General features: G+C 41.8%; 6 protein-coding genes across 9 annotated transcripts; 3 read left to right on the top strand and 3 right to left on the bottom strand.

Annotated features, from left to right (window-relative positions):
• Positions 1-13,231: 13,231 nt before the first annotated feature.
• zbtb46 (zinc finger and BTB domain containing 46) lies at positions 13,232-71,451 on the top strand. The gene is given in 10 exon segments (XM_063894886.1): positions 13,232-13,509; positions 32,158-32,381; positions 32,550-32,609; positions 32,611-33,520; positions 54,539-54,820; positions 59,639-59,958; positions 62,000-62,042; positions 62,158-62,283; positions 65,613-65,788; positions 66,955-71,451. Coding segments are annotated over 9 exon segments (2,544 nt in total). The 5' UTR covers positions 13,232-13,509; positions 32,158-32,195; the 3' UTR covers positions 67,396-71,451.
• Positions 71,452-71,464: 13 nt separating this feature from the next.
• slc2a4rg (SLC2A4 regulator) lies at positions 71,465-108,126 on the bottom strand. The gene is made up of 8 exons (XM_063894891.1): positions 107,698-108,126; positions 106,017-106,252; positions 87,100-87,200; positions 85,592-85,824; positions 82,782-82,882; positions 81,168-81,441; positions 77,603-77,730; positions 71,465-77,304 (listed from the first exon to the last, which is right to left on the bottom strand). Exons 1-8 carry the CDS (start codon positions 107,950-107,952, stop codon positions 77,193-77,195), a joined length of 1,440 nt encoding a protein of 479 aa, XP_063750961.1. The 5' UTR covers positions 107,953-108,126; the 3' UTR covers positions 71,465-77,192.
• A 1,137-nt stretch (positions 108,127-109,263) lies between these two features.
• LOC134865275 (uncharacterized) lies at positions 109,264-142,668 on the bottom strand. 2 transcript variants are annotated; one of them, XM_063884778.1, is made up of 9 exons: positions 142,345-142,668; positions 121,364-121,574; positions 119,749-119,803; positions 119,489-119,576; positions 118,917-119,389; positions 118,367-118,531; positions 117,385-117,543; positions 115,729-115,863; positions 109,264-112,885 (listed from the first exon to the last, which is right to left on the bottom strand). In XM_063884778.1, exons 2-9 carry the CDS (start codon positions 121,492-121,494, stop codon positions 112,370-112,372), a joined length of 1,722 nt encoding a protein of 573 aa, XP_063740848.1. In that variant the 5' UTR covers positions 121,495-121,574; positions 142,345-142,668; the 3' UTR covers positions 109,264-112,369. The 2 variants fall into 2 exon arrangements, with proteins under 2 accessions (XP_063740848.1, XP_063740839.1); XM_063884769.1 differs by having other exon boundaries at positions 119,489-119,579.
• Positions 142,593-189,758, top strand: nkain4 (sodium/potassium transporting ATPase interacting 4). Of its 2 annotated transcripts, XM_063884789.1 has the most exons (9): positions 142,596-142,680; positions 145,733-145,788; positions 147,297-147,698; positions 162,104-162,241; positions 163,452-163,532; positions 169,009-169,209; positions 177,835-177,895; positions 186,385-186,469; positions 187,361-189,758. In XM_063884789.1, the coding sequence occupies exons 3-9, from the start codon at positions 147,645-147,647 to the stop codon at positions 187,368-187,370; spliced, it is 630 nt and encodes a 209-aa protein (XP_063740859.1). In that variant the 5' UTR covers positions 142,596-142,680; positions 145,733-145,788; positions 147,297-147,644; the 3' UTR covers positions 187,371-189,758. The 2 variants fall into 2 exon arrangements, with proteins under 2 accessions (XP_063740866.1, XP_063740859.1); XM_063884796.1 differs by lacking the exon at positions 186,385-186,469 and having other exon boundaries at positions 142,593-142,680.
• A 99-nt stretch (positions 189,759-189,857) lies between these two features.
• Positions 189,858-194,928, bottom strand: birc7 (baculoviral IAP repeat containing 7). The gene is made up of 8 exons (XM_063889292.1): positions 194,904-194,928; positions 192,979-193,572; positions 192,310-192,409; positions 192,055-192,136; positions 191,857-191,902; positions 190,931-191,140; positions 190,364-190,429; positions 189,858-190,191 (listed from the first exon to the last, which is right to left on the bottom strand). Exons 1-8 carry the CDS (start codon positions 194,911-194,913, stop codon positions 189,992-189,994), a joined length of 1,308 nt encoding a protein of 435 aa, XP_063745362.1. The 5' UTR covers positions 194,914-194,928; the 3' UTR covers positions 189,858-189,991.
• An 804-nt stretch (positions 194,929-195,732) lies between these two features.
• On the top strand, positions 195,733-204,307 carry LOC134865107 (YTH domain-containing family protein 1-like). 2 transcript variants are annotated; one of them, XM_063884522.1, is made up of 6 exons: positions 195,733-196,172; positions 196,926-196,950; positions 199,476-199,555; positions 199,740-201,380; positions 201,554-201,598; positions 201,818-204,307. In XM_063884522.1, the coding sequence occupies exons 1-6, from the start codon at positions 196,146-196,148 to the stop codon at positions 201,842-201,844; spliced, it is 1,845 nt and encodes a 614-aa protein (XP_063740592.1). In that variant the 5' UTR covers positions 195,733-196,145; the 3' UTR covers positions 201,845-204,307. The 2 variants fall into 2 exon arrangements, with proteins under 2 accessions (XP_063740592.1, XP_063740600.1); XM_063884530.1 differs by having other exon boundaries at positions 199,740-201,371.
• Positions 204,308-225,576: the final 21,269 nt, after the last annotated feature.

The raw sequence follows: 225,576 nt of genomic DNA on the forward strand, positions 1-225,576 counted from the left end.
ATATTTTCTTCTGGTTTGCAGTAAACAAATTAGAACAACTTAAAATGTTAAAATCAAATGTATTCACATTACCTCTGTCCCTGCATGAAAACTGATTTAAGAAACACCCTTCCCGAGGAAAAGGGTCCTGTCGAAAAATGAACAAGAGTAGTGTGTGACCCCATTGACCTTTCTTTCATCGGGGTTAGGGGTCAAATTGGGATCCAGCTCTCTGTCGAGAGATTAAACCTGGTCACCAAGGTAACATAATGGGCAACCTGGATGACCAGGGTCACATCGGTGAATGCCGAATCTTAATTTATATTACACACTGGCTTTTATCGTATGGTTGAAGAAGGGAACCTGCTCATTTCTGTCATCTGTCTTTATATTTTACTCTGTTCAATTAAAATAAATGTTTGAATTATTGCAATGACTACAGTCTGTGTACGTTTGTGTGTGTGTGTGTGTGTGTGTGTGTGTGTGTGTGTGTGTGTGTGTGTGTGTGTGTGTGTGTGTGTGTGTGTGTGTGTGTGTGTGTGTGTGTGTGTGTGTGTGTGTGTGTGTGCGTGCGTGCGTGCGTGCGTGCATGCGTGTGTGTGTGTATGTGTTTTCACGCTAGCTCTCCTGGCTTTAACCTCTGTTGCCCCACAGCGTTCTGTTTGTGAGTCAGTGGACAGGGGGTTGAAGGGTTTTTTGCTTGTCGCCCAGGGTCAGTTGGCTCGGTATGAATGAGTTGAATGAACATGTGCGTGGACAGAAAAGACAGATCATGGTGGCCAAGTGTGAGCCAAGGCGGCTGGCAAACAGCGCAGTCTGAGCCTCGGTGAGGATTTTCAGGTCAGCTTATGTCACGTTAGAAAAGAAAAGGGGCTCGACATCAAGGACTTCAATTTAATCAAATCTTTGCCACGATATTGCTGGTTTACCAACAAAACAAATGATCAGATAAAGGTTGTTGCTTATGGGCACATACTATAATACTGTCACGTCATATTTGATCAATTTTTAGAATATTTTCTCTTATGTATAATATCTTAGCGTGAGTGTGTGTGTGTGTGTGTGTGTATGTGTGTGTGTGTGTGTGTGTGTGTGTGTGTGTGTGTGTGTGTGTGTGTGTGTGTGTGTGTGTGTGTATGTGTGTGTGTGTGTGTGTGTGTGTGTGTGGGTGTGTGTCTGGGTGTTAGAGGGTTAAAAGGTGTGGTGTGAACTGTGAGTTGAGGTCAATTAGTTCCAGCTCTGAAGAGAGCGCCGCCGCGGCCTTGGAACAGTGTGGGGGTGGTTCACTTCCCTTTTCCCAGCCTCACGGCTTCCTGTGAGCGCTTTAACCGTTAACCACACCCTCCTCCCCTGGCCTACACCCCCTCACACCACCACCACCAACAAGCCCTAGAAAACCCTCTGCTCATACACCATCGCTCCCCTATTTCTCCTTTATTCCTTGGCCAATCAATACAAGCACACACTCCAACAATAGTCCTCTTTCCTCATACTGTAGTGGTCACACCTCTCTCTGCTCGGACAGCAATCTCTCAGTTTCTCTCTGCTGCTTCGTGCCTGACCTCCACACTAGCCAACTGCAAAGACGAGTTAGCGCAAGTGTAGGCATGTTTGTGCTTGACCCAGGTATGACTTTGCTTGTGATAGGTGGGTGTCCCGTCAAATGCCAGTTTTGCGTCATGCTTCAACCATCTCATTGAAAGGTATTCTAAAGATCCTGTATCTGCTTAGCAACTGCTGAGTCACAACTGAAAGGTTTCTGTAAGCAGATTAAAGAAATATATTGTTTGTGTGATTATAAAAGTAGAAGAAAACAACAAAAATGCAGAAAATGTGAAGCCATGTTCTAGCCAAGTCTGAATATAATACACCTACAGTACCAGCATCTCGCTTTACTCTCATCAGACATTGTTCTGCAGAAGAGGAGAATTGTGAACGAGATCTTGTGCGTCAGTGTGTGTGTGAGTGGGCGTATATAAGCCTGTGGTCTGTGGAGGGACAGTAGAGATGTGTTGCAGAGTAAGTGTGTGTGTGTGGGGGGGGAGGGGTGGGTGGGTGTATACATTGTGTGTGTGTGAGCTCAGTGGTAGAGCATCTTTTGGGGGCTGGGGGGGGGGGGTCTACTCCTGAAAAGGGAGGGCTGTTCCTGTAGGGGAGAGGAGAAGTGGGGTGGAGTGCATGGAGTGAGTGTATGTGGGGGAGTAAGTGTGGGGGCAGTTAGGCCATCTGGACTGTGAGGAGGCTGAAGAAAAGGGAGAGTGTGTGTGTGTGTGTGTGAGAAGAGAGAGAGACAGAAAGAAGGAGGGAGAGAAGAGAGATGGAAATTGAGGGTGTGGGAGAGAGGATGGTGGTACGTGAAGAGCAACAGAGGGAGGAATGTTGGTTGTGATCATTACGCAAAACATTTCCAGCGAAGTACTCAACATCCTGCAATATCGATTGATTTACTTGATAGAGACACGAAGTGTGTGAAGGCGCATCTGAGCATATAGGATAAGCCTCAAAGTAGTCTTTTCTATACAGTTCAGTATAGCATTATATTCAACCCACCATTACTGTTGGTCATTTTTTTTTAGTAATGAGTGAGTATGAGTTGAATTGCAGGTTGAACAAAGTTGTGTTTTTTTGGATAATGATAAGTATAACGCATAGTGATATGAATGTCATGTCAGTAACACGTAATGTAATGTCAATTACAGGAAATTATCTTCACAGACTTAATTTCAAGCACTAAAGATGATGACTGTTCTGTTTTATTTTTACCAATATTTCTCAAAATGGATAAAAGAATGCATAAATATTTCTATAAATATATGTACTTTTAACACCAGGTTCATAAAGATGTCCCAACAATGTTCAGATGCCTCAATAACAATGTTAAGGTACAAAGAAATGGACACATCAGCCTCTATTCATTAAGCCATTGAGTGAATACGTTAGGGGCCAAAGCTAAACAATTGAATTATGTAGGATGATAATTAGAAGAAATTACATCAACTTTTAATCTTATAATTCCTCAGAGGGAGAAAAGTAATATTTGTAAGACCATCACATGTTTACAAAATGTAAAAGTAGTCATCTTCTCTTCAATATATTGAGTACCCGGTTTTGCATTTCCCTGGATATATGTCGCTGAGTTCTCTTCACCTAATAATAAACATTGATAAAGTGTATAAGTGATTAAAAAAAACTATCAGAAAAATGGTGAGGGCTCATCTGTCCAAGAGACACCACCTTCCTATCCAAACTGCAACAGTATATACCCATATTGGCCATGCCACTGTTAATAGCAGGGGAGTGAAGACATTGCTCTACTTAAAAGGTGTGTCTTGGATGAGGTGGCTCTTGAGAACACCCCTCTGGATTTAGGAACATGGCACAGTCCAATCACCCAGGCCCATCAAAGCAGGTGTGATTTAGCAGCTCAGGCTTTTGCCAAGAGGACTGTGAGCTACGCGACACTGGCAGGAACAGGGCTAGCACTTTACATTTAACACATTACTTAATTAAGATTGCACTCAATCTGGCAAAATAAGGTGGATTAAAAAGGCTGTGGGTGTATCTGGGATGTCAAACAAATAACTTAAAGCATTATGTTTATTCACCTGGTTGATTGTGGCTGGCTTTTAGTTACAGCTTTCACAACCGCCAATCACTTTTGTTTAATTACTTTTTGGCATTTTTCTGACTGATTTATAGAGTTAAAGGAAAAAGTGTCTTATGATAGTCAGCCACAATGTACATGTTCTCTGAGATGCAAGTTAATCATAAGGAAAAATATTACATTTAGAGTCTTTCAGCTGTGGCAGAGGTGTACTGAAAACACATGGAAGATGTTCTGTGGACAAATATAACCCCAAACTCATATTCAAAATATGTTTCTGAAGTTGATGCAAGAAATATGTCCCCTACCTGTATGTGCAAAACCATACCTCGAGGTAATTCAATTTCCAGCAGATTATTGTACTGTGTAATTCAGCAATTTTCAATTGTCATAAGGAAAAGCATGGTTGCCACTAATAAGATTAACCATGACTGTTCTCTTAGGGGTCTGAGTAAGCCTAGATAGATAGATAGATAGATAGATAGATGGATAGATGGATAGATAGATAGATAGATAGATAGATAGATAGATAGATAGATAGATAGATGGATAGATAGATAGATGGATAGATAGATGGATAGATAGAAACATTTACATCTATCTATCCTTCTATCTATAAACCAGCATGCACAAAACCAGTACCCTGAGCAGCTAAATGTAATACAGCCATTATTAATTCCATGTTTTACACCTTTGCTTTACTGTGACATTTCAAAATGTCTTCCATGAAAAAGGCCTCTGGAGGAGATTAACCTACGAGGGGAAACCTATAAACCCGGTGTTCCTCACTGTGATGTAATGCTGTGTAGCCAGATTACTGTTTGGATCCTGTGCCAAATGGGCACAAGTACCCTCTTCAACACAGAGCCACATGATTAGATATCAAACCATGAAATCCAGCTGTGTTGTTGACACAGCAAGCCTCGAGCTTTTGGGGCCCTTGCCGTCATTGATGGGCCCCTGGGACAGTTTTTGGCTTTGGCTGGTTGGTAATGCAGCTTTAACACTGGATGATGGTTGCTGGCTCTTGATTAATGAATATTATCAGAATTACTCACCACATATTATGTTGCATTGTGGGATGATTTGAGTCTCTCTGGAAAATCTGACTCTAAGACTCTAAAGTGTCGGACACTTTGTTCTTAACAGTAAACAGTACATTGTTCCTCTTCAATGGAGTTTGGTGTGAAGTGCTCTCAATGGAGAAAGGCAACTTTTCCAATCAAATCTGTGATGTGCACAAGATGCTTAATGACAGTCAAATATCATAGAGTTTGTTTAAGGACATGAGCAGTTGCGTGAGACAGACTTAATTATCAAGGTGAATTCAATGTGAAAGTTTAAAGAGAGATACCACATGTTCTTTGAGTGTGAGCAGAGGATGAAAGGTTTCGTTACTGCCCTTGGATGTTTGCTGACCAACCATCCCCTTCTCATCAACACATCCCACCCCCCTTCTCTTTGCCACATCAATATCATCTCCTCCCTTTAGAAAACCTCCCCCAAGACCTTTCCTCTTCCCATCCCCTATTCTGCCCTGAGCTCCTTGGGCCCTCCTTGCTGACGGGTCAGCAGGGGTCGGGAGCTTGTGACACCCTCGTCCATGCTCCGTCCTCTCTCTTCTGACCCCACTCTTGTTCTATCACTTTCTCTCGATTCTCCTCCATGCAAACACTTATCCTTTTGTCTCATTATTTGACCCACTTTTCCTCTCTTTCTCCCTCCATCTCAGTTTGTCTGCTTCTTCACTGGCTCAAGCTGTTCCTGGATGGCGTATTGATTGGGGTTTCTATTCACCTTCACTCACATCCTCCCTCTGTCTCCGAGTCAGACTCTGTCTTTTTTCTTTTGTTCCCCAGTGTACTGTAATGCTCAAACCTCTTTGATCAGTGTGTTTGTGTCTGTCTATCTATTGCTTTCCTAAATGTCTCCATTTACTGTAAGCTCTACCACCATGCTGCGCTCAATTTCTATCTCCACCTCCAACACACATACACACACACACACACACACACACACACACACACACACACACACACACACACACACACACACACACACACACACACACACACACACACACACACACACACACACACACACACACACACACACACACACAGGTTGATGTTCAGTCAAAAAGTCGGCCTCAGATGTATAACAAATTGACTGCAGTCTGACTTGTGGCTCACATTTAACACATTCGTCTGATCTGCTAGTCTTTTTTCCCTTTGCTGTTTGTGTTTCTGTGCCCATGTGTGTGTGGGTGATACAGAGTGAGTATGTGCGTACAAATGGCATAAGCCAACGTTTCCCAGCATGTTAAACGTGAGTCGTATATGAGGCTTATTTTCCCAAAGGCCACTGGTGTTAAATCATCATTTTTAAGGACCGCACAGGTGAAAACATTGAGTGCCTGAGTGTATTTACATATAAATGTACACATACGTACATACGCTGTGCAAATACACACACATACCCTCAGAGCTAACACAAACACATCCAAGGGGAGGGGCTGTACTTTACCCCCACATAGCTGAAGGGAGAGGAGATGAGGTACAGGAAAAAAAAAAGAAACCAAATTAGAGGAACTGGTCAGGCGAGGAGAAGAGGCTGAGAGGAGTTGGAGGGGTGGGAGGGTGGTAAAGGGTTGAAGGCAAGGAGGCCTAGGACAAACAGAGCCAGTGACCTGAGGAGGGAGTGTCTGAGAACCTACCCAGCATGCATCAACAAGGAGGCTGCTGAGAGGACAGAAATGCGAGTTACAACAGCTCATGTGAAAAAGAGCGAGGGCACAATGTCGAACGCGTGTCTGCGCGAGTCGTCTTTGTCAAGCGGTCACCTTCTGACCCTTCCCTTGTATGTGCGTGTCCATTCTTACATAGTAGCCCCAAAAGATCCCAACAAAAGCCTTTCTTGTGTCCACCCTTATCACTACCTGCCCCCATGCTGACCCCCCCCCCCTCCCCCCAACATGTGTCATCATCACCCTCCTCACACCTCAGTGAGACAAACACAGACCGGAAAACACACATGCCCGACAGCAACATACAATTTTTCTTTAACTCACACAACGATCCCTAACTCCCAATCCAGATGACTGACTGCTTCATCCCACGGCTTTCCAGTCAGCCTCTCCTTCTGAAAGAGTGTAAAAATCTGGGAAATGTTTTATCTCAGAGAGAATGGAGTCAGCGGGGTGAGGCTGGATAAAAACACTTATCACATTATCGTCCTGATGACTCCGTGTCTTCCGGTTGTCGGTGCAGTATCATCGTCACGCTCAGATGCATGACAGACACTCATACTGCACCGACATAATGAGTGATGAATATTCCTCCACATAAAACAACCCTTTACTTAGTGCGAAGACAGACAAACTGGGATACTTACACATTACAACCTCCTACTACCGTGACCTCCGCCCCCAGCCTCTTCTAACTCTCTCCCTTTCTCCCTCTCTCATCCCTCTTCCAGCTCCTTCTCCCTTTCTGTCTCCCTGTCTTCTATTGCCTCATCTCCTTCTCTTGTTGGTGTAAGTAAGCAGCTTAAACACCTACAGGGTGTGACATTGGGGCCCCACGCGCCTCCATATGCAGTCAGTGCGGGCGGGAGAAAAGCAGCACTGAAAAGGAGAGCGTTTTATCCGTCTATTCTGTCTTCCCCTCTCTGCTTGGCATCGGCGGCACAAGTGTGGTTAAGGCAAAGCCAAGGCTGTCCCCTCGCATTAGCCTGGGCTGAGCCAGACAAGCCGTCATCCCCCCCGCAAGACTGTCCTCCACTGCTCATCACAACCCCCTCACCCCCACCCCCACCCCCTACTCCCTCTCTCTCTTTTCTCATCCTGTTTCCTCCTCTCCTCCGCTCAGCTCAGCTCTGCCATGGGCACCGGTCCCCAATCTCCAAGGTGATTATGACAAAAACGAACGACCCCCAAGAGACGAGGCCAGCAGAGATAAGAGAGAACGAGGAGGAGGAAGAGGAGGAGGAAGAGGAGGAGGAGGAGGAAGAGGAGGAAGGGATTGGAGATGATGTAACAGGGAATTTTGGCTGTGCGTTAGGATTTGGGTTGAGAGTCTTAGAACCAGCAGTTCATATCAGCCCATTTCTTTCTTTATCTCTGTCCCTATCTCGCCATCTTATTTCAATTATCTTTTGCAAGTAGAAAAGATTCAGTCCAGGGAGGTAGCGGTGGTATAAGGTAACAGATTATATTTACTCAGGTATTTCCCCTCAAATTATTCAACAAGTGTTGTTATTTAAGATATAGTTTTATTTATTTTTAAAGGGAGATAGGGGCTATTGTGGATAATAATAATGTATGTGCATTGTTTCCATAATTTCTGTAGGAATATTGTCAATGTAGGACATGTGAAGCCCCTTGTAAACACAGCATTGACATATTATAACATTTTAAGTATTTTAAACGTATCAGTATTATCAATAATTGCTTATATACTTATCCAGAAGTCTTGGAGCAATATTGGCTCTCATTCCTCTGTCGTCTTTTAGCCAATTGTAAATGTACATCATTCACTCTCTCTAAAGCTCTTTTGTTGCTGTCTACCCACTCCTGAAGGAAATATCTGGCTCGCCATTTGCACATTTCTCCACTATATTCACTTTGTCTGTTTGAGCTTTGGTTATGATCTGGAAGTGTAAACCAGGTTCTAAAAGCTGCCTGCTGAGGCCGCAAAATATGCTATGAGAGAAAGTGAGAGGGAACCAAAACAGTAAAGCTGTGAGCTGGTTGGCTGAACACTGAATAACCATACAGCTGTGGACAGCGGAGAGGAGCCGTAGACTCAGTCAAAGTCAAAGTCCACTTTATTGTCAAAGTTTCCACATGTGTTATATGTACAGAAAATTGAAATACCGTTTCTGGCAGTCCCACAGTGCAAATATAAACAAGAACACGTAACATAAAATGATAAGAGCGTAGAAATAAATGGGAGGGGGGGGGGGGGTAAAACTCATGTGATAACTCTCTGTAAGACTGAGCTATTACCAACTTTCAGATTGTCACATTGTTTTGATCATGTTATTTGATACATTGTATTATGAAGTTAATGTTTAGATCTGCCTTCAATAAATTATTTGGATACAAAAGTAGATAGATAGATAGATAGATTGGTTGTACATCATTTCGTAGCTAGATTGTGACTAGCACAAATAATATCCTAGCCCTTCTAAGAGGGTCAGTAATAATTTGTTGTGGTGCGGAATGGGGTCGTGACCCCTACCCGGTCAGCGGGGTCAAATCTAACAGCAGCACTGAGCCCAAGAAGGTCATTAAAGAGACAGAGAGGCCTGGTGGGGGGGAACTGAACGGGGGATGCTGTTAACCCCTTCCCCTGCCTCCCTGCAGAAATGAGAGGAAGCAATGAAAAAGGAAATGTAGTGAAGGAGAAGAGATGAGAGGTCATATTATTGTAGCATAGCAACCCAGGTTTCAGTGTGGGTTGAGGCAGGCAATAATATATAATATTGCAGAGAGGTTAGACAGCTTAGAAGAACCTTTCAAGATGGATGTGGAAAGAGAGGTGCACTTTCTGAGCAGAAGAGGGGGAGGGAAGGTAGGAGAGGGGGTGGGGGTGAACAGAGTTGGTGGAAAAAAATAGCCTAATCCTCCCATCTCCATCCACTCCCCCCTTCGTCTCTCTCGCACTCTCTCCTTTTCTTTCTTTCCCTCTCTCTCCCTCCGCTATGTGCATCATTAAAACAAGCAGAGTAGTGTTCAGAGCGTGGGGCTGCACTGAGACGGTGACCTCCACAATAAGAAGATGTTCTTGCTTCGGGGAAGAGAAGGTCGTTTTGTACTCCTCTATCTCCCTCTCTCTTTCTCCTACTACTTCCAATGAAGTAAATGAGATTTAGAGGGGGGTAGGATAGTGGAGGAAGGGGTCAAGAAGGGTAGACATGCAAAAAGAGAGACGGAGATAGTTAGATGAAGAGACAGCAAGGGCAGTTTAATGTAGGATTCATAACACAGCGAGCGGGAGGTAAGAAGAAAAAACAAGGAAAGATCTGAATTCCCCTGAAGTAAAGTGGCTAGGAGGGTTAGAGTGAAGCAGACAGGGGCCGAAACCTCAGAAATGCAGTGTATGAAAAGCCTCAATTTGAGTCTGCCTATTTTTCATTTGGGAGAAAGATTATTATTGCCCTGAAATGGGGGAAATGCATGTGTTTTCTCCACACACGCCGATGGACAGAGTGAGGTCAGCCAGGAATCGTCCTTATCAAAGAACACCGAGACTTAAGGGATGACCAACGCTATCTGCATCCTCGTCCAGCAACATCTTACCATCATATACATACAATACACACAAAGGCCCCTGTAGGGAAGACAGGAAGTCCTATGGGTGATACAAGGACAAGCAGTGGTGTGAACACCCCCCTCCCCTGCATGTTGCATTCACACAGGAACAAAATGTGTGGGCAGCGGGCACAAACACATTCTCAGTATCCTCCAGATGATTATACATCCTTTAAATCCAATAACCTCGATTCATTCAGCTTCTCCCAGTGTCATTCTTCATTGCAATTCATTCATTATCACTTTCTTTAAGAAATCTGCTCATTCTTCGGATTCCTTTCCACTTTTTATTAATGCCATCCTTCCTTCCCTGCCTCTTGCCCCTCAATTCTTTCGGTCTTCTCTTCCTTCCTACCTGTTCGGTTCCCATACTCCTAATTTGCTCTTTCCCTCTGTGGGTGGACTCTTTATAAAAGCCTTGTCGTTTCCCAATACTGATTTGAGTATCACTAAGCTGCACCTTCACACATATTGTTGTCTCACACCTTGTGCCAAATATTCCTTTGTACAGCCTTCCCCCATCCCCTGCCTGCACCTGGTAGAGATAGTGGTTTTCCAGCTGCAGGCTCTGCTTTCTATTCAAGCAGGGCTAGGATGGCAGAGGCAGCACACAGCTGTTCCCCTTGGTAAATTGATAGTGAAGGGTAGTGGATGTGGCTTTGAAAGCGCCAAGTGCTATTTTTATGACAGTTGTAGATTTTTTTGCTGTTTAATTTGATGTGACCAATTACGCCGCTGCGTTCGTCAGCAGGGGGGCACGCTGGGAGAGCAAATTAATACTCAACTTCAAAAAGTTTTCCTAAAGTGTGTTTACATAGCTCATACTTTGTCGCTGTTCAAACGCAAGTCATAACGAAGGGACCTGGCCTCACTTCTGCACTGAGACAAGATCTGTGTCTCTTCTGTTCGTCTGTCTGATTTTGTTATGCTTTCTCCCCAGCCTTGGTTACAAACTAAGTAAAAAGAACAATCTATAATTTTTTTCAAATATCAAAGTCTGTAGAAGAGTGACAGTCCCATTGGGTAAGCAGCAATAGTCAGACATACTAACCCCCTTCCTAAATGCAAACACACGCACACAAGTCCACAACACACCCATCACCTTGTGTTTCAAGGACTCTTTGTGAACATAAGTACCACACACACACACACACACACACACACACACACACACACACACACACACACACACACACACACACACACACACACACACACACACAAACACACACAGAGACACAAACCACTGTCGTATAGAATTCTTGCTTGCCCCCTCACACCACTACTCTCCTTCCTGAGTGGATTGTTGTGATGAGTGTTCCTAGGAATGAATACATGTGTAAGTGGCCTAATGATGCCTAAACCCATCGAAGTGCAGACAGAGGGGGAGAGAGAGAGAGAGAGAGAGGGAAAGGGGGGAGACAGGAGGCTGATATTGAGGAGGTGGCATAGGGGTGGGCCGGGGTCATGCTTGTCGTGTCAGGCGGATTGCAAGTCCTCATTGGCGTGAGGGAGCCCGGCTCTGAGTAAAGCAGCTTGTTTCAGGCAGGGATTGTGTTTGGGGACTTTAGAGGGAGAGAGAGCGATATGTGCCTGGGCATTACAGACCTACAGCCTTAATCCACATGGCCTGACATTCTCCCTTATCCATCCCTTGGCAGCCAACCGCCCAGACTGATGGAGGCACGGCTCTACCCCCTGCTACATCACTTTCTTCACACACACAATTTACACAAACACACGTGCTACACATTACGTTTTGCCAACAGTTCTCTTCCCCTTACATTTTTCCCACTTCCCCAACCCTAAAGCGATTCCTGATTACAGCACATTATTTCCTAAGAAACAAGTCCCTCCACAGTTCCTCATTACTACAGAATTTACACACAATTACCGACAATATTAAACTTAACTTCATAAATAAAAAAATATAGGCAGTATTGTGCTGTACTGCCAGTTACTTTAATCAGAATCTAATGCCTTGTACGTGTTAACATACAACGCTTTCATTGGTGAAAAGTACATTTACTCACGTACTTTACTTCAGAAAATATTGATTTATTATTCATTATTAATATATGTATATAAAGGATCTTTTGCACTAAACTATCTAACTTAATATAAGGAATAAAAAATAGACACACATCCAATCTACAACTCTTAAATGCTGCATGCCAATTGAGAAAACCATGACATCTAATAATATGTAAAAGATAGTAGAGCCATAACCAGGGCTATTTTCTGCTAAGTTTTTTTTTCTTCACTTTTCTTCACTTTTCAATACTTTTTGCTGGTTTATATCCAACAGATTCAGTTGTATTCTGGTTTATGCATGTTCACTTATCATGGCGTATGTTTATGTTGTTTAATTGACACATTAACAAATGTAAAGTGTCTGAATAGTTCTTCCACATTTGAAAATTTGGTTACATAAATTGATTGTAGTTATTTAGCTTCTTACTTGAACTATCTCTAGCTGTTTAGTAAACTACTTCCCAAATCTCTCTCTATCGTCCATTACAAGCATTCAAAATAATTTACCCCCTCATAACTTCCCCTATAACGTAAGTGTAATGAGAAAAATCCATTATGGGTGAAGGGGAGAGGTCAGGTTGTGGTGGAATTACCCCAGATTTTTGACGAAAAACCGGACTGCATGTTACTCATCACATGGCTCAGAGAGGTGTTTTCCGGCCAAACAGTCTCAAACTGTATGTCAGTCTTCTTCTTTTTTTTTAACAGTGACTGACTGGTGTTTTCTTGTTTGTGCCACAAGAGGGGGTAAGTTACAGTAAGCCACGGGTCCTTACTGAGCCCTATGGCAACAGACGCACAAACTAGAAGCCCTATGAACCACACGAGACTCATGACAATCCCCTGCTTATATCATAACCCAGAATATAATAATAATAATAATAATAATAATAATACATTATTTTAATTTTTATTATTATTATTATTATTGATAATAATGTCCTTATTATTTTATCTTGTATATTAACATGACAGAATTTGCCTGAGGGAGTGTTATTGGAGTGGGACTCGCCTTAGATCAGATGGATACTCGCGGTGTGTGTGTGTGTGTGTGTGTGTGTGTGTGTGTGTGTGTGTGTGTGTGTGTGTGTGTGTGTGTGTATTCACGTTGTCTCATTTCCTGACTCTGCCCAGAGAGAGAGAGAGAGAGAGAGAGAGAGAGAGAGAGAGAGAGAGAGAGAGAGAGAGAGAGAGAGGGGAGATACGGGGACAGAGAGAGAAAGAAAGAGAGCGAGGGAGTGTAGGGGGGGAGAGTGACATAGAGAGAGACGGTGAGAGAGGAAGAGAAAGAGACATAGAAATGCACAGAGGATAAGGAGGAGGAGGGGGAGGCTCCTGATACCAAGACACGGAAAAGCAGGGGAGGGAAAGAGAGCAAGAGAAAAAGGGGCTGGTGGAGGAAGAAGAGCGGGGAGTGGGAGAAAACAGGGGGAATAACACTTAAAGAAAACATACAGGAGAGGAAGGACAGTACCTAGTGCTTTGGACATCCCCCCTTTCTTCTCCCAGGCTGTCACACCAGATTGGACTCCGAAGGACCGACACCGCGTCCACCCCAGACCCCATGGGGTAACAGGTATGTCTGACTTCCTTATATTAGTAGTAGCCCTTTTTTACCAGCACTGAGCCCCAATCCCCTGCTAACAGGTTTCATTGAGACGGTGGCGAGTGTAGCAGGATTTCCATGCCTTCATATCATGTCAACAATTAGTTTAGTGCCTCGGAGCCATCGCGTCTACAGCTGATAGTTGGTAGGCGCACAGGTTGGAGATATGACACAATGAAACTCCTCGAAATCGTTGCACTGTTACAGTTGGCCGTCGGAAATGCTTCTGTATATGAAGGCCTGTCTCTATGTTTCCGCTGATTTCTTTAGTCCTGTCAGTTGGCATCATGTTAGCCACGGCATGAGTGTATTTTTGACAGCTAAATAGCCGGCCGAGTGAGCAGGCGACTGTCTGAAAGTACGCCTACCTGTTCCATAGGTGATCGCCAGCTGTCTGCCGCGCGTGTTGATATTTGGAGAAGCTGTCAGTCGTTGATTCGCACATTGTATATTTCACACACGAAGTGAAATATGAAGCCGGTAAGAGAACACAGGCAGGTGCTTTTCAAGGGGAAAACGCGATTGGTTATTACTTTCATCATTTGTCTTGACTTTATGTAGACAAACTGCTCTCAAATGTAAAGAGATTTGATTAACTAAATCAATACACTTTTTTATGGCGCAAGAAGAAAATCCAGTTACGCAAAATATTATTTTGGACCAATTTCATACACCTGCACTTCTTTGTACTTTTAAGAAATATCCCACACGCTCAGATATAGGCTACACTTGCAGACACATACGTGATTCTCCGTTGGGTTTTCTCTCAGCTGATCGAGTTGATGAAAACAGCCAATCCTGGGGAAATTTGCAAAGTTTTGAACAACGTGACAACCTATCGCCTACATCGGCTGCGGGGGAAATTGTCGTGCACAGATACCATGATGGCACACAAAATAAAGGGTGATGCTCCGTGCAGCAGTCTGGAGGGGATTCAAAATGAAAGCGCTCTCAGGCTGGAAGACAAGGGCTTAAACCCTCCTCCTTCTCCCCTCGATTAACCTCCAAAAGGGGGATTTCTCCAGCTGGAAATTTCTGCTGCGTCAACACCCAGCCCTAGAGTAACAGACAAGACAAGATGAAGGGGGGGATTTTGTTTGCAGATGGTGCTGTCGGTGTATTTTTTATAATTGTTGAGTTACCGCTGATAATTATCTGATCCGTGTTGAGAGTTAAAGTGTGGCGTCAAGTGTTTGTTGGCGACTGAAGCTGAAAGCGTCTCTCTCCCTCGCTGCTTCCCTGTCTGTCTACTGCTCTGTGTGTGTCTGCTGTCTGTGTCTGCCCTCTCAAACCGGTCAGTTCCGTCTTCCTCCATTTTCTAACATGCTTAACATGTGAGAAAGGGGAACAGCCCCACTTCATTCACGCTCTGTAGGCTATACGTGTAAACATAAATCGTGCTCCACCAGGGCTGCCTGCTGCCAGGTGAGTCTTCAACAATCTGTCAAAGTGACACAGATCTCAGATAATCATCATCTCTGCACAAGGGTTTCCCAACTTTTTTATAATACCGGTTTAGATTGACCCACAGAAACCTATTTTAGTGTTTACTTTATTTTTCACGCTTGTTGGGAAATGCAAGGCTTTGTTGTTGAGTAGATAATAGTGAATTTACATCCACTGAAAAGAAACTCAGTCATTCTAAGCTGCTAATTTTAAACAAATTATACCACTACACATGTTGTATGAGATCCTCTGCCTCCCACCGCTGTTTCAGAATAGTCTCTTGTGTTTTTATTTCATTTCAGTTTGAGGAACTTAAAAGTGCCAACCAGTCATTTTTACTTTTCTTTTAAGTTCACACTCTCAGTTTGAGTTGAAACAGCCAGTTAGATCTAAGCGTTTTACTTTGTTTGACAGTGGCTAACTGGATCTGTGGGATTAAGAGACAATCTAGTGATTTTTTTCCAAATTGTCTTAAGCCTCACTGGATTTGTCTGCTTGTTTTGTCCTCCCTGCTGCTGAGTTAAGGGTTGGTGCTTGATATGTTAAACCCTTCAAAGTCTTTATTCACTAATTCAATTACTGTAAACTTGTGTTGCATGCATGTTCATCCATGCTCATTTTGTAACTATCGAACTGAAAGTAGCTTGTCTTTTGTTTCAAATGTTGACAATCCTCAACTATAATGGCACTGCCACACCTTGGCATCTTGGCTCAGACCATCTCCCCGAATGCTTTGTGTCTGTGTGTTTGCCCCCTGCTCCACCACTGAGGTAGCTTCCCCCAAGGTAGATCTGTGTATTATTTCCATTACAAGAGCAGTGGACATCAGTGTGTGCATGTGTGTATTTTTGTGTGTGTCTGCACCTTCTCCATCTGTGTGTTCCATGGGGAAAATATAATACAGACCAAGACAGCAGCTACAAGGATGAGTGGAGGAGTAGGCTAGTGTAGGCGAGATCGGCCGAAAGATGGAAAAAATATTAGCTGCTCCTGTGCTTGTGGGATTGCAAAGGAGGATTGAAACACTTTCCCACTGGTGTTATCTGTCATGAATGGAGCTTTTTATGTTGATTAAACAATATAGGTGAGTTTCATCTACCTTTTTGAGTTTTTTCTTGGTTTAAAGCTGATGTGGTGTTTGTTGAAAGCAGTGGAGTTGTCGTTCTGAATATTATTGGAAGTTTTGTGGTAAACGGTGAGGGTGTATCAGGGTACGAAAAGAGAGTGAATATATGAGACGGGGGGCTTGGTTTGGGTGGGAGTCAGGTTTGGAGCTTGTGACTTGCCTCTTCACTGTTTGCGTGTGTGTAAGCCTGCTGGTATGTAGGTGGTACTCCTGAACTGTGTGGTAGCAGGTTATTCTGTTTAAGTTACGCAAACCCTGAGGATGTACTGTGCTACCCCCTCAAAAGAGTATATGTTTTTATAGACAACCTGACAATAAACTGTACAGTAAGTTTAAATCTGGTGTAATTCCCTAGATATATAGACAAAAAGAGGGCAAATGATCCCTAAGCACTCATTTGTTCCCTGTTAGCCACCTTGTACTCCATTCATCTCTCTGTCTCTCTCTCTCTGCCAGCTTTCTCTTCCTGATCCCCCCTCGGAGCTCACTTGTTAATGGGAACACCTGTTTGGCTAACACACTGCAAAATGAACCATTTACACTCACGTGTACACATCTTACATGACACGCCAAGGCTCTCCTGAGTTTTCTGACAGCTCTGTCTTCCATTTGTCACACTGTGAATATTATCATTCTCACGTCTGATTTCAAGTCAAGACAGTTTGGCAAACATTAACCCCGTATCCAAAGCAGCTCCCTCCCCCATCCCCTAATAACTCCCAGGGCTTTTTAGCTTAACTGCCTCTATAGCTCATTGTGCAGTGCTGAATACAGGTGTTCCTAATCCCTGTGGGGTTACATGGATGCTGTGGTTGTGTGTGTGTGTGTGTGGGGGAGAGTTTGTGTGTAACAGCTGTCTTCCCTATCCCCCAATCTGACATGCTCATCCTCCCCCCCAGCAGATAGAACAGGTGAGTTTAAGATATTCCCACCTCAAAATACACACACACACACACACACACACACACACACACACACACACACACACACACACACACACACACACACACCACACACCACACACCACACACAAATACTCTCCAACACCCCACTTGTCTTTTCACGTAGGTGTTAATATTTCATAGCTGTGTGTGTGTGTGTGTGTGTGTGTGTGTGTGTGTGTGTGTGTGTGTGTGTGTGTGTGGCACCTGCGCGCCATGTAGAATGTCAATGAAAGCAATAAGCTCGCTTGTTCTTTCCTTTTGTTCTTTTGTCTATGAATTTTAAATTGAGAGGTAATTCGCAGCTTTGCCTCTAATTTTTATAAACTACGAGCAAGAATTTAAAGTCCAGAAGCATAATTATAATTTGATTGTTGCTAAAAATAAATGCAATGGGGTTTTTGTGCAGTTAAAACAGCAAGTTGTCAGAAACAAGATATTGCAAAACACCTTTATGGATCACACATTCCTGAGAAAAGGGAAGAGGGTTTTCAGTTGGTGTGTTTTTATCAGGGTGTGTGTTTCTTTTATTTAGGAATGCAGAGCATATCAACTCACTCCAACCAGAGCCTCGTGATCACACAATGCTTATCAGCGTCATGAGTTTTTTTCTGGAATTTACAACATTTTCTAACATCAGTTACCAATTGCATCAATGTCCAGAGTCGGGCCAGCCTTGAAATAGAACCAGTCCCCTCTCCTCTTTTTGTGCGCTCCTATTTGTTACTTTTATTTACTGTAGATTTTCACTTTTTCAGATGCTGTCATAACAAATATTGCAACAATTAAAGTGAGGACAGCAGTAATTTTCCAAGTCAGGTTAATGCACTTAAATTAGCTTTCTGTAACTGAAAGGAAAATTGAAAAGATAGAAATTGTATATATTACCTTCAGTCTTCCGCTTCCTGATTTGTGCTAATGTTTTTGTAAAGAATAATTAGCATCGGTGGATCATTTTCATTTGGTTGTCTGTATAAAGCTTTTAATTTAGACATTTAAAAAGGATTTTATTTTATTTTAATTTTTCATTAAAAAAAAAAAAGGTTTCTCACTGTTGAAAAATCTTTGAAAGATCACATTGATCTGCATGACAGTGATTTTAATTTCTCATTATAAACCGCTGCTATAACTCCACTAATGAGCTGACACGGGACTGGTTATTGTTTGCATGATTTTCATTCTTTCACCAGAAATTGACAAAATATATTATCTTCCTAAACAGGCTTACCCTAAATTATTTAAATACTTCTTAATATCTTACAATTTGTTTTTTTTTTGTCATTTAATGGTTTTCACTTGTCACATTTGACTCAGATGTGCAGGTTGGGCATCCCATTGCAGTATAATTATGTAGCTGAGCAGGACTGGTAAACAAGGGGCAATAACTGTCTACACAAACACACACAGAGTATCTACAAAATAGTTAGTTGTATCAGCTCTACTATTTGCAGAAGGATCACTATCTTTTTAGACCCATTTTATAAGCTTATAGCAAAATGAAGGTTTGGAAAATTGTCTTTGCAGTGTACCGACAGCTGAAAGCCTTGTATATGTATTTGGTTGATAGTTGTTATTTTCCCAGTGAAAGAGTTTGTCTTTTATACACACAGTGTGAGTATTTGATGAGGAATTGAGGAGCTTTTAACAAATACATCTTTAGAAACAGTCAACTAGCCTCAGGCTGTGGCTGGTGAGAGATTTCCATATCAAAGCTCAGGTGAGAGAGGGAGACAAGGGAGGCAGAGAGAGGAAGGAAAAGAGGGAACGTGAAGGAGGGAAAATGGGGAGGGGGGGTGATGAAACAGACATCCACTCAGTAAGAGTTCTAGCCCTTGTTATTCTGTCGCTTTTTTGTGCGGCACAGTTTAGTCTGTGTGTGTCGGTGCTGTCTGTCTCAATCTAAACTCCTGCGTTAAAAAAACAACCAGAGGGAAGGTTGGAAAGACTCAAATACAAACAAACACCTTTCTCTACTCAGTACCACACAAAAACGGTCTCCACAACCTTCTGTTGACTGGAGCTGACCGCAGAAAAAGTGTGAGGAGCAGAAAATGATTTTCTCCCACCAATACTGCGTAACATCTGACCTGGGAGCTTCTGCCAATATTTGGATCCCTGTTTAATATTATTACCGAAGCATAAAACCATCATTTTCCCTGGAAATATTTATCTTCTTTAGCTATAAGTATCAGACCTGACCTCCATGGAATTGATGGTGACACTCTAATTAATGGATAGAGTTTTCATTTGGCGCTTTCAAACGCGTGTGTGCCTCTGTGTGTGTTTCTGACGACCATTATCCTGCTTTGTAGAGTTTGTAATCCAGCCATGGACTCTGGCTAGAGTGCTAAAGTGCTGCTAACAAGGCCTGTTTAACATTCTCTCCCCTGCTCAACATACAATTATTCCACTTCGCTGCCATTAACATGTACAGTAGGACTGGGCTTTTAATTGGCCTGATATGACTAATGCCAGATCAACTTGGATTTGCTAATTAGTTTTTGCTTTAAAAGTGCCATCAGGACATGAAATATTCATTGATGTGAGGTGGAGCGAGGACTGTGGGTGGTATTAGTGGGATATTAGTGGTATAGGCAGGCTGTTCCAATGTGCTAGGAGAAGAAGATTGAACCTTCATTGGCCTGTTGTGGTCGGTTATTCATACTTTGGGTGAGGTGTTGGTTTTTCGTCATAATTTCAGACACCCACACAAAGACACGCACACATTCATCCAGCGTATGCACACACCACCTCCATTCTCCGCCTCACAAGGCCACCTCTTCTTCTTCTCCAGCCCCCACCTCCTCTCTGTCTCTCTTGATCTTACCTCCCCCTCTGCCCTCCTCCCCCTTCCCATTATTTCAACTCTTCGTTTTTTTTTTGCCTCTTCATCTCACATCGTTTTATTTTCTCCTCACCTTTTCCGTCCTCCTCCTCTCCCTGCTATTCCTCCTCATCCACCTTCTCCTTTTCCTTTTCCCTCCCACTCCTTATTCTCCCACCTCTCCTCCTCCTCCTTCTCCACCCCCTCCTCTGCTGTAAGTGGGCCAGGTGCCTCCTGTGGCCTCCCCTACTCCATTTCTCATTTTTACCCTTCCTCTACTCCCTTTCTCATTTCTACCCTCTCCCTGTTCTCTTTCTCATTTTTATCCTTCCCCCTGACCCTAGCTCATATTTATACATCCCCTTAATCCAAAAGCTAGCAACAATTGAACAAGGTTTCAAGTTTTCTGCTGAAAAACAAACAATTGTGTGGCCGGCCGCCGTCTAAGTTAAGATAACTTTTACCCTAGAATGTGAAGTTTCAAAGAGGAAGTTAGATTACTTTGATTCAAACAGTGTTTTTCAGCACTAAAAAAGTGCAACTTTACAAATCAGTGATTAAAGTGGAGGGTTATCATTGTTTCTGGACAGTTCATGAGCTCCCCTAAGTCAGTGTAGTTCCCTTTTTTTGTACAATAGAGGTGAAGCTTATCCAAATGTGAACAGAAGTGAGTAGGTTCACATCCCCTTTTCAGTGGTGAGGGGCAAATTTCCCCAACAACCTTGTTGATGCGACTTCCAATGTTGCGTCCACACATACATCAACGATACACACATCCTCATTGTTACTGTCTTTTTGTTCTCTTCTCACTCTGTGAATGCACACGGTGAGCTGGCAATGTGCTTTTCACCTCATCTCGTCCTGTGTATTTTCTTTTTTTTCCCCACTCGTCCTCTTTTCACCCATTGTCATTCTGTCTGCCTTTGTCTCTGGCTGGCTCTTTCTCTTGTCCACTTCTTTTTTACTCTCTCTTTCTCACCCCCGCAACCCTTCCTTTATCCCTCCTGTCTTCTGTGCCGCCCCCCCCCCCCTCTCTCTCGTTTGTTTTGGTGTGTGCGCTGGTGTGTCACGAAAGGGGTGGCGGTTGATTGGTGGTGGTTGGTGGTTTGGACGGACACCTGATACTGGCACTGCCTCACAATGTGGGAATGTGTGACTTCTTCAAAACTAGGTTTCCAAGGTGGGTGTTGTCCTTAGTGATGGCGAGCAAGAGCCTGGGAGTTTGCACAGTGGACCTATTGTCTATACCTCTCTCTTTGTTTCTTTTAAGTCTGGTACTGTACTTAAATTTAGAGTTCTTTCCATCTCTGTCGTTGGGGAAAAGAAGCAGAAGCCTGCGAGCCATTGCTCTCCATGTTGGTCAACAGGTGACAGTCACACGTCGAACCACATTGGAGTAGACATGCTCTGAATGGATAGACAGACAGATAAGAAGGAGGTAGAAAGGATGACAGGAGAGGACAGGACAGAAAAGAGGATCAAGGTGAGGCATTTGTCTGGTCGTTCTTCGTCAATCACAGTGGACATGGTAAAGCCTCAAGCCACACCATGCTAAAGTCCATACAAAAGTTCCATCAATTACACTTAAACAAAAGAAACTCTTCCTGAAACTTTACTTGAAATCTACTGTTTGTTTTTATCAGTTTCCTTGCTGCTATTCCTCCCTGAAGAGCTAATCACGGCACAAACAAGGAAGACAAAGAACTTCAATGATTTTGCGTCTTCACTGATCACTATTAGAATTTACTCAGCACAAGACCGCAAGCCAGTCTGTGTTGGAACTGTTAAGAAGATCGCTGAAAGGGCCAACCCTCAGTATCGATGCTACATATTGATGAACGTCTGTGGTGATACACTGTGTGGCATATTGAACTCTTAAGTCTCGCAGCCAAAATTAAGTGTCCTCCATGTTCTCCAGTAGTCCAGTTAGTAATGCTACAGTAGATGAGAAGCCCGCTGAGGGTCTGCAACCATCGACCTCGAGTTACAATGACGCCCCTTCTGTCCTCCATCCTTCTTTTGTTTTCTTAATCACTTCTTTTATTGCTTTCTTATTTGTTCCCCATCTCTGTTCAATTTTCCTTTCGCTCTTGCCTCTCCCGTCTCCCACCCTCCTTCTTACCCTTCACTGTCTCTTTTCTGACTCCAAAATGTGAGTCTCTATATTTAGATGCTCCTCTCCTCTCCCCTTGATTTCTCTCCCTTTATCTCACCTCCTTTTTTTCCACTGTTGAAGGACAGATTCTCTAAAGCGCTCCAAGATTCATCAGTGTTGTATAGAAGCTGCTTTTTGATCAGCCTGATGAGTGACAACACAGCCTCAGGCTATTATATACAAATGTGTTTTTATAAACACTTCTCTATCTATATGTAAATCAATATGCTGTTCAGTTGTTGTTCGGGAGGCTGTGGGAATGATGGTAAGTTATAAGGGAACATTGCAAGTTGAGGACTAGGTTAATACAGTTAAATTATGTGTTTTACTTGTTTGTGTGTGCTCAAGAGTGTTTGTGAATAAGATTAGCTGGGAGTGAAGTCTCTTTTAATATTTGCTCAGAGGGGATGGAGGGTGTGCCTGTTGTCCTTGTGAGTACACACTTAAGACACAGCTTTTTTGCTCCCCTCTTTGCGTGAGCTCATTGTAAGCTGTGGCCGAGTGTGGATTTGAGAAAGATTCCTCTGTTTGCCGTCTGACAGAGCTACAGTCACACCACGTAACTCTTACACACACAGACACACTCTCTGGACACCCGCCTCGGCAACAGATAGCTACCGGCCACCAGCAATGAGTCACCATCATTCAGTCATTCACTTGCACATTCAAAAACCACACATTTGAACAAACAACAATTACCTTTACGTTCATAGACATGTATTCCTTTAGGGCTGGTATTGTTGTACCATATGTTCACTCTTTACATTTTCTTCCTCATGGTAACCCTTTGTTTAATTTCCTTTTTACTGATCATCAATTGTTCCACAATATATGTGTGTGTTCTAGTGTGAGACCTATGTAGCTGGTGGCTCTAACAGCTCGGGAACAGGCTGCCTGGGTTCTGTGAGGTACAGTCGTGTACAGCTGAGTCGTGACAGCTTCCTTTTTTGCTGTGACAGGTTTTGTTTTAAGACCTATGAAAGGGTCTGGACAACAACACACACACACACACACACACACACACACACACACACACACACACACACACACACACACACACACACACACACACACACACACACACACACACACACACACACACACACACACACACACACACACACACACTCGTTTGAGTGGCTCGTTGGCAGAGACAGAGATCAGGGTGGGTGGTAAATGGAAGTTTCGACCAGATCCGTACACTTATACTATCATCATCACTTCAGCCACAAAGCTAAGGGGGGAGGGGGCAAATTAAAAGAAAATTCCGTTGGTTTTTCTTTAGCTGTTTATAAATGAGTGTCACATGATCACACAGGTTGGAGTGAAATCAAAAGTAGGCTCACCCAAAGGACATTCAAAATGTGAATTATAGTCAAATTTCCAAAACCCAATTACACTCCAATTACTGGGCCTGTTATATGTAAGGGTTTGGTTGTTTTATTCCAGACATGGGAAGTCTTCAGCTTGCTTTTATATTTGAGATAAAATAAGCTTCCAATTTCCACTTATTTTGAGAAAGCCCTTTTCCATTCTAACATGTCAAAGATTTTTTTCAAGTTTTTAGAGAACTTTACTGGCCTTCACACTAAATCCCATCGAACACTTTTGGTATGAACAGGAACACTGACTGCGAGCCAACATCCCTGCAGCCAGGTTTTAAAATGTTGTGGAAAACCTTTCTAGAATAGTGGAGCCTCTAGCAGCAGCATAATAATGCCCATGGTTCTAAGATGACATTTTCAACTATTACAAATGAGTGAAATTTTCAGGTGTCCACATGCTTTCGTGTGTATGTACAGCACACAACTGAGCTAGAATATCAGGTTACTCTGTCTTTCATCATTTGAATGTTCACAGTTTGGGAAGTAGTTGTTTCCCTTTCAAACAACTACAATGATATAATTCAGGGCTTGTTTTTTGCCTGTTTGTCAGACTGCTCATATTTTATTGCCAGGAAATGTTTTCCTCAGGTTAAAAAAAGTATGATATTGGAGAGTCAGACTGATTTGTTTTTACACAACTAACTCTGGGTTGGATAAGCAAAAGAAAAATACATGATCGTTTTTTGACCAAAATATCACAAAAGGTTCCCAGAAGTCAGAAACTGACAATGTCCCCGCATAAAACTCACCCTCCCCTGAAGTCCCTTGTGAAATCAGAGGTTCTAAATTAGTACATCATAAGTGTGTTGCACTGATGAAACTGGGTTTTGTACCAAGATACCCCAACATTGAAGTGGTCAATGTGATATGTGATCCCCCATTACCATTTTCACCTACCACCTCCCCGCTGCAACACCAGAGACACTTCCTGCAGGTTATTTCACTTCCCTTTTCCACACTGAAAGTAGCCCTTTCCTGTCTTTGAATTTTACCTAAACCTACAGTAAGTAATTATTTGACTAGAGTACACTTGGCAATATTTAAGTCTGTTTGGTGATAGAACTGATAGCTAAATATTATCCTGTTGAACTAGGATCTTTTTCCTTAAAGTTTAGTAAATAAATGGAAGTTTGTTTGACCTCTAAATGACTCCTCCTAAAACAGCTCAGTTCATCAGGGCTCCACCCTTGTTTGCATAGGTGGATAATCATGGCTACCATCAATGTTAAAGGCAACACATATCGAACAAAAGACTCACTGTTTAGCTATCTGTTCCCGTGCCTTCACCTCTTCACTCCTCTCCTCCCCTATTTTTGATTTTCACATCCTTTTTATTCTCCCATCTTTTCCTTGTTCCACTCCTTTATTTCCGGCTCTCACTCCTGTTTCTCCCTCCCTCCTGTACGGCCCTCTTTTTCTTGCAGCTCCGTTGTCTTACAGTCTTCCTCATCCGCCCCTCTCCCACTCTCCCACTCTCCCCCCTCCTTCATTTTGGGTTCTCCAACAGTGGTAATGAGATGTTTCATTATTTGCATTTCACAGCTTTTAATAGAGAGAGAATTTAGGCTAAGCCCCGGGTCGTCAGTCAGGGAGTTACCATGGGAGACATAGCAGGCTTAGGGGCCTAGAGAGAAAGATAGCCCAGAAACTACACACACATACAGACACACATGCACAACTGTAAAGAAGGAAGACATAGAAAAAGGACAAACAGCGACAGGGAGATGGGCTGATAGGACTTTTCTCCCTTGTTTTGAATATGAATGTTAACTAGTATCAATAAAGCTTAAAGGTTTGTCAAGGAACTGAAGGTGAAGTTAGTCAGGCTAAAGGACTTCTTAGAGTCACACTACTTATAGTCACACCTCTTTTCAGGTCACTCTAGGATGATCCCTGTCCATCCTTACTATGCCTGGATTTCCATAAGATGACACCAGGCTTAACACCTGCGTGGCTAAAGGTAATGGGACCAGGTGTCACAGACGGCCGGGAGCTGCTGAATTGTGCACCAAAGTGTCATAAGCCGGACGGGGGGCTTAAAGAGGCAGATCTTTTAGCAGGTGCACTGTATGTGGATATGCGCAAAAAAAGCATGGTGAGCAACACGGAGGTCTTCGGGTGTAGAGGTGGAGGGTCCAGGTATTGTTTAAGAGAGGTGTGTGTCAGAGGGGACTGAGGGGGGAAGAGAACGAGAGATGGAGGGAGTAGCGCTAAGTCTCCCTAAGCCTCCTGGATCCTCTTTGGTCCCTCTCCACATGACATGTCTATCCTTCTATGAGTCAATCTCTTCCTCCACCTTGACTTTTTGGGCGCCGGCCAAAGAAACAGAGAGTGGACGGAGAAAGGGACAGGAAGATAGAGGTGCAAACTGTGGCGTGATTAGAGCCGGTGGGGAAGGTGCAGAGAATAAAGGTGGACAGATGGAGGATGTGGGATAAAAGAAACATCAAATCTGAAGACAGGAACCCGTGCAGTGAGGTATAAAGAAGAAGAAAATGAGAGACAAACATGAACAGAAACATTTCCAACACAAAATAAAGAGCGCTAAGATAGAGGCATTCACAGCTAATAGCTTTGATGTATTCGTTTTCCTAATTGCAGCTTGCATGCCTGTGTGCGTGTGTGTGTTATTTCTGTCCGTGCCTGCCTTGTTGATGGGCTGCCACCCTGGCTTGTCCCGGAAGGCTGCCAGCTCCGTCGGATTGGGGATTAACCCCGGGATAATGGCCTTGATGCCCAGTTGAGTGGAAGCAAAGCTGTTTAAAAAATATTGGCTGCCTGAGTCACTCTCCCCTCTCTTCCTGTCTCCCCATCTTTCAATCTTCAGTTTATCTTTTTTGCTTTTCTGAATTTCTCTTTCCTCTCTGTTCTTTACTTTCGGCTATTTATCTTTTTCTCTTTTCATTTACTCCCTCTCTGTGTAACCTCATCCAGTGTTCATAATGACCTTTAATGGGCCTTGCATTTACAAATTTTCAGCTAACTTTAATCACACATTCATGATTTTATTGTGGATTTGAAGAAAGTAGTAGTAAAAATACAACTCTTACATTTTCTTTAGGTAGAACAACTAGTAGATTTTGCTCTGGGAAGTAATGGCTGTTTTTAATCATACTGTCATGTGTTCGGAGAACAGTGCCTCCATTGTCCAGCCGGATATAATTTTAATTCCCCTTATGCATGCTGTCATTTTTTTCCATTTTTTTCTTTCATTATATGGGAAAATGTTCACTTGCTTTCTACTTGTACCTTTTTAAGAATTTATAAGAAGAAAATCATAGTATCATATAATGGAAATATTCTCTTTCACATATATATTTTTTTAGGCTAACGTCATTTATTTACCTTTCCTTTTTAAATCTTTACATAACACATAAACCCTTTTGTGCAAACCTGACATCTTTTTTTCCAGAAACCGCCCACCATGATATGGTAGTGTTCTGGTGTAAGTTTGCAAAAGAAACGTGTTGCTTTTTTTAAAATATCAACTAATAACATTTTGTAACTGAGGCACGAGGCTGGGATAGTTGACAACATAAATGCCAATTCTTGGCTTCTGAATCCTGACTTGATATCCCCCTCCTTCTACTTCTTCACAATTATTAATTTCTTCAATCTCAGGCCAGTTTTTACTGCATCCTCCCTGCTGATATAAAATTACAATGCCAAGATAAAAGTAGAGATGTGAAAAGGAGGGAATTTACTGCAAATAGAGTATCTTTAAAAGCAGAAATGATATGAACTGATAGTGTGACCCAACATAAATATTGGAGATGTATTGCTGTGCTGTGTCAGTACTGAGTCCAGTCAATTGACAAAGTGTTGTATTATTTATTATTGTTTTCTCCCTCAATGTGTAATTTAAACCCACATACAGTAAACTGATTTTGGACATTTGGGAAAGCTTACAAAGTACAACATTCATGATGAATACAACATTACATTTAGTAGTTCATGAGTTAGCCACAGTTGCTTTTGTGAAAACCTAGCATACACGTTTCTAGCCACCTGTACACACTTTAGCAGCGTACAATTCCATTATGTTATGGTCAAAAGCTGGTGACCATGTCTGCCTTGCATTTGGTGCTGGACTGAGCATACAGAGAGTTTAACATTGTTGTTGAATATAGCTGCTGCTGCTGCTGGTGCTAGAAATAACGCTAGTGAGAGAGGTTCAAAACACTGAATTAGCTGCCCATATAACCAACAAATTAGCTAAATGTGGAGCTGAGATTAGCTATGAAATAAGTATCCATTGTGTTCAACTAGAGCTATGACTTTTGACATTTATATTTAAATGACCCAAATCACATACTTGCTTTGGTATTTTTTGCATCACATCAAATGTATCTGTTTGGATTTTCTCAGTCTGCTTTTGTCTTCATTTATTTATGGGATTTTATTTATTTATTTGACTACTGGCTCTGGGAACTCGAGTTTGACATTCTCGTCCAACCAAAGTCGTTTTATCAAATAATGAGCAGAACTGTTACATTCGTTGAGCAGGGAGGTCCACAATTTGAATGTAGAGTGATTAGCTTAGGGTGGCAATTTTACAAGCAGCACACCGGCCACTAAATTAAAATTTGCCCTGACTAACTGGAAATCCCTTAATTTAAAATAAGTACAACTGAGAGTATATGAAACTGCTTCGACAGTGCCAACACACATAAAGGAACCTGCAGACCTCGTGCCTGCTAGAATGTTAATGAGAAAGCAGACAAGTTTGCTTCAACTGAGTTTTATTTACTAAACTATGTTGTGTTTCATATATTATCACCCTGTGTGAAGATGTTTTCTAAGATCCTGATGTGGTGTGATGTATGAATACCCCATAAAATCACAGCAGCCTGCTGTGAAAGCTCTGAATGTGAAACACCTCGTGCAAACAAAGTATCGCTCTGCCTCTGATCCAAAAGGACCTTGCACACTGTCTCCCCTCGGTCCCATGCAGTCAAGGAGGCATTGAAAGTGGCTCGGAGGGACAGGCTGAATTAAGAGAAACACAAGAAGGAGGAAACCCCATTCTCTCACTCCATCACACGTCTCTTCTCTTTAGTCGTCTGACTGGGGCCTAAAGTGACTTTGCTTTGATGTGACCAGGACAAACCGGGTGTGATGCCATGACGGTTCTGCTAAGCGTGTCGATGTGTGTGTTTTTAGTTCTTGCATGTGCTTGTGTATTTAGGGGGCAGGGTTTATTTGTGTGTGTGTGTGTGTGTTTTATGGGGGGATCGGGGCTCCTGCTTTTGTGTGAGGGAAAAGAGGGGGGCTAAGGAGGACAGTCACTTTTGATTTGGCTTCAGAAGGGTGACAGGGACTTGGAGCTCTGGTGGCATGCTTTACTGAAACAATCGTCTCTGACCACAAAATAAAGCGCTCACAGACTGTCATCCTGCCTGCTGATGACTTTTTCCTTGTTTGCTTTTTTCATGGTGAAATTTCATAGAGGAATGAAAAGATTTTTTCTGCTCTGTGACATCCTGAAGCAAGCTTTAGTTTCTGTAGCCTTGGTGAGGCTGCTAAGGCTTTGGATGAGACACGAATGTCCCTGCCTCTCCCTCAAACCTGTTTGTTGAAAAAGGTTCATTTTATCTTACCTTCCTGTATCGGGTCAAGTGGAAAAAACTACTCAAATGGTACAAGTATCCAGTTTTGGTCTTAATGGTGGTCAAGGCTTGAAGGGTTAGCTGGAGGAGGTCTGGGAGGAAATAAAAGATGTACACTGGAGTGGCTTTTGTGGGTGTTTATATGCATATAGTCACAGGAGCGTTGGGATTGGTTCCTCTGGAAAAGGGGTCTTTGACCTGAGGGAAATGGAAATGCTGAAATTAAACAAGCCAATTTGGCAAGCAAAGAGTTTAGAGGTCAAAACGCACTCCATTAAAGTTCCTCCTCTCTGCCTAACTACTGACTCAGTATGTCTCTCAGTCTGTTGAAGCAATACAACTGATGAGACCTCTCCCTCTCTTATTCTGAGTCCTTTGCTGCTGTGCTACCCTTCACTGGTCACTGTTTTTTGTTAAATTTGAGGCTCCATTTAACATGTCTTTGGTTGCAATCAGAGACCCACATTCACATCACATTTGCTGAAAACTGAAATACTATTTGTCCCACATACTGGGTTGCTTGATTTTCTTAAACCTTCAAACATCTTGAATGTTTTACTGTATAAAAGGGTTTTCAAGTATATATTTTCTTATTTACTCTAGTATCTATTTGACACCCAATACATAGAGCTGGATATACTTTATATAACCAAAATACTGACTGAAAACTGACAGTGGATTACCTTGAGTAATTAGGGCACTGTTTTTCAGTTAACTGAGCACCACTAATTGAATTGCAATCGCCTCCATTTTAATGGAGGGAATGCAAAAATCTCTGATATCCTTTAGCTAGGTAGGTAGAAAAGGTATTGAGGTATTTCTAAGTGAATAAATGACTTTTTTCTGTGTTTTGTGTGTGATTCTTCATCAGAGCCTATCTTATAGACCAGGACTATTCAATTGAATATGCCAGTGGCCCTGAGAGAAGAAGAGCAAAGAGAGGAAGGGAGCTGCGGTGTCTTTAAAACCGTCGGTTTCTCTGCAAAGGTGAGAGGTGAAGACTCTCAATACCTCCATGAGGGCAATACAGAAAGAAAAGAATGACTCAAGGTTAGACCGCCAATAGATGTGAGCTGGAGGATAAAACTCTTGCGTCGAAACTTGCCTTTCAAAACTCTGAGGGACAGAGTTATTCTTCATTTGTGGCCAAGTTTTTGCCTCCACACTATTTTTTATTTCTTTGACTTAGATAAATGCCAGTCAAAGTGAAAAGTTTTGAGAGAGCCGTGCATTGATAAAACTGCTGACAGTTTTTTGGGATGTTGTTGGTTTTTATTTTTGAGAAAGAGAGGCTTCAGCAGTTGTCACCGTCACTCCATCAGTCACTACAGCCCGTCCACTGCTGTTCATGGGAGGTGTGTTTGTCCAAGTGGACGTGGGAGACACTGTGGATTTATCTGATCTTACAAGCCATCAGGTTGAGCAGAGCTTTGCTAAACATGACCTGAAGTGTGCCGGCCCCCGAGCAAACGCTGCTGTCACCTTGGCCAACCCGAGCTGTCATCTCTCAGAATGGCCCATGAGAGCTGACAGCTGTGGCGTTCCCAAAACAAATCACTGTTGCGTTTGGTAACACTCTGCGTCCCCACGATTTAGCCCTCACCAAGACGAGAGCGGGAGCGGCGGCTGCTAATGCTCTGGCTAATGCACTGCCTGAGTGTGTGTGTGTGTGTGTGTGTGTGTGTGTGTGTGTGTGTGTGTGTGTGTGTGTGTGTGTGTGTGTGTGTGTGTGTGTGTGTCTGTGTCTGTGTCTGTGTCTGTGTCTGTGTCTGTGTCTGTGTATGTGTGTGTCTTCCTCTTTCCCCTTTGTGAGTGTTGGTGTTTGCAAGGACTTATGAGGTTGATCTTTGTTTGTATGCTACTTGGTTGAATGGTCCAACATGGAGCAATTTTTATGTCTCCTTTTTATTCCTTCTGCTCTCCTCTCTGTGTGGCTCAAATTTTATATTAAAAGTCATCTAACCTGAAGACAGCAGAAAAGATCAGAACATATAAATCCAACCATATCTTAGATCAAGTGGGACCAAAAGCTAGAAAAATGTAATCTTGAGCTTTTATTGTAAGAGTTGCCAAGAAATCCTGTCAATCCTGTCGATGAATACTGAAAAGTTGTATCTCCATTCACTGACAGTCGAGCAGGTCCCCAAATTGTCATTAAGGATCTTTTTCTGTGTAGTTTTCAGAAAAAAAACATTGTGTTCACAACCCAGACTGAACTGTGAAAGATCAGAAACACCGAGGTGAAGGTTCAACAGAGACTTTCCGTCTCAACTAGACAGATGATTAAATATTCACAGTTGAGAGAAGGATGAAAAAAATATAACAAGGAACTGAGGCTGTTTATTGATCAATTTAATGGTAAAGTGGTCTGTACTAAATGAGGTGTTTTTCTCCCTCTCAACTGTTTTGTGAAAGTGTCACGCTTTTTAACTGACGATTTTAATGAGCTTACCCACACTCTGTGTCCCTCACACATACACACGCATGCACGCAGGTACACAGGTATGCACACACACACACACACACACACACACACACACACACACACACACACACACACACACACACACACACACACACACACACACACACACACACACACACACACACACACACACACACACACACACACATACACACACCAATGGACCTGTCAGACATGGTTTAAACACAGAGAGTTTTGACTATTTGTTACTGGGCTGTTTTTAGACATCAAACTACAGCATTTGAGATGTGGTCTCTATTGATGTCATTGTTTTTTATGTCACAGTCATTACTGAGATATCCTTACCCTGGCACGTCTTGAAAGGAGAGGTTCAGCTAAATTTACTTATTTTTTCCCCCTTACGTGAAAATGAATCTGACATTCCAAGCAAGAGGTTTGAATATAGCCACAGCCATCATCCATGTATATGGACTTAATAGAGAAATACCTGGATATGTTGCCACAAATCCTGCTTTCTTTCCTAAAATGTGCTAAATGACTTTGATTTCATTTTCCCTGGGCTATATTTCTGCTGCTGTACAGTCAAATTTCCATACTGTACATTCGATACAATATACTGTATAGTTACAATGTTTTGATGTTCCAGCTGAAGTAAACCTATTGCCTGTCTTTGTTTTGTTTCCCAGCAGACGTTTTGAGGAGAGGCTTTTGTTCAGCTACACAGATGAACAACAGAAAGGAGGACATGGAGATCTCCTCTCACTACCGTCAGCTCCTCAGAGAGCTCAATGAGCAGAGGCAGCACGGCATCCTCTGCGACGCTTGTGTCATAGTGGACGGAAAGATCTTCAAGGCCCATAAGAATGTCCTTCTGGGCTCCTCTCGCTACTTCAAGACTCTCTACTGCCAGGTAAGGGACTGCTGCGCAGGGTCAAGGGAGTGTGTTATGTTCTTGTTTTTCTCTCTGATCATAGTAGTTCTGTGTGTGTTTCAAAGCAATAACAGAAGGTGCATTTGAAAAAGGTTTACTGTATGATAATAAACAAGACTGTTATTAATAATCTTTCTCACCCTTCAGGTTAAAAAAGGGGCAGAGCCTCACCTCCAGACTACTGTCACTCACCTGGACATTGTCACCTGCGACAGGCTTCAAAGCCATACTGGACTTCATGTACTCTGCGCACCTCGCCCTCACCAGTAAGAACGTGATCGAGGTTATGTCAGCCGCCAGCTACCTGCAGATGACGGACATTGTCCAGGCCTGCCACAGCTTCATCAAGGCTGCGCTGGACATCAGCATCCGCTCTGAGATGGCCGACGAACTGGCCGATTTCGAGATGGGAGCCGTTGCTGCCGCCGTCGTAGGTGGAGGAGGTGGAGGAGGAGGAGGAGGAGGAGGAGGAGGAGGAGGAGGAGGAGGAAGTTTAGCAGGAGCAGGGGGTGGTGCGGGATCAGGTTTAGGAGGAGGAGGAGGAGGAGGAGGTGGAGGAATCGTGGGCATGGCTTCTGAAGCCCTGGCCTCCATCATGTCTGGTCGCAGCACCTCCCCTTGGCTTGTGCGCCGCACCAGTCCGGCCAACTCTTCTGGGGACTCAGCCATCGCCAGCTGCCACGAGGGAGGCAGCACGTATGGCAAGGAGGACCAAGAACCCCCTAAGAGCCATGAGAGCCAGGAGGAAGCCTGCCATGACTCCCAGCCCGCCTGGCCACACGACTACAGGCCTGTCACCGTCAAAGAGGAACAGGTGTCCCCCGCCTCCTCCTCACATCCCCGGGACACTCCTAGAGGGGCTGCTCAGAGCCAAGGGGAGGCAGGTGCTGGAGGGGCTGCTGGAGGAGTCAGAGAGGGGTCCTGGCAACCCCTCTCAGGGTCAGGGCGGAGGAAGAACAGGAAGAACAAGGACACTGTCAGGCACATTACCCAGCAGGCTGAGAGGAACTGGGACAGAGAGCGGGACAGGGAGAGAGACCGGGACAGTAGGCCTGGATCTCCATTGCCCTCCATGCTGGCTGTGGCCGGATGGAACTACAACGGACAGGAAATCCCAGGTAAGGTTGACAAACCTGCTCCCTACACTGTTTACTGTCTCTCTTCTTTGAAAAAGTGTTACTAATATAGACAAAACGCACTCACATAATATGTGAGAGCAAACCATGCTTTTACAGATCCAAATACTATTTTTATAATGGAATTGTTGGTTAGGTTATTAGTTTACTGTCACAAAAGCAGGTGGAATTGACTGTTACTGGCTCTTAAATTTGGGAGGATGGATGCCGGCCAAAAGAAAGCAGACCTGCACTTATATCTTGGAAAACACTTTGCGGCTCTCAGTTGATGACTTTGAGGTTTAAGAGTTCAAGAGAGTTGATTCAGTTTTGTTGTTAGCCCCTACTTAGTTATCTTATTAAATAATTAGTGAAAGACTGGTGAGTTAATAAGATTGGGTTAGATAGTGAGAGTGTTGTCTCAAAACGTTACTATATTGAAATCTTATTTGTTCTTCTATTTAACAGACACTTTCTAGCCAGAGGGGTAGCAGGTGCAATCAAAGTTCTCTGTTTCTTTTGTTAAAATAAAGTTCATCAGTGTGCACGATACTTTATAGGCTTTGAATCCTGGGTAGATATTTGAATGCTTGTTAGCCATCCTTACAGTTTATTGGTATAAAACGACCTTTTTTCCTCCTCTGGGTTGAGATTAGCCAGGTCCTACACCTAACGTGTCAGCCTTAAGATGCTTATCTTAAATCTTGGAGGTGTGAGGTGAAGCCTTCGTTAATGCAGACGGATAATACAATCCTCCTCTTTCTGCAGTTTATGTAACACACACTCCCACATAAACAGGAAAATGCATTCACAAACACACAGAAGCACACATTTATTTTGAGAAAGTGTCTCTTGCTCCTCAGCCTTGAAGAATTGTTTAGTGAACTCCTTTACACCAACAACTGATGCTGGAGAACACTTAACTATGTGTGTGTTTGTGCCCGCGCATGTCTATGAGTGTGTGTGTGTGTGTGTGTGTGTGTGTGTGTGTGTGTGTGTGTGTGTGTGTGTGTGTGTGTGTGTGTGCACATGTGTGTGTGGGGCCCAAGGCGTCGATAGGTAGATCATTAAAAGTAAGAGAAGCTAATCCTGGGCGCATTAAGGGAGTTGGCTGTGAAATGGGCACACGAGTCGCGCAGCGAAAGAAAACAGGATAATTGAATTGACCTGGGTCACTGCACGGATTACCAGCTCCTCCTCGCCATCCCAGGCTCCTCCCCCTCTCCCTCGGGTTTAGGGAAGGACCTTCTGGAAAGGGCAAGAGGAGGGAGTGGTGGATAAGAGGGTTGAGGAGAGGAACAAGAAAAACAGAGCCAAAAAAAGACATGCGGGGAAAAGACTTAACATCCGTACGGGCTATTAGGGTTTGTCTGCTTAGCTCTAAGTGTCCTAAGTCCCAGATTTTGTGACCTTCAGTCACACATTATTACAGGGCCCAAGTACATATTTTCCTCATCTTCAGACTCACACACACATGCATCACCACAAACACCCACAAAGTAAATGCCACTATCAAGGATTTTGGACAGTTTCTTTGTGTGGTAAAGGAAAGAGCTTTATTTTGACTGTGGTGAAGCAGCCATTACCAGAAAATTGTTTCATCACCTAAAGGTTAGAGGAAGTCTAGTGTTGCTACTGGTGTAGACTCACAATAAATATGAGCAGGGGGGGAAACAAGAGTCTTTGTACTTTGAGGTTATTAACTATTTGGGTCTGCCATTTTGCAGTAAAATATCATGTTACCACTGGGCTTACCTGAAGTTTAAGAATGGCAGTGTATGACAGTCAGGATATGTTTCACTATTGTGTGTTGAGTCAGTTTGCAGGAGGTGGTTTCTGTGTGTTTAGCGAAGGTCTGGGGGCTTGCTGAACAGGTTTAGTGAGGCCATTGTTGGATCGGGGGGGGGGGTGTGATGTTTTGGTTGTAGGAGTGCTCGTCTACTCCTGTCAAAGGGATGCATATATACTCTTACAATAAAAATCCTTCCAAGTGAGGACGTTTGTGGTTTATTTCAGTCAGGGTGAAAAATACACAGGATCCCTGTGGATTTACAAGAGTTTGTCTACTTAAGTCCTAAGTCTCTTTAAGTCCGGATTTTGTCACCTGCATTAGAAGATCCGAAACAGATGTACAGGCATATGGGAAGGCCAAGGAATTAGAAAGTGATGTACGTTTCTATTTAAAGTTTTCTAATTACAACAATCACAGCATTAAAGCAGGGCCAAGGTAGACGGTAAAGATTTATCTCATACTTTAGTTTGCTTAAGACATGGAAACAACTTTCTATCCAATAAGAAAACCACTTGCTTACATAGAAAATAATATTAAGTTGTTGAACAAAATTATGACTGTGATTGGTGGATTATCCCTCCCAATGGCAGGCGTGCGTCACATACTTTTGATGAAGCATACAATATAAGTGTACAGCTACTATCGATGATGATTTTAACCTTTTAGAGTATTTTATGAATCATAAGGCGTCCTTGGGCCCAGTGAAAGGCACCTCCAACTATTGTTGTATTATTGTTATTATTATTAATGATATAAAACAATATATAAAATGTTTACGCCATGTAGACCACATCAATCTTGATAAATTACTTTTATTGAATTTTGAAATTGTCATTACATTTCCTGTCGAACAAGTAATAGTCTATTTCAACCTGTCACGGCAGGAAAAAGCAAAGATGCCGTTCAATTAATTGTCCCAGTAAACATTGAAAGCAATACAGTAGGCACAATATTAGGACCCTGGATGTGTATACATGAACGCAGCCATTATTAAAATCATTAAATACAGCTATGCATTTCCTGCTGTTACATTTCAAGATGTCTGTTGTTAGAAAGCTCTGTTATTGATTAATGAACTGATCCTTTTTAACAGTATGACTCATTTTTCTTTTAGCTGTATGTCAACAGTTTAGGGTTATTCATTCTAATAAGATTGTTCAGAAAGAAAATTTGGATGTGTGTGTGTTTGTTCCATGAAGTCCAGTGATATGGTAGGTATAAAGGAGAAAGGGCACCTTTAGTCTGGAATTAGCTTAATTGCTTCGTTATTTATTGATGAGAAGTGCCTCGACACACACACTCTCTCTCTTTCGTCTGTGATCGGTGTAGCTACATGCTTTATACAACGCTTATACTACATACGACATGAAGCCTGCTTGACTGAGGATTTCTCTGGATTATTCTTTATTATAGGGATAATATAGCTGTGTAAAGGCTCAGTGTATTTTTGCGGAGCCGCTTCAAAGTGTATGTATGAAAATGCCGTGTGCCAGTGTTGACATAAACAGCTGCAGGAATTAGGATTTGTTTTCTTTAGATCCCCTTCCCTTGCAAACATCTGCTGTGTTCACTTGATGTCATTATTGAGGCCACTAAGCACTCGACTTCCCTTTTCTCTCTCTCGTGCGCTATTGTTGACCCCCCCTTTCTTATGCTCACCTTGTCTGCTGCGACAAATATTTGAAATCTTACATGCGAATTTGAAAAATAGGAAAATCAGCATCACTTGCATTTCAGTGATCTGATCATGTGTGCATATTTTCCTGCGCAATAATATATTAAAGGTGACCATTTTTGATGAGGGGAGTTTTAAATAGTCTCTACTTCGCATGCCTACTTATGTGGTAAACCTATAATTACCTGGAATTATTTTTAGTTGCCCCCCCGCTGCTTCTTTCAGACCTGGATTAAAAAGCATCTGCAAATCAAAGACTGACTGTTTTTAAAAATCAAGCATGAAGCTTTCACAAAAATGATTTAGTGTATATGTATTTTATGCCTCATGTGTGCCTCTTCTCTAGTAATCCATGTAGTGCTGAAACCAATGAAATAATCAATTAGCTTATAAACATAAAATAACATTATTTTGATAATCAATCAATCACTTATCAAGCAAAAATGTCAAACAACAGTTTCAGATTCATATATTTGAGGATAGTATGCTTTTTTCTGTTTTTTTATTGTAAATTGAATATTCTTTGCTTTAGTGGTGTTGACTGGTTATTAACAAAACAGTAAATTGTAAAAAATCCTCCCAAATGGAACACGCTATCTGCTACACATTCAGAATCAATAGCACAAACTACACCTATACTACACTCTATACGTTTATAGTTTTTAAAAAATATATAGTAGACATATTTGTAGTTGCATCCTTGATAAAATATTCTATATCCTACCACTTTATTTCAGGATTAAAACATAATCAGTTTCTTTCAGATATCAGAACTCCTGAAGCAAATGATCACAAAGTCACATGTGATTACCAATGTTGTACTCTGTGAATATTTCCTTTCTGCCATTTGATATTTCCAGTATTTTAAGTAAAGTAGGTGTTTGGAAGACATATAGATATAACATAGAACATGATCAATCCATCCAAACTTCACTCTTAGATTGAGAAGAAGCTTGAGTTGGTAAAACAACAGTTAACCATTGATTTCTTTCCTCCTTCTTTTATACTTGGGGCAGACACCAACTTGATCTTTATCCTACATAATAACAGCCCTGGAAATACTTTTGTTTTGCTTTTGCTGGTATTAAAAAAACACTCACACACACACATGGTGACCTTTAGTGGCAGCTTGGGGGATTTTGGCAATCCAGTACATGGCCGTTATGATGCACACACACACACAAACACACACACACACACACACACACACACACACACACACACACACACACGCACACACACACACACACACACACACACACACACACACACACACACACACACACACACACACAGCTTAGAGCATCTGATTATGTAGACATGAACAGTTCAATCACACGTGGGTTGTTGTTTCCATTTCCCTCTAGCTGTTGCACATTGATTACATCGAGAATCTTTTTTGATATCTAACATCTTTATCTGACTCTCTTCCTCTCCTCTCCACGGCCCCAGAGTTCCCCTCCTCAACCACTAATACACACACGCTTACGCACAATGACACACATACACCTACCCACAGAGAGAAAAAAAGTGAAATCATTTTCCCGTGTAACCTTTTTCCGCTGTATTTCTGCTAGTTCGGGAGCGCTGCAGTTTGTGCTACATGTTTCGGCTTGTTTGAGTTTAGACCTTCATCCTCTGGAGCTCCGGAGCCTGGACTCACCTGGGGCCCCGCAGACAGGAGCTCTCAGAACTGCCCTCTAGTTTGCACTTCCGCATAAACTTTCTCTCCTTTTTTTTCTCTCCTTCCCTGCTCCTGCCTCCCCAAGTCTCTGCAGTCTAAAGGTGAACACTTGAAATAATGAATCGGATCCCCCTTTCACCCCCTTCCTCTCTGTATTCCAGTTAAGACTCTCCCCATAGTATTTGCACTTCATTAAACTTGAAATAGGTTTAATATTTAAAACACCGTGAACAGATTTCAACACCCTCACCCCACACACACCCTTTTCGTCTACCTTCTTCTTGCTCTCGGCTTAATAATCTACTCTCATATTTCCTACCTAATTCACTCCTCCTTCATTAAAAACCAAAATAGATTTAATATTTTAGGCTGTGTGGACTTAATTTTTAACCCCTTTCTTCATGGCTTGGTGCTTGGCACACTGTGGTTCAGATAACCACACCGTCTTGAGGCCTCTCCCCCCTGTATTTTCTCCTTTCTGCCTATCTCTTTCTATTTTTTTTCTAGTTCGTCATTTTCACTTTTTCCACAGTCAGTCTATTATCAGTTCTGTCTCTTACTGTCTTTGTACTCCCGGTCTCCCGCGCTCCCCCATCCCCTGTTTGCTCTGCTTCTTTGTCCTCTGCCTATACAGATGATTTTAGCCCTTTCCTCCCACCCTATTGACTTTTGTGGCCTGCTCACCCCACCTCCCTCAGTTTCCCCCACTCCCACCGTCCTCTCCTTCCCTTTTTTGTGCTCTGTTAAAACACATAGATACACTCATTTCCCTCTCATCTGTGCTTTGCATATTAGACAGAGTGGTTGGTGTTGAATGGTTGAACGTTAGACTACATTTGGTAATTTCCACTTCCTTTCCTGTCTTCCTCCCTGCTGTCAGCCTCATCCCCACTAAATAAAAATCAAAAGTTCCATTATCACCGTGGTAACCAATCATTTCTCACCGCCCACCAGCCATCTTTGTCATATGACCTCACATCCTGCTGGACATTATGGGCAGTCCACCAGCTAAAAAGCCCCTTCTCCTACTCCAGCACGCTATCACACCACACACACACACACACACACACACACACACACACACACACACACACACACACACACACACACACACACACACACACACACACACACACACACACACACACACATTCACACAATTTTTCACACTTTTGCTGTCTGTCTTTTTCTCTCGCAGCACTCTCTCTCACTCAGTTCTCAATGCTGACACCTGCTCTATTTATAATTCGGTTGGCTTTAAGAGAGCCATTTTGGACAGGAAGCTGCCCCCTCCCCACTCCTGGTTGTGGCTTTTTTCCAAAACGCCAACACCCCCCACCTCTCCACCTCCTGCCCCTGAAACAGGCCAGAGAAGGATTGCTGGGTGGAGAAGAGGTGGTGTGTGTGTTGGTAAATACATGCATTGGTGTATGCGTGTGTGCAGGGGGGTTAAAGATTAGCCATCCCACTCAGAGTGCAAATAGGTTGGGCCCATGTGTTTAAGTCAACCAAGGCACACACACCGACACTGTACTCACTCACCCCTATACCTATGAACACATGCATTCAAAACATCAGAAATTACAATACTTATCCCTATAAATATTACATTTAGATGGATAAACTCTGTCTTTACACATACACATCTATTGGCATCGATTGAATGGGCCTAACTACCCAGAATGCATCCTGACAGGATGTCCTGTTGGCAAAGCGCAAGGGAGGGTGGGTTTCTGTGGTTGAACATTCACAGCAGTACCCCATAGCTTAAACCCCACACATCAAAACACACACTTCCAATTCCATCCCAACCCTAATGCCTATAAACAGGTATACTAATGGTTGTGGTTAACTTTGTACAAAGCACACACACTTCATACACTTTACGAAATTTGTGTGTCATATTGGTTTGTGTAAATTTGACAGAGAAGAGAAGTGTTATGAGTATTGACGCTATAATTAGAGCAATTGGGCAATCACCTTCACTTGATCATCGACCCCCCCTCTCACAGTCTTAAACCTCTGGTCTTAGCGATTTGTTCCCATCAATGTAATCATGGTAAAAAGTTGCCTCCTGCAGCAGGCACACACTACTTTTGGGTGATTTTGAGCCAAAACCCTTGTGCAAATAGTTTATAATCAATCAGATTTTTCTAAATCTGAAAAAACTGAGCCTTATGAGCCAGGCCTGCTTCTCTTCGATGAGATCCGTGACAAGGCTACTCTTTTGGAGATATAAGATGGAGATGTGATGTGAGCAAGGATGCCTCTCTCCTCAGTGATCTGATAAGCAGTAATGGGCCCTGTAGCCGTGAGCCTGGCAGCAGTGCTCACTGTGGCTTATGTGTCACACTGTACCCAACATTCACCAAGAGTTAGTTGAGCGCAAACAGCCGGGATATTGAGACTAGTTGTGTGTGTGTGTGTGTTTGTGTGTGTGTGTGTGTGTTTGAGAGAGAGAGAGAGAGAGAGAGAGAGAGAGAGAGAGAGCGAGAGAGAGAGAGAGAGACAGAGACAGAGACAGAGACATATGATATACAGTGGCAGACTGACTGACAGGAGGAAGCAGAAGCAGGAACTTTTTGGACAGTTTAACCTTAATAAAGTGCTTTACTGTAAGCCCATGGCTGGATCTGTGCTGACTTTTTTCTCTTTCTCAGTCAACCTGAAGTTCCTCTTTCCCGGTATGTTTATTTTAGAAAGGTGGCTTTGTTCTATTTACCATACCCACTCCCTCTGCGGCCTCTCCCCCCGTCAGACCAGTTAGAAAGGGGGAGCCAAGTAGAGAAGGAGGGGAGAGAGGGAGGGGGGTGCCTGCGCATGATGTTTGGACAAACGGACAACCCGAACAGGATATAGAGGTCTACAGCCTGTGGGTGTGTCGGTTTGGCCGAGGCGCAGCTCGCACACAAACCTGCACACACACACACACACACACACACACACACACACACACACACACACACACACACACACACACACACACACACACACACACACACACACACACACACACACACACACACAGATGTACACACAATCGTGGGAGTGTTCCTGCTGGAGGGCAAAGTCTCCCTTCCTCTTACACATTCATTCTCTCCTTTCCCCTCCTTCCCCTCGTTCCCCTTTTTCCGCCGTCACACCCCTCCACACCTCCTTCCTTTAGACCTCTCTTTCTCCTTCATCCCTTATTCTTTCTCTTGTGACAACCCCCCCCCCCCCCTCTCCTTTTGAAAAGAGGAAAAAAAGAAAGTGTTAAAGACACACAAGAGTTGGCCAACAGCAATGAGAGACTCGGAGGGAGAGGCCAAAATCACCACAGGGGACAATTATGGCTTGGGCTATGTACATACAAGTGCGTGTGTATTTGTGTGTGCGTTTGATAGTTATAGATGCGATGAAGAAACTATCTGTCCTTCAGAACTATTTGTCCCCTCCTTCTCTCCTCTATCCATCCTTCCCTCTGTCTGTTTGGACCATACTTCCCATCCCATCAATTCACACTGTCACTTCTGTTTTTACTCAACTTGTTCACTGGAACTACAGCCGCTGCTTATGTACAATGTTACTGTGCGTGTGTGTAGTTTCACAATGAGTATCGGGGCTTCAAATGAAGGAAGGGCTGTGGGTGATGCTTCCTTCTCATCAGTTGGATCTGTAAGCTTGTGTTTGTTTGTAAAAATTGAGCTTCCTGGTTGTGTTTGAAAAGTAGAAACCTACTATTAAATCGACATTTTGTAATAATTCATATGGAAAGCTCCAGCCTTACAACATTATTTAGTTATATGTCCTACAACTCAAATAGGTTGTATAAATAATTGTACATTTTGAAAAAAATGTCATATTGTTGTGTATTATTGATATTCTTTTTTGTTTCACCTCACTTTATCAAACAAGGTTTTCCATTGAAGGTCATCTGCTTTAAAGACAAGGCCAGTCAAGTGGCAGACTATGAGAAAAGACTTGTCAATGCCATTCGTTCAGAAGCACTTATAATAATAGCAAAACGTTCTTACACAACATTTTAAAAAGAAACATAATTTCATACAAGCCATGTGGTTTATAGTGACAATCAGAAATGTCCCTCAGCTCTGTTGAAATGAACTAAACTGAAGGCAAATTTAGCGACTAGCTGCTGAACACAGTGAAGAATTTAGCAGGTAACAAGCCAGATATTTTTCTCAGGAGTAAGTAGAGGCAAAAACAGCTACAGTTAGAGTAAATATTGGCACTCGCCAGGTTACATGCGACAAGACTTCCATTTTTTGCTAGTTGCTTGTACTAGTGTGCCTCATCAACATAGACTGGGATCATCTCTCAGTGCTGATTAATGCTAAGTGTTATCGGATCCCAAAAGTACAAAGAGAGGCCAATATGAGGACAATGAAATAAAAGTAAAAAAGTTATAATGATATTTAAAATATAGAATGTGATGCTGGTAAAGACCTCATGGGAGGCTGTATTTCTTAGCAGTAGCTGAAGTAAATACACATTTAGCTTAACATAAGGAACATATTTCAGCTTTTTAGAGAGGCAGATAAAAACAATATCTCAATAAGAGGCTGCATTTGAGTTTATTGACCTGACATCAGGACTTTGGCTTTCAATATCCTCTGCTTATTGTCATTATACGTGATGTTACTTTTACAGAAAGAGGCCAAACTCTCCTTTGTTCTCTTTGCGCCCACATCTCTCACCCAACCCCTTTGCCCCATATCAACCTGCCATCCCGTACTCCTTATTGTTCCCACCTCTCTCTTTGCACCTATTTCCTCTTTGCTACCCTCATACACCAGCAGCAGCATGCAAACTCCATGCAATCCATTTGATCTCCTTTCTACTCTCCTTATCTCTCTCCTCAGCCCTCTTCCTCGTAAGTCAGTCTCTTATAATCTAAAATTGTGTTTATTTCAGGTAGAACCTCCCAAAAAACCAGTTTAGTTTTTTGTTGTTGTATTTATCACCACTAATTCCCCTGTTGAAACCACATGTGACCTGAGTGAAAGAAACTAAACAACTTTCAGGGTGTGAATTGATGGTGAACAAGAGAATACTTCACTGCCTGAAGGTGACAGATGAAGAGAAAAGTTAAAGTGTGAGATAGATAGAGACAGTGTGTGTGTGTGTGTGTGTGTGTGTGTGTGTGTGTGTGTGTGTGTGTGTGTGTGTGTGTGTGTGTGTGTGTGTGTGTGTGTGTGTGTGTGTGTGTGTGTGTGTGTGTGTGTGTGTGTGTGTGTGTGTGTGTGTGTGTTTGTGTTGTGTAATTGTCTGTGACCCTGGCAGCTTTTTCTTTCTTTTTGTGGTTGGGACTGTTTGGCCTTCCCATACTTAGTCTGGCCTCAGTGTCATCCAGCTTCAAGGCTTAGTGTGTGTCTCTGTGCATAGATGTGTGTATTTGTGTTGTACAGGAGAGGAGAAAAGGAGTGATGGAGGTCAGAGGTGGATTTGATAGCACTAGACACTTACACCCCTCTCTCCCCTCTCCACCTCCATACCCCCACTGTTCAGGCTTGATAAGTGGAGCCGTATTCTGTGGGGGTTAGGGATTCCTGTCTGGCATAAACACACACATAGAAGCACACACACACACTGGGATCCGCCCGCTCTGCATTCCTGTGTCCGACTAAGGAAGCAGCCTAGCCGTCTTCCCCTCCACTCCCAAATTATCCCCTTCTCCTAAAGTCACTGCATACTTATCACACGCCTCTCTACCTCTCTCCTCCACTCTGACTCATACATACCTCCTCTATCTACAATGTATTCGGCCTCTCTACCCTTCCACTGAGCATGTTGCAGACAGCATGTCTAATCATCTCGTAGTGAGTCGTAAAATGTTTCATTAGAGCAAGTGAAGCAAAGACCTGGCAGTGGAATAACGTATGTTATTGTTTCCTTATTTGTCTGCCATCACTACTATACATATTATATAATATAGATGAACTGCAATAAAACACTCAAATTAATCCATTGTTTTTGCTTCAAATCTATCAAAATAGCTGTTCCTGTGGGGGTTATTTTGTTTGATCTATGACTGCTTTTATTCACTGTTTGAACTTTTACATAATATTCTTCCCCTTTACGCCATCTCTCCCTTTCACCCTCTTATCATCCCCTGTTTTCTCTACCTCCCCTTTTGCTATCTGACTCTGTTTTATATCCTTTACCCCTTTCGCTCCTTCCATCCCTCCCTCATTCCCTTCCTCCCTCCCTTTCAGGGGTGTGTTACAGGGGTTAGGAAGGGGTCATGTGGTCCTGTGCTGCCCTTCTCTCTAATGGCTTCTTAATGAGAGAGCCAGAGAGGGACAGAGAAGCAGGGAGAGGAGCAGTTTTGAGAAGCGGGTTGAGATATCAGTAGTTTTGCTTAGGGCACTGACTTTCTGTGCCTGTGTATCCATTTGAAGCTGTGTGGACTGTATGTGTGTGCACACGCCTGCCTATTTGACTGACCCCTTGCTCCATTTCAAACCCTTTCCGAGCTTTATATTCCTCTCCGAGGAAAGAGGAAATGACACGTTTGTAGCCTTGAATAAGCGCCGGGGCTCGTCACACGCAGTGTCCACTGGGTATGGCTCGGTGGAGGAGAGAGGGGGCTTGTGCTGTGGAGGTGAGGGAGGGTGGGTGGGGGGGACGAGGCCCGCTCTTTAATTTGCACTGCTTCTGCTGATTTGATCATAAGCAATTAATCTCAATGGCTCAGCTCGGCTGCGGTGGGGGAAGAGAAGATGAACACAGTCCTCTATGTGCATACGTCCCTCGCTCTGGTTTTTCCCTTCGTCCACACAGTGTCATTTCTACTCTTCTTACTTGTTATACTCAGGCATCGTTTATTGGGGAACATGCTGTGGGAATTGGTTCTTCCTAATCTCACATGATTCCAACCTACAAAAAAGTGTAAACCCCCTTGAAAGTTTTAGTTTCTAGAGACAAATCACTCCAAAATAAAAAAATTAAAAAATGATTTTAGCAAGTCCTGCATTCATGAAACATTTCAAATACTAAGAGTGATTTCCAGGATCTGAAATTAAGTTTTCCCCCTCACCTGCTGCTGAGGAAGGTCAATTAACATTTCTACAGGCCACTGTTTGTAAGTACAAATCAATATAATGTATATTCAATATATTAATAATTTAAGTATGTAATTGTATTATAACATGTTTCATTGCATAGCATTAAGAAAATGCCATTCAAAAGTGTGTGTATGTCTCATTTTTTTCAAACAAGGACAGCTGAAAAAGTGGGTGATCCAAGGTCCAGATCTGACCTGACTTGATCTTGAGATCCATCCAAGTTTTATCAGCTCAAGCGTGAGACAGATCTCAGCTTATCCCCTAACACTAAGCATTTTGCTTGCACTGGTTTGGCCCTGTCATCCATGTCTCATTTGTCTCACTTCCTTCCTCCGTTTATTATCACTCTGTTCCCTCAGTTGCCCGTCTGTGTGAGACAATCACCGCGACCTCCTTCCCAAACTAACTCTCCCTTTCTGCACAGCCTCTCTGCCAGTTTTCCATCTCCCTCTATCTCCCTCGCCCTTGGTTTCCCTCTCTATGGCACCATCCTCCTCGCATGCTGAGGCCAGAGCTCTCTCCATTGTTGGAGGCAGGTTGCCAAGGATACAAGCACAGAGAGGCACAGTCTTAATGTTATAAGATAGGAGAGATGAGCATAGAGAGAGGAGAGGGGCAATAGCTCTTGTGCTCTCTGTTCACTGGGCAGCCCGACCCCACACACTAATGCTCTACAGGGAACACGTAACACCCCCGGCTCCCCTCTCTGTGGAGGGTCCCTCTGTGGACGTAGCACAGTGACATGGACTGTGTGTTGAGAAAACCCTTGTGCTGGTCATCTGCTCTCTGCTTGCCTGTTGTGACTGGAGTGTTTGATTGCAGCGTACGTCTTCATGTGGAGTCTTTTTGTGCATTTGTCAGGCAGCAAACTAGTCAAGCAATCCAATTCAATTTCCTTAAAACGGGGTGAAAGAATGGACTAGTGCTGTCTTATAAATACAAATTGTGTATTGTTCCGACTTCCAGTGCACAGATCTATTTTATTATTTGCTTTGGTGTGACATTGGGAAAATGTCTAAAGGCTTTGTAAAAGATCATAACATGCATGACACAATGCTTAAATGTATAATTGAAAAAGTATCATGAACAAGGGCAGGAGGAAATAGATACTCTATATTGTAACTTATATATATTTTTTTGCATTTATTTTAAAGCAGACCACATAAATTTACACAGGAAATAAAGGGAGAGAGAGGCAGATATAACATGCAACCACAGTCCCTAGCTGGAAAATAAAAACACTGCGCCTGTGTGGTAGACTCCTTACGAGGATACACTGGACTGGCAATTTTTTTAGAAAAGAAACTTTAAGATTTGAAAAAGCAGAGCTGTTTAAGTCCCCGATATAGGAACACAGCCACAGACAGCAGATGCACACACTGTTGTGTACATCCTACATTGAATATCTGAGTATTGATATTTTCAACATGTGCAGTCGACACATCTGAAGGCGCACACAGTCCTTACAGTTGTACATTTTCTATTATTAGTTTTTCAATCCTCTCCAGATTAACGAGATGGAAATGTATAGACTCCACCAAAATTGTTTGGCTGTTAAACTCATCTAAAACTCCTTACCGGGGAGAAGTTAAGAAGTTATTATGGCAAGTTAGTGGCCCTGAACTTCTGAGCTGGTTAGTCAGAGTGTGTTTACCCTCAGGCTCTGTACAGCATCCCCACCCAGAGTATTGTTGCTTTCCATTATCCCTCCTCTCGACTGCTCTCTCCCACCTCACCCCTCAAACATGACCCTGGACGGTGCTGGACCGGGCTTTTGGTCTCTTGCCCGCTCACCAGTTCCTCCCCAAGCGAAGACATAACCACTTTCTCTCCCTCTCTATCTCTCCATCGCTCTCTCTTTTGCTTTTAACACAAAGCCTTGCGTGTCTGCCTTCCTTCCCCACCCAGCATTCTTTCCCCATACAGACTTCTCCCCCGCTCTCTCTCTCTCTCTCTCTCTCTCTCTCTCTGTCGACTTCCCTTCTACCCGCCAACTCGCTCAGCCTCACCCTACCTTTCATTAGCCCACTCTTTATCTCACTCTGCTCACTCTCTCCCCTTTACTCTCCTATCTCGCCAGCTTTTACACTCCCTGTACTGTCTTTCTCTCTCGTTCTCCCCCCCTTCAGTTGCTTGGGCTTTTGTTACTGATACATCTTCATTTATTTCTCTCTTTCCCTGCTGACCCTATTATTTTTATACTCTCTCTCCCTCCGCCATCACTCCCCCTCTCTTCCTCTCTCTCTCTCTCTTTCTCTCTTCTCTCTCTCTCTCTCTCTCTCTCTCTCTCTCACTCTACCTCCCTCCCACTCTTCTCAGTCCCTCTAAGCTGCATTAACTCCCCAGATTACCTTGAGCCCTGCAATCCTCCATCCCCCACACACTCACCCGCTCCCTCTCTCCCTACCTACCTTCCTTCACTCATTCCCTTGTTTCCTCATACTACGTCCACAACAAGGCGGCTAATTTTGAAAACAGCGTTTAAAAAATAGAAACATTTTCATGTTATTTTTTAGAGAGATCTCCATCCACACCAAAACACCTTAAAAGAAATAGGGACCTTTATAAATCTGTTCTTATTGCTGTCCTTTTTTGGAGAATGCAATAAAACTGTGCATCACTGCCAAGAAAGACAGAGCAGACTGTCACATCCTGCTATCTGTGTATCCTATTTTAAATACAGCAGAACTCACTTTATATGTTTCTGTGTACAGACAACTAAAAGAGAACATAAAAGCAATTTTATTGTGGGTCATCAAAGCTAAGAGGGTGAACGTAACTCTGCTGAGATGATGTATTGTGAGATTGACAAAATAAATGATCATAGAAAGCATAAAGGTTTATAAACCCCTTCTGAATAAACTGTTGTACAAAATAGAAATGGTTTGTAGACAGTTTAGAGGCATGTTTTACATATGTAATACACTGTCTGAATGTGTTTATGACCGTTAGCACCTGAGCTAATCTACTTGCTAAACAACAGTTTTCAGTTTTCTCTCTTACTTAAAAAACTTTTACCTTAAATAACTTTATGAAATGAATTTGCTTACAATCCTTAGAAGGAAGTGCCAGGGAGGATTATACCACCCATTACAGAGAAGAGAAGCTGGGGGAGCCATAATGACTGATTAGCCCAACTAGCCTTCTTGTGTTAGCAGCCCTACAAAACAAAATATCCATCAGGCAGAAGTTGCGGGCCAAATCAGCGGGGCCCACACCATGGTATCTTTCTTGAGGATTTCAAATTGTGTAAACTGTCAACATAATGAAACATCACAACAGAAAAAAGCGGAAGGCGCACTAGGGCTTCACTTCCTGTTACAAATCCCCAACGACTTTTATGTTTAAATGCATATTTCTGTTCAATAACCTGAGTGTGTTTTAGGCTGTTTTTGAGTCTCGAACGCGCCAGAGTAACGTGGACAGCTGGCAATGTAGAGAGAAACATGCATTTTCAAATTTAGCTGGCTCGCTCACCCCCACCATCACTAACCACCCTCCCTCCCACAGCCTCTGTAACCTCCCCCTCACCTCTCCTTACTCCCCCTTCACTCACCCACCCACCCACACTCCATCACCCCACCGTCCACCTCTCACCCCACCACTCTTGCAATCGCTCTGCTCCTCTTCTCTCCTCTCCTCCCCTCCACCCACACTCTCTCTTTTACTCTGAGCCCCCAGCAGTACCACCATCACTACCAGCACCATCATCTCTCTCTCTCTCTTCCTTGTCTTTTACCACTCTCTTCCCTCTGTCCCTCCCTCCTCTAAAGCCTTCAGGCTCTGCTTGATTTATGCTTGCCCTCCCTATCCACACACACCCCACCACCACCACCACCCACCATTCCCTATCTCTCCTGGAGGTTGTGGCCCGGCTAGTCCCTAAAAACAACAGAGAGAGCGCAAGTGAGGGAGAGAGGACAGAGAGAAAGGGAGAGAGAGAATAACAACCTCTTTTACTTTCCATCCTCCCTCTTTTTTAACCCAGCATTTTTTTCATTCCCCTCTCCCACACTGCTTTTTAAATTGCCTCTGAATTCTTGAGCTGTTTTAGTGCCTCACTCCCCCTTCTCTGCTGAAATTACTTTTTTACCCTCTCAAACTCTGGCATGCTGAGGAAGCAAGTTCCACCTTTCCTCCCCTCTTTGTCCACTCGAGGACAAACATGCACTAATCGCATGTCCAAGTGTAAGGAGCTGCTTGGAAAAAGCCACTTGCTTTTTGTTGTTATGAAGCATGTCGCTGTAATGTCGCGTGGACAATGCTGCGAACAGCAAAGTCTTGTGACAACACATCTCTTGTAAGGCCTTGTCCTTTTGAACCCCAGGCTGGCCGAGCCATTACCAGGCCGACTTGGGACAAGACTTTCATAAGCAAGCAAACACACACACACACACACACACACACACACACACACACACACACACAACGCACACACACACACACACACACACACACACACACACACACACACACACACACACACACACACACACACACACACACACACACACACACACACACACACACACACACACATGGACATACACACACAAAGATACATAGTGAATGAGTCTTTCTCTTTTGTTTGCACTCCCATACTCAAACATGCACACAAGCCCTACTTTCTTCTCTGACAGCTCTCATGTGGTCGACGAGCCTCAGTAACTCGTTGCTTAACCACGCTGGACTTTTTCTCTTCATTGTGTTTGGCTACTGTCTCTGTTGATTTTAAATTGTGTGTGTGTGTGTGTGTGTGTGTGTGTGTGTGTGTGTGTGTGTGTGTGTGTGTGTGTGTGTGTGTGTGTGTGTGTGTGTGTGTGTGTGTGTGTGTGTGTGTGTGTGTGTGTGTGTGTGTGAGTGACTGAAGGTGTCAAGGAGTGTGTCCAATAACAGCCAGATCATATGATTGTGTCCCTGAGTAGCGGCTGTGTAGCAATTTACTTCATAATTTGGCTTCATTTAGAGAGGAAGCTTTGTATTTAGAGAGATATACACACTCAAACACACACAGACACACTCCTTGAACACATCAGAACAGAAGATCAGGGGTCAAACTGGGTCAGCTGACCCTCCCTCCCTTTCCAGGCCCTCTCTTTCCTCCTATTTACTGCGTCAAAGCGTGCTCCCTAATAATACAACTCCCCTTGTGAAACACACACACACACACACACACACACACACACACACACACACACACACACACACACACACACACACACACACACACACACACACACACACACACACACACACACACACACACTTAACTCAGATATACAGTGCACCTTCCAACCACAGCACCATAAAACTGTATCTTCTATCCATTAGCCTCACATACTATACATTTGAAGTATAGTTAAACACACACATCTTTTATTCCAAGGCAAGTCTTATTCCGCCTTTGCTTTTTCCCACTCAAGCCCCCACATAGCTTGCAGCATCACTCACGCACACTCACGCACACACACGCATGCACGCGCGCACACGCACGCAAACACACACACAGGTACACACACACACACACACATACACACACAAATACTCACATGAACAAAGAGAAGCACCATTTCCACATATTTGTCTCTCCTTTTAAAAGGGGGTTTTATTTAGCATAAATGTTGAAGCCAAGGGTGCCTGGCTACCATGGCAACCAAATTAAACGGAGGATCTCTTCAGAAAGCAGAAATCTAAATTATTCGGACTCTTTTATGAAGGGGAAACTGAAAATTCCCTTCACTGTAGAGAGGCCGCTGCACTGTAAAGGCAGAAGAAAGGAGGGGAAAAAAGGTGAGGGAAATGCTATTGTTTTTTTGCATCTGACCATGCTGTTCGAAGCCATATCAAATGGCATTGAAATTCATAGGTTGTCTCATGACAAGCAGTATGTTAACACTCAGCATATGTGCACAAAGGAATGATGTAACCACAGTGTCTCTAAAACTCTAGATAAACCTATTTGGTCTGAAAGACAGCACAATATGTGTGTCAACAAATCCTCGGAGAAACCCGGTACACGTATGATGAAATTCATAAGCTGCGTGCATAGGATTAGGTGCGAGTCTTTCTGGTGCAGTAAATGATTTTATCTGTCAGAACAGGATGAGGTTTAAGTAACACACCATCTACGCTGGGCCCGATAAAGCTTACATAAGTGAAGGAGGATTATGTAGTATATTCCGATTATTTGGTGCGGAAGCCTGTTTGTGGTCAGCCGAATACTAATTTCTAATATCTCACGCTTAGTCTCAAAAATGCGGATAAATCCTCAGAAAGCAGGATGCTGTTTGTGGCACGGCAGAGTGTGTCAGAAGGACGGAGAGAGTTCATTCCCTAATGCGTACAGCACAGATGTTAGTTTCACACATTTTCTGAATTTTGACTGTTATGTGCGAGGAAATCATCAAGCAATCACTTTTCTATAACTCGGCCATTTAATCTGCAAAGTGTGACTGAAGCATTGTTACTGTATAGTATGAGGAGGGCGGACATGTTCCATCTGTAGATGCACTCGTCCAAGGGATGCTGGGAAAAGTGGTCAGGGGTCATTCGCTTGTCCAATGAACAGATGAGTGGAGGGAGATGGGGGTCAGAGAGGTGACCCTCTTTTCTCCCTTGCTTCCTTTCCTTCCATTTGTCTGCCTCTCCTTTCTCCATATATATGTGTGTGTGTGTGTGTGTGTGTGTGTGTGTGTGTGTGTGTGTGTGTGTGTGTGTGTGTGTGTGTGTGTGTGTGTGTGTGTGTGTGTGTGTGTGTGTGTGTGTGTGTGTGTGTGTGTATTTGTTGTTGGCCCACAGCAGATCTATGTTATTGATTGACTCTTGTGGCTGCTGGGCTGCCCACTGAAGGAGGGGGCAGAGCTCTAATGAATTCCTGCACCTCATGCCCCTTGCGCCAACCCCTACACCCCCTCCTTAATTAACTTTGTGTGTGTTTGTGCTCGGGTTGGGGAGGGGGTGTGCGTGGATGCATGAGTGTGTGTTTTGTGTGTATCTTCTGTGCTTCCTCTACAGCTCAACACCCCCGCTTCTACACCCCCTTGCACGTTTTTTTTTTCTTCCTCTCTCTTTCTGTCCGTGCCTCCTCTTCTCTGTCTTCATTCCTCCTACTTTATCTCCTCTTTTTATATCTTCCTCTGCGAGTAGTTTGATGGCCGCCGATTACCTCGTATGTGTGTCACTCTTATCTGTCGCGCCCAATCTTCTCCCCCACGTCCTCAATACCTCTATCTCTAACACCTTTCAGATCTATGCGTGTTAGTGCAACTGTGCATACAGAGCGTTTATCTATCCATCTGATCTGTGTTCATTTATCTATACCGAGCACGAGATATGACTGACATTTTGTGTATGTGTGTGTGTGTGTGTGTGTGTGTGTGTGTGTGTGTGTGTGTGTGTGTGTGTGTGTGTGTGTGTGTGTGTGTGTGTGTGTGTGTGTGTGTGTGTGTGTGTGTGTGTGTGTGTGTGTGTGTGTGTGTGTGTGTGTGAGAAGGAGAGAGAGAGAGTGGTCAGCATTGACCTAGTAGGCTGTGAAGAGGAGTTTTACCCATCGGTATTCCAGACGTAGAGGTGAACTACTGTCTCTGTCACCTTGACTCCCCCTGCAGCAGATGAGCTCTCGGCTGCACAGGAAACACTTACCTACTGTAGTTAAAATGGACAATAGGGCTTTTCTGTTCTCTTGCTCCTTTTTGATTTCTTCCTTCTGTCTTTATCCTTTGCATCTCGACTTGTTTCTGTTCTCTGTACCCCTGCACATCACCCCTGTTTCTTTCCTCACATTGTTTATTCCCCATAAGAATTAAGTGCAATTTCAGCTGTCCCTGCATGGTCTTTATTGAACGATAGACCTATATATTAGGATGTCACAAGGTTTCTGTCCAGAAGAATCCCACATATTACACACACACACAAGTCTGCATTAGGACTCAGAAGTATTGTGTGTGTTTGTTTAAACAAACCGTTCTTTTAAAGCTCCTGCCTGTGATGTGTATTTTTGTCTAAGTCTTTGTTAGAGAAAGAAACCTGTCATCAGTTAAATGTCAATTAGGAGGCAATGAAAATGTGTTTGCATATCTATATTTGTGTCTGTGTGTATGTGAGTTTGTGTTAAGTGTAGATGTCGTCAGCAGTGTTGTGTGACAGTCTTGTAGATCTACAGTGGAACCTCCAGTGAAATGTCTACTGCTGACAGCTTCTTTACACACACTGCTTTCCACGACACTGACGACTAAACACACACACATACGTGCAGACATAACGCACACACACAAACCACTTCTGTGTCTGTCTTACTCTCTCTCACTGTCTCCCTATGATCTCCCTGTATTTTTGTTGACTGGTGATGATGAGGTATGTTAGGGAGTTGAAGAGGGAGAAAGATGATTCAGAGCGGTGACGTGTCGGTAGTTACTGCTGAAAACTCTGTGTGTAAACGATGACTCGGCTGAGAGGTTTGAAAGAATTGGTTTAATATGGTGGGCTTTTAGTGTTTTCACTCAAGCTGTTATCACTGTCGGCTGAAACTATTCAAGTACATGTTAGTTGTTTTTTTATACCCTTTGAAAGGGTTTCACAAATCTAACAGTGTCAGAATTTTCAGCCAATAGAGAAGACTGTAATCCCTTTAATTAAGTCAAAACAATGCTCTGTGAAATGTTTGGAACGATTGTTCCATGCCACCAACTTGAATCCAATTCTTTTTCATTGTGTCACTTTATGAACCATTGTAATATCAGTCAGTAATGACTACAGGAGGACAGAAAAGCCTTAACTCATCTTCTCTTACTTCATCTCTTTTCAGGGGCAGACGTGACCGAACCCAACAGCTCAGACAGCCGCGGCGAACGCCTCGACTTCTTCCTCAAACAGGAAGAGCCTCTCACCACAGAGCCCAACTACCTGGGTCCCCACGAATCAGAGGAGCCCGGGGGAGGAGGCGGGGGCGGAACAATGTCGTCTGTAGCCAATCTGAAGGCGGCGCTGATGAGTAAGAACAGCCTGCTGTCTCTGCGGGCTGAGATGATGGGAGATGATAACCCCTTACTGTTCGAGTACCTGCCCAAAGGAGCACACTCCCTTTCTTGTAAGTCACTATTTACTAACACTGTGCTCACACTGATTGTTACACACACAAACACACACAACACACACAACACACACACACACACACACACACACACACACACACACACACACACACACACACACACACACACACACACACACACACACACACACACATCCACACAAGTCATTATAACTTACAACATGGGTATACACAAACTGCTTTGAATCTACTGGTGTATTTCTGAGTAGCTGCTCATGTGGTCACCTGTGTGAGGCATAAAACATACAGGCTTGACTGCTTTTGACACGAGTATCCTCTTCTTCAGCAGAGTATTTTCGCTCATCAGCCACTGTCTTTGGATAACTGTGTGTGTGTGTGTGTGTGTGTGTGTGTGTGTGTGTGTGTGTGTGTGTGTGTGTGTGTGTGTGTGTGTGTGTGTGTGTGTGTGTGTGTGTGTGTGTGTGTGTGTGTGTGTGTGTGTGTGTTTGTGTGTGTGGTGCCACTTCAGTGTGTAAAGAGTTTGTGTGGCAATGCCAGTGATGACTAGTCAGCGGTGACTCAGTGAGAGAACATTTAGCTGGGATCGCTCTTGCTTTTGTGAGAAAATTTGTTTGGTTTTATGTGACAGTTTCTTTGTGCGTATCAGTGGGTACACGGCTGTATTTTACAGCGGCAAAATAACAAAACAAAATTGCAGCAACTGTTCTGATATTACCTACTTACTATATATCATCCTCCAAAACCATGAAACGATTTGCGCTTGTCATCTACGACACACACCTTTTCATCTTGCTAACAGCACCTTCAAAATTAGGAGTATTTTCCTTAAAATTGTATCCATAATAAAACAGTGAAACGGAAAATGATGATAGAGAAATGTTAGGTTATGTGAGATAAAATATAAACATGTATTGCTTTTTTTTTAACCATCACATTTTGTATGTAATTATTTATGACTGAATAGAATGTGAATGATGTTGTACATTAAGCCATCAATGACCTTCTCATCTTTGAAAGTCTGAGTGCCTCCCCACATGAGAATCGAAATAACTCTTTTATCAGCTCTTTCATTGAACGCTTCTACTGACTTTAAAATTAACACTTTTCTAATCACAAACATTTTTATTATCCATATTTGTGCCTAATTTTGTCGATGGTAACGAGAGATATTTCGCTTTTTTTGCGTTCAGTTAGTGTGTTACTATCTGCATGTGTGTATCCCTGTGTGTGTGCCAGCGTGAGCGTATTATTTGTTTGAGTCCATGTCTGTGTGGGCACATTTCTGTGTGTGTGTGTGTGTGTGTGTGTGCAACGCGTGTGTTTGTGTCTCTTTGCTTTTACTGGCTAGTAATTGGATCTTTTGTCCTGAGTTCTGCCTGTCTTTGTGAGCGGAAGAAAAGCAAAGGAAGGGTACAACTCTGAGCCGAGTCATGCCTTTTGAGTTCAGCCCCACTCACCTACAGAATAAAAGACAGGGCCCAGCAGAAAAGAGGAAAACACACGTTTGCTGTTGCACATAGGCGCTCGCACACGCAAGTCACATCAACCCTTTTGTGTAAGTGTTAAGTGTGTGGGATTGAGATGTTTCTGTTGGCTTCAAGAGAAGAATCAGATGCTGTCACAGCACAGATAGACAGCCTCACAAGCTACTAAAGAGAAGAAGAGGCTTTTCTGATACGAATTCACACTGTGCAACACTCAGCCTTACTACTACATGAATAGGAGATTTTGGGAATTCAGAGAATGTTAATCATTTGGTCCCTGAAAAAAAAAACTGTATGATTCTTATGGCTGTATTTCAGTTGTCATCAAAGAAACCTCAGGGAGGGTTTTTGGTTAGCCAAACCTTATTTTGAATTCACTACACAATAGGGGTTGGGGAAATGGGCTTGTCAAGATGCCCAACAACCTCCCCTCCCTCCCTGGGTCTGTCCCTGTGTCTAAATGAGGAGAGAAATAAACAAACACTGTACCTCAGATTACTGGGCGGAGGATAAGTCTGCCTGGTTTGACAGATCGCTGCTCCCTTCCTCCCTCCCTCCCTCCCTCCCTCCCTCCCTCCCTCCCTCCCTCCCTCCCTCCATTCAGCCCTCTTTCCCCCTCCTCCTGTTCTCCTCCCTGCTTCTCCTTCACCCCTGCTTAACATCCTTCCTGTCCTTTTTTCCCTCCTGTACTCCCCCTCACGTCATCCATCCCTCCTTCCCTTCATCCATTTCTCCTTCACCCCTCCTTAACACCCATCCCTCACACTCTCCCTCCCCTTTTGGCCGGCTCATGCAGTTCCTCCTTATTTGTCTCTCTCCTGTCTCTTTTCCCCTCTTTTACTTCAACTGTAGAGCATCAAAGTATGTTGGTTTAAAATCCTGGGAAAGTATTGATCTAGGCAGAGAGGAGGTAGAGCAAGGTCACCTGGTCCAATTCAGGAGAGACTGCTGAATATCAGCGGCAAAAAGGCCTTTACACAGAGCTTCTGTCTCCCCCTTCCTTCCCTCCCTCTATCTTCCTCTTTTTCTTTTCTATAGTATAATTGACTGTTTAATAAAACATGCTTCTCCTAAACATTCATACATCCCAACTCGTACCAAACTGAGAATCAATGTACTAGAGTTACCGCTGAATGCTTACTCTCTGTTCACATTCAGCAATTCAAACCGATCCAACCTTCACCTTGTTGACAAGGCCTGTCATTCAAATGCACAGCTCCTCTCTTTGCTATCCTTTGCATGGGTCACGGACTACAGCATAGCATGTGGAATTCCAAAATCTGTAAATCCAGACTGTATGTCAGTCAGCCTCCTCAATCCAATTAAGATCATTGGGATTTGGCCCTGCTACCCCTTTTGTACGTCAGACAATCAATGCCAGACAATGGATTTTGCCGGACCATCCCTGCGCACCTGTCCTTACTGCCACCACACACTGGCTGTAGAGAACATCCAATTAAATATAGGGAGCATGCTGACATTATTGAACTTTTCTCTTTACTGCCTGCTCCCATGGCTTCACATCTACTTTTGAAAAACGGACTCACTCCATACAGTAGCTCCCGGTGGCTTCACAGTTTTTTTTTATCATTTTTATTTATGACAGTGACACAAATCTTCTGCAAGAGACTTTTCAAATAAAATCTTTTGGATCCTGTATTGTAAAACCAAAGCATCATCATAAGAACAGAAAGGGTGAATGTAAAAGTAAGACACAGTATTGATGCAGGAGTTATAACTTAAAATCAAGCAGTTACATTTTACATCAAAGGAATCATGATCCATTTATTTGACTGGTACTGCTGTAACTTTTTTTCTAAATCATTCATATAGTGTCTAAACCACAAGACCAAACCAGGTTTGTTTTCCTGTATCATTAAGCAATAAAAGTGACGCAAACCTGTCCAAAGGCTTTTGCTAATAGGGCGTCATTAAGCATTTTTGTCGTTGAGAAGTCCTGCAAGCAGACTGAAGTTCATTGGCTATTGGCAATTGGTCAGCTTATAGTAATTGCCTCCCTAAAGCCTAAACAGACATACTAGGTCTGACCCCACTCAGAATGGGGTGGAGGAGAGTATTCAGGTTGTTGTTGTAAGTAATTCAGTTACTCTACGTTAATGTCTTTTTTTTCTCTCTATTTCATTTACTGGTGTCACTTTGCAATGAGTCGGCCTGCTGTTTCCAGACAGAACTGCAATATTAAACTCAGTGAGATAAGTTTGCAAAGAAATAACTATTGTATTTTGAAATTCTCAAAGAAGCTTGAACCGAGGCGATTTAACAAATCGACGTAATTATTCCATTAGTGTCTTTTCCTAAAAAGGGTCCACTGCGAGAAGAGGATTTGTTAATGAGTTGCTCCTTTCACCTGTAGCTCATCTCTTTACTGTCTCCATATCTGCCTCCCTCTTGATGTTGTTCTTCTCGACACTGCCAGGGGTGGGGAAAAGGAGATGGGGAGTTGAGCATTTGTGTGTGTTCTCAGTAAGTGGGAGTGGGGAGTGTCGGGCGCGGTAGTTTAACATTCCAGGAATCCGTCCACAGTCGAGCCTCATGGTTGTGTGATTCTGTCCGTTGTGCAGAGGAGGGCAATGAATGGCTAACGCTCTGCATAACTCTGGACACATTCCCCAAAGCTCTGCCCACACTTGTGCATACTCGCATACGCACACACACAATCCACAATAACCTGCAACACATTACTCTATGATTTATATGCACTTTGAGAAAAAGAGATGCACTCACAGTACCAGCTAATGGTGATGTTAATGTAGCAGAAAAAGCTTCTGTGTGAATAGTTATAGAGAGCTAAAGGCCCTGTAAGGAATTTGAAAATCTTCATCCACCCTGCCTTTACTTGTTGCCAGTAAACATCTTACATGGTCGATACAGTCGTCCTTTACCCTGCACGTACAAAAAGTCTTTACTTGAGCTGCAAGATGGCTCCTCTCCAAAACAATATCCCTCCACGCTACAGAGGATCCTCAAGCCTTCTCCATATATGCATTTTACTCGCACACATAGCACATGCACACTCGCTCATGAAACACACACACACTGCCATCCTCTGCGCACGCATGTGGGTGGAAGGAGAAGGAGAGCAGAGGAGCGAAGGAAACAGTGAGAGAAAGAGAGAAGAGAAGCCCTAACCCCTTCCCCTCGGCTGGTGGAAAGTGAAACTTCAGAGTTTTTCTTCCTCCCCCTCTCCACAGTGTTTGATAGTGTAGCACTGGCAGCCTCTGTGTGCCCCCCTGCCCACTCTCTCCCGTTGTGTTCTGGTGGCCAGCTGCTAGCAGAGTTGCAGTTGTACGTGAGTGGGTGGGTGAGACTCGTTTCCTGTGCTCCTCAGGGCTCCGCTCCAACAACTACTGCAGCACGCTCCGGCCAGGGGCCACGGGGGCCACTATTCATAACAAACAGGGGGCTGGCTCCTCTCCTCCTCCTACTCTTCCTCTTCTTCCTACTCATCTTCCACCATCACCACCACCACTACCGCCGTCATCATCAACTCACTACCCACCCACCCCACCCACGCCACTGCACCCCTTTGATCCTCGGCCCCTGGAGGCCCCCGGGCAGCGGGCTGGGGCACCCACGCTGCTCTCAGAAGGGTTGGACATGGAAGTGGAAGAGGCCCCCAAGGGCCCGGAGCCCTACACACTGCCTGAGGTAAGCCCACAGACCCTAGCTCAGCTCCAGGTCAGAGGTTGCTCTCTGGGTACGACTCCTCCACTCAGACACGGGTTTGAAAGAGTGGAGATGAGCATCCAGGGAGCGGCTTCTCCCTTTTTCCACAAACACACCGAGGGGGGTTGAGACGACAGATAAAAGAAAGTGACTTCAAACATGGTGGAAGGGTGGGGTTGTGGGTCTTTATGAGGAGAAGTAGGGGTTAATGGAGTTGTTTTTTATGATTAAAAAAGCAAAGAATTACGCAGCATCTCTCAACCCCTCTCTGTGTCTCACTCTGTATGTGGAATCTGGCGTCATTCAGAATGTTTTCTTTTGTTTGTCTTTCTTTTCTGTGTGCTTTGTTTGCTTTTTCTTCCTCATTCTGTACTCTTGTCTCCCTTTAGTTTTTTTTCATATAATCTTTTTTAATATAGCCAGACCCAAATCCACCTTCAAGCCAAGAGCCTTTGCTCGGTATTAGCGATAGTTTATAGTGGTTACATGAGAGATGACACATCTGGTCACAATGGCAGCGTGTGCTAAGAGATGGCAGATAACGGGCGAGGTAGTGAGATGAGACTGACTAGAATCAATACAAGTAGACAATGAGAGGTTTGCTCTCGCAGTCCAGGAAATTGTTTGTTCTGTTCTGTGTGTGTGTGTGTGTGTGTGTGTGTGTGTGTGTGTGTGTGTGTGTGTGTGTGTGTGTGTGTGTGTGTGTGTGTGTGTGTGTGTGTGTGTGTGTGTTTGTGTGTGAGTGAGTGTGGGCGTGTGTGAGCATGGCAGTATGAGCATGTGTGGATTTGAGTTTTGTGCCAGTGTGTGTGTTTGTGTGCGGGTGAGTGTTTTAGGAGCAGCATTTGATTTCAGTGGACCTGCCTCCCAACAAGCCTCCCTATCTTGGTGGACAAGCCATCTGTTTGCACAGTGCATGGTGTTCTGTTCTTAGAGAGGAGGAGGAGGAGGAGGAGGAGGAGGAGGAGGAGGAGGAGGAGGGAGAGGAGGAGGCGGAGGAGTGTAGGGATGGAGATATGGGTGGGGGCTAGTTCTTAAATTAAGTTTTTTCTTCACCTGCCAATGTGGTCAGGTCACTGAACATTTCTATTTGCCACTAATTTCTTTGTCTGCCACTTCTAAAATCTAAGTTGAATGCTTAACAATTGACAACGCTAAGATGTCATAAAAACCCCATAAAAGAAATCATATCATATATCTTCAAAAAGTTGTACGCATAGTAAGATATGTCATAAAAAGTCCTGGTCATGTCTGCGATAAAAAGTCATACATAACGTCATAGTTTAGTACTGTACATCATAATAAATCTAAGTGTTGTTGTTGATATGAAACTGTAAAGACAATGTCTTAGTACAGTTTATTATAACATCATTAACAATATCATAGAACGTATGTATTATAAAATATTATAAAACATTTGTAATTATAGTACGCCATTCAAATATCATAAATACATATCATAGCAAATTATTCCATAACATTTAATAAATCAACTATCATCACAAACAATGTCCATGTATAGTATATCACATGCAATATCATACAAAACTGTTATTGTATATTTTTTAATAAAAAGTCATACTATACTATGAGGGGGTTAACAATTTGGCAGGAGCATGAAGAAGATGGAGGAAGGATAGAGCTCAGATGGGGTGTAGACGAGAGAACAGAGAGGTCTTTAGGGCGCCATGCTGTATCAGGCAGATATTATTATGAATACTGTAGATCAAACTTACTGCTCATCCTGTGTATCATAAGCCATCTAACAGCTCTTTGCAAGATTGTGTTTGCTTGCTAATCTCTAACAATTTATCCGTGTCTTTAAATCACTCTGATCTATGTATGTGTTTCTCTTCGTGTCTTTACCGTTTTCATGTCTTTGTTATTGTGTTTCTCACAAAGCTTGTCTTCACAGCCTGTCTCACCTGCCTGCCTCCTGCATGCCCAGACAACAATCCATACAGAACTTATTAATGTGTGTGTGTGTGTGTGTGTGACATAACAAGATCTTTTGTGCTTACAGGAGGGTGTTAAAGACAAGGAAGACATGAAACAGTTCAGCGCAGGTATAGTTTAGGCTTTACATTTAAAACATAACACATTAAGATAACTTAAGAGAGAGTTTGCACCTTTTATCTATTGCTCTCACTTTCCCTCTCACTTTCCTTCTCGCTACCTCAGCCTTGGAAGGTGACCAGTCTCCGGTCGAGAGGGATCAGATGGGCGGTGAAAGCTGTGCTGGGGGGTTGACTGTTCCTGCATCAGTAACCGTGGCTGGCAGAGAGACTAAAGGGCTGACGGTGCTGGGCAGAGAGGCTGGGTCTGGGAAAAGAGTCCTGCCAGAGCCTGGTGCCTGGCCCTCTCAGGGGTTCGCCTGCTCCCTGTGCAAACGGCTGTTCAGCAGCCTGGAGCATCTGAGGGAACACGAGTACCGCCACACCCTGTCTCTGATGGCCTTGTCTCTGGACTGGCCAAGCATGCAGGGTCCGCACCACCTACCTACTCAGCTCCGTCACCAGCCACAATCCCAGCCTCTCCACTTCTTCCAGTCTCTCTATCGCCCCACAGTGGTCGAGCCCACGTCAGGCCCGCTACCTTTGCTCCCAATGCCCGGCAAGCTTCACCCTCAAATCAAACGCAGACAGACACGAGAAGACCATCCATTTCAAGAAGAAGCTGATGCAGTGTGTGTACTGTATGAAACACTTCAGAGACCGCACCGACCTGCACAGGCATCTGTCCTCCGTGCACTCCAAAGAAAGAGGGCACACCTGCCCTGCCTGTGCCAAGGCTTTTAGCACCCAGAAAAACCTGGCGACACATGTTAAAGTGTGCTGCCAGATGGGGTCAGTGCCAGGAGCTCTGCTGGGAGGCAGCACTGGGATGGAAATGACTCAGGGTGGGGTTATAGATTCCCTGTGGAGGCTTTCTCATGAGATGAAAGTTGACAATCATGATCTCAGTATCAATGTGGAAAATTGAGGCAGATTTACTGTGCACTCATTCATACAGTTAGCAGCGTATCCTGGTGTGTTTACGTTCATGCCAAGATGCTCTGTGGCACTCTGATTTCTAATTGCACTAAGAAAGAAAACGTGAATACATATACTTCGGGACACCTTTTTTAATTGTGTTCTTTTGTAAAACATTGTTTATATCTGTCAATATTTTTTTAACAAGAATTAAGAGCTTAAACGTCATCAATGGACAATTATGCAAAGCTGAGCCGTTTATTGAAGTGAAGATTTTTTTTTTATAATCTATTAGTTTTTTGAAAAGTTTCCGATTGCACTGATTGGACAAAAATAGATGAACAACTTTCAGTTGTGGTGCCGAGTGGGGAGACGAAGGGAGTTGGGGTCTTTCCATCTCCCCAACCTAAAGCACTTGTCTGGCTCTCTGTCGCCAGTCACCAGTCTGACTAAACTATTCTCTCCTTTTTAGGCAGAGAGATCTTTATCTTTGTGACCACCCCTGCACTATGGGCACAAAGACACTCAGGCTTTACTTTGGCTCACAACCCACACAACCACACCACCCGCAGGAACTTTGTGGAATTGCAGCATGAGAGTAGAATAGAGACCCCAATAAGATTATGTCCGATGCCAGTGTTAGGTCAAAAATAGCTTAAAAATGAATGGATGGTGCTTTTTTCAAACTGAAATGCGAAGAAAAAAAACCTGAATTACTTTCATCACCTTCCCCACTGGACACGAGAAGCTCGTCTTCAGTTATCCCTCTGACATGATTACCTTCAGTCACTGCTGTCAGATTGGTGCAGATGGAGGGGATGTGCCGAATGAGACAAAGCCAGCTAAAACAATAAAGCAGTAGCAGCTCAGATGGGGGTTGGGTGGCGTCATTTTCTCTCTCTGTCCTTCTCCTCTGTCCCATATCTGTAAGTCCTCCGTTGGCTGGAGCTGGACAGTAATTGGTCCTTCACGGCTCCGTCCCCTCTTAACCTCTGACCTCTTCATCTGAAGAGGAAGTAGGGTCACAGGGGCAGATGCCCCTTAAACTAGATGAGCTTTGTGATGTCACTGCTGCAGACAGATAATGGTTTGGTTGTGAGACAAGTGGGTTGAACGCAGGAGAGCAATATACAGTAGGATGGTGAAGACAGTAACGCAGAGGGTGTTATAGAGCTGCAGGATATTGGACTCAGCATGAACACTGGCTTCAAAATGATCGCTAATGTAAATTCACACCAATTTCTGCCAACATTTCTCAGCAGGCCTGTAACTATAAACCAAGATATTTGCCTGATACCAAATCATAAAGCTCTATTGTGAGTATTGTATCCAAAAGGAAGACATCCACCTGTGTTTCCTTCTAATAGTCTACAGTTGCTCCAACACAAAGAACTGTCATTTCTGTGGGCTCAGTAAAAGAAGAAAAGGTAGGGAATATGCTGTTGCGTAAACATACACCCCAAGAACCCCCAAATGCCTTATGACACCCCAGGTAGGGTGTCCTAGCCAGCAGATAAAACCGACTTGCAGGCTCAGAGAAGTCAGGAACTGATCAGGAAGACATGGCAACTACTGTAAAGGCTGTTGTGTGGCTCTTTTACTTCGAAAATGTGTTGTAAATACTGAAAAATATTTTACTCCCGATTATAATTCCTTCTCTTAGGAAAAAAACATGTGTCATACAGAGATAGGATTTTTTTTCCTATAATCCTGCTTGTAGTTTTGATGGTGTAATTAAACTGTGATGCAAAATGAAATGAAAACCTCTCTGTAGTTCTTTATCTTTTATCCGTGCAGTGCATATCATTCACACAACCACAAATATTCCTTTCTTTGTCTTTGCATTTTCACTTGATGCTCAGCAGAAAAAACATGTGAATAAGATGTTCAAATCAGTTGTGCATTTGATGTGTACTTGCATGTTTTTGTGCTGTTGAGTGTTTAATCGGGGCAGAAGTCGATTTGCAGATTGAGGTAATTATGTTGTATCACTTTAAGCCTAAAACCCTAGACTGTGAGTGTGACCCCTCCTTTCTGTACAATAGTTATGTTGTGTTGTGCGTGAGTACTCCTACATCCAGTCCTGATCTGTCATGGTCATACACTGTATGCCTTGACTCCAAAGCTTTGCACACACACGACCACACACACAATCTGTTTACTTTGATGCCCTTCACCTGGCTTAACAACCATTTAAGTCTAGACCTTGAGATGATTGGCTTCCCAGACCTCTAAACAAGATTGTGACAAGTTATTAACATTAGTTTTTATTTTCATTTCATTGCTAAACCATCTCTTTGTGTGTGTGATTTTATTTCCTAGCTCCCAGGCCTCTTGTCATTGTCTGTGTTTGTCTTTCTGTCTGTGTTTTGCTGTCCATAGCAGAGACCCTCTAGAGCAACTAAAGCAGACTGACTGTTGTGTGTCGTGTTTATAGTATCTCTTTGCCTTTATTGCTTTAGTATGGAAGAGCTGTTGCCAGGGCAACTGTAGCTTTGACTGGGATTGGGGTGACCATGGGAATTGATGGTACATTTCTAGACCTTGCCGCTAATTAAATGTAATAACTGAAAAGTAACGTCTTGGTTTATTTAAAAGAGCTTCATTGAACACTAATCTTTTTCTGTATTCTTTTTTTTTCTCTCCCTCTTGCTATCCTTACAGTGAATGACTTCACAGTGATCCGTAAAAAGTTCAAGTGCCCCTACTGCAGTTTCTCTGCTATGCACCAGTGCATCCTAAAAAGGCACATGCGCTCCCATACCGGCGAGAGGCCCTACCCCTGTGAAATCTGTGGCAAGAAGTTCACCAGAAGGGAACACATGAAGCGGCACACTCTGGTGAGTGCAGCTATGCGATCACCAGCAGGAGACAGTCATTCAAACATACATTGGGTTCTTTATGTGGGGGTCTCTGGGCATATCTTAAAATATTGCAGTATACACACCTTTTCAAATATCCAAATCTTTCAATGGCATTTAAAGAAGCTATATGTGTCAGTAAATTCAACATAACATTTCCAATCTGGTGTACTTTCAGATCAACAACAAAAGGTTAGATCCAGAGAATAGACATTCTTGTGCTTGTGTAAACAATTCAATCATAAAGACATATGTTCTTTATAAAGGATCATAGCCGAGCATAAATCAGACACTTACATAGCATGATAAACAAGACAGGCTTAGTGTTTGAAGAAGGGTCGAGAGGTTTGACAACACCGCAGCAAAATCCACACTCTGAAGGCAGCCGTCTCTAGGAAGCGGTGTCAGGGCCGAGAATCACCTTCACCAAGTTTTCCATGAACAGCGGGTTGTAATCCAGGGTGGCGGCTCAACATACTGTACTTTGACTTTATGAAATGTTTTTCAACATACTATGATTTTTTTTGACATACTATACTGTATCATTCTTCATGATACATTACTGTTATACTGGTTCCTCATAGGCTTCCCATACTGGGAGTTGAACCCAGGCAACTCGATGAAAATCAGGTTTCCAAAGTGCTAGACCATATGGGATTGTATTTCATTCATCTGTTTTTTTTATTTTCATACTATGACTTTTTTTTTTGTTCAACATATGACGGACTGACCTTTTTTTATCGTTATACTGCAACATACTATAGTATGACATTTTTTCCCCAATATTGCAACATATATTGTGACTTTCTTTTCAAATGTTCTATATACTATGAGTTTTTCTCACTTCCCATACTGGGTTGAGCCGGGCCACCTGGGTGAAAACCAGGAATCGTAACCGCTAGACCATATTTATTTTCCTTTCATTAATCTTAAACAACATACAAATCTTTCAATATTCTATATTATGAAATGTTTTCAAAGTTTCAACATGACATACAACTTATTATCCTATACTATAACTTTTGTAAAAATATAAATAGTTTAAGATATGCAGGGCTCATGACAGAAGTGGGTTAGCCTTTGTTTAACCACTAGCCACAATGTAAATTAATAACATTTAAAATGTTTGTGTTTCCTTTCAACAGGTCCACAGTAAAGACAAGAAGTATGTGTGTAAAGTGTGCAGCCGAGTCTTCATGTCAGCAGCCAGCGTGGGAATCAAACACGGCTCTCGGCGCCACGGCGTCTGCGCCGACTGCTCTGGCCGAGGCATGGCTGCACTGCTGGACCACAATGGGGAGGTGGGAGGAGACATCTCCCCTGAGGAAGAGCTGTATCCAGGCGACCGTTTCCACGATGACCAGGCCGAGTGTGACGGTGATGGAGACGGCGAAGAGGAGATGATGGTGGAAGGGGACGGAGAGATGATGGGAGAAGGGGAGGAGGAAGGAGGGAAGTGGAAAGACTCGGGGATGACCTCCGAGGCACACGGAGCACTGGACAATGAGAAGGAGGAGAGCGACTCCTCGGCACAGGAGGGGGAGCAACAGAACGGGAGTGAGAGGGACTTCGCCTGGATCTCCTAGAATCTGTCAGGCTCCTGTTAGTGGCTCATCAACCAATCTCTAAAGATCTCTTGCGATCTCTCGGGTAGAATCCTCTGCTCTCTTTACCCATTCGTCCCACCGTGGGCAGGCCTTCCTTTGAATGGAAATGCTGTAGGGTGATGCGCGACAATGATGTAAAACCATTACGAGTAACACACTCAAATGTACACACACACACACACACACACTCACACACACACACACACACACACACACACACACACACACACACACACACACACACACACACATACACACACTTAAGGCTTTTCTCAACCTTGACTGCCATAGTAGAAGAAGAGCGGTCGAGAGATGGCTAAGGTGCAAGGCTTTTTCTGCTTACCTCCTTTACTTCTGATGCAGTGCTTTTGTGTTTCTTTTTCTTGAGGGTTCAGGCCAGAGTCCAGTAGTTTTCTACTCTGTCACAACAGGAATCAACGAGGACGCTGCCAAGGACATGGCCAATGCAACTTTGTATGTTTGCCATCACAATCACCATGGTAACCAAGGATCACTGACAGTGTATGGAAAAAGCCAGGGAGGTGGGGGTGTCTTGATGCCACCTCGGCTGTAATGTTTGTGGGGAAAGTGTCTCTCTACGAGGGAAAGGGAGTGTCTAAATCTATTGCAAAGCTACGTGTGTCAGAGGAGCGGGCAGCTCGACGGCACATTGTTGATGCAGAGTCCTACTGCCACAGACTTGCACTTTAACGACAACTGACTCCTATCAAAGCCCTGAACCCGTGGTTTACATTTTTGATCTGATCTTTACCTAAACAACTCGGTGACCGCACCTACCTTTAAGGATATACTTTATGTCCTCTTGACTGTTATATAGAAATCACTGAATCTTTGTGCAGATTGCTGTTTATATAGCCTATGCCTTTTCGGTGGGGTCCTTAATCTTTTCTTTACTTAAGTTAACCACACGATTTCTGCCAATCCATTCCAACAAATACTGGAGATTTATTTGTGTACATACGTTTTGGGGGATTTAAAAGGGGAGTGTGTGTGAGACAACGAGAGACGGAGAGAGTGTATGTCAGAGTTTATACACAACGTGGAGATCAGTTTCTGCTTCCCTGTTTGAAGAATCAACAATGGATCCACAGGACCTACACAATTAACTCTTTCTGTGTCTCTCACTGTCTCTGGTTCTCTCAGTGGAGGTTGTGATGATAGGACCTGAGAACCATGTCTTTCACACTGAAGGAGGAGCTGCCTTTGTTCGAAATGTTTGGTTTCTTTTTCCTTTTCTTTTTTCCCGTCACGTAATATCAGAATATGCAGTCTCTCTCCATGGTTCAACTTTCTTTTGGTAATATTTTTTCTTCGGCTTTGTTTAAAAGAAAAGGATCAAATTGTGCTTGAAATGTCTGAGATTGATAATCTTAGAGAGTGTAATATTAATTTGTTTTGTTTAACAGCTATTTATTGAAAAATCTGTTTGTGGATTTCCAATTTTTTGAGAAGTCATTCCTTTCTCTCTCTTTCTCTCTCTCTCTCTCTCTCTCTCTCTCTCTCTCTCTCTCTCTCTCTCTCTCTCTCGCTCTCTCTGTGGGGTGGATCCGGATGGGTGTTTGTATGCAAGAATGCTTGAGTGTCCAAAAAAAAGTCTATATTGATTTATAAGATTATTTCCATGTTTATCTGCGATGTTATGACAATTCAAGTGAGGCAGGTGACATGTCTTATTATTATCAGAACAATGATTACTGTTGTTGATGTTACTATTATTAATTATTATTAAGTGCTGGATGCTAAGCTTTATTGTGTGTTCTTCTTTTTGATATTTTATATCTTGTATAAGAAAAAAGCTTTTATACTTTGCCTTGTTGTGGACAGCAAGCCATAAGGCTTTTATCGACCTTTTATTGTGCCAGTTTACGCTTTTTCTGTCGTATTTGCTTCTTTTTTTTTTACCAAGGGTAAAAACAACTTCACTGTCAAACTTCTCTTTTAGATATTGATTGAAACATATATTCAGCACACGCTTTTGCATCACTTATGTACACTAATTGAAAAATATCGAACCAAAAACAATCTAGTACCTTGTATACATGAAGTGCTTTCGTTTTACAGTTTGTATGTGCAGGTGCTTTTTTGGATTTTATTGTTGTGGTTAACAGTTTTGTTGTTGGGTTGTTTTTATTTTTTGAACCTGTCACTATTTGTCACAGTTTGAAAAAGTGCACATGTTATGGTATTATTGTGAATATGAAGAAGGGCTGTGTGAAAGGACCAGCCAGCTTTTGAAGATCGCATCTGAAAACCAAGCTGATTATTTTATAGTTTCTACTGTCTCACGCCTTGCATGACACACAATCACGTAGAAATGCAGCATACAGACAATGTTTCCTCTCAGACAGTGTAACGTTTACATGCTGTGTTTCTATCTGCCAGGGTTTAGCTGGCGTCAATCTTAACAATAAAGGGAAAGTGAGCACTGCAGTAGTAACTCTGGGAAACATTTTGTCACCTGTCTGCTACAGGTGCTATGGACTGCACCTCCCATCAACCCCCATTTAGAAACTCTAAGTACAATTTGATTTGTGATGCTTTCTTCACGTCTGGCTACCGTCTATATTTTGTTTGTATAATTTATTGTGTTTTTGTTCGACCCATTTTGTAAAAGTTTCGGGTAAGAAAAAAAAAGATGGGGTAGGATTTTTATTGAATGTCAATGGTGGGTGTGGAAGGAGCCCATGATCGGTGACAAATCTCTGTCCTGTGGTTCTGTTGTGGCCACTTAGAGACATCTGGATGTATGTGTGACTCCCCTGCCCTGCGCTCTTCTCACGACCTGTACTGTATGTCTTCTTCCTCATACTGGGTTGTACTTCAGGAAAAACGTCTGCCATCAACCCCTCAATATGTGCCTCAATGACATTTCACCTGTGTGCTTGTGAGAGTGTGTGTTTCCAAGAGATGTGTATGTGTTTGTTTCGACGGATAGAGATTACTTAGATGCGACCGATCAGATTAGAGGTGCAAAATGTTTTTGGAGGAAGACAAATCATGATGGGCGACTAGATTCTCCTTCCCACCATTTGTTGATGACCTTTTGTGCCCTGATTCTGTGGTCTTAACTGCATGCCTGTGCTCATTTTGTCATACCAAAGCGACGTCTTCGGCATCTGCACACAACTGTCTCATTCCACATGATGCAAAACTGGAACTGTTTGCTCTATTGCAGATGATTATGGGTATTCTTAGACGTGTACAAATTGCAATCCTCATTTAGCCTGTATAGCTTGATTCACACGTGCAAATCATGAAGCCATAGATATGGGTATATCTATATTATTCTATATTTCAAATTTGGCGCTTTTTACTTTAGATTTTGTTCTTCTACTAAGTGTGTATACCTTCATATATATGAATTTATATTACTATTATATATTATTTATTTTCTCTCAAGTTTCAGAGGGTCTTTGATTTGTAAAAGGTCACACTTGAAACTTGAGGTTTGTTTATTTTCATTGGGAATATTGTTCAATATGATACTGACTTTATATTGATGATTATCATAAACCTGTGTTTGTAACAAAATGTGTTAAATAATCAAAAAAAAAAACTGTCCTGTTTTTACACCTGTTTTGTTTTCGGGCAGATTTAAGTGCTCTTGTGCAGATATTTTTTCGGTTGATAGTACTGATCTCAAAACATTTTTACAGCCAACCATGAGCCTCCTGTTTTGATGTTGGGGCGGGCCCAGCGGTCGTCCAAGCCTCTTTCTAACTTCATGTTTAGTGGAAGAATTAGCTTGACTATAATTTGCAAAAACCAATCAGTCTCAATAAATTTTGAAATTGCTGCTGTAAAGAAGTAACACGTGTGCCTTCTTTTGTTTGATGGGACAAATGTTTTCATGACCCCCTGATGTCCACAGGGTGGCAGACAAGTCCAAGAAAGTAAACACAAAGGAATTAATCCTGACTGTCAATTTTACATGTCCTTCTCTGGAAGATACGTAATTCTAAAGATAGTCTGCATTTATTATAATTCATCTGAATATAAAAGATTGAAATAGAATCTGAAAGCAGACTTCTTCCATTCAGGTTTATTTTTCTTTCTGTCACATTACATCACATAGATCACATTATCAGCATCATACATGGTCATCCATCTTTTCCAGCACTAGTCATAGGCTTGACATTCATACAAATACTCCTTGAGTGCACCACTCCTCAGAAAGTGCTTCCTCCATGTGCGTGGGACTGCTGATGAAGAACAGAGTCTGAGCCCACACACAGGAGAAATGTTGCCTTCCAGTAAGACCCGAGGCTGATGTCACGTTTCCTTTAAGAAATGCTTTTAGCTTCGTGTGTGTGTGTGTGTGTGTGTGTGTGTGTGTGTGTGTGTGTGTCTTTGTCAGGCTGCAATGAGCATTGTTATATTTTGAGGAAAACAAAGTACATCAGCCTTTGGTTATCAGTTACTGTAAGGGGAAATCTAACACAGAAAACCCTTCAGTGTTGTATCTCCGAAAAAAAAAAAGAAGCGATAATAGACATGCAAAAAAACCCTCAAATTTAACCAGACAATCAATCAATCAATCAATCAATCAATGAGAAAACGAAAACAAGCAGGAGTCAGTTTTCACACCAGCCAGTGTAAGGCTCAGTAAAAACACAACAGAAAAAAATCAAATCAAAAGAGACGATCTGACAAAAAAAGGAGTACAATGCTTGGACGAATAATAAAAGCGCAGAGGAAGCAGAGAATTGGGAGGAGCTGCCATTGCAATGCATTACATTACATTTGATTTGGAAGGAGATCTATTGGCTTTGCTGCTGCTGGTTTTCACATAGATAAACACACTGACATTCAAGAAAGCAGCACATCAATTTCAACAAGTGGAAGTAAAAATAAAGGCTTTTTTTGATGCACATTTGAAGGGTTTAATTTAGCTTAATAAACTGGGTAAAGGCTTGGGTGGGACCACTGTAAAGCTTGGTAGAAAAAACATTTAATGCAAAAGGACAAGGTGTTCAGAGAAGAATCACTGTAGTGAGGAGGAAAGGGGAAGGATACGTCTTTTGGGAAACAAGGGGAAGACTCTAAAAGTGTGCTGTCAGTTGGAATGTGCAGGACAGGATAGATATACCCACAAAATTAAAATGTTCATTGTGACCAAAGGTCGAATGTTATCCTGCTTAACAACAACTTAACATCACAACCAAAAACAACATTCACAACGATGATAAACACGTTAAGAAAATTACCATTTGGCAGGGAGATAGAAATAAGACAAATATCAACAGTGTAAGCTACTTGCTTACACTGTTGCCCAGATGTCACAGAAACTGAAGTTAGTTCTTGTTCCCCTATAAAGCATCTCATTACACAAAGGAAAATTGTAAAGCAATACTGCATGGTTGCGTTATTTGATATGATTTAGCAGTGTGGCGACAGCTGTGGGTGTTAAAAGAAGGTTTACTACAGGCAGTACAAACTAGCGAGCAAATATAAGAACAAAAAAAGACTTTTGTTTTTGTGGGTTTTACATTCAACAGGTTTTTTTTCTCCCCTTTGCCTCAAAGCTACAATATACATTGAATCTTTTACGTGTTATGTTCACTATAGCTTCTCAATCAACTTTTTAAAAAAAATGAAAGAAAATATTCTGAGCAACTATAATGTAAAAAAAGTTTACTTTTCATAAAACAAAATAACAACAACAAGGAAACAAAATATATACGAAAAAGCGGTTCTCTTTATGTTGCATATGTACAAGAAAGCCCTGAAACTACAAATCCATCTATATCGTCACTGCGTGTCCCGTGTCTGCTCTCAAACAACTTTCCCTGCACACTCAACTTCAATTTCAACCCCTTATTTCACAGGTGAAAAACTCCTCATCAATTTCCACAAGAGCAACTTTGTACCCGCAATTTTTTCTGGCCATGATGACACAAGCCAAGCTCTTACTGGCTTGATCGTCACAGACCAGTTTTAGTGCAATGAAAAAACTACAATAACCACCTCACAATTTTATGACTCCACCAACTAGTCAAGTTGCAGTTTACATCCATGTCTGTCTAGACTCTTATAGTATATGTGAATAAGACTTTGAGGGGATTTAACAAAAAGTGTTATGTGGGTTTTGTCAGAATTAAAGTATGGGTTATGCCAAAAACCTGTTTTGTCAGCGTTGACCAGCAAAATCTACTCTGTTCCTCCTAGAGTCTAAGTGGATATTTGAGCCAAATTCAAAGGAGATCCCTCAAGGTGTTCTTGAGAAATTGCGTTCACGAGGATGGGACTGATGGTCCACCAGAAATATGATGACTGGTGAAGGTGAAATAGTGACCACCACAGGAGCCTGATAACATCAACAGTCCTGTTCACTGCCAGTAAAAACACCGGCCTCTAATCCTGCTGGTGAAATCTAAAAGTGCTTTGGATGAAGAGACACCTGATGGGTTGAATTCGACACTCCATCAACAAACAGAAGTAACAGCTGTATCCAGCACTAATAACTGTATCAACTACCTCAGCTCAGGGAAACGTAAAAAGGAAAGGAAGCATAAATGTTATGGATAAAACGTGTGAGTATTGTGAAGAAAAACTCCAGGCAATGAAGCATTGTAAAAGCATCTGTTATCTAGACATCAATGTGTAGCCGCTGACTAAGACCGGTGTTTTCCAATCCCGGAGACAAGGCAGGTGCTGCTTTCAGCCCTTTGCACTCCTCTAAGCGAAGGCAGAGTGACTAACTACCAAAGTACCACACTGTACTTCCCAATACCACACTTCAGAACCAGCCAGTGTGTTTGGTACAATAAATCTGACACAGAGAGCAAGACATTAACTGTCACTTAATGTAGAGTTGACTTGCTAGTAATGGGGGACCCCAAAGGTACAAAACACCCTTTCCCTGACACCCCATTTATTCCATCGGGCAGTGACGACATCCCTCCCGCCCCCTTGAGAACAAAAAAGGAACATTCTTTCACTTCAAAATGTGTGTATATAAAATGTCCATGTATAAAAACATGTTTTTGCGTAGTGCAACATAGTGCAATTTCATCAGGTAAGTATAGCTTTTTCCTTTTTTCGTGTTCTTTTCATTGGCACTTTGTGAAGTTTCTGACCAGAAGAGGAGGAAGCTTATCTGGGATGCCACTAGAAATAAAGATTTACAGGCAGGATCGTGCGTATCCAAACAAAATGGTGGCTTATTACTGGAAGTGAATGAAATATCATTAACTATAATGATAGTTTTCATGCGTGTTTAATTTATTCGACTTTAAGTCCCTAATTAACTGACATCTGCTTTCTAGTTTTATGAAAAGTGATAACTGGTCACCGATAATGTGGCTGCAGCCCACAGCAGACAGCTGAGTGACCTTGTGGCGACAGGGGAAAGCACAGTTGTTTCTATGGCGACAGAGGTCTGAAGTCGTCATGTACCTCAGTCATGCAGTCAGCTCGAATGCCGGTCGGCCTGCTCGTATAGGAGAGGACAGCGCACAGTGTTTGTGCCGTCGTTTTGGTGATCAGGTCAGGTCAGTGTCGGGAGCGCTTAGAGAGTAGAGGACACAACGCAGACTCTACATTCAGACAGCATCTTCAAAAATCTACATTTACTGTCGGGATTCTGAGAGCAGTTCAGTCTATTAAATGTGGAGGAGATTTCCTTTATCCAAGTAGAGAAACTGAGGGTCTAATGATAGAAAGCGTCTGCCATGTACAGATTGTGAAGCCCTTTGAGACAGATGTGTGTTTGTTTGGTTTAAATAAATAAATTGGCCTGTTTTTTGGGAAGTAGGTTATCATCTTGACACGACCAGTATTGTCTTCAATCATTGTCATTTAAATAAAAAATATTACTAACCATTGGAAAGAGTAAAAAAGTCGCTCTCTCTTCAGGGTATCTCTGAATGTTATCATTATCTAAAAATGTCCGTAAGTATGACTACTGGTTTGTAATAATGTCTTGTACTTTCATTAGTATTAGCACCAGAAGGAGATACATCCTAAGTTTCCTATCCATGCCATAATATGACAATTACAAACACAATTCACCCTGCAGGTGTTCAGTTTTATGCTGGAAACCTTCAAAGAATAACTGGTTGATTCATTTTACTTCACTCCACGGTGTCTTATCAAATAAAGATCTAAGCTTCTGTGAAGAATTAAATACTTGGAAGGTTTCATTGTTGTACGTCTTTGATAATAATTAGAAACACAATACATCTTTTAAAATTAAAGGGTTCTAATTTTAAATAGGAATTCATATTGCTCTATTCTTTATTTTTTTAAATACAGGTGAAAGGGATATATACAAAAATTACAATTTCATTCTATCAAAAAGTGTTACCACATGATTATTTAATCTTAAGTTTGGAAGGCTTTTAAATAGGGAAAGATTGGAAATCTTTACTTGATGAAACATCATTTTTTACTCCAGCATCAATCAGTCGACCACCGACACCTTGGTTTGATTCTCACTATTCATTCCCAAATGTTAGACCAGAACAAAATATCACTCTAAAAGGTTAAAAACTTTTACAAAAAAATGTGTAAATAGTCTTTGTTCCTATGAAGTTAGGCTTCTAGAAATGTTGCAATGCTGGTTAGTTAAAGATATTCGGAACATCTCCTTCCTAAAATGTTTAGAGATTATTTGTAATACCTGACTTAACGGCAGGTCGTGGTTGTTGGGTTACAATCTCTATGTTATAAACTTACATACAAAAGTTACATTAGTCAGTCAAGTTACGTTAGTTACGTTTCAAAGGGCAGTTATCATTCATTGTGGTAAACAATCTTTTTAAAAATAACCTGTTGTCAAAGGGAAAAAAATGAGCCTTTCCTGCCTCACCTTAATAACAATGACAACCACAAAGCAAGACAATATTAAATGCTGTAATCCTGTCGATTGCACAGTGCAACTGCTAGTTGCTTCAGCCACTGCTGAAAATAAACTCTATACAAGACATCCACTGACATTTCAGTGATCCTCTAAAAGATGTCTTAGTTCTTCAAGGTGCATATCTCTCGGGTAAGAACAGAGAAGAAGAAATATTTCATGTTGTGTACATCTCTGAGAAATATTTTGTCAAGGGGAATCTTTTTGTACCACAAAATATGTGCATCGATGCAAAATCACATGAAGTAAAGCTGGCTGTACTGAAGTTGCTTAAGGAACAGGAAGTAGATGATGAATAATTTGTACTTAAACATAAAATTGATATCCAGTAGGGCTGCAAAAGACAGTGATGCTGGATTCAGGCGTACATTTAAACTGTTCGTTGTAAGTGAACAGGCTTTTTGCCTTTGGTAGGTTTGAAGTCCCTTACACAGTGACAAAGAAAAAGGATCTGCTACAGAGCGAGTAAATCTTGTGTTAACCCTTGAACATCCAAAAAGTCATAAACAGTAGACTACAGGATGCTCATATAATCACCCACAGAGTTGAACAAAAAGCTCATCTGTAGTCTATAAACATTGCCTGGAGTTGAGGCTGTGAGAAATTAGAAATATTAAATGTGTTCCTTATTGATGAGTGAAAAAGTCTTCAAAAAGTCTCAAAACTTACAAAGTTTTTTTTTCTTGCTGATTTTTTCTTTGTTTTTACCCACCATTTTTCTTTTTCTTTGTGTTTGCAAACAGGGAGGACAGAAGGCGCACGCCCTGCTGGGATGGAGGAGAATAGCGCTCCATCGTGAAGAAACTCCCCTCGTCTCCTCAGTGGAAGAGTCCATCTACAGCTGTCGCTCCGAGCGAGGAAGAACTCATCTCACAGACACGGGAAGGGGACTGGATTAGTCGGTGAATCTCTGACAGGCTTTTTTCCAGCGACAGGCTGTGCACCACATGTCTCTCTTCTCCATGCCGTACACCTTTCGGCACTTCTTTGCTTCCCCACGGGGTTTCCTTGGTAACAGGAGATGTGACAGCATAAGGACATAGACACAGATGCTCACACAGGTATAAAAACACAAACACATATATGTGCATGTAGGGGTGGGGGCACTTAAAACCACAAGTCTTTCTTTTTAAACGTGAAATATGAAAACTATTCAATACAGGGAGGCCATCTTTCAAAAGGGAGCAGCCTATTTCAAGCAACTGTGATATAAGAACAAAGGAAGATAACAATTAAGATAAAATGTTTTATAGTACAGCCCAATTAATCCTTACACAATTACACAGAGAAATGGCGGTTGAATACCTGGTTCCTGGTGTTGATTTAGGTGCAGGTGTTATTAAAGCATGGTTCTTGATAGCAGTGCTGTGTGTGATGGCTGCCGGCTGCCGCTTCTCACCGATGCTGATGGTCCGGACGTGGGTCACAGCCCCCTGTAAAGCGGAAAGACATCACATGTGAATTTTTGAAAATTATACTGATACAGTGTAGCTCAACTTTATATATCACTTCTCATGACAACCACAGATATACAGTAATACACAACCTTGAATCTGTCCCTGTCAGAAAAAAATACACATCCACAATAAAGACCTTACACCTCGACACAGAGTATGATGCCAAAGCAAAAGATTGGCTGTACATTTGAAGAAGTGTGGTAACCCTTTACAGCGTGAAATATAATGGAATAATGAGGTAAACTACATTTTAAATAACACACTATCTGCCTCTTGTCTGAGCTTTCGAGTCCAGCGTGTTCACATCGTTACAAAGAGACAAAAACATGATTTAACTAGAGGAGCCAATTTGTGATTTGACACTGTAATAGGCATAGTGCTTTAAGAGCAATAAGACCTTGTGTGTGTGTTTATCTTCTCATCCTCTGATCTATCACCGTCACCCAACCCTTTTGCACTTTTTGCTACTGCACATACAAGTATCAAAATAGCAGGTGTGCATGGTGACGCCCACACAAACTCTGCACAGACATACCACGATTAAAAACGGGGCCCAAATGGTTAACAGCACAGAGAGAGCCTTAGTGACAGTTAGGAGCAAATTAAGGATCAACATCGTTTGTCTTGTTCTTCTCGGTCTCCCTGCAGCTTTAAATACTGTTGAACATTTTATTATCTAAGACAGACCTTGGAAGAAAGTGCCTCATTCACTGTTGCCATCCCTACAGTACCTTAAGACAGAATTTTCTTTATTGCATCTGCTTAACAACAGCCACAATTTGGCCTTGGGGAGCACGGCTGTACTGTAAGACTTCCTGATAACACAGGCTGCATTATTACAGTTTTAAGTTAAATCTTTCAGAAACAATACTAAGACAAAACAGGGTAACTAGTTAATGGGGTGGAGTCCATATCGAATACATTTTGTAGGAGTGATCCTGGCCTATACTTTCAATGAAATGCCAATATGAGGCTGTTCCGAATATAATAAAGCGAGGTATGCTGCTCACACTGCTAAACTCGGTGTTGAAAGATTAATCTGCACCATCATCATTAACTGGCTGCACTATCCTGATGCAATCCATTCTGCACTGCCTAGGAAAGCCGAAGTTCAAAATCAATTCATATAAAATTAATCACAACATTTTTTATCTTGAACCATAAGAGCTCACATTGCATATGTGTTTTGTAGTGCTCTGTTATTGGTTTTTAAATCTTTAAACAGTTCTGTGCCTGAGGTTATCTGATATGCGTCTAGATACAAAATGTTCCCCCTCGATCCCTTAGGTCCTCTTGACTGTCTTCTGGCTGTCCCATGAGCCCAGACTTTGATTCATGACAATGCTGCCTCAGCCTTTATGGCTCCAGTCTTGGAAACAGACTACTTGAGGCCCTGAAGATGTTAGAGAGGGTTACCTTAGTAGTTCGATCGCTACTATTCCTAAACTTTACTTCACTTTTAATTCCACTTATTGAGGAGACACAAAGAATATAATGTTGGCAACATATATAGTAACACCTACATGCACATCTGGTTTCATGTTTTGTTATCTGGATTTTATTTTGAGCCTCGTTGGATTGATAGTGCTATATAAATGAAAAGACAGATGTTTTAAATAATAACAAGATGGCATTAAAGATAAGGGAGAGTTAAAAAGAAAAAAAAAGTGCTTCGTGGTAACAAGTGGAAACAGCACTTTGATGAGGATAAAAAGGCGTGAGACAAAGCCTCACTCACCGGGACGCCTTTGAAAAGGACATGATGGGATTGCCATGACACACTGATGCCGTTCCCAGTCCCATTTCCAGGCCCGGTGCCATTACCATTGCCTAACACAGCCAGCTCAGGACCCACTGGGATTCTCACTGGAGCAGTGGCCTGGAACATGGACAACAACCCCACCATCGCCAGGAGGGGACACAACAGACATAAGGAGGGACAGGAATAGCGCAGAGAGGAACAGGGAGCAGGAGAATACAGAATAAAGATCAAATAATGAGCAGGAGAGGCATTTGTGAAGATCTACATAATACAATGTGCCTTAATATCAAAGGATCAGGAACCTAGAGCAGAACTGTGCCTACCACAAAACTTTACAGAAAATGTGTGTGAGTTTTACGATTACAGATGAAGACTGGCTTGGCCACAAATTGATAAAAACTAGATATAATCTCAGATTGTCATATTCAGTATAATTATTGTCTTTTTCTGTTTCTGAAGGCTGAATTACAGCGTGGTGATGTCATTCTCTGGACTCAACTGTTTGCCTTTATTAAATCAACATTGTTGGCCATTTTGAATCCAAATATAACCTTGTTTAAATATTTTGTGAAGCAACTCGTACTGAATGAGGTGTGAATGGGTGATGGCTCGTAGTATGTGGAGCGCTTTGAGGGGTCGATAATACCTGATAAAGCGCTATATAAGTACGGTCCATCTACCATTTCACTGACAGGCAGGTAACAAATTAGGCACACAACTGTTTTAAGACAGCATGAAGAATAGCAGAACATTTAGATAGCTGTATTAAAGAGAAGAGTATGAGGACAGTGCAGTACATGGCCAGTAGCTAGTGTAGTTTCCGTGCATATGGAAGCTGAATCTCTATTTTCATGTGCATTTTACGTTGTCATGGCAACTGAAAGTTTCCTCCAGCCTCGAACCATCGGGAAGGACTGAACTCAATATTCAATATAGAAAGATTTATGCTTTAACCAAATGTGTTTTTCCACCTGAAAACATATCTTTTATACCTTCAAGGGCATCCGAGTGAGGAGTGCACATGCATTTGTACAGATAGATGAAGGAAAAACAGAGGAAGGGTGAGGAGAAGAAGAGAGAGGAGGCATGAATACCCCAAAATGCTACAAAGCAGTTTAAACTTAATGCAGCGAGCAGGAATTTAAACATGATTTAGTCTCTTTCCAACTTAAAAATGATTGATAATTTGTGTGAATTTGTGTTAATATTTGCAAGAAAGTATTTTCTTCCTCTCTCTCCCTTTATAAACTCCCACAGTGGTGTAGGAGTTAAGAGACTTTCTCTTACCTCGGAGCTTATTTCACACAATAATCTCAAAAGCTGCCCTTGAAGATTCTCCACCAAAGAAATGTAAAACTTTGTGGTTTTGTATAATACCAACTAAGGCGGCATAAATTGGGGGGAAAAAACATGTTGACTGACATTGTTAAGTCTTTAGAGTAGGATTTGTAGGCTTGGACATTGCTGCAACATCCCTTTACTTCACTTAAAATTGTATTTTAACACATTCAGCTTAAGAAATATATTGTGCCTCCTGTTATTTGAATAGTGTACCATCCCATGTTGCATTTTTTGATAAAATACCAACTGCTTAATGTTTTCAGGGTCATAGGATTTAGAAACGTGTGTGTATAAGCTGTGTGTGAGTTACCTGGTAGGCATGGTCAGTGCGGATGTGGCAGAGGGTGGAAGGAGCTGACTGACTCAGCAGTGTCGGAGTTGGGCTGTGAGAACTGTTCATGTTGATGTGTTCGGAGTGAGGGACAGCAGTGAGCGGTGGAGGGAAGACAGGCGGAGGGCCGCACGTGGTGGGGGAGGTGGGGGTGAGGCTGGACAAGCCCTTTGTCAGGCTGTCCATGTTGACCTCTATCTCTGAGTAGTAAAAGTCCTCCTCTCCATCGCTGTAGTCTGAGTCGCTGTTTCGCCTGCGGGAGAGGAGCAACTTAGAAACTCTGAAGATATCCAAACTCAGGGTTATCTTAGCTCCATTTAAAACACTTTTTTCAGCTTTGAAGATAAGTGCTTTACATCACAGCAGCGTTATGATGCAAAGCTTAAACACTTATCTTACTAATTATTTTAGCAGGCCACTAATTACCCTTTATCTGCAACCATGAAGTAGTTGGCGCGGCTCTATAATCTAGCATGGAGCATTGACCTAATGACTGCTGCATGCACTCGTTTTGGTTAAGTATGCTTAATATGTTAATGTTGTAAGACATTTTTATGGAAATTAAGCAGAAAACATTTCAGTGCACTAAAGAAAAACTCATACATGAAGAAGAATATTGTGCATAGAAGGGCCAGTTAAAACATAGTGACTTCTGATTGTAGTAGCCATGAAAGATGACAATAACTTTAGCAGTGATCTTCCATTTTACTGAAATACCTCTGACCTAAGCACAGCTGTCTAGGACCCAAAAAAAAGTGCAAAAAGCGGTAACACTTCCCAGCAGCAGGGGGCAGTAAGAGCCAGCGTGCTGCACGGCTCCTCAAACAAACAGGCTGGTGATGAAATGACATTAACTGTGAGGATAGCAAATGTATAATGTTATAATATCTCATATGTACCTGCAGCAGTGTGTAATAACTGTGCACTGGGTAGCTACGATATGATACCACACACATTTCTAATTATATTCAGCATTTCTTTTAAGCATTACAAAACAAAAGGAATCAGTTTCTTTATTTGAAATATAACTCTAAGCTGTACTACAAAATCAAGTCATATATAAAGACGGTTAAATGCCAGCCACCTCGTGAGTAGTCGTATATCCTTATCTTGTCCTACCACATTATTTAAAATCACAGTGTTTAACATTTCTACCCACGAGCGACACTGCTTCACTAACACCTACACAGTGAAAGTCTTTTTCAAAGTGGAAAACAAGCCTGCAGTTGTGAATAAAAAAACAACAACACATGAATACAAATAAAACTTTGAAAAACTGCAGGTTTCACTATAAAGATAATCAATGTGACTCATACATATCACCATACTGCCTGCTGGTGGTGGTGATGTGTGGGCGAGTGTGTAATGGTTTAGCTAAGACAAAAACTGTGGATGAATGCATAATACACAAAACTAGGCAGCGTGTAATACTTTACGGAGAAACAAAACACTAAGGGGGTGAACTTTAAACACCCCAAAATGATTGACAACTTCATATTTTCTATACTACATTTGAACACAGATAGAAGTCTGTCAAGAATCCTACCTGGATTCAACAACGAAGCTCTACATGTGTTCAGTTTTGCTACTCACCCCAGGTGGACGGTGCGAACGTGTCGCTGGATCCCTGAGGAGGTGCTGAGGACCTTTTCACAGTTCTTCCACAAGCATTTGAACATCACCTTCATGGAGTTCTGAAAAAGATGATCACCACATGAGTGTCAATATAAATCACAATATCAGTTATTACATCTTTCCCTGTGTTATTTATTCAATACTTTTCTGCAAGCCTTTGGTGAACAATGTAAAAATAGCCGCTGTCAGGAAAGGTAGAAACACTGATGAAATTGAAAACATTCTCAGCAGCACACTGATTATGAGAAATCGAGGTTTATGCTGTGTGCCATGTAATGTCACGTTCCTGTGTGTGGATCTCAGGAGCAGCCTCTCTACAAAGGCCTTCGTGGGAGATTGAATGCCACGCTACAAGGGGCCAAACACTACACCTCATTTGAGAGCTATTAGAGCAGCAAGTCTATAAAAATAGAAATCCGATATGTGACAAGTTCAGACACAAGAGAGAGATATCGGGAAAAAACAGGGACATGCAAACAGGACAGACAATGAAACTGAACTCTTTTCTGTCTACTAATGTCCCTGACTGATCGATGAGCGGACTAAATGGACTCTTTAGATTTGTACTCTTCCTGCTCTCTGTTCATGTTGTGAGCTCGGTTGGAGATGATAATATAAATAGTTTGGTGTTAGGGTGCAGCCTGGGGGGTGCCCCTAATGTTTAAAACAACATTCAAGGCCTCTCACAAAAGTACAACTAAATATAACCACACCGCCATCTCTCTGTAGACACAGACACCTGTGACAACCACAATAACTTCTTTCTGAGTTCAAATGTACCTTATCACATTTGATCCTCCTTTTACACAAACAGAGGATAACAGTCCTTGGTTCATAAGCAAGCCATGAGGAGATATATGAATTAGATGGATTTTTTTCCCTTTCAACTATCAGGGGCTGGCAGCTGGCCGATGAGCAGGCAGGGACCTGCATCACTGCTAATGAAAAACAGTGGGTGTGTACTGTCATTCCGTTTCACCAGCCTCTGGCAGTAGGAGGGCAAAAAAGGGAGGGAGCAAGCAGAAAAGAGAGAAAGAGGGAAACTGAGCCAGTGAAGTAAGAGTAGAACAGGTTTTTTTTTTTATCAATGGCTATGTTAACTCTGCTACACTTCATTTCTTTGAACTGCTCCTCATTGCCTGCCACTCCCTTTCCTATTTAACAGCAACATGCAAATACACTTCTCAAGTGGGGCTTGGCTAAATTGAAGTCCCCTGATTGTGTTTTAAACAAATCCACTAATTCAAATGACACAGCAAAGCGCCTTTAATCCCACAAACAATCCCAAATCACTTAATTCCCCGACATTTTCCTTGCATCTTAACACTGTTACAGTAAGACTGGTGACTGTGATGTTTAATAATCCTCTTAACCCACTGCCTGCACAAAATCAAACAGCAAACAACTCAAGGGGCAGCTGCTCACAGAAGACTTAGACCTCTAGGGTTGGCGTCGTCAGCTATATTGCGGCACTAAGCTAGCCGGCCGGTGAGCTCATAGTTTAGCCCTCTTCGGAACAACTTGTGTGTACATATTCCTCCGGGCCCGGGGCATCCCACTTCATTTCCTGTCAGCTTATCTATGGTATGGCATGGGTCACTGGCAGCATCATCCTTGGAGTCTTTATGGTTTATATATATATATATATATATATATATATATATATATATATATATATATATATATATAGCTCGATAATCTTTACTGCTCCACTCCAGGGAGGTGGAATTGAAAACTCCCACATATTGTACAGTATATGAGCTCTTCTCTGTCACCGTATGGCTAGAGGAAATTCATCACAAGGATTCATTTTTTCCTCCTTCTGCTATGAATATTGCTTTAAACATATGCACTCCTTCAAGCTTTTGCTACTTCCTGCTGTTCAACCAACATCTCCCCTACATTCTGACAAACCCTTCGTCCTGTCTCTGTGAAAAGAATAAAAAGGGGACTATTTCTAAAGTTAAGAATTAGACGGAGAACCTAACCTGTTTATCAACACATGCAGATAGGAACTGATGCTGTTAAACCTCATGGTGCTACCATTTTCTGAATGCTTCTAGTGGGTTATTACTGCTAAAGAATTATTAAAGCACATTGGAGTTGTGTCTGTAAAGCTGTGGCCATGAAGTATTACTCAGCATGTGCTTTATTTTTTGGTTTCAGATGAAAGTTGAACAGACAGCATCTGGGGCTGTTGTCACAACCACACAACCACAGATGCGACAAACCGTATTAACTGTGGATTTTAACTTGTGTTTTAGGGTTAAACTTATTTATTTCACGATATATAGTCAGCTTTATTAGATGTGTGATAAATAATATCTGACGCAGACGTGTTTCTAATCTAATATCTTTGTTGTGCGTAGTCATCAAACACTTTCCCAAACAGGTCCCTATGATTTCAAAATAAAAGCCCTGCAGCTCTTCAGGAGCCATAATAATGATTTAGTCAAAGTTAATTTGCATCCACGGCCGGCCCTGGGCATATGCAGTATAGGCAAATACTAAGGGCGCATCCATCTATGGGGGGCGCCCTAAATAGGGGGGAAGAAACAAAATTTAAGAAGTTATTTATTTATCTATTTTTAACTATTAACGATGTCTGGAACTACGCTCACATTGCATACAGCGCCCACAAACTATGGCGCGCCATCCCCCTAGGGCTAGGGCAGCACATTGGTCAGGGCCGGGCCAGTTTGCATCCGTGCTTTACAAATTGGGCACATTGATTCAATTATAAATGCTACATGAAGATTCATTTTTACCTTCCGCTTGCGAGGTATGGGATCCTCAAACATGAAGTGTGTGCTCTCTGTGACATCTTCATTAACATCATCCCCCGGGGTCAAGAGCTGGAAGTTCTTGTTGGCATCATTGGAAAGAGGCGGGGACGGTGTGGAGGGCACCGATTGGTCGCTGGTGTCCCAGCTCCAATTGCCACTTGTCGAACTGCTGTAGCTATCTGACAGAACGTCTTTCCAAGCCCTGCTGGCTGGCTCTGCAGGTTAAAGAAAACAGTTAACTTCATATAAACGCAAAACGCAGCGGACAAGAAGACAAACTGTGAACATTATTGTAAGGGCACACAACTTTTAAAGACCTGAAATAAAACATAGCGACATAGATTGGAAACTATGCCCAACAATCCTGACCTGGACCCTAACTCTGTAATGGAAATGAAAAGGTAAAATCTCTCAAAAGCCATAAACCATGAAAGCCTATTTGATGCATACATTCTAATATGTTATATAAGTTGACATTTATCTATTCTCATCCTTGCACATTAAGCCGAACACAGCTTTTATTTCCTTGACAAGGTAGTATATTATTTCGCTAAGTCTTGGCCCACTAACCCTTTCTATACCCATTGGCCTTTTGACCTAAAATACTAGATAATCACACCAGCTTGACTGGATATTTAATGTGGCTAAACATGGGAAAGGCAAAAACTAAACCCCAACATACAAAAACCCCTAAGATCTTGTATGTAAGGGATTAACATACAGCATACGAACCAATCATTTTTTCCTAATGGAATGTAAGGATCTGAATCCCTGTTATTATGTTGCATAGATCAATTTGTGTATGAGGATTACTGATCACATAATTTACTGTAAGGCTTTAAGAGAAACAAATAATAGCATTTCCAATCCTACCATTGTACCATCAACAAAAACTAATATGTTTAAGCTAAAATGATTGTAAAAAAGTCATTTTGATGTGGCATTTACCCAAACATTTTTTACCAGACTGACTGCTGAATTGTAAATTAAACTCACATTGGTATAGATAATACATTTATTTTGACAACTGTTACCGAAGTGTCCAATGGAGTGATATGGCATATGAACTGCTACATGTTGCCTTACTCTGTGCAATAACAGTAGCCTTTGTTAAATGCTGGCTAGAAAGAAAAAAGGCAGATAGGACTTTGACCGTCTGCGGTGATAGAGTCATGTATGAACAGGCAGCAAGTATGCTAGGCTTGGGTAACATGAATGTCTACAAAGATAAGAGAATAGAGCTCATGATACTGTAAGACTCCCTTTTATTGGATGCAAAACGACTCTGATCAGTCTCATTAGCATAGCAAACATCAACTGAATGATGATGAGATTTTGTTCCCACTGTCCGTTCATTTCAGAGAGTGAGTAACTCCTCTGGATAATGAGAAGTGACATTCATTTGTTTCATACAGTCGATGAGTCAGTATTTGATGGAGCAGTTTCTGTTGCAGGTTTGTTTGAAGGTAGGATGCAGGCTGTGATGTTACCTGGTGGTGCAGAGGAAGGGTTGAGCACTAGCGGAGATGTGGATAGTGAGGTCAGGACGGTGGCAGCCATCACTTCCTTATCAGCATGACCTGAGGGCTTCCTTCAAAACACACACATGTAGAAAAGGGAAAAGTCAGCACCCCTGCTCTTGTCTTATTATGTTCGAACAAACTCAATTTCAGCCAAAACCGTTTGTTGTTTTGCCTGAGTAATGGAAAGTTATTTCAGAAGAAAAAGCCTGGCCTTGTCCCCAGAGAAATCTATAAATCTCTGTAGACCTCCAAAATACCAACAGTAAGAAATGTTGTTCAGGCAGCGAATAAATCCAACAAAGAGATTAACCAGCGCACAGACATACAGGACTATAGTACAGTAAGTCTTGAGCAACTGTGTGCATGTGTTTGAGTATGATCATGTGTGTGTGTGTGCACATGAAGATGTAACGGAAAGCCCTGAGAGTGAAAAGGTTTTGTGGTGTGTTTCTGCACAGCTTGTGCAACCTCGTTTAGAGAGACTGAGAGTAGACCCCATGCTGAGCAGTCAACCCTCAGCTTAAACCTAAATACTGTCGACTTCAGTACTACAAGACATACAAATTCACAGAAAGCTCAGAGTGTGCATTAGCATCTAGTATTCTAATAAAAACGTGATCAAGCACAGTAATTTGTCAAACTGCAAAGAAGCACAACGTTTCTCACTTCACGTAGCCTTTCTCTTCATCTATTTTTTTTGTTGCACTTCTAACCTCTTTTCTTTTATGTCCGGAACAATATGCGGGGGGAATAAATTCAGGAGGGGCCAAGAACTCACCCACACACTTGTGCACACACATACACTGATTAAAATTCTAATGCAAAAAAAATCCCCCAAAAAACGAGCCGTCAAAGCCAAAACAATAAAGTGAATAGTATATGTCGACCATGTACCGCTATGTGACATGCAAATCCCAATCCTATTAAATGTTACAACATATGAACAGATTGAACACAGATGCAACACAAAACAGGGAAACACACAAGAGACACAGAGGCAGAGACACACATGGTCTGCAGCTTTAAGAGGTCCCTGTCCCGCCCCCAGACTTCTCCACTACACAACCAGAGTAAACTGGTTTGAGGCGTGCTCTCAGCCAAGCCCTGAGCCCTTGGTTGAGATCCACTCGGAGTCGCAGTGCACACACACACACACACACACACACACACACACACACACACACACACACACACACACACACACACACACACACACACACACACACACACACACACACACACACACACACACACACACACACACACACACACACACACACACACACACACACACACACACACACACACACACACACACACAAAAACTTCAGACTGGAGTCCAAAAACACAAACAAAAGCATGCCGTAAATCAGCAAGCATGCGTGTACCTGCTCACACACCCACTCACAAAAGACACAAAACTTTAAAACATTTATGGACTTTGAAAAACTTCAGATAATGGTTCAGCTCCCACATTGATGAGAATGCGTTGGATGGGAGGCAAACAGATCACAGAGGAATGTACCAGATATGAAGGAATTTCCGAACACTACGCAGCCATGTCCACACAAAAAGAGGCTGGTTTTCTACACTTTAAAACAAAAAGGGGTTAAGTGTGTATCTGTGTGTGTGAAAGTGTGTGTGCTCTACATAGAAAGCAGGCACACTATAAATACCAACAAGGAGAGAATCAAAGTATGCAAAGAATAATATCGGCACTAAAGCTTAGAAGATATAGCCAGCGGAGATGCAGGTAACACATATGCACAACACACACCTACACATGCATAACACACACACAGTCTGGATGAGAGATAAAGAGATAACAAGATTAGCCGTGTCCTGGTTCAGCCATTAGCCTTGTTTTCAGCACAAAACAGGGCCGGCCAGGGACACGCTTCCCTGGCCGGCCAATTTATAGGCCTTCGTCTCTTCCTTAATAACATTTCTGTGCTGTTTTTATCATTTCGATGCAAACCCGGACAACATGTTGTTAGCTCGACTCTGGGGTTGAATAAATGGACTATTTGGACTGCCTATATGGTATTGAAAAGTAAACTAATAGCATATCATTGCCTGTTTTTGGTGCGTATGTCAGTGCAAAGGAAAAAAAACTTACATTTAAGAGGGTCACCTGGCCTATTAGCTAATTCCAGGGATGATTCAAACTTTGATATCCATTTCCCGCACTCAAACACCCACACAGAGGATTACCAACACACACCAAACCCCATTAATGCCCATAGCCCCCCCAAACCTTCTCTGATTTCCTGACATAGAGCTTTTTTCCTTCCTCTGCTTCCCGGCAGAGGCATGATCCTCACCACAGTTTTATTACATCTGGAGACAGTTTTTTGTGTTTCAGTGTGTGCACGTGTTAAGCAATAAAAAATAAAAAACTAACGGGTTGTTTTAGACATACATTCTGAAATAATCAATTGATGATTGGCTCTGACTCATGATGACGCTTGTGGAGCTAATCGACTTTTGCTGACTTAAATAATAATGGTTACACCAAGTTAGATACAGATGCTTGCCACGCTCTGCCATCTGAAAAACCAGCTGCATCATGCTTTACTCAATGGATGTATAAAGGAAGTCAGATACAGCGTCAGATGTAGGGTGTGGTTCATTCCTTGGAAAGGTGCTCTGTGGCGCATGAAGCCAAAATAGTTTAAATGTATAGTACATGAAGTCCATTAGCCCCGCCGTCCAGCAATGGGCTCATTTACATGAAATAAGGAAGGAAAATAACTCTGGATTAAACTCTTTGGAATTTACAACTTTGAGGATTTAAAGATTCAAATGAAATTGATTTATCTAAAAAAAAAGAAAGAAATTCACTATGTCAAATTGGCTTCAAAGCCCAGCATTGTTTCTGGGACCTATGCACATCAGGGACTTTATACACTCTTCAACCATTAAACTTGGCAGGAGTAAATATATTTGAGCCACTGCATAAACGGAAGAGTTATTTTTTCTTCATCTTCTTATGATAATTTTTATTTTAGAGCAAGTTAAACTAGGGTTACCTTTATTTAGTGTCCAGAAAGATGTGATTAGAGAGCAAAGACATCTGTCAACAAAGTCGGGCTATATGTGTATGGTTGGGCGGAAGGGTGTTTTGGACCGCTAAAAAACGGATGTTTACAAAAGTATTTTAGTCCAACCAAGGTAGGTTTATAGTGTGCAGTAAATGTAATGATGACATGGTAAACATGTCCTCCCCCACACATGTAGATTAACATGTGTAGGCACATATGCACTGAGGTTATTTAGTGTAGTAGTGACACCATTCATGCTCTAAACTGTGAAATTTACGAGCCCCGTCACTGATAAACATGTGTTTTATGAGACAGGTGCTATGCCTCAATAGGGAAGTCTTGACCACATTAACTGTAACTGTGGGGGTGTGTGTGTGTGTGTGTGTGTGTGTGTGTGTGTGTGTGTGTGTGTGTGTGTGTGTGTGTGGTGAGTGAATTTGTGAATGTCTCTGATTGGGAGCATTTGACAAACTTAAGTACATACACAAACAAAATCATACAGTCACTCTCTCACACACACACACACACACACACACACACACACACACACACACACACACACACACACACACACACACACACACACACACACACACACACACACACACACACACACACACACACACACACACACACACACACACACACACACACACACACACACACACCCACCCTCTTACCTTCCTTCCTCCCTCAACTTCTGTTGGCTTCGGTTGAGCCAAGAACCAGCCCCTCTGGCAGCAGCACAACACATGGGCCGGCTAAAGTCAACAAGACAGGCCCAGGCACATACAGAGAGAGGGAGGGAGAGCGAGAGAAACACTAGCGCTTTGAGCCAACACACAAGTAGCAACAACAACTCAGAGTGCAGAAAAAGGGGGAGAGCATTGTGTGCCCGAGCATGAGAGAATCTGTGTATTGTGTGTGTAATCAACAAATAAGCTCTGTAATTGACCATATTTCTGCCAAAGTGCAGTATTTTGTGAGATATTTTTAAGATACACACCCATTATTAGGTGGATACACTTGAAAGAAAACTTCCAACACTGTAGATTTCCACACCAGGTCCTAAGAGGACATTTGGACTTTGATACGGCAGATGGTAATATGATGCCCCCCCCCCCACTTCTGGATTGGGCTCTCTGCTGTTGTTGGGGAGATGACTGGGCATTCCCTCTATATTTAACACGGGCACATTAGCTCCAGTTAGCAGCCCAATAGAAATCCCAAGGATCTGCATGGTTCATAGTGCACATTGCATTCAGTATAAGGCCACCTAGATGGACCAATGGTGTCAGATTCAGGGGGATTTGTTGGCAGAAATGGAATATAGTATTCATACCTATTTGTTCATTAGTGTATAATCCTCTGAAAGTAGGAATGGTTAGTTTCTTTTTTCGTAAGCTTTGAGATCGAGTCTTTTGTGTCTGGCATACATACGGTGTGGTACATGGCCACCACCATGTTTCTACAGTATAGCCCAGAACATTCATTTATAAATACTTGTTTTATATTGTATTATATTATTTTAAGTATCGTGTGCATGTCTAATATTGTTCTCTTTTTTGTGTCCATCTCTACTTTTGCTTTAACAATGTGAATTTCCCCTCTGTTGGACCAATGAAGGTATTCTGATTCTTATTCTGAAAGATCAAAACAAACACGAGCTGGAGAGAGGGCCTTCCGTCTTTTTTTACATCACCTAAAGGCCACTAGAGGTAATAACTGCCCCCCCCCCCCAAAAAAAAGAATCAACTAGCAGGCCACACACATTACACTTCCTACAGTGTATTTTAATCTTAGTTTTTCTGCCTAAATTAATCTAATCTCCCCCTGCCCTGCATGTGTTTCCCACCTGTTTGGCACTGTCAATTCTCAGTTTACCACCAAGCAATTTACAACAACCCCCCCTCTCCCCGGGAGTATCTGCTGCCTGTTACGGTGCAAACTGTGAGCGTTTTTCAGCAATCGTAACAGTCAACAGGTTACAGAGAATGATTGTTCCATTCTCAAAAGACCAATATCAATGTAAGAGCTGGACAACCAACTGAAAGGCTATCTCGTTTACCAGGGGAAAATACTGTGTTTTGCACAGACTGTTTGGAAGAAACCTATCTGTTTTTGGATGATTGAATGCTGTGCAAAGTTCAATATGGTGGGTGTAGTTTTCACTGAGGTCTTACACTAAGAACAATAATCTCTGATGTCCCTCTCAGCACCAGTGGTGGTCACTTTAAATAGCACTTATCCAGCCAATGTGATCATGTGATGGTCATGAACCCCAAAACAGGCACCAGGTTGTATTTCTGAGTGTCTGTATGTACTGTATGTATGTATGCCGGCTTCTTCATATCAGCCCCAAATTGGCATGGAGACTGGTATATGACCTTGCCAGTGAAATAGTCCAAAAACACTGTCACACAAGTCAACAAATCAACGTCCAAACACCGCTCTGGGTCGTGATAGGACTACATATTCAACAAACACTGAGCGTGTTTTCATACCGCTTTCTTTCCCCAGCTGTTTCTCTCATTACCCTTCGAACACAAACAAATGCAAATGCTCACAGCGGAAGAGAGATATGCACACCAAAAATAGGAGTTATGTATCCAGTTATGAGATCAACTTTTCCTTAGGCAAGCCTTTTCATTTATTAATCTCTTAAACATACTGAAAGTGAGGAAGGCTGAGAGATAACGTGATGGGATCCCCAAGAGCATTGTTAAACCTACATTACATCACCTGTTCCTATTAGCTTCTCTCGTCTTTCCTTTCAGCCCTTTAAAGGCTCAAGACATCCTGCTTGGCTGGCTCTAAAGGGAATTTTGACTGAGCATCGATGAGTCAGTCAGTGTGTGTTATACTTAAGCCTAAGAAATCATAAATGAAGACGTAAGGCAAGGGACATCAGTGCACAGATCTGAATCAAGAGCAACTGTGCAGGGACTGGAGTCATGTCGTCTAACTGGTGTTTCCTGTATAATGAGGTAATGCAGTGACGACTGAAGCAATACGAACTGTCCAGGCTGCTGTTGATGATTGTCTGCCGGCTGTGCACCCCTGACAGCTGCCCCTCCATACATATACTATTAATAGAACACCCACCGCTCTCCATTTCACAATCCCCACGTTCCCTATTATCTTACCCCCACTCCACTGTATTACATAATGTCCTCTATCCCTTTCTCTGTTCATGCTCTCTCTGCTAGCAGATGGTTAATGATTGGCAGTAAACAGTCAACCCCTCAACCCAACACAAGCCCCCCATGTTCACATCTCTGATCCCCTGCTTCTGTCTTGATCACTCACTCTTTCCCTTATTCCCTTATTTGTGTTTCTGTAATGTCTTTGTGCAATGCAGAATGTACAGTATGAATGTACAGAATGAATACAGATATATTAATGTAAAAATGTGGGTAAACATTAGCTAATGCAATCCATCATAATTCACCCATTGTTGGGCAGTCTGTACACATGTTGCCCCTTTACTATTCAGGCTGAGCCCCCTGGAGAGGGAGAGGCTGTTAGGCAGGAGCCATGTCACTTTAATGTGGGCTCTGAGTGTAATGACTATTCAGTTCCCGGACAAAAAGGCCTCTCTCTCTGACTCTTGATCCTCAAATGCAGTCTGTTGCCTTAGGGCCACGCACAAACAACGAAAGGCTTTGTTCTGGCAAAATAATAGAGGAGAGACACACAGAAAAAGACGTGATTCCCTCTGTGGTGCGATGCCTGACTCCCTACTCTGCCTTAAATCTCTGAAAATAAACAGACAGGAGGTTTATATTATACTTTATTTTAACAGCAATCTTGCAGTGTACTTTAAACATCAAATAGAAAAGGGTTGTTACGTGCAACGATCTGAATGTACAACATATCCAATCTGTGCTTGAGAGCACGTTTCTCAGGGGGAAAATGTTGACACAGCACAAGCAATTAGCCGGCTGACGACAAAGTAGACCATGACGTACTACCTGACATGCTTGCCATGCCCACAGTGTGGAAAGCACCAGACAGTGGCATATTGTAGGTCATGACGTTTTCAGCCTGAGCACCACAAGGGTTAGTTGCTGGCAAACACAGTTGTTGTGAATCGGGAAACAGATACTGTAGCTGCACACACACAGACAATACTTCTCCATGTAAAATATGTTACTTTGGGCCTAGGTTCACTCTTTTTATGACATTAAATCCTTAAAATAACAAACCTAAAACTATTAAAAGAGATATGAAAGAGATTATAATTAGTAATCGATGGATGGAACATTTAAAACACAACATCTTCTCTGTTCATGTCTCTGGGGAAACTCTCTCACTTTATTACCCCACTGTCACTTTTGGCTACACATCGAGATTTACTTGTAGCTATAGCAACTTCCCTCACAACTTCTGTCAGTCCCCTCCAATAACAATGCTGTTGCTAGGGGGATGCAGGGCAGCCTCGTCTGTGTTGAGGCCTTGGATTTGTTTGCCCCTCCTATACTGGGGAGAGCAAACAAGACAGGCCCTTCTGCCTGAAAACACTGCTTCCTTATCAAAACGCTTGTCGCTTCTCATTTGAGTCATGGGTTGATGCAGCGAGCCAGAGAAGTCAGCAGAGTAGTCAGGTTTTTCTCTGAGAAAAACTGTTTTACTCCTGGCAGACCGTCAAATCATATTTTCATGTATCTAAATAATCCAAACCACTCTGGGCTAGACGGAGGTTTTGATTCTAGAGAAAAACAAAGCCATCTCAGTCTGGCTGAGACTTTTAGGTTTACTCTGAGGATGTCACAGGAAACCAGACTGAATCAACTATGAAAAGTAAAAACGGGATGTCATCAATTAAGTTTGTTTCCTTATGATTTAAACATGGAAAAAGCATCACAACACAGACTGATAACAGATGGTTAGCAAATTAGATCGACAACTGTAAACTGTAAACACAGATTGGAATTTCAGAGAGCTGCGAACAGAAAGGTCAGTTCTCTTTCTGTAGCATACTTTTATTTTGTTCCTCATTCTTTACTTCCCACTCCCTCTCTCGCCTGCTCTTGAGATTTGCCCTTCTGCCATCACAAGCCAGAGCAGGCCTTTGCTTGGTTTCCTGTGTTTTGCAAAAGCAAACCGATGCTGTTCCAAACTCTGCTCTACTTACTCCCATGAAGCCAAAATATCTGAAGCCAAATATCTACAGGGCTGCCTCAGACAGACAAAGACTCCAGCCAGTAAAATAAACTGATCAGTATCTTTTTTCTTTCTTTAAGAATGGGATGGAGCTTGGGCAAAAGAAAAATAAAGTGATTCAACATAAAAAAGAGCAGTTAGTTGAAGAATGGCTGCAGACTTAGAGAGAGACTGAGTTGTGACTGAGAGAATCAAAGTTATTTATGCCTCTGGTGAATTCGATTCAGCAGTTGACACATATGCAGGAATGGATAATGATGAGACGTTTAGAAGTCAATCAACAAAAGAAATCTAATACAATAAATAGGTTTTTAATAGCTTTCAAAACTCCAAAGAGTTCTCTATATCTGCCTCTATTGTGCACAGTAGCATAGCAAAAACACAAAGACAAAAGGTAAGAAATACACAAGGGACAAAAACATAAATAGTTTGATTTTCAGTAGCAATGACAGTGAGAAATAAACCAGCTCGCTCTTTTATTCTGAAATATCTGCTGCCTGAGCTGCATGAACAAAAAAAAGCCTGTAATAAAAAGTGATCTGGCACCTCAGTGTCCCAAATGTCTGAAGAACTTATCATGCACACAAAAACATCTCCAATTATATCAAGCCATTTCAAAGATGCCATTGTTCACAACTTGATAAAACCATGTCAAGGGGAAAACAATACATCATAAATAATGTATCTGCAATAAAGGTATGACTATATATACAGCACTATATATAAATACTAATATAGCCTGACAAACTGTATGTCTTGTAAGCTACACTTCCAAACAATGCAATATTAAACTCTACTCCAAGAAAAAAAAAGAAAGGAAGACATTTGAAGCAGGCATCTCCCAGTGATTGTACTGAACAGTGTGCCTGTTGGACCAAAGCCGGCACGTATTTTGTTCAGTCAGACAAATCTGGTTCTGGGATCTAATTTTGAAATGGCACACTTGAACTTTGACCCAACTTTTTCTAGTTGACATTCAAGCTGGTTGTTTTGATTTGCTCAACTAATATCACACATGTAATACAACATGATTACAGTACACTGAAAAAACTGAAACATTGACTTTAATTAAATGTTTTATGTCAATACGTTTTACATTACTGTATTAGGTTAGTTGGAAGCAATAATATTACGTTGAACCTATGTAAACGTTGTTTTTAACCAACCTAATACAGTTATGTGTAATCTGTTGACAAATTACATTTGATTTAAGTCAAGATTTCAGATTTGTCAGTGTACACAGCATAATATTCATAAATAATAACCATACATATGTTCACGTACAAAATGAAAGAGTAAGAAAAAAACATTTAAAAGTATCAGAAAATATTAAAAACGTTGCAACAACAAAAACAAGTTGTGTTTGTGTACTAAGGCTTTGCATTGGCAATAACCAGGCAATACCATAAATATTCTGAGACAGGGTCAATGTATTTCAACTCTTTAAAAAAAAAACCTGTTTCATATTTACTTTTCTTTAAATCTGTTATAGTATAAACAACGTACCAAAAAAGTTTAAAACTTAAGTCAAAAAAGTTTCGTTTTTTTATGCAATCAAAACAATACGGTCTGCATTTATCAGTCTCATTTCAAATGGATTGACATGTGACACAGTATTAAAAAAACATATTGATATACTCAAAATATTTTCCAACATCACTATTGTGAATATCTGTGTATTATTATTTTGTGGTGATGTTGAATATTCCTCTCATATTATGATCCAGCGTGAGGTTTAGCAACAGAATAGCCCTAGTGCATCTTCCCATCCTTGGGGCCCCCACTGGCCCTGTCAGACTGCATTGGATACTGAATAAAATACCCCAAAAATGCCATAAACCACGTATTCAAGATGTAAGTCTCCCAGTGAGTCTTATGGCCCAGTGCCTGCAAAAGCCATTCACCCCCTCTCCAAATGATCAGTGTTTTACATCCTGCAGGGGAGGATGTGACACTATTGGGCATAAGCTAAGTAAAATGGCCCTTCTATCGCCCTGCAATCTCAACAACGGGATAGTTAAGAAGACAAATGGAGGCATTTTGAGCACATCACGGAAACACCAGGGAGAAGATGATCATAAAACTGAGCGTTTACCTAGAGACCGCTGTAGAGAGTCAGAGAGCTGTTACTCCATGAGACATCTGAGAGGATGTTAAACCCTGAATCTGGATCAGACTGTTATTTTTCTACTGTTAAAAAAGTGTTGAAATATGATGGCTTGGTTACATAACTTTCTGTCTCCCTTAGAGAGCACAGTTGTGCATTTTTAAACAAGGCCAGACCACGGGCAATGGTCAGATTAGGGCAGACAGTTTCCCCTGAACAGACAGACAGATCGGAGAGTTTGCCAGACTCAGCTAGCAGTGCTGGTCATGCCGTGTGTGACTCAAATGTTTTTTTTGTCCAACAGTCAGATCTCTCTACAGCCAAGTCTCTCCAAAAACACACTTATTTGACCTTCTTAAAAATCTAAAATTGCTAGAATGTTATGTAAATGCAAAAAAGGTGTGTGTGTATTAATGGCACACATTAAGCAAATTTTATCTGCAAAAATGATCATAATCTCCACAACAAAAGAGTAAGTGGTCTTCTTGTTGAGATTGTTTGGTGAACTGTTGGTGTAAAGTTCCCGAATGAAGTCAAACTCATAGTATCACACAATGACCATCCAAATTGTAACGCAATGCAGTAGAGGGTTAGGGTTACCCTGTCGGGTGACGCACTAAATATATTACTTTCTTTACTTTTTTTATCTGAAACATCAGCAGATAAATGGAAAGCTAATGAGGGCAGCTCCAGTAGTTGAGCTTTAAGTGTAAAGGTTGGATAATATTGGTTGGACCGGAGACAGAAGTGGCGTTAAGCTAGTGAGGCTTCAGAGGCTTATAACAGATACAGCTTCAGGAATACCAACATACCCCTACAACTCATTCATTAGGAGCTGACGTGAAACCAGAGACAGAAACAGCTGCTCAGCAAACCAATAAAATGTGTAACACTCCCTGTTACACTTGTACTCTTTTAGGTACAGGGATGCCCTTTCCTAATCTGAAAGCTCACTCAGTAATAGTCCATTTACAAATACCAACATCTTGTCTACATTTAATTGTAAAATAACTGCAATTGCAAAACGCAAGGAACGTTAGGTCTCAAATTGTTAATAGGTCCTAAAGTGTTAAACCGAGGGGGCTGCTGTACACCCAAAATAAATCTACAAATAATAAGACATATATTAAAATCTGCAGGGATGTCCCATGGCTGACTGCAAGGAGAGCATAGAGGGATGAATTGCTATAAAGACAGTAGTTTGAAGTAAATGTAAAACTGAAGTATAGATGATGTTTCTTATTGTGGAGTATTTAGATTTGGCAATTTCCAAGTTTGTTGAAAGGAAAGCAAATATATCACTCTGAAAAGAGAGCACGATCTGTTACTTGATGCCACACCAGCCGTAATAATTTAAATGTACTGGTATGATCCTTCAAGTTTCCTATGCCCTAACCGTCTCCCTCTCGCTCTCTGTCTCTCCTATCTTTTCCTCATGGTGTAATTATGGTGAACAAAATATGCACGCCAGTGTATATATTGAGACCATGGTGTTGACTCTTGGTCAAAACCGGATCGGGGCGGATTGAACAAGAGCAAAGATGCTGTTAAGACAAGAGACTGGAGATCAGTCTTGCTCTGTGCATAAATTACGACCAAGCAAACCACATGAAATAAGTCAGGCTCGAGCAGACTGCTTATGTATATCAACAAAAAACGAGAAAAATGGTTCAAGTTTGGATGAACCAAGTGAGAGTGGATATACTGCTGATCAGAGAAGAGTGAGAATCATCAATTCCCATGCCCTGGAGCAGGGCATGGGAATTTGGGCAGTGGTCAGGGCTATGCACCCGACAGGACAGCCAGATACACTCCGGGCTTTGTGCAGTGCCTGTTGCTGCTGGTAGCCACAAGACTGAGCGAGGATACCTTCTACCTCTCCCCAGGCCGGAAATTACCGCTTTAAATTGGCAGCAGTCAGAGGAATCAAAGGGGTCAGTGTCTGCTCCTATTTTAATCAGTATTTCACAATCATAAACACTACTGCACATTAAAGACTTTTAAATATATATTTTAATAGACCCATTCAAAACTAAAATAAATGCCACAATTCTGATTAATCTTAAATTATCATAGTAGAAATGAAAACTTTGTTTTAAGGAAATTCATTTGATCTCTTTGTTCTATCTGTTGCAGTATAAGCAGGGCAAATAAAACAGTGTTTACAAGGTGGAAAAGTAAATAGGAGCAAGACTGATGCGATTTTTTTCAGGCCTTCATTTTAGGTTGTTTCATTTTCAACCTGTGGATACCACAAAACAGTACAAAGCAACAGTATGGTGAGCTATAACTATTGAATTATAAAAAGGGCTCATTAATATCAGACATAAGCCATTCACATAAGGCATCATCAAGGTTATTGTTATCCTTTATATAACTTTGGGTGATGTCTGTTTAAATAATGCTACCTGACTCAGGACGGCATAGCAGATAAGTGTCATTAACAGATCTGTGTCAAGAACTTGACTGCTTCAGTATGAGACGATCAGACAATGAAAGAATGTGTGTAGCTAAAAAAGAAAAAGGAAATCAGATAAACTAGAATTACTGCTTTGCAGTGGTATGCTTCTGCCAACCAAAATTCAATTATACTCATGTCTGTTCTAACTCATATTATATAAAATTGTACAGATTTAATCAAAGCTATTATGCTATTTTTTTCAGAATGATCTAATAAATCCTGAGGTGTGTCCAACTATGGCCACAATACCCTTGACATTTGAGCACTAAAACCTAATCAGCCCAACCCTGATTTAAATGGACATTTGTGTCAATTTTGAAGAAATATCAGTTCACTTGTGGAGCTGCTTGATTGAGCGTCTCACCATCCAGCACCATTCATTAGAGGTCAAGGGGATAAGTCATTATTCAATCTCACACAGCTATATTGTTACGGATGTGCATGTACACTCAAGGACATGGTAAATTGGGGGTTCTAGGTGTGAGTAACTTAGACCACTGCTTCTAGCATCCTAGGAGGGGTATGCTGTCGGAAATGGGTTATTCAAGCTGAATATTTGAAATGTATTTGAATGAAGTTGCAAGTTATATAGCAGCCAAGTCAATGCTCACATTAGTTTACTTTGTCAACACAAATTCAATTGGAAGGCCAGAAATTTAGCACAACTCTCTTACACAAGTAGACTTAAAGATGGGGCTGTTGATAATCCTTTAATTAAGAATGACAACATCTGGAGTTCCTCAGGATTGAGTTAGAAATCTTGGCCAGCACTGGATTAACTAGTTTCCTACATAGGTACTAACATGGTGAAGGTATCCTTCTTGTGAAATGGGTCACTGACACAGCAAAATGGAAATTAAAGGAGATGTTGGAGGAGAGGAGAGACACACTTGTCACGTTTGAAGATGATGGCTACATTTTTAAAGAGCTGCATAATTGATAAATGGTCCAAACAGAGAGAGGAACAACTTCATTATATTCTCTACTTGAAAAAAGCAAAAAGTGAAAATAGATACAAGCCATTCTGCTCTGTACATTACAGAGTGTTAGGCGTTTCTCAGACTTCACTCTGTTTGCAGTCTGGACTCAATTTCACTGCTTGTCATTAGCAGACTGGGATGACTTATGATAGAGTGGCGCAATAAACTGTGTGTGTGTGTGTGTGTGTGTGTGTGTGTGTGTGTGTGTGTGTGTGTGTGTGTGTGTGTGTGTGTGTGTGTGTGTGTGTGTATAAGTGTGAGTGTGTGAGAGAGAGAGAGAGAGAGAGAGAGAGAGAGCGATGATTGAGAGCAGGAGAAAGCAATACAGGCTCACAGAACATTTTGAAAACAGTTACATTAAACTTTGGAAGACATTGGTAAATTCACTGAAGCGTTATGTACAGAACATTTCTATGTCACAATGAGTAATTATAAAACTGGCAAGACAAGATATATCTTTATAACATATAGTTTAAATGTGTATTTATCTTACCCAATCAGTCTGTGTGATGCCAAAATCTATATTTGAACTTGCGAAACAACAAAGACAGATTTTTAACCAAAACCAACCTCTGGCTTTTGTAATGTAATGACTGCAGATCTGCGATTTCAGTTCCAATACAAACATTGGGAAAGCTATCCTTTTTCTTACCTTATGAATGGATACATTCACTGAAAGATTAAACAATATCACGAACGAAACATACTGAAGACGTGCGTTTAAGTAAACACAAAGAGCGAAAGGGGAGTAAGACAAACATATGACGACCAGATTAGAACTGACATGTTCTATAGGAGTGAAGAGTAGCCTTTCTGGCAGCGAGACACTCGGTATTGTTCAGAGGGCTTCATCTCCACTCAATATGAATTAAGCTGGTCATTCCTTCCGACAAAAGGGCAGAGGGTAAAAGGGCACACAAAAGGATGAATGGGATAGATAAAACACAAAGAAAAAAGGGAGGACGGGACAAACCAGAAAAAGTTGTGACATGGTGAAGCAATTCTGTCTGATACTGTATTGTGATAGTAATATTTAGAGAGAAAAAACGGTTGGAGCTCAACGTCACTACTGAGACAGCACGATAAATAAAACTCAACTTTTTACTTTTTTTGGCATTTTTGGTTCACAGGGCCTTTATTGGAGATGTAAGAGTTGAAAGGGGGAGACAGAAGGGAGGACATTACCTGAACTGTTTGGCCGGCTGGGGATTCAAACCCACTTACTAGGCAGCGGTGACTATATAACACAACAGCATTTGGGCCTCCGGCTCTAACCACTGAGCTATCCGGTGGCCTACTCAACTTCTTTAACACTTTTGTGAGCATACCAGTGAATCAAAACACAGGAAAAGATATTAAGGGAGAGATAATTGTTAGATGCGTAGCAGGAGGTTATGTGAGGAAAGTTGAGAAAGGGCGGGAGAGTTGTTGGACAGAAGGGACTGCCATGGAGCAGCTGCTGCTTGGTATGAGGAGCGGGGTAGGAGAACAGAAAGATTGATTGAAAAGAGGGGAAAGACGGTTGACTGTAGCATATCTAAATGCTATTGAGGCAGAACAGCAGGCCTTATTAGTGTGGGTGAGCAAGCGATAAAGTATTTTACAGCAGCGAGACAGAGCTGCGCAACAGGAGCTTCCTTTCCTCTTGATAAGGGAAATTTTGTTTTCCTGTCATAACATCAGATGTACAGTATACAACGTTAGCACCATTTGACACAACAAATATGTGAGGATTTATAATATAATATTTTGGAGCCAGTTTTAGCTTTGTTTATGTACCATAACTTCATGCCACCTTGTCTCCTCCTTACTTGTGAAACTGATTTAGCTTCTCTTCTTCACTGCATAACAGCAGATGATTCATGTCTTATTTGTTTATTGAACACAGATACGCAGAGCGCATATTTTAGCGATTAGCTTCTTCCAGAGGCTCTCATTAGCGTTAAAGATTGTATGATTCAGAGCCAGTCCCAGAGTTGAACCGTGAAAAACTGAAAAAAACTAGGTTTCCTTTCCTACTAGATCCTCACTCCTCCGTACACCGGTAACTCAGGTCTCACTTAAGCGCCAATATTGGATGATAAGCAGTTTGCTTTTATCTTCTGCGGTTGTTAACTGTCTATGTAGCACATAACCCAGATCCTAAGGGTTACCTAGCGGACGTGCCAGATGCTTGCTCGAGCACTGAGCTGACCCTTCCCTCTCACATGACTCCATTCATTGAGGATGACCTTTCACCTCAGCCTGTCAGTGCGAGAGCATTAACCTCTAGTAGTCTGGAAGGGAGAAAAAATCGGAAACCAGAAAGGATGATAATACTGCATTAAATTATGAAGGTGTTTCTTCAAATACTGATGATTCTGACCTGCTTAACATGTGCACTGAATGTTTTATCTGTAAAGAAAAAAGAAAAACGAACACCTGAGAAGAAGCCGGTTGTTCCACTTGGGATGCCATGTCAGCAGTCTGGATGTGGGTTAGACATCCCAGACTGGTGTGGGGGTGGGTAGCAGTTCCTCTGAATCTGACCTTCAACAACCGCCTGTAATGTCTCCTTTGGGAGTAGACGATTGGTTGTGGGGTGGTCGGAGGGGGTTGGAGAGGTGATGGTCTCCTGCTACAGCCTGTCTGCCTCGCCTAAACCCTCATGGTGACTCTTAACAGACTGAGTCAAACACTTGCCAGTAATTATGTCCAAAACAGAGCTGCCTTTTTCCTTCTACCATGCGGTTGGTTGTGCTGGTTTCTTGTTTATGCAGACTCATGCAGTTATGCAGTTTTCTATTCATGGGACCCTATTGTGGTGACAGTGTACCTGACCAAGGACAGATAAGAAAGAAAAGCATTTCACATCAAAACAAAATGCCCCCTCCCCTCTTTATCTCGTCAGACCTCTTTTTTTGGTGTTAATTTAGGCTGGTCTTTGTTCTGTTATCAGTGTCCTGAATCCCGCACTGATGAGTATTGACAGGTAGAGCGAGCTCTGCACTAGGGTGTGGGTGAAAAAGAGGCAGAACAAGGGAAAAGACACACACACACACACACATAGAGGCAAGGTTGACCAGAGGTGTTTAAATATACAGAGTAGCTTTGAATCGAGCTAGTGAATGTTTTGGTTCCTCCTCTTTCTTTTTTTCTGCAAGATCTTTGCCCTGGCTTGTCCAAACGAGAGTGACATACTTTGCTGCATTTGCAAACTGACGAGACGAGGTGTGAAAGCACAATGCTTTCAGAAACAATATGTTACTGATACAATTGGTTGATGTTAAACACACCGAGGTGAGCAACAGCTTCATAGTCAAATCTCTTTACACATATTTAATCCTGTAACACAATGGCAGTATTATGCTTTCTAAGAGCGAAGTAAAATAAATGGTTTTGTTGACATTATCTGAAGCAGGGCAAAACGTGCAGATATGCACAATGGGTCACACCCCCTCACACAGATGTGCACACACACACTGAGAAGTCAAACACAGCGTTGCCACTGAATGCCTCACACTGCAGTCCCAAAGTGTGTCAGTGTAAAGTAATTGAGTGACTTGGTGAATTCATTGGCACTGAAATTATTTACCTGCTCAAACTGCTCTACATTGGTGATGAATACCACATGTGCATTATACATCTGGATAACAGCTGTAATAAAGCAAGCCTAATCAATTCCCCAAATGAGCTGAATACTAGAAAAGTTTAAAATTAAATGTGAATAATTGCTTTGAGAGGAAAGTATAGCCTCTTGTTACCAACTGTAAAACAACAGCTAATATAAGCAGGGCAGAGAATGGGAGTTCATCTTAAAGGTCAACAAAGAGCCACGGCTAATGTGACCACACATGTTGCGCAACGTCTCTCACCGGCTGTGTAGCGTCAACTCAGAGCTTGTTATTGTGGTGCAGTAATAGCCACCATCAATAAGCTTTGAAAAAGAGATGTTTCAAACTTTTAAATCTGTTTAGGACATGGCTAGAGAGGTGAGAACAGTATCCTTGTTGTCTGTATCAGGTATACACACTTTAAAAAGCACTTTCAAAGAAGTAGACACAACACCACTCCAGTTTAAAAGCATGCTCGGTCTTGCATGCACCCCAGCGACACTCCCTCATGTCATACATGACCAGCGGCATGTGAAGTTCACGTGATGATGACAGAACTCTGGAAAGAAATGTGGCGTTTAACCCCCCAACCCCTACACACCACACCCATCATCAATCATAAGCTCAGCAGTTGAAATCTGTTTTAGGTTTTACTCTACTACCGGCAGAAGTACTGTAAGTGTGTAAGTCCCATCTGACAAACAGGCAGCATCTTGCCACAGACAGTAACCAATCGCTGCATAAAATGAAGGAAACTGTGCTCAGGCACCGCCTAGAGTCTCTCCCAGTGCTCAGTACTGTTATATAATCACTTATGAGTGCACTAGGCTTGTCCCTGGATGCATGTTCGGCTTCTTCTATTTGAAAACAGTCTGTATGTACATGTAAGGTGGCCTAAGGACTATCAAATAATGTTCCATGTCCAGCAAAAACTCCCTACACATAAATCACCAAACAAAACACACCCACACACAACAAAGCTCACTGTATGACAAACACATCACACTGATAGATCCATTAGCATGGCTGTTAAAGGATGGTCAACAACAGGGATTAAGTATTAAGCTCAGAAGTGAAGCAAGACAAGAAACCTGAATGAAAAAAAAGCTTTCCCAAGTGTATTAAGCGGATTTATCCCTAAACAAAAGCAACACTGTAACTATCTTGTTCTTTTGCTCTTTGCTACTTTTTCCAAGTGATTGTGCAATCCTGTGCAATCCTGGCCCTCATCTCCAGCTCTGGCTCTCTTAGGGCATATTTCAAAACTATTCTGGATACAACACCAAACATGTGGTCAGTTGACCAGTACGCCCCCGCACCATTCATGCTCAAACCAATGCACAGTTTTAGCCCCGAAGCTGAATTCCACTTTTAGTCAACACTCTGTCAAGGACAGTATGGAGTGGAGTATTACATTTTCCCCCTAAAATTCTTTGTCAAATTCACTCCTGTACTGCAACAGAAACAGGAGCCAATAAAACTAAGAGTTATACAAGAGGGGTTCATACTTTTAAGACATTAGCACCTTCGTACCTGTTTCTGGGGACGGGGATGTGGGAGGAGGGAAGGGGTTGGATCTCTGTCGGTGGGATGATCCACTCATGTGCTGCTCTAAAGTTGTCGGCCAGCTCTGCCTGTTTCCCTGGGTTCCTGATGTCCAAGTGCATGAAGCCGCCTGGGGACTGCCCATTGGTGCCTGGGCAGTGAGTAGGACTGGCCCTCTTCAAGATCCCAGAGGAACCTGTGTCTTTTTGCTCCCCAAGGCCAGTCTAGGAAATGAGCAACACATTAAAGTCAGTCTATCATTTTAAGGCCAATTAGCATTTCTTCTACACCAGAAGCTTAATAATGGGATATGTGATATTTATTTTAACATATTCAACATCTTACAACTTACATACAAATATATTGACATTGATAATTGGATTGGAAACACTAAAGTGAAAAACAGTAGTTTGCCATCTGACAAAAACAAAATGTATGAGAGTGATGAAAGAAAATTAAGCTACTAAAATGTTCATAAACTTTCAGACTGAAAGACTTAAGCTGTGTGTAAAACTCTTGTATATCCTTAATAATAAAGTACCTTTAATAAGAAAAATGATCCTAAAAAAATGTTTGTTTATTATATTTAGTTTATTTTGTATTCAGTATCAATTATTTTGCAGCTCATTTGGTGTTAAATGGCATATAGTATAGAGTCTATAAAATGTTTAAAAATAGCATTCAATTATTCAGTTGTTCAATCTAAAAGCAAATTATTTTTTGTTTATTGGGACAGATTAAAAACAGCTAATCATCAGATTTAATTTATAAAATTTAAATGACCTTTGGAGCTCTAAAAAAAAATGTCATTTAAATGTTCACTTTCAAAACCATTTAAAAAGCTAAGGTCCATACACAAGTGCCATCACACTGCTGTGTAAAAATAAACAAGCAGCAATTCGTTAAATTAGTTTGAATGAACTGCTATCTGATCCATATCAAAAGCAGGTTTGGCATTCTTAGTTGTTGCATCTTTGATGTTGCACGGTCAATTAGTAACTAAATGACATGGTTAAATGACTGACTCTTGTAGGAAATGTTCTTTCTCACACTCTTCAAGCAGGTACACACACGGGCCACAACATGCAACGCAAACACATGCATGCAAATAAAGTTAAAACACGATGCAAACAAAAACACTGCTGCATATGTTAAAAATTGAAACATATCACAGTTCTACCATGGACTAGTTCAGGGTCTGTGGTGTGTGCAGGGGAGAGCCGGGCTCAGGCAGGAAGCCCTGCTCTAGCTCCACCCTACAGTTATGGGGGAGGGGGCTTGGCTAGAAGTTGGAAGTCCCTGCCCCCCTTTTCTGTAAACTTTGCACACAGAATGCGCCGCCATTTAAAGCAGTTTGATACGACGTTATTAATTGCAAGCGAGCGTTGACAGCAGTCGGTGAAATAACTGTCACAAACAGAGTGGTTGAAGGCGCAACTCAACACACGAAACAACTCAAAATAAAGCAGTAACGTCAGTGTGAGCTTCACTGTCGCATATTTCAAAATGCAATAACGGGACCTGTCAAACTTATAAGTAAACAGCGTAATGACACAACGTCGCATGCTTGATATGGTATTGGTATCTGCGTTGCAACTTGGGTGCACAGATGACTTTAGCGGCTAATGGAGTGGCGTGTACAAACTTAACATGAAAAAAAGGCACTTACTTTTTCCACGTCGTGCAATATTCGGCCATTCCCGTTGGGAGAGATTCGCTCGCCTTTAACCCCCGACACTGAGCGGCCGTCCATTAACAATTTGTAAAAGACGGGCCCGTTTGTGAACACCGGCATGGGACCGTTTTTCTCCACCGTGGGGACCCGGGTGTCGCACAGCACAGAGCGGCCTGCCCGGTAGTTAAAATCCGCCCCAACGACCCTTGTCCCAACCGACGTCTGCTCCAAAATGTATCTGGAATCCATACTCAGACAGGGCGAGGAGAAACTAAAGAAAGAAGACCAGCTTTCTATAGATTTCAGTGCAAATTGCTGGAGTTTGATACATTTAACAGGATTGTCGCAAGTTGATAGATATTGTCCTAACTTCTGATCTAGCCTACATGTGAAGTTTGCCACCACTGCTACGCAGGATATCCAAAAAGCCGCCCGGTCAGGAGCATAAAAAATTGTTTTGCCTCTTTCCACCAAAAGAATGCCACGCCCCCCTTACTGTGCTCCTATTGGTCGGATGCGTACATAAACATTACACTCTGGCACGCGTCCACAGCGAGGCGGTCTCTGATTGGCAGATTTGGTTGCGTCAATCAAATATTTATCTAATATGTGTGATTTTGGTTGGACGAGGGAAGGAGGCGTGACATGCAGTTTACCGGCCGGTGTCTGTCAGCGACGAAGACCTGGTCTGAGGCAGCAGAGAGACAGCAGAGGAAAAACAGTTTGCCGGCGGCTGAGGCAGGCTAGGCATTTGTGTTCTGCTAATCAAATGTTCATTTAGCGGATCCTTTTTCCTCGCCTGAACTGCACCTTCAACAGGGTTTTATCTATAATTTAAGATCTTTGGTCAGAGTGTTTACTTCTCGAAAAGTTATAAACGCATTCAACAAATGTTATTAATATATAATGGTTGTTCAAATGGAAAATGACTCCATACCATGAAGCTCTGTGCTGTGCAAATGAATGCAGCAAAATTCCCTGCAGTAAAACCGTAAGTTTATGAACTAGATCAGTTTCTGAGACATAAAGGCGTGATTGATTTAAAGTATGATAATATTAAGTTCTGTTGACATTGGCTTGGCACGATTGAAATATGTGGAGAAAATACTATGTTACTGTATTGCATTGTTGGGGCAGTTTCTAGTCCCACATACAATGAGGGGTATTTATACTGTAAAATACTTGATTTACTAATGTGATGTTGGGTCTATACCGAGTTTGATCTTTTTTTCAACAGCTTTCTTTAACTAGAACTAGAGTGCTTGTTGGAAATGTGTATCTCATAAACATGATCAAATAACTGTTTTATTCATAACATTTGTTTTATTTGAGTTTAAGCTGTTGGAAGCTCCTGAATGCCTCCGTATTCAACCTAAATGTCTGCACAACCCCGACTCTATGACGGTTTATTGCTTAATAAAGCAGATACACATCTTTTTTTGCACCCAAAGCTGCATTATTGCATGCTACAGTTATTACTGTGAGGCTGCTACACAGCTGAAACGCTGTAGTGCTGTCTAATTTGATATCCTGAACATAAATTATGGAAAAAGACAAACACACGTTATAATGTGCCACTTTATTAGAAAAGTAAAAACTCACTTTAATATTTTATGAAGGTTAATATAAAACATTACAATCTTTTGCATATCTGCACTGTCACACAATATTTTATTATATTCATTATTTTTTCAACTAAACCCTGTGCTTTAAGTACATACAACATTGGCTACAGCTGTCACAGCAGTTTTGGCCCATAATTATATCTGAAGACAATTAACAAACAGCATCTGTATCTGCATGGAAAGCTTGAAACATATTGCATCCACAAGTACAATGTGTCTGTGATAACCATCTTTTTTTTCAACAAATATACTGTATACTGTATGTTACATTAGAACAACATCAGAACAGCAACAGAGTATTTTACACATTTACATCATCATACTGTATTTGTTTGTGCAATGAACATCTGTCTCAAACAGTGTATACTGTACCAGTGTTCAACAATATATATCAGATCAGTGCTTTCTCTTGGGATAAAGAAAATGTGACAGGTAATGTGACAGCCAGAGAAAAAGGATTAGGTGCGAAAGCGATTTCAAGCCAGCATTGTCTAAGGGAAGCCTCAACAAAGCTTGTAAAGCGTCTCAGCTGTTGGCCATTTCTCATATCAGACAGTATTTTAGCTGTTGGTGCATTGTTGATATCAGACTGGGTTTGGCCTGACCCCACAGCCTCTGCCCCCCCTCCCTCATATCCCTCCCTGAGTCCCTCAGAACTGGACATCAAAGGCCCCTCTGGTACACAGCGAGGGTGAGGTGAAGGAGAGAAAAGAGAGGTCTGTGATGGTTATTGGAGAATGAACACAGCTGGGGGAGGGAGAAAATGCAAGGAAGCAAAATGTGCTTCATCCCCTAAACTGGAAAAACACGTCTTAATGTGCAGTGTGTGCCTGATTTTTTGTGTGTGTGTGCATGTATGCAAGAAAATACACATCATGAGGGGAGGATCCTTTGGGTTTGTGTCCATTTTCAGACATCCTGATCCGTTTTATACTAGCTGTTCTTCGTCTCTCTACTCACCTCTATTGCTCGCTCTTGTTCCCCCAGATCGGAGGACAAATAACTGTCTGCTCTAAAATCCCAGCGGCTTCTCCCTCACTTTCTATTCCTCTCCCCTCCTCCTCCGGGTTGCTGATTTTGGGAAAATCAATGGAATGCTGCTTTGCATCTCATGGCAAAAAAGTACAACAGAAAAGATCAACAAACAAAGAGATCAATTAAGTACCACAATATTTGTTTTCATCTCCATATATCAAAGCATGCACTTTTTTTGATCAAGCAGGAAAAAATTGCACCAACAACACAAACGTACTGTTTTCATGGCAGTGGCATGAGCTATTTAACCAATGGTATTGTCAGTAGGTATAAGAAAAAATAATCAGTGCATTAAAATACAGAGTGCATTTGTTTTTTATATACTTTCTGAAACATTTATGAATTCATTTTTAACCCTACTAAACCCGTCTTCTCTTTGCTCTTGGTTGTCTCACAGTGTCCTTTTTCTAATGCATCCTTCGGCTCTGTAAGCAGTTTATATCCCTCTTCACTCTTTATCTTTATGCCCATTCACTAAGCTTCTAACATTTTGTTTTTATTTCTCTGTTCTTTTTTTTATGTTCCCCAAAGCTAAATGGAAAAGACATTGTTTATAATGGAAGAGAATTCAGTGCAGAGGCTGGAGAGAGGGTAGCGAGAGAGCGTGGGGCAAACTTCCAAAGACACTCACTGGTAGTTTTCATGCCCAGCTCTTTATTTTCCTTGGAGTCCAAGCCCTATGCTGCTATTTCAACCACCAGTCTTAAGTCTGGTGAGCTATGGGGAGCTCTAGCTATGACTTGAGACTATAGAGCAAATCAGAACTGTACTTGGAAATGCCCTTTACAGCACGTTAATGAGCAATTAATTTAAACCCCCCCCCCCCCCGCAGCTACCGAGTGCCGAATTATAATGGTCAGAAAATAAGAAGTTTATTGTCCCCCAAAGGACATAAAATGTTATTAACTGCACAGGATAACACATCCGGTATTATTTTGGGCACACTTTCGCTTCCTTATTTTTATAAATATTCTAATTTCTCCATTGTGAAATCAGTCACCCATATCGCTCTGAGGAAGTTCTTTCACAACCTTCTAAATGCCCCTGACCTCAACTTACCCCACATGGTTCTGCCAAGTGTGTTTGTATCTGAGCTGGGGTGTGTGGGCTTTTGGGTACAGATGTTTGTCCAATTGTAATATTATTTGGATGTAACATTTTTAAGCACAACTCACATTTCTTCTCGTTAACGTACGGGCTGTTATTAATAACTGCTAATACATTTAGAGCATGATATTGATCTTTTAAAAAAAATGTAACCCATAGCCCTCGCTCACTTCTGTGTTTGAGCAAAGCACCACAATGCTGTCTGCCAGGCAACAGGCCATAGCGACCAGAGAACCTGTTTCAGATGTTTGCTTAGGGAGAGCTAAGCACCGCAAATCTCTGTGCCATCCATCTGCGTATATTACAAAAGTCTCTCCAAAATGAGGCATATGTGTGTGTATATGTCTGATAATAGGTAACAGTGTGCCTCTTCCTCTCAATATACCTACAATGTTCCTTGCTACTATTTTCTATTTTCAGGTGTTTGTTTGCACAATGCATGCACATACATTACTTTTTTAAATATATATTAAAGTGTGTTCTTTTCAGGATGTGAGTTGCACCACATACTTTTGAATACAGTGTTCATATAAAAATAAAGATATTATGGAAAATGATACACAAACAGGTGAGTATGTTCAGTGACACAGTAGACTGAAGATGTATATTCCAGTTTTCTTAATCTTTTTTTTTTTTTTGTTAAAACATATTTGGTCCATATTTGGGCTGGACTAGGCTTAGGCTGGTTCTGAAGTACAGACCAATGTAGGGATGTCTAAACCTGGATTAAGACCCTGTTTGTACCTGATGTCATCACAAAATGGATCCTCATGTTGTTTGTCTATAGAGGGCCTTGTATGTATGTATGTATGTACAGCAAGACGTTGGCAGGTGAACAGGAGGGTCCCTTTCATGACTCTGTACCATTGGGTCCTGGGCCCTTTTTGCCTGTCAGCCAGCTACAGGCCGGTGACGTACATCTCCATCCCATCATTGAAGGTGAAGATGGTGGTGGTGCTGGAGCTGTTGACCCCTTGTTTCACATCACTGATAGTCTCATAGAAGTTTTCCCCACCAGGAACGCCTCTAGCAGGCAGGGCGGTGGGTCCTGAGCCCTGAGGTGCAGCTGGTGCCACTGGTGGTGCTGGTGCTGCCTGCTGCGGCGTCTGCTTCTTCCTTTTCAGAGTGGCAGAACCCCCAACTGGGCTGTTATTGGTTCCCCCCTGCTCCCTTTTCCTGTGGCTGTCGATTGTAGCGTACGCGGGGTCGGACTCGGCCATTGCACATGCGGGCCAGGACCTGTCTCCTATCGGCTCATAGCCAGGCTCCTCCTGGGAACGCGCTGGGCCCTGAACTCCTCTGCCTCGGCCTCGTGAACCTCCGCCAAAGGAGCGTGGGAGGGTCTTTGATCCGTTGTTTTCCATGGGAGGTTTCTTCTTCTGGGTTTTACACACAATGGAGTAGGTGTCTGCAATCTGAAGACACACAAGAGGAGAACACATTATGCTGTGTCAGTAAATGATACACACCTACAGCACAATTTTATGTATGGGTGGAAGCCCCAATAAAAGGCAACTCTTATTCTGCTTCGTTCAGGGCCTTGCACCTATGAGTGCATTTGTTCACTGATAAGAAATTATTAACTTTGCTGGGATTCAAATGAACAGTCAATGTATCACATGTTCACCACATTTTAGTCCACTTAACTCTAGGTAAGTGCAAACATATTTCCGTCTGCATCTATATTACATACAAAAATACAATATTTGAGAGCAAACATACAATGCTGCTAATAGTGTGTGAAAATTCATGCATGAAGATTGATCGTGAGGGTACGTGTGCAATAGTTAGCGCATGTGTTGACAGAGTTTGCTCTGTGCAGTAACCTGACCTTGTTTGACAGGGTAGGATAAGACAGAGTAAACTGTGTTATCAGTGTGTTGAGGTCTAGGCTGTGACAGAGTTAGCTTTGCAGTGGACAGACCTGTTCAAATTGCACCACAACTGCTTTGGCAACAGACAACGGGGTATGGTGTGAAAGATCTGGTTGACAGCCAACGCGCTGTGTTCACTGATGGACTTTGTGCACATATGATTGGCTTTGAATGAAGCCATTGTACATGTTCTGTGACTTTATGTGTATGCATGTGACTGTAAATGCATCTACACACTGTAGAATTTGGATAAACCGGATCTATTTCTGTGTCAAAATTCCACAAGAGGAGCACAAGAGCAGAGCATTGTGGGACATGGTAATGTTTACCTTCTATGTTCACACCCATACCAGCAGCTCTGCTCTAGTGGCTCTGAGAAACACTGGCTATGCAAACTCTCTCTCCTGCACACACACACACACACGGATCAGCCTTGTTTTTGTTCCAGTCCCAAAAAACTTTGACAATGGAGACTGCTTTTCTGTGTGTGCGTTCACATTGCCTTCACTTTCATCGTTTTCTTCTTTACATAAATGTCTCATATGAGGAAAATAAAACACTGATGTAGCTAGGGAAATACATTTGCAAAGCATTGAGTCTCTCTCTCTTTGACTAGAGAGACACACAAACCCTGCCCCCACAAATCACTTGTGTGACCTTTTTGGATAAACAAAGACCCTGGCGTATGCTACAAATGTGTGCACACAATGTGCAGAGTGTGTGTGTGTGTGTGTGTGTGTGTGTGTGTGTGTGTGTGTGTGTGTGTGTACATTTGTGCACCGAGAATTTGCAGCTCTCTGCAGCAGAGGAAGGAAGTCACAAGATGATGGGGATTTCAAAACTGGGCTGCAGCTGTTGAGGAAGCCTGCGCATTGTGTGTTTTCTTTTCTCCTCCCCTTCAACCATGCTCATTTCTGTTATGATACTACCTCAGCTCTGTGCTCAGACAAAAACTTTGAAAAGTCACATTCATTTCAGTTTACACTGATTATCCATGGAAACAACTGTGGGCATAACATGACTGATATTTCTTTTTGTAATCAACTGTATGAATTGCTTATTTGGCAAACATTTCCAAAAGGTCGCCAGCATCCGATATTCCTCTTGTTAGACAAGCTTTGTGCAACGTGATTGGTTGAAAAAGGCAGCGCCTCCTAATAGCAGAAGTAGAGTGCGCCAGAGAAAAGGAGGCGATCTAGGTGGGAGTGGAAACTCAACACCTTCTGAAGGCTGCGACTGACAAACTCCAGAGTATAACAAGTATATGGGCATGTTAGGGCAACAACAAACTTACAAATGGAAAAACATAGCGGCTAAGATAGAGAAAAGTTTGGAAAAGAAAAAGCAATGCAGAAGAAAGAGATTGCAGAAAGCAGTGAAGGCCAGCTGCTTTGTGTGCCTGTCTAATTTCCAGAGGAGTTGAACTTATGAGCCATACAGCAGGGACTTAACCCCTTAATCTCCACATCCAGCTTCAAACGCTTTGCCTCAACACTGGTTTAGACAAGAAATTTAGCAACAGATTAAAACTGCTGCTTTACTAAACTCTTACATGGCTTCCAGAGTAAATGAAACTAAACATAATTTGTTTTTCTAATAGATTATCTTTAAATAGATCCTGTGAACAATACATTTGGTACCTGATTTATTAATCCTAAAACTTAGTCAAAAACATACCAACAAAGTTATTGACATGAAAGCAAGCCTTCAATGAGCTTATAAAGATGATAATGGAAAGGGAAGCTAAGTTAAACATGGACTAATATTAGACAGTTGACTATTTTGGGGACACACCTCCATCTACTCAGAATAGTTTCACCCTGCCATGCCTTAAGTTCCCCTAATGCTTCTATGTCTCAGTATGGTTTATTGTGTCCAATAATTATGTGACATGACTGGGGTGCAGACTTCCCCCTCTCTCAACACCAAACAGACTCTACCATACATCTATACCTTAATATAAATAAATATATATAGGTCAGTTTGTAACGCTCAAGATCACAGTCTGACGAGTCAACACAGTTAACCATTAACAATCATCTCATCAATCAGACATATAGATGTGGGGGGGGGGGGACACTTGGAGATTTGGGTCAGGGTTCAGTCAGCCGTTGAGAGGGCTGGATCCATGTAACGTTACCTCTGGCTGTAAGCAGAAACCTCTTATGACAGGCAGGTCACAAGGTGGCTGTGTTAAGACGGCTTTCCCAATCAAAAGGGCGCCCCCCGTCAGTAAACACAGCAGTCACAAATCAGAGAGCTGTCCGTCTATCTGTCTGCCTGTAGTCACACACACACACACACACACACACACACACACACACACACACACACACACACACACACACACACACACACACACACACACACACACACACACATACCTCCTTTGCAGTGGGGGGGGATGGGTGCCCCTGTACACTCTCTGCGCAGAGCGGAGGAGGGTGCAAGGTGATGATGTCATCTTCCTCTGGAGGCTTCCAGATGTACTGCTCCCCATTGCCTATGAACACTGCCTCCTGGTAAACAAAATCAATTGAAGTAGGCCAGGTGAGTAATGAGATCCGGAAGTCTTTGTGCAGAAGTAAGTCACACAATTAAACTGGGATAGTGCAGCAATTTTACATGTATGACAAGTTGTATTGTGTCTGTGTTTGTAGGTACAAAATGACCATGTTGCACAGCATTATCAAAATTGTGTCTGTGTGGAAAAATTTGAATGATTTGTTTTAAAAGGTCTAAGGTCATACTTTCATTGAAGGATGACTTTTTGGGGAATTAGTCAAGTAGCAGTTTGCATATTCCTGTAACATACTTAAATATACGAATATTTGAATCATTTCCAAAGATATGTGCAAGTAACTGCTCTGGTTACATTTTCATCACTTTTGGTGTTAAAAAACAATTACAAACCAATTAGAAAGGCTGTAGTAGTGTGTGCACATGCAACAGAGGAATATTAAACTTGTGCTCCCCATGTGCAGTGAGGCTGAGTAATAGAAGCAGGGGCAGAGTAAATGGCTTCAACATGTGAACATTATTTATCCCCACACTGGCTGCTGGCTACCTGTTAGCCGTTTCGAGATAGACTTGCTGATAGAATCAACACACACGCACACACACACACCCACACATACACACACACACACCCCTCTTGGCAGTCTGCCAGGCTCTTACATAATCCATCCTTCTACTCTTTACTCTGGCCACTCTAACACTGTGCTGCAAAGCACACTGCAAAGAGGCGAATGGGCGGTATAAACACAGACGCACAAACATGCACATAGATGCACAAACACACACACCGTCAAGGATTTGGCGAGCAAAGATAAAAAGGTCAACAACTGGGCTGACATCCACAGCCAAGCAAAATCTGTTTAAACAACTTTATCAAGCTCCTAAAATCACTAAAGGGAATGAAAAAGTCACCTTTTTTATGATCTGCCAAACACACACACACACACACACACACACACACACACACACACACACACACACACACACACACACACACACACACACACACACACACACACACACACACACACACACACACAGCAATGCTAACATAGATAAAAAAGGGATATGTGTGCCAACAAACCCACAGGAAAGGCTGATCACCATCCGATCATTGTCCCTTTATTTCCCTCTCAGAACTGCCCTAAACTGTTGATAAACACATCCAGCTGGCACACACAACTCCATTATTCAAGTAGGAAACTATAATAAGACAACATCTTAAAAACAAGTTATTAAGGTTGGTTTGTTAATATGTTTGTGAAATTGTATCATGACATATTTTATTTATTTGCGGTTATTTTGTTTTGAAAAACTGAAAATATGTTGACCATACTTGATCATTGTAAAGTATAAGTGTGTGATAAAAACTGTTCTGTAAATTGGAATTCAAAGAGCTGTTTGTTTGTAGACAGTGCCCTCTGGTGGTAACCAGACTGAGTTACAGTTTGGTAAAGTGACTTGTTAGGAGATTTGATGCTTAAAGCTTTGTACAGAACATATTGATCAGATAATTCCTGTACCTTCGGGAAGGTTTGCAGGTGGAACGGCTCCAGTGCTTTGCGAGGAAACTCCTGACTGCGATGAAGTGGAGGAGCAGCTGTAGAGGGTGAATCACTCACACTCGATTGGTCTGAATGGCTGTCAGCACCGTTATTTTCCTTCCTGTTTGTCTTGTCGACCTTGAAGTATTGAGTCAACAGTGAAAACATCACTTTCAGTTACAGAATACAGCAAAAGTACTTAAGAAATCTCACATAATTTCACATTCTAAGTTTGTATCAAGCATCTTATAAAATAAAGCACTGTCTGTTATGGTGTACTTTTAGAGACCTTTTATTTATTTGTTATTTATTCCTAGCCAGATAAGCTCTCTATGTGTATGTATATCTCTGTACCAATACAACAGGTTGGCAAGTATTGAACTGCTCCATTTATCACATCACATTATTCTAACTTTAACATTTCTTAAGATGCAGCTACAAGTTATTTCCTTCTTGCTTCTTCCACCATTCTTTACCACTGAAAATGGTATTGCAATACTTCTATTTTTACCCACAGTTGATCACATCTTCTTAAGACTGATTAATTTCACACAAACACTAGTTTAGTAGCGCTAAATGCTTGATATGACATGAGCGTAAGCATCACTTGTCATGCATATCAGCATACCAGATAAATCATTCCAACAAATCCAACGACCCAACTTTAAAATTCACGTGAACCAGGTGATGTTATCTGTCCTTCTTTGTTTGACGGGTCATGTCACAACATACATAAACAGTACAGCAACATCTGTGGTTTGGTTTGGTACTCATTAGACTTCTTGTTGGTATGCTACAGTATTGTTGAAGTCTACAGCCCTACAACACACCACAAATAATCCATTAGTTGATTCATGTGTGGCTTAGAAAGAAAAAGAAATCTTCCATTAATGGCGCCACCACCACTATTAATTTAACAGAACTAACAAGACGATTTTATAGAAATGTAAGTTAAGGTTACCTTTCTGAACTTCTGTATGGAAGCGTACTCAGCTGCAGTTTGATCTTGGATGGCGAGATAGTTGACAGAAGGCAAAGTGGACCTGTTGACCCCATTCCCACCATTCCCTCTTCCTGCCATCGTCCCGTTAATGACGCCATTACCTCTACCATTCCCTCTGCCACCCTGTAGGAAAGAAAAACAAAAAAACACACTAGTTAAAAGCTTACAGGAGATGTCAGTCCCTCACAAATAGTTGTCATGATGCAGAGCACACAGCAGCTGCAGTTCGAACACTTAAGAGCTGCATTCATGAGCTGATGATGCATGCCATCTACAGGCAAACAAAGAAATAACTGTTATAGCCGTCACACTAAATTCTAAAATATTGTTGCTATTAGTATAATTTTTGCAGGCAACAGGTTAGCTTGTGTTAGACTTGCTGAGTGACGACCATGTATTTACACTTAATTTCCTGTCTGATAAAGGTGATCCACTGGGTGTGAGGCACTTCACATTTTCACATTCAACTCATGATACAGGTGTACAGAATCTGTGTGTATGTACGTACATTCACATGCCCGTTCCCATTGCGAGCGCCGTTAGCTTGAGCGGGAGGGCTTTGGGCAGCTCTGATTGTAGCCGGAGTGTTGTTTGAGGAGGGCGGCGGGGCAGAGGGGACCTTAGGGCCTGTGTCTCCTTCCCGGACACCTACGCTTTCATACAGCCCGTCGTCCAGGCAGTGCGTGGGGGTAGGGTTGTTGCGTATGCCCACCTCGGTGTAGGTGTGGTCTCGAGCCTCCCCTACTACTCCTACTACTCCTACTACTCCTACTACACCTCCTCCTCCTCCTCCCACTCCTCCTCCACCTGCAACACCTCCCACATCTCCTCCCGTTTCCCCACCCCCCCCCTGACCAGATCCCTGGGGACTGGTGGGTATCTGGGGAAGCTGGCGCCCATGGGAGGGCCTCAGGTCGGTCTGGGAGCGCCGACTGTGGAGGAGCAGGAGGTCCATACTGGCTGGACGGCTCTTGCTCACAGCTGCACAGAGAGGAGGAGGAAGGGGAGAAAGTTGGCAGCAATGAAATAGCGTAACATCTCTTGGTTGTATTATATATCGTCACAAACGGAAACCCTTACAGTTTCCATTGCAGGGAAAGCGATTGATCTCGTGCAGCCTGGTGTCCGATTTGCTCATGGAGTTCAGTTTTGGGTGTCGCAGGGAACCCTGCTGTCACACACATATGAACACGTTTAATAAGGTATAACATGTGCATCTGTATTTCCAACCATGTACTTAGGGAGACAATCTACATGATTTAAGCAGAAGGAGATTGCAACAGGGCGGATAAGGAGAGAGGGAGGAGGGAAAGAGGGAGTAAAATTAAAGCATGTCTCACCATATTTACAGATGTCCCTTTCTCTCCGGCTGGGGGGTGCTTGCTCTTGCTTTTTCTGACACAACATCAAAGGGAGGAAGGTCAACAGGAGCCGGTGGACAGAGAGAGAACATACACACTCAGAACAGATAGATACTATCACATCTAACTTTGGTCAGGGCATAAAAGTCCTTGGTTTATATCAAGAGCCAAGTTAAACAGAGAGTGAAGCATGACTCAGGGTTTTGCCAAAGCGGAGGATGTCCTTTGATGACAAACTTTTGTATTTTCTTTTCTTGATAAGACCAAGCAGATTCGTAAATATTATTTTGCTGTTTCCCATATGTTAATTTCCTTTACTATCCTCCGGTATTAGACCTGTGCAACAAATGTATCCGGAGTAGTTTAACACAGCATCTTGGATCCCTGGAGGTGGCAGTAGCTATGGGAAGCTGTTGATATGGTGAGAGAGTGACGAGATGAACACAAAAGCTCCTGGGAGCAGGTGTGAAAATGCCAACCGTCCTCCTTTTCTGCGAAGAACTGCAACTCATTTTATGTGAGTTCCTAGTGCTGCATATTTAGCATTATGGCTTACAAACAGGGCCAGGAATTATAGAAAAATATTCTTAATTATACACGTTTCTAAATATAACTGAACATATGAAGTGACATGGTCAGTCAAGTCAATGTCACTTCAGCTTGCTTTTGTTTCCCCTAGTGAGATTAAACTCATTCCTATTCACACAAACAGATGGCCTTCATACCCCAGGGGGATCATGGGAAGAGCTCCTCTTGTAGATGTTCATTAAAACATGAAACAGAAGAGGTGTAAAGGTAAAAGTGCCATGAAGGGATAAAGACGTATCAAGAATGGATGAACAACAATTCGTTTTGGACTAATATCTTGCTCGATATCTTTGATCCTAAGGGGGGTTGTTTTAAATCAATAGCAGCAAATCAATAGAAGGTCTGTCCTTTATTTGTACCCGACAAACTGATTGAGGCATTAAGATTACTTTTATCCTTCTGGTGGCATATATTTAATTCTTTAGAGCTTTACAAAAGTGCGGTTTTATGTCCATGACATGAGCTGGTTTGACATTTCTCTACATCCTTATCTGTGTATCCCATGGCAACAAAGCCACAGTGCAGCGTATGATTGGGCCCCGAGGGTTCTGAAAAAAAAAAATCACAGGATATTCCACTGCTCTCGCCTGGCTCGGAGTCTTATCCTCTCTAAACTTGCGGGGTGCTCCATTGCTTTTGCCTGCTGAGGACTCTGCTTTAGAAGGGTGATGTGAGGCTGCTCTGACTCTGGCCTGTCTCCTCAGTGTCCTGTAAACATCATTTCATATGATCTGACACTCGCAGCCATTAACATTCATTACTGCCACTCCGCTCAGAGCAGGGGATAAAAGAGACCGAGAGGGCGGATGGAGGGAAGAGAAAGAAGGGAGGAGGAGAGTTCAGAAGTACTAGAGGCACATAAAAGAAGAAGTGCATGATGAGATTGATCTGGGAGGGCACATAAAGCTGGCAGCAGAGATGGTAACACTGACTATACTGTTCTTGTTTTTTCAGTGAGCCCTTTACTTTTATTTTTACATTTCAAGCAATGTGACAGCCATCTTACCTTTGGCAGCCAACGCAGACGAGTACAATAAGGATGGTGACCACAAAGGCAGAAGCTGCAGCAATGGCTCCCAGGAGCAGCAAGTTTTGGTAGGCAGGGTTGTCCGGACCTACAGTTTCATCGTCCGCCATGACACCCACTACCTCTCGCTTACTCACTCACTTCAAATCAAGCTCAAACTCCGCCACACAGACTGTCTGCTCAGGAAAACCTGCAGAAATAAGGTTGGAGAAAGAAAGGAAGAAGACACAACATATGAGTGACATGTGAGATAAGAACAAACTGAAGAAATGAGAGATGAGAATGGTGTGTGTGTGTGTGTGTGTGTGTGTGTGTGTGTGTGTGTGTGTGTGTGTGTGTGTGTGTGTGTGTGTTTTTTTCCTCTGGCTTTTTGTCACCGTCTCTTTCTAACATATCAGTTTCTATTTTTGACTCACTAAGACAATAATGCCCAGGAAATATAACACCTTCCAAGGCAGCCAGTATGAGCATGCCGAAAAAAAGGTTTCATCACATTTGTTCTTTTTGATGTTAAAAAAAGACCAAATGATACCGCAACATTCATTTGACTAGATTCTAGTGTTAGTTAAACAAGAAAATCCAACTGAGCTCCACAGAGTAGTGTCTTGCTGTCGGAAGGACTGGATTTAGTGCTGCTACACTTCATTTATTGACAGAAGTTTTTTTTTTCTCTTCAATAAATGTGGCTTAAACACTCAATAAAATGTCTATCTTTTACAGGGGTACATGCTGTTCAGAGTGCTGTACTACAAACAAAGAAGCACTTTCCCTTCTTTACCCTAAATACTTCTACCTCGCTAACACACTAGGGCAAATAAACCATCTAAAACCATCCACTCCTCACACATCCACAACCATTTATATCATATTCCTGCATTAATGGATTTGTTTAGACATATTTGTTGACTTGTTCTCAGAGAATACCGCTTGTTAGAGTATAGGTAGAGGAATAGGTTTAGTAAATAAAATGTTATGCTTTGTTTCTGAAAGTGACATTTCAGATACCCACTTGTGTGTAAAGTACACAGCTGCAGGGCAGGTACATACATAAAGTAGTAAATCTTCACTAAACAATCCCTTATAACTGTGTTTAAACTTAGAAAGGCCTGGTGCAACTGGCTCCTGAAGTATAGCCTCCATAATGTCACTTCAACACATAATTTATTCAGTTTGAGGAACATAAATGTTCACAATTTCTGACCTATCTTCACAAGACATATGGAATTAGGGAGAGTCAAAACCTGAAATCAATTTCCCACAGAAACTTACATATGCTGTACATTCCTTTATAAACAGAGACAATGGCAGCAATGTGGTTTAAGTATTAGATTAGAGAGGAGCTGAGCATCAGGGATCCAAATGACAAAGCAAGTAGTGAGCAGAAGGAGGTCATGGCAAGCTACTGTATATATTGTGAGTGAGAGAGATTCTGGAACATACCACCACAGGATCTGGCTCTAGCTTTCTGTTTCTTGGAGATAAAACTGCATCTTTTTTTCTCTACATGTCCTCTTTTCTTGGTCCCTCTCTCTTCCTCCTGATCTCTCTCTCTCTCTCTCTCTCTCTCTCTCTCTTTCTCTGCCTGACCCTGCAGATATGTGAGGCGATGCACGGCGAATGAATTAGCAGAGCAGAGGCCTCAGACAGCCCTTTATGGAATAGACAGACAGGCAGGCAAGCAGGCAGGCAGGGTGCAACACCGTGGTAGAGAAGAGAAACGAGATGGAGAGGGTGAATGAAAGGGAAGGGTAGGAGAGAAGCGATGAGACACAGGAGCAAAAGAGTGGGATGAAAGGACAGACAGGTGGGAGAAGACGCAAGAAACAGGGGGGGAGACAGAGAAAGAGGGGAGCACACTTACATCACGAAGGAGGAACGAAGAGGGGAGGGTGTATAAAGCAGTGGGGGAGGGAAGAGAGAAAAGAGAGTGATGAGACGAAGACGATGAAGACAGTGAGAGAAATAGCGGGGAAGCCTGTGCAATGAGCGCAGAGAAGGGGGAACAGAGAGATGGGGGGGGGGGGTGCAATGAGAAGGAGGTCATCATCAGCGGTCTGTTTCTGCCTGCATTTTGTCAGCCCCCTTCTGAAATATTCAGGGGAGAAACACATACAACGGCTGCGCTGCTGAACTGCCAGCGCACACAATGCAGAATTGGCGCACATGTCTCACAGCACACTAAGCAGTATGTGAAGCTCACAAGTGGAGAACAAGCCTCAGGAGGAGGAGAGGCAGTTTGTGCACGACGCACTACGCCCCTGCAGCACGCTCGACAACGACACACAGTTAGGGTGCAAGAATGTTTATTTCAGTATCTGTCTTCCTCTCAGAACATTATGAGTGAAATGACGACAATGATAATAACAGCATATTGAGAATGATGACAGGGATGGTGATAGCCCAGTGGATGCCTGCTGCCGGGTGATGATTATCATAAAGATGCCAGAAATGATGATGATGATGAAGGGTGCAGATACTAATACAGATTGTAATGATGGCAATAATGAGGTCAAACTGAGAGCTGGGGAGACGCATCGAGGGGTGGATTGAAGCAGCATAGCTGGCAGAGCAGCAAGCAGGATGCAGCGGTGCAGTGCAACCACAGGGTGGAGGTTTCCTCTGAGTCTCTGAGATCACACACTCACACAGCACAGAACGAGAGACATGCACAGCAGCGTCAAATGCTACCTCTGGTTTTGCAAATCTAACTATACGCTTTAAATTGCACAATCCCTCTGAAATAAAAAGTCAAACCATCAATTTGCTTACGCTTTAGATTTACAACTCCGTCTCTAAAGCTTCTTCATGATGCTCAACAAAAGATAATCAGTTTCTACTCTTAGTAATGCTTGAATTTTGGAAAATCTGTCCTAAAAACATTTTTAGACAGTTAAAGGTTTATATCCTTGAATGTAAGCTCTCACTTTCTGTGTTTTGTGACTTTGATATTATCTCATAGGATGTATCATTCACAAAACTGACTTCTGCAGTTGACATCCGACCAAAAAAGGCGCATGGGTTTCTGGTAAGATTTCAATGCCGACCCCGATAACATAACACTGCTTTTCTGTACCAAAGACATCTTTTTTCCCACAGTGTTTTTAATGTGTCATCTGTTTAATTAGATATACAAATGAGAAATTAATAACCCAGATGTTGGTTTTTAGACAATGCCTTAGACTATGAATTAATCTCCAAATTGGGTCATTTCTCAAGGTTTAAAAATAACCTGATTTCAGAGATGACATTTGCAGTTACATTTTGAATTACATCATAAGTTGTGATAAATTGTTAATGCTTTGCGTAGACAAGACATGTGGGTTCAGCTTTCTGTGTCGGACAGCTTTTACTAAAAGAGCAGAACGAGTGAATACAAGGGACTGCAAAAACAACAGAGCCAAATGCTGGAGAACGCATAAACTGTGAAGCTTTTAGGCTGAGTGTATATAAAGTATATTAAAGTTACCCTCAGCATCCCTATAGTGATCTAAAATTATAGAAATCTGTGAAACTGCAATTTTTGGGGGAATATGAAGTGTATGGTTGTACCGCACTGAAGCATATGGATGTACAAAACATATTAGTATTGATCCATGTCCACATTGACTTTAAGAGGAAACATTTCAATAAGATTAAATTCCTCAGTGTAAAGGTGCTTCAGTGTTGTTATGAGATTCCCTTAAAATAAACAGTATAAACATGTAGCAGCAAAGTGTAATAAGGAATATGTAGACTCCCCAACCTGCAACACAGTCAATACATATACAGCATGAGATATTAACTCCCCTGCTAGTATAGATCATAATCTTTCAGTTAGAGGAAGTGTAGTAAGTTTTCCAAGTGTGAACTTCATATTAAATAGTTACCCACAATAGTATGATCACTAGAGCAGGTTTTGCATGATATATATACTGTATATGGTTTTAGATTCAGCTTTCGAGGATCATTATACCTGCTGTACAAGAGATAATCACTGAATATAGAAAAATGATGCTGCTTGTGACTCCATAATTAGCCTGATAACGATCATGAGTCAATCATTACGTTTCTTAAGTATCAAAATTAATCAGAGATGGTTGTCTGAATATTGTAGGAATTCCCAATAAAAAATGTGCCCTTCATTCCCATGGCAATTTTATATACTTCCAAACTCAGAGCATGATTATATTTGAAATCAAATGTATACCTTTTTTTAAAATCAAATTATCTATATCAATATTAATCTACAAAGTCCAGTAATTATTGTCCTTGTGCTAAACAATTTTGCCCCAGTCACTCACTTACATTCAACAACAGTTTTAATTAGAACTACTTTCGATAAATGAAATACTCCCCTATGAAAACTTCTTCACAGAGAGGACTTTGTTTCTGGAAAAACACGCTGTTTTCCATCAAAACCTTGAGCAGCAAATTAGCTTTCATTCATCCCGTTATTTTTAGTGTCAGAGATGGATACCTCAAAACCTCAGCAAACTCTTGGCATCATAGCTCTGCTGGTAAATCAGATAATCATTTTTGATTTGGGTCAACTTGAGTGAGATATAATCGATGTGGCTTTAATTTTGCATATATTTGGTTGAGGTTTTACCCAAAACATATGCATTACACTAAACTAGTGAAATGACCGTACTGAAGTTGTGCCCCTTCTCACCTGTGAACACGTCGCTGGTCACTGTCCCGGTTTCTCCCACCCAGAGCTGCCAGCACTTATCACATAAAGACTCTCCCCCAAAAAAGCCTATTTTTCCTCTTCACATTGGATTAACAAAGCAGGCGTCCAAGCAATTTTCCTAATTGTAGCTAGAGATTCACAAGGCCGATATGTTCCTGTCATCTTCCTGAGCGCAGCTTTCAGTCTCTGTCATCACATTAGGACAAATCCAGCTAAGTGATTATTATCAAGGGCAGCTATAGAGTAAACCCTCCAGATATGAAGATATGTGCTTGCATGTGAGGCAGTGTCAATAATTACTTTTGCTTTATAAATGAATAAAATTTAAAAAGCACACGCCACTTCAGAGGCTTCACACAGCCTAAAATCCTTTATTGGATAGTATGAATTAGTTCCTTTTCATCACCTTTTCAGCACCATGCAAACTCGATATCAACCTGTAAAGCAGCTTGTCCTCTAAATGCCCCACCTCCAAATCAATCTATCACGCTATCCGAAGATCAGGCATCCATGCACACATAATCTGAGATGGGCCGAAATAAATGGCGAGGATAGAGAGAAAGAGGGGAGGGTAGAGGACAGCATGTCTTCCAAACATCGCTAGGGCAAGTTCATCAGAGACACGGACTACAGCACATTACATCTGAGAGAGACGAGAATCACATCATGTCCATGGCAATCTTCAGCCCCGCGGGACACCACTGCACTGTGCATAACAACATAGAGTGATGGGGAGACAGAGAAGAAAAAAAGGGAGAGAGAGAGGGAGGCTGAGAGACAGTGGAAGGGCGGGTTGAAGCTTAACCCTCTGACATTTTCGCCATCAGGATCCTATCTCTAAGCTTCACACCCACTGAGGACGAAGACCTTGTACCGGCACTTTGAAATTCTGTTCGCAATTTAGTGCCTATCCCAAAGTGACCTGCTACAAGCGGCCTGATAACAAATGCAGTGGACTTAACCTGCTGAGCTATTTGTTCGGGACTAACGCTCTAATCTTATAAGCAAGAACAAATATAATTTGGAGTCTGGTCAAAGCTTCTGGCAACATCCTGTTCTTAATGAGTGAGAGTATTAAGAGACAACTGTAGGCTTATCTCTTAACAAGTTGTAAGTACATAACAAGCTAATTCATAAACCAGTAAACAGGTTATCTTTAACAAGAGTGATAATCGTGATCGCAGCCACTTAGTTGTTGCTATTTTAAATCTAAGCTAGGCTAGGCCTACCACAAACAAGATCCTGCTAGTGTAAATACTAACAAGAGCACCAAATGTGTACTGATACTGTTGAAAATTGTTCACAACAAATTTGCGATTTTTACGAGTTAGATTAACGTTTGCTAAAAATTACAGCTCTCAAAGCGAATGAATGAAGTAAAAAAAAAAAAGGACAATACATTTGTAACCATTTAAAAAGAAATGGAGACATTGCAGTTCAGAGTCTTGGCCTAAGAGCGTTTCGATTAATGATGTTTATTACAATTTGGTCAGCCTTCCTTTGTACTGCAGACTCAAAACATATTATGTAATTCTTAAATGAATAAATCATAGGCTGTTTATTATATATGACTGCACTTGGGCCTGCTACGTGATTATTGTGGTACTTTTGTCATGCAAAGACTCTTCGCCTGCCTCATTTACTGTATATCCTTTAAGATAAGGGGGAGGGAGGAAAAATCTTGAAATGTTAAATCCATGAACAATAGTAAAATCCACTCTACTATCCTCAGCAGAAGACAGTAGGCAGTTGCACTCTGGTTGCTGTTGGGTATAACGGAGTGTTTGTTTTATTCGTTCCACGCCCAATAGTGTGTCTATGATGTTCTCAAATGGCAGCCCTGGTGTTGTTTTATTTTTAGAGTTACAGAGAATTTTGACATTTCACTCGTTTGCCTCATCCTGTGTCACATGGCGAAATCTTTCCACCGTAAAACAAAGAAAGTCCCAAAGGTTGCTCAACACATTTCTTTGTTTCTCTGAGTTCTGGGGTGTATCTATGCAAGTGTGTGTGTGTGTGTGTGTGTGTGTGTGTGTGTGTGTGTGTGTGTGTGTGTGTGTGTGTGTGTGTGTGTGTGTGTGTGTGTGTGTGTGTGTGTGTGTGTGTGTTTCAACTGCTGAGTGCAGGATGTGCAAAGCAAATAACATCCAACATAAATGGCGGCTAAATGGCGTTGTACATACCCTGAAGCTCAGTGCTAAATGGAAGTATTTACCCTTGGTTTGTGTTTAAATGTAACACCAAAGGAAAGTGTGTGTGAGAGTTTCCATACGAAAAGAGGCTGTGTGGGTCAAGCTAATAAAAATATGAGGAATAGAACGGATACATTTTGTTCCATCTGTGCTTTGCGAGTGCACAGAGGACAGTACCAGTGAGAGACTTCATAAGCCGCAGATAGAGTTTAGTGCTGATCCTACACACTGAGGCAAGGCAAGACCCCGTTTTCCTCTCACTTGACTCGACTTAATTAACCAGAATGAGTCAGAAGCAACATTCAGGATTTAAGATTTATTCTTATGGGATTGAGGATCTCTCTCTCTCTTTCCCTTTCCTTTTTTTTCTCTCTCTCTCTCTCTCCATTCTCTCTCTCTCTCTCTCTCTGGTTGACTTCAGTGCTAACTTCCTGCTCATTACTTTAATGATGGTGCTGCTGAGAGCTTATGCTCACGAGTGCAGTTTGCTTTTTAACACTGCAGTCTGGGAATAGGGAAAAAAACATACACATTCAAACTCATGCATACAGCGACAGAATCAAATTAAGTCACGTATGCATTATGTATGTGTGTTGTATCAAAAACAGCTAGCTGCCTTGTCAAGAAAGACCAAAAATCCAAGAATCTTTCACAGCATGTATCGGTTTAGCAAGTTGCATGCATGGCCACAAGGCACATTTACTGACAATAAAAGAGTTTATGAGAGAAGGAAAAGTAAATGGGAAGCTGGGTAAAGAGCAACAAACATAGTTTTTCTCCTCTGAAGTATCAGCCTAACTCCCTACATAACTGTAATACAGAGAAAACGCCTGACAGACAGATATATCCAACCCCAGCTCTCTGCTTTTGCTTTAGATGCATTATTCATCTGTGTGCCAATTTGGAGGAACCCTCCCTATCCCCCAGCTATAACCAAAAAGGGGAGAAGCGAGAGAGAGAGAGAGAGAGAGAGAGAGAGAGGCGGCTAGAGAAAAAGGAGTCACAGCGAAAATGTCAGAAAACAGAAAGACAGAAAAAGAGAAAGGAGAAGAAGAGGAAAACACCAGAACAAAAGAATGAGTGAGACAGACACAAGAAAAGCGGGAGCAGGAATGGCTCAATCTCTTAGCTGCAATGTAGCAAAACATTGAAACAGGATTTCAAATGATCCAGGGAGAACTCTCCCTATACAGCTCTGCCTGTTTCATCTACGCAAAGTAGATTAATGGCTATTTCCACACTAAAGACTCTTAACCCTGCTGAAAACACAGCAGGAGCAAAGATCACGGGCCTGGAGCTCACTTCTTTTAGCCTGAAACTGAACCGCGCACTGTCACTAAATCACACGTTGAAGTATAAATGTCAGTGCGAGCACACCGTGAAACATTATGCGTACATTTTATAACTGCTCAACGGTGCCGGGAACTTCCATTTTTCTTCATAGCCCCCTCTGTCATCATCTTTTACTGCCTTAACTGTCTTGATAATGTCAGGATCATTCCCTCCCGGTCGACCACATCCATGCTGACAGCTGTTGAAGCTCCATCCCGCGACAGCCTGCCCCAGATTTTACCCCACACGTTCAGCCTCTGTCCCACCCACGCACTCTTTCCAGGTTCATTACCTATTATGGCAGAGGGCTGTCACACATACAGACCAGATCTTTTTAACATCCCAGACTAACAGAAGATAAATAAGTCACTCATAGCGCTGCCTCTTCACCAAGATGGATGTGTGTGTATGAGGGGGAAGGGGTATGAGGAGGGGGAGTGTGTGGGCTGGATCAGTAGGATTGCCGTTAATCTGCCGCCGTCTCCCCATAACGGAGCTCTGAGCTTTTAGACCCAACAGCTGGTTGTGTCTACCCCCAAAGCCAAATACATGGAGAAGTGACTACCACACTGTATAAATGTTACACTCATAGTTTAAAATAATATGTATCTGTATAATATCTGACATGCGGGTTCATTATTTCATGCAGCTTTGGCGCCAAGTGATCATTCCTACTGTAGTGTTATGAAATAGCATTAATGAACGGTGCTGCTGTGAAGGGCGTTGGCTGACGCTCCTCTGCTGAAGGATCTGTCAAACTGTGGAGCTGCTCTGAGGATTCGCCTGTCAGATTTGGCCTTATTTGTCAGTTTGCTGTGATTGTGCTCCCTTAGCTTTGTGGTGTCACCATTCGGATTGCTTCGGATGGCTCCTGGGAGTCGCTCACATGGAGAATATATGCCAGGCCTCGTAGCTGATTTTCATCAGGTCAGTCTTTACACAGACAGAATGCTAAAGCTCCACCAATAACTGCGGTTATGAGGATTTATGCAGCTATGATAATCTCCAGAGGTGCTGTCATCACAATCATACAAGGCTGTAAAAATAGGTCCTTGCATCGACTATTTTTTAAAACTATTTAGCACTGAGGATACACTACAGATTTGCAGAAAATTGTGCACTAACGGATACTTGGTTTCTTTTAAATCTCAAGGTAATGTACCATAACATAACACTGCACTGCGTCCCTGTACACCTGCACAATCTAATTATATGTAAATGGAGATGGACAAAATATTAGCGCCCTTCAGCAATGCATTACTAACTATGAGCTCAAAATGATAACAGCATTGACTCAACATTTCTCCAACACTGGCAATAAGTACATTAAGGCAGGACATTTGCCTATTGTGTTGGATTGCAATAGATTTTACTGCTGTCTCAAATAAACCAACTCAATGTATTGTTAATAAGACACATTTTAAAATGCTTTGAGCTATGTGCACATTTTTCTGTGATCAAAAACAAATATATTTCACTTGCTCAGAGTCACATGCTCTCACAAATCATTCATGTCAGCCAGCAGAGAGCACAATCACAACTCACTAAAATAAAGATGTGAAAGTGGGGACTCAGTTTGTGTACTAATTATTATTTCACAAATATTTAGATTTCTCAGTTTCCAAGAGTATTTTGGCATCAAGTTAATTTGTGGCTTCGATCTGATGACTTCAGGATTACAACCCGTCTTAAAACAGAAACACAAAAGCCAAGTGTTCAGTGCAAACAGAAACACATACAAACATGTAGACCCACATGGCAGAGGCAGTTCCCAGGTCTCGGGTGGCAAGTGATGTTTTCACACTTGTGTGGGGAGATTGCTATTTCTGCACGGAGCCAGATAACTCAATTATTCATCGCAGATGCTGGTGCACTCACTTTACCTCTATAAGGAAGGGGGCGGGTTCATCTTGCTCAGAGTGCGTGTGCCACGCGTGCATGTCTATGTGTGCGTCACAGTTTGTGCGCGTGCACGAGGACCTCCAGCAGAAAATGAACTGCTGACATGCCACACCACACAGTATGAGAGAGAAAGAGGCAAGAGGAGAAAAGGTAAAAGGAGCTGTCATAAACATGGCAATCAAAGAGATATGATGCGGAAGGTGAGGATCAAAGAGCAGAAGGAGAAGAGGGAAGGAATTAGTTCCCTTATCTTCTGTCTAAGCCAACTGTGCACGTTCAAATCCTTTCTGGCTCAATAAACAGTTACAAAGAAAAACACTTTTTGAATTACCAGCAAAACTGAAACTCAGCTACTCTGGCAATCAAAAGACGTTATTTTTAAAGCATCCTGTGCAGCTTGCTCCTGCGGTCTGACCTAAAGCAGAACATTTCAAGTCTGTTATTGCACTTGTTTTTTTTCTCACACTTATATCACACAAATGTTTTCATCACCTTTTTTCCAAGCATTGTTCCAACAGTAAGTACGGAAGGAAAAGACATACAGGAGAGGAGGGAAATACATACCTCAATTCAAACCCACAAAACGTATGGGTTGATGCCCAATAAGCCAGACCTCTACACAGCATATATTTTAAAGGCTGTGGCTCAGTGTGTACTGTTGTAAGTCTACCAACAGCTGCTGAGTGCTGCCCCTAGAGCACATGTATCACCCTTGACACCATATGGAGTCCTGGGAAGTCCTGAACAAACACACTGCACACATAGCCTATAGACATAGCCCACATATGCCCACAATGTACATGGAAACAAAGACGAATCGTACATACACAATCCAAGTAACATGCACAACACACACAACACTACTTCAAATCATACTCCATATGAAGATTGTTTTTTTCAAAATACTGCACTTTTTGCACATCTGTTGCATCTCCTGGCATCAATCTTTGAAGTGAAAATGTGCACATATAGGACAGATTCATAACTCTGTGTCAGCGGCAGCCTATCTGAGCCTGTGCTGCTGCCCTTATTTCCCTGAGGACGACTCCGGAGAGCCAATTGGAGCAGTTACACATGTCGACACTTTCATGCAACCATTTACCACAGCACACTCGCCCAGTGGCTCTTTTCATCAGCTTTACAGTCTGTAACTCTCACACAGACACACACTGTAGTTTGTATGTGCATGCTGTAAATTTGCAGTAACACACAAAGACTAACTTAGCTGTCTCGTTTTGACAGATCACACAAACACACACATGCATTCACACTTTAATCTTGAGGGCGGGCAGAATCTATGAGTGATTTATTTTAGACCATTCCCCAGGGGTTTTACGGGACAAAGCCAGTACTCAATCTGATCACAGCATTTGCTTTCTATGTCAGCAATTTATGAATCCTCTTGTTAGCCTGGGTTTGTCTGGTGTGTGCATGTGTGTGTTTGCAAGCAAGATAATGAAGAATAGAGAGAGAGAGAGACAGAGAGGGGGGAAGCGGAGATGGGGAGGGCGAGGGAGATACAGAGAGAACGAATAGTGATGAGTGTATACTGTAAGTTAGCATACTCTCTGTAGCACACGCCCCCATGGTTTTGGGTGAGTCACTCTCTGCGCTTGCAAGCTTGCATCCCATCTTACATGCCTCAATATGCGACAGAGTTCCTGTAAATGTGTGTTTGGGAGTGTAATGTTTTAGCGAACCCTGAAAAAACATGATCGCTCTGTAAAAGCTAAGCTCTGGCACAACAAAGCCAAAGCACGCCACACCCCTCAACCGTCACACTACCATCTCCCATTCACCACCCAGTGCTAAGTACCATCCGGATGACTGTGTCTAATTTTCACTGGATATACCATTTCCATTTGAAAGGTGGTTAGTGCCCATTGAGCAGCGTTATCGTGGCTGTGCAGACAGAGAGAGGCTGCCCTGCTCCTCCCAGCCTCAGACAGAAAAAACATCGATTTGATTCAGTCTTAAAAGCCGGGTCGGCATCAAAAATGGCGGCTTATGGAAAACCCATTACCCCAGGTGTATTCTGAAATGTTAACCTACATGCATGTTTGCCGTCTTTATTTCTCTCTTTTTCCCTGACTGTCCTACACAGCACCACAGATGGAGAGGAGACAGAAGGGAGAGCTCTGTGGGTTGCTTCTCAATGGAGTATGCAGGCTCCTCTCTAAGTGAGTCATGCTGCCTTTCTTTACACTTCTTGTCCAAGGCCACCTACCTTACACCTCCAGTCCAACACAGCTACTGGCAAGTTACTACGCCTGCTCATCTATAACACTACTCACAACCTCTGACACTGTAGAAATGTCAGATGACTCATGTGATCCAGCTGAAATGCCTGCTGCTGCACTGAAAATCGCATGTGGTGTTTAACAATAACAGACATAACTTTAGGATAAGAGTAAGATTGTCATTGTTTTATGTTATTTGGCTGGTTGAGTGATGTTTACTGTGTGGCTTATTTTCTTTGGTGGACTGAATGTCCATGTATTGGTTTTCAGTGTCATTCCTAATTTACACTCCGATTTACTTTTAGTGGATTACAAAGAAATAGCAGCCCAACTTTAAATACATTGCTATTAGCTACTTGCCGGTGTTACACCTAAAAGTTGCACAAGATAACGTAAAGTTAGTCAATAGAGTAATTAGCTGCACATATTGTTCCGGTAAAGTGAAGCATGTGGTTACATAGTCATCTTGGTGACTTTTTTCAACACTGTTTCCGTAAATACATAAAAGGGACAGAAGTCAGATTACAGGCACTGCTTCTCAGTGTAGAAGAAGCTTATCATATCAGTAGTGATTTCACTCTGTGTTTGACTTGCTGGCTTTGCCTGTTTGATGCCTGTGGGATGTGTGTGTTTGTGGCAGTGTGAAAGGAGTTAATATAGTGTAGAGTTTTGCTAATTAGTTAGTGCACGGTTTAAATAATTGGGTTAGCAAAGATTCCATGGCAGCAACCACGCTGACAGACCCAGCTTGATATTGATCCGATGACTGAGTGAACGGGACAAACATAGCAGTTGCTTTCATTAAACAAGTCCAACATATGCAAACACAATGAGCTGCACATCCACACACACACACAAATGTGTCAGATTACATTGGAACTTATTGCTTTCACTCAGTGCTGACAGAGAGAGAGTGGAGGTGTACCGATCCCATCAAATACATTTTAAAAGTGCTGAAAAGGATGACGTGTGTTCACAAAATTGGTAACAAATGGCTAAATAAATATGGATTTGTGTCTGTGTTTGCATGAAAGAGAAGGAAAGTGTGTGAGATAGAAAAAGAAAGAGACCACTTGGGACTGCAGCTCTCTTTCATGTGGAGGTGAATACATAAATAATCAAATTAAATCATCAAAAACAACCCAAAATAGTTCCAGCCCTTCTTGCAGTAAAATACACACAAAGTATTGTACATTCCAAATTCTTCAAAGTTAAAGTAGTTTCTAACAGTCTTCAAATTGAATTAACTCATATATTGAAATTTCATGACAGAAATATATTTTTGTGCGGCAAGTATTGAAATGACCTAGGTATAGAAATAGAAACTTGCACTAGAATTTTGCAATAACAAGTAAAAAAATGATGTGGTTGTGGAATGTAACCTGCAGATGTACTGCTTGCTTATGTAGCTACCCATTATCTGATGGTAGTTAGGTGCAATCTGCAAGGTGCTGGGGGAGCGAAGTTCTAAATAAAGATGTTTTCAAGGTTTTGAAGCACTGAGAAATCTCAACCCCAGTTGTGTCACTTCACTTCCTCGCTTAACGCAATCTGCTGCCTCTTAAAATAGCTCAGTGTTCCTCTGAAGCCAAGTTCTTGAGTTAACACCAAGATAGACAGATAGAGTACGTGCTGCAAAACAAACACGTCATGTCAATGCGAAAAGCCACAACATCCCCGCTGCAAAAAGCACCAAAACCCAATGCATGGGGATCAAATACATGTGATGCAGCTGTGAGTGCCTTGTGTTATGCGTGCACACATGGTTTTGAAGGCTTTGGTTTTTCCTATCAGCCACCTGTGATAATTGGCACAACATTTTCGCTTGGCAACAAATGCTTTTGACCTTTATTTCGCTTTTGAAAACTTGACAGTATTTCTGACCTCAAAGAGAAAATGTCAAACCAACGTGTGCTTGCGCAAAAACGATATCACGTTCATGAATGTGTCAACAAAGTCTATATATATTAGCTGCTCTTGCTTATGATTTATTCTGCTGTGTACTATTTCTTAAAGCCGAACGCAGCCTCTGGAGTGGAGTTCAGCTGATGTGATCTCTCTTTCCACAAGCCATTCTTATTAAGCAGCACCACTAAAAGCCAGAGGATTCTCTTACTAAACCAATCAATATAGGATCTGCCTTGCCACAGTCCCCAGAGCCTTCGACTCCACCCTTCATTCTTCCTCTGGCTTTCCCTGTCCCTACTCTCTCACTCATTCATACTCACCATGAGGGTGAGCAGGGTGCTGCTGTGTATATATTTGTGCATTAGTGTGATCCTGCATCCACCCAAAACAGATCTGAAACCAAATATAGCAGCTAACTCAAACCTCAGGAGATGAAACAGGTGAAAACGGTCTTCTGAGGCCGAGTTGAAGGCAAACTGCCGGGTAATGAATAAATAACAAACCAGTCAGCACCAACGCCCCGCTGTCCTTGCCTTCTTTGTGTGCAGAGGCTGATCTCCCATCACTAACACCTGTGTGACTGTCAAAGGAATCAATAAACAGCTAGTGTTGCAAAGGTGAACGCGCCAACCAGTGTTCACAGATCTTACACTGGTTGTCTGTGTGTCATAGAAAGAAACATTTAAGGAAGAGTGGCACACATTCATTTTTATGCTATAACTGGGTTGCTATTTAGAGCAAAACATACAAATATTTGCATACTGTAAATATGCAAATACAGACAGATGGATGAAAAGGTGTAGAAACATAAATACATGCACAGAGCCAAATGCACTCGTGTGACAGCTCGATCACAACAGCATGAGAACATTTTGCTCACAAGTTGTTTTTTCGTACTGAAATCTAACCGCTGCACATGATAGCACCACATAGTTATCTCAATGTGGTGATGCAAGATGCCCTTTATGAACTCCAGTTGTGTTTACTAGTTGATGGTAGGATTTGTAGTAGCATTGTGAATACTACATACTGCCTGGATCCAAAATCCGATATTAAATTTGCTCAGATGAAAGAAGCAAGGTCTGACGAAACACACCTGTGGCCAGCAGTCGCTGCACTCACAGTATGAAAGCAGTTATTATGTAACTCTTCCCTTACTGAGAGCAAGAGCAGGCAACCTTTTTATGTTAAAGTATGCCGAACTTACAGCATAAAACACAAAGCAGAAGCGCATCCTGTCCCCGCTAATGGGACCCTGATGATTTGCTCTGTTTGCGCAGTTTAGACTTGTTGTTGGTATAACCACTTCTCCACCCACAAGTAAGGACAAACTTTAAGATAGAAAAACAAAACAGTCTTCTCTTATTCAAGCATAGATACAGAGTGCACTGCTGTAATGTGACTTTGAGGCTTTCACAGCGGGGATCTGAATGAAACAGTCCAACAGCCATCAGCAGAAAACTGAGGTCAGTGTGCCCCAAATAGGTCACTTAAAATGTCAATAAAAACATTGATTTGACAGAATTTTAAAGTTGTTAGGGAAATTGTTTCCCTCACTGAATATTTTTAGCTGCACTGAATTTGATTTTAAACTAGAGTAGCATACCGCATAGCATACTGTTTTGGCATTTTGAGAATCCTCAAAACCTCCAACCATCTGGATGAAATAATATTCCGTCTGTCGCTGGATAAAAATTATTTTTAACCCATTTCCTAACTTGACTGTACATTTAAGTAGCCTTGGAAAAAAAGGATACCTAGATTACCCTCTTCTTTCAGATTTTTTTCCCAAAAATGAAAGAAAAACATTTGTTTGGTATGAAAATATAAAATAATGGAAATTAACGTCAACATACATCCATGATAAATGCATTATATGTTTAATTTTACTCCGTACAAATTGAACGAGAGGCTCAAACTGGGGCTGAATTGGCACCTATACGGACCTCTGACGTTTAAAGAGAAAGGGCATAGGTGACAGTGACAGTGATAAACGATAAGGCCACACATGAATATATTAAGGAGGGGATTTTTTCATACAGCATCATAAGAAGGCCAATAAATCAAAGAGCAATGGTAAGACTACATATGAGGGTGAGGGGTAGAAAAATAGTTCCCTTAATGGAGCACATTGAACCTGATGGTGAGACCTTGAGAAGGTTTTCAAACTCTCTAAAAGTTCAAAGAAATGCTAGGAGTATGGTTTTAACCTTGAAAACAAATGTGCACACGGGCACACACACACAATGTAGCATTTTTGTACATTTCTAACTAATAAAGCACCACAAGCTGATACATTACAGGACTAAAGCATGTTATTTCTCCGTACACATCGTTGGCTATAGGGGAAACAAGGAAGGATTATCTACATGTAATAATGCAGCTACAGTGTTCTAAATAAGCGTATTGTTTCATGTTCTCGTATAATGACTTAATGCGGGGTTAACAGAATATCTATGTATATCAGTGTTTTTCCATGATGCATGTTCATAGTGTTGTATGCAGTCATGTTCAGGGACATTATGCCGTAATGCTGCTGAGAAATGAATCAATACTTATGAATTACAGTGCTCCCACTCTAATGGCAAGCTACTGCAATGCTGAACGCAGCCTGAGATGTATTTAGTGCACACTGAAATGACGGATGCTAAACTGCCTGTGCACTCAGCAATTATTGAGGGGGATTCTGTATAATTATATGTTAAATGTACAGATGGAGAAAGCAGGACACAGGAACACCTGTCACAGCCTTGAGATAAAATGTATCGTAGTGTGAAAAAGATGAAGGTCTAACAGGTCAATGTCCTTTTTCTCTCCCTAAGATGAGAGTAATTGAGACTATCAATAATGTGCTGAACCATATTCATCTTTCTTAATCTTTGGTTGCTATGGTGATGTTGTTTTGTATGTGGTCAATGTCAATGTTCCATGGAACAACAGAAGAGTAAAACACTACTCAAAAACTATTTCATTAATTCATCTCTCTTCTATTTGGCTGGCATGTCTTTGCTTTCTCTCTTCACTGCCCATTTCCTTGTTTCCTCCCTTGGTCTCTGTAATGCCTCTTATTGCCCTATACACGGCATTAATAATTGAGAGCATTTTATGCAGACATTGAGTTTTGGTGCCCTGAGCCCATTGGTCACGGATCCATGGCACTAATGCTGGGTGGCAGGCCAGTTCCAGGCCCCGCACTCCAAGTCCAGGCTAGGGCACATCTGTCTGGCTGACTGGCCAATATACGCCCCTCCACCCGATCCCTGAGCTATCATGCACACGCGCACACGCGCACACACACACACACACACACACACACACACACACACACACACACACACACACACACACACACACACACACACACACACACACACACACACACACACACACACACACACACACACACACACACACACACACACACACACACACACCCCTGTGATCTGTAGAGCTCCAATCACACCCTGGCACCTTTTAGAAACAACCACAGGCTTTAGACAATGACTGATATTTTCAAAACCCCTAAATAACTGAGTCGCTGTTCTTTCTTATAAACCCTGTAATTCTTACTAACAAACACACCATCATACATTCTCTATTTAAATGGTATTTATCTTCATAAGAGTATGAATACATACTTTATGAGAAATAGGGAATGGCTGTGATGGGAAATACTATTTAATATTCATTGAAAAGGAAGGTAGTTTTGTTAGACAGGAAAGCAGTTTAAATTGACCGTTTCTGATTGGTTTACTAACTAATGAAAAATCATGTAACTACTATGTGGCATTTTAGCAATGTTATAGCTTCAAGGAGAATGTAAATCAAGCTGCAGAGCTTTGGAGGACAACTTTAAACTCAGTAAGTTTGGAAGAACAATAGCAAGGTCATTGGCACCGTGATTTGCCTCATTGTTTGCATTAAAACTTCATTGCTTAGAGAGCGTTAAGCGAGCAAGGAATTAAAAGAGCAATACAATTTACATGTTGATGAAACACTTGCAGCTATTTTACATAACAGTCATGTTCTATATGATACAGTTAACTACCATTATATTTTTTAGAAATATTCTCAATCGCACAAGTTATTTCAAAAATATTTCATTACTCATTACTCTTCAGCACTGCCCAAAAGTAGCAGGTGTATTCTCTGTTCATTAGCAAGCTAGCATTTTGCGCCACAACTATGTTGCTCGTAGAGTAAGCCTATGAAACGTTTGAAACACAACTCAAAATCTGACAGACATCAAAACATAAATAAATGTGTTCTTTATATTATTTTCAATTTAGCTATCTGTGTAGCTGTGTTTAGGACATGAGGAAAGCATGTACTGTATGAGTGAAGATACCTTGATACGGTATCCACACTCAGTGGACACTTAAGTATACCTTCACAATCCATGTGATTCACTACAACAGCTCTGTCATAGTTGTACCTGTGGGAAAGCGTTCATTTCTGTTGACAATGGTTTACTGCATGAAATATTAATTAGTGATGTCATGGTAAAATAATGTGTTGCACTGGATTTTAATAAGTTGAAAGGTGTTTCTGTTTTTCTGTCATCTCTATGAACATGAGAGTGGTAGAATATCTGACAGATCTCCCAATATAATGTAGTCTAGTGAAAAAACAACACTAGTCGGTGAATCTTATAATTTAACTGTGATAATGTAATAAAAACTGAAACTTACAAGCATCATAATGCAAACTTTATTTGAGAACAACTGTATTTGACTATCAGATTGCAGAGGTGTACCTAATAGAGATGCTAAGACTAAGTGTATATTATTGTGGATTGTGTTTGGAAAAAGTATGCTGTGTGTGAGAGAAGTAATCATTTATACCATTAACAGCCACTCCTAAATATCACTCTTATGGAACACGTCTGCGAGTTATAGAAGAGACAGCATGTTTCGCACGGGTATGTATGCATGAGTAGGAGACAAGAGGGAGGTAGACAGTGCACAGAAGCCGCGGTGCAGGTGTGCAAGTGAACTCAAGAGAGTGTGTTCTATGAGATGAAGGTGGGAAGGGATGATGGGATGGAAGGTGGAAGTGAAGGGAGGGAGCGAGCAATAGAGGGAGGAAGGGAGGGAGGGAGGAGGAAGGAGCGCTCTAGTCCAGTCGCCTTGGGTGCATCAGCAGCAGGAATTGTTCTGTGCCCTGTGGGGGCCATCTGACTGTTCTGTCACCCTCCGCAGAAGGCTGACTCTGCCTTAAAGTGCTCTGCCCCGCGCCTGCAGTTCGACATGCTTGATGTTTAATACATACAAAGGGGAAATATTGAGAACGCCTCAGGAGAAATGCAGTACATAGGCTGTAAGGGAGATTTTTTTTTTGTCAGTTTGTAGAACAACCAAGAATAGAGGAGCTCCTGTGCAAAGTGTGCGTGGGCAGGCTGTGAACATAATTGCCCAAAGCTGGAGCTCAATCGCAAATTTGAAATATACGAGATCCAAGAGTTAAGCACCTCTCAGAAACATGCACTTGCAGTGAGTGGGGGACAGTTTCATACTGGTGATTGTGTAATGCAGTGGCTTATCTATGCCTGGAAACATACGTCACATGCATTTGTGGTTTTTCAGTCAAACAGTTAGGCTGAACCTAAGCTGCAATGCTTCTCCCATTGTGCCCCTGCCCCTTCTGCAATCAGTGCTAGTGTGGTGTAATTCAGGGCATCACTCCTCAATAAGGCAGGAGAATGGGCCTCAGGGGTGACCCTCCTGCTTAAGTCAACACAATGAGTGTAATGAGGTGAAATACACACACATACATGCACACACACCCACTCACACACACTCTGGAGATGGGAACCCTTGCTGCATAGTAAGTGGATTTCATTCATCTACATGCACCGAGCTTGCTGGAGAAGTTCTCCTACCACCCACATATAGAGCAGCACCGCGAGGCTTCACTATAACATTTATTGCAGGACTATTTTTGATATACCATAGTTGTTCCATGTAGTTATATATATTAAAGTAGCACTCGTTTCAAGCGAGAAAGCCTTAATGGTTATATCACATCAGACAGAACTTGCATTTTTGTAAAAAAAAAAAACATCCTACATGTCTGAAAATGAAACCTCAAATTGATATTAAAAGCCCCTGTTTCTGTTTGACATGCCTCTGTCTGCTCTCTTGCACCTTACAGTCTCTGAGTTCATCATTTCTGAGTCCATAATTAATCAGCCCTGCTGTGTAAGTAGGACTGGTGCCTTTCTCTTATCATCACATACAGCAGCAACCCACGCCCTCCGGGCCATCAGCGGATTAATGATGAGTGCCTGTGATAGGAGCCCCTCACAAAGGCGTTATCAATTAGCCTTGCACCGACATAGTGGCCGCAGTGTGCAACACATGCTCACTCTAATCAAAACTTTAAAGGGAACATGATCGACCTCCCAATCACCCACTGTAAAGCACTGCATGATATTAAACCTTGATGCGTGCATGCATTAAGTTACGGGTGTGTGCAATGGGAAAGTGCACCATTTCCAAATTAGCATGGTAACTTTCACACATCGCTGACCAACCCGTTATGCTGCACTTTACTAAGAAGCCTATGAATGATTGATCAGACAGGTGGGATTGAGCAGGAAATATTTCAGAGGCGATAAAGAGGGACGGGCGCGCTGAACGATCCAAAACTGCCCATATGTCATCAAAGTAAAACCGAAATGAAAGAGGTGGAGATGGGATGCATTGTACTCACTCGCCCCCCGGTGCGTTAGAGGAGCATCCCGGTCTCTCGAGGCCAGCTCTTCAGATGAGTTCTCCTGGGACAGCACGCCTGGATCCTCACTATCATTCTTAGCGAAGCAGCAGCCTTCTCACAGCCTCCCTTGACTCTTCTTCTTTGGCATCACATGCAAAAACAGCTGCATGTCAAGTTAAATTCGCCTTCAGATAGTTGTTTCAGGGTAACAGTCGCCCGTCTCTCAGTATCTAGAGCAGAAGTGACAGCAGCGGATTCCTATTTGAGGGGATGCTGACGCGCAACCGGAGGGGCTCGCCTCCTGCCTTTCTCATCTGGCTCCATCAGCTCTCGGTAAGGCAGCACCATGTGACTGAAACAACTGTCAATACTAAAAGAATAAACACATCGATTTCCGGTATTTCTTTCAAAAATAAAACAATCACTAACAAATAAAATAATATTAATGAAGTGTGGATAAAATAAAACGATTAAAACTGAATAGTCCACTGGAAATGTCCAAAATAGCATAAAAAAATACATGTAATTCAAAAAAGTTTTAATAGTTTTCTGGATGTTCTACTAATCTCAATTTGTCAAATTTCCCAAATATCATTGAATCAATTAACTTATCATTTTGAACACATGAAGAAAAAATGCTATATATTTCAAATATTTTTATTGCGTAAGTTCCTTGCAATGTGTAGGGTTGTGTACCATACACACTTTAGGCCACTTTCAGAGAGGGGATACATGCTGATGAATTATATCAATATATTAAAAAATAACAAGTGAGTGTTTATATACTTCATAATTTGTATATGAAGCCTAATAAATCACGCAAAGTTATTTATAGACCATCAATGCAATCACACTCGGTTTCATTTAGCTCTAGTCAGTGTTGCCAGGAACACAAGGCACGATATAAACATAAACATTTAGCCTAAAAGAACCAGACGTATGTTGTAGGTTTCTTATAACTTCGCAGGTGAAAACTGGACTTACATTTAACATGTCCCATATAAAAAGGACACCACGGGTATGCTTCGTTGTTATAAGCTATGCTAATGTGTTTAAGTGTGCATAGCCACCCTAGCTTAGGCCTAGCTTATTTAATTAATTATTTGCACCCACTATTGGTTAAGGTTGAGCCTTTTCGAAATGCATATCGTTATTTGTACATAATAAAACATATTGCCGAAAACAGTTTAACACATCAGCATTACGTCCACTAGTAGGCCAATTTTAAACCAAACAACAAAAGAGTACATCAGTGGTCTTATAGTCCTACACATAATTAAAGTCTACTTCCTCACCTTATGTGGATAAAGCAAGACAGATACATGGTCCTGCCCAAGAGAGTTTCTGATTTCATTGTTAATTGTCCTATCCAACGTGTGCATCTTCTATCTAGATCAGACTGTATATAAACCAGTGTTTACGGTAGGCCTTTCAATTGTCAGATACAGTAATGGGGGAACAAATCCAAGGAACTATATGCTTTTACTTTGAAGGAAACCTACCTTGGATCCTGTATTTTCGAAGATTATGTCTAGCTTGATGTAGCAGTAAAGGAACCATTCAATAAACCTGACCTCATAGGCGAGTGCCTCCAAGCGGCCAGCGTCAGAATAACATCAACTGTTCAAAAGCGATTCTAGGGACCAGTATTTCTTCAACAAGGCATAGTCCCATTATTAATTATTAACATGCTCCTCATAATAGCCTCTGTATTTATTCTTCATCAAGTCTAGGATTTTCTTCATGGCAAAATACTTAATAAAAATCAGACGAGACTCTGCCTCCAAGGGCATATGCGTAATCTTAAACTTTTATGAGCAAGGGACTAAATAAGGAAAGCATTCATATGCTTGTGGGACAGCTGGTGGTAGCTGCAATGTGCAGCTCCAGTATGTAGGGAAGTTTGTGTTGATAAATATCCTTTAGAGCTGAAGGGAGCAGCTCATTTAGCTGATTTAAGGTTATGATGTATTATTTATCACAGTAGGTATTAGGTGCACCAATGCCAAATATTTGATGTTTTCCTTGTTGCACAGCAGCTCCCTAGGTGACACAATATTTCAGCATGAGTAATGGCATCTTTCGTAAGCCTGTGGTGTAAGCAAACTACTGTTTCACTGCAATTATTTGGGAGAGTCATTCTGTATGCTGCGAGTGTAAGAAAATATACAATCTAGTTTGCTGTAATGTCTTCGTCAGCCTCACAACATGAGGAATTGGCTGTAAAATAATAGGGAAACAGACAGTGTCTGCATGAGGCATTTTCGCTGCGATGTTTGAGCGCCAAAAAGTGTGACAAGAGAAACAGAGAAGGAATAAGAGAAACGGAGAGAAAGGCAGAGAGAGTGGGAACTAGAAGCGACAGCCTAAGACGCTTTCAGAGAGCAATAAAGGCTTGTCCTTTTGAGGTCTTTGCTCTATTGTTGTCCACCTACTAGTCGGACTCTTGGGTCTCTGCTACAATGCAGGTCCCCTCAGAGCAGCTCACCACTGGCTGTCCTGTCACTTCACATTAGTGTCTTTGTGGAGAACAGCAGCCCCTGGGCCTGGACACACTTGTCATGAAAGAAGTGGCCTAGACACACACACACACACACACACACACACACACACACACACACACACACACACACACACACACACACACACACACACACACACACACACACACACACACACACACACACACATGCACATATACATGTACACACACACTCGCAGTGAGTCGATAAGGAGGTGTTGGGCAAAAACTGGAACACAAGGAGAACTTCCATCAAGGCTTCTAATAGAAGTATAACAGTGACCTTATTTCAGCATTGGCTTTTCTCTCTGAGTCTCACTCACCCCCACCCACCCATCCATATACACACGCACAGACATTTTTACGACACACATTTAGAAAACATGTTCTCATAAGAAATGCAGTTGCGAATGAGTGAGCTTCATGCTTGCAAGATGTTCAGGACAGTCACTTTCTACTAGCAGCTATTGCACTTAATGGTTTAATGTGTATCAGTGAAACATGACATCCATTACATACAAATTGGTTATTGCCACTGACTACACACAAACAATAGTCCTGTTCGACCCGCTGGTGTGCCCATCCTTACAATCTCATGTTATTCATCCAAACTCTGTTTAAACTGACAGAACATTATCTTATGCGTGTGTTTCAAGATCAACAGTTTGTTTATCACAAACAGAATTAATGGTTAAATGTTTTTTCATAAAATTGAAAATAATACATTGATAAAAAACAACCCCAACTTTAAATTCCACAGAGCTTTTTTTTCTGAGTGTTTAATTGATTATTTGGCCTTTGGAAATGGTCATCATTCTTGACATGCAAGCAATTTGTATTGACTTCTTTTGTGTTGGTTTATAGGAAGCGAGTAGACCTTGAGCCCATACCTGAGCAAACTCCACCTGCTGATGGAAAAGGTATAGTATGGTTAAAAAGCTCCACAGAAAGCCTGTCAATTTAAAGCTTTCCATTAGCAACATTTTAGCTTACAAGTCTCCAAAAGGTACACATTTTTAAAAGTCATAAGCACAGTCGTAGTAGCCTTCGTGTAGCCTTCAACGTGTAATAATACTGTAGGATGCTGATTGGGCAAAGATTACATAACACAATAGAGTAAAAAACCTAAGAATGCTTGTCTAAAAGAAATTGTGACAGGAGTTAAAGTAGTGGAGCACAGACAAAGTATCAAACAGATGTAGTTGGGGGATGATCTGCAAGCTACTTCAAATGAATCACGATGTTTTCAGACTGTTAGCTCTCATGATGAAAGAGCAGCCTGAAAAAAGCCAAATTCGTGCTTTCTAGTCGGCTTCCATTAATACCCCGCGGTTATTTTTGGAAATGGTGGGGAGGAGCTCCTCCTGGGCCTGGTTGGACGCAGGTGGGCAAGGCGGTGTTGGACGGCCGAGCAGAGAGGAGTGGAGGAGAGGAAATGAGAGAAGACGGAAAGAGGAGAGGAGAGAGGAGAGTAGCGCTGCTTTAAAGGAGCACAGCGGAGGAGTGTGTGATGAAATGAGATGTGAAGTGTTCCCTCACTCAGCCCGCAGAAGCGTAAAAGATTTATCAAGCTGGTGTGAGAGAAAGAGAGGAGGGACCTGCCTCCATGCACTCCAAGAGGAAGAGGGTGACTGTGTTACTTTCAAGATGTTGTTTTACAATATAAAACATACCAAGCAGTGGGCACCCAAGATGCAAATTGAGATTCATACAAAAAGTGTGTGCTGAGAAGATGATTTTTGCTTAAAAAGAGGGAATTAGCCTACTTATAAAGAAACTCATCAAGAAATGATTTAGCTAACCAGAAAAGTACCTAATTAAGATCAAAAGTTTAGAGAAGTCCCCAAGATCCTTTGGACCTGAAAGAAGTTTAAATGGTTAATTAAATATTGTGGACACTGTTAAAACCCTTTAAATTGTGACCAACTATTTAGGAAGAGAGAGTTGTCTTGGAAATCACAGAAGTGATAACAAATTGGCTTCCATTTTGAATAATGACCCTGTATACAGCGAGAGGTGCAGTGCTGAACTTGACAGGGTGCGTCTTATCATATAGTCACAAGATGGCGCCTGTGCTCCATCAGCAGCAACATCATAGCAGCAGCTGATTTAACCCGGTGTCCCTGGAGTACACTGTGTGTGATCTTCCCTCTGCACACGGGCTCAAAAACGCTCAATAAATAAATAAATTAACCTAAATGGGACAGAGACATTAGTTTAAAAAAACAGTAGGCCTAGTGTGCTTCGTTAACGTGCCCCCACACACAAATTAAATTGGCTTAATTGCTTTATTTGTGTAATCAAGCATTTTAAATAGGCTTAATAGATATGCATTAGGTCTCCATGGAAATTAATTGATTGCCTCTTGTTTAAATATTTTTGAATTAAGAGGCGCGCACTTTCTCTCCTGACGCACCATGGCTGGCAGCATGCAGGACCAGTTGACGCCCCTCCGCTGGCTACCCCAGCACCACCTCCCACCCCACCCCACCCCCTGAGCCTCCTCCCCTCACACACCGGCTCGCAACTAACCACCCAGCCAGTCACCTCAAGTGCGGCCGTCCGGCAGGAGCTGAGGAAAACAAACAGACCCGGAGCAGTCAGGGCGAATCTGCCGCGTGTTTTGGGCTCAGCATAGAAATAACGGAATACCGGAGGAGTATGGGACACCGGTGCCTGGATCTGGACTGAGTCAGGTCGGCACATTGAGAGCTTCTCCGACCCGCTTCCAAGTCATTTTCTACTCAAACAGAGTCACGTTTTCACCGCTGACACAATGGGCTGCTGCAGCGGACGATGCACTCTTATCTTTTTCTGCACTTTACAGCTGGTGAGTTGAACCACACTTCTTCTCAAGTTTTAACTTAAGTGTTACCGTCAAATGTGTTTAATGATAACATAGGCTACCACAATGAAATCTCTGTCTTTTAACTGTGAAGTGGTGGCCCACGTTGTCATTAAACTCAGAGTATCATATGTTGAAAACTGATAGCAGGACATATTTTAAAAACCTGACTACAGTTTAAAGTTCTGTTACTCACTTTAGTTACAAGACGCACATTAGAAGAAGGCTCCTTTTAAAAAAAATGTTCTATTATACCGATATATCCACTGTTGTGACAGAAAACACATGGTGCTGTTGATGTTAGTATAACTCTGCACTTAAGTAGTGGCACAGTATGGGGGTATATGCTTTGTGATGCATGATGAATGGCATCATCAAATATAAGGATTTGCTCTTTTAAATATTGTAATGGTACCCACCTTTAAAACTCAAATACCCTAAGTCACCATCATGTAGTTCTGTGAGGCGTAAGCTAATTATTCAAACCCCTTGTCTGCGTTTCAGATTTATATTCTGAGTGGCTGCCGCCTCGTGATGTAAAACATCTACAAAATCTGCTTATAAATAAATCACCTCTCTGAATTTACTATCTAAGGAATATGTTCAACAAGACCTCAAACCGGCTGTATTATGGGGGTGTTGATCCACAAAGCATTTCAGTTTCTGATCAGTGAAGTGTGGATTGTGACATTTTACTGATGGTAGCTGTGCAGTCTCAGATGATGCTTTCACGTTTTCCACAGGCCAGTCTGCCTCTGCCACTATCCCTGAGTAGAGTTTACTTGACAGGGTGTGACAATGTTATTTATGGTGGTATTAAAACTGAGCTTACTCACACCATAACCCCTAGAGTAAATGTCGCTTTCAACAGCTAAGGGAGCAATAAAATCTTCTCCAGACAAAAAGACAAATGGGAAAGTTCTGATGTATTGTGTATTGCATGAGTAAACCCAGAAATTAAGAAAAATGGAAGACATAACAAAAGGGAAGCGTTTCTTAGGAAGAGGGCTGTCTGTATCAGTCATAACTGTCTGAAAAAGAAACGACTCACCCCAGCCACTCCCGTTTAATAATACTGAATTCCCTTAAGCCAACATCTCACAACCCCTTCGGAATTCTCGCTGAGAGTTACTTAATTCCATCTCAAGATCATACACAAAAAATAATGTTTTGATGCTTTTTCAGAAGGAAATGACAAAGACAAGCAGTGCTGTCCTTCTATCATTTGACCACCTCTGGCTGTAGTTTCCTGCTGACCTTTTCCCACCTCATGTTCAAAGTTGATGTTGAGGTGCTGTGGTGTATTTGTGCCTGTGCATCTATCAGATTTCAGCTCTGTAAATTCATTCAATAGTCAGGGAAAGTAAACTTTGACATTCTGATTGTGACTGTACTGTATGGCTTAGGTCACAATGGCATCAGAACTGCTCCCTTGTTAAAATGGTGTGTCTCTCTGATGAAACACACACATACACCAGGCGCTTCAACCCACCTTGAGGGACACACCTGTTTTCTCTTCCCTTTCGACCTCTTTGCCTCATTAGAGAGAAGGAGGTTGGCCATTTGTTAAGAGGTTTATAAAGCTGTCAGTGGGCTGCCTAAAAAGTCCCTGAAGACTCCTGGAAACAGCTTTATTTTCCCCTGGGACTTATTCTGTATGACCTGACACTTCCTGTCTGAACAAACACACACATACACACCTGCACACCCCTGAGGAGTTTAACCTGCAAAAAGGGGTTGCATTAAACCCTGCATAACCTTTGGAAAGGTCATCACGTCCTAGCGGTGTGTGTTTATGTGCGCGTGAGTGTGCGTGTGTACATGAATATACATGTGCGCATTTGTGTGGAGCAACTCAAGGGGCCCCCTGTCCGTCCCTTGGCTGAAACCTATGCATTGACAATGAGCCAGGTTATTCCCAGTCCATTACAGGGTAAAACTACCATTAACAAAACAACATACTCTGCTCCTCAGATGTAAAAATAGCCCCTGTGAACCGCTGTGTGTGCTAATTAGCAAGGCAGAGTGCTTTGATCAAACCTCTTTTGGCATCTCGGCCATCCCCTAATTGAATTGTGGTATGCTTTCCTCATCAACAGGCCTAGCGGTGGGACTCATCTCTATGGGACAGAAGGCAACAGATAATGAGCCTGTATTGATCAAAATGCCTCTGTTCCCTCTTCCTGCTGCAGCCTAACTAGTCCAGACAGTAAGGCTGGATCATTGTCAGAACCCCGATCAGCCCCAGAGAATGGCAAGCGTTGGCAGGAAGCCTTGTCTGTCTAATGATTTGTTTGTACTCCGAGACACATGCAAGCTTGTTTTTTGTCTCAACGGGTTGGTTGTTTGAAGAGCTGACCGAGAGCTGACCTGGCACGGAGGCATTTCGATGGGTCAGACACGGGACCTGGTCCAGACATATTGTGATTGTCAGCAACTGGCCGTGAGGGACCATGTTCTGGATGGAGCTGATGGTTAATGCAGCAACACAGTTCACAGTTTGTGATTTATGATGGAGGCCTCTTCGTTGGTCATAGTGGTTTTGCAGGAAAGGACAGACAGGGACCCAAGCGCATGTACCAATAATCACTCTGAACAAGGGTAATGAGCTCAGAACTGAACATTGACCCTGAAAATGCCTGGCCTTAACTACGCCGGCAGCCCTGACGGATGCAACCTCACAGAGACACAGACACTATTTTATGCACGCCTCTTCACACACAGACACAGCTGCACACTCTGACCTGTGAGTTATAGGTTAGTGGGTCTAGTGTTGGGGAAAGATTACAGCCTTTGTATGAGGGGAGGAGGAGGAGTTTTGTCATGTTTGACATGAAGACAGAAATGCAGGAAAGAGATGTAAAGAAAGGTTTTTTGATCACAGGAAATAATAAGAACGCTGTTTTCCTATTGTGACAATGAATCTTTTCCTTTGTGCTGTGTAGTCTAATTATATCATCACCCTAGTGCTTTATTAAAGGGATCGAGAGACAGACGATATTTGCAACTTTTACCTCATCCCCACTCTTTTAAAAACTCAGACTGATTCAGACTACCCACAACCACAGTGTGAGTGTGTATGTGGGTAAAATCTTGCATCACACTGCCCGCTTTACTCTTTTGATGACATAGCTAGAGAATATACCATCTTTTGTAGTGAAGTTTTCAAAGAAGACCAAGTTCAACCAAAGTGCTTCCAAGAAAGTTTGAGCAGAAAAGCAGAGCGCCTCCTCCTGAAAAGTGTTATCTCTTAAGGCGTGACATTATCCTTTGGCAGGCATCACGTCAACTCCCACACATGACAAAGGATTTCAGCTGTTTTTTCTTCCTCTCTGCTTTTACTGCTAACACATTTGCTTTATGGAAGCACTAACATTCAAATTTCCTGTTGAATATTCATGAGTCTAGAGATGCTGGGTGTCTCTCAGCGTTCTCCTCTCCCACTTCGTCAATTGACATGTGCATGTGGGCTGACAGACACACACATACACAAGGTCTTGGCCCATAACTTTGATAGTAATGCATCACACAGCCTTAATTAAAAATAACTACAGCAGCTGAGGCAAATTGCATGGCAATAAAACACTGTAGGCCAGTAGACCTGGGTGCGGGGGTTACTGCTGCTGTATAATCCTGTTCTTTCTTGCGGGCTCCCTTGTGAGCAGATATAAACCTTGTAACATGTGAGATATGAAAGCCGTTCTTGGCAAGAGCTAGAAGATTTCAATTTTAGAAGTTACAGATGCTACCGACATCTGTTTAGGGTGTCTCTTTTGGTGGGTGTTTGGTCGAGTGTGTGTGTGTAACTTCTTTAAAGCATCTGTGTGAGCGCAGAGTCGAGTGTGATCAATGATAATGAACTGTATTTCCTTGGCACTGCCAGGTTGATGGAGGAGATAGGCCAGCAAGAATAGAGTGGATGGTCGCGGCTCTTTTATCTTTCAGTTTCTTCACTCTCGCTTTGCCTCCCTGGCTATTAGGTTCTCAATAAGCTTCTCTGGATCATTTTGATCCTAAGCACTTTATTTCTTTTTTCACTATTTGCTTTAACTGGCACAAATGGCGGCAGAATAAGATAGTATGTTATCTATGCACATACAGAATGTGGTGTCTGTGTGTGTTCGACACAGCTTGCTGTACCAGGTGTGTTCACCAAATGCAAACAGAAACCAGCAGCATTTGTTTGTCAACTTCTTAGCCATTTCTTTTTTATTTGAGAAGCGCATTTAAATGGAGCTGTACCAGTATGTGCTAGGGTTTAAATAAAGTTTTCACATTGACATTCAGATTGACACATTGATGAATGTAGAAATCATTAAATAAAACAATACATTTCAAATCTGATCTAGTCATCTATAAAAGGCCCATCTGGAGTGCTAGTCTGCTAGTCTATTTTAATTAATACAAGCCAAGTTATTTCCTAGAATCAAAGCCACATATATTACTATAGGTCCTCAGGGCATCGTCTCAGTAGTTTGTATAATTATTTAAAATGTGCTAGCTGAAATGGTTCAGCAGGATTTGGAAGGACATGGCCATTGGTAGAAAATTGAGTGACTTGTCATTAGGACCTCGTTAGATTAATCAATAACAGGTTACTGTAAAAATGTAAAATACATGACCATTGAATAATGGCTGCTGCTCAGATGCCAGCCGAACATGGCTCTGCATTTTAGTTCAATATATAAAAGTAACTTACCTTTAAAAGAAAGTAAATGTTTTAGTTTAGTCAATTTTAAAAAAGCATTCATGTCCCGGGATTTTTGTTTACTTTCTGGCGATGTTGTGAAAGGGGTGGATGGAGTTCAGAATGCTCGAACAGTATGTGATCATGGGCCACAGCTCAAATAGCTTGTTTGATTTCAGAAATGAAGGTCTTAACCCCGTCTTACATTGTCTCTGGGCTCTTATTCTTTTCTTTTTGAAGGTCATGCAGGTCGACATAATTAAGTACTACGGGTGTGTGTGTCTGAGTGCTCTGCTTGTGCTGTCAAATGGCCCCTGGTGTTCAGCTCTGATTGTGGTCTTGACCTAGACTGTCTTGATTGCCATGCCTGAAAAGCTCTGATCCACAGCAGACAGTTCCTGCCTTAGCCACAGGTAGCAGCCTAATCAACAGAAGTTGATTAAACAACAGCCTGAAGTGTTTAAAATAATGTGTTTATGTACACTGTAGGTCACTAAGGCAAGGTGACAGCATGATAAATTCAAACTCACAGCTCTGACTTTTGGAGCTCCCCCAACTATGGCATCATCTCACCTGAGACCCAATGCAACCTGGGTGCTCAGGGAGGAGAGACACGGCTTGAATGTGTAATGAACGTTCGTACCCCGCCCCTAACGTGTATTCTCCGTTAAAACACAACAGGGCTTTGTCTTATCTTTTATTTCTCTTTTATTCCAGACATCTTATTCTCCCTTTTTCTCCCCCTGCTGAGAATATGTTTGAATTATTGATTAGCAACTGATTTATCAGCAGGGCCAGAGCCACTGGAGATTTAGGGGAGATGCAGATGGAAAGGTGGGAAGTATAGAGAGAGAAAAGGGGGATGGGAGATGTTTCGACCTCTCACTCTGGGCCAATTATGAGCATGACCCTGGAGACCTGAGATCTCAATGTTGAGCTTTCCTCTCCCTCTTTTTTCATTTTCTCGGTGTCTACCTCCCTTCTTTTTGGTGCACTGTTACCAAGGAAACCTTTATGTATACAATACGATGCTAAAGAGCCCTGAGGAGATACAAAAAATAACCTGTCAAAAGGAGACGTGAGAATGTATGATGCAAATTTAAGATAGCGTGCTGGGGAGAGAGACGAGTGCTGGTTGAGGGCCCCGGGGGGGGGGGGGGCTGAATACTGCATGGAGCTCAATTCACATCCTGCTCTCGGGACAACTGTCAGTCCAAAGATAGCTCTACTTACATACATAGCCTTTAACCTCACCACAAAAACGACCCACCCAAAATGCAACATGGCAACCAGTCAGATAAAGCTGAGTGGTTTACGCGGCACTAACTGTATCTAAATGTGCTGAATTTATACTTTTTCTATGTCTTTCCTTGTTTGTTTTATCACGGATTACACAGCCAGGTTGTATGCTAATTGAGGATAGGTGGTGACTTTCCTGTTGTTTCTCAACCTACCCTGGAGTTGGGAGTCAGTGCCCTTGCTGCGTGTGTGCATGTTGGTTTATAATAATATGTGTCTTCTTCGGACAACCATCCCCTCTTTGTCCCTGGTGCCCTTTTACAACTGCTCGCCATTTTAATGTCTTCAATTTAACAGACCATTAATTATGTGGCTATAGTGAAAAACCTTGGGCTGGCAAATGTGAGGGTGTGTGCCTGTACCCATGCACGCAGTGGCTTGTGTGAGCGTGCCTGTGTGTGTTCCACTTCAATGACACTGCAATATTAAGCTATAATGGAGATAAAACCAGAACTATTTGCAAGCCCATTTCTTTCTTTCCATTCCAACGGTTCCAGCGGTGTCATTTGTTATAGTGTGGCATCGAATAAATTGCTTTGGGAGCACCACAGCTGGGATGACTATCTTGACAGATCACATTCAGTTGAATGGCTGCAAAGCATATTCATCTCACTCAAAGCCCCCCATCACTGTTTTTGGCAATTCTGTTCTTGTTTTACAAGCTGCTGATAACTTCACTGATGTATTTGCTCTAATTATGTTGTGTCATCAAACGGTCTGACAGCAGGGATGCACACGTTCTCTTCTACTGGTGGATGAAAGATTAAGAGTGATGGAATTATGATGAAAACAGCTACATTACTGACTCAATTATGGAAAGTAGAGCTGGAGGGTACAAGCTGCTGACAGCTGTTTGCTGGTCTTGACTACGTATTCTTGATGAGAATTTTTGCAGTCAAAGCTAAATAGCCTACTTGTTAATTGGGGCGAAACCTAAACAGTTTTTGTTGGATCTGGGACATTGGGAGGCAGAAAGGGGAGAGAGGATTGGCTGATTTAAGCTGCTCTTATTGCGTCACTATCCCTTCCATCCTATCCATTGTTCGTGTGTTTGGGTTTTATCCAGGCTGTATTCTTGTCCGCTCTTTTCTTCCTTCATCTCCTCTGAGAAATCTAAGTATCTGTGTGTGAGAGTGTGTTGCAGTTTGATGTCTCATCAACAGCAAACAAGGAATTTGGAACCACAAAAAAAGGAGACCAAACCCCACAAATGACATTAATCCTTTGGGTTGACGCTGAAATCATAACAGCCAGTGCTCCTGCATTTCTCTGTTGATACAGTCAGGACTAAATGAGTGCCTCTAATAATCCTAACATTGCTGCCACCTTTGCAGATCAACTTCAAAAGAAATGCTGGCTGCTGGTAGGTGTAGGAAAATAAATAAAGGAAGGAAAATAGACTGACTGTTTACAACCGATTCAACCATGTGAGGAAGGATGTTTGCTGTCGCTGTGTATGAATTTGGGATCTCAGTGAACCTTCCTTACCCATAAAGTCTCAAATGCTGTTTAGTCAGATTTGTGTATGCTGCTGTTATTGAGAAAGTAAGCATGAAAGTGTTTAGACATGTGACAGGTTGTCAACTTATAAGCATGTTATCTTTCCTCAGGCAAAAGCTTAGCTATGAATAACATACACACAATACTTAATGTCGTCTCTATATGAATTCAAGGAATGCGCTTCTACATACTGACTCAAAGTCATCCTTTCTGAACTGTTAACACAAACAGAGATCATGTAGTTAATAGACAGTGGAAGGATGTGTGTACTTTGTACATTTGTCAATGTATGAAGGGGATTATTTAAAATTCATATAATCTCGTATTTCTATTCTATATGTCTGTGTAAGACTGTTCTTGTGTCACAATCTTTTATAGTGTTGTTGTGTGTATTTTGGTACTCAGGAGGCCTATTTCATCGTCATTTTATTATTGTTATTATTATTATTATTGTATTATTAGGAAACAGTCAGTGATGTCATCAATGAACCAATGAAAGAAACGGTTGTTGAAAGTAAAGCGTGTTAATGGGGAATAAGAGATAAGTTAAGGGTGAGTAAACTGGCTAGCAGATGAAGACACAGAAAGGAGGTCAGAGTTTCTTAAAGTGGAACAACTTTTACTATTAGATCAGACGGGGCAAGGACTCTCAACGGGTCTTATCATGGACTGTATACAAAGAAAGGAGAGCTTTATTTAAGAACTGATAAAGCTCAAATTAAGCTCAGATGCCCTCAACTGTATTGAAGTGAACTGAATATGGGCCACCACCATGGGTCCAGTCCAGAAGATGCTTTTATCTTAAAGTGAGCAACAGTAACAGAAAACCTTTTGCAACTCGAAACAAATTGAAAAGTTTTAAAGTAGATTGTGTCTGTCCAGAGGGACACAGTTCAGAGCACTGGCTTTCAATATGTTTCTTTCAGAAGAATGGATGTGCATTGTGTGTTCCAAATAGCTCTGAGAGATTAGCATGTTATTAGCACTAAGAGCGCTATAAGTTTAACGTATTTCATCTTAAACAAAGAGCTCTTTGCTTTGTAGGTTCTTAATAGCTACTTAGCAAAACCCAGAGCTGCAATGAGCACTCTACTCCGTGTCTTTTTAGCTCTACTTCTTGAAACAAGTGATACTTAGTGATGTACAAAGGGACTAGCTGCTGTGTGTTTCACTGTGCAGACCATATTTCAAACAGTCAAGAAGAAAGTGGCTTATGAAGGCACCCTACCTCTTAATCCCTGTCTCAGCTCTGCTAGACCAAGCACCACCAACGGCTATCTATCTATCCAACCCTTCATGTATCCAGAAAGCCACACACACACACCCCATCACACACACTGAGATTGGCACCATTAGTTACACAAGGACCGGGCAGGCACCAGACTATAATGACTTTACCCAGGCGAGAGGTGAAAAATTGGATTGCAGAAAGTTTTGGAGAAGTACTTTACTGCCTGCTGGGAGTCACAGGGTAAAGACAAGCCAGGTCAAGTGTGACAGATTTAATTTATGAAAGAAATACCTGCCAGCCTCTTATTCATGGCTTGTCTCTGGGACTGTCTTTCTCCTAATTTAGATTTGCAATATAACACAGGTTGTGTCTCGGAATAGACTTGCCTCAGAGTGTGTGTGTGTGTGTGTGTGTGTGTGTGTGTGTGTGTGTGTGTGTGTGTGTGTGTGTGTGTGTGTGTGTGTGTGTGTGTGTGTGTGTGTGTGTGTGTGTGTGTGTGTGTGTGTGTGTGTGTGTGTGTGTGTGTGTGTGTGTGTGTGTGTGTGTGTGTGTGTGTGTGTGTGTGATCAATTTAATATCTGTGAATCCAATGAAAAACTGGTTGTAATTGAATATATTTTTAACCTAGGAAACTCATTTCCTACTCTGATCCATTCTGGTCCACTCTGGTAAAGAGTTGTGGCAGTAAAATGTGTCTTAAGTAGACTAAATGTAGTTTCGACCCTCTCTTAGTCGCTGACCCAGTAAGGTCTTTGTACCTTTGATCAGAATAAACCTGTAAAGATATTTTTATAGATTTTCACCAGTTTGTCTTGATTTTCATTTTGTTCCTCTTCTTTTTTGTTATTTCAATTCTTCTGAGAGCCCTAATAAGTGCCATGCAAAATATGCAAAGAGGTAACTGGGAAATATTACTAGTTTGTGTAGCACAGATATTTTCTGATTTCTCTCCTGTTAACCATCTGCCGACCTCTTAGACGTGTTGTTGCGGTCCCCTGGGGGGCTCGTAACAGCTGATTTTGAAACCACTCATTTACAGGACTCACAAGTACTCATAGAAATGGAGTTACTGCCAAGTAATTTCAATATACCTGTGGAAAATCCAAACAGTGCTATGTCAAAGCTATATGAAGATAAAGACAGTAAAAATGGCAAGCCATGAATCAGTCTGGATGGCTTTTTTATAATGTGCCATTGCAGTCACTCCCAGTGACATCCAGCAGGCAGTAAAGTGTGTTTGCCGGGTGCAGACGCATATGAAACAGGAATGGTAATTGGGATATTGAATGCAAATTGAACCTCCTGAATCATTTCATTTTATCAGGCTTGGCCTCATTGGCTAATGCTTCTAAGTAAAAACGACCCATTAGCGAGTCCATTGAGATACGAAAACAGGAGATGAAGTGGTGGTAGTAATTCAACCCTCATCTCCTCCTCAATGTCGTCCTTCTGCCTGACTGTGAGTCAGTTATATGCTTCAATGTAAAGGAGACTGACTCATGCAGCCCTAAAGTCATACACGCACGCATTGCACACAGACATCCTTTTTAAATCACAGATACTGATGACACATTCAGTAACATGTTATCAGAGGAGATTTCACAGACGACGTGCACACATAGAGATAAACAAAGATGTGATTTATAGTATCTGCAGGCTAAGGTGAAGAGCTGCGAAAATGAGAGGGTCACCAGTCACATCCATCCTCTCGCTGTGGGGCAGTGTCATCTTGTCTTAACACCTCGACAGCAGTGTGTCCCACTACTGCATATCACTTACTTGTGACAACACAGTCGAGGCATTAATAATAAACTGTCAGAGCCACTCTGCTACGTGTTTTGGTCTCTACTTGAAGTCCCAGTTGGAGGCTTAGGCAAAGCTTACTCTTTTTCATGCATTTCAGACACTTATCTTGAGCATGCATGCGGCTCTTAATGAGCTATCAAATGATGTGGATCAAACGTGTTTTTCCTCTGGGAAACGTTCATCCTAATCTGCTCATCACCCTTACATGTGTGACTCTCTTCACGTCACTTCTTCTTCATGTCATGATAAAGAAGGTTGGGATGATTGAAATGTTTTGGACTCGATTCAGGTGTTAAGGAAAGAAGGGATTATAATTTACGGCTGTCTACTCCTGAGTCCTTTATCTCTCTTAGTGTATGTCTGCTTGTTTATGCACATGCCTCAAGGAACTGTGGATGTATTTACAGAACTGGATACAGGGTTAGAGACCCAGTTCATTCATAGGAAAGTTGCTCAGTAGAGCATTAAGCCAAAAAACTTTGAGCGCCTGGTGTATATTTACTTGAATCTGTATGGCCCATAAAGCAAAGTGCACTTTAACCTGTCTCCCAACTTCTCTGTCATTTTTACATAGCAACAGCTCCTTATTCCAGGTAAGACGATTGACTTTGACTATTAGTGTATTTTACAACTGTTTGGATGTAATGCTTAAAAAAGGGTTGTATAGTTGTTCATGCTTGGAAGTTGATATCCTCAAAAAACAGAAAAACCTGCTGATTTCCCGCTGTTTCCCCCCAACCTTCAATGGGGAACATTTTTGGGGCCAAAATGGCGTCAAATGATTGACAGGAAAGTTGTATTTATGATTTTGTAGTAATGGTAGGGCACAATGCTTTAAAGCCTAATGCTGTTCCTGGGCACTTTCTAGAAACTGAAAAAATATACATGCTAAAACCATCAGTAGCAGCACAATTCAGGTCAGCAATCCTTGTTGTTTTAGATGGCTATAGGACAGAATAATTAATGGTAAATAAAAAGGGAAAAGAGAGAAGAGAACAGAACAACAAAGGATGGGCAGTAGTGGAGATGAGAGAGGGGCTTGTTGCATCCTGCTGTCCTACCACCCTCTAATTGCTTAGTATTTATGGTGGGAGGAGTGGTATGTGCGGGCAACATGCTTCTCCACATACACACACACAAAACCAAAATACACACTAAGAGATTCCGTCACCCAAGAGGGAGTCATTTGTGCTGCGGGAGGTCGGTGGGAGGCTTTTACGGGCCGTTATGTAGCCGGCACTCTATTCCTGGAAGAGCATTGGTATCTTTTGATCAAATTCTACCCCACTCTCCTGTAACCTGCTTCCTATGAATTGTGGGCTAATTGTGCCACATGGGTTTGTGTGATTGTGCGCGTGTGTGAGCGCCCGTATGTGTGTCTGGGTGAGCAGAGGCCTTTCTATTCTTGATTGATTGTTGTCATCTTGGTGGATTATTGAGTTAGCAGTGAACGTGATAGGCTTACTACAGCATCTCAGTGGAGCATGCACACATACACACTCCCACATGCCGGTCTCTCATACCTATACACTTATTTGATTGAATGACTGGTGGAAATATTTCAGGGAAGGGTCCATGGCCGTGTGTAATGAATACATCAGGGAATCTAAAGTATGTGTGTGGATGGGTAGTAGAAGGTCCATGCTCATTAGCATAACTATTGCCCTGAACTGGGGCAGCAGTCCACATAGGAATTCATGTTTGCACACGGAAAATGTGTGTTCATGTAATGTTTGAATCATGGTTAGTAGTGTGTGGTGTTGGACTAAAATAGCAGGGAGGGTGACAAAATATATTACAGTTAGCATAAATAATTTAATCTAATTTGAATAGGCTGTATAGGTGTAAGAGGAAGTCTCAATGAGCTTTTCCACTAAAATGTCTTTCCATTATGGCAAAGAAATGAAAAATGGTACCAGGTGGTAAACCAAAGGTCATGGCTATATCCAGCCAAATGGATTAAAAGCTTTACAGATTTTGCAGAGCTTTTGGATAGTTATATTTCCCACCAATATTACCAGAGGACATTCTGATAGCTTAGCTGAATTATCTCTAACATGGGCAAAAAAATCCACCCAAACTACAAGTATAAAGCTACAATTGGAACATTTTTGGGGAGCTGGGTATCCAAAGCTTTTTGACAATTCTAAAAGCAGTTATGGTTAAACATAATGGCACCTTTTGGGCTTCCTTTATCAGTTATATAACTATCCCTGTTTTCCCAGCCATATGTCTAAAAGCCAAAGCTGTTTATCAAATTCTCAAAGGTTGTCTCTTCCAAAAGGCCAACAAATGTAACTGCACCTCATCTTTGCTGATGTCCTCCTAGAGCTGACCACATGATGCTTGACTTCTTTGAATTAATTCATTTCCCTCTGCCCTCTATCCATGGGATAAAGAGAGGTTATTAAGTGGGAGGGAGCTCAGTTCTATGTTAGCACATGTCCTTCGTGGTTTACTTTGCTTTTTCTCGCATCTCTCCATTTATCTGTTTACCATCTTTGTTCATAATGGTCTCCCCATCCATCTTAATTTTGTTTCCTGGCTGTTTTTGTTGTCTTTTTTTTCCCCTCCTCCCATTAGAGTGAAGCCTTTATCTTCAAATTGCTGAGCCCTTCCTTGACTTTGGGATGATATTCCTTGGTGCAGGTTGCAGTTCACTCACCACAACCTCTGTCGCTTCACACCCTGTCTGTGGAGTTATCACCCTCGCCCCCTGTGAGCAAGAGTGTTCATTTTTAATTATCATTCAGTATTTGATCATCTCCCTCCCCTGCCTGTCACAACGTCTCATTGGGTTGCTGGTAACATTTCCATTACATTAGGAAGAGCAGCCGAGCTTGTGCATGCCGTTTGTGTGAATGTGCTCGATGGTGTGTTCCTATCAGTGCGGCAGAGACGAGATTCGTCCCTCCCTCATCCATCTTCACGCGCTTGGCTGGAAATGACATGTCGACACACAACAAAACACATCGTTGCTTGAGAAACACACACACACACACACACACACACACACACACACACACACACACACACACACACACACACACACACACACACTGGGAATGGAATTGGTTTGGCAATGGAAATCTAATTAAATGGTTCACCCCCCTCTCCCCTTTTTTTCCCCCAAATAGCATGCTAATTGAGTTGATGCAAATAGAGACTCACAGTCTTAAAGATTAAAATTGCTTTGTTTTGTTGCGTGAAATGTTGCACACACAGGGCTCAGGTAAAGGGAAGGGTGATAGAAAAAACTCCTACATTAATTAATACATTTAAAATAATTGGCCTGTAACCTCTGTGCGGATAAGGGTGAGCCTGAATTGGGAATTCTGTAGAATTTCTCTTTTCATTGTAGAGGGTTTTACTCTGCTAATGCATGCGAGTGTGCATGTAAACACGTTGTTTGCATGCACATATTTCATGAAGCGTGTAAGCTCACTGCAGTGGTACTATTAAGAAAGGCCCTCACCTCTGATAAAGTTCCCAGAGCATTCTCATTCCTGGAGGCCATTGGCAGGAAGGGTGGAAATAGTGAGCAGCTTTTTAGCTCAGCAGGGGTTGAATCGATAAATCCGTCATTGTTTATTTTACAAAACTTCCAGTGTTCACCTCCGGCGCTCCCACAGTTGGAGGCCGAAAACACTCAAGCTTTTCCTTTACGCTTGCGCTATATATGATTTTTGACCAATTGCTGTAAAGTGACTAAATCTATATACATCCATGTTGCGTGTGTGTATTTTTCTTTGATTGTGTATCTTTGGCAAGCCCAGAAGTCCACTGTCGCAGCTGGAGAGTCACTTTGCTTCCATGATAAACCAACCTGATTTAACATTTGTTCTTTCTCTTTTTCTCCTCCTTTAGATCTTGGGTTTAGAAAGACAGGTCTTTGACTTCCTGGGTTACCAATGGGCCCCAATCCTTGCCAACTTCTTCCACATCATCATGGTCATCCTTGGCCTCTTTGGCACCATCCAGTACCGGCCGCGCTACATTGTGGTGGTGAGTACTTGAATGAAGAGTAGGGGTTCTTGTGAAACTCTGTACAGTCTGTCACATAATCCTGTTCCTCTGGGTTTTAGTTAAGCAGTGTCACTTCGCTTTGCCTTAGTCCTCTGCTTTTGAATTTGATTGGACATGTTGTTGCATTTCCTCTTTAATTGCAAAGTGTGCAGCACTCTCTTGTGCATTGTGTGACACCCTTAAATCACTCTAATCCCGCGGTAATTAGGGATAATTAAAGGGGGTGGCTGTGTTGGGGGGGGGCTAAGTAGCTCATCAGATTTATTCTCCGTCGAGTTTTTGGACAGAGAAGGTCATTCTTTGAAACACGGTGCAAAGCATGTGTTGCCTTTGGTTTCACTGCTTTTGGTATAACAAGCAACACTTACATGCTACATAAATGTTCTTTTAAGCACTTTATTTTTGTATTAAACCAAACCGTACACTTTAAAAGCCTATTTTGAGTAGCATAAGTGTAGGCACAGATGGTGCTAGTAATGACAGGAAATGATTAGGGGAGGGAAAAAGAGATACGAGGAAAATAAAGAGAGACAGGGGAGATGTAGATGGATAAGCGAGAGCCACACAGGAAAACAATGAAGAAACCGAGGAAGCAGGAATGGAATGGAGGACAGGAAGGAGGGACAGCAGAACTATTGTTTCACGTCAAGTGGAAAAAGGGAGAGCAAGCTAAGGGGTTTCATGATCCAACATGTATGTTTTTACGAAACGCTTCTTTTGCCCTCCACTCTTCCGCTGACACTTCTGACATTTTAAACATAGGGATTAATCGTGAGTCATAGGATTTCACAACCTTCACAATAATGAGTCTTTTACACAGTTTCAGTTAACACACTCCATGTCTGTCATCGGTTGGCTTTCTGACTGTACAATTTTATAAAGTCGTAACCTTAATTCAGTCTGAGCAGTAAAAATGTGTGATGCTCCCTCAGGGCTCAAATAAACTGGCTGAATTTACTGGCACCTTTTTAATAAAATAAATAAAAGTATCTGGGTGTGCAGTGTTTGCAAAGTATGGGTGTGTATAAATACATTTGAGAATGTGTGTATGTGTGGGATAGGTTGCTGTCCAATGACTTGACTTGCTTAAGGGGTTACCTGCCATCTTTTTTAATCATCTTTCACATCCTGCTTTGTTTAGTTCATGTAGTTTCTATGTGGCTAATCTGTCTGTGTCTCTGCCCTGCAGTACACAGTATGGGCTGCTCTGTGGGTGGCCTGGAACGTCTTCATCATCTGCTTCTACCTGGACGTAGGCGGCCTGTCCAAGGTGAGAAATTTCCTTCTGCTGTTTTCTCCAAATCGTTCCTTGTGCCTCTCTCCGCCAAGTGGGGTGGCTTTGTCTGTACTGTGATGAATGTTCTTTCTGAGGTTACAGTTTCAGGCTGGTGGGGGAGTGAAGCCTGGTTTATATGACACACCTTTTATGTTTCTTATTTGGAAGCATTGGGAATGTCCTTCATAGCCGAGTCAACCAGCATATTAGTCTAGATCAGGACAGTTTTTGACACCATTGATTGAGAAGGTATCCTTTACAAAATACCTGTCAAGTAACAACATCCAACAGTTAAGCTAACTTTTACAGGTATAGATATACTATAATTATCTTCTCGTGAGTTAATCTGACTACTAGAAGACAGGTGAGGGCATTGATGGTTGTCTGGGAAAAAAACCCATCAATCCTTTTTTTGTTTTTGCTTCGAAAAAGCCATCTGAGCTGTTTTTCCGAGAAATGATTCAGCTTTAATTCTGAGCCTGTGCCAATGTCTTTTATGACAATAGACATATCTGCTTTGAATTGTTGTTGTGAAATAGCATAGCATAAATGAAACATTCTTGAGGTTTATCAGTGCTGAACATCAGCTATGATTAGATATGCTGCAGGTGCTTTTTGCCTATGTCAAGCCTGAACGCCCGCGTGAGAGCAGCAAATGCAGCCCAAGTAAACATGATTGCTTGTGGTATATAATGACTGAGCAACACAGCCATCTAGTATGCATCCTACGCTGAACTATAAATCACTCCCTGAGCTTTAGGAATCTGTGCCATAGACACAAACAACGGCGCTACAGAGCATTATTTGGCCCTGAAGAACGTTTCTCTTTCTTTAATGTTTGTGTGCTGCATCTCTGCTGACAGCAGGATGGTTACCCCCCTGTTGAGTTTCAAGTGGAAGCTTACAGCTTAATAGGTATATAATCTGTGAAAAAATCCTCCGTCCCAAGCCACCACGCACACACATACACTCTCTTAAATCTTTAGAGATCCCCTGTGGTTCCCGAGTGCAGATTAGATGCATATTTATCCAGACAAAGAGAAGTGTTTGGGTGGTCACCTCTCAACCTGTAAATGTATCCTCCTGACATCTTGTCTTCTCCCTTTTTCCCCTCTGCTCACTGCTTCTTTGATCTTTTTAAAATTTGTTCTGCAAATTTTGCAAGTTTCCTACCTTGCCTGTTTAATTGTAGCATACTCCCTTCCTCTACCCTTCACTCCCCCAACCCTCCTCCTCTTGTTTTCTGGGTATTGATGTTTATCTGGCTCGAATGCCTGCCTGACCATTGTGAATAATGAATTCATGTAGGCAACGTTCAGAAAATGAATTTCAGACACACCTTCCCAAGCTCTGGTGACTTTGTCATTGTGTGATAGACCGTCAAGTGTGTCTGTCTCTCACTGCATATGTCTGTGTGTCCACTACATGTGTGAGTTTGTTGTGTGTTCTCCTGCATGCTACAATAATGAGGCTTGTAGGGGCCAGCTGCTTGGGGCTGCGGCTGGGCATTAACCCGACAGATGGAGCCAGCCTGGGCTCCCAGCTCTGCATATGGTGGCCAGGAGAAGAGCTGGCTAATGGATCGCACACACACACACCCACACCCCAGCTAAACATGCACGAACAAACTTGGCACATAGCTTTCTGAGAGGTCCCCAACATAGGTTGTCATAAAACCAAGTCAGCGAATTCTGTTCAGCTAGCCTTGACAGATGTTGACAGGACTGTTCTTGAGGGTGTGTTTGAGTGTGTAAAGGTGACCAGGCCCTGGAAGTAAGGGGGTAGGTTGTTGGAGTCATATGCCACATGCTCTGTCACCTCCTATTGATCCCTCATCCCCTCCCCCACCGTGCAGGACAGACTGAGAGACAGACCCCTGCTACTCTACACCTCTGTTTTAAACAGTCCCCAGGCCTTTAGCACTTCTCTTTTTATTCATTACATCTCACACTCTGCACACAGTGACCGTAGACACACAGTCTATGGATGTCAGCACTAAGCTGTCTGAAATAGAATCTGCTTCTGTCACACTCCAGACTGAGCTGTTTCCAAAAAATGTTTTATAAGTAATTATAAGGAATATTTTATAAAAACATCTCTCTCTTCTGATATCAGTATATCATTATTTACCCAACAATAGTGACTTACTCAAATAGAAAACATGTTATCTCTCTGGCATGACTTTCTTTTTATATATTCAGATTTGGAGTCAAGCTAGAGGCTGGGCTCTATGGAAGTTGTCTGTTAGCCGATGCATCTCTTTGGTCTTGATTTAAATCATCTTAATAACTGTGTGTGTAACTTTTTTATTGTTTTTGGGTGAGTGAATCTCTCCTCTAATGTAATTAATCAAATGGTCCGACAGTACTTTTATCGCTGTAATCGCTTATATAGATTGCCTATAAAGTTGATCGCACTATCAATTACATGTGTTTATGTAAAAACTTCATGAACATAAAGTGGGAATTTGAAAGGCAGCTCAGTGGTCAGTTTTATCAGCACTGCCTGGTTTTCATTTATCAGTTGTTCTTTCAACCTGAAGAACAGATTAATCCGCCGCTGTGGGCTTCTTGCCTTCTCTCTCTTTCTTACACCCTACACACAAAGTAACTGAAGTCTGTATTTGAGTCATGCAAACCACCCTCAACACAGTCTCTCTTGATTCAGTGTATGAATCAATTAGCATGCACACCTTTTATATAAAGTATGAGACCCTCGTCAGAGCCTGAATAGTCTACAAGCCTCAGGTTTGCTCCCTTATGTGATCACATGGACATAAACTCTCTTCTCTTTATTTCAGAAATAATAAATCATGAGAAATAAGATTTTTATTATTTGATCTTGAACTTTATAGACCACCTAATGTCTCTAATGATTCCAGTAATAGGATTGTCTCTAAATATATCCTGACTTTATTAAAGAAAGTAGTTTGAGCAGGATAAGCAGACTAACCTTGAATCTGTGATGAAGAGGGATTGATTTGTGCTTCAGGGTGCATGGGAGCATAACAATACTACTTCTGACAGTCAGTTGCCAAAAGCTTCAATATTGACTTTAATGTCCTGCAGTTGTGAGCGCAGCTACAGCTAGGATAGAGATGGTTTCCCTAGCTCGCAGGCTCAATCAATGGCATCTGTCAAGTCATTAGTCTTCACAATTCTACGTATTGACCTTCAGCTGCCCTTGTTTTTGTGACTCTGTGAGAAAGAAACGGGAAATGTGAGACGAGGAATAATCAACATGAACAAATCATGGATAATATACAATGGCTTCTTTTTAATATTGTTCATGACTCCTGTTGCAGTTCTGTCCCACTGTCTTCAGAGATCTGTTGTTGACAGCTGTTGATACGGGCGATAAGTTTGTGTTGTCGAGGTTTACATGTTAATGTGAGTGGGGGTTGATAGGAATCAGAGATGTTTCCTGACAGCGCTCAGCTCCGTTAATAATGCATGTCTCGTCACCGGGGGGCAGATGCGGGGTTAGATTGCTGTATTGAGGTATCGATTGGTGTGAGCGTCCGTACGTCTGTATGCGTGGGCTCATATGGCTCTGTACAGATTAAACATCACCTGGGTGTACAAGGGCTACATGAATAAAATGCTAGATTTAAAAGCTGCAGTACTCGTTTGGTGCACTTTCAGAAGTTATGAAAGTTTCCTCTGAAAAGTCTGTTGGCTCAGTCAGACAAAGATTTGTGTCCTCGTAACCTGTGCCCCGTGGGTTTCAGGCATGTCATATGTGCTGTCAATCTACACTCAGACTATTAAAAGGGCACCCAAATTATAAAAAAATACATATATTACATTATATTATACTCATACCTCTAATGCTGTCTAGCCCTACAGATATTTTTAGGTTCTTTGCCCTGGTTCTGAGAGTTAATTCCTCACCCCAATACGATGGAGGTGAATGAAGTTTTACCTGTAGGACTCAAAGCACTTTATAAAAAATCCCATTTAAAAATACTCAACAGAAACATTTATTTCCTGTCACTGTTACTCTGGATGAACCACCAAACACACTGTCAACATTTCTAAAAAGCAATTATTTATTCACTAGTAAGTACTAGTTTCTCTAGATTTTCATTAAAAAGTGCATTGTTCTTGGAAAGACACAGCTGTTTTGAATTACATTTTGATGTTTTAGGGCAACAAACAAATATCCAGAAAAGAATCCAATCCAAACCAAAGCTGGCTTGATGCAGCATGTGGTAAGTTGTATAATGTTTTTTATCCATGCTAGCAGCAAGTCTCTAGAAAGGTCAAAATGGGTCAGTTCACCACATATCGAGACTGAAAACATTTGGATGTATTGCCATGACATTTTTGAAACTCATGATCCCAAAAAGATGATTGCTGACGTTGATTTCCTGAGCTATCCTCTAGGGCAGGGGTATTCAACTAAAGTTCAACAAGGTCCAGTTAGAAAAAAAATAAAATTGAGAAAACAAATAAAATAGCTTTTAAAAATGTGTGCATCTTAAAAGTGCTTAATTTTTAGTCAAATGTAATAAGGTGCAGCAGCATACAGCATGCAGCAGCTTGAGTTTCCCTTTTTCTTTGTTAACTGTTTCACATCTTGACTTAACAGTTTCAGCCAATTATAGAACATATCAGTCCGAACACATCATAACAATTGAACAGTTTTAAGGTTTGTCTTTCTTTCCCTCTTATATTCCACTCCCTCACAGACTTTCTTTTGTTCAGTGAGAGAACTGAGCTCTAGCCTGTCCGGCCAGGATTTTCAGGGCTGAAATGGTGTCAGGGCCATTCTCATACATACATACATACAGTACATGTGCTCCACTCACTGCTTTATCTCTCTCTCTCCTGCTAACTCGTCTCTCCCCTCACTCTTCTCTCCGCCTTTTCTCTCTGTCGCCTGCTAACTCGTCGCTTCACTCACTCTTCTCTCCGTCTTCTCTCTCTCCTGCTAACTTGTCTGTACTTCTTGTGTTTATCTCCCTGTTTCACTCACTCATCTCTTTCACCCCCTGTCGGCGCCGGTTAAAATAGAATTGCACCGTCAAAATGAAAATCCCTTATCAATGTATTGATTATAGGTCCGGGTCCGTATAGGTCGGCGTCAGGGTCTGGACCCGAACCGCGGTCCGCGTGAACTATGCTCTAGTGCTTCCCTGGGGTCTATATTTAATTTTCAGATAAATGTTAGTTAGTATTGAAGGGACTTGGAAAATTCCATCAGGCTTAGGAACTTTATAACTGCTTAACATCAGCATTTCAACGTTGCCTTTTTGAGTATTTTAGCATGCTGACCTGCTGACTTGAGCTTGTAGCTGTGACAGACACAGAATACTAACACCACTGCAAGTTTCCTGAGATAAGACCCATACCTCTTGTACAAAATCACCTGTGATTCAGCCTTGTTTTTCTCATAAAGAATAAATGAACATCATAAGTTGTGCATAGACTCCATGCAAAGAAAGTATTGTTTTTTCTCCTTTCAGGACAGTGACCTGCTGACATTCAACATCTCAGCACATCACTCCTGGTGGAGCGAACACGGGCCGGGCTGTGTGAGGAGAGAGATGCCTCAGGCTCCAGGGGTTCGCACCACGGAGAGCCACTCCTACATCACTGTCATGGGCTGCCTCATGGACTACCAGTACATCGAGGTCATGCATAGCGGCGCACAGATTCTCATTGCCGTGAGTACAAGTTGGTTATGTGACACACATTCACATGTGGGGACATGTCGTGTCACAGGAAGTCATCATAATACGCTTTTTAGACCAGGAGTCTTAATTCCTTATGGGATTTATGTACGTGAAAGGTGAACATGATAGGAATAAAGGTGATGTTTTGGTTTTCGCCTCAAGCTATTTCCTCAGTAAACTTCTACAGCAACCTGTTATTTTCTCTGTCACAGCCTCCCTTCCTTTGCCCCGGTCACTGAATGAAAAATTGATCTGTTGTTTTGTCTGGCTGAGGTTCAGACCTGCCAACTGCTAACAGGTTATTCAAACACTGAAAGGACTGTTATTGTCCTCTCCGTACAACACTGGATGAATACACCAGAAACACACATCCTGCCAGCATACACATTAACACACACTCATGTATGACTAACTAAACCTCATATTGAACAGGGGCCAGGACTTTCTTATTTGCCAGCACAGCGGGTACCTGGGTTCAGACATGAACAGTACAAACATTTACTCACAGAAGCATTGACTTCCCAAACTTTGACTCCATTGCAATGTACATAAACAAGTCCACTCTTCCAATACATGATGGCAGCGGGAGATCTAGAGGAAGAGGGCACTAACTCAGCTTTATCAGCCTTCAGTGGGTTTTAGAGTCCAGTTTGTTTTCATTCTTAGTCTTGAATCTTAATTTACATACATCTGAGAAAGCACATTGAATGCAGTTTACTTCAAAATGGAATAGAAAAGAGACTAGAAGAGGGACCCAGTGTTAAGAAGCGCTGTACCATCCATCCCATCACCCCCATGGAGGAAGGTAATAAAATGGCTGACCTCACTTTATAGCCTCTCACTGAACATCATTAGTCCCTCCACTGTAGGCACTATATTGGTTTACTCCTTGCCTCTCATAGACAAGAGATGGCAACACTTTTTAGGCCCGCATTTTTACATGGTGTTGTTCAACCAAGCATGCAATACCAACTCCAACTGTTCCCGTGATGAAAAGGCAAATTGGTACTACAGTCCCATGTGTCACTAATGGCATCATGCGCCTTGTACCCTCACTTTCATCTCAGGCTAACACTGCTAGGAGAATAGAGTCCTTGGAGATGTCTACTTTTGTTTTGGTTTCTCCTTATTCCTCTCTGACGGAACAGAGGTTACCTTGCATGGCAGGTGAATTATCCCAATATTTCAAGATATACCGTAATAAAAAATTCATCTTGTCAGGCTTCGAATAATTTGTTTGTGTCCGAACCACCAGCTGTTTAAAGCAATGGGTGTCCTGTGAGAAGCCACTGGCAGTTAAGGTTGTAGTTAAGTTGTGTGTGATGCAACTTGTGAGACGATGTCGCAATAGTATCAGTTATATATGGATTCTTTCCTCTTCGAAAGAACAGAGAAGGGCACTGAAGGCTTGTCCTCACGTAAAAGATGGTCTGCTCCTCTCCTCACTGGCTCTGCCAATAATTTGATTGACAGATGGTTCATCAAATCACCTGCCAAGTATCTCTTTGCAAGAGCCTGCCCTTTTCCTTAGAGTTTCCAATGACGACTACTCAGATGGTTCTGTGTTATAAACCATCTGGTGTGTGAAGTTAAAACAGAGGGCCAGACACAAAGAGGAAGTTGAGGGAGTGAATGAAACGAATCAGGCGAAAAAGTGGGATTTCCCTTTGTCTTTGTCAGGGGGGTTTCAAGGTTGCAGTGGGAGGCCATTAAATATTTAGTTCTGGCTCCAAGGAACATGTTTCATTAGGATGAAAGATGTGAATCCATTGGCCTGTAGTAGAGCCATCACTGTCAAATATCTGCTCTGATTCATCATGAGCGAGAAGGAAATCATTCAGAAGTGAAGTTTTGGTAAAGTCAGCCAGTGTTGATAATGCCGCTTCAGGCTACATTCAGTGGAGTCCAAAAGTGTCTTACTGGTTTAAAATATCAGCTGCAAGTGGAGGAAACCCTTTCAAACTGGGATAATGTATAATTCATCACGGAGGGGAATATTTTTGCCCCATCTCTGCTCTTCTTTGTTGCCTTCTCTGAAACCCAACTCACCCACCCATCCTACAGTAAATATTGTTATTATTGCATGACTTTGGTTTTCTTTTACTGCCACGGTAAAGACAGATTTCCCTGTCAGTGAAGTCAGAACATAAAGCCACACACATCCCTTTCTAGCCTCCCATTATCCTGTCCTCATTTTTGCTCCTGTGCACCGTCTCGGCTGTTAAATAAAACAGTCAAGTCTGTGATAACATCTCCGTTGAGGTGGAAGGTAGATGGGAAGAATGGTACGAGAGAGAAGGAAAAGAAAAATGGTGTAAGATGTGAAATTCAGTTAACATCTGTAGACTTAACTCTTACATACAAAAGGGAGCAGTGAGAGATGTCAAGGGGCTGTCAGAGCTTCTGAGCCTCTAATAAAATGCACACACACACACACTAACACACACTGATATCTGATTATTTAGTGTAGGTTATTGCTGCCAAAGGCAATTCCTTTTATCTGGTGCCTTTATTCCCTAAGAACCTGAATTGGGATGATTGTGTGGAAGTCGATAATGGCAGGAACTGCGTCATTCTCTCGCTCTATTGCTCATTTGCTCTTTTTTTCTGTAGTTTTCTTCCGGTCTTCTTTCCTGTCCAGATCTCATTCTGTTTGACCTTCATGTCAATCAAACTCTCACACAATGACAGAAATGACAATGCACTTTTTCCTATTCCTGCATTTCTCACTCTGTCACTTTTTCTCCTTCTCTCATTTTTTGGGGGGGATCTTAGATGAGTCTCTCATGTCAGTATGTGTTAAAGTGCAGCTTGTGAAACGCCATGGTGGGGGACAAATAAGAGCCCATGGTTGATTAAAAAAGGTCCCCTGAGCAGGCTTGGCGCGGGCAGACCCCTGTGATTAGCGCTCGAGGCGGTGCTTGCCTAAAGGGTCGGGTGTGTGTTTTGTGGCTGTTCAGGTTCACTCAGTTCAGCAGCATGAAAACAGCATGGCCACCCCACTCACCCCCGCACTCATCCAAAAGGACAGGGTGCTCTGTTTGATAAGTCCATTAGTGCATGCTATGTTTTTGAAACTCTCATGTTAAACAACCATCACCACTGTGGGGAATATGGGTTTTTGGAGTGCTGCATGGGGAGCCAACTGGAGAGATATTTGATGTGCTTCTATTTGAAGTGCAGTAATTTAGCCAGACCCGAAATGACCATGCATTGTCTAGCATAATAAAAGCATTAAGCAACTCTGCAATATGGCAGCGCTGACACTGAATTGTTACTGCTATATACAGCAACTGCCTCAAAGGATTATAAAGATCCCAGGATTAAGAGATCGTTGAAGCAGTTTTAGGTCTGCTGGCTGTTGCTAAAAATGGGGAGGAGAAGAGAAAGACCTGAAGACCAGAGGAGAAAATGAGTATCCAACAGTGCCACTGAATATTGTGAAGGGCTACTCGCAGTACATCATAAAAACATGACTGCCTGCCATTATACTTCAAAGGCTGTCTCCGCCTAGAGCTTTAATTGTTAATCTGTTTTGTGGGGCAATGGATTTTCTTCAGATTAATTTTACCCTAATATTTAGTCTTCTTAAACTTCTGAGAGTTGGCAAGAAGTACAACAGGGAAAAGAGGAGAACTTGTTAGTTAAAAATAAACAACATTAAAGAAATAAACCTTCCCTAGCGGCATGTTTGGTTTCCTTTTCGCTTTTTTAAGTGTGTATCTGTTGTTTTATTTGACTGCTTGTGTCACAGTGTGTCCTTTCCTTTTGTTGGTCAAGATCAGCCTCGTTTTTCTCCCCATCACTGAGTCCGGTCTTCTATATGGGGCTGAATGTGACATACAAGCAGTCTTTTCTTTGTTGGTATAGCGTTCATTTCTGAAAGGGCAAGCTCTTGTGTCTATGTGTCGGGTTTATACATCAGCTTGCTGTTATTTGCAATTGTTTGATGTGCAAGATGCAAATCAGTGCTCTCAACAACCCCATGTGGTCTTGTAAGCGGTATAGGTGTGTGTGTGGAAAAGAACAGGTGGATGTGGTCTCTGATGTACCCATCTCACCATGTTTTGTCATTAAACATGCAGCTGCACACACACACACACACACACACACACACACACACACACACACACACACACACACACACACACACACACACACACACACACACACACACACACACACACACACACACACATCTAATTTCCTGCTGCAAAGCCTGTGCCTTTTTGTCAGACAGAAAGTCTTGTGTAATTAGCCTACAAAACATCTGAACCACCCCCATCTCCCTCTCCCTTTCTGCTCCTCCTCTTACCTTTTTGTTAAAAAATATATATATATATATATTAACATTTAATTAACTTCAGCCCAAAACAGAGAACAATAAATCCTATTCAGTTATCTGTAAGTGTGAAATGTGTTGCCATGTAATTGTCTCACATGAAATGAAAAGGAGAATCTTAGAGACTTTTTGACCCTATAGAGAAACACTATCTACTAAATTAATTGGAACATATTTCCTTATATGAAATACTCAAACAACTGTACAAGCTTCATATAACCATGTTACATTGTCATTGGAGGCATGTTAGCATTAACACATTAGCATCTAGCTCAAAGTAGCTACAGCTGTGATTTTGCTTGTTGAAAACGGTCATCATAGATATCCAAATAATTGACTATAATCATGACTCATTGTTCCTTGTAATGAGGTGAATGCAAGCTTTGAATAGTTAAATACATGTCTAGTAGACGGATGTTTATGAGTAAAGTGTCAAAATTGGCAATGTGTTCCTCCACTCGCACATTCAGAATACACCTGACCTTCATTAGCTTATGCAAATACAAGAAACCTTCCCTTTTAGCTCAGAAGCTGGCCTTCTTCTCCTGACATCTTTTCTTCCTTGAACTTCTTGTTGCCCTCATTATCTGCAAGAAGGAACAAAGATAGTGCTGAACTATCAACAACTTGTCCAATATTTCCTATCCAACAAAGAAAATAGTAAATGAAGGCCCACCGGAGGACAGCTTTTGCTTTTGATGTATTCCCACATCTTGAGCTGAACCTTTGGTGCCTGGTTTTCTGCCGTCTTGCTTCCTTCTGTTAGATGTCCAGATAATTATAAACTACTCAAAAACTTCCAGAAGTAACGAACAGAAAGGCCACACAAGCAATGAAAAAAGGACACATAGATAGGTGAAGAGAAAGGCTAAAATAGTAGGATTTGAAGATTGTGAAGTGACAGTGATGTAGAGACCTGTGTTTAAAAATTGACTAACTTAAACACAAAAGTGCAGAGTGCAAATGGAAAAATGATTGGCAGCAAAATGAGTTGACTTAAGTATGGCACGTCCTCATAGGCAGACTGACATAAAACCTCAGAGGACATGTGAGGACTCTAAGAGCTTAATTAATTTGACATCAATCTCCATAATGATCCCTGAACTCCAGAAGTGACGTAGGGAAGTCAAAGAAGAAAGCCGGGGACTGTGTGTGTAGGAGGGGGTGCGAGGAAGATTTATGAGCACGATTATTTAATATGCAAGGATATGTAAGTGGAAGTGTCACTTGTTATTGGGGACACTGACCTTTTTTGGCTGAGGACTGAAATGCCTCCAGCAAAAAGCCGCCAAGTGTTCACTTCTGATCCTACCAGCTCTACGCATCAAATAAAATGTACCAACGCTATAGAAAACTAGAAGCCAGAAGGGCTTAGGATCAGCCCATGTCGGGACTGCAGATATGAGCAGATATATTATTGTCCAACTCCATGCAGTGTCCAGGCTGCCTGGAGTTGGACTCACACGGAGTGAGATATGATGGTAATTTGCCCTAACTGAGCAGTGATAAGGTTTAGCATTCACTAATTAAGGGTATTTATATCTAGTGTTTTGCATCTGTCTATTCTTAACTGCTATGTATGAGGGTGCAGTCAGGCTAAGTTTTTTCCTTTTTGGATGATCCTGCATATTTCCCTTGGACTGGTGTGCATCTGCACTCTCGCTGCGTCCAAGAAAGTGGTCTCATTGAAATAAATGAGGGCGCCGTGTTTTTCCGCAGGGCTTCTTTTATTGTTTGTTAAATGGCCTAATACAGTGTTTTCCAACACAACCCCAAATTATAAGATATATTTTGGTCTCTGTTTATCATGTAGACACAGAATAAAGCCAAAATTATCCAAGGTTTCCTTTTCAAACGTGTAGCACACAACTCAAGATTGTAAATGTCGATCTTTCTCACCTACTTAAATACTCCTTGGTTTAGCATAAGGGTGGCACAAGACAGTCATATACCCAGATTATAATTAGCTATTAAACAACCAAGTCTCCCAACGTTTAATGACTTAGTCCGATGATTTCATTGTCGATCCTTAAGTACAGATGTTCCCGAATCTCATTGTGTTCTAGTTAGACATGTTGTTGTTGTCTCCCTGGCATTTTCACCCTTGGATGTTTGGTTTCTCCCAGTTTCAAGCCAGTTGCGATGAAAACATCATAAACCCGGTCACTTGCTCTCCTAGGTGCTCAGTCGTACATTATGCACGATAAAGACGGGGTTTATACACCGTTTAAATTGTATTTTCACTCTCTCACAGCTTCTATGGGTAATGTATTTATCTTTCATTTACTAATTAAATGATAATTTAAGAGTTACAGTGCTTATGTGAATGGAGTTTTAAAACATTTATGACAAGCCACACTGAAGCTGTAATGGCAGCTCACCTTACTAAAACAATTACTATTGGGTTTTCTATTCATTTCAGCAGCCATCTGTTTATATACTTCACAACAATTCCTTGCTTCTTTCAGTCTCAACCATCCTCTGCTGAAACATATTGGCTTTGACTCAATCCCATACCATATCACTGATCAGAGCCCCAAATCCAAACAGAACTGCAATCATGCATAGATATTAACGTCTACCAGCACACACTACCAAAAACAACAACACACACATACACAATAACGTTGAAAACTGGGTGTGCACCCTGCTGTTAACACCATCTTGTGTTTGACACTGGCTTTTTACATATGCTAATTCACCTCCATTTCACCGCCACTGTAATGGTAGGGGTGAGACCAGCAATTACATACTAGAGAGAGAAAACTGAGTGAGAAATAATCAGAGAGAGTTGTGTGTATTTTATCTAATCCACACAGAGGCAGACCAACTCCCTCTTCTACTAGACACCACACCTGCGTTTCATTCATAAATAAAACATTTAATCTACATCTGGAGGAACTTCAATCAAGCCCATATATAATACTCATGAATAACGGGAATAAACCCCAAATGAGATGAAATGAAAGTCCTGCAAACTGTACTTCATCTTTGTCCCTCTTATAAATACATAGGCTAAGTTAAGATATAGTTTGAATGAATGTTATATAAATAACCACCATCACAGACAATCAGTCCCCTCTTGGGTTTTGTGTTTGTGTACCCAGTGTGCGAGGAGGGCAGTGTGCCCGATGCTGTTTTAATTGGCATGGCAGAGTGCCAAGTGATGGATGGATGGCTGGGTGGAGAGAGAGTGTCTCTCGGTGTCTGTCTCTCACTGTGATGGTTTCTCAGACAGCCATCTGCTAGTTCCACAGGCTATTCTCAGCACTGCTTCCTCGCACGAGCCTCAACGTACAGTCATATGCACCCACTCAGCTTTTTTGCTTTTTGAAGTGTTTGTGGATATCTACTACTTTATGTACACTCGAGAAGTCCTGTTTTTGTAAGCCAACACTTGCTATTACACTATGAAGCTGTGAAAACAACATAGCCAAAAGGTAACATTTTAATATGTTCTGATGAAATTTCAGCAAACAGTTGTGAGACTCGTGCAGCTTTTGGATCTGTTTTTCATCTTAACAAACTCCTGAGTGATGTAGAAATGTATGGCTCTTGTATCTCTATGTACACTAGTTAGTCTTTAACTTTGTGTCTCTGTTGTGTGGTGCTTAGCAGATAGCATATGGCGGGTTTTCAAACCGTTTTTTTTTGCTGCCTGCTGTGGACAAATTAACACTGATAAAAGCAATGTGCCTGAACCAAAACAGCGACGGTGTGGGGCGTAAAAAACAAAACAATGAGCTAAAAGTTGCAATAAGGCTCTTGAGTCACGTGAAAATTCTCTGGGGGTCCCTCACTATAAACAACCACTTTCACATTACTCATAGTTATTGGATCCATTGTATACAGGTGTTGATTATGTAATTATGTTCTTGTTTAATTAACCTGCTTATTACTTTTAAAGATTATTCAGTCTGAAAACAATGAAGAATGTCCATCCCAGATATCCTGAATGTGTCTTATACATGTTGCATATGTCATGTTTTGTCTGACTAACAGTCCAAAACCAAAAGAGATTCATTTTATATTGACAATGTAAACATTTGAGATGCTGGGACCTGTAAAATAGTTTTCTTGTTACCCTTGAGGAAACCCTAACACACACAAAGCCACCATTTCTCAAGTTGAGGCTTCATCCTTTTTTTTTTTTTTCATTTTAGATGTTCTGTATCATCTTGTTGTCTTTCAAAGCAAACACACAGCTGTTTATCAACTGCACACTGTCAGCTCGGCGGAGTCTAACCCCTCTTTGTTTGCTTGTGTGTTCACAGCTCCTGGGCTTCGTGTACGCCTGTTATGTTGTCAGCGCTATCACCGAGGAGGAGGACAGCTGTGAGTTGCTTTACTCCACCCTAACACACACACACACACACACACACACACACACACACACACACACACACACACACACACACACACACACACACACACACACACACACATTCGTGAAACAGATCATTGCAACAATTAATGAATCGTCGCAGTACATTACATTTCATTTCAGCTGACGCCTTTATCCAAAGCGACTTACAATAACAATCAGACCTGCTTACACTGATGAGATGAAAACATCGCATTGGGGAGAACAGGGCTACATCTCCCTCACTTCCTATCCCACCCAACACTACCACCTCTTCAGGTCTCCCTCCTCTCCTCCCCCCGCCATCTGTACCCTCTCTCTCTCCCCCTTTCTCAAGAACGAAGCAGCCATGTGTTCCCTCTCCACACCTCCTTCAGCCCATTCTTTCCTTTCTCTTTCAACATATCCTGTCGTCGCCTCTTCTCTCCTCCTCCTCCTCGGTCTGTGTGGTCCTGGCTGTTGTTGTAGACCTCCTTTAATGTACTCTGGCTTTCACTTTTCTCACTTTCTTCTCTCTATGTGCCCCCTTGTTTGTCGCTCCAGCTGTCTGACGCCTTTCAGGGTAGCTGTTTTTTATACCGCCGGACTGCACCTCCCCCACTCTCTTGTTCATAAACACATCTTCCTTCCTTGTGCCTGTCTGTCTTGCAGCTAATCAAACATGAACATCCTTATTCTGAGGTTGCTCAGTGTTTTCAGTACTGTATTTCATGTCAGTGTCGGCGTTAGTTGGTCTGCATTAAACCTTTAAGATGGAGTCACATGAGGGCGGGAGTTGACTCTTATTCTTTCCCTGTCATGCTTAAGGTGTAAAGGGTGTGGGAAAAGACAACAGGGGGTCGTGAAGTTAGTCATAAGAGAAGGGGAAACCTTAGATAGACACTTGTGATAAATGACTCAGCTGCTGTGACCTCATAGGCAGCAGGTCAGGGGTCCTGCTGGAGGTTAGCCAATCAGAGGGCAGGAAACATTCGATCTAGGGGTTAGTTGCAGTCATAAATATCGGATTAGCACCGCAGTAACTCTCCAATACGCATAGCGATGTCCACATGCCTGAGAATCTGCCTTTAGACCCTTTTCATCAGTGCTTTGAAACCAAATGGATGAATGTATATGCTCTCTGTGAGGATTAGCTAAGATTAAATGGAGTTTCTCAGGCACATACTGTACGTGTTTGTTAGAATACTAACTATGAAGTCTCCTGAGCTGGGCTGTAATCATGTCAATCCCTTTTAAAAAGACACTCAAACTCCAATTTAGTTTGAACACAGCGTAATGCACAAAGCAGTACATGCACTAATTGTATCTTAAACAGCAGACTCTTGTAATTTGGGGGACTTGGGATGTGGTTTCTGTGTGTGTTCCTGTAGACGAGTGGTATGGAAGTTCTTTGGTGGTCACATACCAGAGATTCACTGGCTGTGAGTGGTTAGCATCACCACCCCCAGCTCTGGGCAGTACCACTTAATCACCAGTCACCCCTAAGTAATCCCTGGAGGGCAATACCATTTCAGCATGCGAGTCGAGGCAACTAAAATAAAAAAGACTTTCTCCATAATGACTTATCCTTTTGTCTTGTGCAACATTTGAGCTTTGCACTTCCAATGTCTGGAACAGATTGTGTTTGTTTAAACTGACAATCATTCACACTGAAGCAGAGATAAAAAAAATAACCAAACAGAAATAAGGAAACGTTGGGTTAAAATAAAAGCCTGGGGTGAGAACATGGTGGGAATTTTATTGGTTTTAATTATCTGTCGGTTTTTCTCTAATCCAGTCTGTGCTGGAGTAAATCTCTGCTACATTGCTTTCCAACTGCTAGCTCTTTGTTATTTATAATAAGCCCTTTGACTACATGCCCACACACATACACACACATTTGTCAGACACAGGTGCAAAGACACACACAGGAACCAGCTAAAGCGCTCTGCCGCTCTCATTTTCCCACTCTCATTTGATGTGTAGATTAAAGAAATGTTCTGCATTGAGCTCCCTGGCTGCCTCAGCACCTCTCCTCCTACTCAGAACTTTTCCGTCTCTTTACTTCTCCCTCGTAGGCTTTATCCCAGTTCTCGGTTTCTCCACAGTAAGTTGGAATTATCATGCATGAGAATCCAATTTTAGTGTGTTTTAGATATCTTTCGCTCTCTCCCTTTCCTCTCTGTCTCTTTCCACCATCTCTGGTATTTCGAGCTTTAATGAGGTGTGCTTGTAAAAAGTAAGAGGTCTCTGGTCCCTCGTTTTATCAACCTCATTAAGTGCTTGCTGGTCAATAACTTCCACAGTTGATTGCCCCTCACCAAGAGAAGAATGGTTGGATGAATGCTCAGGAGGGAAAGAAAGAGGGGAAAGAGAGAGGGAAAGACAGGAAGAGGTGTGTGGAGGGGAGCTGAGGGAGGTGTTTTCAGGAGTGAGCCAAGGAGGGGGAAAGGAGAAGGGGCAAAATGCAGGAATAAACAACACAAGACAAGATGAGCTTTTCATGAATAAGGAGATAAAACAGGAATTCTTCTCACACCAAGCACTCTCTCACTCTCTAGGGAGACAGGTGGGTTAGATTTGAGTGCTCAAGCTTGCGTAAAGAATAATGGAATAAAACACACACTCGTGCACACACACACTCTCGCAAGAAGCCAATATGACACCATGGGCAGAATGAAAAGCATCATATACCATCATCTCTATGTGTGTGTGCATTCCTGTTCGCTCCCCTATTTTAACTTCTCTCTGTGCTTATGTGTAGTTATATATATATATACAGCGTGCATTTGTGTGTGTGTTTAGCTGACTGTGCGTGACTGACTTATTGTTGCTGTGTGGGTCTGTTGTGTATTTGTGTGTGTGAATTTGTTACACAGAGTTATCGTGGTGAGCAGACACACCGACAGAGGGAGTGGTGGGGAAAATCCTCTTTGTAAAGTAGGTCATGGAGTTAGAAGCCTAGCGTCGGGATAAGCTTGCTTTAGCATGTCTGCTAATTATGCGGCCGCCCTCTGTGCTGAGTCACATCCCCAGAAAATCCTCCGGAGCAGACAGACACACCAGAGGGTGCATGGATGTTTTGGTGGCAGCTTATCCTCAGGTTGTAAAAAGAGTGAAAAGGTCAAAGAATTAATAAAAAGTCCAACCCTGTTTTATTTTAACACCTTTAAAACATATATTAAAAGAGCCCGGTTAAAACATTATGTTAAACAAAAAATAACCTAAAATCATGAATAGCTTGTTTTTTGACCAGCCACAATGTAAAAAGCACAGGGATAAATAACTAAATAAGTGATTGCTGTACCGCATTTCAAAGTTTAGGTTTTAGGGTCCTCGTATTGTGCCTGTTGGCTAGCTCACACTGTCTCACACAGACATGACTTCGTAAGACATATGAGTGGGACTATGGCAAGTCAAAATGTCTGGTGATAAATTATCCATAGCTGTATTCAAATACCGTTTCTTTAATACCTCGGCTAAAAGGGATTCACAGACTTTTAAATAAAAGATGAGAAATAGAACCATATGATTCCCAACTTGCTAAATAATAAACAACCAAACTAGTTTACTTACTAACAGTAAACAAATCAAATTGGCCTTCCTGCAGCTTTCAGCATAAAATACAACGCATTGCTTTTTGAATTAAAAGACAATGAAAAGAAACAATTGAATTGAATTCAAAAGGCGTCAATTCTAAAAAACTGCTGGTCACATTTGAAACTGCAGGTTTTTTAGAGATATTCTTGAAAAAAATGTGTAATATTTCACAATATATGTCATATAATTGTATTGTGCTGGTTGACATGGTTTTGAAATAAAACATTGTTTAAAAGTCCTGATTAGGGCTTACACACACACTGGGCTTGATCGACACTATCAGTGTTGTGGCACTTGTTAGTACACAGAGCTTGTTCCAATCTGGGAGATGTAATTGAAAACACCTGCTTTGGTGTACAGAGCCTTTAATCTGCATTTTGGTTGGCTAGAGTTTAAAGTATAGCTAACACAAAGTGTCCAGCTGTCCTTGTTGTGTTTCAATATTGAGATTTACTCTGGGTAACAATATGTTTGACCTTGTATGTACTGTTTTGTTTTCACCACTATGTCCAATTATTTTGGGAGTGTATTTTCAGTTATGAAACAGCATAGTTATAAACACATTTAAGTCTGCTTGTCTTTATAAATATTGAATCAAGGTCTATACTGTAGTAATGGGCATGATGACTGGATAAGTGCATGCTTGGAGATGCATTTTTAGAATAGAGTGAAAGCGTGTTGGACATTGTAACAAAAAGGAAGTTGGCTGTTGCAATGACCAACGCACAAATAATGAGGGTTTAACAAACACACCTGTCACTAAAGATGCAAAAACAATAAACAGAGCCAGTATTTTTTGTAGTTGTGTTATTAAGGTTCTGATCCAAGCCTAATTAAAAAAAATAAAACAAGACTCTCCTGGTCTATTGTTGCCTGAAATCTTTCTCCTCTTTGCATGGATGATAAACTTTAAATACACTCTCACTCAAACATACTGGGAGTCATCATCTGCAAAATCACAAAGCATAACACTCTAAACTGGTCTAAGTAAATGAGTAGCCTGGATAGCCGTTTTGGCTGTGTAATGGTGTGTGAGGACAGAAATGTAGTACTGCAGAGTTGAGCCAACTATAAGGAGCGCCTTTAAATATTGGAGAGAGAGAGAGAGAGAGAGAGAGAGCGAGAGAGAGAGAGAGCATTTACAGAAAATCAGGCAGTCCGGCTCGTCCGCTTATACATTTGGGTGTGGTATTCTGGAAAAAACGGGTAAGAAGTGAGTCAGTGAGATAATACAGTAAACTTCCGTTCCTCTCACTGCCATGGGTAGCATTGATAATGTGTTTCCTTCACAAAGCTCCAGCACAAGGCACAGTCCCTCTGTCTTTTTGTGTCTATCCGCTGTAAAATGAAAGAAGATGCCGTAAAGTGCTTTTGGAAATGCCGAGATCATAAGAACACTTTGACCCGAAAACATTAACTGTCTGATATAAAGTGTACTTGGGCTAAACTGGGAGGTCAAAGTTCCAAACATAAAGTAACACAAAATGGCCGTATACAACCCAACACTGCTGAACAACCCTGCGGGCAATCGCCTCATCGGCCGCTTTGGTGTGAATTCAGCCTGAGAGAGGCTTTTAACTCACCTCTGCCAGCGTTGCAGACAAGCCTTGAACTATCTGTCTGCCCTTTATCTCTGTCCATGTCTCTCCTTGTTTTTCTCTCTGTATCTAACATGCTGCACTTTTATCCTCACCAACCCTGTTTTTCCTTTTTGGTCTTTTTCCCTTTATATCGGTGCCTGTGTTTCGTTTCACGGTCAGCTCGCCAGCCCTTCAAACCCACACTCACTTTGGGAGATGCCAAATTCTCCTGTATTCCACGGCTCAGTACAGATCCCCTGATTTCAACCACTTGACCTGAAACATAATCGCATTACATAACTCCATGCTTGTGTAGGGGCACATCATACAGTACCTTTACTGTTGACCTACATACCTTATATATCGTGTGTGTATTCACACAATTAAAAATCAGCTAGCTCCCTCTGCATGGAAAAAACAGAGCTTGCCCCTCTGATCGTATAACAGGATGACATGCACTCATTGGCTGCCAATAACTGTTTCCATGGCCATTATCCATACCAGAGGGGCAATTCAAATACACGTTTCAACATGGAAAGTTTTGTTTTTTAATGGTGTTTTCTGATAATGTTTTAAAACTTCCATCCACAAGTGTTTGAACCACCCATCGACAACGATGAACAGTCTATATGCAGTTTTCAACTATTTTATCTAAGCAGGGATTTTTGCTGAGAGCAAGCATGAAGAAGGCTCAGTTTTGCCTCTTGAGGACAAATACAGATTTTTAGACCTCCATGGTTGAGAGAGCTGCTTCGAAGATACCCCTGAACGTCAGAGCTGGACGAATGTGTGTAATAATTAAAGGGGTAAAGATTCTACGGCAATTTTCAGACTGACGTACACTATAGAGTATGTAAGACGGATGGTGCACAGGGTTATATATCAGGCTTTCAACAAGGGGCAAAAACTAACGATTTGACAGATTTGATATCTATTAGAGCAAGAGCAAGTATAGTGGCACTTAAAGGCACCTGTTGAGGCTCAGATTCTTAGCCATCATGTTTATTCAGGGGGAAATTGACTGGGAGCATTAAGCTCCATTACAGCAATGCACCAAATTCTCATTTATATGACTGGAAAGATATACAATATATGATAGCATGCACAGTAAAAAATAAAGTGATGAAAAATCTAACCAGCTGACATATCTGGGAAGATGCAGCACTAAAAACATTAGCATAACGACAACAACAAATCAGTCTGCCAAGAAGAAAGGCAATAAAAACAATGAAATGTTCAAATGTCAGATAAAACCAATGAATAACAACTCTGTCTGCAAATTATCCAAAGCAAGAACCCAGTGCATATCATCTAGCATACACATACATACCTCTCAAATTGTAATGCCTCTTAAATTGAAGGATGGTAGATAGGTGGTGATATCCGATGCTAAGTATACCATTATTCCTGTGAATGCTGCACAAGACACATGGCAACATTATGGCTTTTAAATGTAAAGGTATCCTGTCATGTGCAGTTTGATCGGTTTGTGTTGTTAGTCATTACAATTCATCCTCTAGAGACATTGCATTTTTATCCCACTTTTACAGCAATGCCTCCAAAATTTTCCTTGATATTTCACTCTGAACCCAAGAACTAGCTGCTGTGTCTAGAAATGGCTACCATCATTATCATCTAGCTGTATTCCTCAGCACAGCTTATCGTGGCAGGGAATGGGTCCCCACCTGCTTCTAATGAGAAAATCACTGGCATAGAAAAGAGAAGGGAACAGGTCTGTGTGTGTGGTGTGCAGATGAAACTGAGAATCCCAGGAAACCAGGGCAGGGTCAAAGGAAAGGGACAGCGCCCCCCCCCACAGTACCCTGTGCCAATCTGCACTCATCCTGCCGACCTATCAGTATTCAGCAGACCACCCTGCCTCCTCATATCAGGATTGAACTGATCTGGCCTTACAGTTTCCATAGCTGGCCTGTGACCCTCCCATATAGATGTTGGTTCCCAGAAAAAAACAGATCTGCCTTTTTTTTTTTTTTTTTCTGCTCAAACCGTTTCCCTACATGAAACGGGTTGCACAGCCTTCTTGATTTTTTTGTGATAACTACTGTGGTGAAAACTAAAGTTTGAATCATTGTTTTCAAATCTCACGGGATAAGGGCACGGTGAAGACTAAACTCGAGCTTAAATCACAGAGCATCCCTCACCATCTGCTTAACAGCCTCTTCCTGCAGTACAAGTACACCGTTTTGACAGATTAGGAGGTAATGTGACATAGGCCTATCGTCAAAGAGAAAAAAAACATTGAATTTGTATTAAAGAAAATAGGCAAGGTAAACAATGTTCGATTTAAAGTCAAATAATATCAAAATCCATCCAAATCAGTCATTTCAAACTAATGACCTGCAGTTGCTATGTTCACTATTTTTGATTAAATGTACAGTTTATCGGTTGCTCTGTACTGTTATTGTTATGCATTGTATATTAAAGGAAATATCCATGAAATATGTCCATAAGTAAGGGGTCTTCAGTAACTTAGTTAAGAAAAAAGGTTGGAAACCACTGCTCTGAAAATAGGATCTGCTATTTGTTTGTTGTCTTTTTTCCACTGAATCAGTTTCAATCTCAGTTTCTCCTCTCCTTCCCCACATGGTGTCCACTGCTCCTGGACATTCTGGCATCTTTCACATGTGCTCCTCCAACGTAATCTCTTTGGCCCCCTGTCAGTCAGATCGACAAGCGTGACGCACCCCGTCCTCCCCTCTCTTTCTCCCCTCTCTCCCCTCTCTCAGCCTTTGTGTCCCCTCAAGAGCCGCTAGCCTTTTCCTTCATCTCAAAAATATCTCTCTGCATCTGTGCAAAAATACACTGCACTCTGGTTACCAGCATGTCCCTGTCTTTCTCCCAAATGACATAACACTGGTGTGCTCATCTGCACATGGCCTAAAGTCTGAACTCCTAAGTGAGAAAATAAACAGAAAGGCTTGAGCGTTGGGTCGCTGGCTGAAGGTCACCTCTGTTTCTGAGCGATAAAAAGGCTTTGGCTACTTTGACAGCTGGCCAGCTTTTACCTGTTCCCGAGCTTCGTCATAGGCCCAGGCAGACGCACAGATTAAAAAAGTTATTTAAAACTAAAAAAAGACTTGTACTGCTCTTGGCAAGCTGCCTGCCTTTCAACATCCCTACATTACAGCTGTTCCCACTGCATCTCATTTCATTTCTCACTCAGCTGTGTGCTTTTATCATTTTTTCATCATGCCTGTCTTTTTATTTGTCAGTGTCTTTTTTTGTTATCATCTGTCTTTTGATTTACTCCATAATTTATATGTTTAATCCTTTGTTTTCAGTTGATTTTATTGGTGGATTTGACCCATTCCCACTCTACCATGTCAATGAGAAACCATCTCATCTCCTCTTAAAGCCAATGTACCTGTAAGTATGTCATGCCACCATATGTGTGTGTCTCTGGTTTTAAAATGTGCCTGTAAGAGGGGACGTGTGAATATTAACATTATCCGTTGCCTTTTGGAGCCACATACAATTTGGGTGTTACCTATTTGTTGCCTGCTTGTTATTTATTCCTCTTCAAGTTTACATCCCCAAAAACTGTCATTAATCAGAACAACTAATTTCAACTCAAGGCCAGCTCTCTCTCTTGTTCCAGAGCTCTGTTAATGTTTGATCAGGATTCAGGAGTTTAAAACACAACACTGACTAGCACTGATGGCTCTGGAGCTGTCAGGGGCGTAAATGTCTTTCTGAAACATGCTACATCCTGTCAGAAGGCTGTTGGAAATATGAAGGCCTCACATGACACCATTGTGTGTTTGTGTGTGTGTGTGTGTGTGTGTGTGTGTGTTTGAAGCACGTGTGACACCACACCGCAGGCTGTAACTGGAAAAAAGCATATGGAGAAAAACACACAAAAAGCTGTCAAAAATTGGATTTCGCAATTAAGTTATGCAAAGAACTTAATAACAATAAGTCTGGGAAGTCATGTAATAATTCTCTTCCCACATGACATGAATATTTTATTAGCTTCTTGACAGTTTAATCAGCTCCGTCTGTAATGGGAGAGAGGACGTTTTCTTCTCCCCCAATCTACTGGGAGGTATATCCAGGATGTGTGTGTGTGTGTGTGTGTGTGTGTGTGTGTGTGTGTGTGTGTGTGTGTGTGTGTGTGTGTGTGTGTGTGTGTGTGTGTGTGTGTGTGTGTGTGTGTGTGTGTGTGTGTGTGTGTGTGTGTGTGTGTGTGTGTGTGTGTGTGTGTGTCCAAACACCCGCTTATTTCTTATTTTTTTCCCATGTTTCTGTTCCCTGCAGGTCTCCGTAAATAAGAGAGCGTCCAGCGGGGAGGTGACACAGCAAATTCCCACGGAGACAAAATGGCTGTTGTGACACAAACATCCCAGTTCACTCGGTCAAACCAGACATTCCTCCCCTTTCTTCATTTTGGTTCTTAAAACATGTTATTTACTGGTCTACTGCCCAGAAAAACCAACAATTCTCAGCGAGGCTCTATTGTTTTCCAGGGATGGATGGCGGGTTACGGGAAAGGAGGGATTTCACTGAAACAAAGCCTCATATTTTGTAATTTTGGGAAGTATCAATCATATTCTGTGTGCTGAGTTCTCTGCTGAGGTTCTGTGACCTTCCTATAGTGGTCTAATACTCCCCAAGACTGTATAGAGCATATAAATACATTATGTGTGTAATCAGAGACTGTCCAGAATTCCCATACTGTGGTAGTGTGTCTTAGAGGACTCAGTGATTTAGCATGTTACTGCTGGTTTGGCTCAGATCTTGGCCGGAGGGCTGAATTACAGTGGAGCCCATGGAATGAGCCATTGTGCCCTGCCTGTTTACTTTAGGCCAGGATCTGTGTGCATAAATACACAAGCAAAGCAGGAAGAGGCAGGGGAGTGCAGAGGTAGAGGGAGGGAAGGGAACAAAAGCACCAAGCCTACTGGGTCATCTGTCAAAAATAGAAAATGTAAATAATGAAACAAGACAGGGGGAAGATTTGGGGGATTTAGAGTTTGAAATGTGAACTGTCATGAATGCAAAAGAGCGTTAGCATTTAAGATATATTCAAACACAAGGAAGGGCATGTGAGTCTTACTTTTATTTCTGGAGTCTTACTGTTGTGACTGTTTTCACCAACAGACAGGTGTTAAAAGAAAGCTTTGTTTTCACTTTGCTTCTTCTCTATCTATCGCCACTTCCGGCGGCTGACAGACAGTCAAGAAAAGGTAACACAACATATTTTAACTTTAAGGAAACAATAGAAATGCTTTTACTTCTCATATTGCATAATAGAATGATGATTTGAATGGGTATGGCCTGTTAGTTGAACAGTGATGATTCTCAATGGTGATAGCACATTTGTGATTGTTTTATAGCATGTTTTTTACAGGGTTTGTATTGTAAGTATGTGTATAACATATTAAGTAATGACAAAATAGCAAAACTGATGTCTTAAACTGGCTTTATATACGCTGGTTAAATAGCAACTGGAAGATTCTGCTGAGTAGTTTCCTACTCATGTTAATTTTATTCTGACCAAGCTATGTAACACATTTATATTTAGGCAAATGTGGGTCATAACTACTATACTTATTGGTAGCACTTTTTGTTGTTAATAGCAGATCTTTTGGAAGAAATGTTGGATCCCTGTTGCCTTACTGGCTGTGTGAATCACTACTGCTCTCTGCTGTTCAAAGAGGTCATGTGCAAGTTGCAAGGCTGCTGCGTTTCTGCTACAGGGTCCAAAAATCTACATGTTTTGTCTTGGGAATTATCATTTTTTGTCTGCAGATTACAGTTCATTTTACAATAGTATTTTATAAAAATGTTTGTAATTGTCATATCGGAGGAGGTGATTCTCGACCCTACTTGTTTTAGTGTTACACTTTTTCTTTACATTCAGGTCAAGATCATTTGTTGCCTACCACATTAAAATGCAAAACCTTTTTGTCAGATTTCAATTTTTCTTGGTGCTATGTTTGAAATGTTTTGTCTTAGCATTTTGGGGGGGAAGCAAAAGATTTCTGAACAAAGGAGTTCATTCTGTTGTCAGTGTTTTTTTTTTTTTGTCAGCACCTAAAAATATCTTGCTATGTTTCAAATTCCTCTGTCATATTAGATGTGTTTCACTGCCAGATGACAGTCCACAAACTGTTGTGATTCTTAAAAAATCATCTTACCTCTTCTGCCAGCTAATTTCAGACTGATGAGTGGCCTAACTTGATTTGATTGGTCACCCTTCTATTGGCAAGATGCAATAATTCATGTCTGGTATATGTCTTTAAGGTTTACACCCCCCTGGTAGGCTGGTGGTGTGTGGGTTAGTGAAAACACAAAGCACCTCATATTGTAACATAATCAGTATTAGTAGTACATGCTACTATGTAAAAACTAGTCTTCCTCTCAGTGCAATACAGCCTCTTCCTAAACCCTGGTGACTGGAATTAGTTGAAACCTGGTATGGGTTTGTGTGTATGTACTAGTCTCCACTGAAAACGTTTCCACCTGTTTGTAGATAATTCTTTTTCTTTGTATATGAAGTGGAAAGATCTTTTTTTGTTTCTCTCTTCTATTTTGTGTCCTGTGATGCCACACCCCATGTGACCTGATTGTGTAATCCTATTTATCCAGAACTGTGCTTTGTGCTCATGTAAATAGGTGTTTGTTAATAAAAGAATGTGCTCTTTTAAGGATATTGTGTGTCATTCAGTAGATGTGTTGTGCATTTCAAACGTGCCCTCTTACTGTAAATAATAACACAAACACATATACTCATATTGAACAGCTTTAAATGTTTATTATAGAAAACAATCTGCAAACTCTGACAAGCAACTGGAAATAATCCTTTTTTATCAGTAGTAGGTCAAATTAATACACATTTCGACCACTCGTGCAACACCTGTGAAACAGCATTTTATCACTACAGCGTTAGGACATGAAAGCACGAACGCTGCCTCTAATCACAGCTCTGCAGATTGGGCAGTGACGCAAGCTGGTAGCGCAATCCCCGCACACCACCAAATGACCACAGGGGATGAAGACGATGGACACCAGTTTGTCCATGCACACTTTACAGGTCCGCTCCTCCTGCAGTTGCCTCAGCAGCTCCTCGGGGCTTGGGTCCTTTACTGTTAGAGAAACCATAAAACAGATAGTCAGATGAGCTTTACATTACACACATACTACTCACAAGCCAGGTGTTGCATCTGCAGAGCAATCATGTGGCAGCAATGTATTGAAAAGTGTTAAAAGTTCCGAATTTTCCTGCAAATCATACAGCCTTAGACATTGACCTCTGACCTTGCTCTCTGACGCGTGTTTGTGTCCTAACAATTCCAGCACTGGACCCCTGCACAGTTTCTGTCTCTGAAGGACAAAAATGTGAAAGAGAAAACAGTCCATGGTCACATTGATGTTTACGTCATGTTATTGCTTATATAAAACTAGTCAAAAAGCTAATTGGCAGATTGTATTTGAAGGTGACAGTGCTCCCACATGTATTAAGATCCTTTATTTGGATAAAAGTAACAATATATCATTGTAAAAATACTTAAGCATAAGCTACAGTCTTGCAATAAGAAAAGCATCATTAAGAAAAAAGTATCAAAAGGAAATCCAACTACTTAAGACTCATGACAACAGCCTTAACCAAAAAGTTATCTGGTTAGGGATCAGAAGCCACAAAACCACGGGTTTAATGTTTAACAATGTTCTCTATTTTAGGTCATGTTAAATATATTTAATTAACAAATGAATGTACAAGTAAAATAAAGTTGCATAAAATGGAAATACTCAAGTAAAGTACCACAGATATACTTAACTACCATACTTGAGTATATGTGCTTGTGTCTTTCCACTGACTGTTACCTCTGCTCTGTTGTCCCCTCTGTCTGTCCTCCTGCTCTGCCTGCAGTACGTCAGTGACCAGGTCAGACACAGAGGTGTAGTGCTGACCTGACAAAAGGTACTTGGTCTGCACCAAACTCTCCACCAAGCTGGCTTCAAAGCCCATCTGCAGCACAGTCTGCACCACAGGAGAGAGCATGGCAGAGGACGCTCCAAGACCCCCGACCACATCTGGGACATGAGAGGGGGGAAAGAGGTGAGGAAGACACAAGCAGTGACCAGCTACAGAGGAAAAAACATCTACATATCCACTCCATGTTTCATTAACTCTAGGGACATTTGCAAGGGGCAATAAAAAATCTAATGACAAGTTGTGCATCTACTTGTACTTTAACAACATACCTTTTAATACGTTTGGACACATGCTGTAATAGATCACAATTGTCATCCTGCATTGAATGGAATAATTATCTTGTAATGCCTGTCCTGCAACCACAGGCTACAGATAGTTTCCATATACTGCAATCATATAGCAAACATCAGCTGCAGTTATTTCATTTGCAGCAGCCTCTCAAAGAAAAGTAATGGACCAACTTTATTTCAAAGGGTGAGAGTCTAATTAAAGATTTTAAGTAGTGCTGTGGTGTATGTATGCTTTGTCAACCTTCTTTGATCAACCTTGTGCCAGGATAATTGAATCAACTAGTAGCAGCATTTATTTTTTCTGCTTGCACAACCTGCAATGCTCCTATCAATGTTTACTCTATACTCTTTTGTGTGAACAAGCAATAGTTGATGTTGAGACTTTGATTCTTTGCACCACTGGCTGCACAAAGATAATTATAGGCATCAAAGCTCCATTCTTGTTATCCAGGTCTGCTTGGTGGGAATATAAATTATTGGTAAATACCAAGCACTCCCTGCTTTTTTTATGTCATATGACTTACCATTTCTGGATCCAATATCTCTGCCTGTGGGAGTCTGTGATCCAACCTAGAAAAGTGACCATGTTTTTTTTTTTGTTCATTAGTGATTGACAGTCAAAGTCAGGAATGACAAAAAAAATGACATTTATCAATGTGTGTTTATAATGTCTGCTCTACCAGACTTTATTCTGAACAGATAGGAGGGACGAAAGCTCTCACCACAGTCTCACCCAGATGGAAATGAGCATCCTGTATGTTGCTGATATACTCCCGCCCTCTTGCCTGGATTAAAAACTCACATCTGAGAAATATAAAAATGCTGTTTTATAATCTGCTAAAGCATAAATGCAGAACACAAAACCAAACCGTGAAACTGTGCGTTTATATTGAGAAAACATTTTCATTTGCCAGTGCAAAGATTGGAAAGTAATGCATTGAACTGATGTTTTTATCTGTTATAAATCCTTCTGTTACCGTGGGAACCACTTGGCATGCTCCTGCCAGGGGTCGTCTCCTGCCTCCCAGTTCCTCAGCCCTCCATCACAGTAGAAGCATTTCACATTGTCCCCGTGGCCTGTTAGGGTAAACAGCATTGCAGTGAGAGGAGTGTAATGGCACTACCTATACAATTTAACACAGACCATCTCTTTACACTCCTTTAGTCTAAAATTAACAAGAAAATGGCTATATACTTCAGATTGTTAAAGGAAGCAATGTCTTTCAAAAAATGAAACCTATAATGTGACAATAAAGGGGAATTATCTCCTCTTTGACAGTTGCAAAATAAACAATATGAGCTTCACAAAAGCACAATTCATTTTAGGGTTTCTCTATTTTATTGTATTATTTTTGGAAGGGTTTTCACAATATTGTGCCCACTCTATGTGTGGCCTGAAGCTGTGGAAGCCATACTTCTTTAGTAGCCCCAGCTCTGTCCAGCTTGTTCTGTCCACAACATCATGACTCAGCAGGACAATTGTATCATGAACTCTCTCACAAAGAGAGGTCGCTCTAGCAGTGACTAGGACAACGCTGAATCTTTCACTCAAATGTTCTCATGGACACTCAAATGTTGGTAAATGTTAAGACATTAAAGAAGTATGATATACTTTTATTTAAGGTGAAAGTGAAACAATAGTGTACCTGTGTAGAAGAACCCTGCTCTGGCAAGAATATCTGGCTGGACTGAAGCATCTGTGGGCCAGTTGTGGAAAGTAGTGTGCCGGGAATCCTCCGCCTCCATCTCTGGGTACACCGCCTGTCCAGCTGTGCCCTGTTCATCGATAGTCATCCTCTGGAGTTGGCTCAAAAGTTGGCCATCCACGGAGTCAGAGGATCCGAGTTGGAGAGCAATATTCCCCACAGATCGACCCAGTATGAAACTGCAAGTGGGGAAATGCCTGTTGTGCTCTTCGGCCGGGCAGTCCCCATGTACCCAACATCTTAAAATCCCTCCACAGCAGAAACATTGGACTTTATCTCCGGGGCCTATAAAGAAAAAGCCCGCCTTGGCCAGCTCTCCAGATGTGACAGGCGCATCTGCTGGCCAGTTCTGAAAAGTTCGAAGTCTCTCCCCTTCTCTCCGCATCTGAGGCTCCTCCAGGATGTGCAGTGTAGTACTCCTGTCACCCGTCATTCTGTTGCATGTAGGTTTCACTTTCTCTTCTTGTCCTGTGCCAGTCATTCCTATTGCGGTCCATAGTGGTGCCTGCACTGAAGGTGGGTGTAGCACAACAGCTGAAATAATATGATCAGCTGCGGGGGCCTGCACAGCGGCCTACAGGAGACTGCTTTCCAGAAAAGCCACTAAATGCCAGAATGTATGCTCATTGACCCTTGAATAGATGAAAGCGTGAACATGCCATGGGGCTCCGCCTCGTAGGAAAAAAAGATGTTAAGCATTTCAGAAGAATACTATAGCCTTACAACTAACATGAATATTAAAAGGGATGTTACTATGCTTTTATTTAAAATGATATTAAGCACAAGGTGTTATTTTAGAGCCTACAACTCAATGACAGAAACCTATAACTTTTACAACTGAATCACAAATTTGCTGGTTGTCCTGTTTATTCTTAGGTGTTGAATATTATTGTCTACAATGGATCGTTGGTTGTGTCCTCAATGACCTACAGGAAGTAGACATCCTTTGCTCCTGAGTTTGTATGAATAAGTGAGGATTAAGGTGTTAAGTAGTTAAACAGATAAAATAATAAGCTGTGTGGTCATACTTGTTTCTCAATCTACATAACCATACAGGGTTTGGTTGCACCCATTTAACAATTTTTTGTGATTTGTTGTCATGTAGAAAGCTTTTTAGAAGACATGCAAAATAACGTTTTAAGTCTATATTGAATACTGTTGGCAAAATATTTTTGCATTTTTAGGATAGCACTTGAAATAGCCAGATATGAGTAAAAACAAAACACAAGATGGGGAATTATCTGCTTTAATACTGTCAATATTATGAATCGAAAATTCAGGAAATGAGTACCTGTAAACATTAGGTTTGACCTTTGGCAGAGTTTAAAGGGATGGTGGGTTCATCTTTGCTGCCTCCTAGTGGTAACAGAAAGTAATAACTACAGTCATTTAATGAGAGCTAGAACCAAATGAGTTCACGATACACTACTAGACATGACGAAAAAATAACATGACAAAAGAGTTATCAGTTAGAAGATTCAACCCTGTAAGTAGGATACTAAATCGAAATGTCCAGTATAAATACTAGAATGTAGCCTGGGTTGTTATGCATGAATTTCTTCTGTCTCTGTTGCGTCACTTGCCAAAAAGCAAAGAATGTGCTTTGGTTTTAGGGGCACATTAAGAGGAACCACCACTACAGGCAAAGTACTGCAACGGTCAAAATACATAAATAAATTGTAAATTATACAAAAATGAACCAGATACTTTGAAATAGCAAACTATAAGAAGTATGTATGCACAATATGACAGTTTGATGAAGGATTTGAATAAGATCATATGTGTGCCAATGTTCAAAAGGGAGGAAATGTATTTGAGTGCTACCACATCTTGCAATGCTTAAGTTTACTTTGTCCTTTTCCTACCTTGTGTCATTTTACATTCCAGTAAGTCTCACATGAGCACTGTGCTGGGTTAAAACGCATCAGCTTTAGAGGCCCTGTAGAAAAAAAACAAAGTCTGATGATAGTACCCCAGGCGTCATTGCACCCACAGAGATTGCAGAAAAGACCACGAATATCAGTATTAAGTAAAGAAAAACCATTCTAATTTACTAGTCATGTTTGTCTGCAGGGTTTATTTTCATTATTTCTGTATTATCTTATTCACAGACAGATCTGGAAGAAGAACTCATATCTTGTTCTTGAGTAAAAGTAGAAATACCAGAGTGTAGGAATACTCTGGGACAAGTACATGTAAAAGGAGAAAAGTATTAGCATTACATATTACCATTTCAGAATACTATAAATGTTATGTTTTATGATGATTATTGATGCATTAATGTGTTTATCACCGCTTGTAAATGTGCAGCTTTGTTAAATTACTGTGTATGATCCAGGGTAGCTTAGGGATTTACTCCAGGTGTAATTTAAGTCTTATTAAAGTGTTTATTATATTGCATATATCTAATCCAAACCTGCAAAGTAACTAAAGGTAAAAAATAAATGCAGTATAAATAGAGTAAAGTATACTATTAACCTCTGTTGTGTAGTGGAGTAGAAATACAAAGTAGAACAAAATTGAAATACTCAAGTAATAAACTAGTATCTCAAAGGTGTACTCAAGTACAGTACTTGAATAAATATACTTAGTTACTTTACACCACTGATCACAGAGAGTAACAGAAAGAATGCTTCAAACTTTTGCCACCCGGCGGGGAGAGACGTGAACTGCAGCGGCGGCTCAACGCCCGGATGGAGGAGCAGCCATTGGGGAAGTGTACAGGGCTTAACGTAACTGAGGAGGGCTCTCTCTCTCTGGAATAATAAAGACAAAGTAAAAGACGATAGAGGGCAGAAATATCCAAGCTCTGAAAGCTCCAATCAGCGATACATAACGTGTACTTGAAAACCAGTAACAGGACGTGACTGCTTTTTGGACACAAGTCTCCGGGGCGACAGACTTGAAGTGTGGAAGTTGGGATACGAGCACACAGCGGAAAATATACAGCTGAGCCTGCGCTACAACTGCTAGCCACACGCTAAGCGGCACAGCTAGCCACGGAGCTAACTGTAACTGAGCTGTGAACTTGCTTCCTAAATCACGGGGCTTGAAATCCAGTCACAAGCGCAGGCTCTGTGAGAATCCAGGGACTTGCTTAATGAATTATGTCTGCCACAAGCATTGACCCTCAGGTAGGAAGAACGATGTACTTTGCCTGTAAAAAAGCTTTCAAGCTAGCTACACGCTAACGATTTACTGGGATATGGCTATCGCTCGGAAGTGCTAGCTTAGCCACAAACGTTGGCCGGTGCATGTAGCTAGCTGGTTAGCTACATTCCGTTAAAAGGTTAAATGTATTTGATACACACGGGAGAATAATGACATTAACTTATGTGTTAGCACATAAACGCATCTTTTACTTTGACCAAGTGTTTTAAATGCCAATGTAGCTGGAAAAAACTCAGCCCCTATGGCAGAAAAACCTAAAGCCATGGTTAACATAATGAAACGGGTTCAAGCTAACGTAACTCATTCAGAGAATCTTTAACTTTTTTATTGAAGGTGGTACAATCACTGGTATCGTTTCAAGAGTTTTCCAGCTAACTTAAGTTAAAAGCTGCATTTGTGCTATTGACGTCTAAAAGGCCATTTTAAAAGGGCTAGCATTAGGTACGATAGCTAGCAAAGTTGAGCGTGATTTGACCAAAGTTGCAAACCAAATATGGCTTTTAACTGCTGTAGCAAATAGAAGGTATCTTAAGCTTTAACTGAACAGTAACCATAGGTTAATATAATTGCATTTCTTCGTGAAGTAGTCAAAATATTCATATTTTGATTCTAATTCATTGTTAACATTAGCAGCTGCACATATGTGTGGAAAATCTCAATTGAATTAAATTAACCATTATTCCTTTTTTTCTTTTTATCATCCTACATTGACGCAGAGATCAAAGGGACAAGCATCTAAAGGTAAGTTGTGGTCGGGGTACACCTTCCCTGACTAAATCAGCATTACATACAGTACACCAGCATTATGTGGAGTTTTTAGCCGTCTCTGATTCACTCTACTGTCAAGACTAATACTTTTGGAACACAAGTGGATATAATGTCCTGGCACAAATTATTCTAAAAATGAAATTGTTTATGGTAGTATGATAGCTAGAGAAGCTTGTAGAGGTACTGGCAAAGCCAACAAAACAGCTTAATTTTAATTTTGCCAACTCTATTCTAATGGGAGAATCCAAAAGTCACAAAGTCTAGCTAGAAAGTAACTACACTGATGACGCTAGGACAGATTTTGACAGCAACAGATACCATTTGATTTTTGTTTTTTTTGGTCAGAAATCTTAGTTATTGATTGTGGTCTGTTAGTTAAAAGTATTTCAATGATAACATGTTTCTAACACACATTACCTACTGTAGTTTTAATTTTGTATAATCTGTTCATTGGTTATTCATGAGACATTAAAGCAGATACATTTTCTGACTGTATAGGTAATACGTTTTGCATCACTGTAGTGTGATATTAACAATATCAGGATCAGGGGTTTGATTATTTTAGGCAACATACTGTGAGACTCGTTGGAAGACGACATCTGCTATGTCAAAGGTCTGATGGCTTTTAGGGGAATTATTTTCTTTGTTTACCAAAATTCATGTTTTGGCTCCTCCTGCCTTGCATTTCCAAGTGTCCTTTAGCAAGACAATGCACCCCAGGTTTCTCCGTAGGGCCCAGGCCAGTGTCTATCATGGCATCTCCGCCACCATTGGTTTATTAATGTGTGTGTGATTGGTAGACATAATCTGGTAAGGCAGAAAGGTACTATATAAATGTAATAATTTACCATGATGCTTGTGCTCAGTTTTCCTTACAATTGCGATGCAGTCTTTAATCTGCTGTTTTAGTATACCACGCTTAACCCATGTGTATTGAGAGTTGTGAGTAAAAGGTTTGTTATTTGGTATTGCACCAACATGAAGCTTGTAGTCAGCTAAGCTGTAGTGGACATTTCCAGCATAATATACCTTGCCACTGTCCATCCTTTTTTCAGGATATTTGAATTATATTCCCCAAAATATTTGTTCTGTCTTAATTCCTGCCCTGCAGAGCTACAGGATTGAGCTCCTTCTACATTTGTACAGTCTCACTCTTCCATCAATGCCACCAACAACCCCAGCTGTACATAATATTTTAATAGTAATTCATTGTTGTTCCTTCCTCACTAACGTCAGCATTTGCAGTGCTGTAACAGTGCTGTTATGGCCTTGTGATTGTTTTTTATGATGTTCAAGTCATCTTTGATTTACTATAGTTAGTGGAGGATGTGGGTGACAGGCAGGTCTTGACTTCGCTTCACCTGCAGGCCTGGCTGGCAGCAGGCCACAGACTGATTCACCCCCACAATAAGCTTTGCTTGACATGGCTGAGGGATTGCAATTTTTTCAAGAACACATGGACATAGAGGGGCTGACGGATTTGAAAACCTTATCTGTGAATTGCTCATTAGATAGATGAGTATCCCCCCCCCCCCAAGCGTTTAACCTCAAATGCATTGTGTGCTGTTACACAGCATAATCATTTTAACTGGAGATGCACTGATGCCAAATTTCTTGGCCGATGCCGATGTTAAGAATAACAATTTTGCCGATGTTGTCATTTACTTCATTTCCACTGTTGTTATACCACTCTCTGCCAGAAAAAAAAGACTCTCAAAATGGTTTCAGTTTCAAAAGCTGAGCAATTTTGTTATTACAACATCATAGTACGCTGTTTAAAAAGTACGCAGCTTCCCCAGGTCACCTGCAGCTCTGCCCGCTGTGAGGGGACCATCGAGCGGAGCAAAACACACGTTGAGAATTAGACTTATCACACTTAGCTATTTTATCTACCTCTGAATATACCTAAACTGGTTATAAATATATTTACTCTTTACTGTCGGATCACTCATTACTGGATCAGCGAGCTGCATGAGACGGACGGGCTGTCAGGAGCGGGAGATAGGGAGAGAGGAAAAAAGAGCGCTCCGTTATTATTCCTGTGTTATTATTCAAAGTTACTGTAAACTTTGGAATAATGTAGTTAATCTGCATAAGTAAATCGCGGTTCTCTGAGTGAAACAGGGAAATAGTCCCAAACAGCCGACATGTTGTGTTTTTGTTTTCTTTAGTTAATGTTTTTTTATATAAATGGACTACGGATGCCGCACATGTTATGACGGAACGCAGGAAAAAAGAACAAAAGCATCGGTGAATGTCACCTTATTTGCCGATGTGCCGATGGCAGTAAATATTGATTTGCCGATGTATCGGTGCAGCCCTAATTTGAACTATTTCAAAACCGTCACAACTTTATCGAAAACAGACTAAGTTTGCGTCAACTCAACTGGTCGTAGATAGTTAAATATAGGTTAACTAAAATCTAAAACAAATCTATATCTTAAACTGAAAATGTGTATTTAAATGTACATTAATGTAATGTTGTCTTGTTTTTGCAGTGCAAAATGGTTCACTGCATCAAAAGGAGAATGTCCATGACAATGACTTTGAGCCGTACCTCACTGGTCAGTCAACTCAGGTAAAACACAAAATCACTATCTTTTGAAAACTAAGAAAATATTATTGTTTTTTCTTACATATCCAATATCACATGTTAGTTTTTCACAGTGAAAATAGTTTTATTTCTGTAATGGATCTGATTTAAAATATATCTCTTAAGTTGCCTTCTAATGTTGTGGCTTTGCTGACCTTTATTCATCCAGAACAACAGCTACCAGTCCATCACCGACCCCTACCTGTCCAGCTACTACGCCCCCTCCATTGGATTTCCGTATCCCCTCAGTGAAGCTCCCTGGTCTACAGGTGGGGACCCCCCTATTCCGTATCTCACCCCCTATGGAGCCTTGAGTAATGGAGACCATCACTTCATGCCTGACACGGTTTTTGGCCAGCCGGGTGGCCTGGGAAGCAGCATCTACCCCCATAGGTTTAATTTTTTCCCTGAAAATCCTGCCTTCTCTGCTTGGGGCACAAGTGGCTCCCAGGGCCAGCAGACTCAGAGTTCAGCCTATGGAGGAAGCTACAGCTACCCCCCCAGCTCTCTGGGGGGCACCCTGGTGCCTGATGGTCAGACAGGCTTTCACAGTGACACCCTCAACAAAGCCCCCGGTATGAACAGTCTGGAGCAAGGTATGATTGGCTTGAAGATCGGAGGGGATGTCACTGGCCAGGGCTCAGGGGTCAAGGCTGTTGGATCTGTGATCGGTGGTCCTGTAGTGGCAGCAACAGGGAACGGGGCCACACCTATTGGAATGCCACCACCTAAACCAACCTCCTGGGCAGCCATTGCCAGCAAGCCCGCCAAGCCGCAGCAGCTGAAAGCAAAGGTGAAGCCAGGGATGCAAAGTCCAGGAGGAGCTCTTCCCCCTCCACCCATCAAACACAACATGAACATCGGGACCTGGGAGAAGGGCCCGGTGACTAAAGTAGCCACAGCTCCCCTGCAGCAGCAGCAGCCTCTTGGCATGCCTCATGGCATGCAGCCTCAGGGCCACATGCAGCAAGGACCCATGCACCACCCTCCCCAGTCTATGGTGCAGCCCCAGATGCAGCCTATGACCTTACAGCACCACCATCACCAGCACCATCAGCCACCACCCCAGCCCTACCAAAACCACACCCAGCCCCCACAACCCCAAACCCGTTGGGTTGCCCCACGCAACCGTAACCAAGCCTACGGGCAGGGTGGCCCTGGCCATGATGGTAGTGGTGTGATGGGTATGGTTGGTGGTGGGCACGGTGGTCCTCCAACTTGCGCCAGCCAGGGACCTGGTGGAGAGTCCCACCCAGTGCTGGATAAACTGCGTGCCAACCACAGCTACAACCCGAAGGACTTTGAATGGAACCTGAAGAACGGACGTGTTTTCATCATTAAGAGCTACTCCGAGGATGATATCCATCGCTCCATCAAGTACTCCATCTGGTGCAGCACGGAGCACGGCAACAAGCGGCTGGACTCAGCCTTCCGGGCCATGAATGCTAAAGGCCCCGTGTACCTTCTGTTCAGTGTCAATGGCAGTGGTCATTTCTGCGGTGTGGCAGAGATGCGGTCACCAGTGGACTATGGCACCAGTGCTGGTGTTTGGGCACAGGACAAGTGGAAGGGCAAGTTTGACGTGGACTGGTTGTTTGTTAAGGACGTGCCTAATAGCCAGCTACGCCACATTCGTCTGGAGAACAACGACAACAAGCCAGTGACCAACTCCCGCGACACCCAGGAGGTTCCTCTAGAGAAAGCGAAGCAGGTGCTCAAGATCATCGCCACCTACAAACACACCACCTCCATCTTTGATGACTTCTCCCATTATGAGAAGAGGCAGGAGGAGGAGGAGGAGGTGCGCAAGGTGGGCACAGTAATCTTACTGTGTTAACCTTAAATATATCAAAAATACACATTCTACACCATTGATAAGAAAAACATTATCTATTATTAGATAGACTTTCTATACTGTTTTGTTTCTGAAAGAATAATTGTATGTTTCTCTATTTTTGTTCTTCCTCTCGCTCTTCTCGACAGACTTTTGAACCTTCTCCTATACCCAACCGCTCTCGGTTGGATCAGGTAAGAACTTGTCATTAAACATTTTTTTTCAGAAAGTTATTATTAATTGTGCTTGACTGAGTTGTTCAATCGCTAAGGATGAAATATACGTTTTTATCAACACTTTAATACTTAAATCCAGACCTTATCAAAATGTCCTGCAGCTTGCTGTCCTGGTGTGTGACGTTTGAATGTTTAATATTGTTTTGTTTTTTCTGTTTGTTTGTTTTTTTTAAACAGGAGCGCCAAAACAGGAATAAACAATAGAAGACATTTATCCTTGGCTTGATCAACAGTTACACTAGGACTTTTGATTTAAGAGACAGAAGAATATGAAATGCAACCAAGCCCTTCATTTTTTTCTATTTAATTCTGGTGAATCTCTGCCATTGTCGAGACTTGTGCTTTTTTTTTGCCCCATGTACCACCCACTTCTTGTGCAGGGATAACACGCTGATTTATTGTAATACCTAGCCACCACCTCACTCTTTAGTTCAGGCTTTTTTTTTAAAGAAATATTTTTTCTTCCCGTTCCATCTCGTACTATTCTCTCACCAGACTGGTTTTTTCTCTCTCCGGCCCCGACCCCCAGCTCTTTCCAATCGAATCAGGGTTTGACTGCACCATGGAGAAAAATCTGCCACTTTATATTTCAGTACAATCAGGAACCGATGTGTCCTGCCCCTATTTGTCCATTTGGGGGCGGCATTGCCATGCTTCAGCGGTTTAACTGTGCCAACAGGGTTGGAGGATCCCAAAGGCCATGTCAGACTTGGAGCTGTTCGATTTAACAACTTCAATGGTTTATCTATTTTTCATTCAAATCGACAAAATCTCTATTTTTTGGCTTACTACTGACAATTTTCATTTCAGAAACCTGTTTTCTGGAGCCTTAATGTTTTTTTTTTCTAATTATTGGTGACTTTTCAAAAGAACTGCTCAAACAGTGACACTGCTGGAGAAATCAGGGATAGTGTGAAGTCACACAGGACTCGAAACATTTCTGAAGGAGGAATTGCTAAGGCCTCTGGGATAAAGAAATAATGGATGTGTCCTCCACAACCAGAACTCACCATTTTAGTCAAAAATTGTACTATTGACATCCCTCACACCCCTCTGCTTCGCTGTCTTTTTGATGTTTGTCTTGAAGGGGTCTTTTGTATGTTTCGTCAGGAGATTCTGCTTGTGTACGCAACCCAGTCTGAGAGAATTGTCGCACCCACCATTTTAAATTTGTTTTATAATCAGAATTATGTAATGATGTAACTGCTACATTGAATTAATTGTTGCTTTTTTGTTTCCCAAATGGGGGGAGGGTACACATGTTTGTCCATTCACCATCATTCTGTCTTAATCCTCTGTTTCTTTTCCTCAAATTTGGTTTTGCTAAGTCTATCATGTTGGTCGTAATGCTAAGCTTTAACGTAGGAGCCTATATATTCATGGAGAAAGCCTAAAAATGTATAACCTAAAAATTAATGTAACTGATTTACTATCGAGTAAGAAAAAAATAAGAATGAAATGTGGTTTCTGTGTGTTTTTTGGTTGTTGCTAAACTAGTTTGTTCAAGACTGAAACCATTGAGTACTTTCAGGTATGTCAACAGAAAAAAAAATTGGTTATTAAAAAAACATCCCAGTCACTAATACATGTGTGTGCCCATGCAAGGCAAGCTGCAATATAAAAGGTCTGCTAGATATTTCTTAACTAATATCCAACCTGCAGCTCGTCTGTAAGGTCAGTGGTGTTTGTAAACGGTCCTTTGTAGAACCAGGGTCTCCCCCTTTCCTTGTCAGTCATTTCCGAGCATTCAAAGCCAGAACGAGTTTTCAGTGAGTATTTGATACCAGCAGGTCCTCTCTCCCTCCTGAATCTGTTCAGTATTCTGTGGCTTGTGAGGTTACCGAGCTGCAGAGAGGGGTTCTCCTAATAGAAAGCTCTCCATGTTCTGGGATCTTTTGGGCTTTCACTGTATTTGTGTTAGACTCCATTTTGCCTCATAGTAACCTGATCAAATATAACGATCCCATTTTACAACTCTGACCTGAAAAACGTAATATTGACAGGCCTATACGATCTTTCACCGTAAAATGTTTGGTCTTCAGATTATGTTAGACGATGTGTATGATTTATTCTAATTCTGTCAGAAATTAACCCCGTTATGACATTGAGATGACAGAAGCTCTTGCTGAGGTCACTCGAATGTGTGTAGGAATCGTATGCTTCACAGCTGTATTTCCAGCTGAGAATCTGCATTGTATTTAATTTACATGGCCTGTTTAATCTAGGTAACTGACTTCTAACAAGATCCCTTTTCCCTTTCTCCTTTGCATTAATCAATAGCTAGGTTGATCCAAGCAATACGGTGAACGCCCTTTCACATGTCTGCCTTCACCGACACCGCTCTCTAACCAGCGTAGAGTCAGGGTGAGAAGCTAAAGGATGCCATCGAGTCGCAGCTGCCTTTGCCTCAGGAAGCTTGTGGTTGTGTTTATAGTCCAGGGCTAGAGTGCATGTTAATGTCAGAAGATGTGTGTTGCAAAAGAGGGATGTCAGGTTAGCAAAAGTATATGTATAACACCACAAAAGGATTAATGAAATGACATTTTAAATATCCATTGATTATCTTATAGACCACAGTTGTAGTGGGCATAACTTGTTCAAAAGATCTATCTTGGTTTTCCTTTTTAGAAGAAATTGAGCCTTAATAAACTGTCCATTTAGAAATGACTTTGTCTTGATCTCGTGAATTCTCTGTTGGTGAGTCAACAGCCACCTATAGTGACCTTATACAAAGAGAGGGAGCTCTGTCGGGAAACCCCAGCGCTTAAATGTCACTAAAAGGTTTTTCTCAGCTGGAATGGTTTCTTACTGTTGTCTTTTTTCATCATGTTATGACGCTTGACTTTATATCTGTAAATACTGTTATCAAAGCAGATCTCTGTTTCCAAGCTGCAGAGGTCTTCAACAGAATATGATGGAGCGTACAATGGGAAGCTCCCTGGGATAGCATACGGTATTTACATTAGTATAAATGTGTATGTCCACATTAGCTCATATACGATTTAACATTTAGTTTTTTCAAATTAACAAACAGGATTTAGTTTTAAATCACGTACATATTTATCTGGGTATTTAACTTGAGATGCCCAGGTTTTAGACATTGAATTATAATAGTTTTAGTTTTAAGGTTTACATAGAAATATGCGTGTTTAAACGCTTTTCATAAGATTTCCTTTTCTTTCCTTGGCAGGAGCTCTCCATGGTGCTGATTTCCTGATTTGGGGGACCTGCTAGTGGGATGTTCAAGTCACCTAATGAAGTTAAGGAAACTCTGGTGTAAAAACACTGAAGGTGGTACTATATAAAATGGTGGTGGAGTTTTTTTTCTGTTTTGAACATATATGTGTGTAAACTAAAAATAGACTGACCATGGTTCATATACTTCCTAAAGAGTATGTCCTCTTTGATCACAAGTTTGTCATACCTGCTACAAGTCTTCCTCATAGCATTTAAACAATTTTAATTTTCAATTTGTGAGAATAATTAACACATGTAGTTCTGCAAATACTTCATTTATGGTGAAAAGGACATGTAAACATCAAATAATCACAGGAGAATCACAAGCAGAAAACTCAGTGCAGCTCAAGCTTTATTTGGTGTCAAATCATTACAAAGTCAAGCATGCATTAAACTTATTTCCCACAAAATAAACACAATCACATTCAGGCTCTCTGCTGCAGTATCATATCAATCTGGAGAAAAAACGGTGTAAAGCATAGATATGACTTACAAAGACCCTATAATAATGTTTGTATTTTGCTAAATTTAATTCTTGATTTACAATCCATTAAATTAGGTTATTTATAAAAGGTCCATTTGCACTTTAAATATGGGAGAACATGTTCAAGTTACATTTGCATTGACAATAACTAACTTTTAATGCACTCAGTGAAAGAATGCAAAAATAGTACTCTTTCCTTCTCCAATTTCTGATTCATTTGATTATATTTAGTTTATTGGTACTTTCTCAAAATACGATTTGAAAACTGGTTGAAAACCAAAATGCTCTAAGTTTCATTTAACCAGTATTTGATGGAAAATTCTATTTTAGTGTTGACTAAATAACTAAAATGAAAGCCTGCATCTATTGATTACCTTTTATGGTTTATTTAATCTTATTTGGAGTCCTACGGCCTTTACTGGGCTACTGCTTCTAACACGCGGTGTCAGAAGGACGCCTGTAGGTGGCATTGAATCACTGACATGTCTATACGTTGACTGCTTCAGACTAAACACTGCAGGCACCGTCAGTGTGAAGGCCTGAGGTTGGAGCCACACTGTGAAGGTGTGGTAGACTGTTGGCCTACTTTAGCTGATAACATAATTTATTATAACTGATACTCAACTGATGTTGACCTCTGTCACGTTTTGTAAAATATTTAAACTTCCATAATGGGATTTTAATAGACTACTAGAGGGACTGCGCACAGCCTGAGGATTTAGCATCAATGCATTAATGAAGATATTTCAGTCATCGCACTTTGCCTGTCTTATTTGCTTTAGTAGCATGAATATTGATTATATTTCATATTACTATCCCAATGATAAATGTTTTGACCTCGTGCATGACCATAAACAGATGTTTACTCCGAAGATATGAAACGTTCTTAAAATAAAGCAAACATTTCGCCGGGTTAAAATCGTTACAAAAAATAGTCAATTCAAAATGTAAGCGACTGCCGAAAGATGTGTTAAACCCCATATGGCCATTGACCCCATTTGGCGAAAGTACAATTGTTTTCGCAAACCTTCATCGTTTTCTGTGGGAGGCGTTTTACACTGTTTGGATAAAACATTTAAAAACAATCATTTCTGACTAAATACGAGATGGTAAATTGAGCTAACGGTAACCTGGTACATGCTGTAATATCATATCAAAGTACGCATTGCGCTCACCCAGTACAGAAACCACACACACACACACACACACACACACACACACACACACACACACACACACACACACACACACACACACACACACACACATGGGTGACAATACAGCAGTCAGCTTTATCCTGCTGCTGGTTGCAGCCAGGCCTGTTTCTGCAACATTGAGGGTCAGAGTAGTAAACTACTGATGCTGCTGATAAAGGAGTTAAAAACGTGAAGCTGTAGATTCCTCTCTTGGCATTCACCGCGTGCCTTAATTGTATGGACATTAAATCAAGGTCCGCTGTGAACACGCAGAGTGACAACCCTTGAAGAATCCCCATCCTCAGCCTGCTGATGGCTGCAGAGTGAAGCCAGAGCCTCCAACCCTTCCTGACTGCACGCGCTCAAACCTGCAGCATATGCCACCGAGGACACACACACACACACACACACACACACACACACACACACACACACACACAACGCTGTATGGCTGCAATTTAAGTACAGTGTCTTTGCGCACGCGCGCTCAGTCATGCTCACACACTGGTGTACACAAATCTAAAGCCGATTTTGCAACACATTTGTGCCCACACACGCATGTAGACATTTCAATCTAAAGCCGATTTATACCCTACACCAGTAGAAATGCGCGCGACCACATTCTTCCCCTGCGCCTCTTTGGTTAATCGAAAATAATTATTGATATCACTGCGCCACGGCTGCGTTAAAACCAATCAGCCTACAGCCCACAATCGAAGTATGGGAAGCAAAGCTTTTTTTAAAAAAGAACCCTGTTGTAAGCATAGCACTGTAATTCTGTGGTTGTGCGTCTTTTACGCATCTCTCAGCAGGTTACCTGGCACAGAATGACAGCTGAAGCTACACAGGCTCTCGCTTTGTCCTTTCTTAAAACATCTCAATTTTCAACATTAGCCTGACCTGAAACACCAAGACAACAGTGAAAAGAGAAGAAAGCAGCGATGGCAGAACGTCACAAAGCTATTTCTTTGAAGTCATACATCCCACTGCGAAGAGTACTGTATTTTCCATTTAACTTGGCTTGAATGCAGTTCCCCGAAATGTCCACGATCAACGCCCTCGGACAAAACGCGGGATGCCTCTTCTCTCCTCTCCTCTAATGCAGCTGACAAACTACATATTTTACATTAGGCTACTGCACATCTGGAGAAACAAAATGCTAGTCGTTCTTCTATGCGCCACACAGCTCTCTAGCGTATCCCTAAAGCTCGTTTAGTCGGGAGGCTGATTTCTCGTGCTTGAGGTGAGAGGGAAAAAAATGGTTTCTTCGTCTTCGGAAGGTCCTCTCTCCACCAAAAGCCAGTGGGTTCCTTCTTTTTAATCTGACCCATTTCGGGCACAATCCAGCCCTGGATGCATGCCGCCTCTCTCGCTCTGCTCTCTCTCTTTCAGGCTGTGTGATCCACTGTCTCCCGGATTAGAGCGCCCCTCTCTTCCCATCCTAGACAATTGCGAGTCTCTGCTGATTGGGCTTCAGCGCAAAGGATTACATGGGCGCACAATGACGTCATGGCCCGGGGCCCAAGCCCCCCCCCCCCCCCCCTCTTCTTCTCCTCACCTCCCCCCATTAAAACCAAATCCTCATCAGCCTCAAATGTCCTTGAAACCACCGGCCTGACTTTCTGCAGCGCGTCATGCATGCATGCACCAGGCCAGACTACTGTTTACAGATAACGGTTTTAGCCGGTTGCCATTTACTAACAAATACAATATCGCATGCAATTTAACCACACTTATTGCTGTTCCACTGTCACTTATATGCAACCGAATATGAACACCTTGAAGGTTTTGCCTTGGCAGGTGCATGAGCTTATTGCTGCTACAAATGTTGCAGGCATGTGGTAAATAAAGGGTGGACAGGTTAAACTGTGACCTGCACTTTGTGACCATTGTGACACAAACACAAGGCATAGCCATTGGCCTTTACGCTGAAATTGTACCAAGGAGTAAAGGTGCCCACAAGGTGAATAAATTCTATTGCATATTTACCAACGTTTTTTCATTTGGTTGTTGTAAATGTTTTAACTCTTCGCAACACCACTGGTGCAAACAGGCCCTTAACAGCTCAGCTTTCTGCATTTCTGCAACATCTAAATTGACAGGGATCTAAAGATTAGTGACTGTAGTCTTCTGAGGCCTGTGATCCCAGATGGTCAGGGCTAAAGCCATATGCTGCTGTAGTGTGCATCATTACATATTTTGAGTAAAAGCGCAAGATGGAAATATACTATTAATGTGGTGCATTTTTAAGCTACACAGTATGAACTGTATGTGTACATTCTGTAGTGTATAGCATGCAGCTTCACTGTTGGAGAGAATTCCTTATAGTTTTATTATATGATTGGTTTTAATAAATATAGTTTATTTGAATCCCCTTGTGGGATCTGACTAACAAAGTAATTTACCTGCTTTTAAAAGTGTTAACTTAAGGTGTTAGTGCTATGACCTATATCCGGCCTGTATATTTATTATCTCTTACCAATGCATTTCTGTATTTATTTTTCAGAAATTGGCAAAGCAAGTATTTGGGGTTTCCCTGTCTGGGTTCAAATACCCATTTTGGTTTCAAATCATTTCAAATTATGATTCAAATATGTTAATTTAAATGTATACTTCAAAAATATGTTTCTGCAAGTAGACCCAAATGTGGGCCTGCAGTTTCCAGCCACCCATCGTAATTTAACCTACATTTTATATTTTACTTGAAAAGTTAAGTTATAATAAATCTAAATATATTCTAAAAATGCATTTTAATGCCATTTCAATAAAATCCCACAGGAATATATATATCGATTTCTGTACCGGAAGAAAATGTCACTGGGTTTTCAAACATTTCTCCCTCCTTCTTGTGCCTACCTCCCACTGTTGGCTGAACAAAGAAATGGAGAGGAGGGACCGTCAGCGGTGTTTAGGATGAAACCGCTGCCCTTCACTCTCGATAACTGAGCCTATAGAATCGCAAATGTGCTGTTTTTCAAACAAATGCAATTATTAACTATTTTAACAGGCGTGCCTATTGTCTCATTATAGCCTTTGTCGCAATCTACATCTCAAAACGAGCGTCCTGCATTTACATGAATGCAAGTCAATTGACTAATGCAAGTCATTTGTTAGGCCTATTGGTCTATTGGTTCCCCGTTGACAAAGATGAGGAAACTGTAATAACCCAGCCTGCAGAGCGGCCACCTGCTACAGGAGAAGCGTCCTCAATCCAAATATAGCCTATACTGATAAATCCACGCTGGCTTGGACTCAAAATCCTTTGTTTTGTCTTACTCTCGTCGTTGCGGGTATCCTCCATCTATGCACCTGACTGTGGCTCCATCACATCTTCCTTCCATTTTGTGCAACCGCAGGCCTTCATCTGGGCAAAAAAACGCAGCGGCAAAACGCCTAACTTTAGTGAAAATAGATCCCGTGTGTCTCCACATGCAGGATGAAGCAGAGAGAGAGAGAGAGCGAGCTTGGGAATTGAATTGCGGGAGCCTTTTCTCCCTCTGCCGAGCTGAGCGGCCTCCACATCTTAAGCTGAATGAAGGGGGAGTTGTCCCTGTGCATTACAATGACATTCAGGCCCCATTCATTCAGCCACTGTCTAACGGTCTTTGGACAGCAAATGCACCCCCATCGGGGGGTCGCAGCCCCCTCATTACACCCCCAATCCCAACACACAGCCCCCCACAATAGCCCCAACAAAAGAGAGAGGAGAGTCGGCCCCAGTTGTGCGGGCTGCGGACCCTGGTCTTTAGAGGTACGCTTGGAAAATATTCCTGGGCGTTTGAATTACTTTAAGGAACGTGCCACAGTGTAGTTTAATGTTCAATATCACAGAAAGCGTTTCAAAATATGTAAAAAATATATAAATGTTGTTATTGTATATATTTTTAGCCAAATATCTATGCAAGCCTCGGTCCTTCTTTACTACAGGTGAAGCTTGGCTGACGGTTTAAAAAATAAGGTCAGGTGAAGTAGCATGCGAAAAACATTTCTTTCGGTGTGCCAAAAAAAATGCGCAACAACGCAAAGTTAGCGCAAACATCTGACTAGAAACATGGTGCACATAGAAAGGTAAGCTGCAGGGTGAGACTCATACAGGACTCCGTACATTAAACAAATATCAGGGGAAATCACACGATGGATGTGCTGTATAAGTAGTTAATTTAAAGCAATACATTTAAAAACATAGCGGTACATTTGCCCTTTATAATAAAAAAACATTCACAGAAAATGTCGCTTAAAAATGACCAAACCATTAGAAAACTAGAAGAAGAATTTGAATCCGTGTCTTTATAACGTTTACATTTTTTTATATATAGTGCTACTGCTGGTGCATACTGTAAACACAAAAAAAACATCAACATCTCAACTCATTTCAGTTCGCTCGCTCTGTCAAGTATTTATGAAAAATAATCCTGTCTGAATCAATTTGGATACTTGATTTGAACATAGCCTACAAATAATTATACAACAACACAAAATAATAATAATAATTTTTAAAAAAAGGAAAAAAACGATGTATATTATTCGAGAAAATGTCCCGGTGTGGAGAGTCTACTTTCCCAGGGAAATCATACCGATTTCCGAAATGCTGTTGAAGGCCCGACTAGGCACAGCTGGGTATCTGCTTATGGGCCCATTCATCGGGACGAGGGAGAGGTCAGCGCTGCGGCCCGGTGGGCAGCACCGCGCTATAAGCTCGTTATGCAGATACACAGTTTATAGTTTAAAACAGGACAGCAAACACACTCTGATAATAATTCACAATCACCACGTGATCAGAAAAGTTTGAGAGATCAATGCATTAATGGTATACATTTTTAAAATGTTATTTTAACATCTTAGATATTTTTTAAAGTTTTTATTAGTCAGATTTTTCTTCATGTAGTGCTTATAAAATATGCATGTTTTGTTGATGCAATTTCCCCCCCCCTTTTTATAGTTAGCATTACTTGCAAATTAACAGGCTTGAAACATTTTTGAATTAGTGAAGAGCCCCAGGGAAAAAAGGTATTGGCAAGCCATTCTTAAATGCAGGAAATTACCTTTAAAACATTGACTGAAGTTTATCAAAGAGAAAAGGAAGGAATCTCCGGTGCATTTTCTCCCCTAAACCGCCCACACTTTTATACTGGCTACTGCTACTTGTTTTGAGAGGCATATAAAGAGGTGTAATTTTGCAAACATTTCTTAAGTGCAAAGAGCCAGAAGGACCCTCCAGTATTGTCCAGGGAGAGAAAGAGAAACACGTTGACAAAGGAATCCATTGTTCCTGGTGAACAATTCAAGGGGCCTAGTAAGCTGTCCTCTACGATCAGGCAGCCGGCCGCTGATTTGAATGCAAGGGGCCCCTCCAAGGAGAAATGGTAATATATGGCAAGATATAACAAACACTAGCCTATATTAAACCATGCAAATATGCTATTACCAAGTCCTGTACACACATTTTGCAGACACAGTAAGCACAGTGAGTTGGAAAGTTTGAGGAAAACTTTACTGTACGTTGGATACAATGTGTTAAACATGCTCTTACCATAATTTATATATTTCTTAAGTAAAGCCTATGTGGTCCACATGGTCACAGGTAAGCTTTGATTGATGCAGCAATATCACACAACTTTTTAGGTAGTAATTATTTATTTTAACCTTTCAGATTTTTGTACAGTAAGACATTTTAGTATTGCAATTTCATTTAGTACAATATAATTTTCACACCTTGCAAAAAGCTACATTCAAGTGATAAAACATTAAAACAATGTATACATACTCACATTAAGTCACACCCTCACACATTTAAATGCAAAGAATGAAATGCGTGTGCGTCATGAGATCAAAGTAGTTCTTAAAGTATTATTTTTGCGTTGAGGAAAACACTGTGTTTGTATGTTAGCCTCACGAATCAGAAAACCTGAAATCCTAGATGTCACAGTTCATCGTTTCACAATGAGAAAAAATGCACTGCACAATGGTTCAGAGATACAGTATACTGTCACTTCAAAATGTACACACACACACACACACACACACACACACACACACACACACACACACACACACACACACACACACACACACACACACACACACACACACACACACACACACCTCTTCCAATCATGGACTCACAAACACATTCGCATTCACACAGGCAGTTTTTAAACCCAAAAGCACAATTCCTGAAATTATTATTCCATACACAGGATCTTTAGCAATTGCTAATTTGGATGTTGCAAAGACGAGTGACTTCTGTCCTTTGCTTGTGGACTAAAATATCAATAATGTTGAGCCACTTGACCAGCAAGGTAAACATCAGCACTAATGTGGAGGTCCTTGACTCACTCTGATAAATGTCATGAGGTGTTTGCATTGATTTGTTTGTGACGCAGCCAGTAGAAAAGGGTCATTATCTTGTCTGTTTCTGCATGTCTATTGTACGTTTGAAAGATTGTTTCGACTCAGATCTGTGTATGACTCTTCATAATTGTTTGTGAGTTGGTATGTATGCATATTTGATCTGAATATGTGTGTATTCACTGACAATAGGTTGAAGGCACAAATCGATACCTCCTGGAATTAATTGTTGTATGAAGATTTAGATTGGAGTTGTGCTGCAGATAACACATATTGTTCATGTGTGTATTGACAGTTGTGTGAATGAACGGCACAGTTGATTTATAAGAAGTCAAAAACTGACCCCAGTCTGGTCTGTACATACTGAAGTCATGTACTCCAGTCCGAGCAGCTAGGTCGAACAGAAATACTCCCTAACAGGATGCACTGAATAACTGCCTAGATATTCATTGCTAACTGTTGTAAATCAAGTCAAATGAGTGTAATATATTGCCAGCAAACCGTTTTTTTTCTGTATTTCACTGAGACAGAGAGCAGAGGTGACACCACTGCTGAGGTGACTTTTACACAAATCCTGCATGTCAGCCGTTCACATGAAAACAAAGGCGCACGTTTAACCTCCCTTCAAAGCGCTGCTCTTACTGCCGCTCATTCATGTCCAGCTGATGCTGTTTTATAAGTGCATGTGGAGTAGCACAAAGTCCTTCTTTTACCCTTTCTGGCTCTACCACACGCAAACACACACTGCATGAAAACTTGCAATAATTAAATAAAATCTTATGCACAGCCTTTTCCCATCCAAACACTGTGACTAAACCTCGCTTTCGTCTCAAATTCACAGTACACCGTTCCTCCACGCCGTCAGTTAACCCTGCAATTAACCCGCACCTCAGCCAAACATCATTAGAGAGTGAGCGGAGGAGAGAGGAAGATTGAGGAAGAAAGGACACGGATAAATGGAGCAAGTAGGTAATCATCCATTATATGGTACATTAAAATATGACAAATTGTAAATAAACAATAAAGGGTTATAATTCTTTTATAATTTTTGCCTCCATTTATGTTGATTTGTTTTTTTTCATTCGTGTTTTTGAAAATCTTTCTTCTTCCCTGTATAACTTATATTCTGGGCTTTGCAGAACATATGAAATTACATACATCTTTTTTTTTTTTTTTAATGGATGTGCTACACTAGCCATATAGCCTCACCCCGGTGACCTCTCCCATCCCCCACCTTTTTTTTTTTTTTGCAGATTGGGTAGGCCTCAGTCGAGAGGTTTGGGCGTTGGAGCTTCAGAGAGGTTTTGCATACAGCTGTATTCAAGTCTGGGGCAACTCCACGGCCTGACAGAGGATCATTATGGAAATGTGATCAAACACATATAATTTATTGCATCATTTTTTTTGTGTGTATTTATGTTTAAACGGCAAGATTATAGACATTTAGGAATTGCTGTTATATTGAAATGTACAGCGGTGGTTCTGTATGTGATGGTTTAAAGCCAAATGCTAAAAAATGATGGTTCTGACCTTCAATCATCTCTGTTGTGTATTGTGGGAGATGCATCCAGAGAAACAGCGGAATGGGGGCCTGGAGATGTTTCTGTACACCGTTCTTCATCACTGTAACCAAGGGCAGACAATGTGAGGGTGCAGCCTTCAGAAAATGTGGTAATGGATTTTATCCTCAAAACTCTTCAGCTCCAAAATAAACTGACGGGTAATCAATTGTTTTGCAAGTCCAATACACACAGCCATTTTTAGATTCATTGTAAAAATTCGCAGCTTGAAACATTATTTACAGAAATGACATTTTCAAAAACTACATCACATCCTATATTAAACAGTCTTCTAAATGTTACTATACATCCCTTAAGTTCATATCCTCTAGAACTCAATATGTTTGGATGACATTAATGCAGCGTGAGATAAGGTTGATGAGGTCGTACACCGAGGTGATGGATCAGCCATTGTTTTCCTCCCTGTTGGTGCGGCCCGTATATTGGTACAGTGTGGCGTGCATTGTGTCTAGTGGGCATTGTGGAGTATCTGGGGGAACTGTTTAGTCCCCCATAAGAAGATTAGAGATGATTGGTTTTATTGACCGGCCTATGCTGCGGTTATCAGGGCGACTCTCAGAGCACCGAGCCACGCTTTTGTCTGGCCCTCATTGTTCTTCCCAGCCCAAGACCCTGCGCTGATATGAATTTGATATGACAGTAAAGTGCCAATTATGTACATACATGCAAGGCCGAGCTCCCTTTCAGCTCCGTGTGGAGGGGACAGACAGGGAGGTGAGGAGGAGATAAGGTGACGGAATATCTTGAAGGGTTAGCGAGCGCGTCTCAAGGATAATTTACTGCAAGAAGCCCAAGTCCGTTATTTTCCAGAGTCTCATATTGTCAATAAAACGCTGCTTTTGAAACATTGATGTTTGATAAAGAGGTTACGTGGGTGTGTTTTTTTCTACCAGCTAGCTTGTCATATCTTATCAGCATCATCTTCATGTGTGATGGACTGATTATTGTCATGAGTTCAAGGGGTTACTAAATTAGATAAATATATATATTACACTGGTTTGAATTTCAATGCAACATGCTGTTATTACATTTTTTGATTTAATGATCATTCACTTCAGACTCCATTATTGCACTCTAACATACCACAAGCATAATTTGCCTATAGTTTATAAACTTAAATTAGATTTGTCTTATCTCAAGTCTCAATAAGGTATAGTTAGCTTTACATTAATGATAAACACTATACAGGTGGATTTGTGTTTACATGTGCATTTGTGTACCGTATTTGTGTCACCGTCTGTAGACATTTGAAGTCGGAAGCAGTGTGTAAGTCCATTTCTAATTCCCTTTTATTCCCCTCTTCCTTTTTTCTCCCTCTTTTATGTACTTGTCTTGGAAAAAAGGTGTTAAATCATCTAAATCATTCTCTGGCTATTATATCCAATTAATGCCTCCTCATGGTGTTTTATTGTGTTATAAACTGCTATTGCTTGTGGTTCAGTAGACAAACACAATGTGTGTCTGTGCCGCCTGCCACCGGGGCTGGCTATGGCTGTGCTGGGGAGGGACAGAGGGGGACTTGGCCACTGCCCATGGGGGCCCTGGCCACTCTAAATCAGTTAGTTTTGGAGGAGATCCTAGTCGGCTTTTTAAGAGGGTCCATTATAGGCTTGTTAATGCCTCAGCCGAGGGGGAAACACTACTAACTGCACTCAATTCTCTATGCACTCAGTATCCTTCTCACTCGCACACACACGCCTATTTTCTTCACTCGCTTGCTCTCCCTTCACTTGTGTGTTTCTTTTGAGATGTGAGAGTAAGTGTGTTTTGTCTTCTCTGTGAATCCGGTGTGTTTCCAGCACACTCGACACACCCATCCCTGCTTCTGTCTCTTCATGAATGTCATGGTTTGGCCTTCACTAGGAGTAACACGATATAACAAAGTCTCCCCATTTCTTTCATTGATCTGTGTGCTCTGGGTCTGAATATGTCCTTTTGTGCACATCTGTGTGTGCAGCTATGGCCGTGTGTGTGTGGTGTGTAAAATGTGTTAAGCAGATTGAGAGTTTCTTTGAAAATGTATTTTGGAGCCTGTAGGGGGATATAGAAGTGTGTCATTGCATATTTAGGACAGTGTTTGAGTGTCTTTTGAGGGAGAATGTGTGTGTGAAATTTTAATTCACACTATAAGTGTGAAGCAGCTTAGTTCATTTATCACCGCAAGGAGATACCCAGAGAGCTGTTTTGACTCCCTGTAGGTCCTCTTTCACAGCGAGCTCTGGAGGATCCTAACTAGCTGTTAAACCAGAAACCGCAAAGTTCACCAAGGAGCAATTGCTTGTTGGTAATGTCAGTTCCCATTTCATCTGCCGTTTCATCCACATGTTTGCTCGGCTGTCATTTTCACTCACTTCCATTTCCCCGCTGCTCTATGTGTTTTCCTCTCCACCAAAGTGGTCACAGCAGCTTTGTTCTGCTCATGGTCGAGCTATAGGCACCGATGTTGCCACACCTGAGGTGCAAGCTAATGTCCTCCTTCTCTGCGTTGTGAACTGTCGTCAAGGAAAGGTGCCTCTCGGTTGCCCTGGAAACCATGCCTCCCAGCATGCTTTGTGTGAGTGACAGGAGGAAGGTGCGACAGAGTGAGAGCTTTGTGTGAATGGACATATTGCGAATCGACAAGCTCTTATGGCTTTTCTATTCATCAGCTGAGCCTTAATGTACCACTGATCATTACTCACATGTTTTTACATTGTGAAAAATGTATTTCAATTAATAACCATAGTGTATTCTTTCTATTCTGTGCAACCGTCTCTCCTAGGTGCTCTGTCCAAGCAGCCTTTCTTCCTACATTCAAATTCTTATCCTCTTCTGGGAAAGATGTGTAAATTCTATGACTCCAAAATAATTTTGCTGTTGGGGGGGAACGAGCAGGATAAGTGGCTGCCATGATTGGTTACAGCAGTGGCAGCCTATGTTCATCTCGCTTCCCTCTGTGCTTGCTCATGCGAGACGCCCCGAGAGTGTGTCCTCCTTGAAGAAGACATGTGTGTCTTGGCTTATGTGTCCAGAGAACATTCATATTATATGTCAGGTTTTTTTTGTGTGTAAAGGAAGGGTTCTTGACTTCATTATAGGGCATTTTGCACAGTAAAAAATAGTGCATGCAGGTATGTAAGTCTGCTGAGTATGTATATGTGTGCTGACGTCAATACAATCATCTGCTCAATTTCAAATCTTGTTGTGTGTGTGTGTGTGTGTGTGTGTGTGTGTGTGTGTGGGGGGGGGGGGTTAAATCTCAGAAGCCTGATAAAGTGTGAAACCAATAACTGATAAAGTATCAGACAGCAGGCAGTGCTTGTGGGGGACCGGGAAATGGACCTTTTCCTGAACATTTACCAGATAAGCAAAATCAGAAATGACTGTCTCCAGGGAGCCTGTCAAGTCTATCTGATGTGTAGTTTAACTTTAGTTTGCAGTGGTCTTTTTCAACAAAGTAATGAAGTGAAAAAAATGGCACCCATAAACACATGCATATTGACATCATGAATGAATAAATGTCACAATGAAATAAAGACTGGATAAGGTATGTTAATGTACTTTCTCTTTGGACATCAATCTCAAGGACTTTTCTGATGGCATCGACTGTTACTCTATCCTCCCATCATCACTTTAACACAGCTTACCAATTCACTTGACTGATATCTTGATTATAATTATTACGTGTATAAATAGAAATGTATTTTCAACGTATTATTTTAAATAATTATTTGGGCTGTTTTTTAAAATAACAGTACCAATAGTTGATATCTATATGTTTTCATTGATTTACTTATTTATGTAATTTGTTTTCTTTTCTGCCTTTTTATCTACATTAAAATGAATTTCGGATTTATGGCATAAGATAGGACTTTTTAGTTAACATTTAGTGTTTTACAAGCATCAAAGTGCATGTAAAGGCAAACCAAGGCAATAAAAAAAACATTCACTTGACTGATAACACACCCTGACCTGACTTGTCATCCCCTGAAACCATATTTGAGAAAAACAACAACATACACAATCAAGTGTGACTGTGAACCCCCCCCCCCCCACACACACACACACCCAGACTCACATTTTCCCACCCTATTATCATTATCACCATGTTATCACCACGTCGTCATTAGCTGCTTCTAATGGTGTCTGTGTTGTTTTCCTGCTCCAGTCTGTGTTGTGCCTTTAAATGTTTTTCTATCAGGTTCTGATTACCGTCGCTCAAGCTTTAGATGTTATGCTTGCTGTGCGAAGCAGTCATAACATATATTTCACCAGATACATTTGATGCAGTGTTTGTTGTTGCACTAATGGGATAAATATTCTCTGAATTCATGAATCTATTAGTGACCATAGATCCCTTGAACATTTCCCAACCTACTTTTGTTTTCCTCTTCTTGTCATCTTTTCTCCTAGTTTTGGTTAAAATCCCTTCATCTGACCAGCCAAGGTTTTTCTCATTGAGTCTATTCCTGTCCTTCTGACCTCCTACTTCTTTTACCTCATCCTTCCTTTTTTAGTGTTCTCTTATCATTTTGTTTTTTACGCTCATTAGCCTACTTCTCCTCCTCTCCTCTCCTCTCCTCTCCTCTCCTCTCCTCTCCTCTCCTCTCCTCTCCTCTCCTCTCCTCTCCTCTCCTCTCATCTCCTGCATGCCTCAGCAGCCTCTCCTTCCTGTCTGTCTGTGTTGGCATGAGCCTCCCTGGCCCTGCCCCCGCCTCCCCGCACTTTATGCTGATTGGACCAGCTGTTCCACTTAAATTCACCATGGCAACCACAACCTGTCGCCTAGCAACCCGGCTCTTCTCCCTGATTCCTGCCAGTGTTCTCCACAGGCGGAGAGGGAGAGAGAAAGGGAGAAGAAGAGATTGAAAATTCCCTCAGATATGTTTGTGTGTGTGTGTGTGTGTGCTTGTGCGTGTGTGTAAGTGACATGAGTATATTTGGCTCCTCTTCTGTGAGTCAGAAGGAAATGTGTCGAGTGTGCTGATGGTAAAATGCAGACTGTGTTTGCATGTAGGCCAGAGGGACCTTCAGCTAACACAGAGTAGGCTGGCAGGCAGAGATGTATGTGCCAAATGCAGGTGTGTGTGTGTGTGTGTGTGTGTGTGTGTGTGTGTGTGTGTGTGTGTGTGTGTGTGTGTGTGTGTGTGTGTGTGTGTGTGTGTGTGTGTGTGTGTGTGTGTGTGTGTGTGTGTGTGTGTGTGTGTGTGTGTGTGTGTGTGTGTGTGTGTGTGTGTGTGTGTGTGACTGGACTTGTCCTCTCAAGCGTGATGAGAGCAAGGGTACATGCAAGCTCATGCTAAAGAATTCATGGCACTGCTGCTCTCAGAGGCCCTACTGTCAGAGTAGCCTCATGACCCACGCATACTAATCAGAAACTCTGGATAGATGGTCACACACACACACACACACACACACACACACACACACACACACACACACACACACACACACACCAAAACGAGTTGAGTAGGCATTCTGCGCTGGCATTTTGTAGTCCACCTAGGAAGATTACCCAGTTGCTAATAGCCTTTCCTACAGTCTGGGAACCAGTCCCATGGTCAGGTAATCCCACAGCTCATCCCCTACAACATGAACTGTTATCCTGGGGAGAGCAGCAGGACGCTGCCCTCCACCTCTCATAATTGGATCTCATACACGTCCAAAGGTGTTTGTCGGTTTAGCTCTCCCTTTGCCCTTGTCTCTAAGAAAAACGTACTTACTCTTACATTTAGTAAGTGGTGTGTGCATTCTGGTACAGTCCCAATGTGTATTTACAGCAATGACATGTCACATAATTAATTATGATTTTATTTTAACCGCTGTTCATGACTTCCTCACCTCTATAGAGAATTTATCCCTGCTTGCTTATTAACTGTCATTTCTAATTGCTGTTGTGTAGACTTATTAATTTGAAGGAAATTAAAGGAGTCTAGGTTTCTATGTATACTGTAGATGTTTGGCCACCAGAACAGATTCAATGCTCTTTACTATATATACGACCCACTAATGTGTGTCTCCCTGTATTGTTGCTGGTAACATTTTGTCGGTAGCTCGTGTTTCTAGAGACGAGATTAATTTCAAACTGGAGTCATTTGTGTCGTTGTGCCTTTTACCAATCAGCCGCAAAACATTAAGGTGCGCTGGTAATAACCAGAGGTTAAAATTTAATTAAATATGAACATGTTTTACCTTTAGTCCTGAAACAAGAGTAAGTCACTTTTTTCGACTCCTATTCATGGTGCAGAGTGGAAGATGTACTCAGACTTGCTGTGTTGCTGTGTTAAACTCTCAACATACAAGCAAACACTTCTCTAATCATTAGTTGAAGTATGACTTTTTTCCTTCGCCCTGATCTTTTGATTGACTTTTCATACCTGCATTCACCCTCCTCCCGGCTCTTCTTCTCTCTTGCTGCTGTCGCTCTCTCAGGGTGTCTCCCAGAAGAAAAGCAGATATGACTTGTGTCTGATCTCAAGCTTCTAATGCATGTTTTTGTTAGTTCATAGATAACCCTCTTGCTCAAGTAATGTCAACACAGACTGCCTCAGCAATTATGTGTTTTGAACTCCTTATTTTTCATCGACTATCTCAAAACACTGCAGCCGTAGGGTCAGAGATGCGTCACAGATAATAGCTGGTATCTTTTATAGCTAATAACACGCACAACACAACACACTGGTGCTTGCTCAGACACTCAAACAGACACCCAGTAAACACTCTGAAAAACAACACTTCTAAAAGTAAAGCACCTTGCTGTAAGTCCTTTGCATGAGATGGTACATGCATTGTCCATTAACAGAATAGGATGAAGGGATACAAGCCAAGACTCTTATGGTAATTGAATTAGGTTTCCTGAGAGCCCTGCCAGTTGGCCCACCAGGATTTGAAGCAGCAACGGGGCCCCTCATGTCAAATGGGGCCCCTACACCTATCTGTCTGATTGGAAACCCCCAAGTTCAAAACACAGAGGAACCGCCCTCACACGAGGAGCTGGGATCTGAGGTGTCAGACTCTGACCTTCTCAGTGTGTCTGTTCCCTTCAGCAGCACCTCCCCTTTAAGAGCTGCAAGGCTTGGTTTGCATTCACCTTGACACTTTAGAGACTTCAAAAGCTCCGTAAAACAATTTTCTCAACTTTGTATGATGAGTGAAGTGATCCTACGCTATTATGAAGTACTCTGTCAAAGTTTGGCCAGTTCAGTTTATTTCAAAATATATATTTCTTACTATTTTGAAGTGGAAAAATTTGATTTCTATTCACCAATCGGCAACATTCAAATTAGACTCTCAGTTGTTTTTTTTGTTTTCTTGCCTAGGCGGCACTGTCTAATCAAATCTGATCCAACCACAACCCAACAACCTTGATGAAGCATATTAGCTGAGTGTTAAACTCTTAATAAAACCGATTTGCAAGGCCGTTGGACCTTCGTGCAGAGGCAGTTTCCGCAGCAGAGAAACACACAGATTACACAGGGATTAGGTGCTGTAAGCTCATCGTTGCTCTGCAATGCTAAGGAATAAGTGAGGCTTGGATTTTTTCTCAGTTTTGCTCTCAGACCCAAAGATTTTACACACAGAAACATATAACGGATAGTAACACTTGACTATAAACTGCTGAGACAATATCCTTGAAAATAATCATTTCAAATACAGATTGACTCTAACAAATAATTAGGAATATAGATCCTAAGAGCACTTTAGTTTTCTTATAAAAAGTTTTTCAGCTTTTTCGATTGAGCTCTTCTTCACTCTATCCTTCTTTATCTACCGTTGACAGGTAGTTGACCTTCCTCATCTCTCCTTTTTCTCTTCTGAGGGAGCGATAAAGGAAAAGCTTGGACTCTTGGAGGGTCTGCCGTGTTTGGGAGGATTGAGGATGATTATTTTTGGGGATGGGGAGCAGGTTGCTGGATGAAAACAGAGGTCCTGCCCTGCTTTAAGACTGCCTTAAGTGATGCTTTGATTTGCTGTGACAGTTGATGGTTATTATGAAATTCCATAATAGAAAATCGACCCTGTCCTCTAAGCCTGGGACCTTATCTGTGGGAGTCTGCACTGGATGGAAGTGTGTGCAGACTGTTTTTTTAAAGATATAAAAAGGGTTGGAATCAGGAGATGAGATATCCATAAAAGTGCATCACTTTTTGACCTTTTTTCTATTATTAACATAGCAAAAACCTTGAAATTGGAGCCCTAATATAATTATTGTTCATGTTTGAGATGAACATTTTTTCATTTTCTCATTCTGTTTGGTCCCTTTGGTCAGTGTGTGTGTTGTGAACAATGCTGCTATTAGCCAGACTGCATCACTCCTGTAGGGCCTGATGATAAGGGGCCCTACATTCACCCACAAGCCTAAAGGACAATAGCAGTCTGGGGCCTTGTTGCCGTCTCGGCGGCCTGGATCTCCTTTGTCTGTGTGGATGTATGAAGCTCCACTGACAGATGGCAGGGACATACTGCCATATCTGTTACCTTTCCGAGTGACGTGCAATATGTACTCTTTCCTGAAGACGACCGCAGAGAGCCGGCAGCTGTCCATCCCTCTCCCCACACCGCCCTTAAACACCAACAGCCCAATACATATTCAGCTGAGGATAATATGGATGTTATGAAACCTGAATGAATGAACTCTTTCTTCAGGCTGCAGCAGAAAATCCCATCATGAAGAAAAGAGAATTCAAACATATTTATGGCTAATTGGAATATTCTATTTGCAGCCAGGGTTATTTTTGGTTTCTGTTGATCTCATTTTTTATTGTTAAAGAAAAAAGTGATGCTGTACGCTTTCATATTTATATAAAACCGGTCCCCAGGGCTACACTGTGCAGCACAGTAATATGAAATTGCATAACCCTATGTCATCTTTATTCTGAAAGCATCACCTCCTCTTCTCCCAGTTCCTGTAACATGGGTACAAGTAACGGTCATTTCTTTAAGCCTCTAGACTGAATACTATCGGTAATAAGCAGCTATGATGAAAATACGTATCATGAATCAAGGGCGAGACTGAGAAAAATGCATTTCTTTTCTTTTATATGACTCACTGTAAAACACTTCCAATAAATGTGTCTGCATGCTCTCTCCCTGTCTCTCTGTGTGCCTCCCCCTGTATGTGATTTATAATGGCCTAGTCTTAGCGAGGGCCTTTGGAGGCATATCGAGGGGAATTGGTCTAATTTGCGTGAACTGCTGTTGATTTATAGCTAAGCCAGAGGTTAATGATGGTGTCGCTCATTGCCGCTTGTTCTTTCCACTGTAATGTCGTTATAAGGAGGCAATGCCAAGACCCCGCAGCACTGTATCCATTGTTTGTTTCCTCACAGTGACCCCACTCTCCTCCCGTCTCTGCCACTCACCCCTGACAACTCCCCTCACCTACACAGTCACTTACTGGAGAGGCTGATTGCCTTTATGAACAGGCTGTTTTTGACAAACGCCTTCACTGAGGACTCTGGAGTTTGTGTAGGAACAAGCAGGGAGCCAGTACTATAAAAAGCAATACCCCAAAACAAAGGCACTCCAATACAAGGAAGGGTGAGTATAAGTGGCAAAATGTGCTAAAGTATCAAAAGCAGTCGTTCCGCAGAATTTCCCCGTCAGATGGTTACGTTATTTTATCATATTATTGTTTTACTATCATAAATGTTTTAATATGTAAGTAGCATTTTCTATTGTAACTGATAAAGTGGAGCCTATTGTAACAGCATTATGGGTCAGTAAGAATACCGCAGGAGTATTGTATTTAATATTAACAATATTAATTATATATTTAAATTCTTCATATTTTATCGTTTTACAACAATAATTCAAAGGGAAAGTGAAACATCATCTCTTTTTATTTTATTTAACTTGGTTACAAGAAATGATATATAATTAGCATTCAAATTTACTCGAGCAATCGTAGACTTAACTTTGTCTGGATAGTTCTCCATCAGCTTTACACATTTGGATGGTGACACTTTCCCTCATTTAAAAAAAAAAACTAAACTTCTCTTGCAGGTTGCAGTGAATGGGGAAAAAAGATTTGGACCTTCCAGACACAGCTGGACTATTCAACGGTCAACCAAGCCTGCTGCCCTACACATCTGCATTTAACTTATTATGTGACCTCCAAAACAATTGGTTTCAAAAGAAGGGAGTGAAAACCAATATTTTATTTCATATTTGTAATATTTAGATACGTTTTATTTACACATCCAGCATATGGGGTAATATAAGCATTCATTTGGAGTTGTATTTCTGGACACCTGCTGTAAGTCCAATGTCCACTCTCCTTCTAGCTCTGTTTTTAATCAGCTCTTTCGGGGGAAAATATAGCCCTTTGGCAGCTCAGATATTAGCATACAGTGGGGTCATAGATGTAGCCTTTGGTTCTGTTAAAAATAAATCAACCTTTTAACGACCTTCTGGATTTTAAAAACACGGTGGTTTAATTATCTTCTTAGATAAAAAAGGTTACCTCTGTGACCTGAAAGTATGCTAATAAATGAGAGGAAGAACTGTGACTGCCTCTTTAGCTTCAGAATGCTCCACTATGTTCACACTAATGTGTGTGTTCGCTGTATGGGGCCGAGCAGGTGGTGTGCAGTGGTTTATGGAGCTTTGCAACGAGAGCAAAACCTGATTACACTTAAGTTGCATATTAAACGGCAAACAATGAGTTAGTTACTTCCCATCACTGGCACTGGCACTGGCACTGGCACTGGCATACACACACACACACACACACACACACACACACACACACACACACACACACACACACACACACACACACACACACACACACACACACACACACACACACACACACACACACACACACACATCCCCTCTGTGACACTGTGTGGCTGCAGTGGCGGTTTCAGACAGGACTCAACTGTGCGTGTCTCCAGAAGCAAGGAATGTTGGTAGCATCAGCCCAGGAGAGGTTGTGTGTGTCTGGGCATGGATGCTGCCCTGTCACCCACCCCGCTGCTCCCACCCCGCACCTCCCTCTGCCTGAGGAGCAGCAGCAGCCTCGGCATGCGAAATCCATAGACTGTATATAAACCCTGAGACAAAGTCTGAATACTGAAGAGATAGAGAGGGAGAGAGAGCGGCTGG

Source organism: Eleginops maclovinus, chromosome 1 (genome assembly GCF_036324505.1).
Source record: "Eleginops maclovinus isolate JMC-PN-2008 ecotype Puerto Natales chromosome 1, JC_Emac_rtc_rv5, whole genome shotgun sequence".
NCBI classification, from domain to species: Eukaryota; Metazoa; Chordata; class Actinopteri; order Perciformes; family Eleginopidae; genus Eleginops; species Eleginops maclovinus.

What these genes read in the sequence shown, in the direction of transcription:
- nkain4 (XM_063884789.1), top strand. Translation starts at nt 147,645, where the DNA reads ATGGGCTGCTGCAGCGGACGATGCACTCTTATCTTTTTCTGCACTTTA. An exon ending in TTTTCTGCACTTTACAGCTG is followed by an intron (nt 147,699 to 162,103) that starts GTGAGTTGAACC and finishes CTCCTCCTTTAG; the next exon opens with ATCTTGGGTTTAGAAAGACA. An exon ending in ACGTAGGCGGCCTGTCCAAG is followed by an intron (nt 163,533 to 169,008) that starts GTGAGAAATTTC and finishes TTCTCCTTTCAG; the next exon opens with GACAGTGACCTGCTGACATT.
- slc2a4rg (XM_063894891.1), bottom strand. Translation starts at nt 107,952, where the DNA reads ATGGATTCCAGATACATTTTGGAGCAGACGTCGGTTGGGACAAGGGTC. An exon ending in ATCCCCGTCCCCAGAAACAG is followed by an intron (nt 87,201 to 106,016) that starts GTACGAAGGTGC and finishes TGTGTTTTGAAG; the next exon opens with GAAGCCCTCAGGTCATGCTG. An exon ending in CCATACCTCGCAAGCGGAAG is followed by an intron (nt 82,883 to 85,591) that starts GTAAAAATGAAT and finishes CATCTTTTTCAG; the next exon opens with AACTCCATGAAGGTGATGTT.
- LOC134865275 (XM_063884769.1), bottom strand. Translation starts at nt 121,494, where the DNA reads ATGGCGGACGATGAAACTGTAGGTCCGGACAACCCTGCCTACCAAAAC. An exon ending in CTTTCCCTGCAATGGAAACT is followed by an intron (nt 119,390 to 119,488) that starts GTAAGGGTTTCC and finishes CTCTCTGTGCAG; the next exon opens with CTGTGAGCAAGAGCCGTCCA. An exon ending in CCATACAGAAGTTCAGAAAG is followed by an intron (nt 117,544 to 118,366) that starts GTAACCTTAACT and finishes CAATACTTCAAG; the next exon opens with GTCGACAAGACAAACAGGAA.
- birc7 (XM_063889292.1), bottom strand. An exon ending in TCCATCTGGGTGAGACTGTG is followed by an intron (nt 191,903 to 192,054) that starts GTGAGAGCTTTC and finishes TCACTTTTCTAG; the next exon opens with GTTGGATCACAGACTCCCAC. An exon ending in GAGGGGACAACAGAGCAGAG is followed by an intron (nt 190,430 to 190,930) that starts GTAACAGTCAGT and finishes TTTGTCCTTCAG; the next exon opens with AGACAGAAACTGTGCAGGGG.
- LOC134865107 (XM_063884522.1), top strand. Translation starts at nt 196,146, where the DNA reads ATGTCTGCCACAAGCATTGACCCTCAG. An exon ending in CCACAAGCATTGACCCTCAG is followed by an intron (nt 196,173 to 196,925) that starts GTAGGAAGAACG and finishes ACATTGACGCAG; the next exon opens with AGATCAAAGGGACAAGCATC. An exon ending in ACCGCTCTCGGTTGGATCAG is followed by an intron (nt 201,599 to 201,817) that starts GTAAGAACTTGT and finishes TTTTTTAAACAG; the next exon opens with GAGCGCCAAAACAGGAATAA.